The 279,259-nt window shown below is 37.2% G+C and overlaps 18 protein-coding genes, 4 long non-coding RNA genes and 1 other non-coding gene across 28 annotated transcripts; 14 read left to right on the forward strand and 9 right to left on the reverse strand.

Annotated features, from left to right (window-relative positions):
* The first annotated feature begins 243 nt into the window (after window positions 1-243).
* Window positions 244-3,506, forward strand: LOC144432034 (uncharacterized). The gene is made up of 6 exons (XM_078120045.1): window positions 244-391; window positions 576-634; window positions 1,019-1,034; window positions 1,491-1,541; window positions 1,919-2,139; window positions 2,550-3,506. Exons 1-6 carry the CDS (start codon window positions 316-318, stop codon window positions 2,742-2,744), a joined length of 618 nt encoding a protein of 205 aa, XP_077976171.1. The 5' UTR covers window positions 244-315; the 3' UTR covers window positions 2,745-3,506.
* A 3,325-nt stretch (window positions 3,507-6,831) lies between these two features.
* Window positions 6,832-7,403, forward strand: LOC144432016 (uncharacterized). The gene is made up of 2 exons (XM_078120019.1): window positions 6,832-7,347; window positions 7,398-7,403. The coding sequence occupies exons 1-2, from the start codon at window positions 6,832-6,834 to the stop codon at window positions 7,401-7,403; spliced, it is 522 nt and encodes a 173-aa protein (XP_077976145.1).
* Window positions 7,404-7,426: 23 nt separating this feature from the next.
* Window positions 7,427-9,623, forward strand: LOC144432008 (uncharacterized). The gene is made up of 3 exons (XR_013480347.1): window positions 7,427-7,836; window positions 8,344-8,442; window positions 9,134-9,623. It is a non-coding gene; the product is annotated as an uncharacterized LOC144432008 (long non-coding RNA).
* A 2,303-nt stretch (window positions 9,624-11,926) lies between these two features.
* LOC144432017 (uncharacterized) lies at window positions 11,927-12,528 on the forward strand. Its single transcript, XM_078120021.1, has 2 exons — window positions 11,927-12,472; window positions 12,523-12,528. Exons 1-2 carry the CDS (start codon window positions 11,927-11,929, stop codon window positions 12,526-12,528), a joined length of 552 nt encoding a protein of 183 aa, XP_077976147.1.
* Window positions 12,529-12,551: 23 nt separating this feature from the next.
* On the forward strand, window positions 12,552-14,748 carry LOC144431988 (uncharacterized). Its single transcript, XR_013480338.1, has 3 exons — window positions 12,552-12,961; window positions 13,469-13,567; window positions 14,259-14,748. It is a non-coding gene; the product is annotated as an uncharacterized LOC144431988 (long non-coding RNA).
* Window positions 14,749-15,793: 1,045 nt separating this feature from the next.
* Window positions 15,794-18,372, forward strand: LOC144431989 (uncharacterized). The gene is made up of 4 exons (XR_013480339.1): window positions 15,794-15,856; window positions 16,346-16,481; window positions 17,291-17,409; window positions 17,521-18,372. It is a non-coding gene; the product is annotated as an uncharacterized LOC144431989 (long non-coding RNA).
* Window positions 18,373-22,275: 3,903 nt separating this feature from the next.
* LOC120341307 (uncharacterized) lies at window positions 22,276-25,438 on the forward strand. Its single transcript, XM_078120105.1, has 6 exons — window positions 22,276-22,405; window positions 22,590-22,648; window positions 23,008-23,023; window positions 23,483-23,533; window positions 23,907-24,148; window positions 24,560-25,438. The coding sequence occupies exons 1-6, from the start codon at window positions 22,336-22,338 to the stop codon at window positions 24,752-24,754; spliced, it is 633 nt and encodes a 210-aa protein (XP_077976231.1). The 5' UTR covers window positions 22,276-22,335; the 3' UTR covers window positions 24,755-25,438.
* A 4,220-nt stretch (window positions 25,439-29,658) lies between these two features.
* On the forward strand, window positions 29,659-64,219 carry LOC120340659 (THO complex subunit 2-like). The gene is made up of 38 exons (XM_039408974.2): window positions 29,659-29,818; window positions 30,615-30,679; window positions 31,438-31,529; window positions 33,165-33,287; window positions 33,812-33,933; window positions 35,654-35,787; window positions 36,711-36,874; window positions 37,637-37,729; window positions 38,570-38,707; window positions 40,289-40,461; window positions 40,756-40,954; window positions 41,567-41,602; window positions 42,067-42,197; window positions 43,398-43,499; window positions 44,668-44,752; window positions 45,574-45,667; window positions 45,992-46,072; window positions 46,821-46,917; window positions 47,524-47,641; window positions 49,543-49,722; window positions 50,149-50,313; window positions 50,723-50,863; window positions 51,248-51,385; window positions 52,094-52,238; window positions 52,649-52,806; window positions 53,485-53,613; window positions 54,029-54,169; window positions 54,498-54,557; window positions 55,085-55,197; window positions 56,055-56,155; window positions 56,379-56,439; window positions 57,270-57,358; window positions 57,996-58,142; window positions 59,620-59,657; window positions 60,160-60,195; window positions 60,642-60,753; window positions 62,335-62,393; window positions 62,716-64,219. The coding sequence occupies exons 1-38, from the start codon at window positions 29,739-29,741 to the stop codon at window positions 62,770-62,772; spliced, it is 4,197 nt and encodes a 1,398-aa protein (XP_039264908.2). The 5' UTR covers window positions 29,659-29,738; the 3' UTR covers window positions 62,773-64,219.
* A 3,161-nt stretch (window positions 64,220-67,380) lies between these two features.
* Window positions 67,381-92,329, forward strand: LOC120340463 (uncharacterized). Of its 2 annotated transcripts, XM_039408726.2 has the most exons (8): window positions 67,381-67,609; window positions 71,210-71,458; window positions 71,997-72,223; window positions 81,854-82,209; window positions 82,885-87,256; window positions 88,534-88,683; window positions 88,797-88,930; window positions 89,914-92,329. In XM_039408726.2, exons 1-8 carry the CDS (start codon window positions 67,476-67,478, stop codon window positions 90,037-90,039), a joined length of 5,748 nt encoding a protein of 1,915 aa, XP_039264660.2. In that variant the 5' UTR covers window positions 67,381-67,475; the 3' UTR covers window positions 90,040-92,329. The 2 variants fall into 2 exon arrangements, with proteins under 2 accessions (XP_039264660.2, XP_039264661.2); XM_039408727.2 differs by lacking the exon at window positions 88,797-88,930 and having other exon boundaries at window positions 89,914-90,052.
* Window positions 92,330-105,591: 13,262 nt separating this feature from the next.
* On the reverse strand, window positions 105,592-108,491 carry LOC120340857 (uncharacterized). Its single transcript, XM_039409242.2, has 2 exons — window positions 107,871-108,491; window positions 105,592-106,910 (listed from the first exon to the last, which is right to left on the reverse strand). Exons 1-2 carry the CDS (start codon window positions 108,379-108,381, stop codon window positions 106,747-106,749), a joined length of 675 nt encoding a protein of 224 aa, XP_039265176.2. The 5' UTR covers window positions 108,382-108,491; the 3' UTR covers window positions 105,592-106,746.
* An 8,533-nt stretch (window positions 108,492-117,024) lies between these two features.
* Window positions 117,025-130,021, reverse strand: LOC120341442 (uncharacterized). Its single transcript, XM_039409947.2, has 3 exons — window positions 129,880-130,021; window positions 128,411-128,566; window positions 117,025-117,186 (listed from the first exon to the last, which is right to left on the reverse strand). Exons 1-3 carry the CDS (start codon window positions 129,955-129,957, stop codon window positions 117,094-117,096), a joined length of 327 nt encoding a protein of 108 aa, XP_039265881.2. The 5' UTR covers window positions 129,958-130,021; the 3' UTR covers window positions 117,025-117,093.
* A 326-nt stretch (window positions 130,022-130,347) lies between these two features.
* LOC120340946 (serine racemase-like) lies at window positions 130,348-134,383 on the forward strand. The gene is made up of 4 exons (XM_078119911.1): window positions 130,348-130,656; window positions 131,433-131,557; window positions 132,876-133,008; window positions 133,772-134,383. Exons 1-4 carry the CDS (start codon window positions 130,425-130,427, stop codon window positions 134,347-134,349), a joined length of 1,068 nt encoding a protein of 355 aa, XP_077976037.1. The 5' UTR covers window positions 130,348-130,424; the 3' UTR covers window positions 134,350-134,383.
* Window positions 134,384-138,959: 4,576 nt separating this feature from the next.
* On the forward strand, window positions 138,960-140,839 carry LOC120341534 (putative protein BRICK1-B). The gene is made up of 2 exons (XM_078120196.1): window positions 138,960-139,103; window positions 139,491-140,839. Exons 1-2 carry the CDS (start codon window positions 139,041-139,043, stop codon window positions 139,671-139,673), a joined length of 246 nt encoding a protein of 81 aa, XP_077976322.1. The 5' UTR covers window positions 138,960-139,040; the 3' UTR covers window positions 139,674-140,839.
* On the reverse strand, window positions 140,833-144,838 carry LOC120341533 (serine racemase-like). The gene is made up of 3 exons (XM_039410063.2): window positions 144,542-144,838; window positions 143,245-143,447; window positions 140,833-141,839 (listed from the first exon to the last, which is right to left on the reverse strand). Exons 1-3 carry the CDS (start codon window positions 144,749-144,751, stop codon window positions 141,188-141,190), a joined length of 1,065 nt encoding a protein of 354 aa, XP_039265997.2. The 5' UTR covers window positions 144,752-144,838; the 3' UTR covers window positions 140,833-141,187.
* Window positions 144,839-146,145: 1,307 nt separating this feature from the next.
* Trnak-uuu (transfer RNA lysine (anticodon UUU)) lies at window positions 146,146-146,218 on the reverse strand. Its single transcript has one exon. It is a non-coding gene; the product is annotated as a tRNA-Lys (tRNA).
* A 1,040-nt stretch (window positions 146,219-147,258) lies between these two features.
* On the reverse strand, window positions 147,259-149,663 carry LOC120345144 (uncharacterized). Of its 2 annotated transcripts, XR_013480412.1 has the most exons (4): window positions 149,270-149,663; window positions 148,787-148,984; window positions 148,422-148,497; window positions 147,259-147,944 (listed from the first exon to the last, which is right to left on the reverse strand). It is a non-coding gene; the product is annotated as an uncharacterized LOC120345144 (long non-coding RNA). The 2 variants fall into 2 exon arrangements; XR_013480411.1 differs by lacking the exon at window positions 149,270-149,663 and having other exon boundaries at window positions 148,787-149,249.
* A 4,003-nt stretch (window positions 149,664-153,666) lies between these two features.
* Window positions 153,667-169,858, forward strand: LOC120341019 (syntenin-1-like). The gene is made up of 8 exons (XM_039409436.2): window positions 153,667-153,807; window positions 156,267-156,357; window positions 162,119-162,274; window positions 162,805-162,938; window positions 163,668-163,843; window positions 165,162-165,333; window positions 166,246-166,337; window positions 167,969-169,858. The coding sequence occupies exons 1-8, from the start codon at window positions 153,757-153,759 to the stop codon at window positions 168,021-168,023; spliced, it is 927 nt and encodes a 308-aa protein (XP_039265370.2). The 5' UTR covers window positions 153,667-153,756; the 3' UTR covers window positions 168,024-169,858.
* A 2,165-nt stretch (window positions 169,859-172,023) lies between these two features.
* Window positions 172,024-182,228, forward strand: LOC120340790 (uncharacterized). Of its 4 annotated transcripts, none has more exons than XM_078120268.1 (6): window positions 172,024-172,155; window positions 176,466-176,590; window positions 177,908-178,110; window positions 178,990-179,181; window positions 179,688-179,831; window positions 181,841-182,228. In XM_078120268.1, exons 2-6 carry the CDS (start codon window positions 176,494-176,496, stop codon window positions 182,090-182,092), a joined length of 888 nt encoding a protein of 295 aa, XP_077976394.1. In that variant the 5' UTR covers window positions 172,024-172,155; window positions 176,466-176,493; the 3' UTR covers window positions 182,093-182,228. The 4 variants fall into 4 exon arrangements, with proteins under 4 accessions (XP_077976394.1, XP_077976393.1, XP_077976392.1 ...); XM_078120267.1 differs by lacking the exon at window positions 172,024-172,155 and adding an exon at window positions 173,909-174,147; XM_078120266.1 differs by lacking the exon at window positions 172,024-172,155 and adding an exon at window positions 175,538-175,729.
* Window positions 182,229-184,860: 2,632 nt separating this feature from the next.
* Window positions 184,861-191,932, reverse strand: LOC120340824 (uncharacterized). Its single transcript, XM_039409197.2, has 3 exons — window positions 191,698-191,932; window positions 187,151-187,309; window positions 184,861-185,495 (listed from the first exon to the last, which is right to left on the reverse strand). Exons 1-3 carry the CDS (start codon window positions 191,858-191,860, stop codon window positions 184,864-184,866), a joined length of 954 nt encoding a protein of 317 aa, XP_039265131.2. The 5' UTR covers window positions 191,861-191,932; the 3' UTR covers window positions 184,861-184,863.
* Window positions 191,933-208,093: 16,161 nt separating this feature from the next.
* Window positions 208,094-210,950, forward strand: LOC120341131 (methylcrotonoyl-CoA carboxylase beta chain, mitochondrial-like). Its single transcript, XM_039409575.2, has one exon. The coding sequence runs from the start codon at window positions 208,128-208,130 to the stop codon at window positions 209,832-209,834; it is 1,707 nt and encodes a 568-aa protein (XP_039265509.2). The 5' UTR covers window positions 208,094-208,127; the 3' UTR covers window positions 209,835-210,950.
* A 446-nt stretch (window positions 210,951-211,396) lies between these two features.
* Window positions 211,397-232,056, reverse strand: LOC120340439 (uncharacterized). The gene is made up of 12 exons (XM_039408694.2): window positions 231,904-232,056; window positions 231,172-231,250; window positions 230,720-230,832; window positions 229,554-229,686; window positions 225,977-226,147; window positions 222,295-222,426; window positions 221,708-221,924; window positions 220,200-220,343; window positions 219,013-219,181; window positions 218,197-218,364; window positions 216,641-217,291; window positions 211,397-215,529 (listed from the first exon to the last, which is right to left on the reverse strand). The coding sequence occupies exons 1-12, from the start codon at window positions 231,964-231,966 to the stop codon at window positions 215,365-215,367; spliced, it is 2,205 nt and encodes a 734-aa protein (XP_039264628.2). The 5' UTR covers window positions 231,967-232,056; the 3' UTR covers window positions 211,397-215,364.
* Window positions 232,057-235,083: 3,027 nt separating this feature from the next.
* Window positions 235,084-238,659, reverse strand: LOC120341022 (AP-1 complex subunit gamma-1-like). Its single transcript, XM_078119974.1, has one exon. The coding sequence runs from the start codon at window positions 238,605-238,607 to the stop codon at window positions 236,082-236,084; it is 2,526 nt and encodes an 841-aa protein (XP_077976100.1). The 5' UTR covers window positions 238,608-238,659; the 3' UTR covers window positions 235,084-236,081.
* A 13,522-nt stretch (window positions 238,660-252,181) lies between these two features.
* On the reverse strand, window positions 252,182-261,597 carry LOC120341541 (uncharacterized). The gene is made up of 8 exons (XM_039410075.2): window positions 261,414-261,597; window positions 260,643-260,769; window positions 258,142-258,417; window positions 257,316-257,384; window positions 256,110-256,199; window positions 255,293-255,439; window positions 254,572-254,697; window positions 252,182-254,242 (listed from the first exon to the last, which is right to left on the reverse strand). The coding sequence occupies exons 1-8, from the start codon at window positions 261,473-261,475 to the stop codon at window positions 254,189-254,191; spliced, it is 951 nt and encodes a 316-aa protein (XP_039266009.2). The 5' UTR covers window positions 261,476-261,597; the 3' UTR covers window positions 252,182-254,188.
* Window positions 261,598-279,259: the final 17,662 nt, after the last annotated feature.

Consider the following 279,259-nt stretch of genomic DNA (forward strand, 5'->3'; position numbering starts at 1 on the left):
TAATACAATTGGTTTTCTTGGCAAGATGGGTGACTCATTATCACTTTTTGTCAGCCAAGCAAAATAATTTCAATGTGACAGAGAAAATGACGTAAATGATGATTGCTACGCGAAAACGGGTTCAGGATTAAACAGTGGTAAAATGCGCAGTAAGATATTATTGATAAGACTTGAGGTATGAGGACTAGCAGGAGTAGCAAATCTCAATTTAGACAGCTAATGATGGCGGCACCAAACATATAAAAGCCTTAAATATTATTACAGGTATTCACTTTATAACTAAGCCTTTAGTTGTGTCATCAAGCCTTTCTAGAAATGAAGATGGACTTCGTCAAAATTATTTTGTTCATCTCTCTCATCTATGGATTGTATGCGAAGCAAAAACTACCCGGTAAGATTTGTTTTGGATAAAATCACTGTTATATTTTGTAACACTGAATTGCATGTCTGGTTTCTGATACCAAGAATGCTACAATACCGGAGATTCCTAAATCATTTATTAATATCATTCTCTATCAGTGTTGCAATTGGCGCAAGATGTCGTTATATTTGACTTTACGTTTTATTTTTGACAGCTGGAGCCTGCGTTTCCAAGATCGTGAATGGGAAACTCGTTCAAGTTGGAGATTGCGAGGTAAAATTACAGTTGCTATTTTTTTAATCGGGCATTTTCACACTTCGACTCCAAACAAGGCTTTGAGCAAGCAGGCAACGATCTCTCTAATTAGCGGCATCTAGAACACAAAAAGAAAACATAAACTGTTAAACTATTTCACTCGAGTACGGCGCGCCATTCTAAATTGTTACGTGGGTAGTAATTAGCCCGCCAGCCGCGATTTGGGAACCACTGTTCAAGAAACGCTAATTTTTCAACTGACTGGAAGCTTTTATTTTTTGAATCGCGTAAACAATTTTAAATCCGACTTCTGAATGCATGTCACACAACTAATCAAATCTGATACAACTTACGTGTTATAATTACTTTACCAATCATTTGCATTTTTTATTTATTTCACAGAAAAACGATGGATCCGGTGAGTTCTTCCTACTCTATGATGTGTTTTGGGTTCACAAATAATTACCCTGCACTAAACATATGACTTTGATTCATATTTACGCACGGGTTCAAAATAACCTGTCCAATAGTAACAGTTTTCAATTAAGACTTTTAATTCCGAATTAGGCTCTTATTTGGTGAAACTCCGCTTTCTAAAAATTTTCTGGCATTGCATTTCAATTGCCTGTTATTTTCAATCTTGCAAAAAGTTTGGCAAAACTCATTCACAACGATTTTTGTGACTAAAATTATATATCAGTATAGAGAAATTCTAAATCTGGACTTTGCTAAAAAAAAATAACGACGCTTCTAAATGCTGTTGTCATATTATGGTTAGTTAAAGTCATATTTAATATCATACGAGAAAAAATGAGATGGCAAGACTGATTAAAAACGTCTTTCCTTACTCACAAATAAATCAATTTTCTTACAGATATCGTCAGACTGATTAAAAAGAGTCGTGATGAGAAGATAAAGGCTGAAAGTAATTTATATTTGTGTTTTATGATTTGATAATTTGACTACAAAATATGCCACACCCGCCCAAGCGCTAGGAATGGATGTCGCGTGGGTTTAAAAATAGATTTAATTTACCTAATATTACAAGTATTGGACTCCGGGTCGTCGCTGCGTGATTAACCCCACCACTAGTCGGTTACGACTCTGTCCACCGCCATACATCTGAACAATCTGTTCCGCCGTTCTTAGTTTGTCTTATCGGCTTTTCTCTCCCTAGAATTGATTCAGGAGGAAGTTGAATTGAAGTACAAAACCGACTTTTATTCCCAGATTCTATGACGTCGTTTCTTAAGGTGTCATTTTTTAAAATTAAATATTCAATGACAACAATAATGTTTTCAGATAAGTGTGACGTCACATACAAGAAAAAATGCTACCGAGCAGTTGTGTATGATGTGGCCAACGTTACCTTCACCGATGCCAAAGCAATCTGCAAATCAATGAACGGAAAAGCCGCGAATATTTACGACCTCAAGCATTACCAGCTGCTGATCCCTTATCTACGTTCACTGATTCCTGCTGGTGAGCCAGGGATGTACATCTGGACTGGGATGGAGTATAAGGTCAGTTGATAGATCACAATCTCAGCAAAGTTTGACTCATTTTTGTAAACTTCATTTTGGGTACAATTTACCAAAAGCGGTTTATTATTAAAAGTATCAAATGATGGGCAGGTTAACGATGCCTTATTGTTAATTTGGGCGATTAATAAAAAAAAATATTAAACATGATTTCCAAGATATTATGACGTCATATCCGAGTCGTCCGATCGCGTTTTTTTTAATTTCCAAATATTTTAGCATTTTTAATTCATTAATTTCTGCTTTTTACCCATTTTTATGTAACGTTACCCCTATTACCTTTACTATGGAGCCTATTCCTACACGCAAATATTTTCATTCTTCATCTAATATGTCAGTTGTATTAACATTTCAAGCAATAGATTTTAAAACTGTTTATTCAATTGTGACAGAACAATCAGCTTTTGCTGTCCAATGGAAGACCAATCACTATAGCAACAGAAGTGTGGCATCCTTCTTATCCGGGATCCGAAGCATCGCGGACAAATGTTGGTGTTGGTGTCGATAAAGATCCAGAGTCTGCATATCAGGGAATGTTCAATGTTCCACCATCCTACAGAACCTACGGTGTCATCTGTGAAATATAAAACCAGATCAAAACCTGACAGAACTTCGTTGACGATTCAATGATAAAAAAGACAAAAACAGTTAAATGACTGTTGTTATCTATATAGATTTTCATTAAAATTTTTGTTCGCTTTTCTATGGCCGTTGTTCTAAATGTTCTAGTTATGATAGGTCCATGTCTGATTACGCAAAATTTATAAGCTGCCCATAAACGATCTGAACTTAAATTACTCTTCAATTTTACTAAATCGAATTTTTTTACAAAGTCTGTTTTTCAAGCCTTAAAACCCGATTTTATTTATGAAAGAAGTCTAAATTACGTGTTTATAAAAGTTAAATTACTAATATTTTTACTTATGCATTTTTATTCCACACTGAAGCTGGCCTGTGAATATGATTAGACAAAGGTCATACAAGTATGTTCGTCCTAATATAAATGAAACTTGCTTTTTACTTAATATTACTCCCTTGCAGTGGCAGAATTCAAAAATCTAAGAACGGGTTCTCTATTGCATCGAACTCGCTAACAACGGGTTCTCTCATCTTAGAGAAACATGCTGAACTAAATCATGAAAAATACAGGAACGGTTTACAAGAGCCCCTTGAATCCTGCCACTGCTTACTTATATATTGTTTCTATACTATTATTTTATTATTAACCGTATAACCCATGCCTTGAACTGGTCGCCTTGTCTATTGAAACGTATTTGCTAAGTAAATAAATTCATAGCTGTCTCCATGTGATTTCTGTATATAACCAAACATGATAATAAACATTGATTCGATCATTTTTGGGTTTCTTCGTTCTTGTTCTGAAACAGTGAGTCAGTTATTGGAGAAGCGAATGAAACCAGATATCTGGGAAATGTGTTGAATCTACCCTCGTTCACAGATTACACTTAGAACAATATATCGAGATTCTCTGCCCAAACCTACTGTCTAATATGACCCAACACGGTACTGGTAACTGGACGAGAGTATCGATGAACTCCCTTTGCAAAATATAAAATATTTTAGGACTTATGGACACCCTATATCTTCGATAGCCTAACAAACACCTTTATAAACGTTGTTATTACATCGTGTGAGGGAAAGGGGCATGACCTAGGTTGCCGCGGTTTACTAAAGATGTTACGTCATGCAGATGCATAGAAAATATTAATAATAGGGTTTTACGAAGAGAAACCGTTTCGACAAATAATTCGTTATTGTTTGTAGTGAAACTGTGAGACAGTGATCGGCAAAATGCGTCCAGCAAACAATTTTTTTGCGACTAATAAAAATGTTCATAAATTTATATATTTGTATGCGCACGGATGTATGTCGTAACAATGGCTGTTGTGGGCTATTGTTTTGTGGTAATTAGTGTAAACGAAATCACATGCCAGTGGTTTGTAGAACGCGCCTATCGTTAGTTGTGAGTAACGCAGACATAGAAGAATATGAATAGAAAAACTGAGGTAGGAAGTTTGCCCCGAAAAAACAACAGTTTTGAAAGATTCGAAACCGTTCTATGAGCAAAACACGAACTTGAAGTACAATATAAAGTCATACATACCACTTGCTGACTAATAAAAAAAATATTCACGGTTGATTCAAATTTGCGAAGGCAGCGTTCGGCACTAAGTAATATCAATGTGCGCTGTCGTAACTGTAAGGTAATAATAGCTATAAATTGGAAAGTCGCTGAGACTAAGTTGAGGCGAGTTAGTTAAACAGGGAGAGCATGATTTAGTTACTTTGTATTTATAGGTTCATTCAAAATTCTCGAAAGCTTTCAATCACATTTTGAAAAATAAAACACGATCCAAAATGCACTCATTTTTTTTACCGCATTTTCATTGTTTATAAATATATAACAATAAACGCATCACTTCGGGAGAAAAATACCCGCTTTCGAGACTGAGAAAGCCCCGAAGCGGGTTGCTAAAGTCCCGAATCAGCTGTATTACGTCATATTAAAAAATTAATTCCCCCCCCCCCTTCCTAACTCAAAAAATATAATTTTTGGCTGCCTAGAGCTTGGCGTGTAGTACTATTCCGACCGAAGTTGAAATCCTGTTCTGATGTTTAGTTTAGCACAATCCAACGCATCCGTCGAACCTGTGATAGGACTATTAGGTATTACATGTTATTAATATGCTCTAGGTGCAAAAAATTTGTCGTTTCTCGACTTCAGGAAGTGATCGACCAATCGGAAATCATAAAGGGCGCGTATATATTTCATAGCGATTGGAATATATCTTCCTGAGTATTAATATATCGCTGTGAATAATATTTTCATTGTAGTATGTATGATTTTCCAGGTCTTTCGAAACAATTTCATTTCCCTCTTTGGTATACTTATATCACTATTCTGGGTTAGGTTAGTGAATGCACATGGTGTACATAGAGTCCCTTCACAATTCTAATTTTGTTATGCAGTCAGTTCTCAATATACCTTAACCAGGTTTGTTGTTTTTAGTCAGTAATTGTTCAAGTATTTTTACTTCTTTTAATACATTTGTGAGGCAAAACAATGTATGGTATCGATAAATTCCCTTTGGCAATTTTAATTTTTTTAGGCCGTTATGGACACCCTATATCTTGGATATCATAACAAACACCGTTATGAGCGTTGTTATTACGTCGTGTGGGGGAGGGGGCATGACATAGGTTGCCGCGGTTCACTAAAGATGTTACGTCATATAGGTGTATAACACAGAAAATACTGATAATAGGGTTATAAATAGAGAAAACGTTTCGACAAATAATTCGTTGTCGTTTGGAGTGAACCCGTAAGGCAGTGGTTTTTAACCAGGGTTGTGATGCCCTCTGAAGCAAGGATGTGCAACCTTTGATACAGGAGGGCCAGATAGAAATAACTGGGTAAAAACGCGGGCTGCATCTTTATTTAACTTATAAGCTCTCTAGTAGTTCCAGGCACAAATATCTTGGATATTGATCTTGTGACATTCGTTTTTTGCACAATCTAGCTGTTGAAGCATTGTAACGTCATAGACAATAAATTGAATTCAGTTATAGACTTTGCAACGCAAAGGGATTGGAATTGCTCGCACGTTCCAACTTAAATAAAAACTTGTTTTGCGGGCCGCACATCATTCAAAATTGGCACTTCACCGCGGGCTGCAGAATTTTTTCTTGAGGGCCACATTTGTCCCGCAGGTTGCAAACCCCTGCTCTAGTGCTCCGGCAATCCAGTTCAGGGTTCCGCAAGTTTACATTGAAATCCGAGAGTCAATGCTATGTAGATTGTGAGATATAGTCAGATAGGCGTGTATAATATAATTAGTGTATTTCACAAGTGTTCCGTGTTAGATTCAGGTGTTAGTTTAAATATAAGTTTATTTCGACCTCATAATCAACATAACAGGCGATAAAATGATTGATAAAAGTAAATAAATAAAAAGTCTTGTCTGGTATGGAACGAGATGCGCGTGCATTCATAATAAAAATTCAATTTTTTTTTAAGGCTGTATGGACACCCTTAGGGTGTTCCCAGGGTTCCGGTGCCTTTCTCGGGCAGGGGTCACCAAACTCTTTTGACCGCGGACTTTGTATGACTTAAACTGTGTTGAAACGGGCCGGGCAACTATTTTTGTCAATGCAATACAATGAATTCCCAAAAGTTGGAAAATCCATTTAATTTATCCAACAATATAAATTCTACATATCTGAAGACTTGAATATTAAATTCTATATCGCAGAATATAGATCAAGAACATCATAGAAAAACAAATATACGAGATTTCTAGACAATTATCATGAGGTTAGCTGTTAGTAAAATAATTGCTGTCATGAATATCTTCATGTAAGCAGTACAAAAGTTAACGAGACTTGTACTATTTGTAAGATGATATTTATGACGTCATTATTAATGCTATACTTGTCACCTTTGACCTTGCTTGCTTGCTCTCTCTCTCTGCTTGTGCTGCTAGATGTTGAGTGCTGTGATCTATGATGTCTATGTTATATCTATAATATACTCAAGCATCCTGAATAGTTGTGTATTTACCCACAAACAAACATGGTGTCAGAATCGGGGTTGATGTAAAGTTGCTTGAAAAAAATATTCTAAAAATCGCGTCAGTGAGCAATCAATTAAGGATGGCTGATTCGTCGTTGAACAGACCAGATCCACTGATTTTTGATGGAAATGTTGCTGAAAACTGGAGAATATTCGTACGTGAATATGATATTTTCATCGGAGCACTGCACAGTGATAAAACTGACAAAGCTAAAGCTTGCATATTACTTAATTTGATTGGGAAAGAGGGCAGAGAAAAAGAAGAATCTTTTACATATGAGGCAGCTGAAGGTGACGTTCCTGCTGAGTCTCGTGATGATCCAGAATGCCTGAAGAGAAAATTTGCAGAAATATGCCTACCCAAGTCAAACATAGGACTAACAAGACATCACTTCAACACAAGAGCACAGATGCCAGGTGAATCTATCCAATCATTCGTTGTAGACTTGAAAAACAAAGCCAAGTCTTGTGAATTTGGTGATCTCAAAGATGAGTTGATTAAAGACAGATTTTTGACTGGCGTTCATAATGATAACTTGCGAAGGCAATTGCTAAAAGAAGCTAATCTTACATTGAAAAAAGCTATTGATATATGTGTAATATATGAACTTACAAATGAGAGAATGAAATCCCTATCGATGAATAGTCATAGTCAAGTTTATTTTTTCCAACCAGTAAAATAATAAATGATGCAAAAAATAAGCAAAAATTCAAGAACATAATTTTACTGGGGAAGGGAAGCCGTGGGGAACCAAAGTAGGTTATCTAGCAGCGGCACCCAAGATTCAACTATTTAATTAACATATAATTTTAGTAGATCAATATAGCATAGAATAGTTTAGCCGTAAATATTTACTAATACGGTTTTAACGAGAAATCGTCATGACACTAGGGTGTATCTGAGAGCCACGCAATACATCAGATAGTAATTTGGGGTATTCCCCGTTTCGTAGCTTACAGGCAGTGAACAAAAGCGTGTTATGGGGAAATATTCGGGAATTTGTAGTGGCTCAGTTATCACAACCAAATTATGATAATCATCAGTTGTAGTGGACGGACAACGGGAGACAATGAAGAAAGAACAGGTATAAATGACATAAATCTACTGAAGCAGATGTTAACCAGCCGCACAGTACCGTACCGGTAACTCGAATATGAAATACCGTACGGTACCGGTAACGTGATGAATAATATTCTATCGTCTGTACAGACGCACTGGACTGCACAATATAACAAAAAAGAAACAATGTGACTAGGTGTTGAAGTGTCGTTTCAAGTGTGTAATAAAAAAAGTTACTTTCAACATGACAAATGCTGAGATTTGCAATATATCTGTATATATATAATACTAAGTTCATAGCTACTGAACTACAACAATGACTTGAGAACCCATATCTAATTCAAGTTAAGGGGAGTGGGAATCAAATGAAACGAGTATATTTCGGTAAATCTGGCATGAGATTGGCATGTTGTAAAAAAAAAATAAATAAACACAAATAGTGTTAAAAATTTGTTAGACAATGAACCATCAGAAGTACATACTAATATTATGGACCGAGTTAATAGCTCATATTATGTTGAATTGATTTCAGGGTTTGGAAAGACCTGTCCTCATTTGAGATACTTGGACCAAAGAAATTTTTTCATCTTCATTTTAAACAGAGGATAAGACATGCTTCGCATTTCACCAGGTACGGCATTCCACATAATCGCACCTGTGTATTTGAGTGATTTTTGTGTCTTTGAGTAGGTTTGGCGTGGTACAAAGTAGGATGACAATGCAGATGATCTAGTATTGTGATCGTGAACACTACTCTGCTTTACAAAGTATTTAGAAAATGCCTGTGGAAGGCAACAATTATGGTATTGATGCATTAATTTAAATATTTCTAGTTTGTAGATATCATCAAGTTTGAGTACGCCAGTTTTATGGTACATGGTATTCATGTTAACACGAGTGGACGGTCCATATAGGATTCTAATGGCTCTATTCTGTAAAACGTTTATAGCTCTTAAGGTCGCTTTAGTGGCAGATCCCCAGGCAGCAATTGCATATTGGATGTAAGTCTGGAAAAGTGAATAATATACCACTTTGAGTGTACTCCGGTCTGTGTAGTGTTGAAGTTTGCTTAGTATACCTATTGAGCGTGAAAGTTTTTTATGTAACTCTTTGACATGCAGATCCCACCGTAAACGGTGATCAATGTTCAATCCAAGATATTTGTACGAGGGAACAGATTCAAGTTCAGTTTCATTCATTTTGATTATCAGAGGTGTTTTCTGATCGTTGCAACCAGGACGTATATGGACTACTTTAGATTTTTCTATATTGATAGTTAGCTTATTACAGAGCATCCAATCATAGACCTTTTTTAATTCTAGGTTGAAGCAATTTTGAAGATCAGTCGATGATTTGGAACTACCTAGGAGACCAGTATCATCCGCGAACAATTTTGTCAACAAATTCGAACATCGTGAGATGTCGTTTATAAATACGAGGAATAATAAAGGGCCAAGTGAAGAGCCTTGGATCACACCGCAGTCAATAGGAAGAACCTCCGAACGATTATTTTCGACTTCCACATATTGGAATCGGCCATGTAGGTAATCTTTTAAAAGAGAATTAGCACAACCTCGCACACCGTAATGATGAAGTTTGCGTAAGAGTATGTTATGACTTACGGTATCGAAAGCTTTTTTCAAATCTAAGAAAGCACAGCAGACATGTTCTCCCTTTTCATATTTGTCATAGATATATTCAATTAGATCAATAATTGCATGACTTGTCGAATGATTTGTCTGAAATCCGAATTGGAATTTATTAATTAGTTTGTTTTTTTCGAAAAATTCAGTTAATCTACAGTACAAAAGTTTTTCGAAGACAAATGCCAAACATGATAAGACAGATATAGGTCGGTAATTAGATGGGTTAGTTTTGTCGCCGGATTTGTACAATGGAATAACTCTGGCAAGTTTCAGTGCAGATGGAAATATACCTATTCTTATAGACGTATTAAAAAAATGTGCAATAACTGGCGAGATTATGTCAGCAATTTTCTTCAAGAAATGTGAAGAAATATCATAAGCACCGGCAGCTTTACCTATTTTTAAAGCTGAGATGGTATTGAATATCTCAGTCGCATTAGTTGACCGTAAATATAAAGAATCTTTTATAGGGGCACCGAGAAAGCTCATGAAATTTATATTCGTTTGTGGAACTTCATTTATTAAACTTTTCCCAATGTTTGAAAAAAATTTGTTAAGTTCGTTTGCGATTGTGTGGCTGTTTTTTGTTTTGAAACCATTTTCAAGTTTCAATTCAGATATTGATGAATCATTTGCTGGTTTTGTGTTTACAATCTCTTTGACAGTCTGCCATGTATGTTTAATATCACCTCTGTTATTGGCTAATTTTGATAAATAATGAATTTGCTTTGATTTTCTTAATAAGTGAACTAGAGTGTTATGATATTTTTTGTAGAGTGCACGTTCACTTGGAGAGCCATGTAAATAATATTTTTTGTGCATTTTACTCTTACGATTGATGGATTTATGGAGACCCTTTGTAATCCAGGGCTTTGAAAGCAGTTTAGATTTTTTACGCGAGCATGCGACCATGGGGGCATGGGTATTGATTAGGTCCTTTAATGAAGATAAAAAAATACCAAAAACTTCATTGAAGTTCTCAGTTGACAGTTGTGTCAATACAAATCCATTTAATATATTACGAGCACTGTATCTAAATATTTCTGTGTCAAAATTGGACATTTTGCGTTTCAGGTGAGTTTTGAATTTGTATTTAGGTGCACTAGTAAAAGAAAAAGATGACATAACAGGAAAGTGATCTGATATGTCATGCAATATAATATAAGATGATGAACAACGATCAATTGCATTTGTGTAAATGTGATCAATTAATCAATTAAAGTATGCGAAGTGGAAGTTACTCTTGTTGGACGCGTTATGGTGGGAATAGCCAGGTGAGACAGAAGCATGTCGGTGTACCGAGTTGTCAAATTATCGTGAGCTATTAGGTTGATATTCAAATCACCTAAAATTATGAATGGGTTTCTCGAATTTTCTAATTTGTAAAGTAGCGAGTCCATTGTTTCTGTGAAATTAGAAAGGTCAGGTCTGGGATGTTTATAAATAGCACCAATAATCAATTTTTTTTGGTTGATGGTGGGCGATTCATTGACCTGAATCCACAAATCTTCACAATGAGGAAAATTTAGATTATACTCATGGGATTCTATGAATGACACATCAGAGCGTATAAAGAGCCCAACTCCTCCAGCTTTAGTAGGAGAGGCAGAGTGAACAAAGTTGTAGCAGTCAATATGTATAGGGCTAATAGGGGATGTGCTTAATCTGGTTTCGCTAATCGCAATAATATGGGGGAGTTTCTGAAAGTTTGTCAGCATTTGTATCAGATCATCAATATGCTTTGACAGTGATCTTACATTTAGGTGAAGAAGAATAAAATCGGTCGACTTATACTGAGATGAAACTATCCCAATGTTAGCGAACTCTACATATTTACTTGTAATGGGGCCTACAGTTGGAGACAAACTGAAAGATTCCCAAGAGGGCAAGACTGGACAGGTAAGGCCTTTTGAATCAAGGCACATTTGGCAGAAGTAGCTAGAACTAGGGAATGGCAAAGTTATGCAAGTAAAGTGAAATTTAAGATTACACGATTTGCAACATATATATGAATCACTACGATATGAAGAATGACATACTGAACATAAGGTATCAGATGTCATGGATAATTATGGAAGTATAGAAAAAATGAAGGCATAATGAAAAATAGTCTAACCTATTTGATTTTTTGAAGATCTTCTTCTTCAAGAATATCTAAGGTGTTCGTCAATTTATTCTTTCGTATTCTGACTTTGCCGTTAGTGGTCCATAAATATGCGTAACCACACTTATTCTTTAGAGCTTTTGCTTTAAAAAATAAGTCCTTGTTGCGATTGGTCAAGTTTTCAGAAATGAAGACTTTTGAAGTGTCTTTGATGTTTATAGTGTTTGGTGCAGACTTCAAATTTTTGCGGCCGGCGAAAATTTTTTTGGCGAATTCTCCGGTTAGTAAATCGGACAATGATGGGGGGATGGTTTTTGCGATTGCGAGTAGGGAACCGATGACTAAACGAGATGTCACTCGGATGAATGTTTACTTTTATGAGCTTTGAAATCTCCAGCACCAGCTTGTCGTTGAACAGACCAGATCCACTGATTTTTGATGGAAATGTTGCTGAAAACTGGAGAATATTCGTACGTGAATATGATATTTTCATCGGAGCACTGCACAGTGATAAAACTGACAAAGCTAAAGCTTGCATATTACTTAATTTGATTGGGAAAGAGGGCAGAGAAAAAGAAGAATCTTTTACATATGAGGCAGCTGAAGGTGACGTTCCTGCTGAGTCTCGTGATGATCCAGAATGCCTGAAGAGAAAATTTGCAGAAATATGCCTACCCAAGTCAAACATAGGACTAACAAGACATCACTTCAACACAAGAGCACAGATGCCAGGTGAATCTATCCAATCATTCGTTGTAGACTTGAAAAACAAAGCCAAGTCTTGTGAATTTGGTGATCTCAAAGATGAGTTGATTAAAGACAGATTTTTGACTGGCGTTCATAATGATAACTTGCGAAGGCAATTGCTAAAAGAAGCTAATCTTACATTGAAAAAAGCTATTGATATATGTGTAATATATGAACTTACAAATGAGAGAATGAAATCCCTATCGATGAATAGTCATAGTCAAGTTTATTTTTTCCAACCAGTAAAATAATAAATGATGCAAAAAATAAGCAAAAATTCAAGAACATAATTTTACTGGGGAAGGGAAGCCGTGGGGAACCAAAGTAGGTTATCTAGCAGCGGCACCCAAGATTCAACTATTTAATTAACATATAATTTTAGTAGATCAATATAGCATAGAATAGTTTAGCCGTAAATATTTACTAATACGGTTTTAACGAGAAATCGTCATGACACTAGGGTGTATCTGAGAGCCACGCAATACATCAGATAGTAATTTGGGGTATTCCCCGTTTCGTAGCTTACAGGCAGTGAACAAAAGCGTGTTATGGGGAAATATTCGGGAATTTGTAGTGGCTCAGTTATCACAACCAAATTATGATAATCATCAGTTGTAGTGGACGGACAACGGGAGACAATGAAGAAAGAACAGGTATAAATGACATAAATCTACTGAAGCAGATGTTAACCAGCCGCACAGTACCGTACCGGTAACTCGAATATGAAATACCGTACGGTACCGGTAACGTGATGAATAATATTCTATCGTCTGTACAGACGCACTGGACTGCACAATATAACAAAAAAGAAACAATGTGACTAGGTGTTGAAGTGTCGTTTCAAGTGTGTAATAAAAAAAGTTACTTTCAACATGACAAATGCTGAGATTTGCAATATATCTGTATATATATAATACTAAGTTCATAGCTACTGAACTACAACAATGACTTGAGAACCCATATCTAATTCAAGTTAAGGGGAGTGGGAATCAAATGAAACGAGTATATTTCGGTAAATCTGGCATGAGATTGGCATGTTGTAAAAAAAAAATAAATAAACACAAATAGTGTTAAAAATTTGTTAGACAATGAACCATCAGAAGTACATACTAATATTATGGACCGAGTTAATAGCTCATATTATGTTGAATTGATTTCAGGGTTTGGAAAGACCTGTCCTCATTTGAGATACTTGGACCAAAGAAATTTTTTCATCTTCATTTTAAACAGAGGATAAGACATGCTTCGCATTTCACCAGGTACGGCATTCCACATAATCGCACCTGTGTATTTGAGTGATTTTTGTGTCTTTGAGTAGGTTTGGCGTGGTACAAAGTAGGATGACAATGCAGATGATCTAGTATTGTGATCGTGAACACTACTCTGCTTTACAAAGTATTTAGAAAATGCCTGTGGAAGGCAACAATTATGGTATTGATGCATTAATTTAAATATTTCTAGTTTGTAGATATCATCAAGTTTGAGTACGCCAGTTTTATGGTACATGGTATTCATGTTAACACGAGTGGACGGTCCATATAGGATTCTAATGGCTCTATTCTGTAAAACGTTTATAGCTCTTAAGGTCGCTTTAGTGGCAGATCCCCAGGCAGCAATTGCATATTGGATGTAAGTCTGGAAAAGTGAATAATATACCACTTTGAGTGTACTCCGGTCTGTGTAGTGTTGAAGTTTGCTTAGTATACCTATTGAGCGTGAAAGTTTTTTATGTAACTCTTTGACATGCAGATCCCACCGTAAACGGTGATCAATGTTCAATCCAAGATATTTGTACGAGGGAACAGATTCAAGTTCAGTTTCATTCATTTTGATTATCAGAGGTGTTTTCTGATCGTTGCAACCAGGACGTATATGGACTACTTTAGATTTTTCTATATTGATAGTTAGCTTATTACAGAGCATCCAATCATAGACCTTTTTTAATTCTAGGTTGAAGCAATTTTGAAGATCAGTCGATGATTTGGAACTACCTAGGAGACCAGTATCATCCGCGAACAATTTTGTCAACAAATTCGAACATCGTGAGATGTCGTTTATAAATACGAGGAATAATAAAGGGCCAAGTGAAGAGCCTTGGATCACACCGCAGTCAATAGGAAGAACCTCCGAACGATTATTTTCGACTTCCACATATTGGAATCGGCCATGTAGGTAATCTTTTAAAAGAGAATTAGCACAACCTCGCACACCGTAATGATGAAGTTTGCGTAAGAGTATGTTATGACTTACGGTATCGAAAGCTTTTTTCAAATCTAAGAAAGCACAGCAGACATGTTCTCCCTTTTCATATTTGTCATAGATATATTCAATTAGATCAATAATTGCATGACTTGTCGAATGATTTGTCTGAAATCCGAATTGGAATTTATTAATTAGTTTGTTTTTTTCGAAAAATTCAGTTAATCTACAGTACAAAAGTTTTTCGAAGACAAATGCCAAACATGATAAGACAGATATAGGTCGGTAATTAGATGGGTTAGTTTTGTCGCCGGATTTGTACAATGGAATAACTCTGGCAAGTTTCAGTGCAGATGGAAATATACCTATTCTTATAGACGTATTAAAAAAATGTGCAATAACTGGCGAGATTATGTCAGCAATTTTCTTCAAGAAATGTGAAGAAATATCATAAGCACCGGCAGCTTTACCTATTTTTAAAGCTGAGATGGTATTGAATATCTCAGTCGCATTAGTTGACCGTAAATATAAAGAATCTTTTATAGGGGCACCGAGAAAGCTCATGAAATTTATATTCGTTTGTGGAACTTCATTTATTAAACTTTTCCCAATGTTTGAAAAAAATTTGTTAAGTTCGTTTGCGATTGTGTGGCTGTTTTTTGTTTTGAAACCATTTTCAAGTTTCAATTCAGATATTGATGAATCATTTGCTGGTTTTGTGTTTACAATCTCTTTGACAGTCTGCCATGTATGTTTAATATCACCTCTGTTATTGGCTAATTTTGATAAATAATGAATTTGCTTTGATTTTCTTAATAAGTGAACTAGAGTGTTATGATATTTTTTGTAGAGTGCACGTTCACTTGGAGAGCCATGTAAATAATATTTTTTGTGCATTTTACTCTTACGATTGATGGATTTATGGAGACCCTTTGTAATCCAGGGCTTTGAAAGCAGTTTAGATTTTTTACGCGAGCATGCGACCATGGGGGCATGGGTATTGATTAGGTCCTTTAATGAAGATAAAAAAATACCAAAAACTTCATTGAAGTTCTCAGTTGACAGTTGTGTCAATACAAATCCATTTAATATATTACGAGCACTGTATCTAAATATTTCTGTGTCAAAATTGGACATTTTGCGTTTCAGGTGAGTTTTGAATTTGTATTTAGGTGCACTAGTAAAAGAAAAAGATGACATAACAGGAAAGTGATCTGATATGTCATGCAATATAATATAAGATGATGAACAACGATCAATTGCATTTGTGTAAATGTGATCAATTAATCAATTAAAGTATGCGAAGTGGAAGTTACTCTTGTTGGACGCGTTATGGTGGGAATAGCCAGGTGAGACAGAAGCATGTCGGTGTACCGAGTTGTCAAATTATCGTGAGCTATTAGGTTGATATTCAAATCACCTAAAATTATGAATGGGTTTCTCGAATTTTCTAATTTGTAAAGTAGCGAGTCCATTGTTTCTGTGAAATTAGAAAGGTCAGGTCTGGGATGTTTATAAATAGCACCAATAATCAATTTTTTTTGGTTGATGGTGGGCGATTCATTGACCTGAATCCACAAATCTTCACAATGAGGAAAATTTAGATTATACTCATGGGATTCTATGAATGACACATCAGAGCGTATAAAGAGCCCAACTCCTCCAGCTTTAGTAGGAGAGGCAGAGTGAACAAAGTTGTAGCAGTCAATATGTATAGGGCTAATAGGGGATGTGCTTAATCTGGTTTCGCTAATCGCAATAATATGGGGGAGTTTCTGAAAGTTTGTCAGCATTTGTATCAGATCATCAATATGCTTTGACAGTGATCTTACATTTAGGTGAAGAAGAATAAAATCGGTCGACTTATACTGAGATGAAACTATCCCAATGTTAGCGAACTCTACATATTTACTTGTAATGGGGCCTACAGTTGGAGACAAACTGAAAGATTCCCAAGAGGGCAAGACTGGACAGGTAAGGCCTTTTGAATCAAGGCACATTTGGCAGAAGTAGCTAGAACTAGGGAATGGCAAAGTTATGCAAGTAAAGTGAAATTTAAGATTACACGATTTGCAACATATATATGAATCACTACGATATGAAGAATGACATACTGAACATAAGGTATCAGATGTCATGGATAATTATGGAAGTATAGAAAAAATGAAGGCATAATGAAAAATAGTCTAACCTATTTGATTTTTTGAAGATCTTCTTCTTCAAGAATATCTAAGGTGTTCGTCAATTTATTCTTTCGTATTCTGACTTTGCCGTTAGTGGTCCATAAATATGCGTAACCACACTTATTCTTTAGAGCTTTTGCTTTAAAAAATAAGTCCTTGTTGCGATTGGTCAAGTTTTCAGAAATGAAGACTTTTGAAGTGTCTTTGATGTTTATAGTGTTTGGTGCAGACTTCAAATTTTTGCGGCCGGCGAAAATTTTTTTGGCGAATTCTCCGGTTAGTAAATCGGACAATGATGGGGGGATGGTTTTTGCGATTGCGAGTAGGGAACCGATGACTAAACGAGATGTCACTCGGATGAATGTTTACTTTTATGAGCTTTGAAATCTCCAGCACCAGCTTGTCAGTATCTTCATTTGGTAATGGTGGTACTCCGTGGAACTCTAAGTTCTCAAGCCTGGAGCGTCTTTCCTGATCCTCTACATGCTCCGTTAAATACCAAAGATCTTCTTCGAGATCCAGGACAAGATCTTCTAAATATTGAATTTTTTTGTTTTGCAATTTTAGCTGCTCATCAACTGTTTTTTGGTGTATTAACAGATCATCAAACTTCTTGGATTGAAATGTTTGAGAATTTTTGATGATTGACAGTTCATCTTTAATCTCCTTCATGGATTGGGATTGATTATCCATAAACTCTTTTAGTCCTGGACTCATTGGTAAGTATTCCGAAGAGCTATTCAGAGTATTGAAATTTTCTGAGATACAACGAGCAATGATGCTCGGAAGTTGTATTTCTATATTTTTCTGAATGGTATTTTGAATCTTAGATAAGCATAGAGGAGATACAGTTGGTGATGAAGGCTTCGTTCCTTTATGACTCGAGGAGGATGTAGTTGCGGAATCTGGTTGAGGCAGCAGCGGCATGATTGGTGACAGCCCAGGGTCTGATAGAATATACTCGCTTGTTGGTTTGGGAGCAGCTGGTTCTTGAGATTTTTTCTTCGTTCTTGTCATTTTTAGATGTTGAGTATTTTATAGTAATTAAATTAATTAGATATAGCTGGAATCTTAATCAAAACAGCAATAATCAATCAAAACAGCAATAATGAATGCAACGAAAGAAGTTGATTCTGTATCTCACCATAAAAGAAACACACGCTATAGTCCGAAATTTAGACCTAACAAGTTCGAGAAGAACAATAGAACATTTCGTGCAAATAATGACAAATTTTATAAGCCTGATTGTCATTTTCAGAGTGTGTCTAAATTTAATTCTGCTTGCCAGTATTGTGGTTTAAATCATACTAAATCACGTGATTCTTGTCCAGCATTTGGCAAGAAGTGTAATTTTTGTCACAAAATGAATCATTTTCAAAGAATGTGCTTTATTAAAAGTGGTCAATCAAAAGAATGTCATAGATCTTCATATGATGTTCATGGCAATCAAAACCAGACCCCAGTTCATGAGGTTAATGACATGTATACTGCTGATCATTTTTATGTTGGTTCATTTGATTGTGTCAATTCAGTTAAGACTACTGGTCCTGATGAAGCTTTTGCTGGTTTATATGTGAATAACAACCATGTCAAACTCAAAATTGATACTGGTGCTAAGTGTAATGTCCTACCATTGCATATTTTCAATTGTGTCAGATCTGATGAAAAGATTGACAAGAGAAATCCTGCAATTTTGATTGGTTATGGGTCTAGTAATAGAATTCCTACAATTGGATCTGTTGTTATAAAATGTATTTTCCGTAGTAATGTCCCATATTTGCTTAAATTTCAAGTTGTTGATAGAAATGTCACACCTATTCTTGGAATTAATGATTGTTTAAATTTGAATGTTCTTTCTTTGAATGTGCATGAGTTGAAACCCCAAAGTGTTCCCTCTGTACTTTCGCCCGAGTCCGTTCAAAAATATGTTGAAAATAACTTTTCTGATCTGTTTGATGGTAAGCTAGGTGAATTGCCTATTACTTATCACATGAAACTTCGATCTGATGCACAGCCAGTGATCAGACCTCCCAGAAAAGTTCCTGTTGCAATGCAGAAACTTGTGAAACAAGAGTTAGATAAAATGGTTGCCAATCAGATTATTTTACCAGTTGACGAACCAACTGAATGGGTGTCAAGCATGGTAGTCACAAAGAAAAAATCTGGTGCCATTCGTATTTGTTTAGATCCTACTTTATTGAATACATATATTTTACGTGAGCATTATCCAATGAGAAATATTGAAGATATTGTTGCCACAATGCCCAATGCTAAATATTTTGCTGTATTATATGCATCTTCTGGTTTTTGGCAGATTAAGCTTGATCATGAATCCTCACTGAAAACTACCTTTAACTCACCTGTTGGTAGATTTCGTTTTTTGCGTATGCCATTTGGAATTTCGTCTTGCCCAGAAGTGTTTCAGAAGGCTATTGATCAACTTTTTGATAAGCTACCCTGTCGTATTGTTGTTGATGACGTTCTAATTTGGGGCTCGACTGAGAAAGAATTATTTGATCGTATTTTGCTTATACTTGAAAGAGCTAGAGAAGTCAGTTTGAAATTGAATTTGTCCAAATGTAAGTTTATGACACAAGAAGTTGAATATTGTGGTCATATTTTGACTTCGAATGGTTTAAAACCATCTCCTCGAATTACCCAAGCTATTCGTAATATGCCAGAGCCTACTGATAAACATTTTTTGCATCATTTTATTGGAATGATTACTTACCTTGCTAAATTTTTGCCAAAATTGAGTGAACATACTGCTAATTTACGTTTATTGCTTAGAAATGATGTTAAATGGTATTGGAATGAAAATGAACGTAATGATTTTCATATGCTCAAAATTATGCTTTCTAATATGCCAATTTTGAAATTTTATGATTGTAACAAAAGTGTAACTTTAACATGTGATGCATCCCAGAAAGGGTTGGGAGCTGCTTGTTTACAAGATAATGTACCCATTGGTTATGTGTCCCGTGCATTAACCGATACTGAAACAAGGTATGCACAAATTGAAAAAGAACTTCTAGCTGTTGTTTTTGCTTGTGAAAAATTTCATCATTATATATATGGTAAAAAGATTTTAATTGAATCTGATCATAAACCCCTAGAATCTATATTGTCGAAACCTTTTCTGAGTGCACCTCTCAGATTGCAAAAAAATGATGTTACGTTTACAAAAGTATGATTTGAAAATTATTTATAAAAAAGGTACTGAAATGTATATTGCTGATACATTGTCACGAGCATATGTTTCAAATGATAAACTTGTTGATATTATGCATAATTATGATGATTTTGATATTTTGACAATTGTTTCTATTTCCCCACCAAGAGCACATGAGTTGGTTGAAAAAAACAGGACTGATCAAACATTACAAGAACTGATTAAAATTATCAAGCATGGATGGCCTAATTCTGTAAAAAGTTTGCCAATCCAAGTTCAGAAATATTTTCCATTTCGAGATGAACTCATTGAACATGATGGTGTTGTGTACAAGTCAAATAAAGTTGTTGTTCCCGAGTCATTACAACAAGAATACATTGCACAAATACACCGAGGACATATAAATGTTGAATCCACAAAGAATCGTGCACGTGATTATTTGTTTTGGTGCAATATGTCCAAAGATATTGAAGAAGCTATTTCACATTGTTCTGTTTGCAATAGTCTGAAGAATCATCAACAGAAAGAACCATTGAAATTACATGAAATTCCTGATCGTCCATGGTCTATTCTAGCTACAGATATATTTCACTGGTATGGAAGTGAACACTTAGTACTTGTTGACTCTTATTCTGGATGGTTTGAAATTAACCACTTGCCTGATATTTCCTCATATACTGTTATAAAGAAACTGAAAGAACATTTTGCTAGATTTGGCAGTCCAGATGTACTGTTCATTGATAGTGGTCCCCAATATTCGTCGCTTCTTTTCAAAGAATTTGCTAGAGAATGGCAATTCAAACATGTTATGAGTAGTCCTGAATTTCCTCAAAGTAATGAACTAGCTGAAAATGCTGTAAAACAATCTAAAAATTTATTGGAGAAATGCAGACGAGATCGATCTGATCCTTACCTTGCTCTATTAAATATTCGAAATGTGCCTAGAGATAAAATACTTGGTTCTTCTGCACAACGTCTATTATCACGTCGAACAAAAGGTGACATACCTATATCAAAGAATTTGTTGAATCCTGAAATGAGAAGTCCAAAAGAAGTGCATGATCAATTGCTGCACAAAAGAAGCCAACAAAAGAAATATTTTGACAAGTCTTCAAAACTGCTACCTAATTTGAACACTGGTGATATAGTGAGAATGCAAACTAAAAAAGGATATGACAAGAAAGGTATCATATGCCAGAATTATCACTTACCTCTGATTCCTCTTCTTGGGCTCGTTACCCGTGGAGGCCTGGAAGATAATTTATTGTATACCGTCTTATCGATCTCTTTTCCTCGTTTAATCCTAAATATTTCCAGCACAACAGATATTCAGATGTCAATCGTGGAAATTTGGTGAATCAGTAATGGAATGATCAGAGATTTTCTCCGGGTTAAAGGTCGTCGGAAATTGATTGATTTCCGAATTGTTTCCACGAGAAGTTTCACATCTTTACCCAAATCAAAGCTTCTTGAAATCAGACACTGAAAGCCCGATCATAATGCAAAAAGAGTTCCAAAACCTTAATTTTATATTTTGTAGAGATTTTATGGCATATGGCAGTTATAAATTGAATAGAGACAGGAATGTGTAAATCTGGTAGTTGTGATGTGAAGAAGTTCTAGTAAAAGATCGTCAGAGTGATTGCCAGGTCTGCAGTGTATGATTGATATTTGTGGTTCGCTCAGGTTAGTTCGTTGGATCATGCGTAATTCAATCAACTTTACGAGAAGAGTAATTAAAATTGAAAGAACATTTGAGTTCCAGTAGACTTGGAATTATTTAGGTGGCTCACCAACTAATATCCTAAATCGTTTCCTTAAATATTAATAATGTTACTGCGTCTTTTTCCACAAGATTTTTTCTGGGTCAAAGGTCACTGAAAATTAATTGATTTTCGGGGTGTTTCCATGAGAAGTTTACATCTTTACCACAAAAATTCATAAAATCTGACGCTGAAAGCCCGTTCTAATGCAAAATGAAATCGAAAATCTTGATTTTTTATTTTGTAGAAATTTTATGGCATATCTAGGGGGTTTAATTGGCAGCCATTTTTAAAGAAACAAATTGCCTGTGCCTGTACCATAAGACCAGAATATTTCCTTGTTTCGATCGAGTGCGGGCTTCAATATCAAACTAATGGGCGCTCCGGATGGATGCACCTGGTTTTCTTCGCATGATGGGTGATTCATAATCACTTTTTGTCGCCAAGCAAAATGAATTTCAATGTGACAGAGGAAATGACGTAAATGATGGTTGCTACGCGAAGACGGGTTCAGGATTAAACGGTGATAAAATGCGCAGTAAGATATTATTGATAAGACTTGAAATATGAGGACTAGCAGGAGTAGCAAATCTCAATTTAGTCATCTATTGATGGCGGCACCGAACATATAAAAGCCTTAAGTATTTTTACAGATATTCACTTTATAACTAAGCCTTTAGTTGTGTCATCAAGCCTTTCTAGAAATAAACATGGACTTCGTCAAAATTATTTTGTTCATCTCTCTCATCTATGGATTGTATGCGAAGCAAAAAGTACCCGGTAAGATTTGTTTCAGATAAAATCACTGTTATATTTTGTAACACTGAATTGCATGTCTGGTTTCTGATACCAAGAATGCTACAATACCGGAGATTCCTAAATCATTTATTAATATCATTCTCTATCAGTGTTGCAATTGGCGCAAGATGTCGTTATATTTGACTTTACGTTTTATTTTTGACAGCTGGAGCCTGCGTTTCCAAGATCGTGAATGGGAAACTCGTTCAAATTGGAGATTGCGAGGTAAAATTACAGTTGCTATTTTTTTAATCGGGCATTTTCACACTTCGACTCCAAACAAGGCTTTGAGCAAGCCGGCAACGATCTCTCTAATTAGCGACATCTAGAACACAAGAAGGAAAACATAAATTGTTAATTCTAAATTGTTACGTGGGTAGTAATTAGCCCCGCCAGCCGCGATTTGGGAACCACTGTTTAAGAAACGCTAATTTTTCAACTGACTGGAAGCTTTTATTTTTTTAATCGCGTAAACAATTTTAAATCCGACTTCTGCATGCATGTCACGCAAATAATAAAATCTGATACAACTTACGTGTTATAATTACTTTACCAATCGTTTGCATTTTTTATTTATTTCACAGAAAAACGATGGATCCGGTGAGTTCTTCCTACTCTATGATGTGTTTTGGGTTCACAAATAATTACCCTGCACTAAACATATGACTTTGATTCATATTTACGCACGGGTTCAAAATAAACTGTCAAAGAGTAATAGTTTTCAATTAAGACTTTTAATTCCGAATTAGACTCTTATTTGGTGAAACGCCGCTTTCTAAAATTTTTCTGGCAATGCATTTCAATTGCCTGTAATTTTCAATCTTGTGAAAAGTTTGGCAAAACTCAGTCACAACAATTTTTGTGACTATTATTATATATCAGGATTGATAAATTCTAGATCTGGACTTTGCTGAAAAAAAAAAATTAACAACGCTTTTATATGCTGTTGTCATATTATGGTTAGTTAAAGGTATTTAATGTCATACGAGAAAAAATAACATTGCAAGACTGATTTAAAAACGCCTTTCCTTACTCACAAATAAATCAATTTTCTTACAGATATCGTCAGACTGATTAAGAAGAGTCGTGATGAGAAGATAAAGGCTGAAAGTAATTTATATTTTTGTTTTATGATTTGACTAAAATATGCCACACCCGCCAAGCGCTAGAAATGGATGTCGCGTGGGTTTGAAAATAGATTTAATTCACCTAATATTACAAGTATTGGAATCCTGGTCGTAGCTGCGCGATTAACCCACCAACAGTCGGTTACGACTCCGTCCACCGCCATACATCTGAACTTGCAATCTGTTCCGCCGTTCTTAGTTCGTCTTATCGGCTTTTTTCTCCTAGAAATAATAGATGCCAAGACAAACTCGCATTGAACTAACAAACCGACTTTTATTCCCAGATTCTATGACGTCATTTACGAAATTGTCTTTTTTTTAAATTAAATATTCAATGACTACAATAATGTTTTCAGCTAAGTGTGACGTCACATACAAGAAAAAATGCTACCGAGCAGTTGTGTATGATGTACGGAATGTTACCTTCACCGATGCCAAAGCAATCTGCAAATCAAAGAACGGAAAACCCGCGAATATTTACGACCTCAAGCATTACCAGCTGCTGCTCCCTTATCTACGTTCACCGATTCCTGGTGGTGGTTGGCCATATATTGCCGGTCAGATATTGATGCGGATCTGGACTGGGATGGAATATAAGGTCAGTTGATGGATCACAATCTCAGCAGAGTTTGACGCATTTTTGTAAACTTCATATTGGGTCGATTTATCAAAAGCGGTTTATTATTAAAAGTATCAAATGATGGGCAGGTTAACGATGCCCCATTGTTAATTTGAGCGATTGATAAAAATTAAAAATATTAAATGATTTCCAAGATATTATGACGTCATATCCGAGTCGTCCGATCGCGTTTTTTTTAATTTACAAATATTTTAGCATTTTTAATTCATTAATTTCTGCTTTTTACCCATTTTTATGTAACGTTATCCCCTATTACCTTCACTACGGAGCCTAGTCCTACACGCAAATATTTTTATTCTCCATCTAATATGTCAGTTGCATTATCATTTCAAGCAACAGATATTTAACCTGTTCATTCAATTGTGACAGAACAATCAGCTTTTGCTATCCAATGGAAAACCAATCACTATAGCAACAGAAGTGTGGTTTCCTGATTATCCGAGTCCCGAAGCATCGCGGACAAATGTTGGTGTTGTTGTCGATAAAGATCCAGAGTATGCAGATCAGGGAATGTTCAATCGTTCACCATCCCACTCATTCCACGGTGTCATCTGTGAAATATAAAACCAGATCAAAACCTGACAGAACTTTGTTGACGATTCAATGATAAAAAAGACAAAAACAGTTAAATGACTGTTGTTATCTATATAGATTTCATTAAAATTTTTGTTCGCTTTTCTATGGCCGTTGTTCTAAATGTTCAAATTATGATAGGTCCATGTCTGATTATGCAAAATTTATAAGCTGCCCATGAACGATCCGATCTTAAATTACTCTTCAATTTCACTAAATCGCATATTTTTACAAAGACTGTTTTCCAAGCATTAAAACCTTTAAAACGTGATTTTATTTATGAGAGGAGACTAAATTACGTGTTTATAAAAGTTAAATTACTGATATTTTTACTTATGCATTATTATTCCACACTGAAGTTGGCCTGTGATTAGAATTAGACAAAGGCCATACAAGTATGTTCGTCCTATTATAAATGAAACTTGCTTTTTACTTATTATTACTCACTTTCAGTGGCAGAATTCAAAAAACTAAGAACGGGTTCTCTATTGCACCGAACTCGCTAACAACGGGTTCTCTCATTTTAGAGAAACATACTGAACTAAATCATAAAAAAACAGGAACGGTTTGCAAGAGCCTCTTGAATCCTGCCACTGCTTACTTATATATTGTTTCTATACTATTATTTTATTATTAACCGTATAACCCATGTCTTGAATTGGTCGCCTTGTCTATTGAAACGCGTTCAGTTTATATATTCAGTTAATAAATTCATAGCTGTCTCCATGTGATTTCTGTATATAACCAAACATGATAATAAACATTGATTCGATCAGTTGTTGGTTTTTTTTGTTCTTGTTCTGAACCAGTAAGTCAGTTATTAGAGAAGCGAATGAAAACCGGATATCTGAGAAAGGCGTTGGGTCTACTTGCCTTGGCAACACAAATCCCTTCAAGATCTGAGACGGAATGCTTTGAACTCGAATTTTTCGTCTAAATTATTTTGTTTTAAAGATATGACATCCTCATCGCAACCAAACGCCATCATCACATTTTGCGATGAAGTCGCCCTAGTTTGCGGCTAATCCCATCTCCCATGCTCGACATGGACCGGTAACCGGAAGAGAGACCGTACTTTGCTATAGAATTAACTCTTTAAACCGCATTATCGGTTTTCCTTTCTCTGGGATAAATGAGAAAATCCTATTTATTAATGAGTGTTACTATGCTTTAAAAAAATAAACAAAATCTCTCAATAGGGAATCCCACGTAACACCCCTGTTACACGATCTTTTGAAACCTGTAGAAATAAAATGTTTCCAAGCACACTTCGACGTCATAGATCATAGAACCCCTAAGGCCCAATGTTACTCAACAGCACAGCTTTCGTGCACCGATCGGCCGGTTAGGTGGGATTCTTGACAAGATCCTGAAAAGCCTGGAAACATCAGATCATAAATGACGAACGCCGATTGGTGTTAAATAAATGGTGAGTTGGCTTCTTAGTTACCTTGATATAGATTACTAAGTTGTATGAATTGAGAATCTAGAGTGAATACTGACCCGACATACGAAGGTCTACATTTGATGTATCACCGGTGTCACATCGGGATTAGTCATACAACTAGAATAAATAAATCTGCATGTGACACCGTTGACAAAATAATTGCACGCATTCACATTATAGCCTTGGACTTCCTTTTTCTTGCTTGGTCAGGCCACTAACCATATCTATTCTTTTTTCTAGAACATGGCATCGATTGTGTCAAGCAGCTCGCGGGGAACTAGAATCGCAAGAGTGTATAATGCTAATGATATTCTTGTCATTTTCAACTGTGATGATAATGATGCTGGAGGCACTAGTAGTGGGTCAGATAGTGAATACGATATCAGAAAAGACGAAAACAACAGCTCCCAGGTTCATAATATTTTCAAATATTGATTACATAGTTTCTTCTCACGATCAATTATCGCTCACAGACACCGAAAATAGTTTCTGACAAATATCTTTCTCACTCATTGATCGAAACCATAAATAATATTGTTTTTTGTTTTCATTTCATGATATTTCATTTTACAGGTCGAGTCCGAAAGTTCTGACGACGACATTCCTTTGACGAGTCTAGGAGTGCAAAATCAAAAACAAAGCCAAATAGAAAATGCAACCGACCGCAATGAGTTTCGGTGGAGAAAGAAACAATTCGACAGACCTGATGCAACATTCTCCGGCCCCCAATTGGATCCTCCTGCTGACATGATTGTAGATACGCCATTGCGTTATTGCCGAGGTTTTGTGACAGAGGAAATGCTGCAACTTCTGACAGAACAAACAAATCTCTACATTGTTCAAAAGAATGGTATTTTGGTCAAAACAAACAAAAAGGAAATTGAGCAGATATTAGGAATGTATTTGCACATGGGTATAGTGCAGATGCACAGTGTTAGAATGTATTGGGAAACTTCAACATTTTTTGAACCAGTGAGTGGAGTGATGTCTCGCAACCGCTTTCAAACATTGCTGAGAATTCCGCATTTTGTAAACAATTTGACTGTGTCTGACAACGAAAAACACTCTGACAAGCTATGGAAGATTTGTCCATGGCTAACAATGTTCAAAGATGCATGCTTACAGGTTACAGCCGAGGAATACAACTCTGTTGACGATATGATGTGCCAGTATAAAGGCACGACAAGTTCCATACGTCAGTACCTGAAGAGTAAGCCTCATCCGTGGGGTTTTAAGATCTGGGGAAGGGGGATATGAGTGGAATTCTATACGACTTTGATCTCTACCAGGGTGGTACCGGTGAACGCACAGAGTTAGGACAAGGTGCGGACGTTTTTCTCAAGCTGACATCAACATTGTCATACCATGCAAACTACAAGATATTTGCTGATAACCTTCTTAGCAGCTTTCCATTCATTCAAAAATTATCAGAGCGAGGAATGCATTATGTTGGGATCGTGAGAAAAAAACGTCTACCCAGCTGTAACCTGGACGATGAAAAAAAATTAAAGAAAAAGTCAGGGGGGATTATGACTTCAGAGTTGGGGAAAACAATAACATAGCCGTAAGATGGTATGACAACAGGGCAGTGTCACTACTATCTTCGTACGTAGGAGTGGAGCCAATTGATCAAATCAGACGATGGGACAGACGAACTAAACAGCATGTGTACATACCCATGCCTGCTATCGTGCAAGAATATAATAAGTTTATGGGAGGTATTGATAAATTGGATTCATTTCTTGCAAAGTACAGGTTTCGAATGAAACCAAAAAAGATGGTATCTTTATCTCTTTTGGCATATAAAATAGTGACTATTGTGAATGCCTGGCTCTGGTACCGTCATGATTGTCCCCTGCTCCGTCTTCCAACGTCATATTTTATGAAACGGCGACATTTTCAAGCAGCAGTCGCAAGCGCTTTGATCTATGACCTATGTCAATACTAACACCCGTCGCGGGAGACCATCGTCTAAAGTTGAAGAAATTTGCAGCCTCTCAAGGTAATTATCCAAGGCCCCATGTGAAGATATCCGCCGAGACAAATACGCACACTGGCCAAAGAAAATTGAGAAAAGGGGAAGATGCAAATTGTGTGAACGCAATCAAATAAATACCAGCTGTTTAAAGTGTAAAGTGAGACTTTGTTTTGTCGAAGTTCGCAATTGTTTTATGACTTCCCACGCCTGAGGAATTGGAACAATGAGTTATTCTCAGGTAATCGTTTCTGCAGTTTTTTAAGTTTTTATTTCATGCTTGCTTTATGCGCAAATGATTCGCCGATATTGCTTTTTGAGTTCGTTCGTTAAATGTTGAAATAAAAATGTGAGACTTCAACATCAATTTTTCACATTTGTATACAGTGTAAATCCCATGGACCTTTCCCCGGGCATCGACTTCCTTGTTTACTTCGTGACATTGGCCAATCAGCAAGATGCAAAAAGTGACGTGCCAATGCTCTCTTTTCGCATTCGCTCAGACACTTTTCTCACTCAGACAAATTTTCAAGCGTGGTCGTAAACATTACCTCATTTTTGCGTTTTTGAACTTTATTCGTTAGTGTTTAGTTGTGTTTCGGAAACTTAAATATAAATCAGATAATTCAATGATTACTCTGTCTTCCTACGAGTTTTCATTTAATTGCAGTTTCAAAAATTAGTGTAGAAATAGCTGTGATAGACTATGCTAAAATTCTTTACCGGTACTTTTAAAAAACAGATTGTTGTATGCGATGAATTATAATGATGGTTTAAAACACATACCCCATTTTACAGGCACCAACTCGCAAAACCACTCCTAAAATAGCCCCGAAAATTTTGCAATGGTAAAGTATAGAAAGAATTTTTGGGGGTTAAAGGTCGGGGAAAGGTCCATTGTAACAGCGCGGCGGTGTAGCTCAACGGGCAAAGCGTTAGAAATACGCTCGCCACCGCACCTCTAATTACTCTGCGTGGGTTCGCAGGTTTGAATCCCATGCAGGGATGGTTATGTGCGAGAGGATTGCTGGACTCCTCGCCGTCGTTGGGTGGTTCACGTAACCGCTGGTCGGTTACGGCTTCCTCCACCACCAAGTCCATGCTTCCGAAAACAAACAATATAACTAATCCCATACGCGACTTGGAATGGTAACCGGACGAGAGGCCGTGATTCGCCATATGGATAATCCGTCTTATCGGCTTTCTCCTCTTCCGGGATAAATATGTAAATCCTATCCTATCCTAACACATATGTCACATTTTCAAATTAGGGTTAAATTAGTTCAAAGATCAAAATGAGATAAATGTGTGCTCAACATGGTCAAAAATGGACTAAGAATCCCAAATATCAGATTTTTCCTTCAACTTTATCATTGTCTGGGCTCCCCGTGGTTTAAAAAAATCCCCCTCGCAACTTCTTACGCGGTTGAAATAGAAAGCACATCCGGATTCGTAAATCTTGACTCTTAATTCGGTTCACTAAAACGGCATTGGATTTCGCTCTTAGTTGTTTCAGCGTTTGCGTGTGTTTACCAGCTGGTTTGTCTGGAAACATGATTCAAAACAACAAACATTTCAAGTTTGTGACGAAAGAAATTGCTAAAGAATGGGAGAAATCTGGAAAAGCAGAAATGTAAGCTGTACTACAGTTGTTTAGTTTTGTTTATTGGTGTTTATGGCATGTTGAAACCTCATTCCTGCATTTGGGTCATTTCAAGTTTACGTAAAGTTTTTTAGTTTGTATTTATCGTTACAGCAAAACAAACAAATATACAGAAAATCGGAAAAAAGGGGCAAAATCTTAAAAAAGCTTTAGAAAGTGCACCAATAGTCAAGAGTATGCGGACTCACATACCTGTAGAGTTATCAGAGGTGTAGTGCATATTCTCTTAGCTGCTTGGGGCAATGTGGCACACCGCCTAGTCATATGTGCTGTCATATTTTGATACCATGTTTAAAATAAATTATCTATTCGTGGGTACTGATATACCTGCTTAGTTTAAGTTTAGTGAGTTTAATTTGAACTAAACATATGTTCCAAGATTTTTATCCAGCGTCACACAGGCTTTTTTTCTTAATTACCTTTGAAATTTCAAGTCACATTTTTGTTAGGCGTTATTTAAGCAGTTAGTGTGGGATATACTGGTGTGGGCCTAGGCTGTAGGTCTTGCGTTTCTCTGCCAGTCCAGTAGAGAAAAAAATGTTTTGGGAAAATAAGAAGCGTTCTTGTTATTTCATCTCTGGCAACTAAAACAACTCTGTGCAGTTTTGCAATTTTGAATTCCTTGTTGGCTCTATATTGTCCTCGAGTAGTGTACATAACACAGTTAGTTAATTGCGAGGCCATTTATGATTAGACTGCCTCATTGGCTTTCTCTACTTTCAGGATAAATATGAATTCTATATTACTTTGCTATTTTTTTTTTCAGAATCAGCAAATGTGAGCATTTCATCTCAGCCCAGAAAAGACCAGTAGAAGTCGTTCAAGGAAAAGGTGATATTTCGCCTTTATTTATGATAATTTTACCAAATAATCAGGCTTGGAGCTGCGCTATGCATTCTCCTCAAGAAAGTTCACTTCGCCGCTAGTCAGGTACGGCTTCCTCCATCATCAAGTCCCATGATCCCCAAAACAAATACTTAACTAATCACGTCTTGACATGGGATGGTAACAGAACGAGAGGCCGTGGTTCGCCATATAATTAACCCATCCTATCGGCTTTCCTCTCCCCTGGGATAATTATGTAAATCCTGTACTAAATCTAAACAGCAGTTTGTACTTTGTGCCTGTTATGTATGTTAACCCCAGATGTGGTCACCTATGTTTGAATTCTTTGGGGGATAAATATGCATGTCCGGAAAATTTGCTGTAGGGTTGGAAGATTTTTTATTAAAGTAAAAAGGTACTTCATATACCTGACTGATTCTATCACAAATACTTGTTTTACAGCATAATGCGGCGATTTTCATGCGATGATTTTTCCTATGCGGCAAAATTTCCTACAACTATGAATGTCAAGGATTATAAGACTATTCACTGTTGGAGTAATTCATGCAACCGCTGGTTGATTATTATTCGCAACAATATCTCAGTCTTTGCATCTGATAAATAGCTAACTAATCTCATACCTGGCATTGACTGGTAACTGACTGAGAGACTTTGGTTCGCCATCTGATTAAGCCACCTTATCAGCTTTCCTCTCTTCTTGATATTCATGGGAATTATATTTTAAACTATTCAAATTTTTTCAGATGTTCGTAGAATCTTTTACGAAGTCGTTCGTCAAGTTTTGGCGAAATGTCTCAAGAACGAACAGCTGGTCGGATTAATCAGTGCCCTGAAGGTTTGTTTTCTGTTTTGTTTTCACACTTTTTCCCAGCTCTGGTCAAGAAGCCACTGATATAAAGAACTACTGTTTGTGAATGAATCTTTTTGGTTTGAAATTGGTTATCTTGTGGAATGGTAACTGAATGCAGGGGCGTGGTAACTGAATGCAGGGGCGTGGCCAGAAATTTTTGAAGGGGGGTTCTGAAATTTTTATTTGCCAAATTAGATCGAAACGACTAGTGGGGACGACCGAACGCTGGAATACGAGTGTTTTCATCAGTCTTAAGCAGACATGGGCAAAGTACGGCCCGAGGGTCAAATCCGGCCTGCTAGGTAATACAATCTGGACCGCCCAATGCTGCCACAACCAAACTAAAACCAAATTTCGATGTTTTAGAAGAAAAATAGCTGAAGGAATTTGTTAAGGTTACGATTTAATTTAGTTTGGCACGAGGCTTATTGTTTTACACTCTTGCTTTTGTAACACTGTAAATATTCTTCATAAAATGTAACATTCACGTCGCACTTACATGGCCCGCCAGTCGAGATCGGGCAAAATTTTTGGCCCCTTGTCCAAAACCGTGCCCACCCCTGGTCTTGAGGGTCTAGGAAGCATTCCAAGCTATGAGATATTGCTATATAGGATACACAATGATGATTTTTTTTTACATTTCAAAAGAGTGGGGGTTAACCCCCAAAACCACACCCTTGCTACGCCCCTAACTGAATGGGAGGCTGTTGTTATTTTTAAAAATTAGACTCCATTAACTTTTACGATCTTAAAGAAATAACTTCTTAAAGGCTTAGTTCGCGGAATGATTAAACTTATATTTTTTACCCGTTTTATCGTAGCAAAAACAAACATGAAAATCTTCTTATTCATGATCCCACTTGATATAAAAAATAATCTTCTCGGGTTTCATTAATTACGAATGTACTTTGGGGTGTACTAGGGTATTGGTTCCCTGCTGCCCTGGATGTCCTTTTACTCATAATGGGTGCCCAGTACTGCATTTCATTACGCAAATATATGGTATTATTTTATGTTTCACACATTTCAATTTTTGTCTGGCACATTATTTGATAGTTTTTCTTCGTGGGGATATGTTTTTAAGTGTTCCTTTTATATGTATATATACACAAATATATGTTATTCTTTTCTGTTCCGTTCATTACTCATCGATCTTATTAAGATCGGTAAGTATGTTGATAGGTATTTGTCTATCTGTATGTCTGTTAGATGAACGCGATATCTCACGAACGCGAGGTTGAATCTGCTCCAAACTTTTCATGTGCAATCATCATATCTCAGACCAGACCTATTGATTTTGGGTTAATTATGTCGTATAATTAGTGAGTTATTAATCGGTCTCCGACTGATATTCTCGTTTCTATTTTTTGCCGGTCCGTGAGTACATTTAATTTTATCGGTCCGCCAGGGTAGAAAGATTGGGAACCACTGTACTAGTGAATTGTTTACTGAACAGCAGTTAATATTATTGCTGTTTGATTAAGCCATAACTTGTTAGACTATCAAGTTAGACTATGATCTAACGAAAGCTCATAAATAGACTTACTATTTTGTGGAAAGAGATTCGGTCATTCTTATACAATATAGCTATGTTCGCTGATGAAACCTTTATATTTTCAGGAGAAACATCCATCAATTTGTTCTGTTATCGTTGATATATTCTCAATGATTGACATCGAGATAACGGCTTTGCAGGAAAAAAATGTCCGAGATAAATTCCTTGTCATGGTTGCAAGTTGTAAGGTGAGTTTCTATCTGAATCAGGCCTCGAATGTTTTCAATCTGTGTACACACAGAATTAAAATTGCGGATTCTCTGATGTCACTAACCAACGTCGAAGTCTCATACTTCTAATGGTTATAAAATTCTGGATAAAGTCAGTGAGCAAGTTGATTACTGTATAGGCTATCCTTGCATTATGTCTAGTTCGAAAATTCAAAAAAAGTTGCCAAACTAAGAGTCCTGCTTGTACCTGCATAACTCTGATCGCACTAAAACTTCGGCTTATACGTGCATAACTCTTAAAGTGTTTGACAGTGATAGTGAGGATGAATTTGAAGGGTTTTGGAATACTTCTTACCGTAATTCATGAAAGTAAAAATAATGGTTTTCATTTTCATGAGTTCTTTTCTGCAACCATTTTCTGTGGTATGACGTATTAGGATTTGTAAGGTCGGTTATTGTGAATTATATTTGTACAATGTGTACTTTCGGCATTTATAAAAAAACTACTGACTGACTGAATTTTTATATTATTTCCCCATCAGGATGTTGTCGGGACTCAACTTCTAAAAGAACGGTTAGACGTCGACACGTTGGAATCTCTAAAACTTGTCTCGAGCACAAAGCTCTTTCAGCAAAAATACATAAAGACAAAGACAAGGCTTTTGTAAGTTATGTCCTCATATTAGGTGTATATTTCGTTACTCCACAAGTATGTAAACCAAGATGGCGGACACCGGATCGTGGTGTGTGTACCAGGTTTACTACGGGAGTCACTCGACTAGTCCTGAACTCGTATTAGAACTTAAATAAGGAATATTAGAATAAAATTATGGCTAACATTAACCTGGTACACATACTACATTCCGGTGTCCACCATCTTGGCGCACATACTTCGTGTGCGGCTATTTTTTATTAATAGTGATTAATAATAATAATTAATATTGTTTGTAGTTTGTCAAATTTTTTAACCAATTGTTTAAACTTTAAAGCATTTACCGTCTTATGTAGACAAATTGGTATTGAGCGACACTTCAATAGCATATATAAAGTAAACAATAAAATTTACTAGAAAATGAAATAAGTTACTTTTAGGTTTTTGTTGACAAACAGCTTACTTAAAAAGATTTTTCCCATAGGTTGAGAAACGCTATTTTAAAGTGCTGTCCAAATTAGTTTATCGGTACTCTCGTAGTATGTGTACCAAGTTTGGGTTAGGCTATAATTTTATTCCAGTTTTCCTTATTTTAGTTCCATTATAAGATCTGGACTGTCTGTGTTAGCCAAGTGAATATATCCCCTGCCCATAGATTACAGTCCCTTTTACACAACTTGATGTAAAGTAGGGAAACAAAGTTAGTTACCTTCATATTGGTACACATACTTCTGGAGCGCCGAATACTCTGAATGCCAACCATCAAAATCATAATTCGACAGACGAAACAGTAATTTCTTTCTGTTGTAAATTGTTTACTATATACCGTATATGCTCGTTTTACCGCCCAATCTTGATTAAGGGCTCGTTTGAATAGCCGCCTGTGTGAACAGAACATAAAAATAAATAAGTGCCGGTGCTTGAATACCCGCCCGATGTAAAAGCTGATTTTTCAGTGAAAGAGAATAATATAGGAAATAAGAAGCGCTTTTGTCACTGCGCTGTTGAATTTTAAGTGTTGGTAGAAAACACTCACGCCACAGGCATCCGATTATATAACAGATAGCATTGATTACGTAACACCGAGGACGTGGTTCTCAGACTGGGCGACGCGACGCCCAAGTGGGTCTTTTCAATATTGATAGGGCATTGCAAAACTTTTCTTCTTTTGCGGATTTGACGTTTGACGTGAATAAATTGACATGGAAAAAGGATTAGTGTCGTCAAATATTTGTCTTCAAAGATACTGTAATTTTTGTGTATAATTTGACTTTAAAAATACCAAGCGCCTGTGTTTGAATAAGGGCCGGTTTGAATAAGGGCCCGGTTGGTGAGTTAATATGGGCCCGGGCTACAAAACGAGCAAATACGGTAATCCATTTAAGGCTTTCTTCTTAATTTATTTTAGCTGTGTGGTTGTGTGTGTGAATTGATTCAATACTTTTAGGTGAGTGAGCACGTACCACCCCTTCCTGGCAAAACCTTCCATCTTATATACATTCTGTACATTTTAAACCTTACTCCTGGTTTTGTTCGCTCTCCTGATTTTGTAATCAGTTTTTATTTCTTTATCACATTTCATGCTGATTATGGAGTTAAAATAAACTTATTAAAACCATGAATGTAATATGTTCAGTTTAATGAAATTTGAGATAATTTTATTCAATTTTGTCATTGCAGCTAAGGTCATAACGCTAACTTTTTAAAATTAAAATATTTATTTCATTTCTAGTTACAAGCAGCAGAAATTCAATCTACTTCGTGAAGAGATGGAAGGATACTCAAAACTGGCAACAGAGCTTGCTCAACTGCAGAACAAGGATGAGGGGGCCGTGTACTTGCTGGAAAATATCAAGTCGCTGATAGGTGGGCCATTACTTTCTTTCCCGATTCCTGCACTTTGCTATTTCATTTTATTTCAAAGAAACACTTTTTTTATACCGTCATGCTTGACGCTGTTTTTGTGTCAAGGTATTTGAGCGTTGCTCTTTAGATCTATTTCTTTTGCAAAGAAACAAATATTTGTGTTGATTAAAGATGAAATATTATTCGGTTTAATTATATATAAGAATGAGTTAGGATGGTTTTGTTTGTAAAGTTTTTATTTCAAGCCATTGAAGTCTATCAGTGTGGCCATAAAATGTATTCATTTAATTTCTGGAACTCTTGAAAAACAAGAATTTAATCGAATCAGTGTTCACCTCAACTTATATAAACACATTTTCGAGCATTGGTGAATGTTCCCCAAACTTCTAGAAAAATCCTTTTGAGATTGTCCTTGGTTGGTATTCACAAACTGGCTTTCATGAGCATTATTATGTTTGAAATCAACACCGTGCCATCTTCCTGATTACCGATCAACATCGATAAGTATGTTGATAGGTGTTTGTCTGTCTGTTAGATGCACGCGATATCTCACGAAGGCGAGGTTGAATCTGCTCCAAATTTTGCATGTGCATGCATCATGTCTCGGACCAGAACCCTATTGATTTTGGATGAATTATGTCGTATAATTAGCATGTTATTAATTAATTAGTAATGGGACATGCGGTGTCGCTATCGAGTCAAAGCGAAGGATACACGCCGCCAGATCGATAAGTCAGCGGCCTTTGATTTCTATCTCATTAGAACATTTCGATGTTTCTCATCACACTAGAAAATCTGTCTGAGCGTGCTGCATAAATTTGAATTGTTATATCAGAATTAACTGATGATGATTGGCCAATGCCATGGAAGGGACCTAGGAAGTCGATGCTTTTTCCAATGTTAAATCTCATTGTTTCCTCCAGGTTGCTTCAACATTGACCCAAATCGAGTCTTGGATCTCATCCTAGAATCGTTTGAGTGTCATCCTAAATCGCGAGTATTCGTTCCATTACTTGAGAACTATCTCGTACTCTGTGAGAAGTCAACGCTATGTCAGATGCTGGGATTCAAGTTTGCTCATTATCAGGTATTTATGTTTTTAACATCAAGCTGTCGTTGAATAAAATTACTTTTCTCCGCAACTGATGGACCTGACTTGTTTTGTTGTGCTCGGTACTTCAAACGACTTCAAATCAACATGTAGTGGCAGTAATGTGCCACCACATATTTATATAGTTTCGATATCTTTCAGCACTTCAGTGGGTGCCCTACTCACAGTGAGCCTCACAGAGAGTCTTGTTTACCTCTGAGTGATAATTGTTTATGGTTTCAGTAACTCTTGGTATTCCACTGGTCTTCCTTAACTTAGCTCAGGGTGGGCCCTTTACCTACTGTACATTTAAACAGACATGGGCTAACTATTGTCCATAGATTAAATCTGACGTGAATTAGGTCTATTAGGCTGTCTGATGTTGTTACTTATCGATCTTAAGATCGTTAAGTATGTTGATAGGTATTTGTCTGTTTGTTTGTTTGTCTGTTAGATACACGCGATATCCCACGAAAGCGAGGATGAATCCGCTCCAAATTTTGCATATGCATCCATCATATCTCGAATCAGAAGCCTATTGCTTTTGGATGAATTATGTCGTATAATTAGCGAGTTATTAATTAATTAGTGATGAGACACAAGGTGTCACTATGGAGTAAGAGCGCTGTTTTGGGGTATCCCCTAACTTTCGATCAATAAGTCTTTGGTCTCTGACCGATATTCTCGTTTTCCAACTCTATATCGACAATTCCTGTCAAATTTTTCAATTGTAACAAAGTTTTTCTATACTTTCTCCAGGTGATTGGAATGAAGACTCCTGAGTCCTTGTACATTGTTTCAGCCTTGTTGATGCAGAAAGGTTTAGTTGATCTCGACGATCTGCTGGTTCATGTAAGTATCTGCGTTTGGATAATTCAGTGTTCCTCAAACTTCTGGGATCCTTGGTTTCCCAGGCATTTTCAACATTTCGCCCTGCTTTTCTATTAAAGTACCTTTTTATGTTTTGCTTTTAATAACTCATTTCTATGAGTTATTTTATGGGTAACCTTGTAGTGTATGTACCGGGTTAAGGTTAGGGCATAATTTTATTCCGATTCTTTTTATTTTAGTCCTATTACGAGTTCAGGTACTATCTATGTTAGCCAAGTTGGTATTTCCCTGCCCATAGGCTTCAGCCCCTTTCAGATGATCTACTAGTTCATGTAAGTATCTGTGTTTCGACGCCTAGTTCCGCATTTTCAACTTCTCGCAGCGTTCCAAGGACTCTCAGCATTTTTGTCATTCTGCTCTTCTTTAAAAAATACCATGTTCTGCTTTAGAGATAGGATAGGATTTACATATTTATCCCGGGGAGCGGAAAGCCGATAAGACAGCTTGACTATATGGCGAACCACGGCCTCTCGTCCGATTGCCAGTCCATGTAGGGTATGGTATTAGTTAGCGAGTTATTTGTTTTGAACCTGCGAACCTATGCAGGTGGCCCAAGTATTCCAACGCACAGAACGATATGCCATACCGCCGTCGCCGTGTAATAATCTATCAATTGTTATATGCGCCGCATTTAGTAATAACAAACCAACAAAAAATGAAAGTAAAATAATAAATGTATTGCAGTCAAACAATTAATAAACAAATCGCATTTAATTTACATTTAACGTAACCATCACAAATGTCCTTGCTTTGGACTGTGATTGTTTGTTGTTGAGTTGTGATACCCTCATACTTTCACAGCTTGTCCCAGAGGACGAGGTTTTGACATCAGAGTGGTCGAAAATAGTGGAAGCAGCGAAAGAAAAAGTTCGGAAAATGAATATCGTGAATCTTTCTGGGACTGAGAAGGAAGAGAAAGAGGAAAAACCGGAACCCCCTGTGAGTGATTCATGATTTTCTTTGAGTAAACTAACAGTCTCAGTAGCTCTTTTAGTGGCCATCAGTAAATCATCTCAGATGTCAATTTCCTTAATTTCTGAGTGAGAGTAAGTAACTTCGCTTTGAACAAATTTCATCAAAAAATTGCTAATTTTAAGCGATGTAAACAGCAAATTTTAAGTGATTCAAGAATCATGCTGAGCACTAACACAAATATATCTGTAATGTTGGATCCATAATTCTTCAAGTGAGTCGTTGTGAGCAGTATCAATTTAATATATCAACTTTTATATATTTATCTTGGGAGAAGAAATTAATAATATCATGGACTGCTCTACAGTTACATTTCCTGTTGTTTTTCAAACTTTCATGATCTTTGACCTCCTCCAAAGTCTCAACAATACATGACATACAGCCCTTCCATAAAAATATCTAATTTTGCCCAAATTAATATAGCCAGTTGATGGGAATAGTGCTTTTATTGTTTAAGATGCAGTTTAAAGATAAGTTTATCAATGGTTCGATAGCTAAATTTTATCTGTTGGTCTTGGGGGGAAATGGATAAGGGGTTTAAATCAAGCGCCTATGCTTTCGGCCATAGGCAGGCAGAAGAAAGTCTAGGCTTTCAAAACAAATAGCTGGCTAACTAATCCCATACTCGACTTGGACTAATAAATGGTTGAAAGGCTGTGGTTCGCCATATGATTTAACCATCTCATCGGCTGTCTAATGTGTAAACCAGGGGTGGGCAACATACGGCTCGCGTCCGGCCCGTGACGAGATTTTGACCGGTCCGCTGATCGTATCCAACCAGACTCTGTAATGTGGCCCTACGCATCATTCCTGAAAGTTGCCGATCACTCTAGAGGTCGAGAACCCATGGCGGAGAAATCGAACTAGCGAAGCTCGTTTTTAAAATACCACGGTGATGCCTGAATGAAAGAAGCGTGATGAGTATCGTAGATTTCAACTTGTGCTGCATGTGAGAAATCGTTCAAGGCCGCAGCGACAACATGCAGCATCAGAAGTCACGTTAAATGTAGATTTCCATTGTATATATATGTGTTGACCTTTGAGTAAAAATTTAAGGCCTGATTAAGTGAAGAAATGCTATATGGCTCGCACGGTAATGCAGTTGAAAATATGTACCTTTTATGGCTCTTGACCAAATAGGTTCCCGACCCCTGCTCTACTCTCTGATAAAATAAACAATTGCCTTTGTGAACAAACAATTGCCTTAGCACTCTTGTTGAACCAACAATATAAGGTCAAAGCAGAGTGCGTTGTAAACATTCATGTTATAATCCAGCCCGCCAAGAACTTCATTTTCTCACATCCGGCCTGCCGGCTAGAGAAGTTACCCACCCCTGGTGTAAACCCTATCTTGTCCTAAGTGGCAAAGTATGTATTATCATCTTGATAGCAGAATAGTCAACAGGGTATTTATGCCAGATGTGAGACCTCGTGTTGTGAACCACCCTGAGACAATCAAGAGTTTGCAATCTTCTTTTACATAAATTCACCCTAAAGAGTTCAGGGGAAAGGTCTGAAATTTTGACTCAATCAATTCTACACTTACAGAAACTTGAAAACCAGAAGTTCGGATTATGTGAAGGATTATTGAGAGTTGGAGATTGGGACAATGCGAAAGAGTTAATGGATCGGTATGAAACGAACTATGCGATGGCAGAAGACTCTTTCGTTCATGCGTTAAGTCAGCTGATTTCCGCAACCATTGATCCGTTCTATAGAAGGTTAGTTATAATTTATCTCCATCCAAGCATGCAATGGCAGAATATCCATCTTGTCTTCTTCTTCAAGTCTGCTAATTTTTCATTTTGGTGGGCACGGGAACGTAGTATGTGTACCAGGTTAGGGTTAGGCCATGATATTATTCCAATTTTTTTAATTTTATTTCTATTACGAGTTCTGGGTAGTCCACTTCGCAACACAATAGTCCTCAACAGTCCACTTCGCCCACTCCATAAAAGCCGACCATGGCTTTAATCCTGCACAGGGTTACCCAGAGTAACTCATTTTTTTTTCAGAGTTGCATCCGTGAAAGGATCCCAAGCTTTACCCCCCGCAAAGTTGAAGCATGGAGACATGGCGACACCCAGTGTCAAAGAATATGGTGATCTAACGGAAAACGTCTTCGATATGCTGAACAGACTCGGGCCGAGGTTGGCCTGCGATCCATTGCTGATGGCAAAAATCATTCGTATCGGAAGGATGTTCATTCATGAAGTGAGTTTTTTTTTTTAATGGGGGGGAATGGGAGGGGGGAGATTTTGCTTAAGTTGTTGATCTCAATGATTGAACTGCTGCAGATCTAGGGATGGGCAATATAAAATAGTTTACTATTCTAGAATACTTGAAATCGAATCCAATTTCATTTTTATATTTAAATAGTGGGAATTCCCCACCACAATCCTAGAATAAAATTCAAACAAAATTGTAAATGTATTACTGTCTTTATATTTCATTGGAAATGTCCTGAACATTGTATTTTATTTGATACCAAACAGGCATTCTCAAGACAATGAAATTTAAGAATTTTGACAATAATTTTACCTCATGACTTTCATGACAAGTGGACACGGAAATATATTTTTGTGTTGTGAGCAATCCGATTTGCAAAACTTGCAAATGACGTCAATCAGGGTTGTCCCAAACGAATCGAATATTCGAATATCAAAGTATTCGAATATCTTCTCAGTCCATTTTCGAATAATTTCGAATGTATTCGAAATAGTGAAGTATTCTGCATTGGCCATCCCTGACGTCGATCATTTTGGTATTACATGACCGCTCCCAATGCCTAATCGCTTAACAATTGATTTTTTTTCCAATTTACAGTATCACGAAGCGAACGAGGAACAACAGAAACAATGGGTGAGTAATTTTCGGGGGTACGTCTACAATTGACTTAAAAAGTTGACAACCACACACCCAATGCTATCTCCAACTTTTCTCATTTTTTTCTGAAATATCTCCATGTCATCAGTGTCCCATCACTAATTAATTAATAACTTGCTAATTATACGACATAATTCATCCATAATCTATAGGCTTCTGATCCGAGATATGATGAATGCACATGCAAAATTTGGAGCAGATTCAACCTCACTTTCGTGAGATATCGCGTAACATACGAAAGTGTCTAACAGACAAATACCTATCAACATACTTCCAATCAATATCGATAAGAAATAATGATGATACAAATAATAATAAAGCAACGCATATTACAGTTTTCGGTGGATGACTAGCCTGTAATGATGCGACAATATGCGTTCAGTCACCATCAAAGTACTTGAGAACTAAAGCAACTTTATAGTAAAATTCTTTTTTAATAGCATGCCGTATACGGTGGATTCCTTGGGGCAACTTCTAATGTATTCCTTCCTGCTCTTTCACTGCTTGAATGCAACGCCAACATGTCTGAGGAAGTCTGGGTGATGCTGAGAATGCTGCCGTACCAGAAAAGGTAATATTTCGATTTTTTTCTGGTCACACATCTCTTGTTTAAATTTTTGTTCAAGATTCTAACCCTCTCAGCATCTGTAACTCCTCACATAACACTTCCATTTGATTTTCAACAATAACTTTGAGGGGAGAAAAGGGAGCTCCCGAAGTATGTGCACCAAGATGGAGCACAACCTGAACATAGTATGTCTACCTAGTTAGGGTTGTGAACCATCTTGGTGCACATACTTCTGGAGCACTGAGAAAAGTTGATATGACAACTCATGATATGAAGTTGTGGATTGACATTTGATTTCGGCGTCTCATTGCCTCCTCTAACGTGTGGAAATCTTATCCTTCATCAAAGGTTGAATGAAAGTGCACTGAACAATGGTCTCTCATTGATTCACCCAGTCTGCATGGGCGTAGCCAGAAATTTTCAAAGGGGGGGGGGAGGGTTCTGAAATTTTTTTTTCTAAAGTTAGATCGAAACCGCTAGCGGGTCTGATCGAACGCTGGAATACGCGTGTTTCCTATTAGTCTTGAGGTCTAAAAAGCAGGTGCTCCTGAAGTATGCGAACCAAGATGGCGGACATCGGAATGTAATATGTGTACTAGGTTAGAGTTAGGTCATAATTTTAGGTATAAATACTACGGGAGGCTCTTGGCTAGTCTTCGAACTGATAATAGGACTAAAATAAGGAAAATTGGAAAAAAATTATCGCATGCCCTAACCTGTTACCCATGTCCGCCATCTTGGTTCGCATACTTCGGGGACACCAAAAAGCATTTAAAGCTACGGAAAAATGATTAAATTTTTATCGCATTTTAAAAGGGGAGGGTTTCGACACGCAAAACCACCCCCCTGGCTACGCCACTGTCAGTCTTGGTTATGGTAATAAGGTTATGGTAATATTTAAGATATTAATCACTTCGATTTAATCTGAGACGACGATAATTTATAAATCAGCTCATTACAATTTTTACTTTCGTCAAGCGTCACTGCCTGTATTCTTTGCGGCTCTTTTCATTTTGCTACCGACTATGTTGAACATTGGGACCTCCAGAAGTATGTGCACCAAGATGGCGCACAACCTGAACATAGTATGTGTACAGGTTAGGGTTCAGGTTGTGCGTCATCTTGGTGCACATACTTCGGGAGCGCCGTGCATTGCACCTTTAAACTTTTATAATAGACCATACCCTCATATACCATACCCAGGTACCGACTGTACGGCGAGTGGAAAAACGACGTTTACGAACGACATCCAGATACAATGCTGATGCAAGCGAAGACTGTGGACAGAACGAAATATATTATGAGGTTAGAAATGATTTTTGTCTTTCCGAACTAAGTGTATCTTGTGTAAAACAGGGCTATATTCAAGTTATGAAGTAATAAAGCTGCAAATATAGCATATTGTAAAGGTCTGACGATGTAGCTAATCGTGCTAAGCTTTAGGAATTCGCTCGGCATCTCTGATTACTCTGCGTGGGTACGCAGGTTCCAATAGCATGCTGGGATGGTAATGTGCGAGAGGATTGCTGGACTCTTTGGCTGCTGTAGGGTGGTTCACATAATCGTTGGTCGGATATAGCTTCCTCCGTCATCAAGTCCATTTTTCCGAAAACAAATAACTGGCTAACCCATCATAGACTGGTAACATATATTATGAGTTTTAGAATGATTTTGTCTTTTCGAACTAAGTGCATCACATATAATTCATTCATGATGTATGAGTCCACTGTTATGACACTATGACTATGAATTCGAGTTTTGTAAATGCTATGATCATCAATTAATTTACAATTTTAATTAAATACACTTTGAAATAAATACATAAATTAGGGCGCTCTTGTGCTATGTGCACCAAGATGGCGCACACTGGAACGTAGTATTTGTACCAGGTTAAGGTTAGGCTTTCCAATTTTCTTTATTTTAGTTTTATTACGAGTTCTGGGACCAGCCAAGTGACTCCTGTAGTATTTGTACCTGAAATTAAAGCCTAACCCTAACCTGGTACACATACTACATTCCTGTTTCCGCCATCTTGGTGCACATACCACGGGAGCGCCTTAAATCAGAACATTTTCAACGAAGAACATGTAGAACACATTGTGTATCTAATGAGTTCTAATTTGAGCAGGAAAGTTATGAAGTCGAATGAAAGCATTTTTGGTCATACTGGGATTGTTTTTTGAATAAAACTGGTACTCCCGAAGTATGTGAACCATGATGGCAGACACCGGAACGTAGTATGTGTACCAGGTTGGGGTTAGGGCATAATTTTAGGTCCAGATACTACGAGAGTCACTTGGCTAGTCCCTGAACTCACAATAAAACCAAAATAAGGAAAATTGGAATAAAATTATGTCCTAACCTGGTACACACACTACGTTCCGGTGTCCGCCATCTTGGCTCACATACTTCGGGAGCACCATAAAACTACCCAGAATTACTGGATTTTTTACTTCAATATTCCATATTTCAGGCGTTTGACAAAAGAGAATGTGAAACAATCAGGGAGGCAGATGGGAAAGCTGAGCCATGGAAACCCAGTGGTATTATTTGATTGTGTAAGTACTTGATAGCTTCAAGGAGCTGATTTGTTAAAATGGATTTATATGGCGCGGCGAAGTGATTGTTGTGCCATAGCGTTAGGAATACGCTCTCCGCCGCACCTATGATTACTCTTGCAGGGGTTCGTATGTTTGAATTGCATGCGATGATGGGAATGTGCGAGGGGATTGCTGTTTCCTCATGGGTGGCTCACATAACCGCTGGTCGGTAATGAAGTCCATGCTCCTGAAAACAAACTAATTTCCATACCTGACATGGACTCCTTTCCCCCAAGATAAATTTGTTAATCATATCTTATGAGACATCCATGTTTACTCGAACCCAAATTTTGCAGGATGAGACTTCTCATTTGTAGAATTCTGGCTTGTAGTCTATTGTTATGATCAAATACGTAAAAACCATCTTAATACAACCAATAACCCCAAAGTATCAATAATCTTATTGCTATACCAGGGTGGCCCAAACCCAGGCCCGCGGGACACATGTGGCCCGCCGCTTCATTATCTGTGGCCCGTGTCGCATTCGAAGAGGATTTCAAAAATCGCATTTCTTGTTGTTCCGTCATAAAATTAACCAAAAAATCTTTTGACATATTGTTGCATCACTAATGTCACTGAATTGACTAGTGTTATGGCGAACTAGCGAAGTCAAACGAGCGAAGTTCTTGGCACTATTGTGGCCCGCGAACAATGCAAAAGTAATTTTGTGGCCCGCGAAGCTGCCAATCTTGGACCACCCTGTGCTAGACAATGAAAAGCCATCTTAATACAACCAAATACTCTTATTCGCTTATGGTATTTCATTTTCTTTATTTCAGATTCTGAACCAAATTCAGCGATACGACAACATGATAAATCCAGTAGTGGACGCCTTCAAATACTTGACGAATCTTTCTTACGATGCATTGGCCTGTATCCTTTATATTTTGAATCGGAAATTAGAAATTAAGAAATTTTATTTTTATATTTTTCTTGAGGAAAATTTGGAAAAAATTTCTTTAAAAAATTATTATTTATTTCCATACTAAGGCTTCATCTTTTTGTACATTTTCTCGGGTTTGAGAGCCCCACTGGTCGGTTTGTTTACCTAATTCGCATATCTGACTGGCTTCCGCACCCCATATGGACAAATTGTTTTATAGGCTTTGCTCTCCTTCCTCATAAAGAATTTAAATAGTCTAATTTTGCAAGCATGAAAGCACTATAAATGTCCTTAACTATGACTCCATGTAACAGTTTGTATCATTGAAGCTTTGGCGAACCCTCTCAAGGAGAGAATGAAGTACGATGATACAAATATATCAGATTGGCTACAGAGTAAGTGGTTGAATAAGTTATATTTAACATAGTTCATCTAGAATTCAGATTAACTAGACTCGGCTCCGCGTGCCACTAAATTATTTTTGCATAGTTCGTGGGCCACAATAGTGCCAAGAATAGGTAAACAGTGCAATACAAAACAAACACTTTTATTGTGCAAACACATAGTTATCAGGCATAGCCATTCTAGGCTAATAGAATCCGCATTCGATTTTTAGTTTTCTATAATGCCTATATTGTTTGCATATATTCCAGACCAAAAAGTTAAAAAGCCAGATAACAATTTAGACCGCCAAGCGCATCATTCAATTTCGCTAGTTTCCCCAGCTGTCCATATTACTATTTAATTCAGTGACAATAGTGATGACAATACGTCAAAAGATTTTTCTGATAAATTTTATGACGAAACAACACAAAATGCGATTTTTTGATTACTCTCCGAATGTGGCCCGCGGGCCTGAGTTTGGACCACCCTGAACTAGACCAGTGGTTCCCAGACGATGGGGTGTGCCTCTTTGAGGGGCTAATGAAAATTAAGGGGGCTCCCGAAGGACTTTCGCTTTATTATCTGTTATTTGTAGCTTATTGCTAGCTAGTTTTTTTTGAAGCAGAGCGCGAGCGACTTGACAAATAAGGGTGTCAAAAAATTGGAGGTTATCTCCATGTGCTATTCCTCTGATCTAGCTGTTCTGACAAGGTAATCCAATTCCTTGCCTTTAATTTATCTGGTTTTATATCCTTGTAGGCCTTGCATCCTTCAGTGGAGCCGTGTTCAAGAAATATACAATCGAGTTGTCTGGCCTCCTACAGTATGTTGCGAATCAGTTGAAAGCTGGAAAAAGGTGGAGTGTTGTCGTACGATTTTCTTATTCGTCCTAAAGGGGAGAACATCCAATAAGTTGAGTAATCACATGGCGAACCACGGCCTTTTGTCTGGTTACCATCCCATGTCTGGTATGGGGATAGATACCGATCAATTTGTCACACATGCATGGGTACGGTCGGTCACAGATCGGCAACCTGAGGCTTTTTGTTATCGGAGCTCTGGCTCCTGTGATTCAAAGTGGCCACAGAAGTTTTTCTAGAAAAATTGAGGATTTTATGAAAGTCTGGGAACATAAAGTCGATTACTACTCACTAAATTCCACATCACATTAGGTATAAGTCGAGAGCGGTAAAAATAGGTCGCATTCAAGTTCTTTCCATTTTGTCATGGACTGAATTATTGCATTGTTCCTATTTCATTCGTCTTCTTCTTAGTAAAAACTAGATTATTGCATCATAAGTGGTTTTCTGGGAGTTTTAATAGGCACTGACATTAGAGTAGAAGTTGCGGCATTGACAACGTTTGAGTTTGACGAAAAGAGTGCCAAATAGTTTTTTCTATCACGTGGAAGTCCTAGTATTTGTCGTATTGGATGACTTTTCAATTATTTTTCATTTTTCAGTCTTGATCTTTTGATCTTGAAGGAGGTCGTTCAGAAAATGTCAGGAATTGAGATTTCAGAAGAAGTAACGAGAGACCAATTGGAAGCCTTGGGAGGTGGAGAGCTGCTGAAAGCTGAGGTGGGTGTGACTAAAGGGCTCTTAAATGGGGATAAATTCACCCCTTGGATAAAAATTTTGCGAACAAGGAAGTATATGACCAAATGCGGCTGTTAACTATATAAAAGATTTATAGTGATAAAAAATTAGACCTGAGCTCTGAAACCAAATTAAGAGAATAACATATTGAATGCATGAAAGCCGAAATAGGCACAGAATTAATTGGAGATTGATGCTTATTTTTGGTATACTTTAATCATCCTAAGAAATCATAGTTTAGATCGAAATCTTGAAAAAGGGCTTTCTAAAATTTAATGTCAAACTAGTCAGAGCGGGCAATCCTAATTAGAGGTAAGATCGGGACCAAAAATTCCAGTCCAGCCCGACCCAGGCCTGTGGGTATTAAATCCTACCCCGACTCGACCAATTAACTGGATTTGCAGGCCCGAAAATTCTTATTTTATTTAGGAGTTCTTTGAATTGTCATTGCAAGAGTTTAGTACAGTATGTGGCGTGTGTTGATATTGTATTATTACTTATCGATCTTAAGATCGGTAAGTATATTGATAGGTATTTGTCTGTCTGTCTGTCTGTCTGTGTGTGTGTCTGTTAGATGCACGCGATATCTCACGAAAGCGAGATTGAATCTGCTCCAGATTTTGCATGTGCATTCATCTCATCTCGGACCAGAAGCCTATTGATTTTGGGCGAATTATGTCGTATAATTAGCGAGTTATCAATCAATTATTGATATAGTGATCTAGATTTTTGTAAAGCGAGAGAATTTTGAAACCCGCCGAGTGTGTGTGTGCGATGCGCAGTGCGCAAGTTACAAGAGCGGATGAATCGAAACTGCAGTTTCTGTTTTGGGGATCCCCTAACTATCAATCGATAAGTCTTCGGATTTCCAACCGTTATTCTCGTTTGTACTATTTTGTTTCGTCTATTTCTGGCAACACTGCCTGTTAACTTCTTTCATTGTTATTGTTTTACGCTCCATTGATTTTGTATCGGCTTGTCCTTGCGAATGATGATTGCAGCATGAGTGCTGCGCAAGCTAATTATATCTATTCTGATCGTGTAATATAAGGTTGTATTATATGATAATAGTCAGTTTAACATCGTGTTGATGAGGCAACTTCTGTTTTTTTCTGCAGACAACGATCTTTCGGGGCCAAAACACGGTCGAAACGCCTCATTCAAAAAAGTCAGCGATAGAGAAGCCCGAGCCCGACCCGAAATTCGGGCTTAGATCCTAGCTCTAATTCCAATGTATTTCTTCCTGTTTGCATGGCCAAAGTTTTTAACTACTTGGCTGTCTCAGTTGCTGTTTTGTGTTGCTTAATTAGGTTTAAATGATTTTAGGTTTCGGTTGTCAATGACCGAATATTGATTCAGATTCAGATAATTTATTTCCATCATGCAAGAATCAACACAAAAATTAAAGCACGAAAAATTGACAAACGTGTATAATGACAATCGTAAAAATGTAATTATACACAAAAGAATTCATACAAGTGAGAATTCATAGCAATAGATAAGGAGTCGCTAAAGACTGACAGTCATCGAGTCAGCGACACATGTGGGCTGAAGTTTAAGAGGGAATGACAAAAAAAAATTATACAAATTTAATCAATCAATATTAACAGAAAAACAAAATCACAACATATCACCAGAGTAATAATACACTCGACAGCGCCCTCGTGGGGTTCATAACATTACTTCTTCGAATACTTTGCTATTACCTTGAAAGTTTGATAATCAATACTCAATCAGACATTCCTTTTTCAACACTCCCGTAGTATGTGTACCAAGACGGGAGCATCCTTTTTTCTATGATATTCACAATTTTTCTGTTGGCAAAAATAGGAATTCAGACATACTAATATCATAAAATAAATAGTATTACTTTTAATCTTTAGGGAGGATACTTTGGGCAAATTCGCAACACGAAAAAGTCATCGAATAGACTCAAAGAAGCCTTGTTACTCCAGAAACTAGAATTACCGATGTGCGTTCTAATATCTCAACATAGGCATGCGATTGTCTTCGAGGAGGGAGAAGAAAAACATTTGAAATTGGTTGGGAAACTCACAGACCAGGTTGGTTTGAAGGTTCTTTTCAAGTTGTCATTGCAAGTTGAGAATCTATTTCACTTGCTACAGTTCTGTGAGTTTCATCCCATTTTAAGGGGTGGGGCATTGCTTTGATCTTAGTCATCAGCTTTGACTACAATTTTTTATGTATTGTTCAATTTGAATAAAGCTCTGTAAAAGCAACCACTGCTATTCAAGGTGCCACTAATTGTTAGAAGGGCCGTTATCTCTATGGTTTGCCATTGTTTACCCAATAGGGCAGGGTGTTGAAAGTCATATGTAATTATGATGGTGCACTCACTCAGAAGTAAAGAGGATTCATTTCACATGTGACTGCTGAGACCATATAGAATTATTGCAGTAAATTACATGATTTATGTGATGTCTGCTATTTCTGTCCATATTATAAAAAAACTTATATTTTGTTCACAGTGCCACGATACTCTAGTCCAGTTTGGCAACTTTCTTTCAATCCAACTAAGCATGGATGAATATGTGAAGCGTTTCCCACCTATTGATGTTCTGGCGAGAGATTATCACACTCCCGTGGACGTTGCGTACTTTCTATCAAGACCGATGTACGCTAATCAGATAAGTGTAAGTTTTTAAAGATCTTTGAAGTATTTCCTTGTTTTGCCAAAATGTTGTTAAAGGGTTTCATGGTGGTAGGTTGGGGAATTACTCTTTTTTTAGTACTCCCGTAGTGTGTGTACCAGGTTAGGTTTAGGCCATAATTTTATTCCGATTTTCCTTATTCAAGTTCTATTACGAGTTCGGGGACTGTTTGTGTTAGTCAAGTGAATATATCCCCTGCCCATAGGTTCCAGTTCCTTTACACAACTTGATGTGAAGTAGGTGAACAAACTTATTTACTTCCATATTGGTACACATACTTCTGGAGCGCCATGGATTGTTGTCTGTGTGTGGATTTTTGGGGACGAGGTGTCAGATACAGCCCACCTTCATGTACACATATTTCAACTTTTCTCTTTAATTTAATTTTTAGTCGAAATACGATGAGATTCGACGTTCAGAAAAGTCGAAACAAAAGTCTTCCTCGCTAGAAAAGAATCAGCGATACATCACAGCATGTCAGAGTGTGATGAACCCGGTCTGTGAGATGATTAAAGGCACACAACCAGATAAGGTGGGTTATAGGAGTGTTTCCCAACCTATGGGTTGCCTGAAATTTTTTTTGGTTGCTTGTTTTTTCAACAAAATCCTAAAAGTTACTACTTTTATTTTCTAGTACATTTTATTTTTTATTTTATATTTGTAATGAAACGTTGCTTAATAGTAATTGTATATGTAGGAAGTAGCATTGAGTTGACATCTTTGGCCTGCTCAAGTTTTTTGTTATCTGCAGTTGAATATCTCAAAGCTGGAGCTCTGTTGCTAAGCTTTTTCACCCTGAAGTCTGAGCCATATTTCAAATGGCTCAGAAACTGTAGTCAGTCCTGGGATGTAAATTTTTTTCGACACTACAGCCCTGCTATCGACTTATTCTCAGAAAAAACATTTATTCTCAAAGGTTTGGAACGATATCTCTCCTCAGTTCTACACAACATTCTGGTCTTTGAGTTTGTACGACGTTCAGGTCCCAACAGAAGCTTACGACAGAGAAATTAGCAAACTGAGGCAACAGGTTGACGGAATGCTAATGGAAGGGGTAGGTTCATTTGATTTATAGATTTTCCTGGACAGTATCGAATTTTGAGTATTCAAACGTGTGATATTATTGTGCTATTGAAGAGAATTCTGATCAATTTCAAATTTTTTTTTGCGTTAATTTTTCTAGACAATAAAGATTTGTATTTGTTCAAGTGTGTTGGGAAGTAAGTGTATGAGTCTGGTGTCTGTCATTTTTTCCATGTACCAAGATAATGAGTTAATGGAATTCTAATTGTCAGAATTTATGTTAATTAATTCCCGAGCAACAAAATTGTCAATATTTCCTGTTGTTGCCAGGGTTACATTTTCGTCTTATATTGGTATTGAAGTTTTCAAATTTTGTTGAGGAAGCAGCCAAAAATGAATTGATTTTGGCAGACAATTCCCAACTGAATTTAAAAAACCTACAATTTTTAGTACTCCACTTTCAGAATTTGAACTTGCTGTAAAATTATGGTTCTTGAAAATTTTTGAATAAAATGAACCCTGATTTTTTTGTTTTTTTGTTCCAATTTTATTCTGCATCCTTTTCCCTATCAATTCAATTTCACGATACAAAGAAACCTCGTGAACACTTCTCAACTGAATTTAAAATTTAAAAAAAGGTTTTATTACCCATCCACTTTCAGAATTTAAATTTTTACTGATACCTTTATTTTAAATTTGTTTCCTGGTCTCAATGTTATATTTTTCCTTATTCTTTCAGTCTCATGATACACGGAAACGTCGTGAACGTGAACGCTGTGAATCTCTTGCTTCAAAATTAAAAGAAGAACAAAGAAAACAGGAGGATCACAAAGCAAGAGTTCGGGCAAGATTGAAAAGTGAGAGAGAAGGATGGTTCCTTGCAAGTGAGAGAATTTTATGGTTTAGTAGTTTTGGTTATGCTTGAATAAAGATTTTCATGCTTCAGTGACTTGGACATGGCTGAATGATTTCAGTCATGCCGAATGAATTTATCAGAATACAAGGGTTTTTCCTTATTTTAGTTCTAATAAAAGTTTGGCGACTGTCTGTGTTAGCCAAATGAATTAACCCTTGCTGATAGGTTTCAGTCTCTTTACACAACTTGATGTAAAATAGACGAACAAAATTATTTACCTCCATATTGGTACTCATCATACTTCTGGAGCGCCCAATTCCATAACTTCGGTTGTTTCTTGAGGGAAATACAAAATAAGAAAAATATAATGTTCTATTTTGCTCAAGCCCTTATCTCATACCTAAGACCCCATTGTTTGAATTTTTTATATTTTTTCAGAAACTTCAAAGAATGACGCCATTACGAAGTTTCTACAGCTTTGTGTGTTCCCAAGATGTGTTTTCTCACCACTAGACGCCATCTATTGCGCCAAGTTTATTCAGATCATGCATTTACTAAGGACACCAAATTTCTCTACATTGCTGTGTTTTGATCGGGTGGGTTACTTGTGATCATAATTGCTGCAGGGGTGCGCAACCTTTACTACAGAAGGGCCAAATAGAAATAACTGGGTGAAACCGCGAGCCGCATCTTTACTTAAAACATAGGCTTTCTAGTAGTTGCAGGCACAAAATTTTTAGTTTTTGATTTTATGACTTTCGTTGTTCACTTGCACAAGTTAGCTGTTGGGTCATTGTCAAGTCATAGGCATAGATAATAAATTGGACTCAGGTATAGGTTTTGCAACAAAACGGAATTGAAATTACTAAATTAAAAATTAGTTTCATGGGCCGCACATTATTCAAACTTGTCACTTCTCTGCGCACTGCGCAAATTTTTTTTGAGGGCCGCATTTGACTCACGGGCAGCAAGTTGCACACCCCTGATCTTCTATGTTGCACAGAAAAACAGTATTTCCAAAATTGCTGACGGTTTTGACAACATGGCATAGAAATTACATATTTATCCTGGGGGAGAGGAGAGCCGCTAAGACGACTTAATCATATTATAAACCACGGCCTCTCATCCACTTACCAATCCATGTCCAGTATGGTATTAGTTAGCCAGTTATTTGTCTCAGATGCAAAAACTTGATATTGGAGGAAGCGGTAATCGACAAGCGGTCACGTGAAGTTGTTGGTATAAAAACATTAACCTCACTCTTATGTTGCCAGGTTTTCTCTGATATCTCCTACACAGTCGTATGTTTCAGTGAAAATGAAGCTTCAAGGTATGGAAGATTTCTGGCATCTATGCTCGAGATTGTAATGAGATGGCACAAGGAGAAAGAAGTCTATGAAAAGGTAAAAATCAGAGATTTGCTATATAATAAGTCTGTTTTGTTCAGTCATATTGCCTCATTTATCTCATTAGTCTTCTATATACATCCCTGGTCATATATGGAATTATTAGGTATTGGTGGGACAATGGAGTATTAGGGGGTGTAGTCCCCATGAAGCAAGACCTAAAGATGGTGAGATCTGACCTCCAGGGCTGTAAAGTTGAAAAGACTCTGACTCTTAGACAATCAAAAACCAGCTCCTAGTTCCGGGGAACAAAATTTTTAACTTGAAAAAACTGACTGATTTTAAGTAATTTTCAAATTTGTCCTCATAAGCCACCACTTTTTGAATCCTGTTTTTCAACTGAATCTAAATCAAGAATCTTGATAATTCTACACAAATACCACTTTCTAAGCTTACTTTATCCCTATTCCAGGAATGCAAGAACTACCCTGGATTTGTGACGGTTCTTCGGACCAACGCTACGGATGGTGCAAGCAAAGCAAATCATTTGGATTACGAGAACTTCCGTCATGTTTGCCACAAATGGCAGTTCAAATTGACAAAAGCTTCAGTGGTGAGGATTTTGTTATTGGAAATTGTTGATATCCTAATTGGCGCTCCAGAAGTGTGTGTACCAATAGGTGGGAACTAATTTTGTTCGCCTACTTTACATCAAGTTGTGTAAAGGGACTGAAACCTATGGACAGGAGGAATATTCACATGGCTAACACATACAGTCTCTGTAATAGAACTAAAATAGGGGAAAATCGGAATAAAAACATGGCTTAACCCTAACCTGGTACACACACGCTATGGGAGTACTCTTAAATCTGAGCAAGTTTAGGTTCTGTTCAACTTACGAATTCATATCCAAAACTTTTCATCAAAAATTTTTTTTTTAGGTTTGCCTCGATTCTAAGGATTACTGCTCCATTAGGAATGCTCTCATCATCTTGACAAAGGTAAACTAAAAAATTAGTTTTTGTCATTCACTTGTCTTGTGAGTCACTTGCCGCCTAATTTCATGTCTGGGTGTAACTTTATGCTTGAACTTATAAGATTGTTCTAATCAACTATATTTTCATAAACGACATCGGGAGTCGTCTTTTTTTGTTGAAGCAGTTGAAGCTGTTATATCAGATAGTCAGAGTATTTTTTTCAATTATCATAAATAGTTTAACTTTTTTTTTATAAGTTAACGTTAGACCTATGAATTTAGGACCTCCTGAAGTATGTGCACCAAGATGACGCACAACCTGAACTCAGGTTGTGTACAAGGTTAGGGTTCAGGTTGTGCGACATCTTGGTGTGCATACTTCAGGATTACCTAAATTTATGAGTGCTTCTGCCTGATAACCAGTATTGGTTTTTCGCGTATCCCTTCGCCCTGAAATACCGTTCGTTTATAACTTACTACTGATTGAACCGCCGATTACTGATTGTCCCATATTCCTATAAGCTACAGTTACATAATTTTTTCACTTTCCAGATCCTCCCTTTCTTTCCCATGGTAACGTCTCTTGGAAATGCTCTCGAGAAACGAGTCGAAAAAATCAAAGAAGAGAAAGAGAAAAGGCCGGATTTATATGCATTAGCAATGGGGTAGGTATAGTGCATTCTTTTCAACTGTATCTTCATTGTATTTCTGGCAACTAGCATTTTCCCAGATGGCTGAGCATGACCAGTGATGTCATCAGTTAGATGGCTGAGCATGACCAGTGATGTCATCAGTTACAGATGGCTGAGCATGGACAGTGATGTCATCAGTTAGATGGCTGAGCATGACCAGTGATGTCATCAGTTACAGATGGCTGAGCATGGACAGTGATGTCATCAGTTACAGATGGCTGAGCATGGACAGTGATGTCATCAGTTACAGATGGCTGAGCATGGACAGTGATGTCATCAGTTAGATGGCTGAGCATGACCAGTGATGTCATCAGTTACAGATGGCTGAGCATGACCAGTGATGTCATCAGTTGCAGATGGCTGAGCATGACCAGTGATGTCATCAGTTACAGATGGCTGACTCAAATATATGTATGTGTATTGGGCTAAAAAGCAAGATAAACAATGAACAGAACGATATACAAAATTGTTTACCAGCGGGTCCCACATGGGACGGGGCACATTGATGTGCGCCCCGAAAATTAACAGAATTGTGTTAAACTAATTAATGTTTGAATATTTTCCCTTTTTCTATTTATAACAAATGTTTTATTGTTTTTTATTTTAAATCAATGAATAAATTCATTTTACTTTACTTTCTGTTACATGGTGATCTGTTGCAATCACAAAACTGAGTTTTTTTCTGTCAATGCGCGGTATCATTTTTACCTGATAATTTGGCGCCGCATGAACAGAAAGTTTGGGAACCGCTATACGATAAGACAACGTTTAAAAACATTTTTTACAGAGCTCCACAATAATTTATAAAAAAACAATTTTTTCTTCTCCAGCTACTCAGGACAACTCAGAGCCCGTCGTTCAACCATGGTTCCAGAACATGAATTTCATTTCAAGGACCAGACAAAACCAGCTAACACTAAAGCTACTGGAGGTATGAGTTTTCTGTGTATCAGGGGGTTCAGAAATTTCTAATTGAAAAGTTCACTGTATCAGCTAGCAGGTCCGACTGGGTTTTTTTCATTTCAAAAGGTGGACGTTCTGAACTGGTGTGGGCCGGTGTCTAAATAGCAGACGCAATTAAGAAAACTGACGTGCACAATGCAGTACTGCATGATACATTCTTATTTTCTACAATTTTTTTTCTTTTTCTCTAGAAAAAGCAGCCAAAGCTTCCAAATCAAGCAGTGAGAAAGTGAAGACTGATTCAGATGCGAGGTAAGTTAGGGACTTGAGGCTAAAGTTGTACATATACATCTAAATGGGAGGGGGGGGGGGTCGACCCCCAAAACTGCCCTGGCTATATAAATTCAATGCGACATCAACATACTCGACTTACTCCAAACTGCGAGGAGTGTGTAAAGCAATTAGAAGATACCAATTTAACATTGTACTGTAGATATATTGTGGACAAACCGACCTGATTCAATGGACCTTTCCCCGAGCATCGACTTCCTTCTTTACTTCCTGACATTGGCCAATCAGCAAGATGCAAAATGTAACGTAACAATGCTCCATTTTCGCATCCGCTCAGACACTTTTTCACTCAGACAGATTATCAAGCGTGGTCGTAAACATTACCTCGTTTCTGCGTTTTTGAACTCTATTCGTTAGTTTTCTGTTGTTTTCGGAAACTTAAATATAAATCAGATAATTCAATGATCACTCTGTCTTCTTAGGAGTTTTAATTTAATTGCAGTTTTAAAAAATTTGTGTAGAAATAAGTGTGATAGACTAGGCTAAAATTCTTTACCGGTACTTTTAAAAAAAACAGATTGTTGTATGCGATAAATCATAATGATGGTTTGAAACACATACCCCATATTACAGGCGCCAACTCGCAATAGCACTCTTAAAATAACCCCGAAAATTTTGCAATGGTAGAGTATAGGAAGAATTTTTCAGGGGTCAAAGGTCGGGGAAAGGTCCATGGAACATGCGGAACTTATGTACAAATCCCCAGCCACTAATGTTAAAATGTGAGATTGTTAACTTTGAGAAAAACGTTTTAAAATACCAATTTAACATTCATTCTATTCGCTTTTCAGTCGTCGTTCAAAATCTCTTGGTAAGGAAAAGAAGGAATCAACTGAAAAGTCAAAGGATAGAGGAAGAAGTAAAGACAAGATGGCGTCAGGTGAGGATTCACGATTTTCCTATTGGATTGTCTCATCTTCTCTTGTAATAATACTTTGAAATGGCATTTCTTTAGTGTATGTACCAGGTTAGGGTTAGGCCATAATTTTATTCCGATTTTCCTTATTTTATTTCTATTACAAGTTCGGGGGCTGTCTGTGTTACCCAAGTTTCAGTCCCTTTACACAACTTGATGTAAAGTGGGCAAACAAAGTTAGTTACCTCCATAATCTATATTGGTTCTCATACTTTTGTGGCGCTCTGTGAAATTGCTAATTGTCAAGTTAGACCCACGTGGTCCTGAGGGTCTAAAAAAATTTTCAAGCTACGAAAATTTGCTATTCATGGCACAGAAAAAAAAGCTTTTTTACATTAAAAAGGAGGGGGGAGAGGCCCCCCAACCCCTCTGACTACACCCTGTCTTGCATTCCAAATTATTAGCTCATATGAGCTAATTAGTTTAGAAGAGCCTTGTAGGGAGTGACTTTGAGACTGTTCCTATCATGTCATATTACAAAGTAGTGACCGTTCGGGTGTCAGTCGCTGCTTATTTAGAGACATGTTCAGAGTAAAGGTATGTAACCTATCTGTCTTTTCATTTTGTCCGAAACGAGTTTTAAAACTTTTAAACTCCCCAGGTGATGCAAGTAATCATCGTTCCAGCAGCATCGGGTTCGAATCCAAGGAATCTACTCGTAGTCGATCGATTGGGAAATCTGGGATGAAATCTCCGCAAAAACATAGATCGGGAAGCAGTTCTCGAACTTTGGATACTGAAGAGAGAGGTAGGAGAAATGCTGATGATGATACTTAACATAAATAGAAAATGTCAGCCTGGCAAATTTCACACCATTCCAAATGTTAAGAGTTCTAATGCCATCCTATGTCTGACTATCCTGTGTGAGTTCGCAGGTTTGATTCCTGCAAGGGATAGTCATGTGCGAAAGTATTTCTGAACTATCTCCAAGTTCGCGTAACCGATCAGTGATGTCATCAGTTAAACTTGACTGATTGTAGGCAACCAGCTGTGACCATGTGCTCTCTTGAGTTGGGTGCGTCATCCTGCTGGAGGGCTTTCGGAGTAACTTTGGAAACTGTCCGAGGTCATGCATTCCTAACTTGACTGTGTGGCACATCGTGCTAAGCACTATAAATTCGCTCGTCACCGCACCTCTCGTTATCCTGAGTGAGTTCGCCGGTTCAAATCATGTGCAAGAGGATTGCTGGGCTTCTTCTCGTCGTAGGGTGGTTTACGCAACCGCTTGGATTACGGGCTCCTTCATTATCCAAATCGTGTCTTATGCTAATTGAGGGTTTCAAGGATGAATGTTAAAATTTCAAAAAATATTTATTTGTTAATATTACAAAGAAATTTGTGCCTATTTATAGTTTGAATCGATATTCAAATAGGTATTTCAATAATATAAAGTTTTAAAAATTAAAAATATATTCTTTCTCAATTTTCTTAAAACAGCTTTTTTGAGTTTCACGCTTTCAGTTTGAAGCCGTTGTATTGTTATAGTCAGGGCTGCCATAACGACCTTATCTCTAAGATTTGTCCTTTGAAGGTGTTTGTCTTAGAAAATAATTTTATCCTTATTTCTAGACAAAACAATAGCCTACCGGCAAAATTCAGTTAGGGTAACTTGAATAAAAATACAGTAATGATTTAGAGCTTTGCAGTTGACTTGTAGAATAATTTAAGATCTCACGGGTTTGATGAGTGCAGCAGTAACCTACTAGAGTGACTGCCAAAGCGGTGAGATTGAACAGATAGTTCCCAAGAATAAAGAACTGCTGGAGAAATCCTTTCTAGTATCATATTCTTTGTTACTTATCGATCTTAAGATCGGTAAGTATGTTGATAGGTATTTGTCTGTTTGTCTGTTAGATACACGCGATATCTCACGAAGGCGTGGTTGAATCTGCTCCAAATTTTGCATGTGCATTCATCATAGTTCGGAACAGAAGCCTGTTGATTTTCGATGAATTATGTCGTATAATTAGCAAGTTATTGATTAATTAGTGATGGGACACACGGTGTCACTATGGAGTAAGAGCGCTGTTTTGGGGGATCCCTCAACTTTCGATCGATAAGTCTTCGGTCTCTGACCGATATTCTCGTTATTTTATCAATGTGTTTTCCTGATGTCCTTACTTTTGGGTTCATATCTATGCCGGCCCTGGTTATATCTGGATCATATGCATGAGGAATCTGAAATTTACAAAGTTAAAAATTCTTGACTATTTCTTATATTACAGAACGTAAACGCCGCAAGATTGATGCTTCTGATATAAAGGTCAGTACCCAACATGCCACGACTATTCAATCGTGACAGCGACACTGGGAAGTATATTTTTTTCAATCTTCGTGGTGAAATTTGTACAGAATTTTTCTGGAAATCCAAAATCTTCAGGACTTTTATATTCTTGCTTCCGCTTTCTTTTGGAAAAAAATGTTATTCAAGCGTAACCAAAGGCACTCAAGCATATCCGTTAAAGCTGTAATCAAGACACGAGAGTGGGAGACTTGATGGTGTTGATGTTTTGGAGACATCTAGCGGACCGAGGAAGTTTGAGAATTACGAAGCTTCAATCAGTAGCTTGTCTTGAGCCTTGTTCATTGCGGAGAGTGAACCAACTGCATTCAATTTCTTCATTTTTTATTTTCTTTGTTTCCACTGTTTTTTGTTTTTGCTAACTTGTTTCTGTGAGTTTCCTGTCCAGAAAACACACTGTGACATCACAAGGAGATGAAAACTCAACATAATATGACATCACATTCTATTTTGTCCACAACAGGCAGAGAAATTGGAGAAGAGAGAAAAATCAGAAAAGGTATAGACTTTTGATTTGTTATTTTAAGAACAAATCGCTAAAATATCACCAGGAAATTTGTATCTATGTAACAGTTTTATTATTTGTGTTTCTATTTTGGAAATTTTTGCACATAATCGATGTTTCTCTGGTCATCGGTTTACTTTTTTATTTTTGTAACAATGACCAATCAGCAAAAAGTCAACGATGATGTAACAATCGCAATTTGTTTGCTCAGACTAATGTTTAAGCATGGTTGTAAACATTGCCTAGTTTTTCCAAAAATTAGTTGTGAATAAAGTAATTTAATTGTCATAATGTCTTCCGATGAGCTCTAAAAAAAAGTTATTCCAGGAACAGCTGTGATAGATAGATAAAATCAGCTATCAGTGCCTGTTAGAGGCACTAGGTTGTATATTTTAATACAAATGATGGTTTTGATCATCAATCTTTTCTTCATTTTGTAGAGATCAAAAAGTTCATCGCGAGACATTCTGGACGAAGAAAGAAAATCATCAAAGTCAAAAAGGGAATCGATGGGGAAGGAGTCGAAGAGAATAAAGACAGAGAATGGATCAGGTGAATAAAGTTTTTTTGGTATTCTGGAACAGAGGAGTCCATGCGAGATGTCTTTAGAGATAGATTGGCGGTTACTTGTTTTAGATTCATGATGATGAAGGAAGCCATTACTGACCAGTGATGACATGGACCACCCTACGACAGTGAGGAGTCTAGCAATCCTTCCGCGCATTTCAGCTCGCGCATATAATCCTCTTGCGGGATGGGAACCCACACAGAGTAATGGCGGAGGTATTCCTTACAGTCAGCACAATGAGTCAAACCGCCGAGCCCACCAATCCCTGTTTACCTATTTACACCCACAAGACTCTGAGCCAGAGTTTTTCGAGCCAAGGCACACTTTTTTCATTGAGAAAATCTGGCAGCGCACGATCAGCTGAAAATATGGGGAAAAGACCTAATATTCACGATATAAGTGTTATATTGTTGATATAAGCTTTTTCAACATTGAAGAAAGATGTTGAATTGGACATCTTAAATAGTAATCAAATAAAAACAAAGACAAAAAAGCAAATCGCCACCTGATGCTGCCACCGTCTGATATAGAACAGTACTACATGATTACTCTGCCGAGCGCTACACCGCATAGACACAAAATTTGGAGAATTTCCCACGGCACCCCTGACAATATTATGCGGCACACCGATGTGCCGCGGCACCCCGGTTGAAAAACACTGCTCTAGGCAACAAAACAAATCAGGTTATTTTAGGGCTGGACTAGTGCGCTTCCTACTTTGTTACTGTCTGTGCTAATGTTACAAATTTTTATCGGAGGGTTTCCGACCAAGCTTGCAACCTCTCTTTCGAAATATTAAAACTTTTCGTTACTTTCGTTGAGTTTGCATTTTTATGCAAGAGTGCTGCTTCTCTGATCCCATGTATTCTGTCGGAATCGTGAGATTTATGTTTCACACTAGTTTTAATAATTGTGTTTCGAATCAAATGTCTGAAAAAGTGCAATAGTATAGTACTTTGTGTAAAATTGGTGTTCTCTTTGCGACCCATAAAATTTGTTGCGCGTCCTGTGCGGTGTCACGAGTTTGGGAAGCCCTGATCCAACTTATCAAGTTCACATCTGTAGTATCTTTTGCAGCCCCATCCTCGAAATTAATTCTTGAGTAAAAGGTAAATAATTTCGAACCCATAGAGCAGACATGGTTCCTTGTGCTTTGTAAATCTTTTTCAGCAGTGATTCTCTAAATTTTCAAACCGCTCTCCATTTTCTAGGATTTGTAAAGTTTCGCGCCCCCCCCCCCCCCCCCCCCCCTCAAAAAAAAACTAGCTGACAATAAGCTACAATTAATAAATAGTAAGGTGAAAGTATGTTTTATTCAAAAAACATGTTAAAAATACGTGGATGGAACGTAAATAATGAAATAAATGAGAATTTTCGAAATGTAAATATCCAAAATAATGCGGGCAAGATCAAATCTAACAAATATTTTTATTTTTAATCAGCGTCACTCCCCCCCCCCAAAAAAAAATTGTCTACACCCCCCTAGTTGGGCACCCCGCCATTCGAAAAATGTTTTTCTACAGCTTATTATGATCATTATTAACTGACGGTTTATTCTTTTTCAGATGAAATCAGAGTGAAAGAAAAGCACAGGAAATCCGATGGTGGGGAGAAAGCTAAGAAGGTGGGTTACATACAAGAAAGTACCTTTTACTATGGGTTTCGTGTCGTTTCCACATCTCGTATAAAAGGCCATCCAAATACTAGAAACCTGATACGATTCCATTTTCATGTATCTACACATTAACCGATGCGCTGTACTGTCAAGAATTATGACAGGATGTAGAATCAGCTGAATTTAACTCACCGGCTCATTTTTTCTCATGCAATGCTTATATCATGTCTCACACTACATACAAGACCCTGCATGTGTGCCCGACGTAGTTAGGCATGTAATTCAGCCGTCTTAACGCCTTAGCTATTAGTTAATCGTGTTCTTTTTTTAGAGTTCTGAGAGAGAATCTCGCAAAGCAAGTAGAGAAAGGAGTCGCCATGCCCGTTGAAATCACTGGAGCATGGAATAAATAAAGAGCTTGAATTAAAACTATTTTGTATCATTGTAATATACTGTTTTGGCAGAATTATCAAATGAAAGAATGGCTTATCTGTTGCCGCAATAAGATTTACAAAGATAGCACACCCTCTCTCAAGATTTAAATACAAAACAGTGCTCAAAATATGGACATGAAGAATATTGAATATAAAATTTCTCATAAACATGTGTTATATAGAAGTATATCTATGAATTAAAATAAAAAGGGCAAAATTTTTTGTTAGAAATATCAGGACTATAAGGAAATTAAAAAAAAAGTTTAAAGTACTAGCCTTCTAGTCGTTTTGACTGTCAAGTAACGAATTTTGACTGGCCCATTATTTGCGGAGATTTTTTGCAAACAAATAACATAGACATGTGTTATATAGAAGTATATCAATGAATTAAAATAATTTAGTCAAAATTTTGTTAGAAATATCAGGATTATAAGGAAATTGAAAAAAAAAGTTTTGTCCGTCAAGAACCGAGAATTTAACTGGCCCATAATTTGCGAAGATTTTTTGCAAACAAATATTGAGCAAAATGTACCATATGTACACTTTGTGTCCAGTAAAAATCGTTCAAAAAGCATATCGAGTCTTGATCTAATTGTTGAGTTAACCCAGAAAAAAATGAAAAATAAATCCTGATCTAATTTTGGATTAATATTTATCATATTGTATAGATCGATGCCTTATGAATTCCCTCCCCAACATTAGAATTTTGGGTGCTCCAGAAGTGTACCAATATGGAGGTAACTTAATTTTGTTGCCTACTTTACATCAAGTTGTATAAAGGAACTGAAACCTATGGGCAGGGGGTACATTCACTTGGCTGACACTGACAGTCCCTAAAATCGTATTAAACCTAAAATAAGGAAAATCTGAATGAAATTACACCCTAACTTGGTACACACACTACGGGTGTACCGAAATTTGTGGAAATCTCCAATGCACTGAATTTGTGAATGTATCTCACTTTAATTAATGGTTGTTAGTTCGTCTGTTTACGGATAGCTATTTCAGTGTATGACAAGCTGTTAACATATAAAACCAAGAAGCTTCTAATTCTTCTATTACCAGGAACTGAAGGCGTCAGCATAGTAATTAAATTCTGTCTCAACTCAAAAACTACATCTGTCGCTTCATATACCTAAAAATGGCATGAGACAGGCGAATCCTAAAATACATACATTGGGCCTTTTTCTCGTTTATGATTTAATCTAGTTGTTTTACCATTGCTATAAATCAGTCTTTTCTCTGGTGCAGGAAAGAAGGAATGTTTAAAATGCATTAGGATTTCTTATCTCTCTGGTCTTATCATTCCTGCATCTGATTATTAAAATATGTTTGCCGTTATTTAGTCGGTTCTAATTGTATCGTCCTGCCTTGTCTTTGTGATATTAAAAAAATTGATAAATGTGTTGTTGTGATATCTAGGGCTCGGACATTGTTGGTATAAATAATGTAGTTATAGATTGATTTGTTAACCAGATACCACTAAAAATGGAAGCTCACCATTAGTGAAGAGACTATATTTTTTGGTCAAGACTTGCGGCACGACCATTCGATCACCAAAGTGTGTGTGTTGTTGTGATACCTGGGGATCGGACATTGTTGGTATAAATATTGTAGTTTTAGATTGATTTGGTAAGACCATTCGTGAATTGTAACTTTTTCATGTCACACCTACATGGCCCGCCAGTCTAGGTGTGCAAAAATTTTGGCCCAACCCTAACCCAGCTTAGGATCCCTGGGACTTTTCTTCCTCAGTAAAACTATATTCTTAGCATTTTCGCACATTTTTTGCGTTTGTATCATTTATTATTTTGAGAATTGGAAAAATAAAAATGGTCACGGCAACAAATAACTCTGTGGTATTTCAAGTCGGAGATAAAAAATATTATCTATCTATGTAATTTATCGTTGAGGATAATTGAACAATAATCCTACCGTATGCGTACATTTGGATAGTGCAAGGAGCAATGTTCGAGGAAATTTACAAAATTTAGCCATCTGGTCCGTGAAATGATGAACGCACATGCAAAATTGGATTGGGTGGAGATTAATCCCCGCTTTCTTGAGATATCGCTTGCATCAGACAAACAGACAAAGATCGATAAGTAATGATATTTTTACATCATGCACTCGGTCTATTACTGAATCTGTGATAATATTATTTTTCGTCCTTGGTATTCATTTTTGATCCCGGTCTGTGTCCAATAACAAAAAATATGCTTTTCGTGAAAATTTTTCCATTGGACATGTCAGACTTCAACCAACACATGACCTCTCTAAATCCTAAATTGCCCTTAGTAACTTCCATAATACCATTAAATTGCCGACTCGTTTCCTTTTTTCCTCGTATTTATTTTTTATATATTTATATTTAATCTCATTTGTATCCACCTATGAATGAACTTATATATAGCACATACACAAGGGTCGGGAGCCTAGATGACTTTAATCGGTCTTGCACACCGACCCGCACAAAGCAATAATCAATTACTGTGGAATCTTTTCGTTATTGTATTATGTTTATATTAGTGTTGTTTTTGTGGCAATAAATCTCTCTCTCTCTCTAACTCAACACACTTCTAATGGGCGGTCCACATTTATTTTGCAATTTGTGATTGGTTGCGCCCACTCAAGCGTTTCTGAAACGCGTGGTCTCGATAGTTCGTACGATTTTATGTGTAAACATTAAATTATTCAGCGTAAATATGCCCCATTATTAGGGTTTCCTTTTGTCTGGGAGTGGAGTTTCAGCTTGGTGATTCATTCAACTCACTTTACCGGTAACGGGTTGTGGCGTTAAAGAAATATTAAATAGGGGTAGGGTATGGTAGTTGGGTTGGGTGACAGGTTAGGCGTCTGAACGTTCGTAAGTTTTGTTTTTATTACCCCTGTGACGTCACTCTGTCCCTAAGGCATTGTGTCATGTGAGTAATACCTGTAATACTGTACTTACTGACCCATGGCAGAACTCAGAAGAATGAGATATGGGTTATGCATAAGTAGCTCTCTGGCTTTATTTCTATATATTTATTTTGGGTCTGGACTGGATAGGATAGGATTTACATATTTATCCCGGGGGAGAGGAAAGCCGATAAGACGGCTTATCCATATGGCGAACCACGGCCTCTCGTCCGGTTACCATTCCAAGTCGGGTATGGTATTAGTTTTACTGTATTGTCTGTTTTCGGAAGCATGGACTTGGTGGTGGAGGAAGCCGTAACCGACCAGCGGTTACGTGAACCACCCAACGACGGCGAGGAGTCCAGCAATCCTCTCGCACATAACCATCCCTGCATGGGATTCGAACCTGCGAACCCACGCAGAGTAATTAGAGGCGGGTGGCGAGCGTATTCCTAACGCTTAGCCCGTTGAGCCACACCGCCGCGCCTGGTTCAGTACCACATACAGACATATACTTCCAATTGGCCGTGCTCAACAATTTTTGCATATGTCAATCCTAACCCCCACCTGACTACGTCACCAAAAAATTACGTCATTTCGACGTCACAGTTGCATAATAAGGCCTACCAAAGTATGAGGATGGTCGTCCAAAACGTGCAGACGATCACTCGTAAGTAAGCAAGCTATTTCTCTAGTTTTCTTTTCACAACGATCACGATAAAAGAGTAATCGCTGGCTTTAGCAAGTTCGTTATCGGCGGCGCAGATGCCATTCTGGGCGATTGTAATTATAATTTGGCAGGCCCTATGACATGATGGTGGCGTCACAGTGACGTAATTTTTGGATGGTATAGTCAGGTGGGGGTTGGAAATGACATATGCAAAATTCGTTATGCTTCGCCCACGGGAAGTACTTGTGGTACTAAACTATACTGGACCCTCATTTCTAACCCCCATCTGACTACTTCACCAAAAAACAAAGTGTACGGATGGTCTTCCAAAACGCGCCGACTATCACCTGAAACCGAGCAAGCTATTTCTCTCGTATTCTCGTCGCAATGATTTCGATATGAGAGAGACCGCTGGCATTAGAGAGTTTGTTATGGTCCGCGCAGATGTCGTTTAGGGCGATTGTAGCTATACTTTGGCAAACCCTATGACGTGATTGTGACATCGTAGTGGCGTAATTTTTGGATGACATAGTCAGGTGAGTGTTAGAAATAACATATGCAAAATTCGTTATGCTACGCCCACCGGAAGTACTTGCGGTACTAAACTGTACTAAACCCTTTTTTTTTATATATTCCAAGAACAGCCCAGCCCCAAACTGCCAACATTTCATCCACTTATTTTCAAAGTGTTTTTTAAATAAAACATTCTTTCGCTTAACTATCTGTTATTTCTAGAGGAACTTGGATATTGTGTATCGAACTGCAGGTCTTTTCTCCTTGATTACTTTCTACTTCTGAATCTATCTGTTGTTTGTATCATATTGTTAGCTAGTTATTTTTGAAGTGGGGTGCGATACTTCTCAAAGGAGACGGGCCGTGAATAGTTCGAGAACCACTGCATTAAATGGGGTCTTCATAGCTGTTTTGCGCTCTTTGCGGTGTTTCGCGCTGTATTCAGTAAGTAGTAAGACCGCATTAAATGTATTGTTTTTAGCAGGTCAAAATGAATTTATAGTTTCACTTCATATATTACATACACTGCACTTGTTTTCATCCAAACGTATTCAATGCAATCAATTCATCATTATGCCTTCGGTACAAGATCCATCAAGCACGCCCCCACCCCGCCCACCTCCTCCTGGATGTCGACCAACGCCTTCAACACGCCCTCAGTCTGCTGGTAGTCGACCTGTTCCCGCAAGAAGAACTCATTCAGCCAGGTTTGATTATATTTTTTATTCTTGCATTCAAGCTATTCATAAGGGGGGGAACTCAAAAAAAGGATGCATACCAAAGTTTTCAAAAAAATCATATTGCATGCCACGTTCAATTACTGAAACAATTTAATTTCATTGAAACCTACTGTTTTGAAGACGTTTTCGACGGACCAAATTTGGAATGTTGGACTTCAAGAGAGAAATAGCAATGTACTTCACTGAATGAATCTAAATGTTCATCTGTTAACCAAGTCCTAAGCTGAGATTTGCTTATCTCCATGGTTAAGAATGCCTTTTCACAACAGGCCTGACCACTGGCTACTGTATGTTAGCTCAATTACTTTTTCTCAGCCAACAGGGCCAATAGCTAGCTGTTAATAAACATTGTGATTTAGGTTTATTTTTATATGAAAGTCGGTGTGTCAGGATGTAATATAAATACAAGAATTCTTTTTATGGCGTGCCATATTGGGCCAGCGGTGCCTTGTGTTGTGTACCCTTGGCATAAGGCATCTTAATTTGCTAACAAATCCTAGAATTATATCTTTTGTTATAGAATTTGCCCTCTAATGGGTAGAACACCCAACGCGTAATTTCATAGTACTGGTGTACAAAACTACGCCAGGTATGAGCACCATTAGAAAAAGAATAATAATATCAACCAAGCTGACTATCATAGTTTAACGACAGATGCAAAATTTTTTATGTCAGTTTCGCTTGCTGATCATCTGTGCCTTATATCAATAATTTCTAATCTTTGTCCCTCACTGTGTCTAAAGTTTTTGTTATCTGTTGTTCAGCAGAGATGGCCAATACCGAATAGTTCACTATTTCGAATGCATTCGAAATTAGTATTTTCGAATATGAAATTTCAAATACATTTGAAAATAAAATAAGTAAAAGAAGCTTATCTGCAGTATATGAAGGAATTTGCATACAATAAACAATGAAATAACTGTCATCTACAACCTGTCTATATTACCAGGCATTTCATGTTAGCAGATTACTGTGATATATATTTTAGAATAGCAATGCCTATATCTTTTTCTAAGTCAATGCAACCATGAGTTATGTTAATTACCAGATTTGAATCAATACAGCAAGGCATTTTAAATAGTGGTATCGGTCATGGATTTGAATATTTTCCGCAACACAAAATCATCCTAGTAAAAGTCCATTTTTTTAAATACCAACCATTATCCAAATTATTTGCCAAAAAAGCGGGATTTTGACTTGGGACAATTTTTTCGTGAGTCAGGAAATACGTATCAAAATTTTTTTATATTCAGGCACTTTACCACACTTTTGAAGTCCGCTGATTACCGTTGTATTTTGGAGTAATAATACTTTTATTATTTTGTAAATATGAATCAAAATATAATTATATTCGTGCACTTTACCACACATATCGAGTCCACAAATTCCCGTAGATTTTAGAGTAATAATACTTATTATTTTGTAAATATGAATCAAAAATTATTTAAATTCTGTCACTTTACCGGACATTTTAATTCCCGAGATCGCCGTTGTATTTTGGATTAATAATACTTTTATTATTTTGTAAATAAAATTAAAAATTAATTATATTCAGGCACTTTACCACACATTTTAAGTCCCGAGATCGCCGTTGTATTAATAATACTTTTATTATTTTGTAAATACGAATTAAAATATAATTATATTCGTGCACTTTACCACACATTTCGAGCCCACAAACTCCAGTAGATTTTAGAGTAATAATACTTTTATTATTTTGTAAATACGAATCAAAAATTAGTTATATTCGGGCACTTCACCACACATTTTAAGTCCACAAATTCCTATAGATTTTGGAGTATTAATAGGCTACTCATTACTTAATATGTATAATATTATTATTTTGTAAATACGAAAATAGTAATCATAAATTAATAACATTCGGGCAGTTTACCACACATTTTATGCCCACAGATTGTCGACGCAACCATAAGTTATGTCGAACAACATTATATTAATAGGGCATAATAATTTTATATGCTTGTAACAGAAAATCATCCCAGTAAAAAGTCGAAACTTTTAATTTTCATCATCAAAATTACTTGCCAAAAAGTGGGAAAAAGTACGAATTATTTCTCAACAATTTATATAATTTTCAATTTTTTGTTGTAATGGAAATGAATGCGTAAATTAGAAGCCTTGCAGGGGAATTGCGGCAATGTCCACCACGCAATCGTGCAAAGGTGTCGCAACAATATGCAACGCACGCTTGCAAAGCGCAAAAATTCGTTTGAAGATTCCCACAAAAACGAAACACCATGTTTACAGCGAAAAGTGCCTATCATTCGGAATTATTCTAAAATAAGCCGAAAAGGTATTTGAATACATTCCAATATTCGATTCTTTTTGGACAACCCTGGTTGTTAGGCATTGATACTCTCAAGTCGCACTCTGGCCTTTGTACAGTTTGAATAGTTTATAGTATTTTTATAATGTTATTTACGTAATTTGTAAAACTAAACCAAACACAAAGTAATATTTCCTCGGAAAAAAAAAAAAAAATCCAACTCCAGAGGGAATTCCTTCCCAGCTGGAATAGGTAGCCCACTTCACAACAGGGGTTCTCAAACTTTTGGGGTTGACTTTTTTTTAATCACCCTAATAAATTTTCAAAATACTTTGTTACATTGTTACACACTGATTAAAGTTCTCGAGTAAATTGAAAATATTTTCTTTAATGTGTTGGATGTATTTATTGCTTCTTAGGACAGTTACAAAATTGGTTCTCCCGTAGTATGTGAATCAACATGGCTGACACTGGAACGTAGAATGTATTGGGGTTAGGCCATAATTTCAGGTACAAAGACTACAGAAGTCACTTGCCTATACCTCGAACTCGTAATAGAACTAAAATAATGAAAAGGGGAATAAAATTTAGGCCTAACCCTAACCTGGTACACATACTACGTTCCGGTGTCCAAAATCTTGGTTCACATACTACAGGAGCACCACAAAACTAACAGTGTCTATTTTAATTTGTAAACGAATGACTCGCAGAGGCCTAGGTTTACGGACTTCGCATGGAGCACTTTTAGAACCTATGCTATTCATCAGGGGTGTGCAAACTGCGGCCTGCAAGAAGAAGTTGTGCGGCCCGCGGAGAAATAACAATTTCGAATGGTGTACCCGCAAAACGGTCGTCGCAATACCAGTCATATTAGCAAAACAAGCTGGCAAAATTCTGTTGCAAAATACACGATTTATATTACAAAAACGTGTTTCTCACTGCATCCGTTTGAAGTCGGTGTGACAAAAAATTTAAATAGCAGTTTCTTCAAAAGTTTATGCGTTTTAAATCTATTATTTCTGCAAGAACCCCTAATAATGCCGTAAGATCAATAGCAAATATAGGCAATTTTGTGCTTGCAACTACCAGAAAGCCTGAATTAAATAAAGGTGCGGCACGCGGCTTCACCCAGTTACTTGTATTTGACCCGCTAATAAAAAAAGTTGCACACCCCTGCTATACATCATTATCAAGAAGCCTCTTGTAATTGACGTAGTGGCGAGCATGTTTCCCACTCTTGAGCGATTCGTTCTAAACAACCTCTCTTCTAACTTCTTTAGTCCAACTCACGACTATCGTCGAAGATCCCCTACAGCTTCTGCTTCCCTACATTTATCATCGGAGTCAATAAGGGGCGCTAGAGCGCATCTTCAGGCATCACAATCACGAGGAGGAGAAACTAGACATCAGCGAAGACCTTCTGAACCACTTAGAGGCACTAGAGAACCAGTAATACAACATAGGCGGCGACAGAGTGGGGGACAACCCCGTAGAACCCCTCGACAGCATCGTGAAGGAGAGAGAAGAAGGTAGGTTTTTACCATTTAAAATCGGTGAACCATGACTGGTCAGATTAATCTCATCTTGAATAAGGTTGTTCGATTGCCGTTGTTCTGCACTTGATCAATTTCTGGGTTTTAATTTTGAATGAAATAGTGGAAGAGACAAATCTGGTAAGAGCGTCAAACCTATTTATGTTGGCGTTTCGTGTTAAAGACCCTATGCCCATCTTCTGACGCAGGCTTGATAAATTGTGTAGACCAGTGGTTCCCAAATATTTACATTGTGATGCTCTTGTGAGTCTCAAGATAATTTCAAGAAAGTCGTGAAACATCGAGCAATTTCTTACAAAATGTCTCATTTGTCCCGAGTTTCAAACTTTAGATAAAATAATTGAATTTGTTAAAATTAGTCCAGTGATTCACACATAATTATCTCCTCCTAGATTCCAAACTAAATTCTGAAAGTTTTTTCTTACATATCGTTAAATATCAGTGGATGTGCATCCTTGTTCGGGACAAAATTTAGGAATAAACATAAAAAATATCAATGTTTTCTCATCTCTAGGAGTTCAGCAGCAGACCAAAGAAGAAATGGCAATGGACAGGCACCAAGATCCCGCCGCTCTCGTCCTGAGATTACGATAGTGGCTGCCCGTCCGATGGCCGATCATCCTGCGTTTGCTGACGGAGATAAGGGAGGCTACATACCACCAGAGGCACCACCGAGCTATGAGCAAGCGATGCGGACTCCTCTACCCTTAAATCCTACTTTCACTGACCCTGCGGTACCAGGTATGTTTCTCATTTGATTTTGTTGGCATTTGTCTCTTGAGATTCAGAATTTCACAGGAATATGCTCTTCATTACACGTCTGATTGCCCTGCTTGGGTTCACAGGTTTGAATCCTGTGGGATATAATTTTGTGCGAGACGATTGCTGGACTTCGCCGCGAGGTTCACGTAACTGCTAGTCAGTTATGGCTCCCTCCACCATCAAGTCCTTGCTTCTGAAACAAATAAATGGCTAACTAATCCCTGACATGAACTGGTAACTGGACTGGAGGCCATGGTTTGCCGTATTATTAACCCTTTCCGTGCGGTGGGCACGTACACGTACCCACGACAAAACTCGCTAGATTGCGGCGGGTACGTTGATGTACTCCACTGTTTTATTTAGCAATCGGTCGCAAACTGTTGGTATAGTTTTTCCGGGTTTTAGTTTATTGATAAGAAGTCTTCTTCGAGATTAACATAAGCGACGGTAAATCTGGCTTTCGTTTACCATGGGAATTTTATTTGCGGCGGAACGAGGGAGTGTTTTTAAAATTTATGCAAATTTCGGTGTTTTTTGGGTGGTAATAGAAGACATATTATCCCTTCCATCTACCAAAGTATTTTGAGTTAGATAACGAAATTGCTACAGCAATATTATGCTATTGTTTGCCAACCAAGAAGCGGTAACAGTAAAGGATTTAGCGAATATTTCTATTTTTTATCACGGTTTGAAGTTTTAACACCCAAGAAAATTAAATACCTTTTTTCTATCCGGTTTGTGACTCAGACCACCCCTTATAAAAAAAAAATTTTTTTAATTGCCAATTACAAGCTCTTTAAATAAGCTTTCCAACGAGCCGTCAGTGGGCAGCAGAGGATCATTACTTTTTCGTTAGTCGATCGATTAGTTGTGGGGGTACAAATGCATAAAGTCAGCGTAGCAAATACGATTATTTAATAAAAAATAAAAATCGCACGGAACGGGTTAAGTTGTCTTATCGTTTCCCCGGGATAAATATGTAAATCCAATTCTATTTTTATTAAAATTTGCTACTTTCGACATCTTTCCATTAAATCAGGTAATAATCCACTAGCTGCCAGCAGAGAGCTGCATACCAGTGGATCAATTTTGAATACACATTTGCTGATTATTAAGTTTTCTCATACTTTACGTATATTTCTAATTCCAAATGCTAAAAAATTGCAATCGTAATTACATTTCGAGCTCTGCTATAATCTATTGCAGACTAATAAGCAATGATAACTACCGGTATTGATCCTGCAATCGAGATACACACACTGATATTTTTAGAAACATTTATGTTAAACGTGCATGGATGAAAACGGTTATTTTCTATTTTTCTGGTGATTTAGTTTTGAAAATATTGTTAATTACAATTACATAGAATGAGGATAAGATTTATTGTAGAAGAAAAAGGAAAGATAGGATTTACATTTTTATCCTTAAAGCCGATAAGACGGCTTAATCATATGGCGAGCCACAGTCTCTCATCCGGTTACCATTCCATGTCAAGTTAGGGATTAGTTAGTTATTTGTTTTCGGAAGCGTGGACTCAATGACTCAATTAAATGTGAATTATAGTATATATGTCTGGTCCAGGTCAGGTAAAGGTGAGATGATTTATCCGCCGTGATATAAAAAAAATAACACATGTAACAAATTAACAATAAATTTAAGTATTAGACATTAACATTAAATTAGTTTTGACATCATAGATATTGAGAATTCGACATCGATCAAATCGTGGCTTTCGCCATCAGATTTTACTAAATTGAATAATTTGCAAGTGATTATTAGCATTATTCATGATTTATATTGTTTTCCATGTTTTTTTATCATGTGAATTGTTTCGCAATAATTGAGCCGAACTGAAATCTTGCTTAATGAAAAGCAAAAGGTGTTAGGATAAAAAGAAATCTCCTTTCAAAGTAACTATTTCTGTGTAGTTGCAAAGGTCATTTCTGTACTTTGGGTAGCTATTTAACCTTCATAATCACATATTTCAGCTAAGTATGACACATTTTTTTTAGTTTTGTATCACATTTCTTCTGAAGGAATGGATTTACAAATTTATCTCGGGGAGAGACGTAACTATCCCCGCATGGGATTCGAACCTGTGAACCCAGTCTTCCCAACGCTATAAAATTTTAAAATGTTATTCATAGCTGTGACTCTTAACTGTTATAAAATAAGTGCTCCCTCTTGCATTACTCACCTGTGTAATTGTAACAAAGTGAACACCGTAAATTTTTCAGTATTAATCATCAGTACTTTGTCATCCTTTTATACCGGTATAAGTCTGAGTGGGCGAGAATCAAAACAATTCTGGCTGTCGTTCTGTCTCTTTGTGAACGATGTTTTATAGTTTTTTGTTCGCCGGTGTTCTTAGTTAAACATAAATAAGGAAGTGTTACTTTGGTAGTCAGGAAAATATTTTGCGTCAGAAATAACATTTCTATGTGGTTGCAATAGCATTTTTAGTAGTGGTGAGAGAGATGCGTCTTCTATCTAAATGAATACAGTACAATATCAGCGGCTTTCAATCAAGGGTTCTTGACCCCAAGAGGGCCAAAGAGAAGTTGCAGGGGGCCAAATTTACTTTGCTTTCCCTTTTACAAGAAACCTCCTCATACTTCCGAGTTTCATTACTTGATAAGGTTATTTCACAGGATGTTTTCAATTTGTTGAGCATGAATTGTTTGAACATAATGGGATAACACTTTGAATGATAAACAGTGGGCCATGAACGCTAAAAGCCTCCGGGAAGGAACAGCGAGATTTTAAAGATTGGATACCACCGCTATACAGTTTCAGTGTCTCTTGGCATTCCGAGGACTGCTTCAAACCTTGCTTAGGTCCTATCCTATTTACATATTTATCCCGGGGAGAGGAAAGCGATAAGACGGCTTATTCATATGACGAACCACAGCCTCTCGTCCGGTTACCATTCCAAGTCGGGTATGGGATTAGTTTTACTGTATTGTTTTGTTTTCGGAAGCATGGTGGTGGAGGAAGCCGTAACCGACCAGCGGTTACGTGAACCACCCAACGACGGCGAGGAGTCCAGCAATCCTCTCGCACATAACAATCCCTGCATGGGATTCGAACCTGCGAACCCACACAGAGTAATTAGAGGTGCGGTAACGAGCGTATTCGCTTAGCCCGTTTTGCCACACCGCCGCGCCGAGATGAGTCTTCTTTACGAGTCTTTCTTTATTGATGAGTCTTCTTTATTTTAGAGCAGTGGTTCTCAATCTGGGGATTGCAAAACAACCTGATTTCATGTAGGACTTTTTCCAATCAAAAATATTTTTTTTTTTATTTCAGTATAGAAAATAGCGAAAAATGAAAACGAAAAACATTGGATACTTTTTCTTAGGGTTTGACTGATCATAGAACGCTAGCACAGGGGTCGTCAAACTTTTGTCGTTCGCGGGCCAAAATTAAAGGTTGCAAGTCATTAATGGGCTGCACATATTTTTAGAAAGTTAAAAACCGAGGGAATGGCCAAAGAATCACATTTTTCACACAGATTTCAGTTAAATTTCAAGCAGCGCGCGAAGACATTCGAATTTTTTCTTAGCCATTGGACCATTTGCACTCAGCATCAACTTGTTTACGTTCTGTTGCCATTTGTCTAATTATAATCTATTAATAGGCTCGTTAAATGAGTGATTGTGAATTATATACTTGTTAGGTTATAATATAAATTAGTATCTCAAAACAAATTCTGTTACGTGAAGAATATAATTGTCAATACAGTTGTTTCGTTAATATAATTCATCAGTGAAGTTTCGCGGGCCGGATTTGGCCCACGGGCTGTAGTGTTCTGACCCCTGGTCTAGCACTTCAGAACTGAGCGCTCCTACCGACATGAAATCTTGTCTGTTAAATTAGCGCTCCCTCTTTGGATACGATCAGGACCAGTTCATCGTTTTGTATTATGTCGTTGATATTGTTGAGAAAAAATCGCCTTTGTTTCCAATTACAGGATGGATCGCTTTTTAGTGGTTAAGATTGTTGTTGTTACGGCTTGTCGCTTCCTAAGTTTCCCATGAATCCTATGAGACCAGACATTTCATCCAAAATTTATTCATGAGGACACCGATTTTATTATGCCAAGCTTTATATCCTATGTCAAGTCTTTGATTGGAATTCAAACGCAAAAGTCAGAAGTTTCTGTATCAGGGTACATGTAAGGTACAGGGTACCACAAGTACTTCTAGTGCAGGGGTGCACAACTCAAATGAGGATATGTGCCAATTTTCTCAAAATAATCTTGTCGCGTGCGACGCACAATTGTGGTATTGTAAATTAACTCGCGCAAAACAAACAAATTTCAATAATAATACATAATAACGGATATCTATTTATTGAAACAATTTAATGTCCTGAAAAACTTCTGATTTTGATATTTTTTTTTTTACAAAACCGTTCGCGTGCCACGTTTGAGCCAATGGCGTGCCAAATTTGGCACGTGTGCCCTGTGTTGTGCACTCCTGTTCTAGTGGGCGTGGGGCATGCTATAACAATTTTTGCATATGTCATTCTTGACCCCTACTTGATTTTGCCATCCCAAAGTTATGTCACTGTGACGACACAATCACAAGAAAATTTGCTGGCTTTAGTGAGTTTGTTGGCGTTGGTGCTATACTATTGTCGGGTTTTGGAGAGATGGTGGGTAAATCATTTTGTTTTGGTCTTAGTGTCCATATATTTTAGCATTGCATTGTTTCTTTTCACTTTCGTGCCACGGGAGTATCTCTCAAATGAAAAAGCGAAAAAATAAAGAAAGTTCGGGGTCAGGTATCTTGTGTTGTTCATGGGGAGGAGAGTATGACGCAGTCAATTTATCGCTTTGTTCGAATTTTACTCTTTTGAAACTGACCATGGTACAGGAAATGTTATGGCATAAAAAGTACTCAAACAAATCGGTAGCCGAATGCCAATACTGAATTTGTTGCGTTTCTGGTTTTTGAACACAAAATTTTTTCCAGATTAGAACTAACTGATAGCTCATTTATTTTAACACCATTATAGTTTTTCCAAATAATTTCATTTCAAGCCCTTTATTCAAATTCCCACAATTAGTTTCATTCCAGCTACATTATGTCGTAATGCTTTATGAGAATGTCAATATGAGACAACTTGTGCCAGGCAGATTCATGTTAATGTTTCACTAAAATCAGAATTAGAAAAACGGTTTTTAGATACGTAGTCGATCTAGAATGGGCCATGGATAACCTGCGCTGATCAGCGTTAGTTATCCATGGCACATTCTAGATCTTCATATGCAGATTGAGACTGCATTAAAGGACATTCATAGTCTATTGCCTTGCAAAGATTATTGACTGTCAGGTGATTTATTTATGACAAGGGTGCCCATCACTGTATAGTTTAGGTATTCTAGAATCCAATTTAGCAATGAATTAGAATTTGGATCTTCTAAGTGTTTATTAATAGAAATTGCTTAAAAAAGGTTGTGCACTGTGATGAAGATATGACAGGACAGCGTTTGTGAATTTGCAAGAATTTACAAGGGGGGGGAGGGGGGGCCGGAAACTTTTGTTTGCAATATTAGACCGTAACACCTAGCGGCCGAAAGACGTGACTTTCCCAGACTCCTGAGGGTCTAAAAAACATTTCAAGCTACAAAAAATTGATATTTATGAAAAATGCTTTTTTTTCGAAAAGACCAGTTCCGACCCACAGAACCGCCCCTTGGGTGTGCCACTTAGAGTGATTATACTCGTCTTTACCAAGTGTCAGTGGTAATTATCCTTTGTCGTATTTCATAACTAATCTTATTATATAGGACAGGGATGGCGAACCACTGACCCGTGGGTCGCAAAGTGACCCACTTTGATTTCCCGGTGACCCGCCAAGGCTCCAACGAAATAAAAACATACTACCATATAAGTGATAAAATCGGCTCTAATTAAATTTAATAATGAGTAAACTGGTATAATGTACCGTCAGTTTGGAAGCAGGGCCTCCAAACGCTCAAATTCAAGTTTAATTTATGGGTCGGTTGGATAATTTTCCAAACTCCCAATTTTGGACGCGCATGTTCACCCCTGTATACCTATAGGCTGTGACATCTATTATGACAAAATAATACAATTGATCTGTTTATTTTTCGCAACGTCTTTTTACAGCGTTGCCCTTTGGAAAAACATGAACCAAAAGGCACTGCAGACTGTTATTGGTGGTATACGAGAACTAAATGCTACTTTGCATTTATTAGTTTCTTGTCTGCAATGCCGTTGAGAAAACAAAATTTTTTAGACTCGAAATAAAGACCTAGAAATCTGAAATGACAATGGGGCAGTGTGAAAGTGCCTTAATGTGGTTGAAAGTCGATCGGAAAATATAACTCTATCAGAGTTGAATTCCCTCCAAACTCTTTAGCGGCGTTGAAAAAATCTGCCGCATCATCTTAAACGCTTCTGGGTAATTCATATGCGTGTTTTTGTACACGAAACACCAACTGAAGCTTAGGTAGAAAACTTGCAAGATACTATGCAGCAGCAAGTTTCTCATAAATTCAAACATTGATTAAATATCTGTGACCCATATTCTTCGGTTCCGTGATAAAAATAGAATTTTTGACCCATTCATTGAAAAAGGTTCGCCATCCCTGATATAGGGTGTCTATAAAGTCCTAAAATATTTTAAAATTGCAAAGGGAATTTATCGATAATATATATTATTTTGGCTCTAACAGATGTATTAAATGAAGTGAAAATACTTAAACAATTACTGATTAAAAAACAACAAACCAGGTTAAGATATATTGAGAACTGACTTCGTAACAAAATGGAAATTGTAAAGGGACTTTATGAACACCCTGTTTTATAAGTATCAAATGGCTCTCTTATTCTTTGAAACCTTAATCATCAAAACATCAAACTCAGCATTGGCGATTCATTGTTTCCTTAGTGATTCATGCAATCCAGTCTAATGCCAGATCAAGTTAGGCCCAGTGACGAAGTGTCTAATTTAGATACAATTTATCCTTTTTTATGCCTGGCCAAGGAAAATTGATTATCATTGTTTTAATAGCAGCAGTCTTGCTGTGTGACTAAAAGATTTGAATAACTGGTTATATTCAAATTTATAAATTCAAATTTTAATTGTCAAGTATCAAGCTTGGTCTTATGTAATAAGTTCATGTAATTAAGTGTTGCTTGTGGTACTGTGCTCAGTTTAGTTGGGCATGAGAGCCTTGTGCAACATTTCCCGATCAGGAAGGAATTTTAATGTTTTTGGGTAGAAAGTAGGGTACTCCTGTGATATGGGTACCAGGTCAGGGCTACGCCATAATTTTATTCAATTTTCCTTATTTTAGTTCTATTACGAGTTCGAGGAATGTCTGTGTTAGCCAAGTGAATATACCCCCTGTCCAATGGCCTTTTACACAACTTGATGTAAAATAGGCGAACAAAATTTGTTACCTCCATATTGGTACACACAATTCTGGAGCGCCGGTAATAGTAATTTGTATTTAGTCAAAAAGAAGAATTGTCAAATTAGAGAGGTCACATATCACATTAACTGTTCCTATATCATAAATTGTCTCATTGTGATTTTTTGCAAAAATTTTTTTTCAATGCTTCATCGAGCTCAGAAAATAAGTGATAGCCAACTCTTGCATAAAATTATAATGAAGTTATTCTGACCAGTCACACCGCATCGCTTTATTTTCATGGTATGACCCAGAAAACAAGAAAGCTAACATAGCAGCACTGGCACTTTCTTAATGTTGTGGAATTATTCTGACCAGTCACGCCCAAAGGATTTATTTTATTAGTATAACCCAGATAACAAGCAAGCAAAAATAGCGCCACTGGCTCTTTCTTAATTAAATAAAATTATTCTGACGAGTTGCGTCCCAATGATTTATTTTAATAATGGTATGACCAAGAAAACAAGCAAGCAAAAATAGCAGCACTGACACTTGCGTAATGTAATAAGATTATTCTGACCAGTCATGCTTCAACGGGTAATTTTTTGCTTAATGGAATGAGATTATTCTTACCAGTCACACCTCAATGATTACTTTTTGGAATGAATATGCAGCATCCTCAGAAATCTCTGTTTATTAATAATAATAGAAAGAGCAGCTGTGGCCTCAGGGGAATAACATGAAGTGTAGTAGCGCTTGTTTTGGTAGAGCGTGATTGAGATAAGCTGAAGGTTGAATGCAGAACTAAGAGAGGACAGGATTTACGTATTTATCCTGTGGAAGAGGAAAGCCTATAAGACGGCTTATTCATTTGCCGAACCAGGACATCTCGTCCGGTTACCAGCCCATGTCGGGTATGGGATTAGTTAACAAATTATTTGTTTTTGGAGGAGAAAACAGAATGTTAGAGTGAAACTATTTCCCTTAAGTTCGGCGGGCCATATTAAATCGTTAAGCGAGGGCCATAATTTGAGAAACACGGATTTAGAATATTGAATATGGAAACAATTCAAGAGCAAAATGCGAGATAACCAAATAATTCATCTATCGACATTCCTGGCCTAGTTTCTTTAATTAAATTCTGTCAACAAAGGATTGTGATTATAAGCCCAAGCTAGAGTTTATACAGTGAGTTATAAAGGCTTCAGATGCTATAACAGGGTGTAGTATGAGCGAGAAAGTAGTTCAGTTTGAAGAGGATTCATAGTAGCATCGTTGGCGATTGTTTATAGCAGGGGTGTGCAACGAGCGTGTAGTATGGCGCTTGTTAATGCTCAGATTCTTACCATTTCATGGCAGCTCCTGCCACGAACGAACCGCGGCAGCTCTTGCCGTGGTTTTATAGCGCTATCCAGTAATCAGTATTAACGGTATATTCACAAATTAATTTACCTGATTTTAATTGATCATGTGGAATTATATCCACTTAAACCCTAACCCCCAATTCAATCACCAATCATCAACTTACCCAATACTTGTCACCATAAGGAACAGTCCTGTCTTTACGGCCCACCTGCCGTGGTTACGGCAGCAAAATTTTACCTGCCATTGGTTTTCAATTTCCTGCCGCTGTAACGGCAGCTTGCATTGGTTTGTGGCAGCTTAAAAGTCAGTCACCATAGGTTTGGCTGTAGGGGCCATGGTATGGAAATACAGCCATGGTTTTGCGGCAGCTGCAGACGCCACAGAATACTTAAAACTGCACTTACAGATTTTTCCCCATCAAGCTTAAAATTTGACGAGTTTATGTTTGAAAAGGTGCACAAGGCTGAAAATCCACTGAGTTGAATTTTTCGGCATTTTGCAAGATGCCTTTTTTTACTGTCAGGCTAAGCAGAAGGCTTTTCGTTGTGAGAGTTTCTTAATTCGCTGTGTACGTGGAAAAACTAAATTTTCCCCACAGACAAAAAATGTTGCGCAACCCTAAGTTCATAACCAGGGCCGGGTTAAGCTAATGAAGGTTGTGCAGAAAAGTTTTGATGAATTCTTGATTGTGGGAAAAATTTAGAACATTTTTTTTGAGTCTCACAGTATGACGGAACGTCTTATTTATGTCTTTCTATAAACTGCATAATAAAAATTATTTAAAAATTGCTCAACTATTATTATTTTCAATTTTTGAATCTCGAAATAAATATTTCTTATTTTTTATTTTACAGATCATATATCAGAAGTACGAAGAGTTTTTCCTCGAACCCAAATAATAAATAGTGATGTCATTACGGTACCTTCATATTCAAGTTCTGTGACATCACAAACGATACAACATACACCCACTGTGACATCATCATTATCAACCTTTTACGTGACATCACCGTCAATTACATCATCACATAGTGAGCCAGTTTTTTCTGTGACATCATCAAACTCTATTGTCACATCACAAAGAGCATCTAGTAGTGCTAATGTGACATCACAAAACCCAGTTCCAAGACAAAGGAATACAAATCATAGTAATAATATTCTATCTCCTTCCACTCGGATAAAAACAATAAGCTCGTCTAGAGTAGATCAGGTTTGTTATATTTTTTTCGGTTGATTTTTTACATAGTGTTTTACATTCTTCCAACTCAGAACTAGATTTTGTACAGAAGGCCTCTGCTAGGTGAAGAGCTATGTTAGTTTGGAAGTACCAACTTTTTTAGTTCAAACACAGGATAATCAGAACGCCGAGGATATAATAAATCAATCTGTGTCGCCTCGCATTACTAAAACCCCTATGAAACGGAGCGTTTTAAAATCAAACACAGTATATTGACTCAAAATTTTCGGTTTCGGGAATGATTTACGTTAACTTCATTTAAAAAATTATAACTCGAGCAATTGAAATTTTAAGCAGTATTTCCGAGACTTCGTTCAATTTCTGAAAACTGTGCAAATAGACATCAAATCAAATCTCAGCTTTCCTGCATTACGAAATGCATCAAACTCTTACGTGTTATATATAACATAACCTAATTAGAATATTCATTTTTTGTCGCTCCAGAAGTGTGTGTACCAATACGGAGGTAACTAATTTTGTTGGCCTACTTTACATCAAGTTGGGTAACAGGGCTGAAACCTATAGGCAGGGGGTATATACACTTGTCTTGACTTTTAGATTATTTTAGTTTAAGCCATTCCTGGTTTCAGCGAATAGAATATTCCTTTTTATATTTTCTCCCTCAAAAATTCCGTTTTACCTTTTCAGACACATCAAAGTCCCAACGCTCCACGGTTAACGCTAGCGACACCTAGTGCCTCGAGAGTTGGCAACAATACGACCAACTCTCCACCCGCACTACCAGCGAAAAAGCCAGTTTTGAAGCCAAAGCCTCGGACAACGACAAAGCAAAGTGACAATTCAAACAGCGCCACCCAGGGACCACAAACTGCTACTGAAACACCCAAACCTCATGCGAGACGCAATCTACTTGCAATCACTGTATTTGAATCTGATTTAAAAGTTACAGACAATCCGACTAGTCAAAATAAAACTATGTCAGCTAGATCGTCTGTTCCGACTTCACACCCTAACTCAAACGTGATGTCGCTATTCGATAACCCCTCAGCTCCTGGGCCATCACCAAACTTACTAACTCCTATGGCTCCCTCTGGTGGTTCACAAATGCGATCACAAACGCAAAGTAATAATACTTCAGCGTTTGACTCTATGATGCAAGGAAATCCACAAGGTGGGGCTATGAATCCTGGGATGGGTGCAATGCAAACTCCTCCACAGATGAGGCCTATGGGTCCTGCTCCAATGCGGCCCAATTTACCCCCTGGAAATGTCCCAATAGGGCCCCAAATGGGAGTAATAAACAACATGCCGGCCCCAGTCCAAAACTATCCAACAAAAAGTTCGACGTCATCAGTACCGCTGCAATCAAACCAGCCACAAGGGGGCGTCATATTAAGACCAAACCAAATTAGCACACCGATTCAGCCACATGGTGGCGTAATGAAATCTTTTCCACCCCCCTCAAATATGTCTTCGCCTCTCTCACCCATGGCATCGAATGCAACCACTGGGGCAAGGGTGCCCGACCCTGCTGCTTCAAACGACAAATATGCTGCTTTTGGCGACCTATTTGGGGCAGTTTCTAGTACTCCTAAGCCTGCTGGGGGAAATCCCCCTCCCCAAAGTGCACCCACCTTTAGTGGTGCACAAAGTAACTACGCCGGTCTTGGGGATTTGTTTGGTGGGGCACAAACAATGGGGAATACCCCTCCTCAAGTTGCACCAGTTCCAGATAATTCCAATGTATTTCAAAGTGCTGGACTGCTTCCCCCTCCAACCGCTACAAACTCATTATCGCCTTCAAGTGGATATACCCAACAAGGACATCAAAATCTAAACATGCCACCACAGCAAGGTTTCCATTCCTCCGCAACAGCTGTTGCAAACTCGATGGCGACCTCTAAAGGCAATATGCAACAGGGGCTTCTTTCACCACAAATTAGCGGAAACTCACCGGCAGCACCAAGTGTACAACCAGGTCTTTTGGCCCATCATAATGCAGGTTCTCTACCACCATCAAGTGGGAACGCTCACATTGGTCTATTAGCACCAAGTCTCGGAACTGGAATGCCACAAACTTCACCGGGGCTCATGCAACCAGTAGTCTCACAGCAACTGCCTCCCCAAGTTGGACCCTCAAGCTCTGGTGCACCACCAAGTGGTCCAAGTCCAGGATCTCGCAAATTACCACCTCCGCCCAGGCCTACAGTTGGTCCACAACGTAAACCTGGTGTTCCGAAGACATCACCGCCTACTCACAATGCACCAACAAGTCCTCCACTAGGGGGCATCATGTCACCTACCAATACCCCCCAAGTCAACCAGTCCCAAGTTGGGATAACAAGTACGAAATCAGCTTATACAGGTGGGCTTATATTTAACCCGGATGCCAATTCATTTCCAATTTCTCCATCAGGTGGCGCTAATGCATCTAATTCGGCCCCACAGGGAGTAGATCTTTTTTCAATGGATGTATCGAATACAAGCAGCTTCCCAAAAAATTTACCCAACGAAACGGGGGTGCAAAATTTGACCCCCTCAGACCCATTTGCAATGGATAATCAAAGTGTCCCCATGTCAGGGGGTCTATTAGCCCCAACCGCTACTCCCCCGACTAGAAAAATGCCAAATATTGGGGATTCCCCAAATCCAGTTATTGAACCTGTATATGCTGCTGTGACAAATAAAAAGACAGTTCATTATAAACTTGGGGAGGAGAAAACATCGTCAGAAAAAGTTGGTGTTGCACTCCCTAGTGGCCCATCCTCATTACTCATGGAAAATATTAATGGCACTCCCCAGCCGGCCACAGCAAGTACTATGGCGCCAACTAGTGGAACCACTTTGTTGGACATGATGGAACCAAGCAAGAATCAACTGATGGCTGCTGAAATAGGGGATGCCCCTCCTCCCCTTCCCATGACACGACCCCCACTAGAGGATTTTGAAGATCTTTTATCTCCCTCAGAAATGTCAAAAGCTATGGCAGACAGAGAAAAATCGCAGAAAATGGGTATTCTGACCCAAAATTCGAATTCCTCAACTGACGATGGCAATTTTGAAGATATTTTTGGATTTGGCTCCCCCCAGCCTAACAAAAACCAGGGAACTGACGCAGCTGTTATTGAACCTGTGTACGAGTCTGGGGGGTTTAAAGATAAGGGACTTCCCCATGTGGTGCAGTCAAGCGCTCCCCCTGTGCTTCCTGCACCACGGACTAAGAAAAATATTCATCGCACCCCAAGTGTGGATATAGCGCCATCTGGTGCTCCAGCGCTTCCTAAGAATCCCCCAAAAATGCCTGATGGGAGTGCAGTGGTCTTCTCTGCAACAGATAGGGGTAAAGATGCCCCCCATTCTGAAGCGACGGTCGTAAATCTGCGGAAAAAGAATGAGGAGGAAAAATCATTGAAGAAAAAATTCCGACGAACAAGCATGAGAATTAAACAACAAACGATGAGTTTATTCAAGAAAAACGAAACGGAACAAATCAAATCCCCACCACCAGATGGAGACAAGATTCATGGAGAAAATCCGAAGAAACCTAGTGTTGAAAAGCCAAAGCCTCCTCGACCAGCTGGGCCTCCTCCCCCTCGGCCTTCTGAGTTACCAGCAAAGGCTGGAGCCTCTGCACAACAGTCATCACTTATAAGCCCAGTTGACAATACTCAACCGGCACTCATGATTGCGCAATCATCATCACAGTTTTCGCAATCTTCATTATTAATGGATATTCCAATTATTGAGCAACCTTTAACCCCTGCTGCTCAATCTGCTTCACTTATAGGGGATTCTTCATTGATTGCGCAATCTTCTAGTGTTGTTGTGCAATCTGATAACAATATTTCGCAACCTTCTACTGTTATTGCGCAATCAAAATCTTCAGAACCTGATATTACAAATTCACCGATTCCAGTGGCACGTAAACCCCAACAAAAGCCGAAGCCTGCAAAACCACCCCCACCAAAAATAATACCAACAAGACCAGCTCCAGCTCGTCCACCACCACGAAATAATACCAATCATAATAACCATCACCCCTCCCCGGTGCATAAAAACGTAAACCTGCTCGATGCTCCAACCCCAAAACCACGGTCAAATTCTAAAACTGACCCCCCGCTTTTAGAAAAACAACCTACGATTGCCCCGACTCAAGCCGCACCTTCAAAACCGAATGTAAAACCATCTCGTCCTCCGCCCTCCTTACCAATACAAAAGAAGGCTAAGCCTGCTGCTGCTGCTAGATCAGCACCCAAGCCTGCGATCACTCAACCAAAAAAATCACCTGGCGGAAATACACCACAAGTGGGCAGCAAGGTCAAAGATTTGAAGTTCTCCCCAGAAGTTGACCACTACGACGAGATCGACGCAGCGCCGCAAAATTCAGGATTGTCTGCAACAGCGGTTTACGATTTCAACGGCGCAGCAGATGACGAACTTGTTTTCAAAGCTGGTGACAAAATCACCATGGTAACCATTGTCAATGACGACTGGTACAAAGGTTCGTGTGATGGTAAATCCGGAATATTCCCGTGCAGCTTCGTGACGCTGGAAACTAATCGAGCAGAACAAAATATTTCTCCACTGGGTGGATCGCGATCACAATCTGAAGGCACTCCCCCAAATATTAGCCAATCAGGTGCTATCGATATTTCCTCCCTCCCAACATGGGATGATGTCCCCACGTTGGACGATCTTACCCTAGCTGAACCAAAAATTGATGCCGAGATGCTTGGGAAATCCCCACCGAAACCCCCAAGAGTCGAAAAACACTCTGATACTTCATCTAGTGACACTTTTTTTGACGTTTCCGATCAATTTTTAGACAAAACGGTTCCAACCGAAACGGTTGCTATTGACAACAATGAGGTTACCACTGCCTCGTCTACTACCCCACCAATAACAGATAATACTGATATCACTACAAGTGATGTGACATCATCACCAGTAACCGCAGCAACAGGCATGGTTCGTCGATCAAGCACAGCAATATTCTCTTTCACTGGTCGGGACGGCTCCGAGTTGAGCTTTGAAGAAGGGGATATCATAACTATCACAGGTATGAGTTCTGTAGATCAAAAATTTCGTCAATTTTTCCGAAACAGACGTGAGGAGCACCCACCGAGTAATGGCTTAGCTCAGGGATGGGCAAACTATGACCCACGAACCTCATGCGCCCCACAAAGCGTTTAATGTACCCCCTGCTCAGTGGCGTGGCCAAGTGGGTGGTTTTGCGGGTCAAAACCCCCCTTTTGAAATGTAATAAAAATAAAATCATTATTCTGTATCATAATTAGCAAGTATCCGTAGCTTTAAATGCTTTTTAGACCCCAAGACTACCAGAAACACGCATATTCTAGCATTCGATCATACCCGCTAGCAGTTTCGATTTATTTTGGCAAAAAAATTTCAGATCCCCCCCCCCCCCCCCCCTTTGAAAATTTCTGGCTACGTCTTGCCCCTGCTTTTGGTGAAAGTTGTGAAACAGTGTTTCAATTGCGTTCAAAATTTAGATTTTTTTTACACATCTAAACTTAATCCTAATCTTTGCAATCGTGTTGGGCCCCCAAGTTTCTCCCAAAGGGTGTTACATAACAATAGAGGTTACTTGCAATCGTGGGTGAAATCTTCCACGAGACTCAGTTTTCGAGTTTATAAAAGGAGATGAGGCCTAAGTGGAGAAAGAAGCGCATGAGGAGATTGAAGCGTAAGCGCCGAAAGATGCGACAACGATCCAAGTAGGCGGATTGCAACACTACTTGTTGCAATTTAGCGCGCTGCAGTTTCTTCATCTGCTGAACCAAGTTTAGCAAACATGAGTTCTTAATCCTACATGTTTACAAACTTTTAAAAGGCATCGCATAAAGTACCGGTACATATGAACGATAACGAAATTGAGTTCCATATGAAGGCAACATTCTTTTTCTCACTTAAGTGCGCTGTAAGTTGTATTTTCTTGATAATTTGGCCTTGTGCGAACAAAAAGTTTGGGAACTGCTGCCTGCATAAATAATAGGCTGGATAGCCTAATAGAAATACTTCATGATATCCAAATGTTTCAAAGGACTTTTGTCAAACCCCTGGAACAGCTTCACCGAACCCCAGGGGTTCAATCGTACCTAGGTTGAGAAATACCGATTTGAACTATAGTTCGTTGCGATAACATGAATGTTTTTTTTACTCCGTTTTCACAATGACAACCTTCTAAATTGGATCTATGATAATTCAAGTATATTTCGTAGTGCGGCCTTTTTTAAAAGAGATTTTCTGAATACCGCCCTAGCAAAAGAAACTTTAACCATCTAGAAACACTCAGAAACTTTTATTCTCATCCAGGTGAAGTAAATGAAGAATGGTTCGTAGGTGAGAGCAATGGGAACACTGGAATGTTCCCCTCAGCATTTGTGCAGGAGCATGATCATCAACCTGCTACAACTAACGCTGAGATTTCAGAAGATTTAGGACAAGTTGGAAATACTGATTCAGGTAAAAAATGTTGTGAAATTCAGATAACTGATAATGCATGCCACTCTGATTAAAATTCTTTGACTAATTTACTTTGTTTCTTTCCTATTTCTAACTAACGAACTAATATATAGGTTTTACTAACTCTCTTCCGGAACCTGTCGGTGGCTCTACATCAGCATCTAGTGGTGGGGGAGGTTTTGTAGAGCCAATGGCAACTGCGATAAAAGATTATACAGCGACCTCTAGTGAGGAAATCTCTTTTAAGGTGTGTATGTCAACCATCCTTCTCTGCGTGTTATTCTTGCATGACTTTTGTTTGTAAAATAGGATTTTTATTATAAGGGAGGGGCCAGCCGATAAGACGGCGCTCTCGAAGTATGTGTACCAATATGGAGGTAACTAATTTTGTTCGCCTACATAAAGTTGTGTAAAGGAACTGAAACATATGGACAGGGTGTATATTTACTTGGCAAACACAGACAGTCCCCAAACTCGTAATAGAACTATAATAAGAAAAATCAGAATGAAATTATGGGCTAACCCTAACCTGGTACACATACTACGAGTGTAATGATAAAACTGCTTTATAATATGGCGAACCACGGTCTCTTGTTCGGTTACTAGTCCATGTTGGGTACGGGATTAGTTAGCCAGTTATTTGTTTTCAGATGCATGAACCGACCAATGGTTACGTAAACCAGGGCTGCTCAACTATTTTTACCGAAGATCCGCATACAAAACTTCAAATTTATTTGGGTCCAGTCTCTAGAAATTATATTTCGGCATCCTTAAACGCACACTTCCTCGACCGGCTAATGATTATTAGATAATCAAGATTGTTTATTATGGTGTAATAGTTCTTTTCATATATATTCAAAACAATAAAACTCATTTTATAAAATGAAATTTTAAAAGTGAGGCTAATGATCCAAAATAAAGAATTAGTTACGGTCTGGTTCAAATACTCGAAAGGGTCGTTTTCGGACTGCCAATTGAGTAGCCCCGACTTAAACCACCCAAGGTTCTGATATTCAATTTAAAGTCGAAAAAGATCTGATGTTTGTTTTATATGACTGTTATTGTCGATAAATTTGACTTTGACGAATTCTGTAAACCATACAAGGAGTCGTCTTGTGGATTAGCTTCTTATCAACTTAGCTTCTTATCAACTTTCCTTTCCCCCCCCTCGTTATAAATATAAAAAACCAAACACTATTCTCATATAACAATATTCTTTCACATTAACAGACTGACGACGTCCTCTACCTGCTTGAAGTGGTGGATTCTGATTGGCTGATGGTTCAACATGACCAGTCAGGCGCGGTAGGGAATGTCCCCAAGTCGCATGTCAAAATCATTCAACCGTTACCTTAGAGGGTGGCATGAAATATTCTCCTTACTGACATCTAGAGGATACTTTTTCAAACTGTACGGAATGTATGATGGCATGAATGTATTCATAAATAACTGTACTATAAGTTTTAACTTTGTTTTTATGATATCAAAGTATATGTGATTATGACATCATTAAAGGGTCATTGTTACTTCAAAAAATATTATCAATTATTAGTCATAAATATTGTTTCTTAATATTTCACCAGCAATATTTCTTTATTACATTATAATTGAATTCTTATTGTTCCTATTTATGGTATTATGAGATCACATTACTATTATCATATTGTATTGTTATATCACATGACATTTTCCATCGTACTGATCCCGCCTTTGGAAGTATTTCCCTTTTTCATCAATTATTTTTGAAGCAATGGATAAAATCACAAAGATGGATTTCCCTCTGATAGGCTGATTATCTATATCGGAGATAATCAACTATCTCCATACGAAACTTAAAACTCGGGTCTGATCTTTCTAGAAAATATATATTTAACATCCCTAAACGCACACTTCCTCAGCCGAATAATGATTATTTGCTAATCGAGATATTAGCCGCGCTATTTTCATCGTTTATATGTCGTTACTGTTCTTCTCATGTATGTCAGGGGCAAATATGAGCAAATTATAAAATAACCTTCAAAACCGTAAAAGTCATTGATGACTGTATGTATTTTGGTTTACAAAACAAAAAATTTCTTTCTCCCAGTTGGGCTGTTTGCTCCAGGAAAATCCAAATCTGAATCCTGATTGTCATAGATTTGATTTCCCCCAATCCTGGAAAAAACAAGCTTTGATAAAATTAACATTTGCGTATGTTAGCCTATTTAATTGTTAGTTGAATTTCTGTCAAATTCTCCAGTTTTATCAGTCGGTAAAATTCACACACAATTCCACAAAAAAATCTGACTGACTGCATATTTCAACTTCGTTCGCGCTGCCCTTCCTCATCGGAACAGAGGGTTAAGCTCAACAGGAGTGCTACGAATACACATCCTCCCTTCAGCAGCCACCAATATGCAAGGCTCCTCACTAAATTTCGAAGAATTAGATTTCTTCTGGCTCAGCATAGCAAGCCCAATTTATTTAGCCCTAATGGGCAACGGATTTAAACTAAAGAAATCTAGATATATTTTCAAACATTTTCGGCCATGTGAGTAGTCAAGGGGGTCGAATAGCTAATACGGTCTGATTTGGCAATTAGAACTTTCAGGACACAACCCTGAGCTGTAAGAGCTGCAATCTCTCAAGTCCTACTCTTCAACTAAAAGGCCTATCCTCACAAGCTTATACTTATAGAACTATATTTTATACAGGCCGGGATATTTTCGATTCGCCATTGCTCCTCTTGGGTGAGACGTTGGATATTAAATTTTATCCCAGATTTTCACCTGCGATGCTGACTTAGATATGTCCAACCACTAGAGGTTACCCTCGTTACATTTTTTTTCTGCTTCATTGCTTTTACCTTAATCACGAAACGATCTATGCATTTTAACTATTTTTCGTAATTTATATCATACTTGTTATGAATATATAAGCGCCCTTCAGTGGCCTTCATCAATACTCTGTTGGTTTTTGTGAATTATTTTAATTACAAATTATCGTTTCATATTTAGTTTAATGTAAGAGTGATTCATTAGCAATGCAATAAGTTTCATTTAAGCAGGGTTTTAATTTAGGCCAGGGGTCTTAGATCTGTGACCCGCGGGCCAAGTGTGGCCCACAAAGAAAAATTGTGCGGCCCGTGAAATGAGATTTTAATTTCGTTTAATCTGGCATGGCGACGCTTTTTTTGTGCCTGCAACTATTGAAAAACTTCTGTTAAATAGGTGCAATCCACAGTTTTACCCAGTTATATCTGGCTCTGTATTGAAGGTTGCGTACCCCTCCACTGGACAAATGGGATCTCTCAAACCCACCAGAGTAAGCCACATAATTACTATGATTCAAACCAAATGTTCCATATCAGCTTATGTTGCAATCAGGGGGTGGGGGTAAAAGATTAGGGGAGGGCCCCCCCATATTCCCAAACATGTTATCAGAGAGCTATTTAGACTCAATTCAAACCCCTACCCCCAGTCAGCACGTCTCCACCCCCTTTTTCTGATTTAGGTTTGTTATATAATAAAGGGTATTGTAACAATTTTCATTTATCGAAATTCTACTTGATTTTACTGCTCAATTTTGATAGCAAATATGATATTAATTTGTTCAAATTTTTTAATTTTTCCCAGATTACAGACTGTAATGAAATTGAGTTAGAGGAGTTATAGTTTGGCCAGAGGGCTTTCTTAAGCGAAGCCACACGCTTTCACTCAGAAGTAAAGAAGACGCAGCTCTGAGCAAAGGTACAGACACTCACTCAGAAGTAAAGGAGACTCATCTCTGAGCAAAGTTAAGTGCACTCACTCGGAAGTAAAGGAGACTCCTCTCTGAGCGAAGTTACAGACACTCACTCAGAAGTAAAGGAGACTCATCTCTGAGCAAAGTTACAGACAACTCACTCAGAAGTAATGGAGACTCATCTCTGAGCAAAGGTACAGACACTCGCTCAGAAGTAAAGGAGACTCCTCTCTGAGCAAAGGTACAGACACTCACTCAGAAGTAATGGAGACTCATCTCTGAGCTAAGGTACAGACACTCACTCAGAAGTAAAGGAGACTCATCTCTGAGCAAAGTTAAGTGCACTCACTCAGAAATTAAGGAGACTCATCTCTGAGCAAAGTTAAGTGCACTCACTCAGAAGTAAAGGAAACTCATCTCTGAGCAAAGGTACAGACACTCACTCAGAAGTAAAGGAAACTCATCTCTGAGCAAAGGTACAGACACTCACTCAGAAGTAAAGGAGACTCATCTCTGAGCAAAGTTACAGACACTCACTCAGAGGTAAAGGAGACTCATCTCTGAGCAAAGTTGAGTGCACTCACTCAGAAATTAAGGAGACTCATCTCTGAGCAAAGTTAAGTGCACTCACTCAGAAGTAAAGGAGACTCATCTCTGAGCAAAGTTACGGACACTCACTCAGAATTAAAGGAGACTCATCTCTGAGCAAAGTTACAGACACTCACTCAGAAGTGAAAGGAAACTCATCTCTGAGCAAAGTTACGGACACTCACTCAGAAGTAACGGAGACTCATCTCTGAGCAAAGTTACAGACACTCACTCAGAAGTAAAGGAGACTCATCTCTGAGCAAAGTTACAGACACTCACTCAGAAGTAAAGGAGACTCATCTATGAGCAAAGTTACAGACACTCACTCAGAAGTAAAGGAGACTCATCTCTGAGCAAAGTTACAGACACTCACTCAGAAGTAAAGGAGACTCATCTCTGAGCAAAGGTACAGACACTCACTCAGAAGTAAAGGAGACTCATCTCTGAGCAAAGGTACAGACACTCACTCAGAAGTAAAGGAAACTCATCTCTGAGCAAAGTTACGGACACTCACTCAGAAGTAAAGGAGACTCATCTCTGAGCAAAGGTACAGACACTCACTCAGAAGTAAAGGAGACTCATCTCTGAGCAAAGTTACAGACACTCACTCAGAATTAAAGGAAACTCATCTCTGAGCAAAGTTACGGACACTCACTCAGAAGTGAAAGGAGACTCAACTATGAGCAAAGTTACAGACACTCACTCAAAATTAAAGGAGACTCATCTCTGAGCAAAGTTACAGACACTCACTCAGAAGTAAAAGGAAACTCATCTCTGAGCAAAGTTACGGACACTCACTCAGAAGTAACGGAGACTCATCTCTGAGCAAAGTTACAGACACTCACTCAGAAGTAAAGGAGACTCATCTCTGAGCAAAGTTACAGACACTCACTCAGAAGTAAAGGAGACTCATCTATGAGCAAAGTTACAGACACTCACTCAGAAGTAAAGGAGACTCATCTCTGAGCAAAGTTACAGACACTCACTCAGAAGTAAAGGAGACTCATCTCTGAGCAAAGGTACAGACACTCACTCAGAAGTAAAGGAGACTCATCTCTGAGCAAAGGTACAGACACTCACTCAGAAGTAAAGGAAACTCATCTCTGAGCAAAGTTACGAAAAATCACTCAGAAGTAACGGAATTCAGGGCAAAGGCAAAGTTGGGTGAAACGCCCAAACTGGTACATTGGAATATGGTGGTGCATTACGCGCACTCACTCAGCCGCCGGGCATTCGGAGTTGTCCAAAATGTTAAAATTTTTATCAAAATATAAAGATGGGAGCGTATACATCTATCTACAAAGCCTCGTTGGCTTTAGAATCGCATTAATATCAATGGAAAGTTAATAATTCCTCAAATCACAATGGAATAACTTTAGGGTACTGGAGTATTATGTACCTAGCTAAACTACAAGTACTTTCTCCAGTGGCGTAGCAAGACTCTCGTGCCCCCCATTTTGGTTACTTTAATTTTTTTCATACATGCTTCCTTTTCTGCGTTTCTGTGCGCCACTGAGAGATTTTGCTTTGGACATCATTCTGACAGCCTTCGTAATTTTGCCAGTGCGATCAAACCACAAGACGCCGAAAATCGACGACCTGGCATTGTTACGTAACAAAACGATTGGGGCAGAACTAACATCAACATTATAAGATGTGCATTACTGGTTTTGCACTGCGGCTTAAATTTCTAAATTCTAACCGCTTGGGCGGGGGTGGATGCTACGCCACTGACTTCCCAACGGGCCGGATTTGGCCCGCGGGTCGCAGTTTGTCAGAGTTAGATTATAGTCTAACTTTTTCAGACAAAAGTTATAGTCTAATCACAATAATACGCAATACCCTATCCGTCGCCTAAATCCAGCCCTTGGTGGCACATTGAAATTATGAGTATGCCGGCTAAATTATGCTGAATTTTAATTATAGTTGGTAATTAGGGTTAGGCCATAATTTTATTCCGATTTTCGATTTTTTAGTTATTTTATGAGTTCGGGGACTGTTTGTGTTAGCCAAGTAAATATACCTCTGCCCATAGGTTCCAGTCCCTTTACACAACTTAAAATGTAAAGTAGGCGAACAAAAGTAGTTACCTCCATATTGGTACACACAATTCTGGAGCGCCGTTATTAAATCGTTATTTGTAATACCATAGGGTTGCCCTACCGTCCGGAAAATTCCGGACAGGGTTAAACTTTGCGTCCGGGATGAATTTAAAAAATGCTCAAATAATAAAGAACATTGTTATTTCGTACCGTGCGCATATTTTTACTACGAGGTCATGAACTGTCCGGAATTTCTCTTTTTCAAATATGGTGATCCTATAACAGGGGTGCACAACACGAGGCACGCGTGCCAAATATGGCACGCCTTACGCTCAAACGTGGCACGCGAACGGTTTTGTAAAAAAAAAAAATTTTTGATATACATTAAAATATCACGTTTATATCAAAATCAGCAGTTTTTTTTTCAGGACATTGAATTGTTTCAATAAAAAGATATTCGTTACTATGTATTGTTATTGCAATTTGTTTGTTTTACGGGAGTTTATTTGCAATACCACGATTGTGAGTGGCACGCGACAAGATTATTTAAAAAAAAATTTGCACGTATCCTCATTCGAGTGGTGCACCCCTGCTCTATAATCCCAAAGCTGTCAGTTTTCAATGCGCGCTGAACACGGTTGTAAGGGAGGGTAGGGCCGAGCATTTTTGAAACCTTGGTCTTTCGAAATCGAGAAGATATTTTATTTTCGAAACGGAATTTGGTTCCTACCAGTTTGTCACAAAAGAATAAACTTAGCATCATTGTTACGCATAGTAGTTGATGCATAATAGCATACAGTTTGAAAACCCATGTAGCATACAACTACCGAAACGGCGAATCAGGGTGTCGCACGATAAATGAAACCACAAAATTGCTAATAAGATTGATTTTCACCCTGTGTATTTAAATAAACCTTAAAATCTAGCTAAAGGCCCCAAATTTTCCGTGCTCAATTTATATTATACGAGCTCGCCGAAAATGTTAACATTTTTAACGTCTTTTGTATTAGTAATAAATGGTAATCGAATGAATGGGTTTCATTTAATTTGGGACACTATTAATTTGCTGCTTACGTTCAGTCTATATGTCCAGATCGAGCATGGCAATCGGGCCTGCCAACCCAAGCGAGATAAAGTTCTAAAACTAAGATCGCAAAGCCTTTTTTTTTTTTTTTCAGAGTCATTCAAGCAAAAAGTATTTTATACAATATGCTTGACTGGGCGACAAATATTTTGTACAAAGCCGTCGTCACTAAAGCAAAAAATATAAGATTCAAAAAAACGCGCCCGCCACGTTTTAAAATAGAAAATTAGTAATTATTCATTTAAGGTTAGCAATGATTTGAAAAATCGGATTTCCAGCGCAATCTGCTTTTCCAACCTTGACCGGATAATTATGTTGTTATATGTTTTATAACTTATACCGATCCTAAGCCACCGATCCTAATAACCAGTATAATAAATCAAAACTTTCTACATCTTTTCACGACCCAACAAGATTCCTTTTGCGACCCATAGTTTGGGAACCGCTGCTATATGGTATTACGAGACTGATTAAAACCAAATGTTCCATTTCATGCATTTGTTATCATTAGGGGGTGGGTTAGAAGAGGCCCCCATCTCTTCAGATATGTTATTAAAACCCTATTTAGACAAAATGCTCCATTTGAAGCCCCCATTACAAGTTTAATTATGCGTAGGCGTGGCGGTTCAAGGAAAGTCCCCTCCCAATTATTACTGTATGGCTATATGTTATTACATGGCTGTTTAAACCAGTTCATGCCTTGTTATAATTCCAATAAGGGTGGGGGTAGCAAGTTTGGGAAGCGAAACACCCCCCAATACCTAGGTCATCGTTGAGTTTGAAACTTGTTCAAAAGTTGTTTTCTCTCTTAATAAGTCCCAACCCACTGCTTCTATGTAGAAATCAGCCATGTGCTTATAACCTCCACGGTTCTTTTCGCCATTCATCAATTCGAATTAAAAAAATTCCTATATATATAAACATACAACATACATACAATATTTACAAATAAATAATTATACAAATTATAACAAGTAATCAATCTTAAATATTTATGCTCGTAGATAAAACAAATTCAATAACAGTTTCATTAACGTCCATGTTACTAAGCACTTCTTCAAAAGTCAGTTCCAATATAAGTTTTCTGGCTTTGCGGATGACTGGAATTCTATAATGATTATATTGCCAATGTAGGAGGTAGTGGGCTACGGTCGCAGGTAAAATACACTGTGTTCGCAATGACAGCCAATTTCATGTAACTAATATTCTTATTTTTAGCATTTGCGCGGGTGATTTTTGCGAGGGTTTTGTATAAAAAATCCGACATAACTTATAAATGTCGAAGCGTCTCGCTGACGCGGACTTGAATAATTCCGTTCAATATTAATTGTAATCTGTCTTCACACTTAAGGCGTGAAACTCACCATAAAAGATAGGGTAACTCGATCTCTTCAATTAAAGCGGAACTCGAAATGTATTTAGAGCAGACATGGGCAAAGTTCGGCCCGCGGGCCAAATCCAGCCCGCCAGGTAATTCAATCTGGCCCGCCTGATGCTGCCACAACCAAACTGTAACCAAATTTTAATGTTTTAGTTAAAAATAGAAAATACGAATACACACGTATTTGCATACATACGAATTGTCGAAAAACGCCATAATGCTACGAAAAATATTTTCCTGGTTTGGGGAAAATCCCAGGTTTGTCCATGGGATGGGACAGTCCCAGGTTTGGGGATAATCCCAGGTTTGTCCATGGAAATGGGATGGGACAGTCCCAGGTTTAAGAAAAGGCTTGTCCATGGGAATCCCACGTGAAACGGCCCATGAGATGGGACAGCACACATTTGTATTTTCCATGAGACACGCAATTTTTGAGACACCCATTCTTGTATAAGATTAATAATTTTCTGAATGGGCAAAAAAAGTAGGAGTGCCATAATGATTCTGAATTGAACCGAATCATGTAGAATAGAATATAGATCATCTATATAGGACCATAAAAAGCCAGGACAGTCCGAGTACCGTTGTCCGCGTATGTTGTTGTTGGTATTTTTCTTGTTGTTTTGAAAAAATCGCTTTTCTCCACTGGACTAATCTATTTGAAATTTTCAGTGGTTGAAGATTGTATTTTTTGCTAGACAGCTATTCATTTAAAAAAAATTGTGACTCTAAAGCAGGGGTCACCAAACTACGGCCCGCGGGCCGGATCCGGCCCGCGACGTCATTTTATCCGGCCCGCGGCGTCATTTTATCCGCTCCGCAATAACACGCAAAAATGGCTAAATTTTTTTCCAAGGAAGATTTTCACGAGCATCGTCGTCCTTGTTTATTTCGTAACATTGGCCAATCGGCAAGATGCAGAAAAGTGACGTAATAATAGGCCTTTCCGCTTCCGCTCAGACACTTTTGTCATCCTGACAGATTTTCAGTCGTGGTTGTAAACAAAACTTCGTTTTTGCGACTTTGAATGCTACCAGTACGTAACGTTTTCTGCGATACACTTGTGCACTCGTGGCGCTTGCTTTCGACGAAACTGTTTGTTTTTCGTGCTAAAATAAACGTCGAATGTGCATTTTGTGCTAACAGTACTGTAATCCCTCGCGTACTGCTCCAATTTCAAAAGCCACACTAACTTTTGTAGTACTTTAATGCGGATATTCATGTAGGTATGTTACAAAAAAATTGAAGTTCATCCGATTTAAATAAAAACTGCTCCAATGGAAAGATCTGAGTAAAAATAGAAAACAATACCAAGTTTGGAATAAACGGTCAAGAAATAACGGAGATATCGGAATTTTAGTACCGCCCGACAGCCAATTTTTTCCATAATGATTGTATTACTTTTTTGATAAGAACTGACCTAAATATGGAAAAATAACACATATCAATCACTAATCTTTCGATGTGCGTCACATCTATGGTATATTGAGACTATTTCAAGATTTTATTCTGGCATCGGTCATTGACACCGCCGAAAGATCGTCGCAAATAAACGCTGGAGTTGTGCATGATAGTTTGACAGTGGTTCATTGTGGGTAATAATTAACGATGTTCTGATTGTACGAACTTCATAAAAATTGGTAAGTATCAAGTTAGACAAGAAATACACACGTCCATATAAATTTTATTGGTGTCCATAGACAATATCATTAATTTGCACTACGTATAACCGGAGCGTAATTTTTAAAAGCGTCGAATGTTGGGAAATTTATGCGCTAATGAAAAAATTCAAATACCAGATAATAGTTGTTTATTTTTTCTAAATTATGTCAAAATTTCATAGAAATCCAAGCTCAGGCAGTCGTCTTTATGAGCGGTATTTCAACACGGCGTAACGGTACTTAGCAGACGTGATGCGTTCATTTTTTGCCGCGGATTTTGTAACATTTCTAATTCATGACAGCAACGTTTTGATAACAGCTAAACTCAGGATAGTTGTCTAGATATAGAAATCTTGTTAATTTTTTTTCCTAGGATGTTCTCGATCTATATTCTGCGATATTCCCAACATTTGTGAATTTATTGTATTGCATTAACAAAAATATTTATCCGGCCCGTTTCAACACAATTTGAGTCATACCCGGCCCGCGGTCAAAAAAGTTTGGTGACCCCTGCTCTAAAGCTTCATGGGCTTCGCTTTTGTGTGCGATGACGTCATCAATAATTGCGCACCCTGTGCGGTTCCGCAATCGCGTTGCAAATTGCTGTACCGGTAGTCTTCTGTGATATATTGCATACCCGTAATACTTTGGGTCTTCGTGTCCGTAGAATTTGCATCGCTCTCTTTTTCATTGATCAAACCTATATTTCATCATAATCGATAACTGTCGTATGCAGCCACCTTTGCGTAGCAACTAACCTGAAACATCTAGTCAATCATATATATCTGTCCCGCCGGTACTAGCATGATGCTTCAAATCAGCTGCCCGTCCAAAACTGCTGCTACTTATTTATCCAAGTCAGAGCTTTCCAAACTTTCAAGTTCGCGACCCCTTCTAATATATTTAAATTTTCCGCGACCCCTGTTTATTCGGTATTGTCATGCAAGCGCGCCGCTTCTCTGATTCTATGTATTTCATGTATATCGTTTGATTAATGTTTTGCACCAGTTACAACAATTGTGTTTCGAATCAAAAGTCCGATATCTGCAAGGTATCTTCATCGGAATTATGAGGTGATAATTGATCATCATCCGGTGCTATTGCATCACAAATACGTATATCAGAATTTTTGTAGTCCATCTTCTTTTTTGACAAATATGTATGAATTGTTGGATTTTGGTGGCGAAAGTCACAATTTTCTAAAATTTCAGAATCAGAAATAGTCATTCCGTTGATAATAACTACTTGGCATTTTGCTGGGATTTTATAGAGCCGGAAAATTTCTTCTTTCACGTCCAAACCAGTCCAGCTGAGTTTGACTCTAAACGTTACTGTTACTGTTTTTGATTCACAAAAAACGCTTTGTACAACTAATTTACATTCAATAAATCCGTTAGGCGTAATATCAATTATTAATCTAATAATATCCGTAATATCTGTAATATCAATCCTTTCGTTTTTTGCTTGAATAAATGCATGTAACAATATTTTCGTGACATTTCTGTCGGGTTTTTCCGGGTCTAAACTCAAAATTTCTTCCGAAATTTGATCTCTCTTGACTACAATTTATTTCAATTAGTACATTAAAAATTGATTTTGAATTACGCAGGTAGTAAGCTCTAAACTTTCGTGTTAAAAATGCTGTGGTATTCGGAAGGAAATTCGGATCTCGAACATCCGAGCCGAGCGTTTATATTGCATTATATAATTGAATTACATCAGCTGTCTGGATGCCGTTGTTCGTTTTGTAGATGAAAAACAACAGGTATCATACGGTAGTACGACTAAAAATTGTGCGGCGCGCTCACTCAGCGGTGACTGATAAAGTGGCCCGCGGCAGCATATGGGTTCGTCACCCCTGATCCAAGTCAACATAGAATACACTGTTGAAATGTCTTAAGTTTATTGATATTACAGATATAGAAAATAAGTCGCATAAGCATTTCAAATACAGGTAATTGTCGCATGGCTATAGCACAGAATTGAGCATTAGTTACAGTTTAGTGGACTTAGAAATTATACAGAACAGAAGACGTGACAGAAATAAAAAAAAAGTTAGTAAATTTTACTCAATAAACCATACAATAAAACACAGTAATAATACAGTTATTACAAAAATATGGCTTTTGGCAATAGTAGAAATTGAAATAGTTTTCTTAACAAGGCGTCGGAGTCCGTCAGTTTTCTGGTATTTGGGGCGAGGTATGAGTTCTGAGACCGAATCATAATAAGTTTTGCTATTTCTTAAAGTGGAGTGTAGATTCCTTGGAGATAGGAAAGCCGATAAAAACGTTCTTCAGAGTGTCTCAAACTTAAGTCTCGAGGCCAAGTCAAAATGGGTCCGAATAAGTTTTGGACTTTTTAAAGTCCTCAGTTCTGGTGAAATTGGACAATTGGCTAATTCCACGGGTCAGAAGTATAGTCAGGTTTCGGAATTGTTTTTGTTTGGGCTTTCCGATAACTAGGGTTTTTCATTCAAATCTAGAGACAGGAAAGCCGATAAGATGGCTTAGTTTACTTTCTACGTTTTCTGCCCCTGTTTCTCTTTTTTGACTTCACCTTAGAGCTTGTAGGCAGTGGGGGAAGAATCCCGCTAACGTAACCGCTATCGCCTTTAGAAGTCATCTTCCGTTCGTCAGATATTTGCAAGGTGTCTTCATCGGAATTATGAGGTGATAATTGATCATCACCCGGTGCTATTGCGTCACAAATACGTATATCCGAATTTTTGTAGTCTATCTTCTTTTTCATCAAAAATGTATAAATTGTTTGGTTTTTGGGGTGAAAATCACAATTTTGTAGAGTTTCAGAATCAGAGATATTTATTCCGTTGATAATTAAGACTTGGTATTTTGTCGGGATTTCATAAAGCCGAGAAATCTCTTCTTTCACGTCCAGACCAGTCCAGCTGAGTTTGATTCTGAACGTTACTGGTTTTGATTCATTAAAAACGCTTTGTACAATTATTTTACATTCAATAAATCCGTGAGGCGTATCTGTAATGTCAATCCTCTCGTTTTTTGCTTGAATTAAAGCCTTTAACAACATTTTCGTTACATTTCTGTCGACTTTTTCCGGGTCTAAAATCAAAATTTCTTCTGAAATTTGATCTCTCCTGACGGTGTCCAGTGCCCATGTTGCCATTTATTGCTTTACTAAAGGTCGCGTTTCCACTGCGAACTAGCATAAGATACATTATGAAGCCTAGGAATGAAAAATTGTGAGTGAATTTTTAAATTTAAATAAATTTTTCAACGATTTCCTTGATATAACTCAAGTACTTCTCATTCGAAGCCTATCAAAATCACTACCCGTGACTCTCGCACCAAAATTTAAAAAAAAATCGATTCTATAAAAATCAACTCAAATCAACATTACTCCAAAAATTACTGTGCTGAATTTTTCCCAAATATATAGGACTTAGCCTGGATTTAAAAAACGATTTTAATATAAGCCTCTCCTTGAAATAAGACCTAGTCAAAAACGCAAATTTTTTTTGACTCAGTCGATAGTAAGAAATCTTTCCTACTCGTTTTAAAGGATTGCCTTTTCGGAGAAACACGGTATTACGGGGAGTCCAGTAGATTTGAGGAAAAAAACGAAAATTAATATTCTTCAATATAAATGATTTTTTTTCTACATTATATTACCTTTCAAGCATGACACAATTTTAGTAATTTTGCTTCGTCAGCCTGTTGTATCAGAGCATATTAAAATGGTAAGAACCTAGGAACCTGAAAATTTATCACCTAAAAATCATCTAGTTGTGAATATAAGAAAGAAACTACGAATATCTTATTTAGCGCACATAATATAATATATATATATACTCTTTGAAAACACGAAAATTCATCTTCAAAAGTCACACCTAGCTATGTTTTGAAAATACAAACCTTTTAAAATTGACTACTATCTGACATAACAAGACATGAACTCTGAAAACTCGTAACTGGAAATTCTCACTTTACTATATTCCTACATTGTTTCTGCCAGTCAATGTTTCTCCATTGTTCAGCGCAGCTGTTCACGAAACATGCGAATACCGCCAACGAGGTTACCTCGCTGCTATTCACGATAGTTCTCTTCAAATGACTTCCTGTTCCACATACACAAAGACTGAGAAAATGGCTATGGCGCAATCTGTTCAATATTTATTTAGTATTATTCCGATATTACATTTAGTACTATTACAATATTACGCCACACGTACAAAAGTCTCGTATGCTAAATGCCCGACAAGCAATTTAAGAGTATTCCCCAGAAACTGAAGATAATTTATTGTTTCAGTCTTATGATTCATCGACACACAAAGAGAATATAGCTGAGCGCAAACATGCGAACGCGCACAAAAGTCTCGCACGAATAAATGCCCGACGACCAATTTAAGGGGATTCCCCCTGGTATGAAAGAGAGAGAGAGAAAAGGCGGCCTAAGTTGAGCTAGTAAAAAACCAACGCAGCGTGATAGAACACAAACAGTCTCTAAAAGCTTGCGTTACCGGTCGGACCTCAACATAAGAATTGCGTGGCGGTCAATGTAAAATCATGTTGACAGCGGTATGGTTTTTATGTTTTTCAAAGCGGTATTTAGTATGTTCAAGTCTATGTGTCTGCTTATGTCGAGCCTTGTTCGGAGCTCAAAAGTAAGTGAAATTTAACGGCTTTGGCCAATATAAAGCACACACGTACAGTTCACTAGATATGGGGTATATATGTATATAGAACGAACAACAGCTCTTCTAGAAGATATTTTCACGAGAAGAGAGAGGTGAACTAGGCGGCACAGTGGTTTAGCGTAGTAGAAACATGTTACAACCTCAGCCTTTGCGTAACAAAAGCGGAGTTAATAGCGAGAGGAACGATAATATGTGTCCTGTACGTGTTAAGCTGACATAAGCAAAAAATGGGTAATTCGATCTCGCCTGCCCGATGCTGCCACTACCAAACTGAAACCAAATTTTATGAATTTAGCTAAAATAGCTCAAGGAATTTGTTGAGATTGCATTAAATTTAGTTTGGGCATGAGGCTTATTGTTTTCCACTTTTGTAACGCTGTAATTATTATTCATATCTTTTAATGTCACACTTACATGGCCCGCCAGTCCGGGTGGGCAAAATTTTTTTCCCTTGGTCCAAAAACCTTGCCACCCCTGATGTAAAGAATCACTTTGAACATAAAATTCCAAGATAAACTGTAATTTATAGGAAGGAAATGAAGCATCACCGTTTCGGAGAAAATGAAAGTTTTTTAGAACGCATAGCGGTCAGTCAGTCATTAGTTTATTCAATCACAAATCGAAAGTACACATCGGACAAACATATTTAATAAAGACAAAAAATTGCATTTCAGTGTGAAGGAAGATGCGGTAGACCAGTGGTGGTTATCATAGGCGTAGCCAGGGGGGGGGGGACAGAGGGGCCATGGCCCCCCCCCCCAAAATTTTCAAGAATTCCATTCCTAATCCACCAGTTTTGTGGCATCTTGTCTCGTCAAGCGTGTACACCGCAATACAGATCATTATGACGCTACTAGCAACCACCGTTGAGGCTGAGCGGTCTTTCTCATGCATGAAACGGGTAAAGACATGGCTGCGCTTATCAATGACGTCCAATCGCCTTTCTGATTTGTGTGTGCTTCACTGTCACCGTGAAATGGTCACCGAGGAGAAAATTAATCGAGTTGTGTCGAGCATAGTTGGCGGGAAGCGAAGGAAGGACTTTTAATTGGGGCGATGTATTTTACTTATTCAAATTGCGTTGTTAATATTTGTTGTTTCAAATAAAAAATTGTTTATTAATGGATTTTGCAGTCACAAAAATCCAGCTGAGTAATTGAATCAGTTTGCTTGGTGACCAACTGTTGTTGTTCTGCGCTTGAAGAACGGGCGCTTGAAGAACGGTGTTTTAAACCCAATATAATTTCTAAAATTTTCAAATTTGGCCCCCCCCAAAATTTTGGGCTGGCTACGCCACTGGTGGTTATCATACAGCGTCGCTTATGAGGGAGTGATTCTTACATTAATCCTACTGAGAACGAAGTCAAACATAAGATACTAACAACAGCTGGACTTTAAGACACATTTAAGCGACCCGATATCCCGGTGTCACTCTAGTTAAGGAAGCGACTCCGGGCACCACATGCAGCTCCACTTATGAGGGAGTTAGTCTGACATTAAATCATACTGAAAAAGAAGTCAAACATAAAATACTAACAAAAGTCGGACTTTCATACGCATCTAATCGACCCGATATCATTCTAGTTAACGGGAAAAGACGACTCCAGACACGACAGTCTGGGGTAACATGGCAACACATATCATTGAATAACCGACCAAGAGGGCTATAAAGCACGTAAGCCATGTAATAGACTATAATAGGTGATATACTCCACCAAACCCCCAACCTTGAATACGGAAAATTGCTAAATTGGTGCAGTAGTGCAGAAATGTGTTTTTTATTTTTACAGTAGCAACAACAATTAAGTAAAAATTGAAAGCATATTATCCCCTCAGCTCGATAAAGGGTACTCCCGAGGTGTGCGTACCGGATTAAGGTTAGGGCATAATTTTATTCCGATTTTCCTTATTTTAGTTCTATTACGAGTTCGGGGACTGTCTGTGTTAGCCAACTGAATATCCCCCTGCCCATAGGTTTCAGTCCCTTTGCACAATTTGATGTAAAGTAGGCGAACAAAATTAGTTACCTCCATATTGTTACACACACTTCTGGAGCGCCCGATAAAGTTCACAGTTACTCATACAAAAATTTTTTGTTCTTATGCGTGGATATGAAAAAATTAAATTAAAAGTAAATATGCAACGAAACACACAACTCAATCATTGGGATAAGTACATTGGTTAATTATATACGTATACAATTTACATGAACTGAGGAAGACATTGGCTCATCATGTGATCAAGCCGTCTTATAGGATTCCGTCTCTCTCTTGGATAAATATGAGGAAACCGTAAATACCAGTCAAAATTTCAGTTATTAGTTCAATTCAGACGTTAATCGATATTTTCGTATCTTTTTTGAATCCATAGCACACAGCTATATGCATCCCCAATAAGTGGCTGAAGTAGTCAGACAGAAAAGCAATTTTGCCTCAACGGCTTTCCTCTAATCGTGGACAACGTTCCCTCTAAGAGCTTGCTTAGTTGCGCGGAATAGAAGGCCATGTGAGCTCCAAAAAAAAGGTCTGCGCGGAATAGAAAAGAACACAACATTTTATTACCTTTGCAGTGCGCGGCAGAATGAAAGTACTGCGCGGGGATTCTCGGCCAGCTTAGAGGGTAAGTTGCTCGTGGAGAAATGTAATAAAAACCATTATATTCAATCAAATTCGATTATTATTTTAATTTTTTTCTGCTTCCTACTGATCACAAACTCATCATTTCTTCCATTTTGTTTCATCGACTTTCCTCTCCCCTTCAGTGAATACAAGGAGACTGTGAATCTCTATCGAAGTTTCAATTATAAGTCTATATTATTAACGCTTCTGCTACTGATCGCAAACACATTTATTTTTTTTTGTTTCCTTCAATTTAGAACAACCAGCGTCTCACTGGCGAATAGAAATTATTCAGCGCCTCCTATTTCTCTGGCTTCGTTTTTTCCCTCCCCGTCGTTTGCTTGATCCTGATGAGCTGGTAGAAGGTGTGTCCGCAGTATTATCACTGCTACCGTCAGTATCTGCATCCATGGGGTCATATACTCTCGCTGGAACTGTTTCTCTAGGATTGCCGCCTGGGATTGTAATTGGAAAAGTGAGTGGATATAGATATTTGATAAAAACATTCCTAATACAGTCTAAATTTGATATACTCGAAATAATTAATTCTTGAATTTATAATAGTTTTATTTAAAATTGGAGGTAACGATATTGGCGCCGTTACGCATCTCAGATCCAAAGAACTTGTCAATCAGATCAGCATAGGATTACGTGAACCACCATACGACGACGAGGAGTACAGCAATCTTGTCGCACATAACTATCCCCGCATAGGACTCGAACCTGTGAATCCAAACAGGGTAATCAGAGGTACAGTGACGAGCGTGTTTACTAACGCTTACAGCACGATGCGCCATATTGCCGAACAGTTCACTCAGGATGTAATGAATTCAGAGAGCTTCATACAGAAAAATAGCAGAAACTTCACAAACAAATGTCTAGATATAGCCGTGACTTCTTGTATATGGCCTTTGTTTGAGTATCCCTCTACCTTGCCAAGAGTCTTAGTCATACCACCTCCTTACATAATAATTTAAAATAAGTATGTTGCTTGTCTTGATCCTTGTTCAGAGTGTTGATAAAGACATGGATATCTGCATATTTGTGGCAGCTCGTCTAGTACAGGGGTGGGAAAAACATTTGGCCCATGGTCAGAACCGGCCTAGCCTTGCGGCTCATGTGATTGCGACATAAAAAGTTACATTTTAGGAACAATATTTACAGTGTTAGAAAAGCAAAAGTGGAAAATAATAAGCCTCCCGCCAAAATCGCAATCTCAACCAATTCCATGAGATACTTTTTAGCTAAAACATCAAAATTAGGTTTTAGTTTGGTTATGGCAGTATCAGATGGGTCAGCTTGAATTACCCAACGAACCGGTTTTTGCCTGCGGGCCGCAGTTTGCTCATGTCAGGTATGGAGACTTTTCAGTGCAAAAAATAAGAAATACGGCACAATAAATAAGAATCACTTACCAACGGCTCCATCCGCCATATCAACATTCTCTCTCGGGGATATAACATCACTTATTCTGATATTCGATTCCGCATAATTTACTTTCTTCTTGGTGAGAAAGACATAAACGATTTGCCCCGTCGGTTGAAAATCAAACGCTTCGAGGGTCTGTTCATCCGAGACGGCTCGTCCGTTAATAATAAGATTCTGATATTGAGCGGGAATTTCATATAACCTTTGGACTTCCTGTTTAGTTTCCCGACCCGTCCATATTATCTTCACGCGGAATTTATATTTGTCCGAAGCTCTGAACGCACTTTCTATAATAATCCAGCAATAAATAAATCCATCAAAAATCTCGTCCAGCACACTGTTCGTCCCTGATTTTATATCCAATAATTGTCCGTATACTTTTTCTATTATAGCCCTGTCATTCCGATTTGGATGTAATCTTTTTAAATTTTCTAAAACGTTTTTTTCTTCGGGATCGGCCCAAGGAGTTCCTTCATTCCCAGAAAATGTACCCGCCATTATTGAGAGGAATACAAATGCATATGGAAGCGAGCATCAACTACTAACTACTTACCCGAACAACTACTTAATCCTATAAATTACATTTAGATTTAATATTCTGTAAGTAAGAAGTTGAATTTGATGAATACTCCAAAAAAACAGGGTTCAATGGATATTTGCCAACTTTGCTCAGAGACGAGTTTTCTTTACTGCTAGTGAGTAGTGAGAGTTCCCACTTTGGTTTCGTACAGCAAGAATTACGTGACACAGGGCGCCCCGGGTCCCCCTTTCCTTGCCCGATATCTTCCTATAGCGCCACCTAGATCCGGGTAGAGTCAACCGTTGGTGAGGTTTCGATTTTTTTTTTTCTAGATTGACACTCGACCTGGGGATCTCTCGTGTCGCGCATCTGAACTGCAACAGCAAGCTTCTGCCTCAAACTGAGTTAAGTTATTCTGCTGTATTATCGCTATCTTTATATTGTTTTATCGTTGCCGTTTTAGAGACCTGGAAGCATACAGTTAGGAAGCGCAGTTTCGACACGCGCGGAGTCATAAAGAAATACTACCACGCATTCTACATTGGCACTTAAAACAATATGATGATACGGAAGGAAGTAAATATCAGTTGGCAACGTATGCATGCAAATCTGATACTGTAACGATACAGCCATTCGAGCTGGCCTAGGGTGTTCAACTACAATGCTTTGTATTAAAAAACACCAAATAGTCGTTTTGATTCTTGCTTACAAGTCGGTGCATACAGATTCACTACCAGAGTGGTTGCTAACTTTTTGATACATTCCCTCAAACATAAGGATAGATACTGTGCTTTTCACAACCCATTGTTACTTGTAGCGCATGATTTCCACCAGGTATATTCAAGTCGAAGATAAATGACGCACAACCTGTACATAGCAAAACGATGTAATTTGCCGGCGTTTCGAATTTCTATTCGGAAAATCTTCACCAGGGCGTGATATGGAAAGCACATTATCTATGATACGATAATGATTGTGCTTTATTTATCTCCGCCATTTTTTTACTAGTACTATTTCCCTGAAACAAGGTCGTTGTTCCAAATCATTTTCTATATGATTATTTTCGATGACATATTTTCTCTCGCTCAAGTGTTCGAGTGATCGTACAACATCATATCTACCTGTCCTCTCCGACTCGAAGTAACGATAACTACTAACATAAACACATTCAAAACAGTAAGTGGTACTACTACAGCGTGAGGTTTCTTGCCATTAAGTTGTCGGTACTTCTGCACCATGTGTACCAGGTTAGGGTTAGGCCATAATTTTATTCCGATTTTCCTTATTTTAGTTCTATTACGAGTTCGAGGACTGTCTGTGTTAGCCAAGTGAATATACCCCCTGTCCATAGGTTTCAGTTCCTTTACATTTACACAGCTTGATGTAGAAGTAGGCGAACAAGATTAGTTACCTCCATATTGGTTACACACACTTCTGAGTGTATGGTGGACACGCACATGTAACGGTAGACACACCATAGTAACACCCTGAAAGAATTTAGTAATAATCGACAAAAGAAACACTTGACGGACACGTCGGAACGTGAAAACAACACGTGCTTGAACGAATTTAACTCTACATTTTTGACACAAAAATTCAAGGGATTTTCCATGCTATAACGATCGGCCGAGAGTCTTGACAAAGATGTATTGAGTGCAGATCTTGCCCTAACCTAAAAATCAAACCAGTTGACAGCCCTCTACAATGGAAGCCATATAAATGATGATTGGGATCATATATCCATTACCATGCCACATAATGATTTCTGGCTTAAAACACGCGATATTTACAACGAACATTTCATCGCGTTTACAATCTATATTGCTATGCATAAAAAATGAAAAGCAAATACGCTATCATAAAATTTACATGTATCATAAAAAAGGAATTTCGGGGCATAAAGCATGGATATATATCTTACTAACGGACAAACTGTGATAAAATAAATATTAAAAAGTCAATAATACAGAATTTATCAGGCGAGTCTGCCTAGCCTTGAAACAAGGTCAAGTTGACGGGAAAAGTAAATCTATTACATAATTTTTTTTATCATCCTTATTTCTCGGTGTTTCGTGAGGCGACCAAAAAGCGTTCCGCGACAAAAAAAAGTTCAAGAAACGCTGGCCTAAAACAAAGTCTTAAGCCTAAGCGGGATAAGTATTGATTGGAGAGTTAAATCCAATGTGTTTAACACTGAAACGTACGTCTACAGGTCTGAGCTATTTTCAGGTATAACTCACACTACTCTACTCTCACACTACTCTGCGAGTTTTATCCTATACGCAAGACTCGTAAATTAATGCTGTCTGAATCGTAACCTGATATTTAACCTAATTATTTGATCATTGCTCAGCGCTCTTCTTTACAATTCAATTTGCGTGACGGACAGCGAGAAAAATCTCTGCGCTGGGGAAATAAAGTTATTAAGCGATTAAATTATATCTTTTGTTATAGAATACGTCCTCGTAACGAGTTGAAGCATTTGAACACCCAGCGTTATATCATAGTCCTGGTGCACAAAACTAAGCCAGTTATCAGTACCATTGAATAATAATAATAATAACGACATGTATTTATAATAGATATTGGTGCAATAGGCATCTAGTTTATGAAGGAATCCGAGACGATTGAGGGCAATCTTATTCGCACCGGTGGAGGACAAAAAAAACTTTTTACTTAACTGGCTGAACTAACCAAGCTTCACAACTGCAGCAGAGTCAAATTCCACTGCAGCAGAGTCAAATTCTTGGTGCTTTTCGCAAATAGTCGCGTGTTCGGAATGAAAGCCGTAAAGACGATGTATAGGTCACGTAAAGTACTCTTCCGGGACTCACACAACAGACCGCCAGTCTAGCAGATATTATTACACTCTCGCTGTTGTTTATCCGCCGGACGCCAATTAACAGCCAAATGCGACTTATAGTTTTATTAATAAATCATGTAGATAATTTTAAATACGCCGCGAAATATTAACCTTAATAATATATATATAATTAATCCACAATAACATTGTTGTTAATCAAAAATAGACATTTTTGCGGCTTCTTGCGCCGAGGCTTCTGCCGAATGAGACCTATAGTTTTATGAACGCCGCAGGCCAGTGAATGACGAACAGACAGTGTTAGATAATTTCGAATACGCCGCGAAATATAAACTTGTCACCCGAATAATAATTTCTTATTGTAAATCTCATTGGTTTTCAACCCTATCCCATATATTCCCCCATTGCCTATTTTTATCCCTTTATTCCTACATTAGCATGCATAAAACCCGTTTGTTTTTGTTTTCAAATCTGTAATGGAACAATGCATGATTGCCACCAGGTAAACTCATGTTGATAACTCAGGTTGATTGTATTTGCTTTATATATTATCTTTAATGGGAGGTTAAATGTGCTTTATTGCGTGTTGTTATTGTGCGTTCTGCTTCATTGTGTGTTGTGCTTTTCAACCGTTGCTTTATAACGGTTGTGCTTTATTTATCATCGATATGAATTTACCTGGTGGTAATCATGCGCTATTTAAGGAACGTTAGCTTGTCATGCGCGCAGCTCAAACTCTGGCATTTGCGCAGTTTGAGTAGATTCTAAATTAAACTAAATAAGTAAACAGTAATACTAATAGTCTAATACTACACCAAAAAAATAGGATTTTCTCCTCGGGAATAATAAAACCCCTCCACGCGGAGGAATTCGGTTCCTTACATAAACTGTGCGTTTATCATTTGTAATTTGTGAACGATTGATTTTCACTGCCTGGAAAAATATATACTTGACTGAACTGCAACCCTCCGTCTAATACTGGGGTGCACAAACTTTTTGCTATTGGCGGCCACATTGCATTTATTTGTATTCAATACGGCCTCCAGGGGGTACATGAGCGCGCCGAATGCGCGTGGATTTTTTGCTTTTATGACGTCATAACCGCGTATTTGGCCCATGCGAGGTGCAGTCTGCCCAATTATGAAGTATGTAGGACTACTTGGAAGTATAATATTCGCATTTTATACGGATTTTTCTTATTGGTGGACATTTTCTTGAGCAGATATATTGTAGCAAGTTGCATAATGGTTGCACAATTTTGAAAAAAATCGAAAGTCGGGGAGGGGGAGGGGCGGTCGCCCCCATTTCTTGTCCCCAAAAGTATAATAAAATGTCAAATATTTTCATGAATTTATTCTATAAAAGTTTACAAAGCATTGTAGCAATTTAATGACTCCCTTAGTCTTGCATGTGGGTTGCCGAAACGCGTGATCAATCTGAACCGTGAAGTGAAATCCCCTACAGCAAATACACGATCCAGATTGTGACGCATCGAGTCGTCTGACTTTTTTTGCAGTGCCTCTGTTTTGTTTCAATAAACTCCAGCATAGCCGCCAAATCCTATATTTTGAACTTTTATTTTTTATAGGATTTTGTATGTGGACGGCCGCATTATTTTTTCACGACGGCCGCAGGTTGTGCACCGTTGGTCTAATAGGATGGATGCGTGCATGAAATATGATGCAGAGTGCCGACAATATGACAGTCCAAAGCGCTTATTACAGTTTTGCTAAAACAGGACTTACTAGTAATTTCCTCTGAATGCAATATGATGCCAACAATAAGCCAAAGAGTTTTAATGAGGCAGGAAGTAATAGTATTTCCCATTTAGATAAGATAAGTTTATTTCGATTCCATAATCAGCAGAGGGGCGATAAAACGGTTGAAAAAACAAATAAATAAAAACTGATTATGAAATCAGGAGAGTAAACAAAACCTTGGATAAGGTTTAAAACGTACAGAATATATTATGGAAGTGGTACGTGTTCACTCACCTAAAACTACTAAATCAAGTCATTCACACTCACACACACACACAAACATAAGCATTAATAAAATTAGAAAAAAGAGAGAGCTTTAGATTAACTATATGGTAACCAAAAAATAAAAAATGAACACATAAAAAAATTTCTGCGCATGGATTTCTAAATCTCTCATGTGAAGGCGCATATGCAGAATAATTTAGTTTCGTATAAAACGAGAGAATGAAAGTCACCTCGCGCCACTGAATATAAGAGAAAAATACACGCTGAACCCCAATTTTACGCTTGTAAGCAGTACGATAATGCGCGAAACAATTATTACAATTATTGTATAAACTTCAATCATTACGGTTTTTGCTCTCTCGTACAGCGGTCTTCACTCGTGCGCCGCGTCGAATTGCTAAGTACGCCGCGAAAATTAACAGAATTGTGTTAAACATTAACTAAAAATATGATTGAATATTGTCACGTAACAAAAGAGATTACACTTCTTTCTGCAATTTATGTATCTGCTAAACCGAGTTTTTAGCGAACACGAGTGATTTTTTAGTATTTCAAATTAAAATCAGGCAGAGACGAAGAAGAAGAATTGGCCTTCTGCTATTATTCCTTGGGCCTACATGTTTACAAACTTTAAAAGTACACATATTTTGTGTTAGTGTGCAGCAAGACTCTTGAATCACTTAGTAACGCAAAAAAATTGAGTTTTATTTAAAACCAACATTTTCCGTTTAAGTGCGCCATGAGTTTATTCCCAGATAATTCGGCGCCGCACGTACAAAAATTTTGGAAACCGGTGCTCTAGTTTTTATTTACGTTTTTTTTACTTTTATTTACCTCCGTTTAACAGGATGCATGCGTGTATGAAATATGATGCCGAGTACCGACAATATGTCAGGCCAAAGCGCTTACTACAGTTTTGCTGAAACAGCAACTACCGTAATTTCCTCAGAATGCAATATGATGCCAACAAGTTTACAAAGAAATTTTGTGAGACAGAAAGTAATAGTATTTCCCATTTCTGCTAATGGTTTTTTAAATCTCTTGTATGGAGGCGTGAATACAGAACACTTTAGGGACAGATAAAACGAGACAATGAAAGTCACCTCGTATAATGGCAAAACGCCATGAGATTTTCCTTGTCGTTGGTGCGCAAGGCAAGTCATGAGTTTCGATGATTTTGAATGCACCAAAGTCATGTGGAATTCAAACTTTAAAAGGTACGAGGTACATATTACTAATCACAAAATTCGGTTTCATAAAAAGCATTTATTTGGGTACTCCTGAAGTATGCGCACCAAGATGTCGCATAACCTGAACCCTAACCTGGTACACAACCTGAGTTCAGGTTGTGCGCCATCTTGGTGCGCATACTTCAGAAAGTCTTTAATTTGTTTCGTGTAAGTGCGCCGTGAGTTTATTCCCAGATAATTCGGCGCCGCACGTACAAAAATTTTGGGAACCGCTACTCTAGTAGATACATTTAGGGTATAAATATCAGATACACTCTGCTATTACCGCTTTCGCGCTAGAATGTATACTCCGTAGTAGAGAGCTACTGGGTTGCCATCTAGAAAATGGGTTTGGAATAGGTATGGATATGATCACCATTAGAAAGGCCTCCTCAGTAGAGGTTTATTGGAATACAGGTCTGATTATAAGGCAGCTACAAAATAAAACTATCTTTACAATCCTACCTAACAGCTAAAACTTGACTTGTGATTTGGATGAATGGCAAGATACGTCTACTTCAACCTAATATTACCAATAATGTCGTAATACGAAATAAAACTAACTCAGAAATTACAACATACTACACTAACTTGCGCAATCATACAAAGTCAAATAGCGGCACACTGTAAAAGCTGAACACTGATGAAATTGTACACTAGCATTCTAAACCGCCATTACGCAGTACAGGGTTAAAAATGAATACGAGTAACTGACTAGCCTAGTTTAGGTCGCGCGATATTCAGTAAACATACGATTCTTACATACAATTTTACAGCATTACCTTACTTTGCTTGTATGGCTTGTAACAGTATTTCGAAGTACTCACTCTAATTATACAGCTAAATAGTATAAAAGTAACAAATAAATACCGGTAATTTTAAAATATTTCTCAAATGATCCGTGTTCTACTTTTTTGGGCCACCCCTGCAAATGCTGATATGCATTGGTAAAACTTATATTGCTTCATTCTGACCGATTTCGGGATGTTTTTCTACGGCCCTTTCGATATTGCTGACTATTTGAGAGGAGTTTCAAATATTAACAAACGGAATAGCAGTTTTTGCGTAATTTTTCCCAAAATCGAGATACCGAGGCAATATATCTAGCCAATTTACTAAATTTTTTATAACTCTAAGTCTATGACAAAAAAATGGAATATACTGTAGCATGTATTACAGTTATGTCATGAAATATTCACTTTAATTATACAGCTAAATAGCATAAAAGCAACAAATGAATGCCGTTAGTACTTTTAAGCTAACCAGAAACTCGAGAAACTATAATAAGGCTATTGTGTAACGACAATAATTCAAATTTTAAAGTAAACAGTTGCTGTGTTTTCACTGTAATGGACTATGATCGTTGCTTTTGCTTTATTGTTTGCTAAGTTTCACAAATGGCTGATAAACAGAAGAATGGGTCATGTAATCAATCCTTTTTTAAAGCATGGTTTAACCGAAATAAAGTGCTAAACGAAATGCGCTGTTTGTCAAAAAGTTTTATCGATAAGAAGCTTAAGCTACATTACGCCACAATCTCAAAAGCTCTGCAAAGAGAAGCAATCGGTTAAAAGTGTGATCAGTTTTTATTGGTTTTATTTTTTTCATTTCAATAAATATACTTTGGGGGCGCCAATGCTCATCATACGTCATAATTTTTTGAAATGGGGTCGCGTCATGAAAAGTTTGAAGACCACTGACCTAAGCTACATTGACTTGACACGCTTTGCATAAATTCAATACAAAACAATGGAAACGCCAAATATGACGCTAGCCGCCAGCTGCGGTGCACGCTATCCATCTGCTGCGGTCGTCTAACGTCTAAAACAAGAGCGGGCTAACTGATTCTCACGGCATGACAAGAACAGATTTGCGCGAACCCACCAGTTAGCAACATGTTGTAGTTATATATCTACTTATATAGCTCTGCTGACAAGCTCGCGATCTCCCTGTAAGTCATTTTAGTTTAATCGAAGGGTGTGCCAAGGCATTTTGCCGCTCTTTGATAGAATGCGGTTGTTACAACTTTATTCATAATAAGGTATATTCACAAAATATATCCAAAAGGAGTGCGGATAACTTTTCTCATTTTTCTTATTTCTAAGTTTCTCTGCTTCGTTATTGATAGTAAGCACACGAACAGCTGATAAGAAGCAAACGATATAAGTTTGCTTGATAAGTTCGGTATATCTTTTAATACTAATTCGTTTTCGTGATTCACGATTTCAGAAAAATTCTAAACTTTACATAATGGAGACGCATACACAGAACTCTTCATTGGTATGGAATATATGAAATACGGGCGTTCCAGCCCAAGCATGCTCAGTTAATAAATGGTTATTCCAAGTAATAATCTCTAATAATTTACGTTCCATCAACATATTTTCAACGTGCTTTTAAATAAAAATTACTTTCGCCTTACTATGTGTTATTTGTAGCTTCTTGTTAGTTAGTTAATTATTTTTGAGGTGGGCGCGAGACTTGACAAACTCTATAAAGGCTTGAAAAGTTTGGGAATGAGAACCACTGCACTACATATTATGTAGCCGACAACGTTGCACGTCATAGAAAAGTCAGATATCGGAATTAACTTTTACGATGCAGTGTATTTCCCAGTTTTATAATTCCAAGATATATCAATAAAATAATCTCATCTCATTTGTTCCCTTTCAATCGCTTGCTGTGTTCAGGCAGATCAGTTGAATCGACAATCATTATCCGACTTTTGCGATGAATTTTTGATGCGGGCTGTGAGAGAAAAGAAGGGATTAAAAAAGATAAGAACAGGCAATGACAAAAAAAGAGGACAATACTCGCGATGGCCGCGGTTAAAGTATTAAACTTAATTAGATTGACGCCGCGTGTTAAAATCTAAAGTTTAAATCGGAAGCAGGGGCTCGTCTGCACTGCAAAAGAGGTGCTCCCGTACTATGTGTACCAGGTTAGGATTGGGCCATAATTTCATTCCGATTTTCCTTATTTTAGTTCTATTAGGCTTCCGTCCTTTTACACAACTTGATGTGGAGAACAAAATTAGTTACCGCTATGTTGGTACACACACTTCTGGAGCGTCGTAAAAATACTATCGTGTTTACAGGGCGTTATATATAAACTTAGTTTTAATTCTGGTATTAGCATTGGCAAATTATATTATGTAAATTTTAAAAAATCGTCTGTATCAAAATACGTTAACCTATTTAAACTTGACGATACCAAGTATTTTTGGTAAAAATGTCATCAAAACATAAAAATTTTTGTTAGAAAAATATGTTTTATGTAAATCTGACCGAAGTTTATAGAAAAATGATCTCATAGTAGTAAGGCTATAATCGCGATGGTCCGCGGTTAGAGGTTAACATCGTGAGTCGATTTTAAATCCGGGCGTGTCCAGAGTGGGGCCATAGGGTCAACCGCCCCGGGCAGCACGTTATTGGGGTCAGTTTGATGATTTAAATAATACATCATTTCACTCCTAATTGACCTTTATTCTTTCTCTCATATAACAACATCTATTATTTGTTTATCTCCCAAATTATGTTTGAAGCTAGGTATAAGGGGCATCATTATCGGAAACTCGCCCCAAGCAACAGAAAAGTTTGATATACCCCTGATCCCATGACCGAAATCTCACACTGGCTGAAATAGATATAGAATAGAGATTAATACTCAAAAATAAATATAAACTCATTCGTCGATTTTTTGAAGAGGGCAACAAAAGTGAAGTTGATTATGAAAAGATAGACATGAAGTCACAGTAACTCGACGATCAGTAGATCTTGACGCAGGGGTGGGCAGTAACTTCTCTAGGTGGGTCAGTTACAAATAATAGACTTGGTTACACGTCCGGAGGCCAAAAACTCAATATGGAAAACTATGATTAAAAACAGGTTATTTACAACAGCTGACGTTTACACAATAATATGAAAGCAAAACGTAACATTTGGGGTCATTATGACGTTATTTTCATCGTTATTTCCAACGGAAATTTATATTTATATCCATAAAACTATAGTCGTAATTTGGTTGTCCTAATCTCGGACGTAGAGGATAATCATATGCGACAAGATTGCTAGACTTCTCGCCGCCGCAAGATGGTTCATGCAAACACTGTCGGTAACGTAGGATCGTCGGTACCGAAGTATGTGAACCAAGATGGTCGCTTTGCCAGTCCCCGAACTCGTAATAGAACTAAAATAGGGAAAATTGGAATAAAATTATCATGGCCTAAACGTTCTGGTGTCCTCCATCTGGGTTTACATACTTCAGGAGTACCGGGTCGTTTATGCAAGCACTCGTCGATTACGTTGGATAGTTTATTCAAATACTCGTTGGTTACATAAGATGATTTATGCAAACACTCGCTGGTTACGTTGGATGGTTTATGCAAACATTCGTTGGTTACGTCGGATTCTTTATGCAAACACTCAACGGTTACGTAAAGTGGTTTATGCAAACACTCGTTGGTTACGTTGGATGGTTCATGCAAACAATCAACGGTTAAGTAAGGTGGTTTATGCAAACACTCGTTGGTTGCACAGAATGGTTTATTCAAACACTCGTTGGTTACATAAGATGGTTCATGCAAACACTCGTTGGTTACATAAGATGGTTTATGCAAACACTCGCTGGTTACGTTGGATGGTTTATGCAAACACTCGTTGGTTACATAAGATGGATTATGCAAACACTCGTTGGTTACGTTGGATGGTTTATGCAAACATTCGTTGGTTACGTCGGATTGTTTATGCAAACACTCAACGGTTACGTAAGGTGGTTTATGCAAACACTCGTTGGTTGCACAGAATGGTTTATTCAAACACTCGTTGGTTACATAAGATGGTTCATGCAAACACTCGTTGGTTACATAAGATGGTTTATGCAAACACTCGCTGGTTACGTTGGATGGTTTATGCAAACACTCAATGGTTACGTAAGGTGGTTTTTGCAAACACTCGTTGGTTACATAAGATGATTTATGCAAACACTCGCTGGTTACGTTGGATGGTTTATGCAAACACTCAATGGTTACGTAAGGTGGTTTATGCAAACACTCGTTGGTTACGTTGGATGGTTTATGCAAACATTCGTTGGTTACGTCGGATTGTTTATGCAAACACTCAACGGTTACGTAAGGTGGTTTATGCAAACACTCGTTGGTTACGTTGGATGGTTTATGCAAACATTCGTTGGTTACGTCGGATTGTTTATGCAAACACTCAACGGTTACGTAAGGTGGTTTATGCAAACACTCGTTGGTTGCACAGAATGGTTTATTCAAACACTCGTTGGTTACATAAGATGGTTCATGCAAACACTCGTTGGTTACATAAGATGGTTTATGCAAACACTCGCTGGTTACGTTGGATGGTTTATGCAAACACTCGTTGGTTACGTTGGATGGTTTATGCAAACAATCAACGGTTAAGTAAGGTGGTTTATGCAAACACTCGTTGGTTACATAAGATGGTTTATGCAAACACTCGTTGGTTACGTTGGATGGTTTATGCAAACACTCAATGGTTACGTAAGGTGTTTTATGCAAACACTCGTTGGTTACGTTGGATGGTTTATGCAAACACTCAATGGTTACGTAAGGTGTTTTATGCAAACACTCGTTGGTTACGTTGGATGGTTTATGCAAACACTCAACAGATCCGTAAGGTGCTTTATGCAAACAATCGTTGAGTAATAATAGAAGAGTTGCAAGCTTGCTCAAAGCAAGGTACCAAGCTATCAACCAAAAGTGAAAAGAGTACTGATAGAAAAGTTGCAAGTTTGCATTAAGGCAAAGCATTGAACGTCCAATAAAAATAAAAAGAGTACTGATAGAAGAGTTGCTAGTTTGCTCAAAGCAAGGTCCCGAGTCCTCAACTGAAAGTGGGAAGAGTACTGATAGAAGAATCGCAAGTTTGCTTGTAGCAGGGTCCCAAGGCTTCAACTAAAAGTAGAAAGAGTTCTTTCTGACAGAAGAGTTGCAACGACCACAAGGGCGCATTAGCGCATTAGCATTACTTATACATGCCGAATACAGCAAAAAGATATCTATCTACCAAAAATATCAAATGTATTTTTTGAAAAGTTTTTGTCCATGTTTTTCCTGTTCTCGTTTTCCCCTCTCCCAATACGAAAGTGCGACAAGCCTCAGCCTAAAGTCATTACTAAGACAACAGTTTTAATCGGTCACTGACACCATATTAGCTTATAGTTATACCTAAATCTTTGCCAATAAATAGCAGTACGTGCCAGTAAACACAGGGGTTGACACTCGACTTGAAAAAGTTAACAGTGTCAGGAATAATGCAACAGGAAGGAGAAGGGAAAGAGCGCAGTAAATGGGCAAGCTACACTGCAAAGGCAATAATATTTCCACTCCGCGTTTATGAATGATGTCCTGAAGGTTGAACAAATAGAATCGTTACGGAGTTAAGATCCCGCAAATTAAAGTTTATTTGTTCTCGTGAGAATGTTATTTGCTTTGTATGTGTCTAATCGATTCGCCGTACACAGCGATAATCGATATATATTTGAATTGTCATCAGCGTATTTATTATTGGAGTATCTCTATCCCCAACCAAAAATGGAAAAGTACTGGTAGTATGTAACCACTGACCCAACCTAAAAGCTATATTATCGATATCATGGGTCGCTATGATAGGGTAGTACATCTCTACAGGGATGGCAGTAGATACTGATCGGCAGTGGCGTATCTACGTAAAATGGCGCCCATGGCATAGTTCAAAAATGCGTCCTTTGATCGTTGTCCGCCAATCTATTTAGCGAAATCGGCTTTCAGCTACCGCAACGGACCTGGTTTGGGATCTTCGTGTTCATCTATTTAAGCTTTGCTCTATTCTTTTGCATATAATTTCAAAGCATTGACGAACAACTACACAAGCGACCTTTCGAACCGCGTGAGCTATCCAACATTAGCGAAATATTTATTTATATAACATTTCGTTTGAGAGAAATATTTGCTTAGTGAAAGGTAATTCAACAAGCGCCGAAGGCGTGCAAAACTGCTATTACGAGCAAAAATTACAAGGTGGCAATGCTATAATATATGGGAACGAAAGTCTCACATCGGCATCCGCACTTATAACACTGTCGCCCTTGAGTGGTGCACACCATATATGTACACACCCTTTAAACTTGACCATTCCCGCGTTTTATAGTATGTGGTATCATCACTCAATGGTATTGTACATTCATCCAAATTCTTAATTTTTTTTTTTTTTTTTTAAAAAAATTTTTTATTACTATATTCATATGCATTGTGTTTCATGTTGTGTTGTGTCTCTATTTATAGATGTTGTTTTGTCTAACAAACTCCTTTGTACAAACAGTTTTGTACACTCCACCCATATCCCTGTTACCGCATCCACCCACCCTCCTCGCACAACTGCCTGTATAAAGGACCATATTGTACATATTTGATTTACCCTATTATAATTTATATAAATCAAAGGGGTGTATGCCGCACATCTGTGTTTTAGGCCAATATGGTCTTGTGCATACATCCCGTCTTCAGTATTTATAAGCACTTACTCTTTTATATTGCTTTTACGAGACGAATAAACATACATACATACACATACGTTAAGGCCAGAGCTGAGCATCATATTTGCTGAAAAGATCGCCGGGCCACCGATATCAAGATTTCGAGCAATACGGAATATTTTCTTTTTAATTAATATGAAACATCAAAATTTGGGTAAAATATGAGGTTCCACGGGACACAGAGAAAATCTTATCATCTTCAAAAAAAAGAGGACAATTCTCCGATATATAAAGACACGAGGGGTGCGCATGGTAAAGCTTGCGCTGAGCATCCTATTTGCTGTAATGATAATTTGCGAGATAATCGAGCAATGTGAAATAATCGCTATCCACCAATAAAAGTAATGCATCAAAATTCTAGGTAAAAAAATCGGGTTCCAATCGAGTTTGCTGAAAAGATCGGCGGACGAGCAATATCGAGATAATCGAACGGAATGCAAAATATTTGCTATCCATCAATAAAAGTAAAACATCAAAATTTTAAGTAAAATATCGGGTTCAAGTGAGACAATTGTTATCCTTGTCAAATGCTGAAAATTTGCAATCAATTGGTTGACTAGGTGAGGAGATAAGCTATTTCATCACAACAAAATTGATAACAATAAAATGATTGATATGTACAATTCGAGTCCAATAATTCACGGTGATAGGACACCGTGTTGCCCCGAAAATAAGACATGGTCTAGACATTTCAATTTTCCTCCGAAAAATAACACTAAGGCGTTTTTTTAGGGGGTGTCTTTTTTATTTATCAAAAACAAAATTATAAAGTAGAGATATACGAGTTTTTAGAATCTACAAAATATGAGGTCCGATATCCATTTACTTATAAATAACACGTTTTATTCAAAATAACTGCAAATATTCCACGTTATTGACCAGGTCTTATTTTAAGGGCAGAGCTTATAATAAAATTACATTTTAAAATTCAGACCAGGTCTTATTTTCAGGGTAGGTGGTATTTTCGATAAAACATGGCCTATACGCATAAACTTTAGCCAATATCGTACAATAAAATATTGAACAAGACACTCAAATAGGCTAAAAATGCCTTCATATAGTATGTCAGCTTTTCTCGATGAAATAGGCCCGCCCTACTGTGAGTACGATAATCATAATTTGCCTGATTAAATGTTAATCATATGACTATATCATAAGACATACCTTGCACAGCTGCCAGAATGCCTTTCAAAGCGCTCGGCGTAATGTTGACATATCCTAGCGCCTAGAACATTCTTTGTCAGCCTATCTCGTGACTCGTGATTAAACTAAAATGTATAGGGAAACCCCCGGGTTGTCGTCTAGCAGAATTTTAGGTGTACGCTATTTTCTGGCAACGGTCTTCGATGCACTTATATGGACCTCTCCCCGAGCATCGACTTCCTTGTTTACTTCGTGACATTGGCCAATCAGCAAGATGCAAAAAGTGACGTAACAATGCTCCCTTTTTGCATCCGCTCAGACACTTTTCTCACTCAGACAGATTTTCAAGCGTGGTCGTAAACATTACCTCGTTTTCGCGTTTTTGGACTATATTCGTTAGTTTTCAGTTGTGTTTCGGAAACTTAAATATAAATCAGATAATTCAATGATCACTCTGTCTTTCTAGGAGTTTTCATTTCATTGCAGTAATAAAAAATTAGTGTAGAAATAGCTGTGATAGACTAGGCTAAGATTCTTTACCGGTACTTTTAAAAAACAGATTGTTATATGCGATGGATCCTAATGATGGTTTGAAACACATACCCAATTTTACCGGCGCCATTTCGCAAAAGCACTCTTAAAATAGCCCCGAAAATTTTGCAATGGTAAAGTATAGGAAGAATTTTCCGGGGGTCAAAGGTCGGGGAAAGGTCCATTAGACGTTTTCAAACCACACAGATAATATTTTTAAACGGGCTTACCGATTTCGCGTTGCCTGACATATTTATTATACACAGGGAGAAGGTATTTGATAACGGAGTGGCCCTGGGATCGTTTTGTTATTATGTTTTGTTGTTCTTGGTATTCTTCTTCGTATCGTTAATTTGAAGACCGCTTTTCTTTTTAATACCTGGACCAAGTTCTTTGAAATTTTCAGATTGTGTTTTTCGCTAGAAGGCTATTACTTTTGTTCATTTCAAATATTTTTATGAGCTCTATGGGATTCGTTTTGTGTTATATGACGTCATCAAAATGTGATTTTCGGGGAATTGATGATGGGATATTCAGTTTTTACCACATAAATGAGCATAGCCCTCTTGTTTATTATTTAATTGAAAAATCATTAGCATAATGCAGTGTTCTTCATCCTTTTTTATCGTGGTATACCTTTTACAACTTTTCAAGAGCTTTGTATACCTCACAAATATAATTGTTTATTCAAGGCTTGAATTAACATTAAATTTTAAACACATATTGTACTGCAACATCATCATGCAATCTAATAGGCTAGTGTCCGCCAGGTATGAATTTGACTGACGGCCTGAGCGCTAACGGGAATAATGTTCAACGTAAATCAAACGAAGTGCACGGCAGCCGAAATCACCAACCCTGACACGTGACCGCATTATCTATCTATTAGTATTTGTGATGTAACAATGTGCTCACGTCGGTTCTTTGCGGCAACTGACATTTTATATTTCATGTGCACCGCGTTTGCATTGTTGCCTCCGCTTGAATATTTTATAATTTATTATATCAGAATTTAGATTCCCTGACTTTGGCTGTACACCCTTCGTATACCCTTTATCAGTTGTATACCTAAATTATGGTCCGGTATACACTTGGGTATACCGCATACCCGGTTGAAGAGCACTGGCATAATGAATAACATTATAAAGTTATTACATACAACAATCTTTGCCTAAATATTCTTGCGATACCCGTGTTCTTGCTTGATCGAACTGTTTGTATTAAATACATGGTTGTATAAAAAAAAATAGTGAGATGCGCAAAAATTAATTAATACCAATATCATCATCGTCCTCATTAAACACATGTCATTTTTAGCCAATTTTGCCTTTTTTTTATTGCTGCATACTTTTCGTTGTGACAAATTTCACAGAAGAAATTAAAAACGCATTTCATTGCCAGACAAGTAACCAGGTTGAACGGAACCCAACAAAGCAAATTTTCACATATCCTACAGGAAATTCTAAGGATTCGATTTCTCCGTTTAAGCGAAACTTAAAATTATTCAGTAAAACATGTACAGGAACCGGCAAAATGAAAGGTGGTTTTCTACCACAATTCCAACAATCTCAATTTTGGATAATGTGGAGACTCCGCCCCCAAACAATCTTAAGAAAATACACCATGTAAGTTGGGGGTCCACATATGATTACAGATTCCTAATAGGCTTTATAGCGAGGATTCGCGACATTGATGTGGTACATAAACACAAACGATAATTTTATCCAATGGGATAATGGTGCCATAACGTACGGCTTCGCGGCAACTTCTTTTTCAACAAGAGTTTGTCGAAGGCACTACACCCCGAATTAGGAGTGAACCGGCAATGTATGAAATAATTATCCAGGTTCAGAATATCTTCTAATATGATCTGACGTCAAGTTTTCTCTCAATAGTCCAAGTCTTTATGCTATTTTATGTCATTTAGTAACAACTCGAACAGTAAACGATCCAAAACAACCAAACACTCCCCAAAGGAACGAAAAGCATAAAATAAAAATAACAGATACCAGGCAGTAAAATGCAAGAAAGACCACATACACAACAAAAACACTGACCAACCCTGAAATCCAAGACAACTCTGAATAAAAAACCAAATGACCCCTAGAATCTGGTACAATGAACTAGCTACTGCAATTTGCAAAACAGGCCTAAAGTAACTTATGACAGGCATTTAAAAAGACTATGAACAATTCTGTAGGTGCACAACATTTGAACAATACTGATTAAAGCTAATTCCACGATAAAACTGAAAATACAACACTACGGTAAATGAACTGTAATGGCACTGTACTGGTAAGAACAATAACATGGTCCCTACGTCAGCCCACTGTCCAGCACAAAACATCCGACAGTCACACAACACAGACAAACATCCCTGAAGACCAGAGGCATTCACACAGACATTCAAAACCCACCAATCAAACCGAAACACTCAGACGACTGCCCTCTGTCGCACACCATACACCAACAGACCACGCTGCCCCCGAGAACCGATCGACCGTGTCGCAGCGTCTAAACTGCTAGACTACCAAATATGGAAACGATATCACATGACGTCATTTAACAGATAAAACAAGGGTCCTAGAATACCAAATATGGAAGCATATTACATGAAGTCATTTAACAAGCAAAACAAGGGTCGTCACATTACCCCCCTCTTCTAGATGGAACATTATGAAAGAATGTTTTCATCTCTAAAAAAAATATTTGAAACACGAAAAGCAGTAGTCAAAACCAAAATATGTCCACAAATGTCTTTAAAATATAGAGGCCGTCTACCCTCACGCTTAAGCATCCGTAAAGTTTGTCATTCGGGATTGAGTCCACCAACGTCATCGAAACGACCAAATTGATGTTGCATATCTCCACTGGCTCAACAACGGCTACTATGTTGGATCTCCGGACGGCCAAGGCTGTTGTAGCTGAACTAGAACCAGTCCCGAGCGGCCGGTATAACCACATCTTCAAATATAGTCCCATGACAGCAGGGAGAAACTGTTTGGTGCTGTACCTTAACATCCTGTCCCTCAAGAACAAAACGATGCGACGAATTTGCCAAGATAGTCCATCCGTGACCCTAGATCGGCGACGGCAACGGTATGCTCCAAAGGCCAGCTTTCAATCGTCAGGTTGACATCAAGTGCACCATGAGACACTAACGACTCGCCACTGGCAGTAAGCAATGGTACTGGAAAAGAATACAGTTCTGAAATGTCCGAATTTCCTGCAACGTCGAGTAAACAGCGGTGTCTATGAGCGAGACACCCGAACCGAATTTCCCGCAACGTCCAGTAAACAGCAGTGTCTATGAGCGAGACACCCGCACGTGACCCTGGATCGACGACCACAACTGTATGCTCCACAGACCACCTTTCAATCGTCAGGTTGACATCAAGTACACCATGAGACACCAATGACTCGCAACCGGCAGTACGGAGTGGCACTGGAACAGGATGCAGCCCCGAAATGTTCGAATTCTCCTGCAACGTCGAGTAAACAGCGGTGTCAATGAGCCAGACACCCGCACTGGTATCAATCAAAAACAAAACAGGCACGTTATTGACCAGGGCCTTGACATATCATCCATTAGTCCAAGTAAGAGAAACAAAATCATAGTTCATAAAAAATATCCTGGCGTGCTCGCCAAAAATTGTAGCGTACCGGCAATGTTTGAAATAATTATCCAGGTTCAGAATATCTTCTAATATGATCTGACGTCAAGTTTTCTCTCAATAGTCCAAGTCTTTATGCTATTTTATGTCATTTATTAACAACTCGAACAGTAAACGATCCAAAACAACCAAACACTCCCCAAAGGAACGAAAAGCATAAAATAAAAATAACAGATACCAGGCAGTAAAATGCAAGAAAGACCACATACACAACAAAAACACTGACCAACCCTGAAATCCAAGACAACTCTGAATAAAAAACCAAATGACCCCTAGAATCTGGTACAATGAACTAGCTACTGCAATTTGCAAAACAGGCCGAAAGTAACTTATGACAGGCATTTAAAAAGACTATGAACAATTCTATAGGTGCACAACATTTGAACAATACTGATTAAAGCTAATTCCACGATAAAACTGAAAATACAACACTACGGTAAATGAACTGTAATGGCGCTGTACTGGTAAGAACAATAACATGGTCCCTACGTCAGCCCACTGTCCAGCACAAAACATCCGACAGGCACACAACACAGACAAACATCCCTGAAGACCAGAGGCATTCACACAGACATTCAAAACCCACCAATCAAACCGAAACACTCAGACGACTGCCCTCTGTCGCACACCATACACCAACAGACCACGCTGCCCCCGAGAACCGATCGACCGTGTCGCAGCGTCTAAACTGCTAGACTACCAAATATGGAAACGATATCACATGACGTCATTTAACAGATAAAACAAGGGTCCTAGAATACCAAATATGGAAGCATATTACATGAAGTCATTTAACAAGCAAAACAAGGGTCGTCACACTGATAAAAAACCACCGGCACAATAAATGCTATATAACTGAATATAATTAGCAAAAGAGATGTCAGGAGACTACAACTTAAAAAAATTGAGTTCAAATCGTTTACTAAATTTAAAAATAATTTTCTATCGCAAATCCCAACAATACAATTTTTTCATTGAAACGAGACTAGAAATTATTCAGACAACATTGTCTGGGAAATGGCGAGATGTAAAAATATTTTCAAGTACAAATGTCAATGATTTCTCACCGTGAATCCCAGCAGCCCAAATCCTTCATTTGATTCTTCCTCTTGTTCAACCTCTTCTGCAGAAGCTAATGTTGCTTTCCTTTCAAAATCAATTCCAGCAAATAAATCAAGGTCTTGAACCAGTCCAGCCGTTTCATAGTCAACTAATGAATTCGACTGAAACGAAACAACGCAAAGTGGTCAATTTTTGCCTTCAGTCTTGTACAACAGCGTTTCTCGAACTTTTTGTCGCGGAACACCTACGCTTTTTATCTCGCCTCTCGGAACATCATGAAATTAGAAGGTAAAATTGATAATAATAAATCGTGTTATGGATAACTTATGGTAATACTTTGAAAATTTGTTCTAACTTGACAATTAAATAATTAGGCCGACGGTCAACGATATTGAACGATGAACGCATGCTTTCCAGGCTTCCTACCGGCCTGTTTAGAGAGCAAGGCCTGTCCGCCTGTTTTGCAAAGACGAATGCGGGACCCAAAGTAGGGACTGAGATCGCCATGGCGACCAATTAAGTCGCAATTTCGATTCCTGTCTCGCGGAACGCTGCGAAGAAACTCGCCGAACAGCAGTGTTTTTTCCGCGCAACACAGTGAGAAACGCGATTGTGCAAGATAGGCGATCGAAAATGTATCGTATTATGCACTACTGGTAGTTAAATTATTGATAGGATAGAGAGTAAGTCATGCAGATATTAAGAAGCATTTAGTGGTAAATCTTTCGCCGGTACCAACTACCAATGTCTGTTTTGGCAACGAGGCCATTTTGTGTCGTGGTTTTCGAGCAGTTTCCGATTGGTTAGGTGGGATATTTTGTAGAAAGTCACCGCAAAAAAATCGCCAATGCTCAATTTAAGAAAACTAGTAATTATCCAGTTTGGGTTAGGAATTGCAGTCTAAACTTCACATTTTTGCATTGGTGGCGGAGGCTTAGTACAAAGAATTGCTAGGCGTTGAGTAAATCGAATTACCATTTCAAAGCCTACGAAATAGATTGTAAAGGGGTCGCACATGCGTCCATGTTTGCCACTGGTTGACTATTCGCATTGACTATACTGCACTGATTACTAATTTTCTTCATATTAGGTTAGGAGAAGCTAATTTAGCAAGTGTGAACAATATAGGACATAGAATGGTGGAGCAATAACTTAATCTAACGTGCCTTTATCTAGTCTGAGACAAGCAGAATAAAAGCAGATTAGCTGTGGGATTATATCCACTCACGTTGCCGGAAATCCGAACGCTGCTATGCAATTTTTTTTGCCAAGATATGATCTCGGACCGTCTCACATTGGACGAGAAATAATTGATTTTGAACTTCGTTGTGGTACCAAAAATGGCAACACACACGTCAAACACACAGGACGCAAATTTATAAAAGTTTCCCAAACTATAAGTTACATCAGATATAAAAAACAAACATGCGAATTAAAATTACTTCATTGCCTGTATCAGCGCACACTAACTAACCTGCACATTTCCATCTCTCTCCTGAACGTCAACAACACTTGTGTAGCCCCTACTCGCACAACAACATTTGTTGCCCATCCTACCCCATTACATAATAAAACCCTCACTCTAATGCTTTGGGTGCCATAAATAGCACTCAAGAAGCTCGTCAAAAATGAAAGTCCTTTACGATTTTATCTATCTCTATGATGTCATAATGAGAATTTTAGGGCTCTCAAGTTTATTTTACAATAATATTTCAGGCCGTTTTTGAAGGATTTTCTTCTCGAAGTAATCCTCTATATACATAATTTAGCAAAATGCCAACAGTTATCAACTTTTTAATATTCCAAATAATAGGATATCGCAATGTTGAATGATTTTTAACTCAGTGCCCGCGTTTAATAAATCAAAAATTTGGCATCGTATGAAATTTCAATCTCAATACCTTCTTGTGACGTAAGAAAGACTTATTGAGCAAAACTCAAAACTTGTGAAAAGTATTTCAAGAATGTAGGACTGTATAAACTAGGACTATTTTAGGGCAGAAAAGAAATAGATTCAAAATGTCAGGGCTGAGTAATATTATCTCTAGACAAATAGTAAGAGATGCATGTAGGTTAGGATGTAACATTACTCAAGTTAGGGCGAGTTCGTCATCAGCTAAGCAGCGGTATTGTTGCAATTATGAAGACGTTAAAAGTGCGATGAGGGCCATCAAGCCTTACATTCACAGGACTGGGATGTTTTCGTCGTCTTATTTCAACGATTTAGCAGGAAGGAAGATGGTTTTCAAAGGTAGAAATAGCAGTTTTATTTAAAGTAGGGTTGCCATACCGTCCGGAAGATTCCGGACATTTTCGGAATTCAGGGTTAAATTTTGCGTCCAGGAAGAAAAAAAAAGCTTAAATGCCCGGAATCCGGAATTTTACTGCATTTGCAATCGTACTGTGCACACTACTAATATAGGACATTGTTATTTCGTACCGTGCGCATATTTTTTACTACGAGGTCATGGAAATACTCAGCACTGTCCGGAATTTTGCTTTTTCAAATATGGGATAAAATCTAATTTAAAGGGTTTTAGTGTAAAATTTATTGTAAAAATTATTACAAACTTCGCCGTAACTTTGCTCCGTAATGTGTATCCGCTTCTTCCAAATGAGCTCATGTGACGTTGCTTTTAGCAAATACTTTAGTGAGCTTACCGATTTGATTATTTCTGGAAGTGAAAGTGAAAATATTACATATAAACCTAGCGTACTTACCTTTTCATCAACATGCTCTGGTACCTCTGGCAGAGTTAGATGTTTGCTTGATGATACAGAGTTTTTAGTAGAATTTACTCAATTGTTAGAATTGTCATTTCCAATTGCCACCATTTACGGTGCTCCCGTAGTATGTGAACCAAGATGGCGGACACCGAACGCGGTATGTGTACCAGATTAGGGTTAGGTCATAATTTCAGGTACAAATACTGCGGGAGCCACTTGGCTAGGCCCTGAACTCGTAATAGAACCAAAATGAGTAAAATCCGAATGAAATTATGGCCTAATCCTAATTCAATTTCACAGGTGAAAATCTACAAAAGACCGGATCTTTTAAAATCAGGGGAGCTACAAACGCTATTCTCAAATTGAAAGAAAAATCAGTAAAACCAACATGCGTTCTAACACACAGTAGTGGCAACCACGGACAGGTTAGGATTCGAACTATTTTTTTCGACTCATACCATGTTTCCCCGAAAATAAGACAGGTGTTTATTTCTATTTTTTTATCGAAAAATAATACTAGGACTTACATATTTTTGGTTTTTTTTATTTTCATTCATCAAAAGTAAAATTACAAAGAAGAGAATTACGAGATTTTCAAATATACAAAATATGAAATCCGTCATCCATTTACTCATGAATAACACGTTTTTTTCGCGCTATCGACTAGGTCTCATACTAAGGGAGGGCTTATAATAAAATCTTTTTAAAATTCAGGCTAGGTCTTGTTTTTGGTGAAACATGGTACATGCCGGGTTCCATCCCATTCATTTTTTTTACATACGGCCCACTAATATCTAAATAGCAACTATTTTTTGAAGGACCATTATCTTTCCGATTCATTATTGTAAATTAGTTCAGTGGTTCCCAGCCCGTTTTCTAGCAATCGGCGCGGCGGTGTGGCTGATCGTGCTAAGCGTTAGGAATACGTTCGCCATCGCACCTCTGATTACTCTGCGTGGGTTCGCAGGTTCGAATCCCATTCGGGATGGTTATGTGCGAGAGGATTGCTGGACTCCTCGCCGCCGTAGGGTGGTTCACGTAACCGCTGGTCGGTTACGGCTTCCTCGACCATCAAGTCCATACTTTCGAAAACAAATAACTAATTAATCCCATACCCGACATGAAATGGTAACCGGACGAGAGGTCGTGGTTTGCCATATGATTAAGCCGTCTTATAGGCATTTCTCTTCCCCTGAATAAATACGTGAATCCTATCCTCCTATCATAATCCAGGCGAACCAGTTTTGGGTCGTGAGTAGGGCTGGGCATTTCGAATCGAATAGTAAATTATTCGAATCGGTTCCGAGCTAAATTTCGAATCGCCGCCATCTTGTTTTCATCTTTCCGCTAATGGTCGAGGTGAATTCCCCAATTTTTTTTCATTGAAGTCATATTTTTTCAACGAAATTCTAACATATGACTATTTTCTGTAGTGAGTTATTGATAAAACGTGTTTGTTATTCTGTGTGAACGCTCAGTAATCTATCTGGGTAATTTATTCTATATCTTCGGTAATTCATTTGTTGAGAGGACCAATCACTATAATAAAGTTGCTTACAATTATATATTTTCAAGTATTCGAGATTCGATTCGAAAAATATTATTCGATTCGATTCTGAAATCACAAGGTATTCGAAAATGCCCAGCCCTAGACTCGTGAGTCCCAGGTTGGGAACACTGTATAAGTCGCGATCGAAACCGTTCTTACACAACAACAACAAAAACGATTCTTATTTTTTCCAGGCGCTAGCCAAAGCAGCTCGCATATTGAACATTCCCTGTTATGTAGTGATGCCAGAATCTTCGTCGTTCTGTAAAGTTGAAGCCGTGAGAGAATATGGCGGGAAAGTCGTCTTCTGTCCTTCAACACAGAAAGGTTTGTTCCAGTTTGAATAAATTTTGTGTTTGCAGGGAGCGTTATTTATAAATGATTTCTTGATAGTAATATTATATAATAATGTTGGAAAGTATCAGTCATTAACGCAGCTCTAGCTGGACTCAGGTCGCAATTTATTAAACATTTGTTTTAATTCGGGAATAATTCTGCCGATTAACTTATTTTGGGTGTTTGCTTTCATACCATCTATTTATTTTATTGATGATTCAGCTCTAACTACAGCACAACAGTAAATTTAAATAAAAATAAAAAACACATCAATCTTACCAATTAGTAACGCTGTAAATTTGACACTTGACAAACATATTAATACTGTGGCAACAAGGTGGTGATCGAAATATGGCATTAAAGATTTGAATTACTGCATTGTTGCCACATTTCAACGCTATCGTTATCAAATTTTATTAATCCGGTAATGACTTCTTTGGACAGTTACCAAATTAGCCAAGTCAGTGTTTTAATAAGTAAACGAATAGCTCACGTCGCCCGTGGGGCTCCGTATGCAGCAGAGCACTTCGGGAACCTATGATATGGGGCCTTGTTTGAGTGAGATCGAGAGAGGAACAATTTTCTGACTAACTAATCCCATACTCGGACCTGGACTGGTGACGGTATGAGAGGCCGTGGTTCGCCAAAGATTAAGTCGTCTTATCGGCTTCCCTCTTTCAGAATAAATAAAAAAAAAATGAAAGGAATAATAAAGTGATAAAGATATAACAAAACCATCTATTATATTTCACAGGTCGGAGTGAAGTCGGTGCTCGAATCATCAAAGAACATTCAGGAGTTTTTATCCACCCCAGCCAGAACCCCGATGTAATAGCGGGACAGGGAACCATAGGTATTGAGATTTTAGAACAAGACCGTTATGTCGACACTATAGTCGTCCCTGTCGGCGGTGGCGGTATGATAAGTGGTATTGCCATCGCGGCAAAAGCAATAAATCCTGCGGTAAAAATAATCGCCGCAGAACCTGACACCGCTAACGATTGTGAAATTTCGAAGCAGAAAGGTGAATTAACCCAAATGACGGACTATTCTTCAACCGTAGCTGACGGGGCAAGGGTTAATATTGATACATTGACGTGGCCAATCATCCGTGACCTTGTTGATGACGTCATAACCGTTTCTGATGACGAAATTAAATCTGCAACGAGGCAAGTTTGGGAAAGATTGAAATTAGTTATCGAGCCTACTTCAGGTGTGGCCGTGGCTGCTGTGTTGTCGAAAAAGTTTTCTCGCATTGAGGGGAAACATGTTGCTGTTGTGCTTTGTGGAGGAAATATTGATTTGAGTAGTTTTATGTTGTATTGTGTATAATAATAAATGAAATATATATATGATGAAACTTGTGTTTTTTGATTGGTGGATTCCAAATACCATTATTTTCAAACAATTCATGTTCAAGGGAGTTTTCTTGTCAAAGAAAAAGAAAAATCAGTTTTGCGTCTGGCATTATGACCTCCTACTGCTCTGGCCCCGATTGGGAATCGCTGGTTTAAACGATATACAGTGAAATGCAACTAATTTTCAACATTTTGTTGCCAGTAGTTACCAATCGTCCACCGGCCTTCTTGCCATCTGTATTGCAAATGACGCATTTCCGTTCTTAGCGTACGTGCACAATATTAAAAAAAATCGAAAATTTCCCTCGATATTCGTTGTAACTAAAAATGACTCACGAAGATTAAGTTTCCTTTAACATTAACCAAATGCAAAGCAAACTTTTCAGGTGTTCCCCATTTATGAATTTTTAAAGTATAAGCAACCTTATATTACAATATAACTCATAAATTCAAGTCATGCTTCTGCGTGTTTTTAACAGCAATGCTTATTGAATCTGTGCTGAGGTGAATGACAAATTTCCTTAAGGTTTTCATACTATTGCTGAGTGTTTGATATCGTGTCAGTGAAGGATTTATATAGATTTATGTTGTATGACAATTTCGTATTAAGCAGGTGGCGGGCGAGACTCGAGGTGTGAATAAGATAGGACTAATCATCGTGACTTATCATTTTTAAATTACAAAACTGTGCTATTTTGGGTTTCTGGGGAACCACCTTTTTATCTCAGCCTACAGCGCTTCAGAAGTATGTGTACCAATATGGAGGTAACTAATTTTGTTCACCTGCTCTACATCAAGTTGTGTAAAGGGACTGAAACCTATGGACAGGGGGTATGTTCAGTGGGCTAAAACAGACCCGAAATCGTATTTAGAACTAAAATAAGGAAAATCGGAATAAAATTAGGCCCTAACCTGGTACATACTACGGGAATTTATGCTTTCAATCCATATGCAAGAATGCAGTACCAGACCGTAGCCAGTCCAAAATTGGGGGGGGGGGGCAATTTTTTTTCAAAATGATGTAACACGACGCTTAATCGTGCCTTTTGCTCCGAACAAGGTAGATAAACGCGGCCACTTAATTCTAACAATAACTTGAAGAATCTTTTTACAGACTTACTTTGCTTACGCGCACATTCTCATCTATCTCGGTTGGTTCATTTGATGAAAGGATTATTGATGAAAAGTCCGGTTTTCAGCAAATCAATCAAGATTGGTGCAAATTGGTTTTGGAAAGTCGTAAGAATTTATGTCTCAACTATCGCTTAGCCTTACAGTAATGAAGGCACCGGGCAAGACAGCGAAAGATTTATCGCAGCGAGAAGAACAAAAATCATTATGTATTTTTACTCATGTGAGCGCCTTTTTAAACATAAACTGTCATTTTAGGATTTTAAGTTTAATGGGAAAAATCTGAGTGTTGACAAGGGCCGCACTAAACAGGTTGGCGGGCCGGGTTGTGGCCCGCGGGCCGCCTGTTCTTTAGTCATCGGAAAAAGCCGATAGAGCCCAGCTGATGATGACTAAGTCCAATTCTCTTATTCAGAAATTGTAAAAAATTGTCATGTTTTTAATTGAAAAGGTTAAATTACCCTGCAATTCATAGTAAAACTGCTATATTTTTTTTATAGTGCATTGTATCCCAGCATCGAGTCTAAGATTATTTCCTGGAGTGACCGGGTTCCAAATACTGTTAAAAATAAGCGCAAAAATAACTTGTATTGCACGGTATAGCCCGGGCATTAAACTGTCGCGATACATAAAAAAATACACTCAGTCAATTTAGAATAGCAGTATTTTTATTATTTTAAACGAAGTGTTGCATGTACTAATTCAACCCATAAATTTGCATTGATTTTACTGAACTTTATTAACAGTATCAGTGCGGATACGCGTAGGATTGCTGAAAGCGTTTTATGATGAATTAATAATTGAGATGCAATTGTAGACAAGGGAAGAATTGAGACATGTTTGAATTTACTTTAAATTCCTTTTCCAACTTGGAGATTATACGAGTCTTCTAAAAGCAAGGTTGCGAGTCCTCGACTGCAAGTAGAAAGATTATGGTGAGAAATAGTTATGTTACAGATATGCCAGTAAATATCAGTTGACAAGATGCTTATATACATGCTATACGATTTTTGGCGCTCCAGAAGTATTGGCGCACAACTACACATACTATGTTCAGGATTTGCGCCATCTTCGTGCACATACTTCTGGAGCTCCCGATTTTTAACATCCCTCAGCTAGGAGAAAAAACTAATCGGTGCCTTCAAAGACCATATTTAGTCCTTACGAAGACTATCAGATTATACTGTGTGCAACATTTTTATTGCTGTGCCATTTACCCAACTTCAGATATCTAGCTGGTCATACAAGCAATTAGTTTTTCCATAAACACGACGAATTAAAAGTTCTCACAATGCGAAATATTATTTATTCAACACTTTAATAGGCAATTGTTATTTCGAGTTATTGCATAGTTTGTTTGTATCAACTGATAATATAAACTGTGTGATAAAGATTTTAAGCTTGATGGGGATAAATCTGAATGTTGATGAGGGCCACACTAAATGGCTTGACGGGCCAGGTTGTGGCTCGCGGGTCACCTGTTGCCGACTCCTGGATTATCGTTTATGCTTGTCAGGAGCTTTTTAAGAGTGAAGATGTAATGAACGCGCTCTATAACACTTACAATAGAATAGGATTTCTGCTGATTGAGTATCGCATTTTCCCATATGGTTTGTGAATGATGTTTGCGGTTGCCCGTATACCCAGTGGGATTGTAGAATTAGACATGACATGCGCGAGGTATTCTGTTTGTCTTCAGATATGTAATGTAGTATCCATCGTTCAGTCGGATGTCCGAAACCAATTCCCTACTACCAGTGTATTCGTACCAGTGTGAGATTGTCTATATCACGTATTAGTTGATGCTTTTATGTAAATTTAAAGTGAGATTTGAGGTCAACGATTAATGAGGTGGAGTTGTCTAAAATGTGCAATGTATTCAGTATGACCTTCGGACATGTAATGTAGAGTTCTTCGCCATTTCGGGCGATTGTAAGTATACTTTGGCAAGCTCTATGTAGGGCTGGGCATTTTCGAATACCTTGTGATTTCAGAATTGAATCGAATAATATTTTCGAATCGAATCGAAAATACTTGAAAATATATTTGTAAGCGACTCTATTATAGTAATTGGTCCTCTCAACAAATGAATTACTGAAGACATAGAATAAATCCCTCAGATAGATTACTGAGCGTTCACGCAGAATAACTCACTACAGGAAATAGTCATATGTTAGAATTTCGTAGAAAAAATATGACTCCAATGAAAAAAAACTTAGGGAATTCACCTCGACCATTGGCGGAAAGATAAAAACAAGATGGCGGTGATTTGAAGTTTAGCTCGGAACCGATTCGAATAATTTACTATTCGATTCGAAATGCCCAGCCCTAGCTCTATGACGTGATTGTGACATCGTAGTAACGTGATTTTTGGATGGCGTAGTCAGGCGGGGTTAGAATGGACATGTGAAAAAATTCATATGCTATGACCACTAGAAGTACTTGAAGCACGAAACTACGCGAGACCCGCGAGAGTGCCCAAGGCTAACCCAGTATCTTTTGTATCAGGCTGATTTTCTGGAACTTTGTTCAGATTGAAAACGCTTCATAAACGTATGGTAGCTTTTTACATATTAGTGTATGCTTTTATAGAACCTTGGATCAAGTATCAGTGGCTACCTGCCTGTAGATTTGAAGTGAACTCTCAAAATGAGAGATGTGTCTTGTATTCTGTATAACTTCGGGTTATAGAACTAAAAGTCAATATATTTTTATATCAGTCGCGTTCAGAGTGAGGACACCTACAAAACAGAGTGGCTCTGTTCTTTTTTGATATTTGCTCAGAACAACGTCCTACACTGGCAGCCATAGTTGATGTAGTTGGTTTATTTTTGGAATGGTGTTTTTTTACAACAATTAAGTTTAATTAAGTTTTTGATAATGTCTGTAAATGGCAATATGCAGTGGCTGCTTGTTCAGGGTATTGTTCAGTGCGTACAAAATATATTTCTTATCAGATCAGTGAAGGCTTTTCTACAACCTTAGATCACGTATCAGTGGCAGTCAATAAGATAGGGAAAGTCACTGTTTTTTTTTTTGTTTTTTTTCGGTTTGACACCACTCACGCCATATATTATGTCTTGTGCGAGGTGATGGACATGGGGATCGACTGCTAGGATTTACATATTTATTCCGGGGGAGAGGAAAGTCGATAAGACGGCTTGACAATATGGTGAACCAGGGCCTCTCGTCCGGTTACCATTCCATGTCGAGTATGGGATTAGTTTGGTTATGTGAACCACCCTACGGCGGCGAGGAGTCCAGCAAACCTCTCGCACATAACCATCCCGCATGGGATTCGAACCTGCGAACCCACGCAGAGTAATCAGAGGTGCGGTGGTGAGCGTATTCATAGCGCATATTACGATGCGCCACACCGCCGCGCCTGATATTAGTTATTACTAATAGACGTCTGTTCATATCCTAAGATATATATATTGTATTTACAGTATTGCTTTCTAGTAGAAACTAAGTAACAGTATTGCTTGCTAGTCCACAAAATCATACCCGCCAATTCCAACCATCCATCAAACTATGTCGTTGTACGAAGAAAACATTTCGAATGAAACGAAAGAAAGTCGACATCAGAGAATACAGGTAATAAAAGTGGTGGAGGGAGTCATTTTAAACTGTTCCATTATTTGGCAGCTCCGTACTTTGAGTTGTTCTAGTATAAACAAGCTCTGACTAATATGGTCACCTCAATGTCCGCAAAATTTCGCAAAGCTTTGTCATGCGTTTTCGAGCGATAGAAAAGGATTTGCCTCAACCCAGTTTTTTTTAAGTCCAGGTCACCGAGAATATATGAATAAATAAATGATAGCCCTCCAAATTCTCCCATCTATAAGTACTGGAATCTGGTACCAATTGGTAGAGCATAAGGATTTTTTCAAAAAAACAAAAACCCAAACAACTGCAGCAAGAATTCAATGAACTATCCAAAAATACATTCCATGTCCAATAAAATTTTGTTCTTCTTTCCAGGAAGATTGGGATAATCGCGAATACGTTGAAGCAGTAACGAGTAGCATCAGAAAGATGACGACATTTCTAAATTTATTCGATGCTTCGTGCAGGAATCGTCTGACATTTTTGAATCAAAAATTGTCTTCGCTAGAGCGAAAAATTGATTATATCGAAGCAAGAATTGAGAAGAAGGCAACGTGATTTGTGCTTGTTTATTATAATGGACAAAAATGGTGTTTACAACTGCAGGGTAACCCTTTCCACATAAAAGAACAGCGCCCTTCTACAAAAGTGAAGACAATTTATGCACCACTTGAACTTATGTGTGTGAATGATTGTATCCAAAGGTTTTAGTAATCAAGGACGCTTTGAACTAAAGTTATGTTATCTCTAGTGTATGTCCCGAATCACCTCCTCGGTATTGTAGTCCGTTACGTCCCATATTACTGACACATTCGGGTACAGTCATACACAAACAGTTCAAGCGTATTTTATACTTGATGTTATGTTCTCTCCATGATGGTGGTTCTCAAACTTTTTAAGCTAACAGATAGTAAGGCGAAAGTATGTTTTATTTACAAAACACGTTGAAAATACGTATGGATGAAGCGTAGATATCCAAAATAGGGCGAGCAATATCAAATTCAACAAATATTTTTAATTAGCTTTACGCCCCCTTAAAAAATTGTATATGCTACCCTTGTGAGGCGCGCCCCATCGTTTGAGAACGACTTCACTAGAATATGTTCCAAATGACCTGGCTCCTGTTTTTCTTTGGGTCACCATGTACTAAATGGACTTTGTTTGTCATGTTTTTCTCTAATAGCGGACTTATTTTCAAACTCTTCGGAGTCATGTATTAGACTTTCAATCGTCGTAAAAAAAATCTGAAACTGGGTTCTGAAAATTCTATTTCCCAAGCTAGACCGGAGCAGGTAGCGGGAAATAGCTAGCCCGAACACATAGTTTTCAAGTATCCTGAGAGTCTAAAAAGCAAGTGAATGATACAGAAGAATGCTCACATTTAAAAAGGGAGGAAGGGCTCCCTGGATAGGTTCTGATATTCCAGGAATGTTTTTCTCGAATCAGCTCTTATCCGATTCTCGCGGCCACTGAGGATGATGGACTTATATTCGTAAAGATTTGTATTCTGATATTCTACGCTACACAACTTATTACAACATTCGAAGCATTTTTTTCGACGTTTTTTATTTCATATGGGCACCCACTGAGCTTCTTGTAAACCATCTAGCGCTCGACTAATCAAGCAAATAATAATTCAGTCTTTTTTATATTTTGTGAGGTTTTCCTATTTTTCATTATTTTTATTAATATTATTCAGAGAAATAAAGCAATTTGATAATCTAGTTTCTTTGTTGTTTTGAGAAAAGGATAAAACGTCAATAAGAGAAAAGTGTTTTATTTAACAGTATCCTTACACCTATAGTTGAGGTCTCGGGATACAAGCAAACCTAAAAATTATCGCACAATTACTTTAAATATAAAAATAAATAATTATTTGCACCGAATTAGGAAGCCTATGTTGGAAGGAAGATTGGGTCGCGCGTCATGGAATTTTCAAGCAGTATAACCTTATTTTTACACTTATGACGTCAGTTTAACGTAAAAAGTTACGTCAATTGCGCCACATAGTCGGAACGGCGCCTACTTTTTGCTGTTCAGGTCAGAATCATATTCCTAAACTAATTATAATCCTAAGACGAGCAGTTTAATAATTCCGGTAAAATAGCGAAATCTACATTTCCTCCGCATAGAACTACTGTTACATTCTTAGGTTTTGAGTTTGGGAAAAATTTCGACAAACTTTTGTTGAAATTTTCAGAAAGAACAGCGGCCACAGCCACCCCTGCTGTCGGTTCAATAACTAATTTGCATCTTTCCCAGACAAGCAGTGTGGCATGTTTTATTTCGTCTTCTGAAACGGTTATGACGTCATCAATGAGGTCACGGATCATTGGCCAAGTGTTTTTACCAACACTGACTTTCACAGCGTCGGCAATTGTATTCGGAAACGTGGGGTTTGGGGTTAAAACTCCCGTTTTTTTAGAAATATAACAATCGTTTGCACGTTCCGGTTCAGCGGCGATGACCTTCACGCTTGAATTAACGCCCTTCACTGCAGTAGCGATGCCAGATATCATTCCTCCCCCACCGACGGCAGCCACTATGACCTCACATTCTGGATTTTGTTCCATAATTTCAAGGCCCAACGTGCCCTGGCCCTTTATGACGTCAGGATTTTGACTAGCACTGACGTATACGCCGCCATGTTGTTTGATGACGTCATCGGCGCCTCTTTTTCGAGCTTCTTCTGAAGCTTCGCAGAGAACGACGTTGGCCCCATACCTAAATAAAACAAAAATTATCGTCAAATATTTTGCTATGTGGCGAAAAAAAAACGATAAAAAAATTATGGGAAGAGGAAAGTCGATAATAAGGCTTGATCATATGTGAAACACGGCTTCTTATCAGTTTAACAGTTGAATAACCGGGGATGGGTAACTTGGTGGCAGCTGAAGGAGTAGATATCATCAAATTGGCGACGCCATATGTACATACCTCATTTTACGTTGGTTTTTATTTATACATAAGGGGCACCAGGCTAAGACGCAACCGGTACTGGTTTCGAGTCAATCGAGTGTATGCAATAAAGCACTACCTGACTCTTACATTAGGTTGGTTTTTAGAGAAATGGAAGGATTTAAAGATAGGGCGTATCATCCGTAATATACGGTAATACGTTACGTCATGGTGGTCCAAGGTTGTCGGCTCCGCGGGCGATGCCTTTATTGTTAGCATATACTTCCGACCAAAAAGATAGAAAGCCAGATAATAATTTAGACTGCCAAGCACATCATTCAACTTCGCTATTTGCCTCAGCCAGCCATAACACTAGTCAATCCAGTGACATTAGTGATGAAACAATATGTCAAAAGATTTTTCTGATAAATTTGATTACTAAACAACACGAAATTCGATTTATCGATTACTCTCCGAATGTGAGCGGGCCACAGATAATGAAGCAGCGGGCCACATGTGGCCCGCGGGCCTGGGTTTGGACCACCCTGCGTTACGTTATAAACTTGACATAATGATGCTAAAATGAGACATATTGCCACGTTTCATGTTAGAGGAATGTTGGTCCGTCATATCAGAGTTTCAATCTGAGGAAGCTATCGTCAGCTGGTGTCCTGGCAGTGCTAACTTGAATTGTTCAAGTCTCTCGCTATCTCATGACATCTCGGAGGCGAAAATATAGCTCTTAGTGCGCCAGTTGCCAATTGTAACTTTTCTATCAGTATTCTCACTCTCTCAGATGAGGCGGATCTCCGGACTAGGGTGGGCATTTTCGAATACCTGATGATTTCAGAATCGATTCTTTTATTTTGAATATAATCTCGAATACGTGGAACATATCCATTTGTATGTGATTTTTTTCACTTTGATAGGTCCTCCAGAAACAAAAGTTACCGGAAACATGGAATTCACCATTCAGTCTGTTCACTGAGTAATCACAGAATTGCATAAAATATGACTTCAATAAAAATAACTGAGAAATATACCCGGGCCTCCGACGGCCCAAAAATGAAAGATGGCGGCGATTCGAAACTTTTTCTGAATTCATTTGAATTATTTACTGTTCGATTCGGTTCGAATATTCGATTCGAAGTGCCCATCACTACTCGGGACCTTATTTACTGCATATTGGAGCCGCTTTCTTTTGAAAATGTGAAAAAAGTGCCACCCTTACCCTTTCACGGCGTCAATTTTGCATTTCGGCGAGTTTTCTGGCATCACCACATAGCATTTGAGGTCCGACGACTGAGCAGCTCGGGCGAGAGCTTGTCCATGGTTCCCACTGCTGTCACACACCACACAGCTCACGTCTGGTAAATCTTGTTTGATTTTGAGCACTGCATTTGTTGCGCCTCTAAGCTTGAATGACCCTGTTTTCTGTTGAAATATAATACAGGACGCTAAAGCTAACAAACTGTGACGCCGTTAATCTCGGTGGTGCAAGGAGTGTAATTTTGAGTTAAAATCTATATTCGAAAAATATCGTGAAGTGAGGATTCTTTGATAGCAAAAATGAATTCAGAAAACAATGGAAATGTAAGCAATTGAAAGCCATATCAAAAAACCTCAATTTAATCCAAGATCGGGTAATACTTACAGGGTCGTAATATTCAATAATAGACTCCTTGCACTGACAACAGACGGAAAAAAAAGCTACCAGAGAATGAGATGTGACATTATTTGCTCGTTAATCAAGCGGAAAGCAAACAAGGCACGTTATGTAATATTTATTTATAAGCGCTAACGCGAATACAAGGTAAGTGGAATTCGACTGGTTCTAATGGATAAACTTAAAAATTGATATAAGGCACTACTTAAAATCGAAACAGGTACAGCTTCGAAACCCATGCCAAAAGATGCCACATGGTACTTAGTGATCAGGTGATATATTGTCTTGCGTATGAAATTTGCTCCAAATGTTAGAATGTGGGTTCTACGTTGAAAACCTCTTGAGCAATAATGACCATATCATTAGTAATACATTTTTAGGCGATAGGCTGCAAGCCTGCAACCTCGATCTGCGCAAAATTTAGTACCGTTTTAATGCAACACACCTGATTTTTTGTTTCAATCTGTTATTAAATTTTACTTTATTTTTATTTCAGTTTCTGGGGGTCACGAAAAAATTTGGCTGTGCCGAAATGGTTTGAAGACACTGCGATAGTTGATAATAGCAAGGGGCAAACATAATTGAAAAAAGAAGTATATGTCTAAAAAGTACGAATTTTGACTCTATAGGATTCGTTCTATATTTTGTATGCGATTGCGTCATCAAAAATTGCGCAACTTGTAGCGCTTTCGCGTTTCTGTGAGTCGTAAAATTTTCCGTTCGTTTGGGACTTCGTGTCCGTATATTTGAACATCGATCTCTTGTTTTTTAGTCTCATCGTCTAATAATGAGCTAGATTAGAACAAGTTGGGGATTGCGGCAGTAACTGGAAAGTACCAATCAAAAATTTATAAACACCTACCTGAAAATTTTCCGTTTTTAGAAATATTCTATGTCCTGACATTTTGTTTAATGTGGACGATGTCATCATGGGGGTTTTGTCTACGTAAGGACGTATTCGCGTCATAGCTGACGTCACATCTTCAAAAGTGCAACAATATGATGACGACATGAGTGCTTGTTGTCTTGCTAAACTTTGAACTATTTTTGTAAAATGGTAAGGTCTGAACATCTCTGCAGAAAATAATTAATTAAAGCACGCAAGATCAGTAAATATAGCCCATGCAGAGGCGTATCTAGTCTAGAGGTAAGATCGAGTCCAATAATTCCCGTTAAACCCGACCCGACCCCTGACTAATTACCGTAATTGGATTCGCAGGCCCGAGCCCAAAGCAAACCAGAAATTTCATATTTTATTTTGAATTGTCATTGCAGGGGTTTAGTACAATATGTGTCCTGTTGCCGAGGCAACTTCTGTTTTTTTTTTGCAGACCACGGTCTCTCGTGGCCAAAACGCCTCATTTGAAAAAAAATCAGCGATAGAGTAGCCCGACCCGACCCGACCATAATGATTGACATTTCGTGGCACCGTTTGAATAGGGGCGCAATAAAGGCGAAATTTTTTACTGTAAAATGGTTCAATAAAATGATTTTAATTTGGTGGAATAATTGAAATTCCTATTTTTACTCAAACAATAACATACTCAATTGCATTGCAACATTCAAAATAAATAATCTGTCTGTCTGGCCTGAGGAAATCATCTAATCACTGCAACAAGTACACTCCAACTTATAATAACTCGCATTGTTTTGCCAATTTCAAGCATGCTACTGTACTCGTTCGACTATTACAGCAGAGCTCAAATAAGTTATGATACAAGGCAACGGTGACAGTAGGCTATTTTGAATTCCACCATTGTACGAAAAAATGACACCACACAGGGTGAAAATTCAAAAAGTTACCAAAACACCAAATGAGGATTTTAAAGCATAAACTTATTACAAGGACTATCTCACTTTGAGACATAAAATATAACTGAAAACTCAAACTCTAATTGTGATAATAGATAAATCAGTCAATCAATCATCTTATTTCGGTTCTCTGACATAAACAACATAAAAAGTAAACAGACGAACATAATTTAGGAATACCTGGGAGGCGAGCATAACTTGAAGTTAAAAAACGTAGTACGTGCTCGCCCCTATCCATCCAAAAAATAAAATTAGCACACAAAGGAGTGAACGCGATTCAGAATCGGGTGAAAACGCATATAACCATACATAAACACAGGGGAAATGTACTTCCTTAAGACTTGTATGTTCTTAAACCATGCAGATAGAAGACACCATAAAAATCAAGCAAGCTGTGCCTCAGTATAAGGACACAAATGTTGCGCATCATCACCGTTACTCAAGTCAAGAATGTTAGCTGCAAAATGGTTTGGCCTGCGATATGTGCAATGGTTTTTATTGTCTTTTATTTCAGGGATAAGAAAAAGACTTAAAATCTAATTCTATCATTTTACCTTAAATTAATGTTTAATGCTCAGTCGCGTGATTTGACACATTACGAAAAGTTTCAAAACTGTGAGAGTCATTAAAATATAACTGTTGATGAAAAAAGGGCGCCCGATAAGGGACTTGAACCCTTGACCGTTGGATTAAAAGTCCAACGCTCTACCGACTGAGCTAACCGGGCTACGATGAATAGCTGCTCGATATATCAATAGATTGCTCGAGCGTTTGGCTGTGAATTGGCTTTGATTCGATGTCTCGTCTGCGCAACTTTGATCGGTTTATATATTGTGTTTTTGCCTGTTTTTTATATTCTGCCGACGGCCGTAATCTCGAACTACGAGAGTAGCCACAGGCCACAGATAGGCAGACACACGCTTTAGGGTGGAGATCAAAAACCTCACTTAACTTAAACCTGGATTAAGACTAATCTCGGATTAGTTAAACTCGGTTTAACTTCGAAAGTTAAACGGAGATCAAAAACCCAGTTTAGCGGTTACTTAACTAATCCTGGTTTAAGTCCGACGCCACGAGGCATTTCATCAAAACGTCGTGGCATGTTGCTCTTTGACCTCGTATTCCCATGGCGATGACAACGCGAACCCGATTTTGTTGTAATTTGCTGTCTTTGCAAAGTCGGTTTTTGATGTATTTCGTTGATTTTGCCAAAGCAAAACAAGCTGGGCGGCAGACCTACGAAGAGCTGACGCGCATTACCCGAAATGTCAAAATAATAACAATTTATCATAAATCCAACCTTTTTGGTCGAAGGGACACGTGATTCAAAAATAATTGCGCGGGCCACTTGACATGGTAGTTATGATCTAGTTTTGCTACACTACTACAGGTTAAAAATAAAAAAAATACCCTCACATCAAACTTTCCCAATTATTAGAACAATAAAACTTGTTTTCCAACCATTGACGGGCGCCATCAGTGGTTATTCCCAAAAGTTTAGCCAAAGACAAGATGCTTGATCATTTTTATCACAGCTCTAGTCGTACCCCTAACAGGGGCAATGGCTGCAGTCTCCACGGTGATTTTATACCATCATTAACTACCCGCAAGAAGATAGCAAGTCACTAACTGAGCAGTAAACTTAATGTCAGCGCATCGTCAAGCGCCAAGGAATACGATAAAAACATTTTCCGCTTCTGCATTTAAAATTCCCGCATTAGAATTCCCAAGCTCTTCAACACGATGAGTTATGGTCTGTCTTGACAGGCTATTTTTGCAAACACCTAGAAATGCTTCTACATATTGCTCGCGGGCCACGAGTTGGACGACCCTGGTCTACAACACCAACTGAATCTAATATTTTACTCCTAAAACCTCAGCGTAACAACAAACAGACTTAAATTACAGAACCCACATCCTACTTAGAGTGAAAACAGACGAAATGAACACACTTCAGCTGATAACCTATCCCTGGCAAGTTCTGGGCCACAGGCTTCTACATATTTAACATTTTATTATTTTGAAAATTTGTATTGCAAAAATAACTAATATTCATTTGTTCAAATGACTGCTAAAATGTACTGACATTCAAGAAATGGAAAAGCATAGAATCAATTCGGAAGAGGTGCTAAATTTTATCCTGGATCTACAGCTTTGAGACAGGAATGTGTCAACGTAATGCACACAGACACAGGTGCAATCATAGTTGTTGCTTTCGTTGCTATTTGAAGGTTTTATTTATTTCTTCTGCGGAAGACTCGCCAAGTGACGAAAAATTGACATAACTATGTTTCCTCTAAATGTTTTAGAATTATTGCAAGAATTATTTGTTTGTTAAGCTTAAGTTAACCGGGTTCCACATATTTGCTGGACACAGAGGCGTAGAATAAAGCACTGCTGCAACCTTGACTTTTACTATAATTCTATCCATAACAGTTGTTTGTCTTCATGACCTGAACAATAAAAATAAAAATACAGGGTTAAAGATAGTATATTGATGAAGTGCGCTAGATATTAAAGAAGCAAATTTGACCTAGGCAATGACTAAAACCGAATGATTTGTATTCGAATTTGTACAGATTTTTTGTATTCTGAAATGATAGTTTTGAATTACGTAAAATCCAATGTATATTTAATTATATGAATTTGGAAAAGTAAAACAGTAGAGTATTCTTAGTTTTCAGATATTAACTCTTTTGTCTTCGATTGTGATTGCATGTCGAACAACTTTGCTCTACTCTAAAATCATGTGATACTAGTTTTGCCTGCATGTAAAAAGAAATGACTAGAATAAAAGTATCCTCACACTATACGAATAATACAGAATATACACACAAATTAAAAATAATTTTCATTTAACAGCTGATACTACATAAATTTAGGACAGTTCACATACAAATAATATGGCATTTAAATAGTGACAAACTCACAAATTTGCTCTTCCAATAGAGCTGATGAAATTGATCATCATCATGGCACTCAGACAGTTTACTTGACTTGAAACAGCTGTAGAAATAAATGAAAAATCAGAAAACAATGTTACATTAAAGAAATAGTTATGATAGCATGAACCATTGCATTCATAATAATAAGTTATTGGCAATATATAGTTATCAATATACTCATTCCTGCATTTGGTGAAATTCATGGGCATGGTACTACAATATTCTAGTTTCATTTTATATAGCAAGAGTCAGAATCATTAATACCATAAATATCGTACATATGTGCATACAGCATACCAATAACATGCAATATGATTTTACATTGGTGTATATCAAAATATCCACCCAACCTGCTATCTATTCGCTTCTCGCCTATTTTTTTTATCCAACTTCGGGAACTTGCAGACTTGTGAATTAGCCGATGACAAGATACATACACCGGGGTACAGTGCAGTAGTGATACATGGATATCGTAGGTAAATCTCAGTTCAGCTCATACACAAAATATAACCAAGAGGAATATTTTGGGCACTGGTAGATCTAAATATCTGAAAATATATCATTTTTGTTAAAACATTTTGAAGTTTATATTACTGAATTAGGACTAGGAGTATCTGTTCGACGGTACCACTGCGCAACTGCTTACCAACGAAACTATACTAAAATACTGGGCCCTATGTCTGTTTATGACAAGAACCAATATAGCAATATACTACTGGTACAACTGTAGTCTACAATCTAAGCTAAAATAAAACTTCACAAAAACTGCTAAGAAAATCAAAAAAACGCAAATACAGAAATATATCAATACGCCAGGTACCGTATGTATTTACCTTACTAGCCCAATTCCCCGTTGTGAATACTTTTGTTCGGGCGTAGTACGGTAGGTACCGGTACAGCACAGGTACCACCGCAAATGCTACATATCGCAGCCTCGTGGTACAGGTATACAATTATTTATTCGTCGTGACGCTTGTACAGAGCTCCCTGCTACTCCATTTGTCGCCCCAGAATATAATATAGATTGTACGGTAAGCGATAACATCCAACACGACAAGCGCCGCAATCCAAATGCACTCGACAAACCGAGTTAAACCACCTCCAGACCAGGTTTAAAAAATCGCCGATTTTAAGTCGAGATTTACGTCACAGAAAGTTAAACCACCTTTTTGATCCGGACTTAAACCGCCGATCCAAAGTTAAACTCCGATTCGAGGTTAAACTACCTTTTTGATCCCCACCCTTAGAGTTGATGAGCTAAAGGAGAGCACTTGAATTTGATCTCACAATAGATGATTTTGATTGGCTCAATATTTCACCTTTTCGGCGCAGGCAGTGTTTTTTAATGTTCAGTATAAAATTGGGTAAATTTAGCGTGTTTTGCTCATTGTAAGATGGAATTTGGGTAACGCAGATCTAGAGCAGGAACGTACCCCCTGGGTGCGGATCGGATCCCCCGCCCACTTTAAAATATAAAAAAAGCATTTTTATGTATTACAGCAATTTTCGTAGCATGAAACGCTCATTTGACCGTCAAGAGTATAGAGACTCTTGAAAAAACACGTTTCACCTCAGAAAATTCCTGATTACGCCTCCGACCTAGGGTCTGAAGAGTTTTTTTAGAATTTCAAATATTGATTACAAAATCAAAAAAAATTATTTTTTGAAGACGACGCTTACTCGCGCCTTTTGCTCGAAGCAAAGCCAGATACAAGCATGAAGGAGCTGTCCACAAACTTAATGCACTGTTGAAGTTACACGAGCGCACAATTTCCACTTGGATGGTTTATTTGGAGCAAGAGTTGATAGCGTTCCAAAAACCACGAAATGTAACTGAGACGACGGGCGCACTGATGGCGGGATCTCCACCCTTTATAGTAAAATTCATGGATGTTCATATTTCCTAAAAAAACATACATACAAACCAATAATAGAAATAAACATTTAATTCTTGCTATAAAACAAATTTAAGGTAATGGGGATGCTTTTGTTGTTTTACTTTTACCATCAAGAAAGGCAAATTAGCCAATCACATTATACTCTTCCAGAAAAAGACTTTTCTAGCCTTTTTACCAGCAAAATCATTTTTAAATATTATCAAAGGCAATCGCTTTCAAAATCTCGCTTTCTATAGAAAGCATTCACAAACTGTTTTTTGTGAGACCGCAGACCGCAAGTGTTTAACTTTATTAAAAAACAGTACAAAAAATATTAATCTGAATTTCTGAAATAAAGCAGAACAGAAGAATTTAATTACTAATGGTGACATAACGAAAATTTATTAAATTTACCATGCACAACAAATTAATATTAATACCTTAGTAATGCCTTATATAATATTGCTCAGACGATCACAGTAACTTAGGCTTACTCGTCCGAACTACTTTAATAAGGTATATTGGGAACATAATTAAAATTCGCCGTATCGAACGACAATTCATGGCCATAACGGCAGATCGGACACAAAAGTTTCCCAGTAACCGTTGGTCGACGGAAATTCCAGCCGTTTCGGTTCAAATGATTACGAATTAAGTATGGGATCGTCTAAGCCCTGATTATGGCATAATACCGTTGAAAATCACGGGTTGCTCTGAAGGTTTTGTGCGTTTATTTTAAGCATGTGTAGTCGACTTCAATGTTCGTGTTTGTGCCGTGCTAATATCTTCTTATATTTATCTGTATGATATTTCCCAGGCCCGGGGTTTTAAACGGGCCTGGACTGCGAAAACCCGCGAAGTGTGAGATCAAATAGTTTTAGATCTCTTCTCGTCGGGAAAGGCTGGACGTCGAGTGATTTTGAGTTGTGTTTGCTGTCATTATTGCTGTTTTAAGTATATAGTTGCCGTACAATAAACAACCAACTGAAATCTTGAAACTTTCGACTCATTTACACACAAAACTTAAACTGTGACACATGGTTGGAATAATCCGTATTAGTTGTGAGCAGGTTCAACTGAGGTTTTTTGAATGAGGCGAAAATGTTATACGGGTGTCAATGAAGTCCCTTTACAATTTCAATTTTGTTCTGGAGTCAGTTCTCAATATATATATTTTACCCAGGCATGTTGTTTTTTAATCAGCAATTGTTTGAGTATTTTTACTTCATTTAATTAATACATCTGTGAAGATCATATATGGCATCGATAAATTCCCTTTGTGATTTAAAAAAAAAGACATCCTATATATTGAAAACAACTTTTGCTCGGTGCTATATGATAGTTTATTTATGTCTGTTTTTTTTTTTTCAATTTATTTATTTTTATGTATTTCATTTTTGCGATAGTTTATACACGACATAAGTATTTAAACGTGTTTCGATTAGTATATAAGGACATCTGGAACAACTTACGGGTTATCTGTCCCATGGCCATGTCCGACACATGATATTTAGATCCGTCGTATGGGCTTTACGATACTATCATGTCACTGCTCCGCGACTAATTTAATCATCCATTTTGATTGATTTCGTTATTTTAAGTCAGGTTTGGATGGCTGAATAGGTTATTGGCCCACTTTCTAATCGATCCCAAGCAGTAGTGGGATTCAAATTTTTCGTCAGCCGGTTCCATCACAAAAGTCATATTTTTCAGCCGGTTCCGTTACAAAAAGTCACATTTTTTAGCAAATAAACCAGTAATGCTAACCGGTTCGCTGATCTCATTAAATTCAGTGAGACGGTTCTATAGAACGGATGCGAACCGGCTGAACCACGGATCCCGAATAAATAGCCTATTTGTCTCATACAAATGAAATCAGAAGCAAGGCAAACAGATCAGAATATGAGCAGTGGAGCAAAAACAGTGCCGTCTTTGTCGAACTCGGGGTATGAAATCTTCATCAAGACAAGTGGTTCTCAAACTTTTTGCGCTTCAATTTTAGAATTTGTCAAGTCTCGCACCCCACCTCAGATACAAATACCAGATAGTAAGGCGAAAGTATGTTTTATTCAAAATCAATCAATTTTATTTGGTCACTCTGGTTTAAACAAAACACAAAACAACAACAAACGGACAATATGCCCCTGGAGGACGGGCATATTAACAAAAAAACACATTGAAACTACTTGGGTGGAAAGTAAATATCCAAAATAAAGTAGGCAAGATCAAATCAAATTTGGGTATTTTTAAATAAGTTTTGCGCCCTCTAAAAAAAATTGCCTACGTGCCCTCTGTGTGTGGGACGCTTCACCATTTGAGAACCACTCGTCAAGAAAAAGCAAACCGGCCTACTCGCTGATTAACACGGGCAACCAGGAACAAATCATAGCGAGTGACGTACATTGTCCCGTGAAAAAAAATCACGTGCTCTCGCTACGCCTGGTCACGAGAACATGACGTCATACGAGACAGAAAAGAAACAAAAATCTCGAATGAACGCATTTTAAAGATTTTGTGTCGCGGCTTCTGTTGCGTTTTATATGCCATGTTATTTGGGTTTTATCAATTCATTTTTGGGGGAACAAAGATAATGAAATGGCATATAGTTGAATAGGAAATATGACAAGCAATGGCTTCTCGTTGAGTTGCCAATTTTAGTTCGTTCGTAGCAGTTGGAATAGCTTTTTACTCTATTCTGCTAGTTCTGTAGTTAGCAATTCCAGACTTCAGAGAGTTGCCATTCGTTTCCATACCTACTAGTACTAAATACTCCATTGAATACACAGTCAGATAGTGGTACAGTAGGAATACTGTCATAGGACTTACGGAGTTAAGATAAGCCGCAAGGGAATTTCATACGGCCATATTTTCATTTAACATTTAATTTGCATTCTTAATCACATCTGCATACAGACATATGGTTGTATGGTACCGGTATGGTACGGGAAATTTCAGAGTATTATTACGGTACATCAGTACATGCTTCCGTTTTATTAATGCTAAGTTGGCCGTTGCTATATGGGGGACAATACCGTACCGTACCGTATGTTTTGTATCAGCGAATACAGCAGTCTGGCAATAGGTTGCTGCCAATGAATTTCTTCATTTTTTTTCATGATTCTGTGATTATAGATAATTTGCTGCTAGTGGTTATTTGTACCTTATGTAGTTCTGTGGTTTGTTTTCGCTGGTTGAATTTTAATTTTTTCATATAATCTATCCAAACTGAACTGCCAAATTTTTTTTGTATGACGACTTAATACGACACTTTGCCCGTGCGGCGCCAATTATCAGGGAAAAAACTCTTGACGAAATTATGTGAAAAAAAATGATGCTCTGCGATATCTATATAAATGCTTCATTTAATCAGTTTTATTACTATTCACAGAAAATACTATTTATAATTTTTACATATTTTTTCTGAATAAAGAAGCGAAAACAAAATGTCTCTCTATCCCTCACTTGAAGATATGAAAGTGGACCAAGCCATCAGGGTAAGAAGTTTAATAATTTTTCATTAATTAAGCTTTTTTTATTAAGATTTGTTTCGGGGTTGTTTGTTTATTGAACTGTCTATCCTTCATCACGCATTTCTTACCTGCAATACTTCTAGTGGGTGTAGCATAACAATTTTCGCATATGTCAATCCTAACCCCCACCTGACTGCGTCATCCAAAAAGTACTCCACTATGACTTCACAGTGACGTAGTAACGCCCTTCAAACTAAAAGAACTGTCATCCAAGATGCGCAGACGACCACCCAATCGATCAAGTTATTTTTTTCGTTGCAACCATCCCTAGATGAAGGAGGTCGCTGTCGTTAGTGAGTTCTTTATCATCAACGCAAATGCCATTTCGGGCGATCATAGGTATACTTTGGCAAGCTCTATGACGGTATTGTGATGTCATAGTCCAGTCTGGATTTCATGGCCTTTTTGAACGAGAAATTGGGCATGTAATCAGAAATTCCTGGAGTGCAATTATAGCTCACGGTGTGCAAAACACGTCTTACATTCATTAGTCGTTTTATTCCTTTATCTGTGGACAAGCATATAAGTAGCGATTTTAATGTGCCTGGCAAGATTAGGATTTTTCTAATTCAGCCTTGTTTTTAATTTTATTACTCTGATGTACATGGAAAGCATTGGTTACCATGGCTTACTTAAAAGCAACGTTTTATTTAACTTTTTTCTTTTCCTTCAACTTATAACCAAAGTAAATATTTACTAGGTAGCCTTAGCACTTCCTTGTTAGGTTGCTATTGTTCTAGACATTCAAATAGTCAAATACATTTACATAGTCAGTTATTGATTTGAGAATTTTGGATATTCACGTATAAGTTTTCTTTGAAAATGTAGGTACTATTAAAAGTCATTGACATGTGATGATTATGCAAAACAATTGATTTCCCATGCTATGAAAATAGAGGATCAATCAAAACAATGCATAATGCATTAATAAACTTTTTTTTGCATCATTGAAATGGATTACAATTTTTATTTAAACAAATATATATATATGCACACTGTATATACTCGCCGATAGGTTCGCGCTATTAGTTTTGTGTTCAAAAAGTTTAATTTAGAGTTGACTCGCACATAAGTCGCACTCAAAATCTGCGGATTTAAAAGGCCCCTTCCCTAGCTTTTTTGCATAGATAACTTCCTATTTTATTTTATTTTTGTAGGGCTTAATATAATTAAAATATGTTTATCGACGCCTGTGAGCGATAATGAGTGCATGTACGCAAGCGCAGACGATACTTGGTGGCGATTTGCATTTATGTCGAGCGGATTGGTCGCACGTATATTTTTTAAAGAAATATACGGAAAAAATTGCGGCCTATCTGCGAGTATGTACGGTATATAATAAATAATATATAGACTCTCAGATTTGAATGTAAACTTGCGGGTTCACGGTTGAAGGTTGAAAGGCCTAAAGGTTCAAGCATTGAACTATAATGCCTGGTATCGCATGTTAAAAACTATGTTTTGAAGCGTCATACAAAAAACGAAATTAAATTTTGGCAATATGTAGTTTTGGCAAGAGATATTGACAAGACCTTGAAATGTCTATCAAATTTTCCTGTGTGAACAGCTGTTTGTTTTTCTACTCAAGAACAATATGAATAAATGTTTCATTTGTGTCTCGTTTCTTGAGTTTTTTAAAGTGATGTCTAATTCCAATGATTGATTTGCTATAAAAGATATTATAACCTCATTGATTGATATGCACATTCATGATGTAATAACAGCAAATTAATTGACACAATGACGAAACAATAGACCACCGACAAAGATCAGTTCATGTAACTTGAATCAAAATACAGTAGTGAATGAGAGCTTTGCAGTTGACTAGTAGAATTATTTAAGATCTGATAGATTTGATTAGTGTAGCAGTAGCCTACTGGTTTAATTTTCGGACAGCAAATTCTTTCTAGTGCAAAATATGATAAGACACGGGTCACACATTTTGTTTATTACTCTTCCTTCCTTGTTATCTTATTATTATATTTCCCTGATGCCTTTATTTATGGGTTCATATCGATGACTATGGCCCTATTATTTTCTTGCATGAAGTTTTGGTGAATTAGTGATACAGTGGGATTGTCTGTCATATATTTGCTTTGCTTTGAGATGTCAACCAATAACTGACATGTGACAAATCTATATAGATAGACCTCTGATGCGCCAGTGACTCGTATCAATTCCACGCACACCCACTCAAAAGTAGACTCATCTCTGAGCAATGTTATGGCAACTGCTGAAATTCCAAAGAACTTCTAAAATTATATAGAAATATGGTGGTGTGTTACGCTTCAGCGAATACCGCTTGGCACAATACTTGAAGTAGTTCAGGTCAATTAGATCTGAAAAATGGTTATGAGAAAGTTTTTTCATTTGAATTATTCAAATTTTATCAAAAAAAAAATTTCAATGTTTCTTCTATTCAGGCGCAGTCTCAACATAGAGATGATCACATGCTGGCATTGAATATGCAACAACAAGAAATGGCCGCGGCAGGAATCCCACCTCAGCAAGCAGGTTTGTTTAACAACAAATTGTCTCTGAGCAAAGTTAAGGTCAATCACTCAGTAGCAGTGTTAACTCTAAGCGAATTATGAGTGCGAAAGTGCTTCGCAGTCGAAAAAAAAAGTGCGAAAGTGCTTTTGCCGATTTTAACAAGTTAGGTGCCCTAGCCTTTTATATAACCCATTTAAAACAGCATAGATACTCGAAAAAGCTCTCCTCTGGTTAATATTATGAATTAAAGAGAAGCCTTTCCGTTAACCGAGTTCCCTTTAAGCGAATTCATGTTTAATTAAAACAAGCAAATTTATCGGCAACGAAAGGGCATCTGCTAACACCTGCCGCGGACAAAACTTTCATGCAATGTATCACGGTGTCAGTTGTTTACTTGCGTGAACAGCAAAGGCTTTCACATTTGTTACTCCTTCCATCTAACAGACAACGATTGATACATGCAGGATGGAAACCATATTAGTTACAGGGTGGATCATTTGTACAAAACCTGTGCAAAATAATTCCCCCCCCCCCCCCCAATATAAATAGCAATCAACTAATTACGGTTAGGTGCCCTGGAAATTCAACTTTTCGATTTATCCCTAAACCTAATCTGATAATTATTAATTTGTGATTTTGAACCACTTTGAAAGTCGCCACCCGCTGTTGTAAGAGATAGGTTAACCTACGTTCCCTACGAAATATTACGCAGGATACTCCCCTTTTAGGAGATAGGTTGACCTACTCTCCTTTCAAACTTTTTTCTTCGAAATATTACACAAGATCACTTTGAAAATCCTCTCGTTTCGTGAGCTAGCGTGACCTAGTTTCTCATTTACATTTATATTATACTATTTCAGAGCTTACCAAAAGACCAGTAATTCTTTAATGTCGACATGCCTTGGTTTGCGTGCGATTTCGGGCAGAAAACATCATATATTGGCAAAATGTTTAGTAATGCCATGTACTTTCAGCATTCATAAATAGCACTCTTTGTAATGCTGCTGACCTAGTATCAAATATTCGCATCACAACGCCACTTGCGAGGTTTCCATATATTCCAATTACACTAATAGGAACGATGACACCAAAGAGTTTTCTTTTGCGAGATACACGAAATATAACGAGGGTGATTCTTGAAAAAAACATGGATATAGAAAATAAAGGAATGATATGATAGTGGATCCCAAATAATTTTGAGAGCGTCTCGAAATACCAATCCATTTAATAAATAATTTTTATTCAACCACATGAACGCTGATATTCTGAAAATTAATGTTGAAAGAGAAGTACGCATTCTCAGATATCGGACATCCAGTCGCGATATTCAATCGTTTATATGCACAAATCTCACATTAATAGTAATTGCTACCCAAGTTTGTAAAGTTTAGAAACCAACAAACAGAAAATAACTTACGGTATTCTAAAACACAATTAAAAATCAGTTGGCAATAAATTGCGCCGAGATGATGCCATACAAAACGAAAAAGGTTTGGTCGCGAGAGTTACGTTAGATGACTGCAAAACGACGTTGTTTTTTAAACAGAATGTAAAACAATCAAATAAAAAAACGGGGGTTACGACGCCCTTAACACATCGTCTGTATTAAACTTCCCTGGTAAGTACTTTGGTAAGTACTATTATTATTGTACTTATACACCTGTTGGAGTATTTCGGACAGTTTCGAATTTAAAATAAATGAAAACCCGACATACAAAAAAGACGCAAAAGTAAAATTAACATTTATTGAAAAAGTTATTATTTAAGAAAGACAACATGATCGTACAATTCCGCCAAAACCTGGATGTTCGCAAGTGAGATGATAAACTTACCTGTATTCGATCAATTAACTTTAGCGTATCGTTGTTCTGCCAACAAACAGCGGGGTGCAAAATATTTCCGTCCTGTGAAAGGCTCACAAATATTCTCGATATTAATATCATACCCTCGCGTATGTACTTTCTATTAGCTCTTTAGTGATCCCTTTCATCCTTGGCCAAGTCATGTTTCGAATATGTGAACATTTTATTCGACCATACATGGCCGGCGGGATGTTAAAATTGTAAACAAGAGAGAGGTAAAATCAATCGCGAATTTCGTTATAACGGCTCGTTTACGAATTGTTGCGCTTGTTATTGTCGAAAATGATTACATTTGTTGTATTTTGAGGCATTTAAGCAGTAATAATTGGGGCATGACATCATCAAAATCGTCAAGTGAGATCTTGAAATTGCAAATTCCGTGAATAAAATTGTGAATTACTCGGTAACAAATTCAGCTTTAATGACCGTCGGGGTATTGTTTTATTGAAAATTATTATTAATGTGAGAGCGCCAAAAAGATACAGTCCATACCGATGCGACTGCAATTTATATGGCCGCACTTGGTGTGGCGCGTTTATTAATAGTGTAAAATAAATTAAACGGATATCAATTATAACCAAGCCTGTCAGCGTGTTTATTTTCTGTGGTCAAGAATCGTAAAATACCATCTTGAGACAAATTCACTTCTATTGCAAAATTTTAATTTTCAGTTATTATCGTTATACAAATAACGTGTGGCAACTTTTTAATTTATCGTCGACCAAAAAACCGCCCCACACTCGTCCAAACGTGTGTCGAGCTTGAACGACAGGAACAGATTCATCGACGACCTTAATTACAGAAAATATGAATTTTATTGGGAATGCAAAATAAATGTAACAAAACGCATTTTTTGTGATATAACTTTGTATTTTCGGAAACGGGTTGCCGTGAAAGGTAAAATTTGATCTAAATTAACCGCAAAAATGTTTTATGTTAAATGTAACAAAACACATTTTGCGATATAACCTTGTATTTTCGAAAACGAGTGTCCTGAAAAGTAAAATATGATCTAAATTACTCGCAAAAATGTTTTATTTTAAATGTTACAAAACACATTTTCGCGATATAATCTTGTATATTCGGGAACTGATGTCGTGAAAAGTAAAATATGATCTAAATTAATCGCAAAAATGTTTTATTTTAAATGTAACATAACACATTTTTCGCGATACAACTGCATTTTCGGATACCGGGTGTTATAAAGAGTAAAATATGATCTGAATTAACCGTAAATAATGTTTCATTCCAAATGTATCAAAACGCATTCTTTGCGATATAACTCTGTATTTTCGAAAACGGGGCGTCAATATTAATCTTATGTTTTATCTATCGTCTGACTAACACAACAGGTCTGGTACACATCATATTCGGGGAGAACTCTAGCCCGCGAAACGTCATTTAATTTAAAATAGAGAATGTTTCACCCATTCCAAAACGGAAAATCGCCAGTAAGTCGACAGGGATTCAACCCTCCGGATTCAGTATTCTATATCCCCGTGTCAGAACTTTCTGAAGAATGGAACAAAGAACCCGTCAAACCGCCGCGGAAGAAGGGGAGTATTTTTTGCACTAATAATTAGGGCGTGACATTATCAAAATCGTCAAGAAACTGGTGAATTTGCAAATTCCATAAATAAAATTGTGAATTGCTCGGTAACATTTTAGCTATAATTATCGCCGGGGTATTGTTTTGTTGAAAACACGTTGAAACTTGAGGGAATTAGTTACAATTAGCGCCTGACCTCTATTAGGCACTCGAGCACTCGAAAAAAAAGCACTCGAGCCCAATCTTTTTAGCATTAAGTCGCATACGTAAAATATCCTGTAAAAGAAGTGCTGTTCATTAACGTCATCTCGTCTTATGACCACGCAGAAATGCATTTATTGCCGAATTATTCAATCAATCACTATTTTAAATCAACATTCAGGATTGGCACAATTTCGGATTTGCGAACTTTATCACCATAGAAAAACATGAGAAAGTTAATTATCGTCTTAATAAATATCTGCATCACGGTATAGACAATAATATTACCATTCGCACAAAATTGGGACGGTAAATATACAAATCTTGATAGGTATTAAAGCCAACGTAAATGTTAATTTGAGTCCTCAATGTCTTCAACAGCTGTTTCCGATGTGAACCAACGGGTAAACCCGAAATATAAAACTTGATGTCCGCCGACCCGCAGGAATTCCTATTTGTAAAATAGAGAGGGCGAGAATATAGATTACCGGATATCGCCGCCAAAACGATCGGTGACAAGAACAATTAGCGATTACAACGGAATTAACCAGTAAAAAGGCTTTGTTGCCGATTTTTTACCGACGTTCCAAAAATATTTGTTATCCGGTACTCGTTAAAAATATTCGATTCAAAAAAATATTGAATTTTGCACACCCGTACTCGCATATCAATGAGAAATAGTTGTGTAAATATCGCAAAATTTCGGAAAATGCCACGTGCTTTCAACATTGTGATTACAATAAAATGGCACGTAATGGTATTTTGTGAATTTGGTGATTTTGCAAATCTGTGACATGCTGCTAAAAGTTTCGTCTGATTTGAAAATCGTGCACTTTGGTCACAATTCATCCAAAGTGACTATAACACTTTACTAACACTTTTATAGTCATTTTGAATTCATCGATATCATTGATAGTCACATGACCACTCTCGTTCAAAGAAACGCACTGTGTAGTATTCAACATCTGGTTTCAAAGACGCCGGGAGCGTTTATGCGGGAGAAGCGGAATCGGTGTGCTTGTATAATAATCATATTATAAACAAGAATTTTGCCGTTAATGCATAAGCTTTATCTCCTATGTCTGCATCTCATAGGTTAGAATTCTGGTAAATTACGTTATGATATGCAGAATTGAACTACAAAAGTACTAGTATGTTACTTATGTGTCAACTTAATACTCGTAAATATTTGTTAACTTTGAATTTTTATTCCATTCAAAATCGGAAAAAAGTGCTATTTCTCTTCAAAATCGGAAAAAAGTGCTATTTCGCAGTCCCTAAAAAAAGTTGCAAAAGTGCTTCGCAATTTTCGCAAAAAAGTGCGCTAATAGTGAACACTGCTCAGTAGTAAAGGAGACTCATCTCTGAGCAAATTTACATGCACTTACTCAGAAGTAAAGGAGACTCATCTCTGAGCAAAGTTACGGGTACTCACTCGGAAGTAAAGGAGACTCATCTCTGAGCAAAGTTATGAGCATTTACTCAGAAGTAAAGGAGACTCATCTCTGAGCGAAGTCATGAGCATTCACTCAGAAGTAAGGGAGACTCATCTCTGAGCAAAGTTATGAGCATTCACTCAAAAGTGAAGGAGACTCATCTCTGAGCAAAGTTATGAGCATTCACTCAAAAGTGAAGGAGACTCATCTCTGAGCAAAGTTATGAGCATTCACTCAAAAGTGAAGGAGACTCATCTCTGAGCAAAGTTACGGGCATTCACTCGGAAGTAATCATTCATGAGCCAACTTATAGGCACATATCATTTATTTATGGCGGTGCATTGATTTTGAAAATAAATTATTTAGTTGGGTAATAGAAGGATTGGTGCATAAGTGCATTGCTATTTACCAAATGAGAGAGGCAGGTTTTATTCCCATTGGAAAGCTTTTTTTCTCCCTGAATGAAGATGGAAATTGTAAGTAGAAATAGCCAACACTGAATAATTTGGCCTTTTGAATAATTTAGAATTAAATTTTTAAAATTTTTCATGAATGACCATCAAGCTTCCGTCTTCATTCAATTTCCAAAACTATGTTCGCCATATGATTAAGCCGTCTTATCTCCTTTCCTCTGCCTGGGATAAATATGTAGATCCTCTCCTATCTTAAAATGGTAAATTATGGGATAGTTCCACCCCTACTCATATAACCAATTCTATAATTTATTTTCACAGGTATGCCAGCAGGCCATGGATCCTACTCAAGTCTCTACCCTTCATTGGATGAATACATGGGATTGAATTTGAATTCCAGTGAAGTCCAAACCCAACTTGCTGTCATTCCTCCTCAGTCACAGGCTGTTGCTGTGCCACAAGCATCTCAAGTACCAGGTAAGGCGATGTATATCGAGTTATTGCGAGCAGCAAGAGTCGTTTTTGCACGAAGTGGCATTGTTTGCCAGTGATCGAGTCGAGGGACTGTTCCCATTGCTTGTGCTTTATATTTCCACACAATCAGACTAAATTAGAGAAAAAACGATTTGAATAATTTGCGATTCGAACTCTATTAGTTGGCAATGGTCTTCATTCCTAGAATAAATAGAATAAATATTATTAGAGTTTGGGCGCATTGTGCTAAGTGTCTGGAACACACTTGATCTGATTACCCTGCATGGACGCTTCTGCATGTTCGAATCCCACACAGGATATTTATGTGCAAGAGGATTGCTAGACTCCTCACTGCTGTAGGGTTGGTTACGGCTTCCTCCACCATCAAGTCCATGCATCTGAAACAACTTTTTACACCATGAAATTTCGTACAGTTCTTTAAACATACGGCTTGAATTTAGCTTGCATTGCGGTGGCAATATTAACTATCAATGTCATGTCTATATATTTGAATAATCTTCCTTGTCTTGCAGGCTTGGTGGCGCCAGTGAGCGGACAGAATAACCTCGGAATTCTACGATCTGAAGTAAAAGGAGGAATCCGTCAAATGACTGTTTGCAAAGATGGCAAAGGAAAGATGGGAATCAGAATCAAGGCCGTTAGCAAGGTTGGTTGGTTGCTGCGTTATAATTTAGTTTTGTCTTTTCAGCAATAAAACATTGTTGATGAGTAATTTTCGTTTTTGGACATGTAGTGGATTTAGGGATCGCTTTGTTATTATGTTGTTGTTCTTCGCTTGTTTAACTTCGCTAGTTGCCTCAGCAAGCCATAATACTGGTCAATTCAATGATATTAGTGATGCAACAATATGTCAAAAGATTTTTTGCTAAATTTTATCACGAATCAACATGAAATGCGATTTTTTGATTTCTCCCCGAATGCGACTCGGGCCACAGATAATGAAGCAGGGGCCACATGTGGCCCGTGGGCCTGGGTTTGGACCACCCTGATTTAGAGTGTCCATAAAGTCTTAAATTTTTTTTAAATTGCAAGGGAATTTAATTATACTGTTTTGGCCTTCATAGATGTATCAAATGAAGTAAAATTACTTGAACATTTACTGATTAAAAAGGACAAACTTGGTTAAGACATAACATAGTTAGAACTGACTTCATAATAAAGTTGAAAATGTTGGACTTTATGGACGCCCTGTATATTCAACCCAAATATTAATATATTTCCCTATTTAAAGTGATTCAAGAGTCTTGCTGCACACTAACACAAATGTATTTCTGTAACATTTTGTTTGACCGATGCCAGAATTCTTAGAAAAGCATATTTCAACTAAGGAGTTGTTTTTACTAATTGTTTTTTAATCCTTTATTTTAACCTACAGGGCATCTTTGTTGCGTTTGTGAACTCTGGATCACCATGTGCAATGGCGGGTCTTCGTTTCGGGGATCAGATTTTGCAAATCAACAACGAGACACTGGCTGGGTACAGCACCGATAAAGTCATGAGTCTTCTGAAGAAAGCTGATTCAAAGAAAGTTGAATTTGCCATCCGTGACAGGTAAGTGATTTTATTCGATTGTTCAATGAACTGTTTAACGGCAGAATTTGAAATCTAGCCCGCCTGTTGCACACCCCTGCCCTAACCCAATTTTTCACACTCTAGGTAAGCATGTAAGTCTGTAACCTGCAATGCCAATGTCCGGCCTAATACTTTAACCACTATGGCATCCCACCTATTTTATTACATTGAATTTTTGGTACTCCCAAAGTATGTGAACCAAGATGGCAGACAACGGAACGCAGTATGTGTACCAGGTAAAGGTTAGGCCAAAATTTCGGCACAAATACTACGGAAGTCACTTGGCTAGTCCCCGAACTCGTAATAGAACTAAAATAAGAAAAATTGGAATAAATTTATGGCCTATTCTGGAACACATATTACGTGCCGGTGTCTGCCATCTTGGTCCACATACTTCGGGAGTACCGAATTTCCTTGATACCTGGAAATACTTTGAGTCATGCTCCAATGATTTCTTGAAATACAAATGATAGGAATTTGCAATTGAACGGTAATGGAAGATTATAGTTAATAATTTCGTGCCTTCTAACTATAGGTTTGAGATTCTGGCAGTCACGCTCCAGTGCTTTTAACTAGAAAATAAGGACAAGGCTAAACCCAGCGTTGTATGAGAAAAGCATTCCTGTCGAAAAAAACTAAAGTGTGGTGCCTGGGGAAATGTTTAATAAATGACTAGGCATTAAATGCCATCTTCGCATAAAAATTCAATTTACTACATCTAAAAGTTATTTTCAGTTGTCTATATCTTATTTTTCACTTGAAGTAAATGTTTCAAAAGTCTCAATCCCGCTGTATCCGATGTATTTTTTGCAAGAATAAAACTATATACAGTAAAGCTTTTATAGTGTCGATGGAAGCTTGCAAGCTTACTCATTCTATTTTTAGTTCAGAGCTTGTGTTTTGAGCAAACATAAAATGTATATTGAATTAGGATAAGTGTGGTTTCATAAAATATTGTCAGTCACGTTTCACTTCTCAAATAGAAACCACGTCTAACCCTTTGTTCAAACATACCCAGTTCCTCTGTGCAAATGAATTTACAAAGTATGTTATTAAATTCTGGGGAATTTTCAAAAAGACGATAAAAGTCTCATTTGTAACTTAAATTTCCTCGCTGGATTCTATATGTTATTTGTGTTGAGTATGAACTAGTCAATTACTGTTAATTTTACTTCTGTGTGAGTGCGTGTGACTCTATTCAAAAATGAGTCTCTTTTATACTAGCTCTCACATCCCCCAGCTAATAATAAATCCTTTATCAAGCCATCACTTCATTGAATCCCTCTTTTTCTCGCAGGCCGTACTCTCGTACCGTCACTATGCAGAAAGATAGTAGCGGCCATGTTGGATTCATCTACAAGCAAGGAAAGATTACCGGCCTCGTTAAAGATTCTTCCGCTGCTAGAAACGGACTTTTGATTGATCATAATCTGTGTGAAGTGAACGGACAATGCGTCGTTGGAATGAAGGTACTGTATGTCAAAATATATTGAGTGATTGATTAAAGTAGCATACGAGGTGCGGCTAAAATGAAACGGAACTGACGTCACAGATTGCGAAACACGATTAACCATCGGTAATCAACCCTTTTGCAGTGTGGCGTAATATGTGTTCTTTGTTTAACAGCTGTTTTGACACAATATCGCAATTATTTTTGCTTTTCAGGTAAGTGAATGTGATAAATTTCTTGTTGGAAAAAAAATGCTGTGCGAGGTCTGATTGAGTTTTTTGGCGATAGGGGGTTCAATTGCAGAATGACGATTGAGCATAGAATTAACATTAAATTTTGTGTCAAATTTTGTGGTTAATCGTGCTGCGCAATCTGTGACATCAGTCCCGTTTCTTTTTAGCCCCGCCGCGTATATCCCTAGTGTCTGCTATACCAGTGGCTCACAAACGATGGGCCGTTCCCTCATAAGGGAGTCGAAGATGATTTTTTGAGGGGCCGTTGAGCTAATAAAAAATAAAAATATTTGTAAGATTTGATCTTGCCTGGCTTATTTTGGATATCTGTATTTCTTTAATTTGGATATTTACATCCCATCCACGTATTTTCAACGTTTTTTTTATTGAATAAAACATACTTTCGCCTCACTGTCTGTTATTACTTGTCGATCTTAAGATCGGTAGGTATGTTGATAGGTATTTGTCTGTTTGTTTGTCTGTTAGATACACGCGATATCTCACGAAAGCGAGGTTGACTCTGCTCCAAATTTTGCATGTGCATCATCATAGTTCGGAACAGGAGCCTATCGATTTTGGATGAATTATGTCGTATAATTAGCGAGTTATTAATTAATTAGTGATGGGACACGACCTTTTTAGACATTCTTACAAAATGTGTTAGATTTTCGTATTTCAAAAGTTCATTTATTTTTCAGGACAAAGAAACTGCTGAAGTGTTGTCTTCCAGTCCAACTACAATGACAATCACCATTATGCCTACGTTCATCTTTGAACATATTGTCAAGAGGTAGGGACTTGTTATTATTGAATATTTCGGTTCTCCAAAAGTGTGTGTAGCAATATCGAGGGAACTAATTTTGTTCGCCTACTTTACATCAAGTTGTGCAAAGCGACTGAAAGTTATGGGCAGGGGGTATATTCACTTGGCTAACACAAACAGTCCCCGAAGACTTGTTTTTATTGAATTTTTCGGTTCTCCAAAAGTGTGTGTAGCAATATCGAGGGAACTAATTTTGTTCGCCTACTTTACATCAAGTTGGGCAAAGCGACTGAAACTTATGGGCAGGGGGTATATTCACTTGGCTAACACAAACAGTCCCCGAAGTCTTGTTTTTATTGAATTTTTCGGTTTTCTAGAAGTGTGTGTAGCGATATGGAGGTAACTTCGCCTACTTTACATCAAGTTGTATAAAGGTACTGAAACCTATGGTCAGGGAGTATATTCACTTGGCTAACACAAACAGTCCCTGAACTTGTAATACAACTAAAATAAGGAAAATCGGAATAAAATTAGTGCCTAACCCTAACCTCAATCCTTATTCTGACTAAGGCTCAGTATACTGTAACTTGAATCCGGCTTGCAGTTTTGCGCATCGTGCTAAGCGTTAGGAATACGCTCGCCACCTCACCTCTGATTACTCCGATTTCCATGCAGGGTTGAATATGTGCAAGAGGATTGCTGGACTCCTCAACGCTGTAGGGTGGTTCACGTTACTGCTAGTCGGTTACAGCGTCCTCTATCTGCACTAGGGATGGGCCGGGATTCGGATCCGGACTCGGATTCGAGTCGAATCCACGCATTTTATGGACTCTGATTCGATTTCGAGTCCACACCGTTTTTACAGAGTCTATTATCAATTCTGTTTTTACTAATTTACGCCTATGTTTGTACTTTTACCTCTATAAATCTCAGTACCTACCTTAACTAGTTGAAATTCAAGGTTAGATATGTAACAATATTACTCGTGTGTATTATAAACACTCCTAATAAAAACGACGACAGATATCCAGATAATATAACAACGCAAGTTAAAAACTATTGATAGTTTATAACAATGATGCGCCAGTCACCTTCAAACTATCTATCCTTTTTGGTATACATGTGGTACACAATAAAATATGTGTCAGTGTAATATTTCTGAGTTTTTGATTCGCGTAAATAAATATGAAACATGTGTAGGATCAATCTCCGCCATGGACTGGTAACCGGACGATAAGCCGTGGTTCGCCATATGAATGACAAGTCTAGAACCTTTGAAAAACCTATTCAGAATATGAAAATGCTATGGGACCATATACCATACACCAGGGACCATATAAATATACCAGGGACGAAGCCACATAGGAATTTTTTAGGGTGAGGTCGGAAATTTGTAATTGCCGCGTTAGATCGTATCATCTGACGGGTCTGGCCAGAAAATGTAGGTTTTCAAGAGTTGTAAGGGTCCAGAAGCATTTTAAACTATGAAAAATTGTGAAGTATAATTCGGAAAAATGCTTTTTTACTTTTCGAAGGGGGGGACTAACGACCCTCAAAACCCCTCCCTTGCTACGTCCCAGCTCGCTGTTTCACGACACTGGCCGTGAACCTACAAATAAAATGCGAGCAAACTAATAAAATTTAATTCTTCTTTTCAGCATGGATTTTGGACTATTGAAGAAGCATCAAGACCATTCCATCCCTGAGATCTAAATTCCTTATCTTATCAAATTCTTCAAGAATTCTTATCTGTAAATATATATAATCATATGGAGAGAGGAGATAAAGACTGATATGGCAATCTTGCATTGTTTTTCTCTGAAGATGAGAGAATTCATAAAATAATTGATATTACCGTGTTTCCCCGAAAATAAGACATAGCTTGAATTTTAAAAATGATTTAAACATAAGCCCTTCCTTTAAAATAAGTCCCAGTGCATAGCGCGAATTTTTGACCCAAATATGTTATTTATAAGTGAATGGATGTCGGTTTTCATATTTTATATATATGGAAATCTCATATTCCTCTGCTTTGTAATTTTGTTTTTGATAAATGAAAATAAAAAACATCCCCCCACAATAAGCCCCAGTGTTATTTTTCGCGATAAAACTGGAAAAATGCCCCGCTTATTTTCTGGGAAACATGGTATACGAAGGAATTAATGTGTTATGTAGATGGCATCTAATAAGATAAAAGGCAGAAATCTAACACTAAGATGTTTCCTCTGAACAAGTCCTAGGCTAATGTCTGTTGGTATTTTCGGTCAAATTAAAAAATAAAGCAGATGAAATAAGTGATGATATGGAACTGATTTGGTAATTTTATCTCTCCGGTTTAGATAAAAGATAACAACAAATAGATAAGAAAAATTGTAATGCTGAATTTTTCCCTGTAATATAGTAAGGATGTCATAGTTTGTGAAGGTATCTATCGTCACAAATATTGTTATTCGAAACCACAGACTACCAGATAATTGATAATTGTGATATGTAACTGATAAAGAGCATTATCTGGACTGCTTTATCAAAATCACTGATAATATCTTTGAATGGTTTCAAACCTTTTTATTGAAGATATCGCCAATGACTTGATTAATTAAAAAAAAAATTCTGGGGTTGAACTTTACCAATTTAGTAAAAAAAAACTCTCCAGTGCCACCTACTGTTCCTATAAATCGAATTAATTTTACTTGTAAATACTGCTATATTACAATTATGATAATAATTTGCACGAAAAGTGTGAATTGATCACTTTTGCAATAAAAACTATGTTCTTATAATTTTTATTTTTTTCGTTACATCAATCCTCGTTTACTTGTGTTAATTTTTACCTTAAAAATAAATTCCCCCTCCCCAAAGCTAGCTGGATGGGCCAAATTTTTTCAGTATGGCGTTACTAATACCTACCAAATTTATCACACCTTTAGCTAAGTACTACATGATTTTTTCTTAAATTTTCGTGGAAGAATAAAGTATGTCATTTACTCTATTTTAATCTCCTTCTTCCTATGGATTGAAAAAACAAACAAAACACTATTTTCAGCATTTGGCCCTATTGTCAGCTTTCCTCTCCCCCCAATTTTTTTTTGTCGTATCTGCTTCATCCTTCAAATTGGTAAACAGCATTGTTCCGAGTATAATTTGGCCATGTTATTGTCTTTCTCCCCCCCCCCCCAAATAATTATTGACATTCTATGTTCCGTCCTGATATTTCATCTAATTTGCTAAAACACAGTTACTGATCCTGCCTTTATCAACTCCATAGATAGACCATGAATTTCAAACTTTTCGCCTAAATTTTCTCATTTAATCCAGACTGTTTGTGGTCACTTAAAAGAGGATTCTTCAAGTAAGGAATTTGTTCAAGTATGAGTCCCATTCCCGTAGCGCCCTTTTTATAGGCTGAAATTCCGTTGCATGTGTCACTATGTTTTTTTTTCTGTTCGAGAAATGTCCCCCCCCCTCCACTCTCTCTCTCTTTAAATCATCCTGGATTCTCTTTGTGAAATATTTTCTATGTTAAATAATAAAAGCACTTATATACTGTACCTTATCATTTCTTTAAGCATGGTCTTGAGATTTGTTAAATATTTAGGGTGGGGTAAGAAAAAATGGGACTAGAACCTTATACGAGACTAGTATCAATCATTTTATTTCGGCACTCTGACGTAAAACAACACAAAAAGTTAACAGACAACAAATACTGAGATACTTGGAAGGCGATAACTTAAATTAAATGGCTTCCAAGCAAAAGAGTGTAGTAGCCAGTCCACTATTTTTTGTGAGGTGAGGGCAAGTTATTGGACACGTTTAGTGGACATAACGATCGTTTCAATATTATGTTGTTCTTGTTCTTTGACACTTTTGAAAAACTCGCTTTTCTCTTCGAATACTGGACCAATTGCTTTGAAATTTTCAGTGGTTAAAGATAAAAATTTTCTCCAGAAGGCTATTACTTTTTTTTTCGCTATGACGTCATCAAAATTATGTGACTCTACGTGTCCATATATTTGAGCATAGCTCTCTTGCTGTTATTATTTGTCTCCATCATTTTTAAAAAATCGCTTTTCTCTTCGAATACTGGACCAATTGCTTCGAAATTTTCAGTGGTTAAAGAAAAAAATTTTCTCCAGAAGGCTATTACTTTTTTTTTCCGCTATGACGTCATCAACATTGTCATTGGGTGGCGCTACGTGTCCATATATTTGAGCATAGCTCTCTTGTTTTTTTGTATAATGACGTAATACTATGCTTACTCGTGCCTTTTGCTTAGAATAAGGCTAGATAGAAGCATCCACTAATATCTGACAATATACTAAAGAATATCTCTACAGACTTATTTCGCAGTCGAAGTTATACAAGCGGGCATTTTTCTCCATCTTGGTTGGTTCAATTGATGAAAGGATTATTGATAGCAAGATAGGAAATATTTTTTGTTGGGTCATGGCCCTGCTCCTATGCTACCATCTCTGGGTCACTCCGATGTTTACAAAATTTTTGACTCGTATTCTTAAAAAAATAAATTTAATCACAAAAACTTAAGCATGTGAAAGCTTTTTCAATTATTTGTCGAGAATGATTATTTAACTTGATGCTGTGTGAGTTTCTGTCAATAATTTTGATTTAAATTAAGCCAATAAATTTCTAGAATTCTTATCCTGGAAATTTCGGCCGCGAGTGGGGGCTGTTAAGAGCATTGAGTGTAAAAAAGCGTTTTCAAGCTACAAAAAATAGCTATCTAAAATGCTTTTTATTTGCATTTAAAAAAAAGGAAGGAGGGTCGAAGTGGGGGTTCCGATGCTTTGGATAAGAAAAGCCGAGCGGTACGATGAAAACTGCGCACCTATTTACTCGATTTTAAAGTTCTATCCTCTACTTAAATGGTTCATGTCATCGTTGGCCAGTTACGACTCCCTGTACCAACATGCTCTTGCATCTGGATAAGGATGCCAAGTATGAGTACTTACAAGTATTCGATTCTTATCCGATTCCTACATTTTCGATCCTCGATTCCTCGACATATTACCGAAAAAATATACCCACCCAAGCAATACCATATGAAATCAAGCAAGACAGCCGATGTTCAAATTTTGGACGGACAAGAAGGCCGAAACTAAGTAGTATGGGTATCCAATCTGCCACATGAGACAAAACCGCACAAAAAAACGAATCCCTCAGAACCCACAGAGATTTTTAAAATAAATAAACGTTAAAGCCTACTAGCGATATTTATAATATATATATTATATATAGTGAAGTTTGCGGTGTCGTAGAAACTCAACATAGCAGTGAAGCAGTTTATACATATATAAATATGTGAAGAAATTGCCACAAAACGTTACACATTGTTTGCAATCCAAGTTTCAAACTCGAGAATCGATTTCAGTGCATCGGAATCGATTCTAGTCGATTCCGCGAAGAATCGATTCTGTAATCGAATCCGGACTCGATTCCGCCATCCCTACATCTAGAACGAATAACTAGTTATCTTATTCCGACGAGAGACCGTGGTTCGCTATCTGATTATGTCGTATCTTAGCCGTTGCGTTCTTCGAAATGAATATGAAATCTTACCGTAAATGATTGTGAATTTTGTAGCCTGTAGTGTGTAGTGCGCACTTATGAGGTCTGAAGTGCCCTGTTGAGTCGAGTGCCCGATCTGTTTGTGTAAATTGCGATTGAAGTTCATTTTGGCTTCTACTCAGCATAAAGTCGATACACGAACGATGAAAACAAGGATGAAAACTTGGTTAGCTAGTTCAGAAACTACTAATTACGGAATTAATTAGTAATAAACTAAGAACGGATTACTCTTTCAACGATACACCGTGAGAGAAGCGTAATTGTAAGTAGGTTTTAGTTTATGCTTTGTTTATGTGGAAATATCGCGTTTCCCCGAAAATAAGGCAGGTACAAAATTTTCCAATATACAAACTATGAAAACCGATATCAATTCACTTATAATAAATACGATTTTATTTAAAATAACTGCTGAGCATAATTAATATAATCATTTAAAAACGTGTAGGAAAGATATTTTGCTATTGATTGGTTCGAAAAAGCAATTTGCGCTATTGACTAGGTCCTAATTTAGGAAGCGGGATTACTTTAAGAACGTTTTCAAAATTCAGGACAGGTCTTATTTTCGGGGAAAAATGTAATAAAATTTGAAACGTGAGAAATATCATGTGGTCGTACTATTTACCTTATTAATTAACCGTTTATTCGTTCCATATGCAATGGACTTGATATTAAAGTAGCTGTATCCGACTAGACACGAAATTCAGAAATCCTGAAGTCATCAGTAACAGGATTATAACCTGCGTCTCGACCGAGTAGTAGAGTAATCAGAGGCGCGATGAACGGTCGTCAGAAAGTGCTAACATTCAAGCTAAATACTGATAAAAAGTAGCAGCTTGCAATTGTTTGACGCGAGAAAAATAACTGCTGAAAATAACGGACGGTGAAGTAGATTAGCTCACTTTCAGTTGTGTCGTGTTTAACTATTGGGTACTCCAGAAGTATGCGTACCAAGATGTCGCACAACCTGAACCCTAACCTGGTACACAACCTGAGTTCAGGTTGTGCGCCATCATGGTGCGCATACTTCAGGAGGTCCAATTATTGTCTATTGTTTTAACACCGTCTACCAGGTAACGCGTGTTCGCACGCTTAAGTATACTGATTTCTTGGTCTGTCTATTCTAGGTTAAGATGAGTAATGTTAATGTCAGGGGTTCTTAAACTTTCGGTGTAATGAAGCCCATGAAAAAGCAGACTATTTTTTACACATTGCTACCGAGCGTGTAATGTCCTTGAGAACTAAAATTACTTTATTTATTGACTCAGATGTATTTGAAAAATATTCTGATTGTGTTGCGTGGGGGATTAATTTATAGTAGAGCTTTTATTTTACCATAAGTCGACGCAAGGCATAACGACAAGGTAAAAATCCGAATTCATATGGCAAGAGCAAGACATTTTGAATGCTCGCATCGGTAGGCTTACCATACGTTCGGCTTTAGGCGGGTCAGTCCCACTTTTCACGGTACGGTCCCGTCTTTTTGAAGGTGTTATCTACAGAAAAGCATTCTTGGGCGAATAGGTAAATTCTCAATGCTTGAAAACAGCAGGCTATTTCATTATTCTTTCCATTTGCTGTACATAAAAAAAATCTAAATTCGGATCATTTGTATCGTAAGCGTCTTTCTATTTTTCGAACCGAACCCGATATTTAGATAGAGAATATGCGCATGAACCCTCGATGACAATATGGTAAATGAAGACAGCTGGGATGGTTTTGGTGATCCTACGCATCGGGCATCGATTGGATATTTTACGCAACGGAAAGATCGTTATTCGACGATAAAGTCGCCTATTTCAACTAGTGGCGTAATCGCGGCGCCTACTGTACGGGAATTTCCGATTTCCGCCCACTGCAGCGGTGGACAATAACGTGATAGTACCCAAGTCCCAAATAATACATTTTTTTTTATCAGTGGCGGGAACCCAAGTCTTTAATAATATAGATTGAATCATCATTGCCGGTTCACAGATATTTTGCTTTCCTAGTTGATTTAACATTGAAAATCGTTAACTTTACATTTATTCTCAACAGCTTATATCTGCAGGCTATTTCCTGAATTAGTGTTTTACGCTTTATGATGCAACATATGTGTTTTAGAAGTTCGTGTGTGCCGTCATAGTACTACGTTCAGAATTAGAAATCAGCTGATTTTTACAATCCAAAAGAAAATAGGAGCGAGCTTGGAGGCGTAAAGTCAAGATTTCACGATTTTCATTCGATTTATTCAAGATTATAAGCCAGGGATAATATTGTGAGTATTACGATGTAAAAATTGAGGATCTAATGTGAATATCACAACATTTAGATATGTACTTGGACTATCTATTGACAGAATATTCTTAGGTTTAGCCTAATCGTGATATTCTGTCAGTTTAGCTGTACTGTGTACTATATACAGTTGTGATACGATTGATAGCAGTTTTAGTTAGCTCCCACTCTTATACTGCTACCGTGTTTCCTCGAAAATAAGACCGGCTCTTATTTCAATTTTCTTTCGAAAAATAACACTGGGGCTTATTTTGAAGGATGTCTTTTATTTTCATTTATCAAAAACAAGATTAGAAAGTAGAGAATTACGAGATTTTGAAATATACAAAATATGAAAATCGATATCCATTTACTTATAAATAACACATTGACATCTATTAGAACTTATTTTAAGGGGAAAACTTATATTAAAATCATTTTCGGAATTCAGGCTAGGTCTTATTTTCGGGCAAACACGGTAGTTAGGATGGGACGAATGAAAGCCTAATTTTAATCTCTCATTTTAATACTGCTAGGATTAAGGATGGATAAATAATTGCAATTTCAATGGCCTGTAACTTAGCTCGGAGAATAGTCTTCTTTTCTTCTGAGTGAGTGCGTGTGAGCACAATGTGAGATAGGCTAGTACACGTAGTACTTTTAGGCCTCATAAAATTAGTTATACGTAAGCTAGGATAGACATCCGCACTTCCTTTCAAAGATACTTTGTACGCTTTCAAAATTATACAACGTACAACAAATTTAGATGACAAATCTGTAAATAAACTGTCCAATTTTACTCGAATACAAAAAATGATTAGATGGTATTAACATAAGCTTACACATATCATTAAAATTTCTCGTATAAAACGATCTATTACGCAAAATCTGTTCAATTAAGTATTGACATAATCAATCATAAAATACCAGACAAACAAGTTATTAAATGTATCGCTGGTACAGCAGTAGTGCTGGTATTATGTCTAAACGGGAAAGCGTAAGTCGAAGTTATCCTAGAATCTGTTAGTACTTCTGTCTACGGAAAAGCCAAAGCTTAACTCATATGAGATACTGTATTACCGGATTTGTGACGTTTAGGATAGAATAGGATTTTAATATTTATATCGGAGGAGAGGAAAGTTGACAAAACGGCTTGATGTGGTCAATAGGCGAACCACGCCTTTCGTCTGGTACAAATCCATGTCGGATACGGGAATAAGTAATCAGTTATTCGTTTGAGATTCATGGACTTGCTTTTGGCAGCTTTTTTTTTATAGATTTTATTATATACCAGTAATCTGAATAAGCAATGTCCATACGGCGCTTGTAAGACAGCAAGCACTATGTAAATATCCGCCTTATAAAACTAGACTTACCTTAGCTACAAATTGTGTTTGTGTTATGACAGTACTCAGACTTAACGAGTGCAGCTGTTTATGAGAGAACAATTGGTCACCACACTATCTGTTAAACTGATTTAAGTTGCGATCATTCATAGCCTTATTACAATACTTTGGCTTAAAATAAAAACTAGTTGCAAGACAATCTATGGCAAGGACTTTACCTTGTGGAATGCTTGAATCAAGGTGGGCTTGATCGCTTTTTATGAAGTTTTAGAAAAAAATGGAAAATTAATTTGTACACCTGAAAGCCATAAAGACTCAAAGTGAGTCGATTTATGTAAATCCGGGTTGTGCAACAGGCGGCCCGCGGGCCACAACCCGGCCTGCTAAACCATTTAGCGTTCCCTTGTCGACACTCAGATTTTCCCCCATCAAGCATGAAATTCTAAACGGACAGGTTTATATTTTGAAAGGTGCTCACATGGGTAAAAATACAAAGAGTTTTTTTCATTTGTCGCTGCATTAAATCTTTTGCTGTCTTGCCCGGTTTCTTCCTTACTGTAAGGCTAAGCGAAAGCCGCATTCTCTTTGCTTGCCTTTCACACATAGATAAACCTAATTTTTGTGTGGCCCGCTAGATGTATGAAAATGGTTACATGGCTCACCGACAAAAAATGTTGCGTAACTCTGATTTAATTGAAATGACGGCGCTCCAAAAGTGTGTGTACCAACATGGAGGTACCTAATTCTCTTCGCCTATTTTACATCAAGTTGTGTAAAGCGACTGAAACCTATGGACATGGAGATATTCACTTGGTTAACACAGACAGTCCCCAAACTCGTAATAGAACTAAAATGAGTAGCCTAACCCTAACCTGTTACACATACTACGTTCCAGTGTCCACCGCTTTACGTGCCAGAATATACTGAGCATATTATGTTATGTCATAATTTCTTATTATTTATTTTGTTTTTACAGTCCTTTGTATCTACACACTTCTAACACCATGGCAACATTACGTAAGAGAACTTTGACGTCATCGCCAATTTTACCTGGAGATGACGTCATGTCGGAAAGTACCTTAGAAAAAGAAAGACTTTTAGGTAAGCAATTATAGATTACTGGAGTTTTTTGAATAGAAATTTAAAACATCGTCAAATTACATCGTTTTTGAAAAGACCAGAGCAGTAAAGTCGAAAAAAACTTACGATCGACTTCGGGTTGTAAACAATTCTGACTCGGGACTTCGAGAAATTCAAATTTTCTCAACCAAAGCTTTGGCGTATGCATCAAGCCTGCTCTTTGAGCTTTAATGGGGGTTGTTATTGCATGTAACTTCATTTACGCAGGAATATCGGTGTTGAGTATCCATGTAACTCAGCTTTGGGTTAATACATCGATACTAAATACTTGGATAAATCGGCAATAATGGCATTTCTATGTGATCAAAATAGTATTTTCCCCTAAAATCTCGGGAAATTTCCATAGAATACATTATTTGTCTTACTTATCTGTTTCGACGTTTCTAAATTTGAAAAAAGCAATGTTGACGGGCTTTAAGCAAAATTAAAAAGATATGATGGGCGCAGAAAGAAAACAAAACAAAAAAACATAGCACAGGATTTCTCACATTTATTGTTTCCGTCCGATAGTGAAAGCCGTAGGTAAATTTTTACTCGCAATTCGTTTCAAATTAATGTTAATGAATTTTATTTTGCTTTTCAATGCGCCGTGATTTGTATTATTAAAAGTGATTGCGTCGGAAAAAGTGAGTCCTTAAATTAGCCTTTCTCCTTTTGAGCGCGCGTAATGACGTTTGAATTCGTTTTTTTATCTGTTTCATGGAGAGAAAGGAAAATACGCCTCACCGAATTGTAATCAACAATTACGCATTCTTATTTATCATTATCAGCGCCAACTAGAAGAGATGAATGTCCCGGAAGCAATAGTGTTTATGTTCAACGTTTTGAATTACCGGTACACATTCTTAGCTTACAAATGTTTAATTTACGACATTATACGCGAACAACAGCATCACTTTAGGTATTTATTTCGGAGCTATGTAAAAGTATTAGACTCGGGACTCAGACACGAGTCCAGCGCTAATACTCGGATTCGGCCGAGCCGAATGTTTTCGGATTAGCATCCCTAAAAGGGACTTTATGGAAACATTGTATATCATATTTTGATAAGTTTTAAAAGCAGGCAAATTAGAAATAATTTGTTAGGAAAGGAAAATATATTTCGAAAAATATCAACCATCTAACGCAGGGATGGTTTTAATACAGGAAGGCCAGATAGAAATAACTGGGTGAAACCGCGGGCCGCACCTTTATTTAACATAGGCTGTCTAGTAGTTAGTCACAGGCACAAAAATGTTGCTTATTGATCTAACGAAAGTGAAATCATTTATTTTTAAGGTTTCAGTGATGACGAGGAATCGATACCGCCAATGAAAAATGGGCGTGGCGTCACGAAACAAGAATTGGCCATGCCCCCAAGTATCGCCAGTGACGTCATCACAGATACGTCAGCACAATCACAATACACCGCCGAAGCTGAAGAGGTCGAGGGAGACATTGAAATATTTAATAAAGCAATTCACATAACGAACTTAGAAAAGGTGATTTTGATCAAGAATAAGATCTTGGTACCCCCGTAGTATGTGTACCAGGTTAGGGTTAGGCCATAATTTTATTTCGATTTTCCTTATTTTAGTTCTATTTCAAGTTCGGGGACTGTCTGTGTTAGCCAAGTGTATATACCCCCTGCTCATAGGCTTCAGTGCCGTTACACAACTTGATGTAAAATAGGCGAACAAAATTAGTCATCTTCATATTGGTACACATACTTCAGGAGCGCCGAGATTTTAACAATTGTTTTGACGGAGAGGGAAGCCGATAAGAGAGCTTTTTCATATGGCGGAACATGGTCTTCTGTTCGTTTACCAGACCTATGTTTTTGCTACTAAATAAGATAGAATTTTTATGTTAACTCGGGGGAGAAGTAAGCCGTTAAGACGGCCTAATCATATGATCAACTGGCCTTTCGACCAGTACAGCCCGATTCCGGAATTTTTGGAATTTAACCTGTTGTTGGATTTGGATATGAAGTGTACATATGGATCGTTCTGCTGAATTCTTGTTATTTTTGGAAAAATCGCCTTCACAGCTGTTAGATATTCCCCTTGGCCTCGATTTCCTTGTTTATTTCCGTAACAATGACTAATCTGCAATAAGTCAAGAATGGCGTAACAATTACAATTTTAGCAGCCGCTCAGACAGATATTCAAACATTATTGTAAATATTGTCGCGTTTCGTAGTTTTGTGTGTTATATGGCAATTTTGTTGTGTTTCCAACAATTATATGTAATTTCAATGGTTCAGTTGCAATATTCATCAAAAATAAATTCCAAAAAACTAAAGATAGACTAGACTAGACTGAAATTAACTATCTAACTTCTGGAAATTTATAAATTTTTTCATTTCTTTCGCCATCCAGGTAGACCACGCCACGTTACTCCACAAAATGCACGATCGTTTTAAAAAGAAAGTGAACAAATGGGAGCAGTTAGCCTATACATACTCTCGGTACGCATTTGCAATGAATTTCACTATTCTACTTCTTCAAGTCCTACAGATGATACTACAGCAAACCGCCAGCGCATGGATGGTTTCGGAAAGAACGATTTTGGTTAGATTTTATATTATTTGTAACCGGTTTTGGGGTTCGTAAAATGTTGACTCCGGATACAACAAATCTCGACGCCAACTACGGATTTAAAAAAAAAAAACGTGTCCCCGGGTACAATTATTCAGGCAGGCCTATGTGAAATGAGGAAGAAAGTTTTGACTTTTAATTTTACTCTGGTGAAAAACAACGATTCCGGATACGGATTGCAAAATCTTGACTCCGACTCTGGAATTATGAAATTTTCGATTTCATATCCGGAGCGCCTGGGTGGTATCGAAAAGTAAAAGTTTGGTTAGTAATGTTATTCAGGTATACCAAAGCGACTCCGGATCCGGGTGACAAAATTTAGACATCGACACGAAAAAATTATGGTGGTACGCTCACTCAGAAGTGAAGGAAAGTCATCTCTGAACGAAACTGAAGTTATATGAATTGCGCTAAATAAATACTGTATAACGCAAAACTTGCGACAATACGATCAGGAAATAAAAAGAAATATATTTCAGATGGAGCGACAGAAGCCTAGAACGTCATTTCTACATAGTCTTGGGATTTATAAAAGATCAGAATGGTCAGGTCAGGCAGAAGGGGGCAGTAGAGCGTCTTTTTCAGATTTTTTGAACGTGGTTTTCAGCCCCCAGTTCATACAGGTATGTAAGTAGAGCATGTTGAAGTTGCAGGCTAGATGTCGCAAGCAAAGAAATCTACTCCCTTTTAGTCACTAAGCACACCTTTCACGCTAAGAATGATAGGCATCTTTGCAATAAATAAGCGAGCGATTTTTGTTGCGTATGCATGCGAGGAGTGGCAGCTAATTTAAACATCCGAATATGCTATGTTCTTCTATTATGTTTTCGGTTTAAAAATTGTGGGAGTCGGCGGACACTTCAGATAAGCATAGGGGGCTCGCAGTCACATGGGGTTTTAGAACCACTGCTCTCGTGCCATTCACCGCTGCTGGGAAGCGTGTTGTGGTTTTTCTTTATTTTGCTACGTTAGGTGTTTTGAGGCTCAACGTAGTCGTGTCGTTTAAGCTGTGGATCAGGTTTAATATCTATGGCTCAAATAAATAGGGTAGGCCGTGGACCAATGTTTCCCAACCGTGGGGAATTCCCCAGCAAGGAAGTTTGTCAATCTTGGGGAGAAATTTCGCTTAGTATTAGCTGTAGTACAGCTACTAATATTCTGTATTAGCAGGCTTGTCCGTGGGAATGCGATTCCCAGGGGAATCCCATGGGATGGGACAGCACACATTTGTATTTCCCATGGGACACGAAAACCGTAAGATTTTCAGGAAAATGACGGTAAAACCTTTCGTTATGGACTTCGTGTCCATATATTTGAGCATAGTTCTCTTGTTATAAAGAGCAAAATATATTAAGCCTTACCGATATACTTTGTGAAGGGACTGATGGACACGTGTATAATAGTTATGAATATAAAGTTAACAAAGTCCTAAATTTTGTTGTTCTGCATGTCTCTTCGTACATTTAGTGGACGCTAAACCTAAATTTTACAATTTTTATTGAATTGTATTCCAATGAGAATCCCATGGGATGCGATGGGATGGGCAGTATTGCTATGGAATGGAATGGGAATAGGGCAGAAAAATATGTCCCATAGACAAGCCTGTGTATTAGTATTATATACTATAATACTCATTCAAAACGTGAGTGCTGCTGACGCATAAAACTAGCTAAATTTCCATTAAAGATAGAACAAATAATTAATTTTTATGCTTATTAAAGAGGACTAAAAAATTCCAAATACGATGAGGGGGGGACTTAACGAAAAAGGTTGCGAACCAATAGGGCAACCAATGCCAGATCGGAAAGATTCCGGTTCTTCCAAATAGCAATAGTAGGTCCATGCGCATAAGCCTTGTCTAGGATTAACGCGTGAACAAACCACTCCTGAAGTATGCGCACCAAGATGTCGCATAACCTGAACCCTAACCTGGTACACAACCTGAGTTCAGGTTGTGCGCCATCCTGGTGCGCATACTTCATGAGGTCCGCCTTGTCTAGGATTAACGCGTGAGCAAACCTTCAATTGTTTCATTTATGCCACTGGAATATATTTTCCTTTTTAGTTTAATTTTTCAAATATCCATTTTCACAAACTGAACTTCAAACTAAAACTAAACAGAGAACTGAAAGAAGAGTTAAAGCGAAAGTTGTTAATCTATTCCAGTTTATCTTAGGACAGGTCATCAATATATAGCCCACACGAAACGCCATTTTACGGAGCATGAACCACTAAGACAGTTTTTTGAATCGGATAGACGAAACATTACAAAAATAGATTTAAGCTATTGTGCAGCAAGATTTCTGAATCCCCTAAAATCGTCATCCTTATTCTTGTATCCTTGCATAATACGCATATACCAGCGCAAAAGCTTAGAATTATTATAGTCAGTTGCTTCCGTATAAACTCAATTGCATATTTTGTTTTAATTCGGGTCTATTAAAAACTCGCCCAGGGTGTACAATAACTTCGGTAGATAATTTCGTCCTAGAAAGACACCGGTCCTGTAACTCTTCAAATATCAATGGCCGCTTCCACAAAACCTTGTTCGTAGTGAAGACATGGAAACGCCTCATAATCTTTCTTTTCTTTTTCAAAAAAATGCTATTAGTCTTATATTTTCTTATTACAGACGACACACAGTCTCCTAACAGCGCTCACTGCCTTGATAGCTGGGTTGCAACTAAAATTAAAAATGAGCGACAAAGCCGAAAGGTACAGAAGAGGCGCGAAAGTTTATGGACGATTGTTACGTATTAGTACTTATTATATTATGATGATAGAAAGTGGCGGGAAAATTGAAGACGTCACAGGACTTTGGCGGGAAGCCATGAAAAAAGAGGGAAAATGGATTCCGCTTGTTCGAACTTTTGTGCCTTTGTGATGTCATTATAGCCGTTTATGATGTCATGAAATGTTTGTACCTCAGGTCATACTTTATTTATAATTTTATATTATGAAATCACTGATGAAATGATATTTTGCTACTGTGACACAATAAACTATATCGCGTGATCGAATTTGCCGAGAAAGGTTTTTGTTTGTTGCTTTAAACTGAGAATTGGAATCAGGAAATTTAGGAATTAGAAAACCATGGCTCGTAATGCGCCGCCATAATTTTATTTACGCAGTTTCAGTGAATCTAATGTCATTTCAGTGTTGGTGCGTAACTTTACACAGTGATAAGCCTCTCTTACTTCAATGAGTGTCCATGACTTTGCTTAGAGACGAGTCTTTTTCACTTGTGAGTGAATGCACCGCATTCAGGTTGACCTGTCTTTATATATAAAATTTGAGAATTCGAAAAAAGGCTGTACATGTGAGAAAGTAAAATGTGTTTGGGGAGTCTTGCTTATTCTAAAGCGGTTGATAGGGACATAGGGTTACTTTTTGTACGCTATGCTGTCATACTTTATTTAACTTCTAAAACGATTTTATGACGTCACTTTCGAGCACAATGACTCATTTTTTGCACTCTATGACATCAAGACGTCACTTTTTGTTGACTTTGATAAATGACGTTCCTTTTTGTACGTTATGACGTCACTTCCATTTATTCACTTCCTCTCTGAAGTCACACACAGCAGATTTACAAACACTACTTCGATTCAAGAACACAAATATTCATTCTTTAACATTTATTGATAAATCTTTGGTCAGTTTTAAGGAATAATAAAGGAAGAAAAAATCTCATTTTCCACAGGAATTTCATAGTTGGCTAATTCAGAAAACTTTTGAACAAAATCAGGAACTTTTAAAAGAGTATTTAGACGTGATAATTAAAGTTTAAATTTTTGAATGCGTTCGAAATTATGTACACTCGCTATCATCGATAGATTGATGAGTGATGACTCAAAAAAATTGAAAAAATTTTTTTTTAATAGGTCGCGCCGTCAAAATGAATACGAGTATTATATAGGATGTCCATAAAGTCTTAAAAAATTTTAAAATTGCAAAGGGAATTCATTGATGCCATATATTGTTCTGGCCCTCACAGATGTATTCAAGGAAGTAAGAACACTTGAATAATTACTGATTAAGAAACAACAAACCTGGTTATGATTTATTGAGAACTGACTTCATGACAAAATTGAAATTGTAAAAGAACATTATAGACAGCAAGTAGTATTAATAACAGTTCAATGAAATAATAAGTTTCTGTATAGGTAGCCGTTTCCTTAGTAGTTGGAACTTTTAGGTAATCAAGAGAAACGACATGTCTTGGCAAATTAAACACAGCGAAAACGTTCATATATTAGTCAGAACGGATGTGATCGCTTTCAACTCAGGAACATAAATCAGCGCTTAAAAGCTAAATTGCAAGCAGGTTGTGGGGCCGGGGACTCCGGGCCCCATAATTTCCATGATTTTATGAACAAAGCCCCGCCACAAATGCAAAAATGTCAGATTTGAGAAAGACACCCCCGTCACGTTTCTAAATAGCAAATTAGTAGTTATCAGTTAGTATTAGGAAAAATTTTGAATTTTTAGCGCAATTTGCATTTCTATTCCATACCTTAACTGGATTACTAACTTTGGACGTTTGGCGGGGGTTTTGTACAAAAGATCACATAAATTTTGGGATCCTGACCCAAGGAAATAAAAAGTATTCTCATCAAGAAAATTTGCACGATCACTGCTCTCGCTGTGTTTCAGCTCACCATCTCACCCGGCGTGTATTATATATATATATATATTGCGTTGTCAACGGCGAACAGAAAACATTCCGTTTTCTCAGAAATTGCAACTTTTCACCTATTAGTTGCTCATGTGCAGTGTTCCCTCTAAGCCAAGGTGTGCGCGCGCACCCAGCTTTCAGAGGCTGCGCACACGCATAGATTTACTGCGCACAGAAGTATTTCGATGTAATGTAACAATGTGCTCGGTTGGCAGGTTGAGAAAGTTTGTTGTTGGCCCACTTATTACTCGGTTAGAACGCCAAAATTTCTTCATTGTTCAGAGGGAACATTGCTCATGTGCATATTTTTGCTCGGTTAGTGGTTAAATCGCAAGCAGGCTTGGGGGTCGCGGAGCTCTGGGTTCAATAATTCTCAGAATTCTGACTTCGAGTAACAAAATAAATTTTTATCGCAAATATTTCCAACTTTTGTTGCAACATATTAGTGGTTCATGACTTATGAAAAGTTTTAAAAAAATATCGATTCTCGAATTTAGAAAGTATAGACTTCCGCCACGCAAAAGTTGAAAAATACAACCCCGACTCGCTGTGACTTATTACCAGCAAAAGCATCAGTCTTGACACCACCGCCCCAGATACAAGCTTCTTTTTGACTTTCCTTTGAGCCTGCAAGGCAAATGGTTTTTGAATTTACCCCGGAAAGAGGAAAGTCGATAATACAGCTTAATCATATAGCGAACTATGACCTCTTGTACAGTTATCAGAATAACACAATATTTTCATATTTATCCGGGGGATAGGAAATCCGATATCGGGTATGAGATTAGTTAGCCAGTTAATTGTTTCAGAAGCATGGATTTGATGATGGTGGACATCGCAGCCGACTCTTTGTGGATATCATGGTAGACAAGGCCTCGTGTCATGTTACTGTCCATGTCGGCTATGGGAATAGTTAAACCAGTTACCCATGTCAATTACTCGCACAAAAATTCTGTTGTCGCATGTAAAAAACAATATCATGACTGTGACCATGCGTTATATATAAACATTCTGTGGACCCGGTGATGATTCTTCTTCCAAAACAAAGTGCAAGAAATAACACTCACAAATATACCAATAACAGGCCATAGTAAGGAATGCACCATGTCTGATGGTCGAACTGTTTTAAATTTCATTGCCACGGCACTAGAGGCGACATCGAGTCCACTAGTGGTGCTATAATAACATGGAGTCGTGTCGTTTACCTCCCCAATTGTTTTTGAATAGTTATAAACGCGCCAAGCGATATCCCGCGCCTTACCCGAGCAGTAATCCGGTAGGTAGGAACACGGCCGAGTTTTATAGTCTCCTCCCACAAGATGAAACTCATTCTGATATAACAACAACTTTTCATTTCCTTGTGACGTCACTGAACTCGATTCTATGACGTCATTGTCCGTTTTGGGTGATATTGTTGGTGTCACAGAGAGAAGAGGTGGAGAGATAATTTTCGACAAACTAAGATCTTGTGACGTCACATCATCGTTGACGTCATCACGATCATCAAGTGTGACGTATACTCGTAGGCATGGAAACCATAATACTTTTCCATGGTTTTCGATTGATGAAATATAACAGAATGATGAATTGCTAATCGACTTCCCGACAACTGAAATAAAAGTTTCATAAATGTTATAGTCAGTGGTTTTCAATCTTTTTAAGCCGCGCCCTTTTTTTTAGAATTTGCCAAGTTCTGTTCCCCCCTTTAAAATACCTAGATAACAATAAGCTACAAATAACAGATAGCAAGGCGAAATAATGAATATTCAAAAAACACGTCGAAAATACGTGGATAGAATATAAATATCCAAAATAAAGAAATGTAAATATCCAAAGCAAGGCGGGAAAGATCAAACCTAACAAATATTTTTATTTCTAATTAGCTTCACGTCCCCTCAAAAAATTGTCTACGCCTCCATTGTGGGGAGTGCCCCACCCTTTGAGAACCACTGTTATAAATTGAAACGGCAATTCTGAACTGAAAAGATTACAGTCCTTAAAACAAAAATTGGCTATCAGTGGCCGATTTCACAAAGCCTTGTTCGGACGGGTGTCTCTGCGCAGCAACCAATATTAGTTTCTCGCGACTCCCTTCACCCTGAAGTAAGAATTTATTTCTTTTGCATTGTTTATTCATAAAGTCTATTTTAGTATAGTGGAAAGCTACTGGTTACTGACTCAAGGCGTGAAAACGCTTCATAAAATTATTGTTCTAAAGCAGTGATTCTCAACCTTTCTCAGTTCGCGGACCGGACAAAAGTAGGCGGAGCAAAAGAAGACAATCCAATTTAATGAGAAATTTGCTGCTGTCTTTTTGATATTATACGTGTTAAACGCGGTTCCAATTAAGTTTCTGCGAGGCGAAATAGAGCGTTGACTTCCACACGATTTCTCTGTTTGGTCTTGATGAGAGCGTTGAAACAGTAATTTAATGACTCTGTCACTGAGCTCGGGATATTCGTTTTCAAGATATATTCAAAACTGTGATAATGGCAACTTTCTATGCCTGGACTTCTACGTGGTTTGCAAATTGCTTATAATATATTAATATTGGAATATATTTGGCGGACCGGCACCGGTCCACGGACCGGCGGTTGAGAACCACTGTTCTAAAGTATATGTTATAAGTTCGATTCCGTTCGATAAATAAAAGAGCTTCGACAAGATATATTTCATTGTGGTAGAACGTACTTTTATAATTACAGTTAAAATTTCTGATCTCAGACTTAATTTATCATTCGTCGGGAAAAACTTACAGTGAAACGACAGTATGCTAAAGTTAACAATTAACGAAAAATCATATTTATGACGTCATATTTACTTTGTAACTAGCAGACGAAAACTCTATAATAACTCCACATTCATCTGTGCGATTATCAGGCAACAGTGTTACGAGGTCATATTCATTTTCAGAATTGAAAAAATTACAGTGCGGATGTCATATATATAACTAACAGACGAAAATGTGATGACGTTATGCCAATTCTACCTTTTTTTTACAATTACCACACGAAAATTTCATGACGTCACACGCACTTTTAAAATTATTAAAAAATATATTAGTATCGTCAAAATCGTTTTTGTAAATGCAGACAAAAAAGTTGTGAAGTCATACCAACTCACCTTTACAATTAGCAGGCAATCGTTTTATGAAATCATATACGATGACGTCATAGTAATTTCACAATTAGCAAAAAATGTATTGGTGACGCAATAAATGTTTTTTCTAAATGAGAGTCGAGATACTTATAACGTCATACTCACTTTTGCAATTAGCAGGCGAAAATTTCGTGCTCATCAACCCAGGTCCCACATTGACGATTGTGAGAACACAAAGATCTAACGACACAATCAGCAATATGGTGACGAACGCGAGGAAGACTTGATCGAGTTTCGGACAAACTCGAACTTTGAGACGAAAACCTGAAGAAAAGGTAGAAATAAAAAATATTCAAATACGGTTGGGGGTCGGAACACAGTTTTAAAATATAAAAAATGGTCTATCTTGGCAAATATAAATTTCAGACCATCTCTTTTGAAAACTCCTCGCTGCGCCCTTAGCCCCTTAGTACAATAAACATATAAAAAGTTTGGTTTGAATTGTCTGGCGCAAAAGACTCAAATTGTTAAAAGTGCCATATATTTGGTGCTCCCGAAGTATGCGAACCAAGATGGCGGACATCGGAACGTAACATGGGTAACAGGTTAGGGTTAGGCGATAATTTTTTTCCAATTTTCCTTATTTTAGTCCTATTATCAGTTCGAAGACTAGCCAAGAGCCTCCCGTAGTATTTATACCATTATGGCCTAACCCTAACCTAGTACATATATTACATTCCGATGTCCGCCAACCTTGGTTCGCATACTTCGGGAGCCCCATATATTTTCTTACTACACACACCTAATCCCGTTGCTCCACTCTTTTTCGCCGTCAAAGTTGGCCGATCGGCTTCCATAAGCAATATGTAAGAGCATCAATATCTGCCTATCGTTCAATAATTCAGTTTGGGAATTTATAATATTTCGTGATAAATATAATATTTTTAAAACGTCATTTATGATAACTTCACTACAAAGTAGGTATGGTACTATCATGTTGTCCAATTTTTCACATTTATTTTTTCAAGTTTTTTAATTTCAATTTTGAGGAATTTGCTGTAAGACATAACTTCGTACACCATCGTGCGATTTACTAAAAACCGGACGTTTCCTATGGCTTGCTATCAATATTTCTTTTTCCAAGTAAACCAACCGAAATGGATGAACATGCGTGCTTATATGCTCAGCAGCAAAGTAAGTCTGTAGAGCAATTGTTAAATATCAGTGGCTATATTTATCTAGATTTGTTCGGAGCAAAAGTAAGCGTCGTATTACGTCATGATACAGAAAAAAATTTTCCTCCCCACCCCCCAATTTTGGGCTGTGTACGCTCTTGCCACCACTACTTCTGTGTTCAGTTTTATTTGATTACTTCCATCACAAATTATCTCAGAATAAGTTCATGCGGCACGACAGCTTATCCACTTCTAATCTAGTATGAACAGAATCGAAGAAACGCAACAGACAATGAGAAGAAATAACAGTGCGCCATGTTCAGTCAGGATATCCAAAATTAAGCGAATCTATCCTAATCCGAATCTCACAATGTACTTTGTCCGCCAACACTCATACAGCACGCCAGCTATCTTCAATCGATCTATATCTTGAATGAGTTCCAAGGTAAACATATCCACAGATCTTATCGGAATATTTTTCTTAGAATCATTTAGGAGGCGAATGAATATGAGCAAATAATTTAGTTCAAGCGAATTTTAAATTTAGTATTCTTGCTGTGGGCTTATAATGATTTAAGTTTAAAGTACATCACTATCCAATGCAGAGAAATTACTTATGCGCAAATTTGCAAAAGCCACGCTAACAATTAGCTACGAATAACAGATAGTAAGGCGAAATTATATTTTTTCAAAAAACACGTTGAAAATACGTGGAGGGAACGTAAATATCCAGAATAAAAAAATGTAAATTACCAAAATAAGGCGGGAAAGATCAAATCTAACAACATTTTTATTTTTGATTAACTCACTCCCCATCGGAAAATTGTCTGCGACTCCTTGTGGGGTGCGCCCCCATATTTTGAGAACCACTGCTTTATACGGTACGACAAGCTACCTGTACAGAAAGCCTGCTATCTTTAACCGATCTATAACTTGACTGAGTTCCAAAGTAAACTTCGACGTTTAAACTTCGCCGCAAACGATGTAAAACATTTAAAATTCTGTCCTAATCAGATATGCATGGATCACACATTAGTCTGAAGTATCATCGCCAGTGTTCCCATTGTGATCATGAAAAGTAACTCAGGTGAGCGAAGTTGTAAAACCGGGTTCTAGGACAATTCTCCCCATAGGAATAATCGCCTATGAAAAATTGCCTTATTTAAAAAAGATTCGTTATTTAAGAGCATACTCTAACCTTATTAACCTAACTGTTTTAATGTTTTTGCGATTTTTCTTATTAGACAAAATTTCCTGGGTAGAGATTTTCTGCGGCAAATTGTCCGGACACGGTAAAACCGTGGTATCAATAACTCGATTTCTCGGGGTTATGCCCCGCGCCAGCCCTATGTCATCACCAATGTTCCAATTGTGGAGATGAAAATACTTTTCATTTGCGAGATTATTCATATTCTCTGTAAACGAGGCCTCGAACAAGCGCAGCTAAGAAGAGAACTTATCTAGAAGAAACGGGGTCTATGAACCTTTCCAGGAGCATCGATTTCCTTATTTATTTCCGTAACAATAACCAATCAGCAATAAGTCAACAAGGACGTAACAATCACAATCCATGCCGTCGCTCCGACACTGCTTTCGCTTAGACAGGGATTCAAGCATAGTTGTAAACCTTGCCTCTTTATGGTATTTTTGCGTGTTATTTGTCAGTTTTTAGTTGTGTTTCCAATAAATAGTTGTAAATGAAGTATTTTAATTGTCATTATGTCGTTCGAAGACTTTTAGTTTACTTGATATAATCAAAATTGATACCGCGAACGCTGCGATAGGCTAAAATTAGCTATCGGTACGCGGTTCAGTTTTGAACATGTGAGCCAATTTGTGAGCGCCAACTCTCCAAAACACTCTTAAAATCAGCGTTGAAAATTTTGCAATAATGAAATATAGGGAGAATTTTTCAGGGGTCAAGGGTCGGGGAAACGTTTTCTCAACTGCCATTACCGGTCCGTTGTTAATCTTTCTGCCGGTCCGACATATATATTCCAATATTATACCTCAATTGCAAAATGCAAGGCCTTGATGGCAATTTATTTTGTGAGTTTTAACTCCTATTGACGCGTAAAACAAACTTAGGCAGAGGTTATACGCCCGTTGCAAGCCCTGAATGGCTGAATTGGTTATATGACGTCATGACGGCGAACATCATAACGATAGAGTACGATAGTCAAAAAGTAAGGGGAACACCGAATTGCGGTGAGGTGGGATATCCTTCGTATTAACCTAATTTGAAATGATCCGACAAACTCGAATGCATTTACCGATGGGGAACATCATTAGATCAACGAAACATAATGCAATAAGAAACGCTAGAGTTAGAATATATAAATACCAAAGTAGAATAACATTATTGGACACAAAATGACCTATGGATCATTTTGTTATTATGTTGAAGTTACGCGACCGGCAAACGTCCAGTAGCGCGCGGGCTAGTCAGTAGTTTATTTTGCAACAAAATGAACATGAACTTGATGCAAACAAAAACTAGGAAAAAAAGGGGGCTCCCGAAGTATGCGAACCAAGATGGCGGACATCGGAATGTAATATGTGTACTAGGTTAGGGTTAGGCCATAATTTTAGGTATAAATACTACGGGAGGCTGGCTCTTGGCTAGTCTTCGAACTGATAATAGGACTAAAATAAGGAAAATTGAAAAAAAATTATCGCCTAACCCTAACCTGTTACCCATGTTACGTTCCGATGTCCGCCATCTTGGTTCGCATACTTCGGGAGCACCAAAAAAAGACATGAAAATGGCGTTTCCGCCTATGAACAATCGCTATATAAAACTCCAAATTATGACGCACTTTCGAGTCTTATTTCTATGTTTTTATATCTAACGATAGGCAAGATTGGCTAATTATTCCAAACAAACGCCATACAACTGCGCAGATAATATTAATTTTGTTGGCAACTTTTTGTTTTTATGAATTAAAAGTGACGTCACTCGAGGGCGTCGCGGAGCGCAGTTTGCCGACCACTGTTGTAGTTGATCAGCTTGTTGGTATTTTTCTTCTTATCAATATGAAAAAATACTTTTCTCTTTAACCATTGGACCAATGGATTTGAAATTGGTATGGTTCAAGAGTTTTTTTTCGCTATAAGGCAGTGGTGGGATTCAGCCAGTTCGCACCGGTTCTATAGAACCGTCTCACGGAATTTTATGAGATCAGCGAACCGGTTGGCTTTACTGGTTACTGTTAATGTTCTGTCGTAACAGAATCGACTGAAAAATATGACTTTTGTGATGGAACCTGTGGGCTCTGATGGATTCGTGTTTTTTTTATGTGCGATGACGTCACCAAAATTTGCGCTTCTCGTGGCGGTTCCGCCTTCGTGATATTGTGGTCCGGTGAAGTTGTACACTGCGGTATCGGTAAGGCTACCTTTCGAGTGACTGTGAAATCACTATCCCATTCTCATTTCAGACTCGGGTGCAAGGAGTCAGTATTTTAAACCCGGATAATCGGATAATCATGCAATTCCAACTTTACTATAATCTCCAGATAATAACAAAAATCTCACCTAGTCCGGTCGCGTTGTTATTCGGTGGAATCGGTCTACGTGACGGATAAATTCTCCGAGAGTCATCAACCGTGCTCCTCCTGCTCATTCCTGTGTTCCCCTCGTCCTGTTTATCTCGGAAAGTCTTCATCCACATTCTAGTACGGACATTGTTACGCTCCATGAGGTCACCGCAATGATGACGTTAATAGTTTTTAAGTTTAGGTAACGTTTCTGTGTTTTGAATGAAATAAATTGTTTTTAAATATACATGTTATCTCTTCGTATAATGTTTGTATTATAAATTAAATCAAAAATCTAAGCAACAAACTCACATCTGCTGCCACTACAACGTGTTGCCCGAGGTGCCTGCACCTTTGCTCACTCTGAATGCAAGACACGCCCACGCAAGACAATGCAAGTATCAGCGTTTTCTTATACAGAACCTTGTTCTGAGTGAAAGCGTCGAAAAACACCTCAGAAAAAAGTGCTTCTGTTGTTTGCGGCGAACGCCTGATGTAATCTCATTATATAAATAATATGATCCCGAGTAAAGTCATTTACTGCTCTAATGATCCGAACAAATGAGATATAACAGTGGTTCCCAACTAATTTTTAAGCGAACCAAATTTTTTAAAAATTTAATTTTGTAAAATCTCGCGACTCAAACAGTCCCCGAACTCGTAATACAACTAAAATAAGGAGAATCGAATCAAAATTATGGCCTAACTCTAACCTGGTACAGATACTACGGGAGTACCGAAATCAGTGCTGAAGTAATGACAATTTATAGTACCACGGATGCTATTCACTTCTAAGACTGGTATAGATTGGTCGTACAAACAGGCTGCTCACCAAATAATGAGCTCATTAGTGTCTTTCGTAATCCTCATTATTGCGAGACGATTATTTATTTTCTGAATATTTGCATAAAATAAGGACTGTACCAGCGGTTCCCATACTATACGTCTAAATAATTCTGAGTGAATTTTTTGCTCTAGAAGTATATGTATAAACATGGAGGTAACTAATAGACAGGGGGAATATTCACTTGGCTAACAAAAACAGTCCCCGAACTCGTAATTGAGTTAAAATAAGGAAACTCGGAATAAAATTATGCCCTAATCTGGTACACATATTACGCGAGTTCATATTTTCATTTCACACCATTGTTCAGGTAAAACGTACTAGTTTTCCAATTTGAAAAACCGTCTCGACTTGTTTTGGAATTTTAACAAAAACTTATATCATGGTGATTTTCCAACCCCTTCCGATATATTCTTCCCCTTATGGCCGATTTCTGGATCTATTTATTTCTCCCTACGCGTAAAAATACTTTCTGTGTTATGTGTTCAATCTTTCAAGCCTTGCACCTTATCTGTGGACAACTCAAACTCTGACTTATGTACAATATGAATCGTTTTATTGAAATATGGAAAAATATTACAAATATTCGTTTTACACTGAAACGAAATAAGTGAAAATAATAGAAATACTACACGCAATTACAAAGTAAAATATCCCTTTCAAAACGTTAAATTTCTTCCCTTGTGTGAAATTTATCGCCGAATGGGAAATCCTGTAGGCTATACTAATTATCCAGTTGTTAACATACTTTTATGGCTCGCGGCCCTTTTCCGGTGGCCCTTGGCACTCATGCACCTGTTTATCATTCCAGTGTACTTATAGTGTTATTTCGATTGTTAGATTCAAAATACTATTATGCTCAAACAGTTCATGCTCAATAAAGCGAAAACACCGTGTGGAATAACCTTGTCAAGCAATGAAACTAGGAAAAATGAAGTTTTCTTGTGAAGAAATAAGTAAAATTAATTTTGCGCCCAGCATTGTGCTTCCCTCCAACTGCTCTGTGCCCCCCTTGGTGTGCCACGGTTGGGAACCGCTGTTATACGTACAATATCTAGAACTCGCCAATATGCAATGTGCATCTATCTAAAAGCCAAGAAGACGAGAAACGGTATTCATCCAAAAGTTATAATTTATTGTTAGATTTATTGTTTCGAGACGTCAAGCAAATCTTGCAAAACTTCTATTGCAACCCAAGATTTTTTTAAAAATATCTTCCGTTGACAAAATAAGAATCAAAAACTGATTCATCTAGCCATATTAACGTGACTTTCTGTCTAAAAATATGCGTTGCGCGTTCATCGGTTACATCTTCTGAAATATATTTCACTAAAATTTCATTGAATCAAAGATTCCTGACTAAAGATGATAATAAACAAGAGAGCTATGCTCAAATATATGGACACGTAGAGCCACATAATTTTGATGACGTCATAGCAAAAAATAAAAGTAATAGTCCTCTAGCAAAAAATATAATCTTCACTCACTGCAAATTTCAAAGCAATTGGTCCAGGATTCAAGGAGAAAAGCGATTTCTTCAAAACGATACAAAGAACAACATAATAACAAAACGATTGCTATGTCCACTACGTGTCCAATTACTTAGTTTATTTTGAAAACTGCATAATATAGGCCTACACTGAATAAAATGGAGAATTCCGTATAGCGAGAAAAATCTTAAATATCATGTGTCCGCTCACCAACACATTCAAAAAATCACAAACCTTGAAAAACGAGGCTTGGTCTGGGAATAAAACTAAAAAAACGCAAATGTATCAAGTTTTGGGCTATTGTACGTATTGCAGAAACTATTAGCTAAAATTGAATAGTGCACTAACCTTAACCTTGATTACTGCGCGCTAATTCCCCACTCAAATACAAAATAAAAAACACCTAAATTACTTACTCGCTGTACTAGATCTACAGGGTGGTCGCTAGAAGAGCAGTAAATTTGAAAGTCAGAGGAGATCACGAATAAAATGTGTATGGGTTGAATTGGAACGATATTCTACACGTTAATCTTCAAAATGCTACGCGAGCTAGGACTTTCATGTAAAGACACTGTTCTGAAGTACATAGACGACATTTTGAGCATCTATGGGTGTAATATAACGTATGCCTTTTAAATACTATGTTTAAGTTATTTTTTGTAAGAATAAATTGCTGTTTGACAAATTTACCGTTTTTCTAGCGTCCACCAATATATCTATACCTAGCCATTATGGAATATATACCTACCTAGGAGCCAAGACAGCTAAAAATGGCTGAATCTTATTCTCTGTCAGACTGAATAGTACCGTTACCTTTATACGCGCTTTGTAACGTTAACGGCATAAATTGATTTGCAAAACAAAATGATTAATACAAAACAAGAGCCCTCGATATTATTAGTGAGGTCATAATCAATACTCCAAATTGTGAATTAATTTTCGAGAGGAATTGATTGTTTCGTGATAGTTGACTAAATACCGGTCACGGAATTGCTATTTTAGTCCATAATTTCTGGAAATACCGTCTTTCAATGAGTTTACAAATAATGGTGACAAGTCTGCAACAATACAGCGTGCTCATAAAGTCTTAAAACTTTATCGAATCGCAGAAGGAATTTATCGATGCTATATGAAGTTTGTTAGTCCATAAAAGTGTATTTGATGAAGGGAAAACTTAAATAATAAACACTGATCAAAATAAACAGAATCAGGTTAAGATTTATTGAGAACTTACTCCATTACAAAATTGAAATTGTAACTGAATACGCTGTATTTCAGAACGAGTGCGTAAATCCTCGTTTTTGTCATGGATCCCACTTTCAATTATTACTGTGAGCGCTTGACTTGAATTTTATGACTATATCCCAACACAATAGAATACAACGTTCGTTAACACTCTCACTCATGATGTAATTTAGGAAAAAAGTGACTTCATCGTTGGTGACGTCATGTAAATTCTCCGAAACGTAACCAGCAATCGATCCAGCGTATGGACTTACTTGGTCAAGGCTGGCCTTTAGCCACTGCAACATATGCACCGTATTTGGCCTCAAGCTCGACACTCCTGGCCATTTAGTTTTGGCCTATATGTAGAAAATATTTATTTTGATGATGTCCTACTGCAATGTATTGAGCTAAAACTTAGTGAAATGCAAAGATTATTACAAAACCTTAATTTTCAGTTACTGTATCATCATTATCTCTACTCAGACTGGCCCTTCGCAAACGGCATGTTCGCGGGGTACTACGTGTTCTGAATGTCAGCTCTCCACTCGTCTTGAATGTCTATATTTGCAAGCGTGTATTTAGAGGGTGGGGTAGGGTCCCTGTCTTATGACGTCAAGTTTTTGATATTGTGACGTGATTTTTTAAAATTATTTACCTCCTTATTAACACTATATAGACAAAAGAAAATATATGAGTTAATCATTCTAAATACCGGGTTTATCCGCTGATACATTCAAACCGACAATTCATATCTAATTTAAAATACTTCAAACCATTTTCATATCGATTCGACTCCTTTTGCAGTGAAAGAGGGGACGAAATAATTATGGATGGCCATTTATCCCAAAATAGGGAGATCGCATCGCTGTATACTTTCTATTGCTACATCAAATGTTCGGGGATCAATTCGTTTATATCCCTCCCTCAATTGTGACGTCACGTTATTGATATTGTGACATCATTTTAAAATTAAGTTCAACATTAATAAAACTATATAGACATATGGAAATATTTGATTTGGTATTCCTATATACCTGTGAATGAGGGTACCGGTGTTATCCGCTCATACCTTCAAAGCTATATCTGGTTTGGAATAGTTATTGATTTCTCAATGAAGCCAAATGGATCATGACAGATTATGGCGCAACAACGAGAGATTAAATCAAAAATGAAATATACATTGTTGTTATCACATGTCATAATCGATATTGTAACCTTTCATCGTGCGCAAATAGTCACAACAGAAACTGTTTAAAAACTCGTCTATATGACTCGAATTTTCGAATCCAAGTTTTGTCGTTCCTTGAACGCTACGTTTATACACAGACAGTAACACAAATAGCGCAAAAGCTAAACAATGACCTAAAAATAGTAAATGCGAATGACGCGAGACTAACAGAAATATAATTGAAAACAGAGTTCACGTACCTGCTTCATACACAAAATCAAAAACAGCGGAAATTTTCATAACCCTGAACGTACTTTTATCTCGAAAACCTTCCTGTCCGGCAGTCTCTCAAATAGTCACAAAAACGGAGAGTAACCCAGCTTACGCCAGATATTGGGTGGTTAAATTAAATGTTTCTTAAAGTCCGGTTTTTGTTAGTATTTCATGTTTGACTTTTTCCTAACCCGGACTTTAACTGCATGGATAATACTAATTATACGGATACGTGTATCATCTATACATACACCTGACGCTTGCTGTTACGCTTATCCACAGTATAAGATGCAAAACAATAATAGCCAGTGGTGAGATTCAGCCGGTTCGCACCGGTTCTATAGAACCGTCTCGCGGAATGTTATGAGATCAGCGAACCGGTTTGCATTACTAAAAAACATATAACAGAACCGGCCGAAAAATATGACTTCTATGATGGAACCGGCTGACAAAAAATCCCACCACTGCTCATAGGTGATGCTGTCCGATAACCATCACTGGTTTATCGCGTCTCCCTTAACGCTGAAATGCATTTTTTTATCTTTCTTAATTCGACTGGCTGAAGTAAGCGTTTATGAACATAAATTCTCGGATATCTTCAAATCATCATACAAATACATACTTAGCTCAAAAACATACTCCCGTACATACTCTGTAGATCCAAAATAATCGCATAAATCGAAATACCTCTAGTTGTACCCCTGACTTCATACATCCCGATTATCAAGGGCTACATCTTAATATACATACATGTTCCGAAAACACTGAAATTTCTAATTGCCTATCAGGCCGTTACAGCTATCGGGTCCTGAAAATGTGAGTCTCGAAAAAGGGCTAAAAACCGTTCCAAGCTTCTATGTATAATACAGATTTTTTTTTACATTTCAAAATGTGGGGCGATTTGAACCCCTGGGCGTGAGGTTTGATCTCGTGATCTTCACCTGCGATGTCAACCTAATTAAGCCTAATCTTCTGTCACAGTTTTCAGCTATTCTAACATCCACAACAGGGATGTGCAACATTTCTTGTCGGTGGGCAATATAACCAATTTTAGACATCCTGCCGGGACACACAGTAAATTTAGAAGTATGTTGAAAAAGGCAACACTGAATGATTTGGCGGGCCGGATTGTAGCCGGCATGCCGCCTGTTGCACAACCCTTGATCTACAACATTCAAGTTTAACCTGGGAATCCAGAACTGAAAAAACATACAATACGCCATATTGGCTTTCCTTTCAACTACAATACAAAATAACTACCCAAAACAGCAAAATGCCAAATATATGTACATTATTTCTCACAAAATTCTCGCCTATTTCAAGCATACAGAAATAGAAGTTTTCCCAACTAAAATAAAAAATGAATTCCGTCTCATTAGCTTTCCTTTTCCCACAATATAAATAAATAATCCTTCCAAAACAGCAAAACAGTGTTTATATAAATCGTTGTTTATCGCAAATTCTTCTACAGAATTAAAATTTTGGTGTCGTATTCATGGATAATTTATGGATTGAAAAGGCTTCACGGTCACCCGATATATTCAAATTGAATGCCTTTAATGCAAATAGCATTAGCGACAGTTTTGAAGAGAAACAAGTTCAAAGCAAGGTCACGGACAATCAAACAGACGTAAAAGAGACTCATCTCTGAGCAACGTTACAGAAATTCCCTCAGAAATAAAGAGAACTCATCTCTGAGCAAAGTTACGGGCACTCACTCAGAAGTAAAGGAGACTCATCTCTGAGCAAAGTTACGGGCACTCACTCAGAAGTAAAGGAGACTCATCTCTGAGCAAAGTTACGGGCACTCACTCAGAAGTAAAGGAGACTCATCTCTGAGCAAAGTTACGGGCACGCACTCAGAAGTGAAGGGGACTCATCTCTGAGCAAAGTTACAGGCACTCATTCAGAAGTGAAGGGGACTCATCTCTGAGCAAAGTTACGGGCACTCACTCAGAAGTAAAGGAGACTCATCTCTGAGCAAAGTTACGGGCACTCACTCAGAAGTAAAGGAGACTCATCTCTGAGCAAAGTTACGGGCACGCACTCAGAAGTGAAGGGGACTCATCTCTGAGCAAAGTTACAGGCAATCACTCAGAAGTGAAGGGGACTCATCTCTGAGCAAAGTTAGGGGCACTCACTCAGAAGTGAATGGGACTCATCTCTGAGCAAAGTTACTGGCACTCACTCAGAAGTAAAGGAGTCTCATCTCTGAGCAAAGTTATGGGCACTCACTCAGAAGTGAAGGGGACTCATCTCTGAGCAAAGTTACAGGCAATCACTCAGAAGTGAAGGGGACTCATCTCTGAGCAAAGTTACGGGCACTCACTCAGAAGTGAATGGGACTCATCTCTAAGCAAAGTTACTGGCACTCACTCAGAAGTAAAGGAGTCTCATCTCTGAGCAAAGTTATGGGCACTCACTCAAAAGTAAAGGAGACTCTTCTGAGCAAAGTAATAGCACCCACTCAGAATTAAAGGAGACTCATCTCAGAGCACAAAGTTACATGCACTCACTCAAAAGTAAAGGAGACTCATCTCAGAGCACAAAGTTACGCGCACTCATTCAAAAGTAGAGAGACTCATCTACGATTAAAATTACGGTCACTCATTCAGAGGTGAAGGAGACTCATCTCTGAGAAAAGTTACGGGCACTCACTCAGAAGTAAAGGAGGCTCATCTCTGAGCAAAGTTACACACACTCACTCAGAAGTAAAGGAGACTCATCTCTGAGCAAAGTTACGGGCACTCACTCAGAAGTAAAGGAGACTCATCTCTGAGCAAAGTTACGGGCACTCACTCAGAAGTAAAGGAGACTCATCTCCGAGCAAAGTTACGGGCACTCAATCAGAAGTAAAGGAGACTCATCTTCAATTAAAGTTACGGGCACTCACTCAGAAGTAAAGGAGACTCGTCTGGGACCAAATTGACAATTAAAAAGTTCAGAACCTCCTCCCCCTTCTAAATTTCTGGCAACGCCTGGCTAAAAATTTTTTTTATTTGTATTCTTATAAAGTTCCATCTAACCGAGGTCAGACTCCTTCAGACACGCATATATCAACTACACTCCATAAATATTATGATTTTTTCTAACAGCCTTAAGCCGATGATGGATTCGTTTGCCTTACATAATGCAATAAAGCATCATTGATAATTTATGCGGTCGCGCAACTTTCCGAACCATTGTCGGATAAGAGGCGGCGAAATTGATGTGAACACTTACATTTAATGAAAACTAGAATTTGCTATGTATTAAATATAAACCTGTAAAAAAAAGGAAAAATCACTACAATTTCGATGTAAATCCTGGCGGCCGCCATTGCGGCGCCTCAACTAGTATTCTATTAATCAGCTTGATTCAGTAAAAAAAATTTTTTTTCTATATTTGCCGCTGTAATTTAGCATCCAGGTATCGCTGACTCGACGTGCCCCGTTCTTTCCAGTTTCATTGCTTGATAAGGTAATTTCTCGGGTGTTTTAATTCGTTGAGCATTAATTGTTGCCAACTATGAGTCAGTGTTACCGTTTTTTTTATCTATTTTCGCGTGTACCATTGCTTTATATTGATTCTTGCGTGGTGGATTCTTGCACAACGCGATACCGTCAACTTCAATAAAATTCCCATCCGTCCAAAAGACGTAAAAACGAATCCAGCCAGACAAAAACTCTGTATACGGCGCCCTGCTACATTTGCTTATCTGTCTCAAATGTAATGTTCATCTTGTCAGCGAAACACACAGTTGTGCGACATGCACGCTCCATTTGTATACAGGGGTGTATGTAATGGTGGGACCATTCGGACAGCATGTTATAGGGATGCGTTTGTTGCTTAGTTTGATAATTTTATTAATAATAATAGCAAACATTCCACTCTGACTTGATTTTTAATATATTCATTCCCATGTATAACAATATCAATAATTTGTTTATCCTCGTATTATTTTCGAAGTTAGGTATAAGGAGCATCATTATCAGAAACTCGCCCCGCGCAGCAGAAGAGTTTGACATGTCCCTGTACGTATGTTTCGCATCACATTACTACAGGGTGGCCGCTAGAAAAACATAAAACTTAAAAGTCAGATGAGATCACGAATAAAATGCGTATAAATATAGGTTGAGTTGGAACGATATTCTACAAGTTAAAAAACTTAAAAATGCTACACGAGCTTGGACTTCTAGGTTAAGACACTGCTCTGAAATGCACGGGCGATATTTTGAGCATCTATGAGTGTAAATATAACATATGCCTTTAAAAGTTGAAAGTTATTCCATGTAAAAATATATAGCTGTTTGACAAATTTTCTAGTGACCACTCTTTTGTACTTGGTAGCGCAACAACGAAGGTCAAATCCATCAAAATGCATAATTATTATTCGTTGTCTATATTCTGGGTGGGTGGGATTAGCTAGCGGGTAACCCAATAATAGATATTATAAATTTAATTGACCTAAAAAGAATTGGTATCGACTCGTAACTTCCGTCGGTTAATAAATAGGAAGACCACACTATGTATTCCAGAATAATCATATTTTCAAATCATTCCTAACCCGAACTTTAACTGCATGGATAATACTAATTATACGGATACGTGTATCATCTATACATACACATGACGCTTGCTGTTACGCTTATCCACAGTATAAGATGCAAAACAATAATAGCCAGTGGTGAGATTCAGCCGGTTCGCACCGGTTCTATAGAACCGTCTCACGGAATTTTATGAGATCAGCGAACCGGTTGGCATTACTGGTTACTGTCAAAGTTCTGTTTGTAACAGAACCGGCTGAAAAATATGACTTTCGTGAAGGAACCGGCTGACAAAAATTCGAATCCCACCACTGAATATAGCCCATACCTAATGATTTCATCCGGGCATAATACCAACTAAATTCTTTTTAACTATTCGCACGAACGGAAGTTGAATTCTGTTTGTATGTAAACGCCTTGTAGATCGTATCACGGTGCCTCCAGGCGACATAAGGTACAACATATAAATATACAAGTAAAATCATAAGGCGACGATACGTTCGAAATCTTATTCGGAATGCGACGCATGAAAGAATAGATATATGCACAATAACATAAAAATAAAGCATAAAAACTGCAATTTTTTCTTCAAAGCAAACCCGCGAATAACGCAATGGTATAGCGCAAATATGGCGAGCCACCGGCCCGTGGATTACAAAGCGATTTGCCGTGTTTTTTAGTGACCAGTCAAAAACTAGTAACAATTCATCGATATAAATTTCATCTCCTGACTTATCAGTTGATGCTTATCTGAAGACTTGTTTGGAGTGTGGCGGTATTCTGTAACTATATAAATAATCTTTGAAACAGGAGTGCAGACTGCGAAATTGCCTCATAAAAATATGGCCTATATTGTCTTTTTTGAGCTAAACTTAATTAATCATCAGTGTCTTTCTATCGTTTAATAGTGACAGCGATTTTCAATAAAATATTTGTCTGCTTAAATCCCAACTAAGCGTCATATTCAACGACGAAAAATTTGAAAAATGATAAAAATCGATTATGACGTAACAGAATTCCTGTATATTGTTAGTACAGCACTTTGTTCCGACACAAAAGCCGAAGAATAACAAATACATTGTTTAAAATAACAAATCATCTACTGTGCTGGAATTACTCATTGGCCTCATCAATTCGGCGCAGTTACAAGAAACCGGCTAAATTATGGATTTAAATTTTAATATCACCATTCTTTTATATTTATATAATATTGTCCTACTGCTAGGTAGGACACATCAGAGCAGTGGTTCCCAAACTGGGGTAAATATCCCCAAAGATGTAATTCTGACATTTCCAGGCGGTAATCCAGACGTTCGCCGTTCTAACAATTTCTTTTGTAAACCCCGTACTTTTGACTAGTCCCCGGAAAATTTGGACATTCAATGCTCGCATATAGTCAAAGAGTCCAGCCTCTAATCACGCCGTTAGTGGGGACAAAACACTACGCCGTACAGATTGTTGGCTAAAATGTTGAACTAGCGCAAGTTTAGCATCTTAATTAACACTGTCTTCTTTGTAAAACTGTCAGGCGCACGCTTCTCGCTGTAACTTCAGTTAAAGGCATACTCTTATATGCAGGTACGTTATTATTCTTACCCTATACTAATACTATTACGCGTAAAAACAGAGCACTGTGGCTTTAAACATAAATTCGACAGAACTCATGCTCAAAAAAAAAGCAGCGAATTTTATTCAAAATAACCTGGTACGATATTCCTTAGCTCCTTTCTTTTGTCTATCTTGTTATACTAGTATTATTGCGCGTAAAACACAAATTACTGTAGCTTTATAAGTGTTTCTGCACAACGACGATAAATTTTTCATTAAATATATTTCATAAGGCATTACTGAACTCCTCTGTTCTCGTTGTATCCCAATATACCAGTAGCCTACTACTGAGCGTAAATATATAAATTACAGTCGCTTCGAGAATATGACAAAAGTCATGCTTTTTCAAGAGAAACAACGACAAAATTTCTACTATGATAATCTAATGATGTTTTACTGAACTCCTCTTTTCTGTATACCTCATAATAGTAATAATAATGCGCGTTAAGAACATAAATTACAGGCGATACAAAAATTGGCACAAATTCTGCTTTTTATAAGAAACAGCCACAAACTTTTTTCAAACTAAACACAATAATAATGTTTTACTTAACTCTTGTCTATCTCGATATACCAGAATTTCTCGTAAACACAAATTACCTTCGCTTTGTTAAAAACGTGTACGATAACCGGTTGTCATTAGCAGGCAACCGTAACGTTCGACTCATCATGCTTTGTGACGCATGAATAGAGTATTAACCCATTTATGACAAAACAAATCCATCTAGTCAGTATTTGATTTTGAATGTGATCATGATTTTTGACAAGTATGCTCAGATTAAAGTCCCGAGTCTTCAGCAACAACAGATAATTCAGAGAATGGTTCCCAGCGACAACTGGCGTGTTAACATTTACGTAATTTAAAAAATTATCAGCACCGCAAATTATAACCGCCGCAGTGACCCCTCTTCCAAGGGTGCACCCCCTAACCTCCCCCTCCCCTATAATTTTAACCCGGCCCCTTTCCCCTAATAAAGTGCTGTGAATCCGCATTTTAATTCTTAACGTGAATAAAATTGTATTTGAATATCTAGAAAGTGGCGTATTTACCAGTCCAGGTAAGTCAAATATCAAACACAATTTTATAAGTTACAAATAGTCTTATTGCCAGTAACACAATTTCTACAACATCCTGAATTTGGAAACACCGCCCTTAACATTAAAAAATCTGGGAATTATACTGAAAGGTAGTCATCTCTGAGAAATCGGGCGATCTAAGATAGGCTACAAAAGGTATAGAACGAACTGACATCGGCAAACTAAGGCCACAACCAAACCAAAATCAAATTTTGATGTTTTAGCTAAAAAATAGCCCAAAGAATTTGGTGAGATTGCGATTAAATTTAGTTTTGGCACGAGGAGTATTGTTTTTCCCGTTTGCTTTTGTAACACTGTAAATTATGTTCCTAAAATGTAACTTTTTACGTCACACTTACATGGCCCGCCGGTCTAGGTGGGTAAAATTTGCCCACCCATGGATAAAAGAAGGTACATGAACTTTATAGCTTTGCTACAAAAATACCAGCAGATAGACTGGTCAATGCAGACTTGAAGAAACATTTCTAGTCAACTTCGTGAGGGAACAGCGTTACGAATAAAAGCTCCGCAAAATAAAAGAAAAAGGAATTCCTTGATCAGAGCGAAAATTTTGGCGCTTCAGAAGTATGTGTACCAATATGGAGGTAACTAATTTTAGTTGCCTACTTTACATCAAGTTGTGTAAACGGACTGAAACCACCGGCAGGGGGTATATTCACTTGGCTAACACATACAGTCCCCGAACTCGTAATAGAACTAAAATAAGATAAATCGGAATACAATTATGACCTAACACTTATGACCTAACCTTGTACACACACGACGGTAGTACAGAATATTTTACTATTCCAAGTAGATATAAGTCTGCCGCATGAATCACATTGCAATCTTTAACAGCTGTGTAGCGGGTTAATACATGACATTCAGACTAATACACATCAGCCTATGGAAGGCATATAAATGGCCCCTCTTCGGCTTGGCAAACGTAATCTAATTTTTAGGGCTTGTCAAACCCACTAGACACGTATATATTATTGTTAAAAAGGTGTGTTGCAGTTAACTGTAATAGCCTAAATATGTCTACCCAACCCTACCCTACGATTTGAATATTTTTGTTAGGGTTATTTAGGTTTAAATTCTGCTATCTAAACATATTTATGTGATGATGAGGTGTGTTTCTATTGCTTGTTAGTACCCAATTAACACAATACTGTTATCACAACAATTACTTAACCCTGGTATCTTTACCGGCCTATATAAGCGAAACCCATAATTGTATATCGCACCCTAAATGCGTCTACGTAATTCAACCATATGATTAGATATCGATATTAGGCAGTGATGGGATTGAAAATGAAACGAAAGTTTCTCGTCTGTATTGACCCACTAACAAAAGCCTTTCTTTAAAAAACGTGCAGATTGTTTCTCAAAGACTGGGTTCGCATTTTAAATTTTTGTCGTGGTCTCCACTTTACCCAGACACGCCACTGTTGTTTGTACCTAGCACAATAACACTGGGGGTATAATGATAAAATAATAATGGTGATTAAAGGTGACCCATAATTCTGTATCACACCGAAAATATTTCACGAAAACCTACCTCAATGCTTGGATATTGTTGTTATTTGCATTCTATTCGATTGCTTTCGCGGTTAAGTTGTATTTTTGTGCAATTGAGTACGAGAGAGCTCGGCTGTGAAAATACTTTGGAAATTGTTTAAAATTAGTGAAAAAGGCTTAGGCCGTGAATTCCGCGCTACCATAGTCTCTAAATAAGAGCTCAAATCTTCGCCATAAACCAGATATAGAAATACTGCGGGCCGCACCAAGGCATTTTGTTCTCTTCCTGCTCGTGGAAAAATTTAGATTGATTTTAAACATTCGTTCAAAATGCAGTAATAAAAATTAGTGTAAAAATAGCTGTGATAGACTAGCCTGAAATTCTTTACCGGTTCTTTTAAAAAACAGATTGTTGTATGCGATGAATCATAATGATGTTTTGAAACACATACCCCATTTTAGAGGCGCCAACTCGCAAAAGCACTCTTAAAATAGCTCTGAAAATTTTGCAATGGTAAAGTATAGGGAGAATTGTCCGAGGGTCAAAGGTCGGGGAAAGATCCATGGTGTCTGACACTGTTGAACCGGCAATGGGAAAACATATTGGTATTATTTTTACAATTCAAAAGTTTGGATGCAATTAAATTAAAGCTACTAGGAAGACAGTGTGATCACTGAATTATCTGATTTATATTTAAGTTTCCTGAACACAACTGAAAACTAACGAATAGAGTTCAAAATCGCGAAAACGAGGTAATGTTTACAACCACGCTTGAAAATCTGTCTGAGTGAGAAAAGTGTCTGAGCGAATGCGAAAAGGGGGCATTGTTACGTCACTTTTTGCATCTTGCTGATTGGCCAATGTCACGAAGTGAACAAGGAAGTCAATGCTCGGGGAAAGGTCCATTAAATTCGATACTATCCAAGAAAATGGAAATAGTAACTGTGATATCACATCATTCTTATCCCGAACCCCAACTAAATACTAATTCGGAATTTCAGCAGAGAGTGCATTTCTTAAATTTAACATTTTTGCATTAGTGGCGGGCGCTTCGTACAAGAGACCCATTTCCCCCAACTTCAATATTAATTAATTTCAACTTGCCTTGAAACCAAAGCCTGTACTATTGAGCTGTTCAACAAGACGAAAGTGATTATTTAAGGTGATTTAAATTTCTTGCATCCAGTAATCCTCTCGCATGAAATTTACCCCGCATGAGCTCCGAACCCCCGCAAGGAAATCAGATGGCGACGGCGAGCGTATTCCCAACGATTAGCACGATGTGCCCAGGGGCGTAGCCATGGTTCTGCGGGTCGAAACCTCCTGCTTTGGAATGTGTAAAAAACGACGACTAATAGGCGTGACCTTCCACGCGCCGAATAAGCGCGTAAAACTTTATGGCTTCGTCTCCGGATGCCGTCAAGTAAAAGCACCATGATAATGATATGTGATCGGATAACGCGATTTTTGAACTTCCCCCTGTCCTTTGACCCCCGTGAAATTCTTCCTATACTTTAACAGTGAAAATTTTCGGTGCTTATTTAAGAGTGGTTTTGTCAGTTGACCGGGGTATTTTTGTTTCAAACCATCATTCTGACTCATAGCATTCAACAATTTGTTTTTTAAAAGTACCGGTAAAGAATTTTAGCCTAGTCTATAACAGCTATTTCTACACTAGGATAGGATATTTTTGATTACTGCAATTAAACTGAAACTCCTAAGAAGACAAAGTGATCATTGAATTATTTGATATATTTAAATATCTGAAACACAACCAGACTTGCAGTTTTTTTCCTCTCCCCCGGGATAAATATGTAAAATCCAACCCTATTCTAAGGCTGTATTTTAGCTGATAATCAAGATGGTAACGGTACCTAACTTTGAATGTTGGTAAGTACCGGTACCGGTTATTCGGAAAATGCAAGATGCAATTACATAACTAGTAAACCTAATAATGACGTTTAATACTGTACCTAATATGTAGTACGGTGTTACTGTATTAAAAGGAGTCGCAAGAGTTTGATCCCTACATACTGACATATGCTTGGCACTTCAAATAAAGAAGAAAATGGGAATTATCACTAATAAAAGACGATGAAATAAAAATTATTAGTCATATCATACTAGCAACCACTTCAATACGAGAGAGCCTTGGTCTCCATATCGACTCGAATCAAATGCGCAATAAAGTAAAAGAAAGCGCAATCTAGAACTGTCTCAATTGAAGTCCCCCAAAAAATTATACAATTTACCAAAGGAAAAAATATTACCATAGCATTCGAGAGTTTTTAGAGAAAAAAAAACGCACTTTTGGTCATTCATGTCAGCATGTGACGATGGATGCACGTCACGATTGATTTATTATAGAGACTAGCATATTTTGTGACAGACCCCCTCATTTCAGAGAAAAATACCTCTAGTGAAACCACTGTCAGAATATCGAGAATCTTGAAATTTAAGAATTTCGCCTTACTGCTGTACTGCATGGGCTGGTTAGTTACTGGACCATAGGTTGCTTTATGATTAACAAGTCATGAAATCGTCTTTCCTGTTCCTAAATAAATTTGAAAAGCTTATTCTGTTATTCAGAGTTTACTCACTGTTCATGCTTTCTTATGTGTGCTTTTTTCATCTTCAATTTTTTCTGTATTGCAGTTTTGTAATCTAGGTGTTGTGATACGAATTACAGCGTTATGGCATTGTGCCAAAGAGTTTTGAAAAAATGTTTCAGTTTGCTGCACAGGAATTTGGGTCATAGTAATGGTTTATATACAAGATACCATTCAGCTATGTTACCAGTTGGGTCAGATCCGGACGTAAAATCGGAAATATTTCTCGAGAATGAAGCGAGTATGAAAAAACTTGTTACAGAATTGAAGGAAAACATTGAAAATATTTCACACGGTGGTGATGAGAATGCTCGCAACCGACATACATCGCGAGGAAAATTACTAGTACGAGAACGAATCCAAGAATTGTTGGACCCTGGATCTCCATTTTTAGAATTTTCACAACTTGCTGGGTATGATTTATATGGAAAAGAAAAAGTCCCGGCGGGGGGGATTATAACTGGAATTGGGCGAATAATGGGGCAGGAATGTATGGTCATCGCAAACGATGCGACAGTAAAAGGAGGAGCATATTATCCTATCACAGTACAGAAGCATGTGAGGGCTCAAACAATTGCTAAAGAAAACAATTTAACTTGTGTATATCTGGTTGACTCAGGCGGTGCAAACTTGCCTCGACAAGCAGATGTTTTTCCAGATCGTGATCATTTCGGACGAATATTTTTTAATCAGGCTTCCATGTCAGCGCAAGGAATTCCTCAGATTGCTGTCGTAATGGGTTCGTGCACAGCAGGTGGCGCTTATGTGCCCGCGATGTCAGATGAAAGCGTGATTGTAAAAAAACAAGGGACAATTTTTCTTGGAGGTCCTCCATTGGTCTACGCAGCGACAGGTGAAAAAGTGTCACCAGAAGATCTAGGTGGCGCTGATTTGCATTGCAAGCATTCAGGCGTGACTGATCATTATGCGTTGGATGACGCACACGCGTTACATATTGCACGAGGAATCGTCGAAAATTTAAATCGAGAGAAAGATGTTACAACGACTTTAAAAGCACCGGAAGATCCGTTATACGACCCTGAAGAGCTTTACGGAATCGTTGGAAGCAATTTGAAACGGACTTTCGATGTACGAGAGGTCATTGCCAGGATCGTTGACGGCAGTAAATTTCACGAATTTAAGAAATTATACGGGGATACATTAGTTTGTGGATTTTCTCGTATTTTCGGTGTTCCTGTTGGGATTATTGGAAACAACGGTGTTTTGTTTTCTGAATCAGCACTAAAGGGAACACATTTTATCGAGTTGTGTTGTCAACGTAAAATTCCGCTTTTATTTCTTCAAAATATAACCGGATTTATGGTTGGTCGAGAGGCAGAGGAGGGCGGCATTGCAAAGGACGGAGCAAAAATGGTGACAGCAGTTGCATGCGCTCAAGTTCCGAAAATCACTGTCATAATTGGGGGATCATATGGTGCTGGCAACTATGGAATGTGTGGACGGGCTTACGGTCCTAGGTTCTTATACATGTGGCCGAACGCACGAATTTCTGTGATGGGGGGAGAGCAAGCCGCAACGGTTTTAGCAACAATAACAAAAGATCAAAGAGAACGTGAAGGAAAAACTTTTTCAGCAGAGGAGGAAAAAGCATTGAAAGACCCGATTATATCTCGTTTTGAAAAGGAAGGGAATCCATATTTTTCGAGCGCTCGACTTTGGGATGATGGTGTTATTGATCCGACTGATACAAGAATGGTCGTTGGACTGAGTCTACATGCAACTCTGAACGCTCAGATACCAAATACGAAATTCGGAGTTTTTAGGATGTAATAGAAGCAACGTTGGTATTTTAGAATCTCAAAATTTTTAATTTCACTTCAAAAAGATTGATTTCACTTAAAACTTTTATTATTCTCCTACTTTTTCTCTGAGAAAGCCCAATTTCACCCTAATAGAAATTCCTCTAAACATGGACATTTTGGCCATGTTCATAACACGATGTATGTGCTTTTAGTTGGCGTGGCACAACCATTTTTGCATGTGTTATTCCTAACCCCCACCTGACTATGTCAAAAATTGCGTCACTATGATGTATAATACTATATAGTTTCAATATCTCTTGAAATTTTAATGGTTTCTTGTAACTTTGTTCAAAGTTGGTCTCTTTTACCTTGCCTTAGGAAATTTGCCTCTAGGGGAATCAATTATCCCTCGCCATGCATGTTACTTTGATTAATCATGCCCAAATTCCACACCTTATAGTTGGTTCATGTTTGGCAACACTTGTTATTTTTATTCTTGCACTTACAAGGATTATAACATAAATTTTTTTGTGTCTGGTTTACCACCATAAACGAAACAAAAACAGTCAGTTTATGCAGCTGGGTAAATTGAATTAGACAAAATTTTAACTTTGAGAATACGTGTGCAACGTAACTCTTACTAGACAGGCCTGGTCTTGCCAAAATCATATGAATGGACGTTTCTCCAGAGCATAGATTTCCTTGTTTATTTCCGAACCATGACCAATCAGCAATAAGTCAACGATGATGTGACAATGGCAATTTGTGCAGCCGCTTCGAGCATGGTTGTAAACATTGCATCGTTTTTGTGCTTGTCAATTTCCAGTTTCAAAAAATAGGCTGTAAATCAAATTATATAATTCTTATTCTGCCCTCCAAAAACCTTGCAAATACAGTGAAAAACTGTGCCATTATTGTATTTCCTAGTAGGTGACATACAATGTTTCATAATTCAAACTATTTATTTTTCTTATAACTTGAACAATAAATGTTTTTCTGATTTTGGAATCGTTCTATGGATCATGTGCTTTACACTTTAATATTTGTTCATTAAATAATTGAGTGAATATTTAGTAAAATACTTGTAATGTTTTATTTATTTCTTACAAATATTCGAAGCTTTATTAAAAGTAGTAAATGTGAATTCTGTTTTATTTTCGGCAGTTTGCTTGTGTGGCAGCAGCATGAAGATTTGAAATTGGGATATAATGGTAGTGCTGAGTTTCTCAAGCTTTTTCGGGGTGCACAAAAGGGCATTGCTATTTATTTAAATAGACATCATCAATCATATCATGCCAGTCTGAAAATAGCAAGTTTACAACAAACTTTTTATTTTTACTATAGGTTTCGTTTCGGAAACCGCCCTCAATGGATTGATTGTTGGCTTTAAACTTGAAGTCACGATAAGGTGAAATAATGAATGAACGCTACGGTTTTTGTTGATGATATATTCCAAAAACACTCATATCTGAGTAAATCCACTTGCACTGAAATGACAAAAGCTATTGCTGCAGATTCGTGATACTATGAGGAAGCTAAAAGTTACCGTAAACCGAACACTCCTCCCAGTTCAAATCATAACTCAGCACGCACAACGAGTCAGCATTTAATTCTAGCAGATAAAGAGTCAGCAATAGGACAAAAATACATTGAAAAAATTGTCAGGCAAAATTAGAGATGGACACAGATAATATAGCTGTGTACTAAATACAGCCAGAACTGTAGAAGGAATTGACAATAGGCATAAGAGCAAAACATATATTGCGAAATTTTAACTCCAACTTTGTTCAAGAAAACCAAATTTTGAAAACAAAAACTCAACGACATAGTTCCTGAAGGTTACATAGGCTTCTGGGTAGTTGTTTAAGTTATTGAGGTTCTGGCCTTAAATGAAACAGAAAAACACAGAATACATGCTTTAAGTGCGGAAATATTTCGACTTAAGATTTAACCAAAGATGTGATTTATATTCATCAGATACGAAGTTCCCATATGGAAGATTTTGATAATTTTTCGTTGATATTGAAAAAATTGCTTTTCTTTAACTAATAAACCATTCGATTTTAGGTACTTAGTTGGAATAGCTATTACTTTTAAATTATTTTGAATGTTCTTTGGGTTCATTATTTTGCTGTTTTATTTCAATTTGAGTAGCACTTTGAAATATAATCTTTGGGAACACTTTTATGACCTTTGGCCTTTCTACCCATATATTTAACTACTGCTCTCTCTTGTTATGAATGAGTACAGCGATCTAAGCATATAAGAACACAAAATGGCACCATGAAAGTATGGCATAGATTCCAAAAGAAGTTGCGAGTAAATATGCAAAACATGTAAAATTGCAACTGTTAATTTGAAAGGAATTATCCTGATAGTGGAATCCCGATTGAAACTTAGTTACTAAGTTAACCAAGTCGTTATTTTAATGAGTAAATGAATATCTCATGCAGCCCAGACTTTGGGAAGCTATGGCATAGTGAACGTTTTTTTTATTATTATTTATCAAACGAGCAAAACATAATCAAATCCCATTCATCCAAGCGCTGTGATCTAACTCTAAATTAGCTTTTGTCGTATAAGATTTTTATCCAGAAGTAATTCTATCAGAAGGGTGGGTGAGACATCTTGACTTACAAAAATAGTTTAGACTGATATTGAAAATCAGCTACGGCAAAGAATTTCATATTCTGTGTGTTTCAATTTGTTATACAAGAAAATTCATGATTTATGCTTAGTTTTTGTCAATAAAATTGAACATAAATAATAAATTACCTTTAAAAAATGCCAATCTTAAGAGTAATTTAGTTTTTAGACCCTGTAAGACGTCTATGACTATAACCTATAATAAGACCAGTTAATGTTGCTTTTTTAAATGCACAAAAAGGTTTTACGGGATTCTTCACGGTTCATTGAATAAATATGCTGATATGCAAAAAATACGGAATTAAAGAAAATATTGTTTGTAATTGCAATTGCTTAAAAATTTGATTGGAAACAGATACGCACTGATAGAGAGTTCGCAAGCTACCACTATTAACAAGATATTTATTATTATTTTTACTAAGCAAAGTCGATGGCCCATAACCAGAATGTGGGAATAAAACCAACAGAAAAGCGCCACTGAAACTTCTAAAACTATATGAATTATACAATATGCGTTTTTCAAAGCAAAAGTACAGCCTAGTGTTGTGAGCAGACACTATCATACTAAGTGCATATTATAGTCATGTTTATTTCTGCTATGGCATCCTTGCATTATATGCTTTCGAATCCACTAGCGCAAAGGCATCGAGAGTTAGTCTCGTGTAACATCTAAATATAACAGTTATTAACAACGTGGTATATAATGACTAATAAGTTTAAGACAGAGGTCTTAGTGGACAAGCATCATGCTGGGTTATAGTGCTTCTATGACCTGGAATTTTTACTGCACCCAGTAAAAGTGATGAAGAAAGCCAAGCCATACACCATTCTAACAAACAACCACCAAGAACCAAGATGGCGGACACCTGAACATAGTATGTGTACCAGATTAGGGTTAGGCCATAATTTCATTCCAATTTTCCTTATTTTAGTTCTATTTCAAGTTCCGGGACTAGTCAAGTGACTCCCGTAGTATTTGTACCAGAAATTATGGCCTAACCCTAATCTGGTACAAATACTAAATTCCAGTTTCCATCATATTGGTTCACATACTACGGGAGTACATAAGTGACATATACATGTAGGTTTGCCGTTGCAGTAGGTGCCATTAGTTATCAGTTGACATAGGGCATCAAGTCAGGACTGAAAGAAAAATTTCCAAAAGCAAACATATTCTACAAATAGAGTTTTCAGAAAAAATGTCCAAATAATTTCGTTTTGGTTCAAAATGTATGTTTGTAACAGTGTAACACTAAAAACAGAATTCATAAATCTTTTCTACAAAAATGGGGAAAATTATTCAACACTTGAACTTTCTTTGTGTATGATTGTACCCAAAAGTTTCTGTAATCTTTTCAAAAAAGTTATTTTCTTACTAGAACATGTTAAAGTCAATCTGTAGTATAAACCATGATTATTGCAAATGAACCAACTTAGAATGTTAGAAAAAAATTTGACTCCTTTTATCACAATCGAAGTCAGAAATGTTGATTCTGACGAATCTTGATTCCTGAAATAACAACCCTGTTTCGATATGACCGTGGAACCAGTCTACTGCTGCCTCTAGTGGCAGCCCAGTCTCTGGTTATTTCAAAGTAATTTTGCCGTTATTATTAAGTTAAATAGGATAAATAAACACAAGAAAAAATATAAACAATACAGTGACAAACAAAGTGTTTTGAATTGAATTATTTGAAAAACAAAACGAGGAAATTTTTTACTCCGTGCTTAGGTTAGGATATACATATTTTAACGCAGGGGTGTGCAACCTTTATCACAGGAGGGCATGATACAAATAACTGAGCGCGGGCGCATCTTTATCCAACATTGACTTTCTAGTAGTTGCAGGCACAAAAATTTTAGTTATTGGTCTTGTGACATGCGTCGTTCGTTTCGCACAAGCTAGCTTTTAGGGCATTGTAACGTCATAGATAATAAATTGGAATCAGGTATAGGATTTGTAGTCGCACGTATCAGATTAAACTAAATTAAAAACCTATTTCGCGAGCCGCACACAATTCAAAATTGGCACTTCTCCACCAGCTGCACAATTTTTCCTTGTGGGCCGCATTCGGCCCGCATGTCATAGGTTGCACACCCCTGTTTTTAAGGGATTTACCCCAGAAGTCTTGGATTCGGAAAAACTGCTTTGAGAAAATGAGCAAAAATATATTTTTGGTTTTTAAACTCTTGCAACTTTCTATGGAAATACTTCGGTAAATATTGCTTTAAACCATGATTAGATACGTAGGGATGTGCAGAAGGCGGCCCACGGGCCACAGCCCAGCGAGTCATTCAGTGTGGCCCTTGTCAACACTACGATATTTTCCTAATAAGCATTAAATCCTAATCCGACAGCTTATGTTCAAAAAGTCCTCCTCGTTTAGCAGATTAGGCTTGTCTTAACCAAGAGGTAAATTTTAGCTGCATTAGGGAGCAAGAAGATTCATGACCATGCAACATCATGACTCAGTGTTTTCACAATTTCTCTCGATGATCTACTGACACGAAAGCATAAGAGAAGGATGAGTAATCATTCCTGCGGACCGTAACTGACATCACAGTTTTCAATTTTTGATTCATTGCTTGAACCGACCCCAAAATAATATTGACTTTGGCTTCTTTGCAATAAATTGGGTAGTTTTTCATAATTGCCCACAAAAAAAAGAAAATATATCAGGAAAATTTATATAAAAAAAGAAGAAAAAACAGGTAGACGAACAACAACTAGCAATTTCACAGTTAATTATGATGCAACAATACAGAAAGAAAAGTTTTTGATTATGAAGTCAACAATAAACTTGATTGTGACCTCACAAATAATACCAACTTCTTGTATGATGAGTTCACAATGAAAATGTCAGAAAGTATCATTATGACATCATAGGGAAAACATAATCCGACCAATCAAATCAACTGACTTCGATATCGACCTCCTCCCTACATTCGACCTTCAGTTTGACCTTTCTTTCATTGACAAAAAGTCCACTACGATGTTCTTTTAAAAGCTGACGATTTTCTTTCCGTTGACGAGTTTTCAACCACTTTGCCCACCGACGTGCTTGCCGTTGTTGCCTCTGAAAATATAAAAGAAAACTTAAAGAAAGATATCAGCGACAATTTGCCGTTTTTTGGGGGGAAGGGTACTATCAACTGAATTAAAGTTATATCTGTTTTAAAAGTATCAAAATAATAAAATGATCATTTAATTAAGTCTCAGTGGTGCACATAGTTTTACATTAATGGAGTGAGTGCTTGCCATTGCAATCAAATCGGATACAGATGTCGGCCACTTCACCCAAGGTACACTAGATTTGATCGTGAAAGCTGAACCACGAAGAGTTACGCATAAATAGTTATCCACTAGATCAGTGCTTTTCAACCGGGTATACGGTATACCCAAGTGTATACCGGACCATAAGTTGGGTATACAACTGATAAAGGGTATACGAAGGGTGTACAGCCTATAAAATATTCAATTGGATACAACAATGCAAACGAGGCGCACATGAAATGTAAAATGTTATTATGTTGAGAACCAATGTGAGCACGTTGTTACATCACAAATTATATAGATAATACGGGCATGTGTCTGGGTTGGTGATTTCGAATGCCATGCACTTTGTTTGATTTACGTCGAACATTATTCCCGTCGACGCTAAGGCAGTCAGTCAAATTTATAACTTGCGGTCACTAGCCTATTAGATTGCATGATGATATTGCAGTACAATATGTTTTTAAAATTTATTGTTTATTTGAGCCCTAAATAAACATTGGTATTTGTAAGGTATACAAAGTTCTTGAAAAACTGTAAAAGGTATACTTCGATAAAAAAAGGTTGAAGAACACTGCACTAGATACTCGGAAAGATATTAGTCCTTACACAAAAAGGGCGCTCCAGAAGTATGTGTACCAATATGAAGGTAACTAATTTTGTTCACCTACTCTACATCAAGTTGTGTAAAGCGAATGAAACCTATAAGCAGGGGGTGGTATATTCACTTGACTAACATAGACAGTCCTGAACTCGTAATAGAACTAAAATAAGAAAAATCGGAATAAAATTATGGCCTAACCCTAACCTGGTACACACACTACAGGAGTACCAAAAAAGTATAGTAGCCCTCTATAAAGCAGTATACCATGTTCACAATAAATCACAAATTGTCCTCAGTTCTAAAACCTTACCCTGTGTTCCTTCTGTGCTTCAGCTCCGATAGATTTAGGTAAATTCCCATCGCTGTTACTCCTTCGTAGATTCGTTGAACAACCGGAACATAGCGGGTCAGAACAATTATCCGAATGTTGCGTGTCGGCGCTTTTAACTGATGACGTCTCTTGTCTCGACCCTGGTCGTATTCGTTGTTTCATAGCGGACGCTTCGTCGACTAAATATTTCCCGGGGTAACGATGTTTAAATCGTATCGAGTCGTCGAAGCTCTTCCCAGACGCAAAATATGGAGATTTCTTAACCTTTGTCGTATCATCTGTACTCTCGTAAAATCTTGGCTTACATTTCATTAACGAGTCATCAAAATTTTTTGCTGATTCAGCTATTTCCATTTGAAATGAATGTTTTGTAGCGTAGCTACAAGATGGCACATTGTCGTTATATTTCACAACTTTTTTCTGCTTGATTAGTTTTATTGTTCCGTTGTTCTGCTCCGGTGAGTTTATGAGATCCCAGGATTCCGTTTTGTCGTTATTCAGGCGTGCGTCAAGATATTTTATAACTTTATTTAAACGAGCGTAATCGACATCAATAGAAGATATGTGACCACTAGAGAGTGACCCATTCACAGCATTTGGAGCGAGGATTTGCATCATGTCCAATTGTTCCTAAAATAATGTACAATAGAATATAAGTGGAATACGATCTCAAAAAAGCGCTAAAAGTTTTCAATAAATTTTATAAAAGAACTATCCTAGACAGCCATGCATAGTATTGAAGTATGTATGACAGGTGTCACGGCTGTTGATTGTTCCTGAAGAAATGTACAATACAAGTGGAATACGGTCTCACAAAAGCGTTAATACGTTTCAATAAATTTTGAAAAAGTGCAGTTTCAGCCCAAAACAGCCATTCATAGTAAGTAAGTATTAAAGAGGGAGTCACCAACGCACCAAGTCGACCAAACGTCTGCTCTAAATTAGCTCAAATAATGGGGCTCTCCAGTAAGTCGCACGTCAGTAGCCCTCGGTTCATAAAGGTTGGTTACCCCTGTATTGAAATATGACGGGTCTCACAGCTGTGGAGTCGAAGTCTGGCACATTTTAAATAATGTTTGGGTCAGAGCCAAGATCGAATTTTGAATCCCCCATTGTTGGGGGTTAGAGTGAAAGTTTTGAGTTTTCTGGGAGTCTGTATTACATAATTTTAACATGATATATCTGTGGGCCAAATCTGGCCCGTTGGGTAATTCAACCTGGCTCGCCTGATGCTGCCACGATTAAACTAAAACTAAATTTTGATGTTTAAGCTCAAAATAACTCATGGAATTTGTTAAGATTGCAATTAAATTCAGTTTTGACACGAGGATTATTGTTTTCAACTTTTGTTTTTGTAACACTGTAAATATGTTGATAAAATGTAACGCCAGTCAAGATGGACAAAGTTTTTCGTCCCGAGTCCAAAACCTTGCCCACACCTGATCTATACAGTGATAACATGGTAGCAAATGGCTCGAACAATTCGGTCTACGAGAAAATACTAGTCAAAATTTCTGCGGTGCTTTAAGTCTCACCTCAGATGTTAGCACATCAGAAATGACAGAATTCAGCTTATTCAGGCATTCTTCCTTTTCTTCCGTGATAAAACTCTTCCAGTTCAATTCAGTGATAGAATGAAGGAATCCGATGTCACTTAATGAACTTGGCGCCGTGTTGTCTGTCGGTGTGGCGGCCTCTTGTACCTGATAGAAAATATAAATTATTCTGATGCTGCAGTGTGATGGCCTGATGGTCAGATTATTTTACGTTCAGATTTACATATTTATCCAGGGGAGAGGAAAGTCAATAAGACGGCATATTCATATGACAAACCATGGCCTCTCGTCCGGTTACTAGTCCTACTATGTCGGGGAATGGAATCAGTTAGCTGGGTATTTGTTTGATGCATGGACTTGATGATGATGGATGCAGTAACCAACCAGCTGTTACGTGAACCACTCGGCGGCGGCGAGGAGTCCAACAATTCTATTCAAAACTTGAAACTCTATTCACTTAGAACAAAGCTCTGTACTTAGAGTTGCTTGTGTTTGAACCCCATGAGATGATATTTATTATGATTGTTAACAATAACACTCTTTGTCACAGTGAGGCTCTGTAACTTACGGTGGTTCACGTAACTTCTGGTCACTTATTGCTTCCTCCACCACCAAGTTTATGAATCTGAAACAAATAACCAGCTAACTAATCCCATATGATTAAGCCATATTATCGGCTTTCCTCTCTCAGAGATAAATATAAAAAATCTCATTCTATCACAATGTAGGTTAAGAGGAAAATATAACAGTATCCCCCTAGTTGGCTATCACATCTAGATAAACAAAGCCACAAACCTCTGGTTCAGGTGAGTCTGCTTTCCCGTTCATTTCTACCTCTGCATTTTGTACATCTGTCATAGGTGGTTGAGCTTCAGTAATGCTTGACTGTTCATCTGTGTCATAATCATCATTTTGTTCTACTTCACTGGTTTTGCTTTGTGACACGCTTTGTCGCTTGGCCATTCTATTACAGTAATATAGAATTAAAATTAAGGATACGATAATATTTGCACAGCGACAACAGTTCATTGGTCAGTTCATACTTTGGCAACTTCCAGTGCCAAAATGACATTTACATTACTTTTTTTCGAAATATCGAAGTTTGAAATGAGATAACAAAATCAAATCCGCAATTATTTAATTGATGTATGTGATTTTGGAGTCTTGTTGAACACTAATGCAAATGTAAATCGGTAAGCATGTTGATAGGTATTTGTCTGTCTGTAAGTATGTTAATGGGTATTTGTCTGTTTGTTTGTCTGTTAGATGCACACGATATCTCACAAAAGCAAAATCGAATCTGCTCCAGATTTTGCATGTGCATTCATCATATCTCGGACCAGAAGCCTATTGATTTTGGGCGAATTACGTCATATAATTAGCAAGTTATTAATTAGTTAGTGATGGGACACAAGGTGCACTATGGAGTAAGAGCGTTGTTTTGGGGGATCCCCCAACATTTTTGATCGATAAGTCTTCGGTCTCTGACCGATATTTTCGTTTTCTTTAATATTACTAAATTTTTTTCTCAGTTCATGAGGATCGGAAAAAAATTTGGCTGTGACAAGTGGACTGTAAATGTGATGAAAATCTGATCTATAGGCTACTAACTAGGGCTGGGCCTTCGAATTGATTTGAATAGTAAATTATTCAAATCGGTTCAGAGCAAAATTTCGAATCGCCGCCAATCTTGTTTTTTCTTCCCGCCAATGGTTGAGGTGGACTCACCAAATTTTTTTTATTGTAGCCATATTTTTTTTAATGCAATCCTGACATAAGACCATTTTCTGTAGTGAGTTATTGATAAATAGGTGTTTTTCATTGTGTGTGAACAATCCGCAATCTGTCTTAGTGATGTATTCTATGTTTTCAGTAATTCATTTATTGACAGGACTAATTACAATAAAAAAGTGGCATACAAAAATATTCGATTCAATTCTGAAATCAACAGGTATTCGAAAATGCCCAAACGTGATACTAACCTTCTTCGTTGGGGAGGACTAGAACAGCTCGGCCCGATATCCGACAGAGCATCACAGTTCGTTACATCATCAGATTTTCCCTCGCTGCAGTCAAAATCAAGTTCACTGATAGAGTCTGGCCAATCACTTGCTGGGAATGGAGTTCTGAGAATGAATAACAAGATTATTTTTAAGGGCAGTTTTTTCTGAAACAAGTCTTGAAGCTTTGTTGGTGGGGGGATCAGGTACTTTCTTACATAGCAGTGGCTCACAACCAAATGAAAGTATGAAACCATTATCATATTTAAAAAAAATATTAGAAAAATTAGTGTTAAATAAGGAGCAGTGGTTCCCAACATTTTACTGACAGCGTACCACTTCACTGTTTTTTTATATAGAAATATATAAAAAGAAATATAAATAATAAAAAACAAGATTTTTATGGACAGTTTTTCTGAAACATGTCTTGAAGCCTTGATGATGAAAGGGTCAGGAAGTTCCTTACCGCGTACGAAAATTCGCGGCATGAAAAATCACCGCAAGAACATTTTACTGTGAAACAAGTATTTGTGATAAAAACAGATAGGTTTATAGGGTTAGAGTATGCTCTTGAATAAAAAGATACTTCAAAAACCTTTTGGTTTTAATCACAAATACTTGTTTTACAGCAAAATGCTCTTGCAGTGATATTTCTTGCAATGATTTTTACTCTGCGGCATAATATTTCATAGTAGTGGTTCAGAACCATAATATGAAACCATCATATTTATAAGAAAGAAAAGCAGTCCTTTCGGAGCCGTCGTTCTGCCCTTTTCGGGGTGAGGAACAATGGTACAAGAAACACGCTATGAAAGTATTTTATAATGTGGCACAACTTTGTGACGTAACATGCAGAATGGACATGGGCGATCTCTAAAAAAGGACCGCAACCATCATCATATTTATAAAAAAAGAATAAAGCCGTCATTTCGGAGCAGTCGTTCTGCCCTTCTTGGGGTGAGGAACAATGGCACAAAAAACACGCTATGAAAGTATTTTAAAATTTGTCGCAACAACCTTTGTGACATAACATGCAAAATGGACATGGGCGATCTCTAAAAAAGGACCGCAACCATCATCATATTTATGGAGAAGAAAAGAATAAAGTAGCCTTTTGGGGTAGTCGTTCTCAACCTTTTACTGAACATGTAACACGTTACTGTTTTTCTACTTTGACCGCATACAACCTACAATGGCACAAGAAACGAACTATGGAAATATTTTAAAATGTGGCACAACATCCTTTGTGGCTCTGTAAACGCTATTCAGCAAATACATACAGTATGGAAAACAAAGAGAAAGCGTTGTCGGCGTATTTTAGCCATCTCAAAAGTAATTGTTGCAATATTTCAAAGCTGCTCACGTACCTCTTGAAAAGCTCCCCTGTACCACTAGTGGTGAGCATACCACAGGTTGAGAACCACTGCCGTAGCGCTCTGATTGAAGAGCCCATACATATTGTTATGAAAAAGGTTAAGAAATAGAATTACCTGCAGCTGATGCTTCCTTCTTCTAACAAACTTAGAATATTTGTAGAAAACGCTGGGTCATTGTCACCAAGCATTCCCAACGATTCAGCAAATAACGAGTCACCGTCAAAATATGATGAGTCATCGTTTATATTAAAGTACATAAAATCTGCGGAGTCAAGATCTGAGCTTGCGATGGATGCGCATCCAGATGTTGGACTTGAATGTAGATAGGATGCTAAAAATAGTAGAGGGTCGTAAATAATACTAAAATCTAAAATTTTTGTGATCAGCTTGAAGGAAGCCCTTTACTGGTAAAATACATAAAGCATAAATTTTATACAAAGCGTGCGGTGTAAATTTCTAAGAATTACTGAATAAGCATCACAGATTCAAATTGCATGCCCCATCTTCACCCATGTGTAATAGAGTGGGTCAAAATCATACCCAGGGGGCCTGAGGGGCCATGCCCCCCCCATAGTTTTAAACTTTTTTTCAAATGGCAAAAAAGCATATTCACTCAGTATCTCTGCTTGAACAAAGACTTGTTCTGAGTGAAAAATGTGAATAAGCTGTATAGCATAAAAAGATAAAATAATGCAGCTTACTGTTGGCATATCCTGATGAATATGAATGTCTATGATGCGTTCGATGACACGTTCGGTCACATGACTTCGTTGAATGCAACTCTGGTATCGAGAGAGTGTCCCATGGTTGTTGTGAAGAACTGGATTGATATCCTGGGGTGAAAAAAAGAAATTATATTAAAAAAAAGGCATTCAGTGTGTGGGTAATATAGTCTATGAGAGATTTTCTTGATGGCTATTCTAGAGGCATCCTGAACCAGTTGAATCTTCAATTTGTTGTAACTTGTAAAATTCTTGATTCTTAGGAATAATTAAGAATATTTTAATTCAATAATTAGCATTACACGCAATTAAAGTCTCACAACATGATCAATAAAAAACTTGTTTATATTCTGAAAATTTTAAAATAGAGAAACAATCAAATAATTAATTATCTTTATGTATTTATAGATCAGGGAATGTGCAACCTTTTTTTTCATTTTTACCCATATGAGCGCCGTATTATAAGGAAACTGTCGGATCCGGATTTTAGGCTTGATGGAGAAAATCTAAGTGTTGACAAGGGCCACACTAAATGACTTGGCTTGAGGCCCGCGGGCCGCCTGTTGCACACTCCTGTTCCAGATTCAAAGTCATTTAATAAATAATGACTTCTTTGCGTTCTAACATGGCCTAATTTAGGACACATTCCAGGGGCATAACCAGAAATTTTCTAAGGAAGGGGGCGGAATTCTAAAATTTCGAATTATCAAGTTAGACTGTAGCAGCTGGTGGATTTTCAAAAGTCATGAGGGTCTAAATAGCGTTTAAATCTATGAAAATTGCTTGGTATGATATAGGAAAACGCTTTTTTTACAAGGGTGGGAGGGGTTGGGGGGAGGATTGTCCAGACCAGAACCCCCCTCCACCTGATATATTCGATATTCCATTTCCGAAAATATTCTTTTAAAATGTATTTCAGACAATAGATCTTTGGGTTTTGGCAATCTCTGGACTCAGTACATGTACTAAAATAATGAAACAAAAAATACGAGTTTTAAGTGCTTTTTTGGGAGCTTTCCATAGGAGTGACGCATTCCTGTCCAATATCACGCGACAGATTTTCGCAACAGAATAAATTAATAAATAACAAACAGTGAGTTCACACACACATTCACAGTCTCTACCACTCCCATAGGAAATATAATTAATATTCTTCAACAAATATATATGTTAAGCATACAGCTAATTTACATATTTATCCAGACGGAGAGGAAAGCCTACAACATGGGCTAATCATATGGCGAACCACGGTCTCTCAACTGGTTATCAGTTATTTGTTTCAGATGGATGAACTTCACGGTGTTGAAAGCCGTAACCGGCAAATCTTAGTTACATGAACCACCCTACGGCGCAAGAAGTCCAGTAATCCTCTCTAGTTTCAAGCTGAGAAAAATCGGTATGTATGATACAAAAAGTTCTTTTTTATATTTGAGAAAAGGGGTTTCCCGCCACACCACAGGCATACCCCTAAATGATGGCTTCTTGAGTTTGTGAAAACATAGATTAGAGATAATGAGATAAGAGTAAGAATCAGTGCCAACTAATGGTAGGATTTCAGATAATATTTTCACGGAGGTTTGTGATTCCACCACAAATTGGTATTCATGGCGACAAATCGAGACGTTTCCATGACGATTAGGCATTAATAATTAATAAATTAGCCAATCTTGAAAATTGGAATTTTTTTCGTCAGGACATGTTCGGCTTACTGACAAATCGAGTATATTATATTCAGTTTATCTATAGGTATTGTATGGCCATGGTTGTCCAAATATTAGATTTGGTTGTAGAACTTTGACAAAAATTATTCATTCCTAAGGAATCGATAAAAAAGTCTGGTCACAAAAATCGAAAAAGGACCCCATTCAGGTAATATAGTTTCAATTAGATAAACATATAAACTAGCCATTGTTAGGGCTCTAGACCAGAGCCTCCCAAACCTGGGGGTCGCGACCCCGCATGGGAAGTGCCCAACAAATTTTAAGGGTCGCTAGATACTATATCCATTGTTCTTTTTTAGCGGCTTATCCATATGGCGAACCACGGCCTCTCGTCCGGTTACCATTCCAAGTCGGGTATGGGATTAGATTTACTGTATTGTTTGTTTTCGGAAGCATGGACTTGGTGGTGGAGGAAGCCGTAACCGACCAGCGGTTACGTGAACCACCCAACGACGGCGAGGAGTCCAGCAATCCTCTCGCACATAACCATCCCTGCATGGGATTCGAACCTGCGAACCCACGCAGAGTAGTTAGTGGTGCGGTGGCGAGCGTATTCCTAACGCTTAGCCCGTTGAGCCACACCGCCGCGCCACACACATAAATCATAAGATTTCTAGAGAATATATAGGATCAGAGAGGCGACGCGTTTGCATAACAATGCCGACTGATGACATCATAGGTCATGCTCAGCCATATAAGGAAATGCTAGTTGCCAGAAATACGATGAAGATACAGTTAACACTTGCATTGAACTGTATGGCGTTTGAAACGTAAACAGGGGCTCAGAAAATTTCAATTTATTGAAAGAGGTCGCAGGCCCAAAAGTTTGAAAAGCCCTGCATGTCCATAGTGTGTGAACCAGGTTTGGGTTAGACCATAATTTTATTCTGATTTTTCTTATGTTAGTTCTATTACGAGTTCGGAGATTGTCTGTGTAAGCCAAGTGAAAATACCCCCTGCCCATAGACTTCAGTCCCTTGATATAAAGTAAGCGAACAAATTGGTACACATACTTCTGGAGCGCCAAAAGCCCTGCATTAGACTCATTGTATACAATGGTGGTTTTCAACCTTTTTGAAGAACCCCAATGAGGGATTTCAGAGAATCGAGAAACCGCGGGGCAATAGGTTAATTGTCTTCTATTGTTTGAATTGTATAAACATTTAAAAAAAAAATCAAATCTAATACTTGCAACACATCATGATCACTAAAGTGTAGCAAGTCAATTTTCAAATTAAAACTTTAAAACCATACTTTAAACTTCGATTGGTTGTGTAACAAAAATCACATATATTTGATAAACACGCATCAGAGTGAAGTTATTTACGTCTAGGACAGAGGTTCCCAAACCGTGGCCCGCGGGCCAAATTCGGCCCGCATGACGATTTAAAATGGCCCGCCGAGAATAAGCGAAAGCTTAGAGATGTCAAAAAGCAAACGAATACTAGAAAACTGACTTTTCTTGGATAAATGTCAGCGTTCGTATTTCTGCATTGAAAAATATCAAACGTCAACGATTTGTTTTCTTTGCCAACGAACTATTCCAGTTCTGAAAGAATACGACATTAAGCGCCATTATGAGTCCAACAAATAGGTTTCCCAAAAAACATAAAATGGACGTGAATCCACAGAACCCCCAGCTAAACCGCAGCGTACTTTCGGGCACCACACTCTTCCGGCCCGCGAACATCCTTCCGATTCTAATTTTGGCCCACAGTCAATAAAGTTTGAGGACCCCTAGCCTAGGATTATGTAATTGTGTAGAACTGTCTGTGTTTTAAAAAAGAACATATATGCACAGTTTCTAATTCCCTGAAGTCCAAATTTCAGATGTCAAAAAATAAGGTAAAAGAACGGCTGTGAAGATGGTGCCTTAATCACACCAACCAATACTGACAAGTTAAAAGTTTAAAAGATAAAGAAGAAAACGCAATGTTTACCTGATACAGGAATATTACACATGCTCCCTGCGCTGCTCTTTGTCGCTGCCGAGTGGTATGGCGTACTGTCCCATAAATATCTCAACCATTCACTGTTGTCATGGAAACGTTCACAGGGCAAAGGTGAAAGCGATGTTGTATTGATGAGGTTTAGAGTGCTCGTTACATTCGCTGAAAGGAGTTTAAATATATTTTTATCAGTATATCCAAGAAGACATATTTTTAAATGAAAATACTCGAATAATCGATAAATTCAATAATTCAAAAAATCGAAAATAACAAATTTGGGTGCTCCCGAAGTATGCGAACCAAGATGGCGGACATCGGAACGTAACATGGGTAACAGGTTAGGGTTAGGCGATAATTTTTTTCAAATTTTCTTTATTTTAGTCCTATTATCAGTTCGAAGACTAGCCAAGAGCCTCCCGTAGTATTTATACCTAAAATTATGGCCTAACCCTAACCTAGTACATATATTACATTCCGACGTCCACCATCTTGGTTCGCATACTTCGGGAGCCCCCAAATTTGAACATTTTCATATGATTCCATTTATGGCTTGTGGCCCCCTTGTTTGTGATTCCAGTGGTATTAGATTCCGAATCCCATTATGTTCAAACAATTCATGCTCAACAAAGTGAAAACACCCTGTGAAATAACCTTAATCAAGCAATGGAACGAGGAAGAATGGGAAATTTTCTTGTAAAGTTGAAAGTAAAATCAGTTTTGCTCATAGTATTGTGTTGTGGCCTTTGGTTGAGAACTGCTAAATCAGATATCTCCGGGTATAGGTCTGTGCACTGTTCTCCAGGTACGGGAACTATAGATAGAGATTGCCAAAGTCGCAGAGTTTGATACATTCAGAATATATTTAGTAAGATTAAATTTGGGAATGCAGAAAAAAAGGGTTATTTTATGGTCATAATTTTTAAATGAAACTATTCTGGAATATTCATTAAATCGAGAATTCAAAACATTACCATATATAGTCACATATAGGCCGATCCCCTAAAAACAGTGAATTTATAAAAATCCGCACATAAGCCGTACAAATTGTTCGTTATAACTGTTGGAATTCAGTTAGCATGATGTCATTCTGTTAGAGTGTAGTGAATATCTGATAGTCTATGATAATTTTCAATAAAATATTCCAAAATATTCGTAAAATCAAAAATTTACTTTATCAAATCTAAATAATTTTCAACACATTCAGTTTGTTTTGGATGTCCCTAGTTGCCGTCTGGGAAATAAATATGGGATACCCTACCTATAATATCATGTGCCTAAGCATAACTTATAAAGAAACCAACCTATATAGACGTGATTTATCTTAGGCCAAACTTGGTATGGGAAAAAGATTATCTCATATTTATGAAACTAGCTATTTACACAGACACGTAATGGTTTTGTAAAATCAATATTCCACTTAGGAGAGGGTGAGGAGAAAGGGCTGCTGTTGAAAAGGCATGAGTGACGGTGGTCTGATAGAGCAGTGGTTCTCAAACTTTTGGCGTCACAGGGCCCGTGAAAAGGTTGACTATTTTTTACGGAAGCCCACAATAAATTCATAAAATAAAAATTGAAAACACATTATTACTTATAGATTAATGTTCCTGAGTATACTAGGATTACTTTATTTATTGACTCGGATGTATTTGCTGCTTTGTATTTGAAAAATATTTAAAATTTTGAAAGAATAGGGCTCGCGGAGCCCTCTCAGATAGAGCCTCGGTTCTCAAAATGGCCCCCAAAACTCGCAAACGGAGGATAGTCGTGACGGCTATGCTAAATTGAAGGTCAATGTGAAGTTTATGAGTTACCATGTTTAGTTTATTATATCGGCACTTCTTCAAGTACTGTAAATTTTAAATTAAGGAGTCGATAGTTATGAAGAAAGACAATTTTTCGTACCAAAAAGCCCCCCAAATAACCATCCCAAACAAAACTAACAACAACAACGCCAATTCAGCAAAACAATGCAGAGCCCCAGGGCTCAGTGAGAGGAAAATAGGAGATCCTCAACCTATTCGTTTACTTATTAAAACAATATTTTTTTAAAAACAAAGCAGAAAATACATAATACATACGAGACAATAAATAAAGTAATTTTAGTTTACTTAGTTAGGGACATTAATCGATATATACCAATGTGTTTTTTGTTTTTATAAATTTATTGTGAAGCTCTGTAAATAATAGTCAACCTCTTGATGGGCACCATAACACTAAAAGTTTGAGAACCCCTGGGTTAGAACTTAGAAGACTATCCAGAGTCAAAAAGTTTAGTACCCTGAAATTTGTAACTCATTTCAAAAGAAATTGGCAATGGGAACATGGTGACTAAGCAAGCATCTGTAACCAAATAGTTCGGTATTCCAAATTTTCTGCCTTGTCATTTATTTCATTTTAAATATGCTAAATTCAAACATTATGATGTTACTTTCATGTGAGAGGTGCGCAAAAAGTTTTGTACCCTGAAATTTGTAACTCATTTCTAAAAAAATTGGCAATGGGAACATGGAACATATTATGTTAGTATTCTATAAGACTAATATTATATTAGTATTAGTATAGGTATTCTAGAACACTGCAATAAACTTTGATTTAAATTTTTCTTATGGGTCTATTAGACAGGAAAAAAAAACATATTTCTCTCTATATCTATATTATATTTCATATAAAACATCGGTTAGAGACCAAAGACTTCTCGATCGAAAGTTAGGGGATCCCCCAAAACAGCTCTTATTCCATAGTGACACCTTGTGTCCCATCACTAATTAATTAATAACTTGCTAATTGTACGACATAATTCGCCCAAAATCAATAGGCTTCTGGTCCGAGATAAGATGAATGCACATACAAAATCTGGAGCAGATTCAATCTCGCTTTCGTGAGATATCGCGTGCATCTAACAGACAAACAGACAGACAAATACCTATCAACATACTCACCAATTAAAATCGATAAGTAACCAGTGGTTTTCAATCTCTTTAGTCAAGCTAAACTGCAATGAAACATTTCAAAGGCTCTTTAACATGTAGCAAGTCCATGCTTCCGGAAACAAATAACTGACAAACTAATCCCATACCCGACACGGAGTGTTGACTGGACGAGATGCCGTGGTTCGCTATACGATAAAGCCGTCTCATTGACTTGACTCTCCCTTAGCGCAATTTTTTGCTAATGTGCGAGACACCTTCGCAGTTAGTTTTAGAGACTGTGAAACCGTCATTTTTAGATTTTAGAGCGATGAATTGACAAATAATTTGCGTGCAAGTATAAATTTGACAATAAATGGGAGTACAAGTAAATTTGTGACCTAATTTTGCATTACATAGTGATATTCACATAAGCTATATAGTGCAGATATGGCAGATGAAACTATCTGAGATTTTGCATTACTGGCAAAATTCCTGTTTATAGTATAATCTTTTTATACAAGCATTCAGATTCCAGAATAAATATGTGAACCTATCCTATCCCAAGTTCAATAATAGTGGCGCTGGTAAAGTAGTTCAACTATTCCAAACTATTCAAAAACCAAGTGTACGTTAAAACTTGAATTTGATCAGCGACTCACCATGCGTATCGACAGAATGATAGAGGGGATTTGTCGTGGTTGACTGAGTTCTCAATATAGCACGATTCCGTTCCCTTCTCATTCTTGCAGCTACTGAGCCATGACCAACGCTGTTGTCATCCCAACTCCCTCCCTGAGGAATAAAAATTTGAAAAATTATTGCTTGCTAATCAGAAATGCTTTTCAATTGTGAATTGTGCTTTGTAGCAAAGTTTGAGGAAAATAAATTATGTTTAACACATGCTGATGTATTTAGATATGCAAATCCTCCATGAAAGCACTTACCGTATATCCTCACATAATAAGCAGAGTTTAAAATAAAATTCCTAGTCAAACTTTTATTCACACACTAAAATTTGGCTTATAATGGCATAACTCTGCACGCACACACATTTTTTAGTATTCCAGATCAAAGAAAATAAAACACTATTGATTCTAAAATCGTAAGTAATAAATGTGCTATCATGGGGTATCCATGTGGGGGCAATATCTCCTTATGCTGTAGCAAGAGTGAAGATAACTATTTTAAGTGATTCAAAAGTCTCGCCTTAAGCTAACACAAATGTATTTAAACCAACGTTATTTACTTCATATGCAAGATCGGCTTATTAGCGAGGATATATCGCCGGATGGGAACAGAATAGGCCCAAGTCACAATTTTGAGTTTTGAAAAAAACGCAAATAACAATTTTAAATTTCTAGATATTCACACTCAATAAAGATTTGAGCACTGGTTATTTTAATGTGGATAAGAATTTCTTTGTGATCAATATATTTTGGAACTTCCTTTCTGTTTTTTACCCCCCATAAAGGAATTTGGCCCATTCTGGTTTCAACAATTTCAGAAATTTTTTGTATGGGATGCAATGGGATGATAAAATATTGGTGACTTAGGCCTAAGTTACACCGAACAAATTCTTGAAGATGTGAATTTCGGACATTTTATTTCTGATGTACATGCCCATCATATTGGAAGTTACGCCTATTCTGTTCTTAACTTTTACAAAATATTATAGTCCGAACTCCAAAGTCCAGCTAAAATTTTTATTGAGATTTTCATTATTGAAAAAAGTGAAATTACTAAAAATGTGACTTAGGCCCCTTTTGTTCTTATCTGGCGATATGTTAAATAATTTCATAATATTAAGATAAGTCAAAGCACACACAGCGATTGGTGTTCTTCTGATCCTTGTCAGTGGAGGCATCCTGAGAGTCGAGTTATCTCTATGAGCGGGGGTGTCTCGGCATTCTGGTGATGTGTAAAAGGCGTTCAATGAACCTATATTAAAAACAAACGAGAGGTTATACAAGTATGAGCAAATATAATAACTCGTTTTTCCCTACTGGATTCACAGTTCTGTGCAAGTACAAAGAAGTATCATCGTCTTTGTGGTACAAGACATACACAAGTCGCAGGAAATTTATGATTTAGGGATTACACCTACATAAAGGTGTTCATGGATTCCATATCATGTCAGCCTGACAAAAAAACGACGATATAAGCAAAATTGATAGTGAAGAAATGAAGTATGTCAGGCAGAACAAGCATAACCAAATCAACATTTGCCAATGCTGCCTGTCACGCTATACAGCTTTTGAAGCATACTTATATTCTTACCCGTTCTATTTCTCCTCTTTCCTTTATGTTTTGTGATGTCAGATAATGGAGGCATACCTTCAGTAGAAGGAACAGAAACCTGTGAAGCGAAAGAACATATTTTGAATTTTTCTATGCAATGCCTATTAAAGTACGCCTGAGCCAGGTCCCCCTATACTTTAAAGTAATATTTGTAAGCTTTATAACTTATATTTAATTAACTTGAGTTATAGGCCTACTTGTTTTGTCTAAAAAGGTTCGAACAAAATCTCACCGATACACTTGCCATTTCGTGGAAAGAGATTATATTATTCTTATTGGAAATCGATCAGCAATGGACATCAGCAACAATAGCGAAACTAAAATGATAGCCTCCTTGGCAAGGCTATAAAGTCAGAAAAACTTAAATTTACTCAGGCTCCCTACATTGTCGTGACAACCACCCTTCCTCCCCGGTAGGTAAATATGATAATCCTCCTCCAGTAGTTTTGAACTGGAGTTCAGCCGGTACAGTCCACAAGTTCAGCAATTCACCATTTAAATAATATTATATGTATGATGTTTATTTAAATATAATCAAATACCTAAGTTTGCCAATATCATTAAACTTGCTACATTTCAAAAATCATTTTGTTTCACCATTATTAGGTTTGCTTTTATAATTATTTATAGTTTGTACAGTTCAAACAAAAAAAGACAATTATTAAAGATTCCTCGAGCAAGTATAATGTTTCAGAATGGTTGAAAACTCACCTCTGACTTTGTTTCCACAGGTTTTCCGACAGGATGAATAACGTTTGGCCTTTCCCAGTCCATTTTCGTAATGATAAATCCGACCGGGAATTTGAAAATAAATCCGTCACAACTTTGTACACTAGATGGTGTTTAAGTTACATTATTTGACGAATAACTACAATATAATAATATCATTATGAGCAAAATGAGACATAGCATGAGCGAAAACCGTTAATTGGTGCTCGGCAAATGATGCTTTGACAACTAGGTTTATATATAGGCTTAAAAGTCTTGCTTGACTATTGGGGTGTATAAGACAGGAGTGTAGATTCAGAACCCATTCCCCCACCACCCATTGAAAAATTCTTGGCGTTAATCCGGATTTACAAACCTAGTACCAGGCCAAGGGGATACAGATCTGTAAAAACCACATTTTAAATACATGGTCTCCAAAAAATATAGCCCGATTTAATAGTGAAAACAATTTAAAATTTCTTTGTATTTGTCTAATAATAGTTCTTATTGTGCATGTACTGGTACTTCTCTTTTATCATATAATCAATTTATTCAAACGGTGACCGTACATTTGAACCCATGTGTATATCCACGGGTTCAATCTATATGCGGGTTCTAAAACCCATGGGTTAGGGTTAGTATGGGTTCAACTATCCGTAAAACAAAACAAAAATTCATAGGTACAATAGCATACAAGTGCAATTGTCATGGGTTCAAATGTACGTGGGTTCAAATGTAATGGAACCATTTAAACTTATGATTTTTATTACTATAGAATCGGGCGAAATTTTTTGGACACCCTGCATATGTATATTATAGTCCCTGTCTGTATGGTCAGTTCACCTTCTGTCGCATGGGCTATGTCTCTTTTGCTCTTTTCAACAATGACCAACAATCAATAATTTTAGCAAAAAATATAAGCAGAATCAAACAGCATTTGCAGAATAAAACAGATAAATTAAATGCAGAGGGCCAGAACTAAATGTTCCTCGATTCTAACAGAATTCTAAAATAATATTTTTTTTTTAATATGGAATGGACCTTTCCCCGACCTTTGACCCCCGAAAAATTCTTCCTATACTTTACCATTGCAAAATATTCGGGGCTATTTTAAGAGTGCTTTTGCGAGCTGTGAAATGGGGTATGTGTTTCAAACCATCATTATGATTCATCGCATACAACAATCTGTTTTTTTAAAAGTACCGTTAAAGAATTTTAGCCTAGTCATTCACAGCTATTTCTACACTAATTTTTATTACCGCAATTAAATTAAAACTCCTAGGAAGACAGGGTGGCCATTAAATTATCTGATTTACGTTTAAGTTTCCAAAACACAACTGAAAACTAACGAATAGAGTTCAAAAATGCGAAAACGAGGTAATGTTTACGACTAGCTTGAAAATCTGTCTGAGTGAGAAAAGTGTCTGAGCGGATGCGAAAAGGGAGCATTGTTACGTCACTTTTTCCAATTAGCTGATTGGCTAATGTCACGAAGTAAACAAGGAAGTCGATGCTCGGGGAAAGGTCCATATGTGGTATCTTATGCTCAATAATGGCACACAGAAATCGATTATATTTTACGAGTTGAATTTTAAAATGCAGAAAAAGTAAACAATGATTTTATCGGTTTCCTGTTTTTTCAGTTTTCAGTGTAGGTAATGAAAGCTTTTGTGTCAGATAGCTAAACTTCAATTGCTCAAAATGATAGTTTTATAATTAAAATATTCTGAATTATTCTTAAATTCAAAAATTTCAGACAGCCTTAGTTTGAAACGAATGATTTTTACAACCCCTGACCCAAAAATCTGTTATGTTCTGCAAAAGTGGAAAAAATTGTGAATTTGATAATTCAACATAATAAATCAATACCAGATATGAGGAAATTATAACATAGAAAATATAATAGCCTAACTTCATATATACAAAGCAAGGTTGAGTTGAAAGCAAATTGGCAGAATATTTACATATCAAACAGAAGGTGTAAATGCTGCCAGTTCTGCTTCGGTGAAATCTAGTTGAAAGCAAATTGGCGGAATAATCACATATCAAACAGAGGGTAAGGATGCTGCCAGTTTCACTTTGGTATTTCTCTAACAATTCATTTTGTATTTGAAACCAACCCATACTAAATTATGAGGCAAAGTTGAGTTGAAAGCAAATTGGCGGAATAATTACATATCGAATAGAAGGTATTAATGCTACCAGTTCTGCTTCAGTGGTTTTCTGGACATTTACTTTGTGGCTGGCTGCGATATTGGTAACTCTATGTTTTGAGTTCAGATTTCGAGTATTACAAAAATTAGAAATGGAAGCCAGAAAATAAATATTTTATTTTTGTAGTGTTTGCAGTAATTAAACCTTACTAAACGCGACAATCAGACTTCAATAGGGATATTCAAACCATTCTATATATAAACGCATTTTGAGTAAGGTACAATTAATATTAGCTAAAAACTAGAAAAATGCACTGTTATGCACTTTCCAAATATCTTGAGGCAAAGGCATACTCTTCTAAAATAACAGGTCTATATATTAAAGAAGGCTCAAAATTAGACTAAGAGTTATTAAAGCATTAATTAATTGGCAAAAGCCCGGTAATGTTGAGTGAAAACTAGAGAAATAGCTTGCTCAATTTCGGGTGATCATTTGCACGCTTTGGACGATCATCGGTATACTTTGGGAGGGCCCTTTTACGTCATTGTGACATCTTAGTAACATCATTTTTAGATGACATAGTCAGGTAGAGGTTACAAATGGCGTATGCAAATATTGTTGAGCCTAGAAGAAGCCTACACCAGACCTGAAAAATGCAGTAGCAGATAGCATGCTATAGTGCTAGCTTAGAAACTTAATCGGATGGTTCACAATGAGAATTATTATAACAACAAAACGACGATCACAAAATGAAAAAATAAATGAAACAAACAATAGCTTTTTTTGAGTGATTTCTTTTTAACATATTTCTAGCAATTGTAACTGAATTATTTTTTCGAAATTTTAACATTCTGATTTTCTGTCAAAGATATGTAACGTTGAAAGGGCATAATGGAAGAACAAAAAAAAATATACAAAAAGGGTTAGATAGACATACAGTCAACTAAAGAAAATGTAATGCACCGTTGAAAATGATTTTAATTAAAGCATAGTTGGTGATTATGAAACATCTTAATTTTTTTTGGGGGGGGGGGGTGTAGGGGCGGAAGGGCGAGAAATTGATCATACTTGAATAAAAATATACAATTAGTAATTAGTTGGAGTAATTTGTTTGACTGGGCTCCATTTTGAAAACAGATAGAAGTCTTAAAAAAGAGATGGCCTAAACTGAATAATCTTTCACTCCAAATACAATGTAAATTTATATTTCTAAAAATTGAATACATTCTAAATTAAATTCAGCAAAGAACAGATACAATGAGATTATTATTTTACACTTCTTAAATATTCTATCAAGGCTCTTTGGTTTGACTTATAGGCGCTTCAGAAGTGTGTGTACCAATATGGAGGTAACTAATTTTGTTCGCCTACTTTACATCAAGTTGTGTGAAGGGACTGAAACATATGAGCAGGGGGTATATCCACTTGGCTAACACAAACAGTCGCCGAACTCGTAACGGAACTAAAATAGGGAAAATCAAAATAAAATTATGCCCTAACCATAACCTGGTACACATACTATGGAAGTACCGACATATTATACAGGTGTCAAGAAAGTCCCTTTAGTACATTTCAATTTTGATATGAAGTTGGTTCTCAATATATCTTAACCAGGATTGTTGTTTTTCAATCATTTTTACCTCATTTAATACATCTGTGAGGGCCAAAACAATATGGTATCGATAAATTCCCTTTGCAGTTTAAAAAAATTTTGAGACTTTAAGGACCCTATAATATATCAGAAAACCAAGAATTTTAAATATCGAATATAATTCCATAATATACCATTCCGAGTACAATAAGAAGAAAATGCAAACCCAGGATTATTAACTACCCCATATGCCAAGGCCTGATTGACAAAATTTGTTGGTGCGGGAACATTATATTATTACATCATAATTGGTCTAAATTCAAATATAACTATATAAATATATGATCTTGATAGTTTCAACAAAGCCCATTTTCGGGACAGTTTTAGTTTGTGATAATACACTTTTGAGGGGGGCAATGAGCCCACTTGAAACTCTCTACTGCCATGAAGCAGCAGGAAAATTATTCACTTCCCCCATTTCAGTAACAGGTTGTCCGTTGATCGTATATGAGATTCGTAGCCTCATTCTCAACGGCACTTTTCCTGGGTTGTTAATTTTGATTGGCTGTTCTATAGTGCCACCACTGTTCGGTGGAACCACGTTTCCTGATGGCGACAACATCTGGAGTTGTAGCTGCTTCGGTAACGCTGCTTGGAATACATAATCCGAAATTTCAGATGGGGTCTGGTTACTTGTTTTGACATTGATGGAAAGCACTGAGTCTCCTGGCTTCCTATCGAAGTAAAAAATAACTTTCAAACCTCCTTTTTCAAACGCTGTCATTTCTGGAATGAAATTTGTGGCAACAGGAGCCGGGTCACCAAGCATTAGCCCTGCTAACCCGTTAATTGCTGGCGGTGGGGCTGAACCCATAATCCCGTTCGTATTTGGCATAGCGGGTGGGGGAGACCCCATGATGTCATCGAGGAGATTAAGAGAATTACTCATCGGAAGTATTGGTTGTATAGGGGCCCCACCCATGGGCGGGACAATGGGCGTGTCCGATGCTGCGGAATTATTCAAATCGACTAAATCTAACAATAAATCAATATTGCTTTGTGGTGCTGCTGCTTCTTTCACTGTTGCCACATTTTGTTCCGTTTCTCTGTCTTCCAATTCCTCCCCATAATTTGTTTCAGATTCTCTTTCGATCGATTCCGCCGGCGGCTTTTCAAATTTCGGCATCGATTCTAAAACACCAGCACATAGATTATGATGCTTATCCAAGAGTGCACAATATTCCACAGCTCTCTGCTGTACCTCGGTGCTGTGTGAAACTCCAAAGCGCTCAATAATTTGACGAACTCTAGATTCTATGCCTGGTATTCGTGCACTGAGCTTCATTATTGCATTAATAGCATACGCTTTTGTTACGGGATTCGATAATGAACTTTCAATAGTGTCATCAAGAAAATCTAAAATCTGGTCGCCAGAGACTGGCTCAATTACATCTCCAGAATCATGATGCCCTTCAGCTAACTCGTCTCCATATTCTCCAAGACACCAGGATAAAACTTGAACTAAAGGCTGCTGGTCAATATTTTCAGGCATTTTTGCTGCATTTAGAAGAGAATTAACGGCGTAGGAATGTAATTTATCACTATCAGATAGCAGATGTATCAAACTTGGAACGGTGTCGTCTCTAACATAATTACCAGCGGTCGTGAGAACTTTCAACATCGTATCAATATGCCAGCGACGGTTAGGAGCGAATTTTTCCGCAGCTAGAAAGATTCCTGACGCACAGTCGGACTTGAAATCTGGAGGGCAACGGGTCAAAAACGCAAGTAACTCTCTAACAGTTCCTCTAACATTATGGCTATTCACAAGAGCAAAGCACAACTCCATTGCACGACGCAAAATCGAAGGGTCCGGATCTTTTAAACAATCAAGAACAGTGGTGCGATGGCGCTGCACAGCGTTCATATCCGTGTGGACTGTCCTCAGAAGAGAATTCAACGCTACATAGCGGATATTTTTATCATTGTTGAGAAGAAATCGGCCCAGAATGTTGACGGCAAGAACTCTCAGTCCACTTTCAGATTTGATATCCATGATTGTGAGGACCGTTTCATATAAAATTGCATTCCCAACGTTTTTACTAGTTTCAGTATTCGTCGCAACTTGAGCCAATATATCGTTCATAATCTCGCTAGCTTCGCCGTCGTGTGATCCAAGGATTCTTAACAATCGTAAAATACGAACTTGCAAAAATGGGTCACTAATTCCAGAAACATCATGCTCTGGCGAGTATCCAGACATGATTAAATTCTTCAAAATCCGCACGAGAGTCGGGCACAGCTTTTTTAAACTTTTCAAAACCGCTGGACTCGCTCTACACATTTCTGTGATCAAGGACACAGTTGCCAAGGCAACTCCATGGTTTTTATCGTTCAAACACGACTTCGTCAACGGGATAAAATTTTCCATCAATTCTGGTACTTTTCGAACGATTCTACATGCACAAAGAACAGCTTTCTTCTTGATATATCCGTTAGAATTTCTCATTAACTTTTCAACATCAGGTGCAAGATCTCGAGCCATCTCTGCTGATCCGACACTTCCAAGAGCGCAGAGAGCTAAACTGACAACGTACTGACTTGAATGGTCAAGATCATTCTTCAATGAATTCGTCATAAGAAGCTGGACTTCTCGATTTTCATCCAAAAGCAACATTACACCAAGATATCCAATTCTTTTATCAGTAAATCGTGAACTAGGGAGTAATTTCATCGTTTCCAACTGGCCAAAATGAGCAGGAAATCCAAGCATGTAAATATATAATAATTTTGCTACATTACGGCAACGAAACGTGGTATCAGTGTCGCGGAATCCGTTACGGATGTCTGCACATTCTTTATTGATAACAGCACGCTCCTCCGCAGCAGTTTTACAAGCTCGAATATTGCGAATCAAATCTCTCAGCCTGATAGGTGTATGTGTCGTTACATTTGCAAACATTGTGATACAAATAAATGTTTAACCTAATTGTGAGATCTAAAACACATGAAGTAAAAACAGGTGTCTGTTACGGATAAAATTTTCATATTTATCCAGGGGGAGAGGAAATACAATAACAGGGCTAAACTACGTGGAAATTCATAGCTTCTTGTCCATACCCATATATAAATATACCCAACTTTGCATTTGACAGTTTGATTACAAACTGTGGCCAACTGCTTGTATCATAGCATTCAGGAGTTTACAGATTCATTAAATGAATAATAAAGCAGCTGTGATATGGGGATGGACTACTTCAATGACTTTCCGTTGTATCTTCGGGTCTGGTATAGTTTAGTACCACATGTACTTAGTTGACCTGGCTCAACAATTTTTGCATATGTCAATCCTAATCCCCACTTGACTACGTCACCGAAAAATTACCTCATTTCGACGTCACAGTGCCGTAATAAGGCCCACCGAAGTATGCTGATGCTCGTCCAAAACGCACAGACGATCACCCGAAATCGAGCAAGCAATCTTTCTCGTCACAACGATCACTATAGGAGAGAGATCGCCGGCTTTAGCAAGTTCATTATCGGCGGAGCAGATGTCATTTCGGGCGATCGCCCGAAACTAGTTTTTATGTTTGCTTTTTAGCTTTGTTTGTTTATAAAAAGAAGCAGCTAACCAATTAAACTTCACTAAATTCAGCAATTTGTTACCGGTAAATATTATGTGTATATCGCTATTACTCTCTCTCTCTCTATTGGTATTCATATTTCTACACAGGCACGGTAATATAATTTTCAATTGTTTCTTCAATTCTTCATGAATTTCACTCATTCAAATTTTTTACAACTTTACAAGCAAGCTTTGCTCATGAATTTTATTTTCTCGTGTTCATGCACGTTCATGAATTTATCCTAGTATGATTGTATGATTATCGTGATGTATTTTCACTTGTTCGATGAGTGTGAGTAAATGGGCACAAACACTGGTTACAGTACAGCGATCGTTATAAACCTTTATATCAGTACGGCACACTATACAAATCGAGTGACATTGTCCCGTTTCAGAGAAACCAATTTTACAGATGATCAGACACCCCTCCTTTGGTGGACGTCTGGACATTGTTGTCCCTCCGATTTACCAAAGAAAAAAAATGTTACCATAGCATTCGAGAGTTTTCAGCAAAAAACGGCAACTTTGGTCATGTGACGTCCGCGATATATTAAGATTATTATTGAAACAAGCATGGCGCGATATGAAGCATCTGATGTGGTCCAGACGCCCCTTGTTTGTGAGACACATAGAGCGTTTGATTTATTGAGCCAAATGGAGGGAAATTCTTGGAATTTGGATAGTGTGCTGTACTGTATATAGGTTTTTCCCATTTTCCTGTCGCCATTGTCTGTGTTTTTTTAGTTGTGTTCTGTGTTGTAGACAAAAGATCGAAATAAAATTGTATTGTAATCGAAACCCCAGGTCGCTTAAACGTAACGCACATAAATGGCCAATTTTTGTTAAATAACGTAACGCACCTAAATGGCCAATTAAATATTGTTCGGCTTCCTTCTCCCGTTTTTCATGATTCTATGTTAGACTCCCTTAAAGGTGGCGCAGTTTTTTATGATGCTATGTTACACTTCCTCAAAGGTGGCGTTTTGGGGTCTCATGTAGTTTCTTACCTAACATACTTCTAGTGGGCGTAGAATGTCAATTTTTTCACGTATCAATCCTAACCCCAACCTGACTACATCATTCAAAAATAACGTCATTACGACGTCACAGTGACATAATAGAGCCCTTCAAACTATACGAACTGCCATCCAAGACGCGCAAACGAGCACCCGAAATCGAAAAGTTATCTCTCTCGTTTTCTCGTCGCAACGATTCCAATAGGAGAGAGACCGATAACGTCAGTCAGTTCTTTATCGCCGGCGCCAATGCCATGTTGGTCGATCGTGCGTATATTTGGCAAGCTCTATGACGTGATTGTGATGTCGTAGCAATTTAATTTTTGGATGGCGTAATCAGGTGGGGGTTAGGATTGACATATCAAATAATTGTTATGCTACGCCCACTAGAAGCACGTTAGGTACTAAACTACGCGAGACCCGCGTTTTGTGGCAATAAATCTTTCTTACTCTTCTTGCTCGATAACCATGACTGATTTATCGCGTCTCCCTTCATGCTGAAATACATTATTTTATATTTTACCTTATTGTTTGTATACTTTCGTATATTCGGTATGTGAAAAAATAAATTACTGATTCAGTGATTGGGTACTGCAGTACCGTACTGTAAAGCCTGAAAGCCGTAATCCTGTAATCAACAATCCCAGAATTTTGGCTCAACCTCAACCCTAGCCTAACAGTAACAAAACTTAAAATGATAAAATTTTGTTATACAGTTGTCTAAATATAAAAATATGCTCAAGAGTTCTCAGTCATCTGCATATATCTTAGAATCCATTAATCATATTTCCCATTTCACACAAATCTAAAATCAGGCCGATGAATAGAAACTCATTATAGCAGGCAAACACGAAACCCCACACCTTCAGAATTTCCCGGTACCGTAACTGATGACGTCATAGCGTTATTTTGCCATTGTCCGGATTAGCATTAATAGGATTTTCATAATTATTTCGGTAAGAAAAAATCGATAAGGCGCCTTAAGCTCACGGCGAACCACGGCCTTTCGTCCTGTTACCAGTTCATGTCGGGTACGGGATTAGTTAACAAGAGAGCTATGCTCAAATATATGAACACGTAGCTCCACCCAGTGGGAAAAATTTTCATTCAAGCATGAACACACCTGCTCCCCTGATTTCGTTTAGTATGAGCAATGACATTAAACAACATGATGCGCAACTCCGGCATTTTTGGCCGAAGATCGTAATCGATAACACGCTCCAATGCACATACTTGACGAGACGAAAACGAGCGGATGTGTGCTGCTTTCAAGGCATAGCACGAATGATGTTAGTGCTTGCTTTGACAGTTGTTGTCGATTTTAATGATATTTTGGAAAGTTAAGTTAAAAAGAAATCGGAAAAAGGTAAGGTAAATACTATTTTTGTATATCACACCCGGGCATCGCACTGTTAAGCTTTTTCAAATACTACGAAGTTATTAATTCAGTACGGTACGTAGTTGCCCATTTGCTGAAATTGCATATTTAATTACCCCTTATGGTTTCAAATAGTTCATGCATCTCCATTTAGATTTTTCTAACCAATGAGGATATATACGCATTGCTGTAACGTACTATTGCTCAATCACTTTTATTTGCGTATTGATTCAAAGGGTTAACAAGTTCACCTAACATTTCACTCATACCGGTCTATATTGTATAGTATGATGTAATAGTCACGACTTTTTCAATTATTTAAAACGGCCAAATAAGTCATCTATGTATCTGGAGGACACCCTTCCTTCTGAGATTGAAACGCATATAAATTCTCTTACTAATGGTAAGGCAGAAGGTCATGATCGTATACCAATCAACCTTTTGAAAGTTCTAAAAAATATCATTAGCCCTGTTTTATGTAGACTTTTTAATGCTTCAATGTCTCTAGGAATTTTTCCCTGCCATTTGAAAGTAGCCAGAGTTGTGCCCGTATTTAAATCTGGAAATAAGTGTGAAGTATCAAATTATCGCCCTATTTCAATATTATCATGTCTTGCTATTCTTTTTGAAAAATTATTACTAGTTAGATTAAAATCCTTCTTAGATAAACATTCAGTACTAAATAATGACCAGTTTGGTTTTCGTAATGAACATAGCACTTCCCATGCAATAATAGACATTGTCAGTCAGTACTATAACATTATAGATGAAGGCTCAGTAGGTTGTAGCGTATTTCTGGACCTTAAAAAAGCGTTTGATACTGTCGATCACAGCATTTTGATTACCAAATTAAGTCACTATGGTATTCGCGGAGTTGTGAATAAATTGTTTGCGAGTTATTTGCATGACAGAAATCAATATGTGTCATTAGGTGGTTCTGCCTCACTGAGTGGAAAAGTCTCAGTTGGAGTTCCGCAAGGGTCGGTTCTTGGACCAACTTTATTTTTAATACATATTAACGATATCGTAAACGCTACCAATGCCTCAATAAAACTTTTCGCTGATGACACAAGTTCTACGTCTGCAGCAAAAAATCTGCCTGACTTGGAAAATAAAGTCAATGCAAACTTGCTGAATATTTCTAACTGGCTCACTCTAAACAAACTTACTGTGAATCCTGCTAAGACACAAGTCTTGTTAATTAATTGTGCCAAAAGTCTTGAATCCTCTAACATAACTCCAAAATTTACCCTAAATAATTCGATATTGACTACATATGATTCTGTGAAGTACCTAGGAGTCAACCTAGATCACAAACTAAATTGGCAAATTCACATTGATCAGCTCGCTCGTAAGCTGTCAAGAGCCCTTGGTGCTATGACCAAATTGAAACATCTTGTACCTAAAAGAGTTTTAAGAACTGTTTATTTTTCGCTTTTCTACACTCATCTTCAATATGGAATTGTGGCATGGGGCTCTGCTTCTAAGACTTATCTGAATCGAATCAGTGTTTTACAAAATCGTGCGTTGAGAATATTGACTAGTACACGTTTGCGACAAAATTTAAGTCCGATCTACAAACATATGAACATCCTCAAACTTATGGATGTATACAATTTGGAAGTGGCCAAAATCATGTTTTGTTTTAAAAATGGTATGCTGCCTGATGCGTTTGAAAACTACTTTACAAATTGTAGCGATGTTCATGGATATAATACTCGGTTGGCTGGTAGAGGAGCATTTTTTGTCAAAAGGACAAATTCAAGCTCGGCTCGGAGTTCTATAAAAATAACAGGTCCTTGTCTTTGGAACAATATTCCTGATGACATCAAGGAATCATCCTACAACAGTTTTAAGTCTAAATATATGAAGCATCTCATTGACAAATACTAATATAGAAATCTGTTACTAACAGCTTCATAATAATCCCTCCTAAACCTTTGGTAAATCTTGATCTCTCATTGGGAAAGCATATTAGGCATTTTTGCAATTCATGCCACCACAAAACTGTTTTGTCTAATACTCTATCTTATTTTTATATTCTCGTCAAATTTATGCGTGTTTTACCTATATCCTCAAACCCACTGTATAAGTAGTAACGAAATCCCCTCTAATATCCTTGTGTGAATGAAACCATATACTTCAAGCGATACCGTAAATTGTTGATAAATTGAGTTTTTTTTTTTTTTTTTTTTCCTCAATATACTTCAAGCTATACATGCTTTTGATCTGCATAGATATTCTTATGTAAAATATATGTTTTATTACTGTTGTATAACTCCCTTATTAAATATTGCAATTATATAAATTAGTTCCATTGGAAGCCTCCAATGAGTTTTATTCTTTGCAAATTATCCTCCCACATTTATTCTGTGTCATGCATTATTGTCACCACAAATCTATTTTAATAACTACCCTTTCATTGTTGTTATTAATTACATTATTTTTACTTGTGTTGTATAAATATTGTTACTTTGCTCTCTATATAACTGCCTAATAAAAAAAAATAGTCTGTATTTGGTATTACGGCCAATAAGACCTAACCTTCATTTTTGTGTTATGGATCAATGCTGTATGTCTGTTTTAATGTACAGCCCTAGAAATCTTGCCTGAACTGTTCTATTATAGTGTGCAAATTTGTTTTGCTGTTTTATCAACTGTCAACTTATCTGATTATTTGTGTCTGCATATATATGCTGTTTTTTGTGTACATGGCATATTCTTTAACTATATCTTTAAATCTAACAAATACACCCCTGATATCTTTGTCTGAAAGCATATTTTTCAAGGGATACCCTAAATTGTTTATGAATTCAGTTTTTTTTTTTTTTTTTTTGACAACCCATCACCATTTATCCCTTAGGTCAATTTATTACCCACTATGCCATTATTTGGAAACCATTATAGCTCATACTATACGTGCTTTTCATTTGCATAGTTATTATTATGTGGAATAATCATTTATAAATGTTCTGTTACTGTTGTATTATTTCCCCTAAACACTACATTTACTTAATTGAGTTCCATCAAGAGCCTCCTTTGAGCCTTTCTCTTTGCAATTTTTGTTTCATACTTGTTCTGTATTTGTACATTATTGTCACCATAATTCCATTTTCAATAACAACCCCCATCATTTGAGTATTCTTACTTATGCTGTATAAATATATATATATATATCTTTACTGTACTCTATATACTATTGTTAACATATGTGTACCCTTTCTTGCAACATAAGGGTCTGGAAATAAACACTCTGTGCATTATTACCAACAGTCCGCATTTGGTTTTATGGCCAATTAGACCTAACCCTCAACTATTTTATGAATCAATTGCTGTTTGTTTGTCATAGTGTGTAGCCCTAAATAACACAATTTGCCTGAACTGTTCTATTATAGTGTGCATTTTTGCTTTGCTGTTTCATCAACTGTTATTAACCTATTTAATCATAATATGTTCCTGTGGATACCATAAATTGATGCTGTCCTTGATTTTTAGAGGGTCAGAACTCATATGTTGTCTAGCACCAAGATTAATTTATTACCCTCTATGTCAATATTTGGAAACAAATATAACTCATACTGTACTAGGGGATTTATCATATATGTTCTATATTTCTGTGGATACCATAAATTGTGGATGCCCTTATTTTTTTGTGGGTCATAAGTTGTATAGCACCATGGTTAATTTATTACCCTCTATGCCAATATTTGGAAACAAATACAACTCATACTGTACTAGGAAATTTCTGATATATGTTTTGTTATTTACATTGATGAGTTCCATTGAATGCATTCTTTTTGTTACAATCTTTGCAAATTTTCCTCCCATACTCATTCTGTATTGTACATTATGACACCACTAATCTGTTTTTATTGATTATCTCATTTTTTGTGATTTATTCATGTTGTACCAATTTATATTTATATTTACTGTGCTCTCTATACTACTGCTAAAATATTATGCACACTTCCTTCGTCACATGGGTACTGAAATTATACAGTGACAATTCCTTGTTACTTATAGTATGCATGGGTTAATATGGCCTATAAGAAGACCCCACCTTAAAAATTTAATGAACTCATGCAACCTGTTTATGCAATATTTAAAAGTGTGCAATCTTAAATGACATGTTTTTCCTAACCTGATATTTCTTTATAGCGTGCAATGTTGTTCTATTCAACCATCAACTATTTATTAACCCGTTTAATTCGTTAATCATACTGTACTTGTCTTAGTTGTCCATCACTTTCATAATTATCCAAATGATATAAGAATTATCCTATATGTTTGATTACTGTTATATTATTTCTTTTGAATATTGTATTTATATAAATGAGATCTTTTGAGTGCCTTTATTGAGCTTTAATATTTACAAATTTTCCTCCTATACTTCATTGTGATTAGGTCAGTTTGATCACCGCATTGGTACATTTACATTGATAATGACCATGCTGAAAACCTCTTGAACGCCCCAACTATACTAGATCCAGGATGGAGTGTAATTATTTTTATTCCCAGTACTCCTCTCAAATCTATTTTTATCAATGCGGACCCTACGAACAGTAATTTGACTGACTTGTATACATCACCCAAAGGCTCAAGTTTTTATTAGCAAAAAATATTTCTCATAGCATTAAGTCAGCAAACATAGATATAGTTCGAGTTATGACATTCCCTATAAATATATGTCCTATGAATATATAATAGGGGGCACTCAGTCTTCCGCATTATCAAGTCCAACATTCCTCAGATGTGTATAAATTTTCTTCTTGCCAACACATGCCTTTCAATGAAAGCTTTTCTCCCAATTGTCATCATAAAAGTTCATCATTAGGTTTTTGAATGTACTTGACGTTGACAATGTGAAAGTTTTATTTATTTTTTGCATAAGTTGCTAAGTGAAATTTTCCCAGACGTGACCAATTTTCGTGATCATGATTTTCAGAAGTGGTTCTCAATCTTCTCCAAATCTTTTCTGTAACTGTTTTCCACACCGCTGCTCCTTCCAAGCTCCAATGCACATATCCCATGATTTGTTATCAGCTGGCATGTTGAACAAAAATTCCACCTAACTCAATATTAGATATCTATTTAGGATGTCATTATTTTCTGTATTATTTCTGTATTTCTTCTGTAATAGAAAATTTTTTTTTTTCAATTTTCAAGAATTCTCATATGCATAATTAAAACAGTGAATATGGGGGGAGCTGACTCTGATGGTCGTATCGCTCCCCCCAGTCTATACCGAAAAACTATACATTTTTATTGTTGCTATTGTCTCAGTGTTTTTTTTTTTTTCTGGTTGACGAAAATAAATCTCTCTCTCTCTCTCTCAAGTATATGAAGCCACGAATGCCTGTAATTTTCGGACTAAACCCCTTCATTAGTTGGTTTATATACCAAATTCAGTAAAACATTTTTTATATTTAACATGAGATATTGGATTTATTAACTTTTCCATTCTAAATCATATAGACTGCTTTAAATATTCTTAACGAAAATTAATAAATCTCCTCTCTTTCTTCAGATGTGAATGTTGTGGACAAACCTGTCTAAGCATTGTGAGATTTCTGCAGCACAAGCGGCAATAGCAAAAATAGTAAGTATATCAATAAAGAAATTAAGCCGACATAAAGCAAAACTTTCAACTATTCGTCTAACCTCAATTTCCATTTATTTATTCACAGGACGACCGTAGCAGACGGGGAGATATCAGAAGTCTGGCGAAATATCAGTGACAGTGTGATTCCAAGAAATATAATTAGAGTACTCCAAAATGTTTGCAATAGAAGAACAATCTATGTAGGCATGCAAAGACATTTGACCCTCAGATAGAGTTGTGTATGGGTCTTATTCATACAAAGGCACAAAACACGCCAGACATACTTAAAACAGCTTTGGAAATGTAGATTATGGGTCACTCACTACACCTGTGTTAGAATTGGTTCATCAACTTTTGGTAGTACTATAGAAGAAATTCAGGGAAAGGTATAATGATGATTTATGATAAAATACTGTTCAATATTTTGAACAACTTCAATATAGACCAGGGATGTCAAACTCGCGGCCCCAGAGAACTTCCAGTGCGGCCCGCGAACGCTAAACAAAAACTGTGATAGTTTTTTAGAGTTTTTTTTTATCTAAATGTAAAAGATTTTTCCAATATTTTCAAAGTGAAAACAATTTACTGAAAGTAGTTTTGGAAAATTAATTTTTTTTGTTCACAATTTGACCTAATTAAGAATTTACACATCAAGCTAGCAAAAGAATACTTGAATAAAACATTTGAGTGAATAAATTAAACACAAAGTACATGAAAAAGGTGGCATTTTCGAAGAAAAATGGGAGTTGCAATATTTCTGCATTTCTCAAAATCCTGAAGCACATCGTTTAATTTGTCATATTTCCATCAGTACAATAAAATAACACAATAAGCTCAGCAGTCAATATGACAAATTCAAAGACCAACTTCGAACAGAAAATTGCCGTGTGTTTGTATATTAATATAATTATACAACGACTTAGTTTACTAAAAAACAATATCAACAATAATTCAAGCAATCCTATGCCAAGCAATGTAGCGCGAAATGTCTTGTCGAAAAAATCTGTCATTTGTTTGTTTACTGATCTATACACTTTCTTGCATTACTGGAATTAATTAAACATTCTCAAAGATCCATATTTACCCATGATCATGTGACCTCGTTAGTTAGAGTTGATAGTATAAAATCATTTCAGCCTGGCCTTATTATGTTGGTGACACAAAAAAGATGCCAAACGTCAGGACAAATGTAATTGAGTAAACATTGAGTTTATACTGTAGTATTTTTGTTAATTTTAGGTCCATACATGTAGATTAAGTCATTTTTAGTGTATGTATTATTCTTTCCGTATCCAAAGCTTGTTCAAAAATGATTTTGATGGTTGTACATAGAATTTTATGATTTTTTTTTGTAATAAATACAGTAACTTGCAATAATAGTGGAATGCAAATATTAATATGTAATTGCATTTGAAATTAAAGAAAATAATAAAACTTAATCCAACTGTTTAATTGCATCACAATATATGTCACAAACTAAAACTATCTTAAAAATATCTTTCAATTATACCTTATCAAAAACTGTTTGCGGCCCTTTTTACAATTTCCAAAATGCGCTGCGGCATATTGTATGACTTGCGTGTTCTGTCGCGATGTATTATCTCAATGTGCCAAACTTTTAATTAGTGTGCATATTTTGCTTCCAGGTGACATAAATGTATTGTCTTGTTTATTACTTCAGCTTGGAGTATTGACAAGAAAAAGGTGCCAGTAAATTACGTAAAATTTTTTTTAATTCTTTGTTATAATCAGAATTCACAATTAATAGGAAATATAAACAGCCAACAATCAATGAGAACTATATGCAAAATTCCTCAGATTAAATTTGTCTTATGAAATTGGAGGAAGGCAAAAGATATAGGTAGTTTCCATTCACACAAGTCTTTCAAGAAGACTTGCTCGAGCCAAACTAAATGAGCATCAACAGGTGATCACAGTAAGGCTGCAAGTTGAATTCAGCCCTGCAACCTCCTGCATAGAAGATATTATTAATTAGTGGGCTATGAGCTAAATTCCTAAATTTAGACACGAACCTATTTACGAGGCAATATGTAACATCAATGTTACCTACGATAAACTTAATATGTAATATGTCTAATAAATTCACCTGCTAAAGCAAGTTCGCTGGGTGCAAACTTTGTGTTATGGAATTGCATCACAGCACCGTTAAGAGAAGTATAAACAGTTTTGCTGTTTTGTAAGACACCCTCTTTAAATGAAATTTCAATGTTTAGATACAAACATTAGAATTAGTAACTTTGAATTTTGTCATTATCTGCAAAATGTTCCACAAAAATCTTTACACTGTCGCGTTTGTAAAATTCTCTGATAAAAAAAAACGTTTATGATGTCCCGAATTACCCTTTCCAGCAAGCTTGTCTGCCATTCCAGCTTTCCAAGTGAGCAAAACTTCTTAGATATATTGATTATTCTCTTTCGTCACAGGCGCAAAAAGGCAGGTACCACACGTAAAGAAGGCGCCGAGTAGCAAAAGTGAACGAGAAACGGTCGCGAAAGGCGACGATAACTATGTGCATTGGAGCGTATCATGAAATACAATCTTTCGCCTCTAGCCTTATGGAGTGACGTCAGAGTTGCCTATCATGTTGTTTAATGTCATTGGTATGAGGGACCGAGATCCAACACTTGAGAGGACGTGTGAGATTTTTTGTTGCTCGGGCAAAGTCATATGGAAGTGGGTAATCGAAAATAATGATGCTAGATTTGCGTTTCTTACCTATAAATAAAATACAATAACCGTATTTTTTGTTTTATCAGCTTTGTACGATAACACAATGCTTCTTAAAGACTGTTGTTTCTTATAGCCGGTGCGCGTTTGAGCGATGCTCAAATATATGGACAATAAGTAGTACGGGTATGCAGTCAGTCACATCGGCGATTTGTTCCTATGGGAACAAGGAGAAGAAAAATACTCTTCTCTCTCTTTTTCTGATAATAAAATGATCAACAACAACATGATAATAAACAATCTATAGGCCCATTTCCCTCCAAAACCGATGCAACTTATGATTACGGTAAAAGTGCACAGGATGATGGTTAGGATTTTTTTCATTTACAACACAAACGACATTAATATGATGGATGAGTTTGTCTTTCACTGCACAATTCTCGAAGCACACAAATTCGCAGGTCCGACGACAAGTCTTAAAATCGTGTACTTACTCGATTAGTACTATTGCCGGTACTAATCAAACACATGGGACTAATTTAATTATATATATATAAATCAGTATCATGTATATAAATTGTATCCCAATTAACTTAACTTTGTTTTTTGCCTCTTCCATGCAGCAACGCTAGGGGGCTCAAATGACCTTGGTCGCGCAAGTTTTCGACCTCACAGACACTACAAAACAAGGATCGTTTTACGATCAATTTTTCACTCCAGTTGTCAAGGTTTCGTAACAATTATGATCCAAGATTGCAAGAACTTACGATTTTATTTCGTTTACGAGACAGTGGATATAAGCTAGAATGTATATTTTTCAGACTTATAATATAGTTTCCGACCTTCTGTGCAGTCATCACGAACCGCAGTTCAGGAAACCCTGGGTTAATGTATTTCACTTGTTCTTCCTTCAGCTGTTTTCTTATCAACAAAACTATGAATCTCTTATTATATTACACATGTTAAACTCAAAAATACACCGTGATCGTTGAATTTTCATCAATCAAAGACGAAAGAGGTTTGTGTCAAGTTTAGTTTTTCCGACTTGTAAAATCAACAATAATCGAACACAAATAACGAGAAAGTGATAATTACACAGTTTATCTGGGGAAGAAAAGTCGCAGCAAAGCTGGTTATCGAGCAGCGACACCCGAGGTTCAAATATGTAATTTAAGAAAAATTGAAATGTTGGAGTTTGGAATCTACTGTCTTTCAACACGACAGAGGTAACTCATGTTACCTGCTACAGGTACCGGTTCCTTACCAGCACAGAGTATCTTATATTTAAATGTATATCTCCGTCAAGAATCTAGCTAAATTTTGCTGTTATTTTAAGATTGCGTAAAAAGTATTGCCCGATTCTGAATCAAGTTTACACTTTTGTGTGCTTGTTTTTTTGGAGGGTGCTTGTACGTTTTTTTCAAACTTTATTTGGAGTTATGCTCGCCTACCGTCAATTTTACGCGTGACAACGATGGGCCACCATACAGGTATATCGGCATTATGTTTGTCTGTTTATTTTTTATGTTGTTTATGTCAGAAAACACTGAAGCAAATATGCTAATCAATAAAATAATATTGGAACAACCTCAGCGGTAAAGACTATTATGCTGTGAACCCTTTATTTGGAAACGGCTAGCTAAACGAGAGAGGCTTGCAATATAATATTTCCTTGTCAGCTTTTCAATCCAATGCCCTATTTAGTCAACTATACACGATAAGTATCATATTTTTTTACATACATCAACGTGAGCTAAGCGTTAGGAATACGCTCGCCGCACCCCTGATTACCCTGCGTGGGTTCGACTTTCATGCGGCGATGGACGATAGCTATGTGCGAAATGATTGCTGCACTTTCATGTGTTTAAGGCAAGAATGGTCTTGTGTATACATCCCGTCTTCAATGTTGATATTTTCTACCTCCTGTGTTTTTGCTTTTACGAGACGAATAAACAAACATACATACCTCCGCGCCGCCGTTGGGTGTTTTCCACGAAATCGGTTACGGCCATGTCCCCGAAAACAAATAACCCGACATGAAATGGTAACCGGACCTTGTATGTAAATCCTAATCTTATGCATACTACTGAGTGGAGACTATGGGGGGCTTACTCCGATGACCATATATGGTCGCATAGAATAATTTCGTATATATTTTTTTGTAGCAATTCTTGTTTTCTGGTTGACGAATTTCTCTCTCCATCTATGTAACTGTCGGGATGAATATAGAAAAAAACACCAGCAGTGCACTGGGAAGAGTGTCCCTCACGCTTTACAAAATCTCACCCAGAATTTTTTCACATCCAAAATGGAAAAATAAGTTCATGAAACTGCGTATAATGACTGTTAGTAAGTAAGATAAAGAAATAGTTATTACATAAAACACATGTAGCAAATATGCTAATTAGTAAAACAACATTGGCAAACAGAATGCGATTATGATTGAAATATACAAAATAAAACAACAATAGGGAGAAGAAAGTCAACTTTTGGTTGGATATTACGACCCAGGGGCGTAGCCAGAAATTTTCAAAGGGGGGTTCTGAATTTTTTTTTTTGCCAAGCTAGATCGAAACATCTAGCGAGTATGATTGAACGCTGGAATACGCGTGTTTCTAGTAGTCTTGGGGTCTAAAAAGCATTGCAAGCTACGGAAAATTGCTATCTATGATACAGAAAAATAATTTTATATTTTTTTACATTTCAAAAGAGGGGGGGGGGGAGTTTCGACTCGCAAAACCACCCCCCCTAGCTACACCACCGTTACAAACCATGGCTTCTCGTGCATTCACTAAATCAGGTCCAGTGCAAAAACAGTTGTTTGCACATCGTGCTGGGAGTTATGAATACACATGCCATCACACCTCTGACTACCCAGTGCTGATTCGAATTCTGTAGGGAGTTATTATGATGTGCAAGGCGATTTTTAGGTGGTTTACGTATCCGCTGATCAGTTACGGCTTCCCCGAGACCGCGACAATCCATGCATTTGAAGTGAATAGCTGGCTAACTAATCGCATACCAAACACAGACTGGTAACCACATACCAGGCTGTGGTTCGCCATTTGATTGAACTTTTTTTTTCTTGTGGAATAAATATGAAAAAAATCCTATTGTACATAAAATTTGAAGAAAAAATATGGCCACTCCTAAATTAACATATCATACTGATTATAATATTAAAGGCTGAATATACAAAAGTTAATAGATGAAAAAATATTGCAAAAAAATTATCTAATATTTTGAAGCAAAGGTTACTGTTAAAATACTCAATATTTAGAAATAATTTTCAAAGTCATGGTTCAGGATGATAAACTCTGAACATGGCACAATTCAAGCAGTCAATGAACTGAAAATTGATATTTGGTGCTTAAAGTAGGGAGAAAAAAAAAGTCCAGTCTAAAATTTCATAGCAATGGGTTCCTATTAAAATTATATTTAAATTCAAAAATTATTTATCTATACATGAGATACAAGATGACGAAAGGAAACTCCTGAAGTATGCGCACCAAGATGTCGCATAACCTGAACCCTAACCTGGAACACAACCTGAGTTCAGGTTGTACGCCATGTTGGTGCACATACTTCAGGAGGTCCAATGAAGCAAAGGTATTTAAAACAATTTTGCTCGGAATGAGGATGCTATGCCCCTGTGCTACAGCTAATGCCGGTTACTAGAAAAAATTTATCTGGTGGTTTGAGCAGAGGCACCAAAATTTGTCTGATAAAACAATCGTTCATATACAGATCTAATAAAATGATGATCAAACTGTCATGTTTCAAGATGAAAATGTTTAAAATGAATCCAATACTTTTTAAACAATTTTTTTAGAACAAGGCTGGATTAGAATTCAAGCATTTACAAATTTATATACAAAGTAATGAATAAACTTCAAAAAAGTTAATCTGTCATGTTCCGAGATGAAAATATTCGAAACGATCAATAATTTTACAGTTACGTTACAAACAAGGCACAATGCAAGTAAGTTGCCACTAACTCGGAACTTATATTTGATGCTTCAGGCAAAGGCAACCAAATGGTATTTGATTAAAGATGCTCTGAAAAATGCTTTGGACAAGATAGTTACATTCATTTTTATATATCTTCAACCAAATAATAATGCAAAGGCCCAAAACATGCCAAGTATTTTTGAAAGTAATTAGGCTCTATGCTAGCAGTTACTGACATGGACTAGAATTTTATACTCTTCTATGCTTCTGGCTACAGATGCTTCATATTGGACTTTGCATAAGATGATCCTCAGCTAATGGTGAAGTTCTTATGGACTGGAATGAAATAATTTTTGGTTAGCAATAAGTAGAGTGCATTATGATGTCTAAGAGCGGGGCTACTCAATTGGAGCACCTGTTACTTTATTTTAGAACATTGGCACCAGTGTTCACTACTAGTGCACTCTTTTTCAAAAACAGCGAGATACTTTCGCAGTTTATTTTCAGATCGTCATTTTTTCGTTTCGGAGGAAAACGACAAATTATGGGCGTGCAAGTATAATTTTAACAAATTAACTATGTGTGGGTCATATTGTAAGCCTAGAAAATAGGCAACTTGATATCTGGTGAAGCCCTCCTAAATAAGCCGTATAATAGAAAATTACCCTAAATTTCCTCCGTAAAGCCCTTGCAAACTCAGGTGTAGGCCCTGTAGCCGTGGACCGATCTGGATTGCGTCGGATGATAGGAGTTCCACCCGGGCTACGTTTCATTGTCGTCTTTCGAAGCGTCTGCATCAAAAACAAAATTACTATCACTATTTTTAGGTATCTGAGCCAATATTAGGAGTTTGATCCCTTGAACATTCCTTACTATACCCTTTTCAATAGAACAGAATGTGTGCAGAAGTACCCATTGCAATAATAATACTACCGACAGATATACAGTAAAATTACTCCTTCAAAACACGAGATCTACTCCTTAGGGAGGACAAGTTGTAAAATTACCCCCCCCCCCCTTTTCAATAGAGCAGGACGTGGCTAGTGCATTACAGGGTACTCCTGCAGTGTGCGAACAAAGATGTCAGGCATCGAAACGTAGTTCGTCTATCAGGTTGGGCTATAATTTTAATCCTATGTTTCTTATTTTAGTTCTATTACAAGTTTGAGGACTAGCCAAGTTACTCACGTAGTATTTGTACTTGAGATTATGGCCTAACCCTAACCTGGCACATATACTACGTTTCGATGTCTGCCATCTTGGTTCACATATTACGGGAGTACCCATCATAGTGGTAATACAACACCTGGAAACAAGATAAAATTCCTTTTCAAAAGACACAAAATTTGTCCCCGGGAAAGACCAGTAATATTAAAATACGCTCACCCTCTTCAAAAGAACAGACTTCGGTGTCACCATATTTTCATTCTGACAGTTGCCAGATGTTTGATCAATGTTTCCCAATCTTTGCAGAGATACAGACGTTATGTCAGCTAAGGTGATGCGAGGCATGTTGGGCTTGTTAACAGGAACCTGTAAATAGAGGACGACAGGGGATGGACGTTAAAACAGGGGATGGTTTTTGCGAGAAGGGATATTTTGATGGTGTAGCCAATATTTTCGAAGGTGGACTCAAATATGCACCACGGCCTTTATACCAGCTAATCTGCAGCGCAGCATGTTGACCCAAGTAATGGAAATCTCGGTACAGGATGACAGTTAAAAACAGTTAATTTTTAAAGAAGAAGGGTGCTTCTTTTTCCAACGATTTTAGAAGTCAAAATTTCTGGGCTCAGGCCCCAGTACCAACACCAGAATTAGGATGTTGTAAACTGGATAGGGCAGGGGCGGGAAAGTTTTCAGACCAAAAACCAAAAATTTTTCTCACTTGGACTGGCTGGCTATGTAACTGTGACGTAAGTTCCATTTTATGAACAATATTTACAGTTGTGTTACAAAAGCAAAAGTGGAAAACAGTAAGCCTCATGCCAAAACTAAATTTATTCGCAATCTCAACAAATTCATTCAGCTATTTTTAAGCTAAAACATCAAAATAAGGTCAGGTAGCGGCAGCATCAGGCGGGCCAGAATAAATTACCAAACGGGCCGGATTTGGCCCGTGTGCCGTTGTTTACTCATCTCAGATCTAGGGAATGCTAAATATGAAAGATACTCATTTTTCCAAAAATAGTTCTAAATGAACCTTATTTTCTTTCTCATCAATATTTTTCTGTGGCTGAGTTTTCTTCAGTTTAACATTCAGAATATCGTCCAACGAAACGCAGAGAGATTTCTGAACAATATTGAGAAGAATAAAGACAAGGTAAATGAGTGATTGGCGGGATCATTCACAAAAATGGAAGCTCACGTAGTATGTGCACCAAGATGGTGGACACCGGAACGTAGTATGTGTACCAGGTTGGGGTTAGGGCATAATTTCAGGTACAAATACTACGGGAGTCACTTGGCTAGTCCCCGAACTCGTAATAGAACTAAAATAAGGAAAATTAGAATAAAATTAAGGCCTGACTCTGACTTGGTTCACATATTACGTTCCAGTGTCCACCATCTTACTGCATATACAACGGGAGCGCCCAAAAATGATCGCGCAACTAGAAGGAGGAAACAGTGGCAAATTTCAAAAGTAGCTCCTCATTAGGGTATATTGTATACTGTATTTGGGTATTGTTCTTCAACCTGTAAGTGACCTATGACAAAGCCAGTTGTAGTGGTGGCTATTGAGAACTGCTGACAGGCAATTAACTTAACATGACTAAATACAGCAAGAATGTAAGTGAGAACACGTGGTTTTATCTAACCCAAAGGTGAAAGTCTCTTGCAACACCTAGTGGATATAAACCATATGTACGTGTGCCAATAAAGCATTTTGTACATCTACGGCCGTTACAGCATTGTTAAAATCGAATGTGTTCCATAGTAATAAATTATTGAAGCAATGCTCGAATACATGGGCACGAAATTGATGCCAAAACACAAATAGGTGAAATAATGGAACTCTGGAGTAGTAGTTCTCAAGCCGTGGGGGACGTAGACATTTTTTCGAGGGACGTGAAGCTGATTAAAAATAATTGTTAGATTCAATCTTGCCCGCCTTTTGCATATTTACATTTCTTTATTTTGAATAATTACGTTCCATCCAAGTATTTTCAATAAAACATGCTGTCGGTCTACTACCTGTTATTTGTAGCTTATTGTTAGCTAGTTATTTTTGAAGCGGGGTGCGAGACTTGACAAATTCTTAAAAGCGGGTACATCTTACATCACACACTCACCACTGCTCTGGAGACCCCGGCCCATGTTCAATTTAATATAATAAATAAGCTTGCCTCAGGCTCCAAAAAATCAGCATGATCGAAACATTAAACAAGATTGAGATATATAAAAATACCTGGGTTTCCTTTTTAACAGGTTTCTTTATTGCAGCTTGTGGAGGTTTCTTCTTTAAGAGAAAACAAGGCTGAAAGAGAAACAAGTAACTAGTTAACCCTTCTCCAATACCCAAAATTTTTTGAAACCAGTGAGACTTGGCCATAATTTGGGATAATATGTTATTTATAGGTTTATGTTGTGACTGAAGTATTTCTGCACAAAATGAAATCATTTTTAATCACACAGCCATTGATCTGAGTGTTCGAGATCAAAGTAAACGCTTAATGTTGTTTTCGTATTTTTTCTATATTACTACAAGAGTTAATTACGGCAACCCGCACTGCCACTACTGTACAGTTTTATTAGCTTAGAATTTGTGTATAAATAAGAGTCCTAGTATTAAAAAGACCCAAAGAATATTCGTAATACTGAGGCAAATGCAAATCAAAATTCCTTCTCAACAAGTACTTCCTCCCTAAGGAAGAAGACCTCACCGGTTGGATAACATCGCTCTAAACCAGAGGTGGGTTTCGAACCAGGGGCCACCAATTTTGACCATTCACACTGACGGGCCATGTAAGTGTGACGTAAAAAGTTACATTTTATGAACAATATTTACAGTATTACAAAGCAAAGGTGGAAAACAATAAGTCTCGTGCCAAAACTAAATTTAACCGCGATCTCAACAAATTCCTTGAGTTATTTTTAGCTGAAACATCAATTTTGGTTGTGGCAGCATCAGGTGGGCCAGATTAAATTACCCAACGGACAGGATTTGGCCCACAGATGATCGTACTTTGCCCATGTCTGCTCTAAACGTTGCAAACTGATAAAATGGAACTCACTTTTGAAGCAGATGTTGAGATAGGCGGAGGAGGAGGTGGTGGGGGAGGAGGGGGTGGAATACGCAAAGGGGAAACCCCTCTCTTTTCCCCCATTGAAAAATTCTTCAATTCTCTGACGTTATTTTCTAGGTTATTCAGTTTCTTCATGATTTCATTCAATTCTTGTTTTGTAGAATTCAGTTGTTCACGGGTCGAGTTAAGATCATAACGCAGAGCTCGAGTTGAAAATAAAATCTCATTTGCATAGGAAAAAGGTGTTGAAATGTTGGGAAGTTTCTGAAAGAAGAAAATATTCGAATTTACGCAGAGTAGATGAAAGCGGATAAGACGGTTTAATAATACCAAACCACAGTTTCTCAGGTTCAGATTGTTTGGTGGTTTGAAATGTATGAAATCAGAAAACTCCATATCTTAAAATAGGAGAGGAAAGGTGATAAGATAGAATTTTCATATTTATCTCAAGGAGAGGAAAGTTCATGTTAGGTATGGTAAGAGCTAACCAGTTATTATGCATGGACCTGATGGTCGTGGAAGACGATACTGACCAACCCAACAATGGCGAGGAGTCCAACAATCCTCTCGCACATTACTATATTACACGAGATTCTGACTTGCAAACCCAAGTGCGGCAAGCTTAGATAGCTAGTTTATTTCTTAGTAACACTTAGCTTGATGAGCCATCCACCGAGTGTCATACACATGTTTTGAAGACACATATAGTACGGCACACTATACAAATCGGGTGACATTGTCCCGTTTTAGAGAAACCCATTTTCCAGATTATCAAACACCCCTCCTTTGGGAGACGTCTGGACATTGTTGTCCCTCAATATCGGTAATAATACAGTATAATGAAGGTTGCGCAAAATACTACAAAAAAGCACAATCTAGTAACATTATCATTGAATTCCTTGGGGAAAAATCATCCGATTTACAGAAAAAAATTTTTTTTTTACCGTAGCATTCGAGAGTTTTCAGCAAAAAACGGCAATTTTGATCATGTGACGGGCGCGATTAACTTAGATTATTATTGAGACAAGCATGGTGTGATATGACGCATCTGACGCCCCTCGTTTGTGAGACACAGTGTTTGTTTTATTTAGCCAAAAGGAGGGAAATTCTTAGAATTTGGATGGTGTGCTGTACTGACATAAGGCTTTCAACTCAGAGATACATAGGGTAGGTATGTTACAAAAAAATTAAAGTTCATCCGATTTGAATAAAAACTGCACCAGTGGATAGATCTATGTGAAAATAAGAAAACAATACCAAGTTTGCAAAAAACGGTCAAGAATTAACAGAGATATCGGCATTTAAGTACCGCCCGATAGGCCAATTTTTTCTATAAGGATTGTATTGCGCCGACTCAAAAACTGTGACCGCAAGAATGTCAGACCGATAAACAACAGAATGTATCTCGGTTATTTTTGAAGGTAATCGAAAAAAATAGGAACAAAAAGGTATTGTGAATAGAAAAACCTAATGCAAAAAAGTTTACAAATTCTTTTTAATGAAATTAGCTGCTTTCCAATTAATTATGTACGAGAAAGTCTCTGAACTTTACATAACCTCTGGTCAGCAACGATCTTCCCACTACGCAAGTTCCCGCCTACGCGGCAATTAACTGATTTAGCGTTTTTCATATCCGACCTTATTGAACGATTAATTATCTTCAATATTCCTTAGCTCGTAAGATATTTACCGCGCTTAGTGAAACGCTAAACGAGAGAAATCGCTGCGAGGGAAAGTGTCGCCGTTCAATCGATAACTGATGCGCGTTGACAAACGCGTGCTAAGATCATACTTCCTGTGCCTTGGATTAATTTGTACCGTTTCGTAAACGTATGCGAATTGACTTTTTTTAATAGGAACTTTGATGAATATGAAAAAAGAACACATATCAATCACTAATCTTTCGATGTGCGTCACATCTAAGAAAAATTGGGATTATTTTAGGATTTTATTCTGGCAACGATCATTGAGGCCGTCGGAAGATCGTCGCAAATCAACCCTGGAGTTGTGCATATTAGTTTGACAGTGCCTCGTTGCGGGTAATAATTAACGATGTTCTGATTGAACAAACTTCATACAAATTGGTAAGTAGCAAGTTAGGAATGACATACATGCGTCCATATATATTTTATTGGTGTCCATAGACAGTATCATTAATTTGCAGTACGTATGACTTTAGCGTAATTTTCAAAAGCCCCGAATGTTGGGAAATTTATACGCTAATGAAAAAATCCAAATACCAAATTATAGTTGTGTATTTTATCTAGGTTATGCCAAAATTTCATGGAATTCCAAACAACAGCAGGCAGTCCGTAGTCGTTTTTATGAGCGGTATTCTGACACGGCCTAACGGTACTTAGCAGACGTGGTGCGTACATTTTTTGGCGCGAAAAAGCGCGTTTTGTAACATTCCTACATAGGACAGTCCTGGAATCGGGGAAATGTCCTTCAGTAATAAGGTTAAAAAGTCAAAGTATAATATAGCTTACATTATAAAACCATAGAAAAATCCTTTTCACAACAGGTTCAAGTGATACTTTGTTGGCGATGTGCAGATCTCCCTCGTGTGGTGACGAAATTGTATTAATATTGGTAACTTTGTCAAAATCCATCGGCCTGTCAAAAAATACCGTATTAATTAAGTATTAATTATCTAGAATTATTATTAAAAGTTTTCTTATTATATTCAGATTAATTAACTTTCATTATTATTCATACTGAACTGAAGTCCATACAATCAGTTCACAGCGCTAACGTTAACTTATTCGTTAAGAACACGATACTCAAAATCTCATCATTGGTCATCAAATGGAGAAGAATAATTATCCTGCATACCGGTATACTACGCTCGTCACCGCACCTTCAGACTTCTGATTACCCTGCTCTGGTTTGTAGGTTCGAATCCCAGAATCCTGTGGGGATGATTATGTGCAAAAAAATCAACCTGTAAATACTTATTTTCGTAATTATCCCGCGAGAGCTCAAGACGAAAGCCGATAAGATGTCTAAATCCTGAAGTCTAGGCTACCGGTAGGTACCTCTCTTTAAGTTTTGCAATTAGGATAGGATTTACATATTTATCCCGGGGAAGAGGAAAGCCGATAAGACGGCTTATCCATACGGCGAACCACGGCCTCTCGTTCGGTTACCATTCCAGGTCGCGTATGGGATTAGTTTTACTGTATTGTTTGTTTTCGGAAGCATGGACTTGGTGGTGGAGGAAGCCGTAAACAGCCGTTACAAAATTAGGTTGACCCTACCGTTTTCGTTTTCTTCGATGATATCTTTTCCTTTTATATTTATTACGATCCCTGGGCGGCATAACGGTACCGGTAAGCGGTAACTACTCTTTATCCAACAAAGGTATCAAATCAGCATCATAAATTAGTGGAATGCATCAAGAATTGAAATTTCGTTTTGCCGCTACTTTTGTACGACATGTTGCGTCAAAATATGAAGGACCGGATTTCAACCGGATAGTGTTTACTGATGGCAATGTACCACCGAGAGGGAGGGTTTCTTTGTTTTGTCAACGAGAAAATATAAACAGAACGAAATATAATTGAAGCCAAGACAAGTGTGTAGCAAGCAGGAAAAGTGTCCGGCAAGCAGAACAACTATCAGACAATCAGGACAAAAGAGAGACAAATTTATTACATTTGTCGAACCAAGAAAACACATGTACAGTAAAAATAAATAATACATAAACACATGCGTTAGGTATATGACTGGGTGGAAACGATACGGCCTTTTGGGGTCAGAGTCAGTTGCCATCAGAGTCAGTTGCCACCTAACAGGATTACATGGGTGCAGTGATTTCCCTACACCCCCCCTATAGGGGGTGAACACCCCCCCTAAAATTTCAAACACCCCCCTAATTTTGAGGTGCGATTCCACACTGAGGGGTTCTAAACCGCAGTCTGGAGGCCAATTACGGCCTGCGTGACGATTTAAAATGGCCCGCCGAACTTGAGTGAAATAGTTTAACCCTTCATGTGGTACCTTTTGAGTTTTAGATACCGTCTATTGTTACATCATTATCACAGTTTAAGCACGTTTATTTCGTAACAACTGAATTATTCCGGTATCTTATGTATAGGTATGGGTATTATGATTACACACTGCAGTATTTTAGATATCAGCCCTATATTAAGAAAGCTTAAAGATGTCACAAAACGAAAACTAGGCACTGAAAACAGACGTTTTTTAGATGAATGACAGCGTTTTTATTTCTTTATTGAAAAGAATCAAACTTCAGCGATTTGTCTTTTTACAAAATATTTCAGTTCTGAAGGAATACAACATTATGCGACATTACGATCAGTTGGCGAGCGTATTTCAAAATTTAATTCATACAAAAGTCAAACAAACATGTTCAAAAAAATTAGAAATGTGTAACAAAACAAGCCATAAGTAGCCATTCATACAATGCCAGATGAGCAAGTAACTGCTGGGGAACATACTGCATGGGTGCTATAATAATTAGACAGGTTTGGTGTAAACATCATCAATACCTCCCATGTTTATTACCTATCTACATTATGTACAGTAATCAGTAGTTTATTTTCTTACCATACTAAATGCACACTTGATATACAAATTGCAATAAATAAAAAAAAGGCATTTCAGGGTGAGGGGAGCCGCGAGAAACTAAATTTGGTTATCGAGCAGCGGCACCCATAAGCAAGTCTAACAAGAAAATAATAACAAAAAAAGTCGAACTGTGTATATACAGTATCATATATACGTTAATTTGAAAATAAATATAAATTCGTCAAGGCATTCCAACCAGGTATGCCCAGTAATCTCGCGTTTCAACAACAACGTGCACCCTGGTCCTTTTGGCAGAGTGGTGGCCTACAGGAGTGAAGGGGAATAAATACTTATTTTCAAATTTAATTTTCTCTGTCGAATAGGCCAGTACCTATCTAACTATAAGTTCTACATCTTTGTCTGGAAATTTAGTATTTTAACACTAGACCTTACTTCTTTACATTTTTATACTTTTTTTTTATTTTTTTATTTTATATCTACTTTATTTTTTGCCACAACCATAAAACATATGATGAAATATCCATGTAGAAATTGCCACAAATCAGTCCGAACAAATCAGAAAGCTATTTTTTGCAATATTTGTTCTTATTGGATACATTTAAAATGCACTAATATCTCTGGACAGCAATATGAAAACCTGCAATCTGAAGCTGATGAAATGCCTTGGTGCTGTTTCCATTGTGGAAAAGAATGTTTACCATTCTCTTCTATCTCTGATTCTGAAATACCAAAATTATTTTCTACTTTTCACTCAGAAAAAGCTGATGCCCAGACTCTTACAAAAATACTTAATCCTGAATACCTCAACCAAATTTTTCTTGAGTCAACCAATACTGACACTGAAGAATTCATCAACATAGACAGTGTTTTCATGTACAATAGCTCAAATCAGTATATTTGCTCCAGTGATGTCAATGACCTTAAATTCAATGATAGTCTAAAACTAAGTGGCTTCATGACTCTTTCAATCAATATCCGATCTTTAGCCTCCTTCAAAAACTACACAAAATTTGAAGCACTAATAAATTCACTGAATTGTAAGCCACATGTAATTGCTATAAATGAAACATGGATTGTATCTGATACAAATGGCCACTTCAATGCATTGGATGGATATGTTTTCATCTCTAATAGTAGATCTCATCACCGAGGTGGTGGTGTTGGTCTGTACATTCGAAATGACCTGAAATACATTGTCCGTAAGGATCTCACTATCATGTGTGAGAAGGTTTTTGAATCCATATTTATTGACATATCATTAGAAAATAAAACAATAACCTGCGGTACTATATATAGATCACCACTAACTGATGAATTGAACAATGCTAACTTTAGACATCTTTTGTCCCAAGTTCTCTCAAAGATCAACAGGTCGAATTATAATTATATAATGGGTGATTTCAACTATAATCTTATTGATGAGTCCAATATGAATACCAGCCTATTTGTTGATATTATGCACAGTCTGGCCTATTATTCTCTGATAAACTGTCCCACCAGGATAACTTCAAGTTCTGCTACCTGTATAGACCACATCTGGACAAACGTATATGATAAAAAAATTAACAGTGCTGTTTTAGCAGAATGTATTTCTGATCATTTGCCAATTGTGCAATGCTCTCTCCTAGAAAAACAAATCCAAAACAGAATTGAAACACTTCGTCGCCAATTTACTTCGTCCAACTTGAATACTTTTATAAATGAATTGAATTCCATTGATATTGATGACTTCAACAGCATACAGGATCCAAACATATGCTTTGAAAAATTTTTTGATAAATTCTCTACTGTTTACTCTCAGTCTTTTCCTTACAGAACACAAACAAACAGATTAAACAAACCTTGGTATGATACTGAGTTACGCAAACTCAACAAAGTCAAACAAAAACTTTATAAGAAATTAATAAACAATAAAAACATAGATGACAAACACAAGTCACATTATAATGAATGCAGGAATCTTTATGCTCGACTTCTCCATAAAAAGAAATCAAGTTATTATATGTCCAAATTTGCCTCTCACAAAGGCAACATTAAGGCAGTATGGAAAACAATTAATGAACTAATCGGTAAAAATAAAAACAATTCATGTCCTTTAATTGGACTTGAATGCAGTAATACACAAATTGCAAATAAATTTAACGAACATTTTTCCCAAGTGGCACAAAGATTGCTCGACAATATGCCACAACCAGCTAGCTGTGACAAAAATTACATTTCATATCTTGGGAGGCAAGAATCGTCATCCATGTTTTTAAGGCCAACTACAGCATTAGAAATAAAAAATATCATACGCGAAATGAAGCCCAAGTCAAGTTTTGGAATCGATGGTATTCCATTCAAAATATTGAAATATATTCCAGAACACATCACTGATATTCTAGCATACATTTTCAATCTCTCACTATCTACTGGATTATTCATTGAAAGTTTCAAGACATCTAAAGTTCTTCCTCTCTTTAAAAAGGGTAGTGTCTCAGATCTTGGGAACTATAGACCTATTAGTCTTCTACCGTCGTTTTCTAAGATTCTTGAAAAAATAATGTATAGTAGAATGTCAAACTACTTTGAAACCAACAATGTTTTCCACTCGCATCAATTCGGTTTCCGCAAGCAACACTCCACTGCTATGGCTGCTAATGTTTTGGTACACAAACTTACCAAGGCTTTTGAAGGCAAACAACATGCAATTGGAATATTCCTTGATATTTCAAAAGCTTTTGACACCATTGACCATTCCATCCTTTTAAGTAAGCTCTATCACTATGGAATTAGAGGCGTCCCATTCAATTGGATCAGGAGCTACCTGCAAGACAGAAAACAAATTGTGCAATATGACAACTCATTCTCTACAAATATTTGTGTCATGAAGCACGGAGTTCCACAAGGATCTTTACTTGGCCCATTATTTTTTCTAGCTTACATTAATGACATGTCCAGGTGTCTGAAATCCTCCGAGTCAATCATGTTTGCTGATGACACTGACTTGATTCTTCATGGGGAAAACCTTGAAGATCTGTTTACAGTTGCAAACTACGAACTAGCCAATATTCATAGCTGGATGTTAGTTAATAAATTATCTCTTAATGCTAACAAGACTAAATTTGTATTATTCCATCCAAGCAAGCATAAAAGTGTGAGTTGTACAAAACCACTGCTGCTCAATGGCAATGAAATTGAAAGAGTGAAAGAAATAAAATTTCTAGGTGTTATCTTCGATGAAAATCTGTCTTGGAAATCACACATATTGCATGTTATTGGTAAAACAAAAAGAAACTTGGCAGTTGCTGCCAAGGTATCCCAGTGTGTTAATCAATCAGCTTTACTAGCAATGTTTCAATCATTACTACTCAGCCATATCCGATATTGTTGCTCAGTCTGGCTCCATGGTAATAAAACACTTGTCTCAAAATTGCAAAGTATTTGTAATAATTTTCTAAGAATTCTTTTTAGGAAAGGTAAACGTGAAAGTGTAAACCATTTCTATAAAAAGCTAAATATACTCAAAGTTGAAGATATAATGAAATTTGAAGTATTATCATTAGTCCATGATTTCCATAACAATTCCTTGCCAAACTGCTTCGACGACATACTAACTAAAATTACTTCCAATCGAAGAAGTAGTTCCAACCAGTTCATGCCTTTTATGAGTACATCTGTGAGCCAACATGCCTTATGTTATACTGGGCCCAAGCTGTGGAATTCTCTCCCCTTGAATTTGAAGACATTGAAATCCAAAAAATCTTTTCAGAAAAAAGTCAAGTCCTACTTGGTATCAAAATATTAAAATTTATTATTAGAGTCACACTGTTATATATTTTTCGTATGTAATTAGCTACAACTTCAAAAGAAAGACCATGACATAAGTTGGGACACTCAGCACTTGCACATACTTATTGTTTTCATGAGAATGTTGAACAGCCATAACATTGTTATTGTCTCTGAGATTGCTAATTTATTTTTGAACAAGCAGTTGAGCTCTCTTCATCTGTTTTGCATTCTAGTTGGCCATTTATTTTGTTCTATAGCATAAGATTTTCCTTAATATGGCTGTTCACATTCTGATATCTGCATGTGCATGTTTCCTTTTCTTTCAATGTTGGGTGTCTGATATTCCACATGCGTGAACTTTGTTTTCTATTTCAGTATTTGGGTGGTGTGGTTCTTTGTGAGGGTTGTAGACAGTAGAATTAAACTCCTGTACCTAATATTGTAATTAGGTGACCAGTCGAGGTATATTTGGATTCTCCCCTACATTTTAACTTGCTGTAGTACTATATGCTGTGTCCTGCGTGTGTACAAAGTTTTTATCCTTTGTCGAATTTATGCTGTGTATAGCATGCAAATGTGTAAGGGTTAGTGTGATGTTAATGACTAATGAAGATAATGGCATACCTGTGTGTGGTTTGACCGACATCGAAAGGTTTTTGCATGGTTTGTGAACAATTTCTCTTGTGTCCCAACCACAATCTCTTCTTTCTCAGGTCTTTCAACTAGCAGTCTAATGATATTTAATTAATATTAATCAATATTTACACAATTCAACAACTTCCACTCAAAGGTGTAGGGTAGTTTTCTATTGATTCCTCATTTGCAATCATTGAATATTGTACTCGCAGTTATATTTTTCGTTTTTCAGGACGTCATGATGATCAATTTAAATGCTATCTATGTCAACATGAAAGGTGTATACATCAACAAAACTTGCAGACTGATGAATCATCCGTGATGAATTTGAACTGACCGCAGTGATCAACAACCTCAACTAAAGTTACTTGCCTATAATCCATGACCCTAGAAACTTTACTTGAACCTTAAACACCATATATATTCCCTTAACCAATTTTCCTACCTCTGTATCATACCGCCCTAATTAATTTTAATTATGATTACCGGTACTGTTATTGATTAATAGTATTTAAAATAATTTGGACGTTATTTGGCTTGTTGTGGCTTCTATTTGATGAGTGAAGCAGGTCTAGCCCACCTCTTCATACATCCAACTTGGCAATTCTGATTGGGCAATTTGGCATTAGGTGACTCCAATTATAATCAGCTTGACGATATCTTTTGAGGAATACTTTTCTATCCACAATACATTACTCTTGTTGACTAATTCGGTATCCAATTTGGCAATCCTCATAAAATTATTAATTTGGTGTGGCAAAAGAATTTATTCATTTTTTAATTTGTTTGTATATTTTCCTTCCTTTTTACTTTTAAGTCTCGCTTTTTCGCTTCCGACAGTATCATGTCTCGATGATTGTGTGTGTGTGTGTGTGCGTGCGTGCCTTCATTAGTTTTTTTTTTACTTTTGGGTGAGCGAACACGTACTACTTCTTTTATCAATACCTTTCCATCGAAAATCTGTACGTTTCAAACCTTACTCTAGGTTTTGTTCGCTTTCCCGATTCTATAATCAGTTACTTTTACTTTTGTTTTTATCTATTTTTTTTATCGTCTATTGCTGATTATGGAGTCGAAATATACTTATACTTATAACAACAGAACTAGAAACGACTCCGTGCACCAATAATCTGAGTAGCCATGACGATAGCTGCGTTGAGGTAAAGTCACAATGGTACCATTGTGAAGTGACTGTGGTCGTATGTAGAACATTGTATGGTGCAGGGCTACAGTTGTTGAGGTATCAATGGTAAAAATGAAGTTTTACGAACAGGAAGCTTACCAGTAGTATGGTATGTATGCAACTAGGGTTGTCAACCGTCCTTTATTTTAAAGGACAATCCTTTATTTGAGATTTTTGTCCTTGTCCTTTCTAAGATAATAATTGTCCTTTATTTTTTTCAACATCGTTTTGCCCGATAGTTATAGTACTGTGTTTGATATTGTTCCGTTCTTAAATCGTCTCCGTTTATGTATTTCAAGCTTCCAATTATTTTTTTTAATTTCGCTTTGGTCCGGCTCAAATGGCCAAAGAAATATTTGGTTTAGCTTGGAACATGGCACAGTTACCTCTATTATTGATTTCTTCTAGAATACAGATGAAAGTGCGGATGGAATGTTCACTTGTTTGAAAAACACTATGAACAATTTACAACTTGATTGGAAAAGAGTTTCTTGTTTAAGTGCAGATAACGCAAATTGCAACTTTGGAGAAAAAAATTCTCTTTATACTAATGTTCGCACACTAAATGATAGTATTATTACGGCTAAATGCAGTGCACACATTGTACACAATACATTGAAATTTGCTTTAGGAAATTTGAATGTTGTCTTGAAATTTTACAGTCATGTCTCAATGTCAGCAAAAAGACGAGAAACTCTTATAGACATTCATATATTTGTAGAGACGGAATTTCATGAAATTCTGCGTCAAGTACTACTAGGTTGCTATCTCTGCACCCATACATCGAAAAAATCTTACTTTCTTGGAAAGCCCTAAGTTCTAATTTCTTGAGCAGACCAGCTGAATGTTCCAAACAATTACTTAAACTTCTCATGATTGACAATGAGTCAACAGAAGTTCCACAGCGTTTTGAAATGTATTTGATATTCTCACAACATGTAATGGAGATATTTAAATTAGCTGTTCAAGAACTGGAAAAAAATGAAACTTCAACAGCAGATGTTTTCATTATTTTTACTAAATTAAGAAATAGGTTAAAATCTTCACCAACTTCTTGCAAATGTGAGTGCTGCTGAAGCTCGAGAGGCAACTGAAGATTTTAGATTATTTCTCAACTCTGCAATAACGTATTTAGAAAAAGGATTTGACTTTAATGAAAATTCAACATTTGGAAAATTATCTCTTTTGGATAATCTTTCTCCAAAATATCAGACACTTGTAAAAATTGTAGAGCATTTCAATATACTTCAACTTGAAAGACACGTGTCGTGAATTTTCGGAAAAAACAAAACGTGACCCACAATTGCTGAAGTCAGCAAAGAGTCAGAACAAATATAACTTTAAGAATCATAAACTTAAGCAACTGCAAAACAAGAATGCAAAACAAGAAGCAGTAAATGCCGATCTCAGGTGTGTTAATGTTTTCAAAATAGTTTCATTTGTGCTCTCTATCCCCGGAACCTCAGCTTATTATGAACGCATTTTTAGTGTAATGTCAGCTAAATGGCGCAGTGAACGGAACAGATGCTCCATACAACTAATGAAAAGTGAGCTTTCAATATACTTCAACTTGAAAGACACGTGTCGTGAATTTTCGGAAAAAACAAAACGTGACCCACAATTGCTGAAGTCAGCAAAGAGTCAGAACAAATATAACTTTAAGAATTATAAACTTAAGCAACTGCAAAACAATCAATCAATCATTTTATTTCGGCTCTCTGACTAAAACGGAACAATACAAAAAAGTAAACAGACAACAAATACAGAACAATACAAAAAAGTAAACAAACAACAAATACAGAGATACCTGGAAGGCGAGCATAACTTAAAATAAAGTTAAAAAACGTACAAGTACGTGCTGACCCACCAAAAAATAAAAATAATACGATTATACAAAAAAATATGGACACGATTCAAAATCGGGCAGTTCTTATAACTTAATTTAAAATGATAAAAGCCAAATAATTGCTTGAATCAGTGGATAATTTACATGGAGTAAAATAAGTGTTGCGCTCGAAATAGGACAGCAAAATTCAGGTAGATAAAATTAAATGTAATAGAATCCCAACGACCTCCTCCGTCTCTGATAGATGTTTCAAATGTTCGTATACGATTATGGTAGCTGAGAAATCGACAGGATTAGCCTTGCAGTAAATATATATAAATAAAGCTGATCTCGAATTCTGTATATTTTGGGTCTGAGATTCCTATATAGCATAGAAATAAACAAGTCAAAATCTATGGGAGACATCGCTCGCTGTCAGAAATGCAAAAAATCACCAAAAACCTATCAAATGTGCAAGACAGATAAATAAATACATGGTCGAAAAGCAGCATGAAGTTTTGAATAATGGGAATAAAAATAGAGTGACAATAGCTGTGAATACAAATACCTAACAATGCGTGAGATTGTTAGAAGAAAATAGTGACTAGTAACACAGGAAAAAACACAAAAAAGCTATATACATTGGAACTATTTACCAAAACAATATCCAAACACTGTCAATATTGGAAGGCAACATGGAGGTGTAAAATCATTTATTAAAACAGTAAAAGCAATCTCGATTACACACTCACACAAAGGAATACCATGAGCAAAAGTGAAACATTGATGTTACAGTAGAAAATTCAAATTATGCTGGTGTTCTAGCTGGTACATAACCACTTATTGGCAGCAGAAGAGGGAAAAATAGATATTGCCAAAATAATATCCACAGAGTAAGGTTGCAGGAGCTAATAAAAAAATACAACATGGATAATTTTGCCACTGAAATAAGATGAACAATTTAAGGCATATTTATCAAAAGTAACACAATACAAACAACCATATTAAAACAGAAAGCACACTTGCAATTGGAAAATTTGTGGGTGTCTTTAAAAATTCCATCCCCTGCCAGCAATGCCCAGCATACTATACTATTCATAGTGAAAACCCTTTAGTCCTTAACTTTGTTATAAAGTGAACAGGACATCCTGAGATATGGTGGAGTGCTGATTAATACCATTCATGAAGTGGCCAGATATAAGTTCAACAGAATTAAAAAAATCAAATTACAGAATTAAACTGGCTTGTGTAGTTATGAGTGCAATATCTGTGGGCAAAAAGTCATATCACATTTCTTCACAACTCTGTTGTATTCACTTTCCAGCTTTTCCACTTTCAGACTTGTCAGTTGTCTTTTCCAACCCCAGACCCTCCAAATTGCAAAAATACTTACCAGTATCCAACCAAATTGTGTTGTCCATAACACAGTGATATGTAAAATCGTGTTTGAACAATCAGTTTGATATTTTCAGTACTTCTGTACTTGGAGACGGAAGAAGTCGTTAGAAGGCTACTCCATTTATTTTTTCTCTAAAATTTACACGACCTGATTATGATTTAATCAGGACGGGCATAAAAAGCTTAATCAAACTACCGGCACTGGTAGTCGCACGTTCCTTGCGTCTTCCTCTGAATTGTTCAATCTTGCGTTTTCCTGACACTCTCTGGTACAGTTCATTTCCGATCCGTGCTGCAGTAATCCACATCAACGAAGTATCAGGTAAGTTACCGGTAACAAGCAGTAAATGCCGATCTCAAGTGTGTTAATGTTTTCAAAATAGTTTCATTTGTGCTCTCTATCCCCGGAACCTCAGCTTATTATAAACGCATTTTTAGTGTAATGTCAGCTAAATGGCGCAGTGAACGGAACAGATGCTCCATACAACTAATGAAAAGTGAGCTTTCAATATACTTCAACTTGAAAGACACGTGTCGTGAATTTTCGGAAAAAACAAAACGTGACCCACAATTGCTGGAGTCAGCAAAGAGTCAGAACAAATATAACTTTAAGAATTATAAACTTAAGCAACTGCAAAATTAGAGCTTGATTGGGCCAATGTTAAATGAACATTAAATGAAAAACACATGGAGATTTTTAATATATCTTTTTAGCTTGTATATAATTTGTATTTTATTGCTTTATACTGTTCTATCCTGCAAGTTACGAAATAAATGATGACGGTAATCTATGTCCTTTATTGAGACTTTCCATAGTTGGCAACCCTACATGCAACGGTAGTACCGGTAGTCATAAATAATTTAACCTTTTATGGTAAGAAGAAAATTGAACCTCAGTGTGTAACTGGAAGGCACATGATCAATGAATAAATGGTATTCTACAAGATCAAGGTAGGATTAAATTTCATGTGGAACTAACCACTTCATACAGAACATGGGAAAAGCAAAGGTAGATTGATAAAAATCTAATGTCAGTCAGTTTATGACATAACGATGCCAAATGTACAAAGATAAAAAAAAACAATTCACAATCGAATATGGTTTAACATTAAAATGATGTTATTAAGGGTGCCAGAGACCAAGATCTTAGTAACTTAGATCAGGCTCAAATATTACCAATATATAACTGACTATATTACATGCCATCACAGTGCATGAACTATGCATGGTTTCTTCTTACATGATATCCTCTCATTCACACAGTTGGTCAATCAGAGATGAATCAAATAAGTAAAAAGAAACAATTCATAGTAGTAAATAGGTAATAAAGAGGTCATGGTGAGAAAAGACAATATGAGCTTTGCATTGGAAGCATGACTGATTGTAAATGCATATAGCAGGACAATTGTCGTTCAATAAGAGAATGATACCTAAAATTTTTGATTTAGGTCAATATTTTAGCCAAAAGCTCGCCCCTTGATATATTGGGTGAAATTAAAACTACAGTAAATACTTTTTGTAAGACTGGGTCCATGTAACATACATAGGTAAAAATATTTGTTTGATTACACGATAAATTCCAAAATTATATATTTCAGGTACTCTGGATCACTGGATCAAGTCGACAGTGGAGCTGGCAATGGCGAAGAAAGTTCTGGATCCACTTTAGACGGATGAAAAGGCAGCAGAATGGTAAAGGGAAAGCATGAATATTTTGTATTTAAATTTAAAGGTGTCATAAGATGAATGACGAAGGCTTTGACCTATGCTATTCCAAATTACAACTCCCCTGTATTTCAAGGAGTTTTGGCATTTGCTTGATGAAAATCGAGGGACAAATAAATTGGATTTAGTCGAAGAGCGTGTATTATGCACGTTACTGAGCATGACGAAATAGTCAGCAAAAGCTGGGGGCAATTGGTTGTTGTTAAATTGGTGCACAAGTTTAGAAATCTCTAGTTTATAGATGTCGGACAATTTTAGAACCCTGGTATTGTGGTATATGATGTTCAGGTTAGTACGAATAGATGCCCTACAGAGAATTCTAACAGCTCTATTTTGTAAAATCTCTAATTTATTCAAGTTTGTTTTGGTAGCAAAACCCCATGCAGCTAAGGCATATTGGATATGAGATTGAAAAAGAGCCAAATATACTGTTCGCAGAGTCGAGTCGTTTACATAATGCCTTAACTTCCCTAGGATCCCGACTGATCTTGACAATTTCTTATTCAATTCATTGGTATGAGAGTTCAATTTTAATTGATTGTCAATAGTGAGGCCAAGATATTTATAAGAGTGAACAATTTCAAGAGGGATACCTGTAATTTTGATTGAGATGTTCGCATGTCTGGCTAGAAATTTGTGGCCGAATAACATGACTTTGGATTTTTGTATATTCACAGTAAGTTTATTGGAAGTCATCCAATCATATACTTTATTCATTTCAGTGTTCACCTTGTCTTGGAGAATACTCGGATCTTTTGTACTGTAGAGCAGGCAAGCATCATCAGCAAACAATTTGCTCAAGAAATTGGAGCAGTTTGACTGATCATTTATGTAAATTAAGAAACCAAGAGGACCTAACACACTACCTTGAGGAATTCCGCGATGAATGGGCAACATCGGAGACTGCTGAGAATCCACCTCCACATATTGGAATCGACCCGAAAGGTAATTGCTTAATTGCCATAGAGTCTCAGTTTTTGGGAAAGAATACTATGGTTGACAGTGTCAAAGGCTTTTTTTAAATCGAGAAAAATACAGCAGACAAATTCGCCTTGTCAATTTTATCGTAAATGAATGATGTTAGATCTAAAATAGCTGGTGGAATTATTGGTTTAAAATCCAAATTGACGTTTATTGATCAGGTTGAATTTTGTACAAAAATTGATAAATCTGCTATGTAATAGTTTTTCTAAGGTAATGGCAATAGAGGAGAAGATGGAGATTGGTCGGTAATTTGAAGGATCATTATGCTTACCACTTTTGAAAATTGGTTTCACTCTAGCAACTTTTAAAGAGGAAGGGAAAATACCCAATTTGAATGAAAAATTGAAAAAATGACCGAGCACTGGTGATAGGATATCATTAACTATTTTTAAGAAGTGTGATGGAATACCATCAGGCCCAATTGCTTTTCCTTTTTTTAGATTCAATATCATTTGGAGGACCTCTGCAGGAGTAGTTACTTCAAGAAAGAAAGAGCTTTGCAGAGGAGCACCCAAGAAGTTCGCGAATCATTTTGAGCTATGAGGTAGTTTATCTGCAAGCTTCCTCCCCACTGTTGAGAAAAATTTATTGAATTCGCGAGCCACCATGACAGGGTCTCTGACTGTAGTACCATTATCGAGTTTCAATGCTGAGATGGGGGTATCATCTCTGGACTTGATTTTGATAATTTCATTTATAGTCTTCCAAGTGTGTTTTACATCACCTCGGTTGTTTTTGAGGATTTTATGGTAATACAATTGTTTCTATTTTCTCTGCAAATGATTTAAATTTTTTAAAGTAAAGAGTAAATTTCCTTTTAAAAATGTTTTTTGAACATTTGATTTTTGTGTTTGATGGACTTACGAATCCCCCTAGTTATCCAAGGCTTCAAGTACAATTTATTTTCTCGACGTGATGCAAGTTGAAGTGGGGCATGTTTGTTGATTAGCCATTTCAATTGGCCAAGGAAAGAATCGAAAGATAAATTAAAATTTTCTGTACAGAGAGCGGTATCAATGTAGTTGTTACACATCGACTCGACCTCAGATCTGAAAGAGTCGCTACAAAATTTTGTAAAATCTCGCTTCATCCGAGTTTTTGTTTTGGAAGAAACATTTACAGAAAATTACAGGAAAATGGTCAGTAATATCACTAAGCAAAATAAATGATGAAAAGACATTACCTATGTTATTTGTATAGATATGATCTATGATGGTGTGGGTGGATGATGTGACTCTAGTTGGTTTTGTAATCACAGGCAATACGAAATAGGACATAAGCATGTCCAAATATTTGGCAGTGGGATTGTCATGGGTGTCAAGTAGGTTGATGTTGAAGTCACCTAGTATTACAAACCTCTTTTTCGCCATTTCCAGCTTCTCGAAAACAAGAGCCATTGCTCCAGAAAATGAGGGTATAAGGGAAAATGAGGGTATAAATTACAATGGGAATTACAATTAATCAACTTATCTGATTTTTTGCAGATCTTCTTCATCTGATATCGACAGGGTATTGGTATCCTTGTTTTTTTCACCAACACTCGCCCATTGGAGGTCCAAAGAAAGGCGTACCCACATCGTTTTTTCAGGATCTTAGCTTGATAGCACAGATTTTTATTTTTTTTCTGTTAAGTTTTCCACAATAAAAGCTTTTGATGTTGGTAGCAGTTCTTATGAGGTTGCGATTCTTAAGAATTCTGCTTCGGATTTTTCTGTTAGTGAACTTGGCGATTATTGGCTTGTGGATATTAGAGTTGTGAGTGGGACTGCGATGTGTAACTGAGATATCAGATGGTTTGATATCTACATGAATCAGTTTTCCTATTTCCATTATTAGTTTATCTGTGTCCTCATTCACAGTTGGGGCAAGACCGTGAAACTCTAGATTGTCGAGTCGAGAGCGCCTTTCCTGTTCCTCCATTTTTTCTGTGGCATAATACAGATCTTCCTCAAGATCATAAACCAAATCTTCTAATTCTCTTATTCTTTTGTCACAGTTTATAATTTTTCCTTCCATAAATTTCTGCTTTGCGGATAATTTATCGAACATATCCGACTGAAAATTCTGGGTTTCCTTGATTAAGGCAATGTCCTCTTTTATTTCCTTTAAAGATTGGATTTGGTCTTCCATACATTCTTTAAGGCCTGGGCTTAGGGGTATGTATTCCGAAGTAAGATTTGCTGTATTGAAGTTCTCAGCAAGGTACTTGGTGATTAGAGATGGTAGTTGGCTTTCTATTTGTCTCTGGATTGCTTCCTGTAGATTTTTTTGAAAATTAGGTCCCTCTTGTTGATATGAAACAGGACCTATTGGGGAGAGGCCAGGGTCTGGTAGGCTTCTGCTTAGACGAGGTTTTGGCTTCGGCTTTTCGATGTAGTTGAAAGCAGCCATGTCAGTTTTGGAGTTCGACATATCGCTGATGTAGATTGTAAATCGTCAGTGATGTTTACTATTTAAGTTAGACTATAAGCTATTTTAAGATCTTAAACGGAGAATTCATCTCCATTCTTATTAGAATTACTCTTTTACACTTGGTAACTTTATTCATCTACCTAAATAAAGCTTTAATTCTACTCACTCAATATACTACACTCAGGTGATCTATGCAGGGTGTCAAAAACAACCTTCTCTCCATCCCATCTCAGAATTGGGTGATCATTCGCTCCCAACATAGCTCTACCCATGCCTTGGCAAGTCTTTATACTTTCCAAATAAACTGAAGAATATATTTGATTATAGAAGTGAACCATTTTATTATATGCAAGCCTAACAGAAACTTACTCAAATAGGCATGCATCGTTTCATGGAGAGGATCACCAATCATCGAACCCAAGACATCAAGGTCAACAAACCAACCAAATACAGCAAGGCACACCAACTTAGCTCGTTCGTTGAATTGGATTCTATTGAATAATTCATCAAGCCCATTATATTAATATTGCGAAAAGGAGATTTTACGATACGACAAATTAATCATAATTAGGTTATCAATAAAAAGAGTAGAAAAATTTATGACAAGAATGAGACCTTAATTTCGGAACAATGAAACCTCTCTCCTTTAATTCGGCTGTAAAACAATTCTCCTTGTCTTGACAAAATACCCATTTTTCTGCAAATAATTTAAATTCATTAGCTTATAAAGTTCAATAGATTATCTTCATAACTGAAATCAAAAAATGATAACTCTACCAAGGAGAAATCTTGCAGTATCTTTATGGATATATTATTCTCACCTTTCATGCTCAAACTAAGCTTATTAGCAGATTTTTTCAAATCTGCTATGCTGTTGTGCCTGACCTTCTCAATGCTGACCCTCTCAGCTGGTGGCTTTCTACTCGTATTTGGTTTTACAGCCTTTGGCAGCTGCAGGCTTGGTCTTGCACCCAGTTTCAATGCTACAGACTTGCCATTTCTTATAATATCTCCCTCTCCGAGTCCCGATTATGCCTCCAGTGGCCCTTGGGTAAATTGAGTTCGAGACCCCTGTTCTAAAGGAACTCAGTCTTTAATTAGTACGGTAGGGTACTTTATTTACAATGCTATATCCAGATATCTGTAGACTATATCATAGTCTATCTATCTTATTTCAGTATTGACCTTGGGTCTGCAAGATAGAACCTTCCGAATCCAAATACCTCATAGGGACTCACGAATAAAGAAAGACAATCCGACTAAACTAGCCTCTTTCTGCTATTCAATCTTCAGAGCTGACTTGTGACCCTGGACAAAGCATTTTCAAGTTGCCTGACATAAATCTATAAATACTGAAATATACATACGATTCTTTGTGCAACATTTCCTTTATATTATCTCCCCGTGATGCATCTCGCATGGAAAGCATAAATCTTGTTAACGCAATCCGATGCTCCCTTTCTTCCTCATTCCTTGCTAAATCGGGCCTTCTGATACAAAACAGACTTCTTTTCTCAACTTTTTGTCTACTCCATGAGCATACAAAACAGACTTCTTTTCTCAACTTTTTGTCTACTCCATGAGCATACAAAACAGACTTCTTTTCTCAACTTTTTGTCTACTCCATGAGCACCCAGGCACAGAACAATGTGTGGAAGGCATTTTTCTATTTTTAAATAGTATGGTACCGGTAGCAATTGATCTCTGTCAAAGGCACAGCCATTAAAACAATATATAACCGTATATCGAGTCAGTCCGTTAACCTAAATCTTTTTTTTCTTTTTCTTGCCAAATTTAAATCCATTGCCAATTCGGATTTATGATATTGATAGTTTTGGTTTATCCAAATATATTATTTAAATTTAGTTGCATGAATCCCCCTTTTTCCAGGTAATTTAGGTGATCTTATAGATCATATATGTATACAATCTGTACATAGATAAATATTGATAAATTTTAAACAAACCAGATACATTTACCCATATTAGTCCAGAAATCCAATTTAAATTGTGTCCATATTCATGTAATGATAATCCAAGTATCCATGAGATCCAGTGACCATTGAAAACATTATACCATTCAACATATATTTTAAATTTATCCATTATTAGCATTTAATATCAAAAACAATATTTTCAAAGAATTAGACAAAAATCAGAAAAACACCTAACATGCCATTAGGTGTTCTCTACATTTTCAGTCTATGTAACCCAATGTTGTACGAAAAACTAGACATTTTACATAAAATTAGACAAATATGGTACGGTATACAATGAATCCTGGTACCAGAATGTCATGGGTTGGCCAGTGATCGCAGAGTGTTGTTGACTGTGTTGGGAAAATGTATATAAATATTATAACCTAACCTAAATCCTTTTTTTTTTTTTTTTAATGGGATAATATAATAAATTATAAAAAAAAGTATATAACCATTCGAGCAATCATAAGATAAATAATCCAATATTCATATGTCCATTCCATCAGTGTTTGAGGTGTTGATCGCATCGGCATATAATTCATCAATTTTTAGTATATTGAGTTAGATTATGTACAATAAACGTAAAAAATTAAATATATTAGACATGTTCATTTTAATACATACTAAATTTATACACACT

This window comes from Styela clava, chromosome 14, assembly GCF_964204865.1.
Source record: "Styela clava chromosome 14, kaStyClav1.hap1.2, whole genome shotgun sequence".
NCBI lineage: Eukaryota > Metazoa > Chordata > Ascidiacea > Stolidobranchia > Styelidae > Styela > Styela clava.

Excerpts from the sequence above, each read along its gene's own strand:
- LOC144432034 (XM_078120045.1), top strand. The coding sequence starts at position 316 with ATGAAGATGGACTTCGTCAAAATTATTTTGTTCATCTCTCTCATCTAT. Across the intron at positions 392-575 it reads TGCGAAGCAAAAACTACCCG|CTGGAGCCTGCGTTTCCAAG; the intron begins GTAAGATTTGTT and ends TATTTTTGACAG. Across the intron at positions 2,140-2,549 it reads GGACTGGGATGGAGTATAAG|AACAATCAGCTTTTGCTGTC; the intron begins GTCAGTTGATAG and ends CAATTGTGACAG.
- LOC144432016 (XM_078120019.1), top strand. The coding sequence starts at position 6,832 with ATGGCTGATTCGTCGTTGAACAGACCAGATCCACTGATTTTTGATGGA.
- LOC144432017 (XM_078120021.1), top strand. The coding sequence starts at position 11,927 with ATGTTTACTTTTATGAGCTTTGAAATCTCCAGCACCAGCTTGTCGTTG.
- LOC120341307 (XM_078120105.1), top strand. The coding sequence starts at position 22,336 with ATGGACTTCGTCAAAATTATTTTGTTCATCTCTCTCATCTATGGATTG. Across the intron at positions 22,406-22,589 it reads TGCGAAGCAAAAAGTACCCG|CTGGAGCCTGCGTTTCCAAG; the intron begins GTAAGATTTGTT and ends TATTTTTGACAG. Across the intron at positions 23,534-23,906 it reads TGAGAAGATAAAGGCTGAAA|CTAAGTGTGACGTCACATAC; the intron begins GTAATTTATATT and ends TAATGTTTTCAG.
- LOC120340659 (XM_039408974.2), top strand. The coding sequence starts at position 29,739 with ATGATTCAAAACAACAAACATTTCAAGTTTGTGACGAAAGAAATTGCT. Across the intron at positions 40,955-41,566 it reads GAAGGATGTTCATTCATGAA|TATCACGAAGCGAACGAGGA; the intron begins GTGAGTTTTTTT and ends TCCAATTTACAG. Across the intron at positions 46,918-47,523 it reads CAGTTGAAAGCTGGAAAAAG|TCTTGATCTTTTGATCTTGA; the intron begins GTGGAGTGTTGT and ends TTCATTTTTCAG.
- LOC120340463 (XM_039408726.2), top strand. The coding sequence starts at position 67,476 with ATGCCTTCGGTACAAGATCCATCAAGCACGCCCCCACCCCGCCCACCT. Across the intron at positions 67,610-71,209 it reads AGAAGAACTCATTCAGCCAG|TCCAACTCACGACTATCGTC; the intron begins GTTTGATTATAT and ends TAACTTCTTTAG. Across the intron at positions 82,210-82,884 it reads GCTCGTCTAGAGTAGATCAG|ACACATCAAAGTCCCAACGC; the intron begins GTTTGTTATATT and ends TTACCTTTTCAG.
- LOC120340857 (XM_039409242.2), bottom strand. The coding sequence starts at position 108,381 with ATGGCGGGTACATTTTCTGGGAATGAAGGAACTCCTTGGGCCGATCCC. Across the intron at positions 106,911-107,870 it reads TATGGCGGATGGAGCCGTTG|GCGGCAATCCTAGAGAAACA; the intron begins GTAAGTGATTCT and ends TTACAATCCCAG.
- LOC120341442 (XM_039409947.2), bottom strand. The coding sequence starts at position 129,957 with ATGGGCAACAAATGTTGTTGTGCGAGTAGGGGCTACACAAGTGTTGTT. Across the intron at positions 128,567-129,879 it reads AGAGAGATGGAAATGTGCAG|TCGAATTCATTAGTTGACTA; the intron begins GTTAGTTAGTGT and ends GTTTCGTTTCAG. Across the intron at positions 117,187-128,410 it reads TTGGGCTGCTGGGATTCACG|CCCGCATCAAAAATTCATCG; the intron begins GTGAGAAATCAT and ends TTTCTCTCACAG.
- LOC120340946 (XM_078119911.1), top strand. The coding sequence starts at position 130,425 with ATGTCAGGGCTGAGTAATATTATCTCTAGACAAATAGTAAGAGATGCA. Across the intron at positions 130,657-131,432 it reads AAGGAAGATGGTTTTCAAAG|GTGAAAATCTACAAAAGACC; the intron begins GTAGAAATAGCA and ends TCAATTTCACAG. Across the intron at positions 131,558-132,875 it reads GTAGTGGCAACCACGGACAG|GCGCTAGCCAAAGCAGCTCG; the intron begins GTTAGGATTCGA and ends TATTTTTTCCAG.
- LOC120341534 (XM_078120196.1), top strand. The coding sequence starts at position 139,041 with ATGTCGTTGTACGAAGAAAACATTTCGAATGAAACGAAAGAAAGTCGA. Across the intron at positions 139,104-139,490 it reads GTCGACATCAGAGAATACAG|GAAGATTGGGATAATCGCGA; the intron begins GTAATAAAAGTG and ends TCTTCTTTCCAG.
- LOC120341533 (XM_039410063.2), bottom strand. The coding sequence starts at position 144,751 with ATGTTCAGACCTTACCATTTTACAAAAATAGTTCAAAGTTTAGCAAGA. Across the intron at positions 143,448-144,541 it reads TAAAAACGGAAAATTTTCAG|AAAACAGGGTCATTCAAGCT; the intron begins GTAGGTGTTTAT and ends ATATTTCAACAG. Across the intron at positions 141,840-143,244 it reads AAAATTGACGCCGTGAAAGG|GTATGGGGCCAACGTCGTTC; the intron begins GTAAGGGTGGCA and ends TGTTTTATTTAG.
- LOC120341019 (XM_039409436.2), top strand. The coding sequence starts at position 153,757 with ATGTCTCTCTATCCCTCACTTGAAGATATGAAAGTGGACCAAGCCATC. Across the intron at positions 156,358-162,118 it reads AATCCCACCTCAGCAAGCAG|GTATGCCAGCAGGCCATGGA; the intron begins GTTTGTTTAACA and ends TTATTTTCACAG. Across the intron at positions 162,275-162,804 it reads ACAAGCATCTCAAGTACCAG|GCTTGGTGGCGCCAGTGAGC; the intron begins GTAAGGCGATGT and ends CTTGTCTTGCAG.
- LOC120340790 (XM_078120266.1), top strand. The coding sequence starts at position 175,692 with ATGGCAAGGACTTTACCTTGTGGAATGCTTGAATCAAG. Across the intron at positions 175,730-176,465 it reads TGTGGAATGCTTGAATCAAG|TCCTTTGTATCTACACACTT; the intron begins GTGGGCTTGATC and ends TTGTTTTTACAG. Across the intron at positions 178,111-178,989 it reads ACATAACGAACTTAGAAAAG|GTAGACCACGCCACGTTACT; the intron begins GTGATTTTGATC and ends TTCGCCATCCAG.
- LOC120340824 (XM_039409197.2), bottom strand. The coding sequence starts at position 191,860 with ATGGAGCGTAACAATGTCCGTACTAGAATGTGGATGAAGACTTTCCGA. Across the intron at positions 187,310-191,697 it reads TAACAACGCGACCGGACTAG|GTTTTCGTCTCAAAGTTCGA; the intron begins GTGAGATTTTTG and ends CCTTTTCTTCAG. Across the intron at positions 185,496-187,150 it reads TTCGCCTGCTAATTGCAAAA|TTGTCGGGAAGTCGATTAGC; the intron begins GTGAGTATGACG and ends CTTTTATTTCAG.
- LOC120341131 (XM_039409575.2), top strand. The coding sequence starts at position 208,128 with ATGGCATTGTGCCAAAGAGTTTTGAAAAAATGTTTCAGTTTGCTGCAC.
- LOC120340439 (XM_039408694.2), bottom strand. The coding sequence starts at position 231,966 with ATGGACTGGGAAAGGCCAAACGTTATTCATCCTGTCGGAAAACCTGTG. Across the intron at positions 229,687-230,719 it reads TCAGAAGAACACCAATCGCT|GGAGGGAGTTGGGATGACAA; the intron begins GTGTGTGCTTTG and ends TTTATTCCTCAG. Across the intron at positions 215,530-216,640 it reads AAGCACAGAAGGAACACAGG|AGGCAACAACGGCAAGCACG; the intron begins GTAAGGTTTTAG and ends TTATATTTTCAG.
- LOC120341022 (XM_078119974.1), bottom strand. The coding sequence starts at position 238,607 with ATGTTTGCAAATGTAACGACACATACACCTATCAGGCTGAGAGATTTG.
- LOC120341541 (XM_039410075.2), bottom strand. The coding sequence starts at position 261,475 with ATGCCGCCCAGGGATCGTAATAAATATAAAAGGAAAAGATATCATCGA. Across the intron at positions 258,418-260,642 it reads TTTTTCTATGGTTTTATAAT|AAACTTCCCAACATTTCAAC; the intron begins GTAAGCTATATT and ends TTCTTCTTTCAG. Across the intron at positions 254,698-255,292 it reads AGTCTGTTCTTTTGAAGAGG|ACGCTTCGAAAGACGACAAT; the intron begins GTGAGCGTATTT and ends TTTTTGATGCAG.